This window comes from Paralichthys olivaceus, chromosome 7 (genome assembly GCF_024713975.1).
Source record: "Paralichthys olivaceus isolate ysfri-2021 chromosome 7, ASM2471397v2, whole genome shotgun sequence".
NCBI lineage: Eukaryota > Metazoa > Chordata > Actinopteri > Pleuronectiformes > Paralichthyidae > Paralichthys > Paralichthys olivaceus.
This window is the reverse complement of record NC_091099.1, coordinates 2,141,707-2,428,965: the sequence shown is the minus strand read 5'-3', so window position 1 is coordinate 2,428,965 and position 287,259 is coordinate 2,141,707. Positions and strand designations below refer to the sequence as shown.

At 43.3% G+C, this 287,259-nt stretch overlaps 11 protein-coding genes and 3 long non-coding RNA genes across 38 annotated transcripts in view; 8 read left to right on the top strand and 6 right to left on the bottom strand.

The window, feature by feature from the left end:
• Positions 1-41,781, top strand: part of spon1b (spondin 1b) — a 59,540-nt gene extending 17,759 nt beyond the window's left edge. Inside the window, 14 exon segments of the mRNA XM_069528550.1 lie at positions 1,860-1,933; positions 2,868-2,990; positions 3,700-3,848; positions 29,323-29,387; positions 30,733-30,934; positions 33,307-33,447; positions 33,642-33,717; positions 35,530-35,712; positions 38,622-38,792; positions 39,252-39,419; positions 39,503-39,661; positions 39,750-39,915; positions 39,917-39,992; positions 40,319-41,781. Of these exon segments, the coding sequence (XP_069384651.1) occupies positions 1,860-1,933; positions 2,868-2,990; positions 3,700-3,848; positions 29,323-29,387; positions 30,733-30,934; positions 33,307-33,447; positions 33,642-33,717; positions 35,530-35,712; positions 38,622-38,792; positions 39,252-39,419; positions 39,503-39,661; positions 39,750-39,915; positions 39,917-39,992; positions 40,319-40,492 (1,927 nt within the window). The 3' untranslated portion in view covers positions 40,493-41,781.
• A 6,802-nt stretch (positions 41,782-48,583) lies between these two features.
• On the bottom strand, positions 48,584-72,926 carry syt9b (synaptotagmin IXb). Its single transcript, XM_020104148.2, has 8 exons — positions 72,024-72,926; positions 62,701-62,876; positions 62,318-62,535; positions 61,616-62,156; positions 54,224-54,344; positions 53,880-54,051; positions 53,565-53,694; positions 48,584-50,843 (listed from the first exon to the last, which is right to left on the bottom strand). Exons 1-8 carry the CDS (start codon positions 72,169-72,171, stop codon positions 50,766-50,768), a joined length of 1,584 nt encoding a protein of 527 aa, XP_019959707.1. The 5' UTR covers positions 72,172-72,926; the 3' UTR covers positions 48,584-50,765.
• A 147-nt stretch (positions 72,927-73,073) lies between these two features.
• Positions 73,074-85,412, top strand: LOC138410816 (uncharacterized). Of its 2 annotated transcripts, none has more exons than XR_011243436.1 (3): positions 73,074-74,804; positions 75,584-75,711; positions 82,738-85,412. It is a non-coding gene; the product is annotated as an uncharacterized lncRNA (long non-coding RNA). The 2 variants fall into 2 exon arrangements; XR_011243435.1 differs by having other exon boundaries at positions 75,584-75,859.
• Positions 85,413-87,272: 1,860 nt separating this feature from the next.
• olfml1 (olfactomedin-like 1) lies at positions 87,273-92,439 on the top strand. Its single transcript, XM_069528390.1, has 8 exons — positions 87,273-87,763; positions 88,436-88,539; positions 88,619-88,809; positions 89,597-89,700; positions 90,287-90,478; positions 91,213-91,393; positions 91,476-91,635; positions 92,061-92,439. Exons 1-8 carry the CDS (start codon positions 87,635-87,637, stop codon positions 92,215-92,217), a joined length of 1,218 nt encoding a protein of 405 aa, XP_069384491.1. The 5' UTR covers positions 87,273-87,634; the 3' UTR covers positions 92,218-92,439.
• A 1,035-nt stretch (positions 92,440-93,474) lies between these two features.
• Positions 93,475-136,366, top strand: LOC109640256 (uncharacterized). 2 transcript variants are annotated; one of them, XM_069528807.1, is made up of 15 exons: positions 93,475-93,714; positions 95,226-95,313; positions 95,414-95,521; positions 96,004-96,196; positions 96,359-96,484; positions 97,311-97,434; positions 98,070-98,139; positions 100,655-100,769; positions 100,941-101,058; positions 104,254-104,366; positions 119,139-119,237; positions 120,678-120,868; positions 122,003-122,115; positions 124,742-125,026; positions 135,563-136,366. In XM_069528807.1, exons 1-15 carry the CDS (start codon positions 93,548-93,550, stop codon positions 135,627-135,629), a joined length of 1,977 nt encoding a protein of 658 aa, XP_069384908.1. In that variant the 5' UTR covers positions 93,475-93,547; the 3' UTR covers positions 135,630-136,366. The 2 variants fall into 2 exon arrangements, with proteins under 2 accessions (XP_069384908.1, XP_069384907.1); XM_069528806.1 differs by having other exon boundaries at positions 119,139-119,243.
• A 12,742-nt stretch (positions 136,367-149,108) lies between these two features.
• Positions 149,109-151,432, bottom strand: rassf10a (Ras association domain family member 10a). Its single transcript, XM_020104167.2, has one exon. It carries the CDS (start codon positions 151,026-151,028, stop codon positions 149,592-149,594), a length of 1,437 nt encoding a protein of 478 aa, XP_019959726.2. The 5' UTR covers positions 151,029-151,432; the 3' UTR covers positions 149,109-149,591.
• Positions 151,433-160,130: 8,698 nt separating this feature from the next.
• tead1a (TEA domain family member 1a) lies at positions 160,131-188,631 on the bottom strand. Of its 3 annotated transcripts, XM_069528440.1 has the most exons (12): positions 188,396-188,631; positions 175,350-175,789; positions 169,739-169,803; positions 168,692-168,754; positions 167,029-167,160; positions 166,764-166,813; positions 166,120-166,181; positions 165,130-165,257; positions 163,930-164,103; positions 162,382-162,522; positions 161,637-161,789; positions 160,131-161,506 (listed from the first exon to the last, which is right to left on the bottom strand). In XM_069528440.1, exons 2-12 carry the CDS (start codon positions 175,552-175,554, stop codon positions 161,393-161,395), a joined length of 1,287 nt encoding a protein of 428 aa, XP_069384541.1. In that variant the 5' UTR covers positions 175,555-175,789; positions 188,396-188,631; the 3' UTR covers positions 160,131-161,392. The 3 variants fall into 3 exon arrangements, with proteins under 3 accessions (XP_069384541.1, XP_069384539.1, XP_069384542.1); XM_069528438.1 differs by lacking the exon at positions 188,396-188,631 and having other exon boundaries at positions 166,120-166,220; positions 175,350-175,690; XM_069528441.1 differs by lacking the exons at positions 175,350-175,789; positions 188,396-188,631 and adding an exon at positions 170,623-170,767 and having other exon boundaries at positions 166,120-166,220.
• Positions 188,632-196,675: 8,044 nt separating this feature from the next.
• Positions 196,676-212,125, bottom strand: parvaa (parvin, alpha a). Of its 2 annotated transcripts, none has more exons than XM_069527942.1 (13): positions 211,864-212,125; positions 206,801-206,890; positions 206,241-206,311; positions 205,973-206,075; positions 205,738-205,878; positions 204,451-204,566; positions 204,281-204,339; positions 202,662-202,681; positions 202,497-202,558; positions 201,870-201,938; positions 201,225-201,326; positions 198,402-198,474; positions 196,676-197,845 (listed from the first exon to the last, which is right to left on the bottom strand). In XM_069527942.1, exons 1-13 carry the CDS (start codon positions 211,997-211,999, stop codon positions 197,769-197,771), a joined length of 1,119 nt encoding a protein of 372 aa, XP_069384043.1. In that variant the 5' UTR covers positions 212,000-212,125; the 3' UTR covers positions 196,676-197,768. The 2 variants fall into 2 exon arrangements, with proteins under 2 accessions (XP_069384043.1, XP_069384044.1); XM_069527943.1 differs by lacking the exon at positions 211,864-212,125 and adding an exon at positions 209,245-209,447.
• A 1,430-nt stretch (positions 212,126-213,555) lies between these two features.
• mical2b (microtubule associated monooxygenase, calponin and LIM domain containing 2b) lies at positions 213,556-237,995 on the bottom strand. 8 transcript variants are annotated; one of them, XM_069527934.1, is made up of 36 exons: positions 237,598-237,995; positions 236,204-236,411; positions 235,390-235,506; positions 234,632-234,733; positions 234,077-234,232; positions 233,890-233,990; positions 232,674-232,931; positions 232,453-232,568; positions 231,868-231,994; positions 231,592-231,682; positions 229,988-230,135; positions 229,690-229,883; positions 228,153-228,247; positions 227,752-227,820; positions 227,491-227,619; positions 226,616-226,798; positions 226,247-226,495; positions 226,022-226,156; positions 225,260-225,736; positions 224,751-224,852; positions 224,509-224,601; positions 223,756-223,942; positions 223,540-223,613; positions 223,258-223,339; positions 219,230-219,364; positions 218,612-218,662; positions 217,870-217,982; positions 217,555-217,791; positions 217,252-217,421; positions 216,717-217,117; positions 216,555-216,634; positions 216,350-216,439; positions 216,003-216,096; positions 215,047-215,152; positions 214,888-214,961; positions 213,556-214,816 (listed from the first exon to the last, which is right to left on the bottom strand). In XM_069527934.1, exons 1-36 carry the CDS (start codon positions 237,859-237,861, stop codon positions 214,587-214,589), a joined length of 5,538 nt encoding a protein of 1,845 aa, XP_069384035.1. In that variant the 5' UTR covers positions 237,862-237,995; the 3' UTR covers positions 213,556-214,586. The 8 variants fall into 8 exon arrangements, with proteins under 8 accessions (XP_069384035.1, XP_069384036.1, XP_069384037.1 ...); XM_069527935.1 differs by having other exon boundaries at positions 217,579-217,791; XM_069527936.1 differs by lacking the exons at positions 224,509-224,601; positions 224,751-224,852.
• LOC109640270 (uncharacterized) lies at positions 224,704-234,050 on the top strand. Of its 2 annotated transcripts, none has more exons than XR_011243382.1 (5): positions 224,704-224,930; positions 228,784-229,186; positions 231,442-231,701; positions 232,433-232,588; positions 233,653-234,050. It is a non-coding gene; the product is annotated as an uncharacterized lncRNA (long non-coding RNA). The 2 variants fall into 2 exon arrangements; XR_011243381.1 differs by lacking the exons at positions 224,704-224,930; positions 228,784-229,186 and adding exons at positions 230,065-230,190; positions 230,269-230,379.
• Positions 237,996-253,497: 15,502 nt separating the features above from the next.
• On the top strand, positions 253,498-259,155 carry dkk3b (dickkopf WNT signaling pathway inhibitor 3b). 2 transcript variants are annotated; one of them, XM_020104162.2, is made up of 7 exons: positions 253,506-253,998; positions 254,824-254,943; positions 255,069-255,149; positions 257,281-257,373; positions 257,894-258,038; positions 258,668-258,818; positions 258,907-259,155. In XM_020104162.2, exons 1-7 carry the CDS (start codon positions 253,801-253,803, stop codon positions 258,929-258,931), a joined length of 813 nt encoding a protein of 270 aa, XP_019959721.2. In that variant the 5' UTR covers positions 253,506-253,800; the 3' UTR covers positions 258,932-259,155. The 2 variants fall into 2 exon arrangements, with proteins under 2 accessions (XP_019959722.2, XP_019959721.2); XM_020104163.2 differs by lacking the exon at positions 255,069-255,149 and having other exon boundaries at positions 253,498-253,998.
• Positions 254,969-256,299, bottom strand: LOC138410789 (uncharacterized). Its single transcript, XR_011243383.1, has 3 exons — positions 256,150-256,299; positions 255,856-256,058; positions 254,969-255,649 (listed from the first exon to the last, which is right to left on the bottom strand). It is a non-coding gene; the product is annotated as an uncharacterized lncRNA (long non-coding RNA).
• A 1,344-nt stretch (positions 259,156-260,499) lies between the features above and the next one.
• On the top strand, positions 260,500-281,059 carry far1 (fatty acyl CoA reductase 1). Of its 6 annotated transcripts, none has more exons than XM_069527728.1 (13): positions 260,500-260,679; positions 266,347-266,462; positions 267,590-267,706; positions 267,986-268,161; positions 268,909-269,088; positions 269,587-269,764; positions 270,777-270,821; positions 270,961-271,088; positions 271,172-271,239; positions 272,560-272,731; positions 276,393-276,522; positions 276,759-276,886; positions 277,355-281,059. In XM_069527728.1, the coding sequence occupies exons 2-13, from the start codon at positions 266,391-266,393 to the stop codon at positions 277,512-277,514; spliced, it is 1,554 nt and encodes a 517-aa protein (XP_069383829.1). In that variant the 5' UTR covers positions 260,500-260,679; positions 266,347-266,390; the 3' UTR covers positions 277,515-281,059. The 6 variants fall into 6 exon arrangements, with proteins under 6 accessions (XP_069383829.1, XP_069383832.1, XP_069383835.1 ...); XM_069527731.1 differs by having other exon boundaries at positions 260,503-260,679; positions 270,961-271,079; XM_069527734.1 differs by lacking the exon at positions 272,560-272,731 and adding an exon at positions 273,253-273,424 and having other exon boundaries at positions 260,510-260,679; positions 270,961-271,079.
• A 1,359-nt stretch (positions 281,060-282,418) lies between these two features.
• The window catches only part of LOC109644191 (ovochymase-2), a 7,074-nt gene continuing 2,233 nt past the window's right edge, over positions 282,419-287,259 (top strand). Inside the window, exons 1-14 of one of the 6 annotated variants that reach the window (XM_069527723.1) lie at positions 282,419-283,385; positions 283,457-283,554; positions 283,845-283,942; positions 284,015-284,187; positions 284,270-284,365; positions 284,441-284,601; positions 284,679-284,880; positions 285,082-285,114; positions 285,221-285,311; positions 285,614-285,747; positions 285,835-285,978; positions 286,181-286,305; positions 286,403-286,496; positions 286,606-286,737. In XM_069527723.1, the coding sequence (XP_069383824.1) occupies positions 283,202-283,385; positions 283,457-283,554; positions 283,845-283,942; positions 284,015-284,187; positions 284,270-284,365; positions 284,441-284,601; positions 284,679-284,880; positions 285,082-285,114; positions 285,221-285,311; positions 285,614-285,747; positions 285,835-285,978; positions 286,181-286,305; positions 286,403-286,496; positions 286,606-286,737 (1,765 nt within the window). In that variant the 5' untranslated portion in view covers positions 282,419-283,201. Of the gene's footprint in view, positions 283,555-283,772; positions 284,188-284,269; positions 284,366-284,440; positions 284,602-284,678; positions 284,881-285,081; positions 285,115-285,220; positions 285,312-285,613; positions 285,748-285,834; positions 285,979-286,180; positions 286,306-286,402; positions 286,497-286,605; positions 286,738-287,140; positions 287,181-287,259 lie in introns of those variants that run through there. The other 5 variants (XM_069527724.1, XM_069527721.1, XM_069527726.1 and 2 more) reach the window with 5 other exon arrangements.

Here is a 287,259-nt window from a genome sequence, read left to right as displayed (position 1 = left end):
AGAGAGAGAACATTAGATGTTACCACGTGGCCACAAACGTGAATCTGTGATGACATGTTTCATCCTGAAGCTGCTCAGTGTATCCTCGATATTCAAGATCTTGATCAGATGCTGTGCGTTGTTATGTAATTAATCAACCGATTCCACTTCAGACGTTCGATGATGACTTTCCTCCAGTTTAGAGTAAATGTTTGATTTCAGTTGCAAATCTCAAATATCTTTGTAGAATGTTGTGAAGTGAGTTAAGGACTGAACACCAGTTGCACAATCCTTCCACTCGTAAACTACTGGAAATGTTATATTAAGCTCTCTCTCTCTCTCTCTCTCTCTCTCTCTCTATATATATATATATATATATATATATATATATATATACAGAGCAGAGGGAAATGCAGCAACAGTGTTAGAACTTGTTTCCTCCCACACACGTCTCGGGAACAATCTGCCTCCTCTGAGGTGCAGCTGCCTGCAATTGACAAATTGTCAGAATTGAGACGAGTGAACTTGCTGCACAGACTGAACCGATGAAGAAGAGGAATGTGAACTCCTCACCCATCAAACCTCTCTCTAAATTATTTTTTTCCTGTTTGATTAATTCGATCAATGATCACTGAAACTATTAGATCGTGTACTTAAAGAACAATGGAGGGCGGCTCAACAATTGTCTGTATATTTCACTTTTGTTTTTCAATTTCATGCCCAAGCAGTCAATCCATGTTGCAGGCTATATTGCACCATTCAGTCTGTGAGAGATTTATAGGAGCAATATAAACACTAACTCCTACTTAATGTCACCAGTCCCTCCTCAGTCTCCACACTCGGTGTCATTTCACTTGTGCCAGTTTCACATCTGGGTTTTATGTGTCTCCTGGATGAGACGTGAGCTGAAGACGCTGTTAGAAAATCTCAGGTTATTTAACCGGGATGTTTTCCAGTCTCTGGGTTTTGTCTCCGGCCTCTGAATCGGTTGATTGGAGATGCTGATGTCTGCTGGGTTTGGCTCCAGCTCCTCTTAAAAAGATGATGAATAGAATATTGTCTTTGTTCAACAAGCTAAAAGCCTCAATCGCCCCCTGGTGGCGGGCGTCTGTATGATTGTTTCTGTAATTCTCGTCAGTTCTTATCACACTGATGTTTGTTCGAGTGTTTCCGATGAGTTTGGTTTTAATAAGTTATTTTTATGATATAGAAACAGGGTGACACGTCGACATGATTGACAGCTGCGACCGACTCACTATTGGTTGAGCGTGCATATCAATATCAAGGCTCCGCCCTCTGTCACCTCAGGGCTTCCATACGTTTTCATTTTGTCCGTAATGTCACGCAGCTTTGTATCTGCAGTGTGAGAAATGCTTTTCATTTCCACGGAACAGGAATATAAATAAATGAAACCCGGCGAAATGGCTTGTTTTTATTGGAGAAATATTTTCTAACTGTTGTGTGTCACCCGTTAGAATCTGACTCCGTCCACATTCTGTGTAAAGATCTTTACTCTCGCCTCCGACCGTAACCCCACGTCTCTAGTTGTACAGGTCCGTGTGTGATTGCTCTGTTAAATGTTATACTGCTGCGGTGTGCCTCTGTTGTGACGCTCGGAGGACTCCAGCTCTGCTTCTGTGAGAAGAGGTGTACTCTGTGTCCATTATGAAACCTCGGGGAAACCATTACCTTCCCCTCTCACTGAGAAACACATCGGCCTAGATCAGATACTGGGAAAAAAAACACATTACAGTGTTATCCATCTAATGCCCTTTCACTCCCCCTGTGCCATCCAGCCTTCTCTTCCCTTTGTTCATCTCATAATTTCTCATTGTTTTCCTCCCTCACTCCCTCTCTCTCTCTCTTTTTTTTATCTTCAGGGCCAGTATCGTCCAGAAGAGAGTCATCTATTTCCAGGAAGAGGGTTCGCTCGTCGTTCGGCTTTGTGAGAAAGGTAATTACAGCTGCCCGTCATCGCCTCACCTCTCCCGCTTTGCCTGCTCATCTTTTCATCCTTGACCGCTCATCATGGTGCCACTATCCCTCGTTTTATCTGTTTTTTTTGTTGTTTTTTTTTACGCCATTGGAGCAGAGCAGCTCCCAGTCTTTATACTGTGTCTGAAACAAGTATGAAACTCCACAGAGGGAGCAGGGAAAACTGCGAGGACAGTGATTTATGGAACTCGTGGGAGTCTGCGCGGAATTTAAATATTCCTTTTGCACGTCACCGCGGAGCAACGTCGTCGCTCTTTTGTTATCTACCTGCAGAAAGTTGGGGGGAAAAGTGAGACGGCGTGGTGACGGGACTCTCTGAGCTCTGATGCACACGTTTATTGTACAATAAAACCCAGAGTCTGGACAAATGGTCTCTCAGATTTAATCTCAGGGGGTTTTCACTTTCATAAAATATTCCTCTCCTCACTAAAAATCTAATTTTCCAGGCTATTATGCAAGCCAATCAAGCCACACGGTTTCAATTTGATGACATAAGTTAGGTGCCTTCATTCTGCTTAAACTTAGACATCGAGTGAGGTTTTTTTTTTTTTTTCCAAAATAGTTTTGTCGCTCATAAATATTCAGGTTGACCTGTCTTTTCAAAACACTGGTCAAGGGCAGCGTCTGAATATTCATGAGTCTGCGTCAAGGATAAATGTGTCATTTTAAAATCGGTTTGTTCCATGGATGTAATTTTGTGACATTCTCGCTGTTCCAGGTTATTGTCATTTATCTGGTAATTTATTCAGGTGTGAATTTGTGTCAGAGCTCCGACCCTGGCTGATCTTTGCTTCTCTGCTCAACTGTGTGTAATAATAAGTTTGTTGCATCTTGTTTACCCTTGAATCTTTACACGTCTGAGCGTTTGTGCATCACATCCCGTCTCCCTTTAGAGCGCGTGTTCGGTGAAGCTACAGAAACTCCGGCCATGGAGTGCTGCGCCTGCGGAACGGCCAAGTACAGACTCACCTTCTACGGCAACTGGTCGGAGAAAGTGCATCCGAAAGACTACCCAAGTGAGTTCAACCCACGGGCCACGCACAAACGCATGCACGGGAGCAGAAAATACACTGAGGAGCTGCATGAACACTCACATGTGCTGTATATGCTGCATGATGTTGATTATACTGCAGTAAAAATTATTATTTTTAAGCTTAACGACTGGAAAGAAGCAGCGTAAATGATAAATGTGCTGCATTTATGTAGCACGTTATTAGTTTTAACGACCGCTTTACAATACAGGTCACTTTCACACACATTCATTCAGGACTTTTTATATTTAACCCGGTGCTTCTCCATCACTCATCGATCTCACTGACGGCGTGGTTACCCAGGCTCCGTCCAACACTACCCCTGAAATAAAAGTTTCAACTTTTCTTCTTTTATCAACTTGGAAAGACGAGGAGAGCTTTTAGTGTGAAGGGTCAACGCCGGAGTCAATGTGCTGTAAATAAAACGCTGATTTCCGCAGCAGAATACGTCATCTCCCGCCTCCCGCTGCTCGACCCAGACGCCACCCTTTGTCTTTTTTTCTGAATATTTCTGACCCAGACAACCTCCTGCTGGTTCTTCAGATGTGAAAAGCAAAATTTGGAAATTCCCTCGCCAGATTTCCCGTCTGAAAACAGCTTGAGAGTAACTCAGTGACTCCTCCGGCAGTTATTTCTGCGTCACCTGAACATGAAGCCATTAAACCGCTCATACCCCAGATTTCCTGTCTTCCAGGACGAGCCAACCACTGGTCGGCTCTGATTGGCGCGTCCCACTCCAGAGGCTACGTGCTGTGGGAGTACGGAGGCTACGCCAGCGAGGGAGTCCGTCAGGTTGCTGAACTTGGATCCCCCATCAAGATGGAAGAAGAGATTCGACAAAAGGTAGAATGACTTTTCTAACAGAACCACCACTTGTTTTCTGACCCGTGTGTTGGACTAAATATGAGTTCTGGTGCCAAAAGATCCAAACTGTCCAAGAATATACAAGAATCAAGTTCATTCATCAGTGTCAATGCAGCTGCTCATGATATGTTCTCACGCCTCCTCGCCATTTGTCAGGCTGAGGCAATAAAATCACAAATAAATTTCACTCTGTCAGCTGATGAATGTGCAATACAGTGAAATTCAGTGAACTATGCCTTTAGGGGATCAGATATTTTGGATATAAACCCAAGAGCATAGACAGTTGTGTCAGCAAATATATATATGTGTGTGTGTGTGTGTGTGTGTGTGTGTGTGTGTGTGTGTGTGTGTGTGTGTGTAGCACTGACAGGGTAGAGAGCATGACAGGACACAGCTGAGAGGTGTGTGCTTGTGCATACTTGAGTGTATATTCAGCCGACTGAATACTTGCATGACTATTAAAATCCATACAGGTTTGGCTGATGTGACAATACAGTATATATATATTATATATGTATATATATATATATAATAGAAGTTGTCCGACTCCTTCACTTATATAAAACTCCCACGTCCACATTCCCACTCTCACGACTCAGTCTTGAGTTAAATGTAAAACAAATTGAAACTAACATAAAATCTTTATTCAAACACACTTTGTGTGATTTGAAAGACGTTCGTGAAAAGAATCTCTGGTGAAATAAAAAGACGTTTACATTCGGTCTATATTCGTCACTGACTCACTTGAGGAAGAAGATTTTGGGATCCGCGGGATTTCAGTGTCCCAGTAAAACAACATGTAATCTGCATGTTACATGGATGCTCTGCTCCCGTGTGCTGGTTCGACTCCGGCTCACAGTCTGTCTCTGTGCCCCACACACACACACACACACACACACACACACACTGTGGGCACTGAAAGGTGTGCCCCGACCGTTTGCGAGGGAACAATAGTGTGTTGTTAGTGGGCTGTCACTGTGGTGTGTGCCTGTCAGTTTAGGTTTGGGCTGTTGTGTAGAGACATTAGCGGCTGACGGACAGCCCTAACTCCTCTCTTGGCTGGCTCTGTCTGTCTCTGGGGCTAATAACTACCCTGACACAATGGAAACTTCAGCCCATTTCATAGCGGAATGAGATGGCTTGATTGTGTACTGTAGCCTGGAATGTTAGCCATTGAACTCCAGAATGAAACAGCTTGATTGTACACTGGAATGTCAGCTATTGGGTTTTTTGGACTTTGTAACCGTCAGTCTTTTAAAGTTTTCTAATCCCTGCAGTAAATAGGTTTTTTGCGGATCACGCTCTGACCCAACCATTTAGTGAAAACCGCCATTTTCACTTGTAATCGCAGTTGGCAGCAGAGTGAGATGGTGTTGTGTTTTCCATCCGACCAGCAGTATTAAAAGTTGACATATTATATCATCAATTATCTCACATTAAACACAGAGAGTAGTTTGAAGGTTTACTACTACTGGAGCTTCTTCAGGGCAGCTGAGTCCAAAGTACTTTAAACAATCAGTGAAAAACGTATTCGTGGCCGACAAGCTGCAAAGATAAAAGTATGATTTAAGTTTCTTAGTTTTTAATTCTAACAATAGTATCATCTAACAATTGCAGAAATCTGTCCGCGTGTGAAAGACACACCTCGAGAAGCGCTCATCTTGTCGGCTTCACACTTGTCACGTGTGTTGCTAAGGGCCCGAGGAAGTGCTGTGTTCAATTTGGTGCAATTTGTATTTAAATATAAAAAAAAGCAAATCGTCACCAAACAAAGTGGTAGAAAAAGTTGGCCGGCGATTTCCACACCAGCCTAATAACTGTTGTTTATTGTGCAACAGTTGGTTCCAGTCTCATATACGTGCGTTAGACGTGACGCTGCAGTTGGTTTGCTCAGCTCATCATAAAGACTGGAAAACACCTCGATGAGCCAGAATCTGCCTGCCAGCGTCGCCCAAGCTCATTAAGTAACATGCTGTATCCCGTTTTTTTAAAATCTGTGCACACACCTAAGTGTAAATATGATTTTGGTTGAGTATGTATGTGGAACTTTATTCAGCCGTCTGATTGGAACGGAATTATTTGCACGACTTTGTCACATAAATGGAAAGTAGAACGAATGAAGACTGTATTTTTCACCATGTGTCGTTCTCACCTTCACAATTGACCTTGTAGAGTTTTCATGTGTCTGTTGAAAAATATATTTAAGTTATCTTTTCAAGGATTTAGACACACACACACACACACACACACACACACACACACACACTTCACACACTCTTTTCAATTCTCTGGAGCCGACTGGGCAAACATCAAAATGGCTGCTGTAAAGGTGGGAAGCCGACATGGGTCAGTAATCCCTGTCTTAGCTGAGAATCCCAACCATCCAGAGGAGCAATCAGCTGTGGTGATGTGAGGACAAAGCCTCAAGACCAACCTCTGCAGCCCAGTGTCGACCCACGCTCCCCGAACTAACACACAAGACAGGCGGGCAGACGGGGCTGATGGAGAGACGCTGACAGACCTGAGAGCTCTCACTGCCACGATTAAACGAGCACACGTCAGTACATCTCTGTCAAAAAGTCGCTCCTTCACACTCGTGCACCGCTGGAAGTCATCGTGAAGTTCGTTCTATCGACACAGCAGCCTCACAGTCGAGAGTCGAGCCGCTGTTTTCCAAACCGCGACCCGACTCTCGGTCCCTGCTGCTCGTCTGTGAAGTTGAACTTGGCCGAGCATGTGAGCACAGAGACACGCAGAACAGGACCTGACATGCGTGAGCCTGAGGAAAAAATGCGGGATAAAGTTCATTTTTAAAAAGAAAAAAAAAAAAAAAAAAGCTTCAGGCAAACATCAGCTCATACCAACAAGACACCGCTGCTCACCAGCTGAGAGCCGCAGCTAACGACGCTGGCACGGCTGACTGCAGGATTCACGAACAAGTTAAAACACAGATCCTGAAACGATTCTGTCACTTCACTGGAGCTGTCGGAAAGAAGTGCACGTCTTTCAGAGACAAGCGGCATGAGATGGAAAGAGGACGGGATCGAGGAAGTTCAGGGTTCATTGACTTCACACAAGATTTCTGTTGTTTTTTTACCTTTTTGCATGAGGCTCGCTTCTTTGTTTTCAAGATGGATTTGTCATTTCCTCTTAACTGCAAACAAATTGTGGAAAATGTGACTTTTGCTCGCCGAAGCTCATTCCCCCATTTGAAGCCACATTTAAATAAACTAGTTTAGTTTTTTTGATCCACACCAATTGCACAAAGATCTGTTCTGTAGTTTTTGTGTAAAGCGGCTGACAAACAAACAAATGAACCAGTGAACCAGTGTAATTAGTTGTCTGTACTTGTGAGAATAAAACCAAGTAGAACGGCCCTCACTAGAGCGCACACCTCCATCAAGACCCCGGATGCTGAAGCCAGGCAACGCCCACATGCTTTCCCCTGTTTCCAGTTTCAACGCTCGGGTCAAGTTAACAAGCTCGTGATTCCGGCTCCATTAAGAACATACGGACACTCAGGCACACTCATATTTCGGAATGAATGAATGAAAGTTGAATGAGCTGATATTAAACCGAAGCCACTCGTATCAGCAGGATAAGATCTGACAGACTTGGGTCTATTTTATCCACAGGAGCCAAAATAATCTTTTTAATGTCACCGCTACTTCACTCCGGAGACAAAATTACACAGCACATCTAATTATTGATTGCTTGGAAATGTCACATGCAGCCGAGAGTGTATAACGATCACACGAGTGGAGGTTGTAAAATGTGAAGAGCTGCTGGCCGAGGAGTAAATCCTCAACCTTTTCAGCCGCCGCCGCCGCGCTGACACGGGACAAAGAAATAATCTGTAGCTAGGTAATTATTACTCTCTGTGAAATGCCACATGCTCTCTCAGCAGGTGAGATCGCACTCGGATCAGACAGCGAAATGTCAAGAGCTGCCGGCCAACGAGCCGTTTGTATCAACACTGAAGAGGAGCAGGCGCAGTCAATTACATTTTAATGAAGTAGCTGCGATTCTCTGGAGCGCGCATCCGAAAAACCGGAGCTCCGCCGCAGCTGGCTCGCTCGGCGCTGCACTCTTACCTCTAAAAGGATTTGTCAACTGGGCTCCTCTTCTTTCCGCCTGCCTCAGCAGGAGCTTTGGGGCCTGTCATGGCCACAGCTGTTGTGAAAAGCCGGTAGACGTGCGATTCTTTTGTGTGGAAGCTTTTTTTTTTTAAACCTCAGCTTTTAGCGCTGTAGGAAGCAGCTCACCTTCTCCTTTATAAACACAGAGGCGGAGGAGGCAGGTGAATAAAGACCTGGACACCCAGCTGCAGAGTTTCCCTCCTAACACATCAGAGCTGTGGGCCTGGCCACATGCGATATTTCCCCCCGCAGCCGATATCTCCTCTGCACAAAGTGATGCTCATTTCCATGATAAAGTCTGAGTTTGCCAAAAAAAAAAAAAAAGTGTGACTGTTAAGAAATGTAAAATGTGTCACGGTGACCTTCACCTCAGAGATCGATCGAGGTCTGCTGCACTCGCTCAAACTTCTTTTCTGCAAAAGCTACGAAAGTCATTTTGAATTCAGTTCCATATCTTTATTAATGTTCTTTTTTTATTGATTCCTACCTTTAATTTTCATGCCTCCATCCTGTGGCCCAATGTTTGTCTGGCCCTTGCGATATCTCAGTAACACCTTGAGGGAATATAATTTCGTGGTTCTAATAGAATAGTGTTGAATTCGAAGACGTATTGCAAACGCACAAAAAACAAGCAAAGTTGTCGCGACTGAGTCAAGAGAGAAAGATGAGGCTGTGCTTCTCCCTCACATTGTGAATTTACAGTTTAAATCAACCTTGTTTTTTTAAACATTGACCAGAGATTCAATGTCAGACGCCCCCAAATCACATTTTATACATAAAATGTGTTTTTTTTTATGGCCACTAAGTAATTTCTCCTGCGTGTGTGTAACAAGATGATACTTGAATACCTGCTCATTGCCCAGAGGTGTAGGGAAAGAAAGAGGAAAGACGCCAGAAGCTAAATTAAATTATCATTTTATTTAAATTGAGAACGGCTGCAACGTTAAAAAGAAATGTGTAAAGTTGTCGGTCATTGTACCGACATTGTACGTGATTTGTTTTACTCCTAATTTTCCATGATAATCCATAAATTTGAATATAAAAAGATCTTAGTCCATAGATCTGTTGCTTTTCTTTTCTTTTTAGAACTGGCATCGTTAACTACAAGCAACTCTGTTCCGTCCTTAGCGTCCACCGTTCTCACTCTTTATTCCTTCGCTTGCATATTTCATTACATCATTACTCTCTCCTGTCTTCTCATCTTCTCCAGACGGTTTCCTGACGAACAGATCGATGCTCAAGCTCTTACGAGCGCGTCAGTTTTCTTCTCTTCTCGACTCAATCATTTTTCGGACGTCCTCCGCTCTCTCTCCTGTTTTTCTCTCCTCTCGTTGTGTTTTCACTATTTTCCGTCTGTTTTGAAAAGGCCTTGTGATTCTCAGAGAAGAGGGCTGAGAGAGAGAGAGAGAACAATCATTCACTTTCATCTGTCTACTCGAAACACTTTGCAGGAAATTGCAATAGACGCACGGCAGACAGACAATGGCCGGACAGTCGAACTCACTCTCCCTTCTTCTTTATTTGTCCTTGTGCGGACCGATAGACAAAGAGACCTCAAGGTGCTGCAGGAGCACTCCAGAGTTTCCCTCCCAGTCCTCTCTCACTCCTGTCAGATTAATAGCGGAGGTGGTAAAGCTAAGTGAGTGTATCTCAGCGTGCGTGTGCACTAGCTGTCACTGCTCCTCTGACATGTTTTGTCGAGCCGTCGCTGCATCACACTCGTCTGAGAGGAATGTTTGTGCTGCTGCTCAGCGGGGAGATTTTCCCTCCGTCTGCTTGGTCGTGAGCCAGAGTAGATTTCCGACAGGGTGAAGGTCAGTGATGGACTCCGCAGCTCTTCTTCTCACTCTCCAACTGAAGAAACTTTATATTTATATTGTGCCAAATTAAAAGAGAGTGCACTTTATTAGAAACCTGTCATATAATACAGGGGGGTAATAATAATAATAGTAGAGCGTATAAGAGAGAGCTGAAGCTGTGACTCTATGTCCACTCGAGCTTCTCTTTGTCTCAGATTGTCAACACCAGCACCAGTTCCAGGACATTCTGTGTCAGACATGTTGTAGTTATACAGAGAATCTGAAATCTTTTTATAGTTTTATCTTTAAATCTCTCACACTGAAACTTGTGTCTTCATCTAAATGTATGGAATCTTCACCAGACTCACATTTGTGCCCGTCCACTTTGCTCTGTGTTAAATGTTCACCAGATTCTTTTTCCAGACATCAGGCAGGAGGTAACACAGCATCGGAGACTCCGCCATTAATTGGTAGCAGAAAGCTGAGGTGTGTGTGTGGGGAGGGGGGGGGGGGGGGGGGTGGGGATGAAATGCAATCATCTTTAAAACCAGGGAGGCTGTGTCTTGGCCGTCACCGTCTTCATCCTCGGCTTCATTCGTCCAGTTGTCTCCCTCCTGAAACTCTCAGCCAATTAAGAGTCAGTTGTGAGATGCAGTCGGCCTGTCAGCCGCCAAAAGCCTTCCACGAAAAATCCCCCAGGACTCTCCGAGCTTGTGTGTGCACGCATGTGTGTGCATGTCGCACTGTCATCGGCTGCTCCCCGACTTAACTACCTGTCACTCTTTCACAGGGAGAACTCAGGGTACATGCACTCCCACGTGTGCACAAATCACAAAGACACACAAGGAGGGAAGGAAACATACACACACACACACACACACACAGAGAGCCAGTGTTGGGCTGCACTGTCTCTCATTTTCCACCCACCTCTCTCTCCCGGAAACAAGTAAAGTGAAGTCCAAATGTAGTTTGGAGGAAAACACCCTCAATATGACCAACCTGACACACGCTGTCAAATCACACCGAGGAGATAAAGTGTGTAAAAAAAACTTCCAACATAAAACTTGTGCGTGTAAATAAACGAGCGAAACAGCAGAACTGTCACAAAGTCAAATTTATTCCGTTCAGCTCTAAACGAAGATGACACGTATCTGATTAAAAAGGCAGATGCCTGGAGGCAAGTGGAAGGTGGCAGGGCTCATGTAAGGCAGCATTGTGAATTCATCAAGACACCAACCAACAGATATGAATACAGCTCTAAATGAAAATAAAATGACTCCCCGGGTTTGCAAACACTGCTGGCGTCAGCTTGTCATTGTTTATGAAGGCTTGACGTGTTTCCCAGAGGGACGACGTGATGCGACGCAGTAACCAACACCACCTGTGACTGTTCGCATGTTACACATTACAATGCATTTTCATTTCTCGCCCACACGTTTCTGTTTACTGCCAGAGATGCTCATAGACTGTTTACAAAGATGGACGACACGGCCGCTCCTCAAAGCGAAGCCAGAACTTCTCGGTTGCCCCCTGATGGCTGCTTGTCAGCACAGCCTCCTCCGTGTTAGCAGATATCACGTGGGTCAAACCAAAAAGTCAAAGTCCTCGTCGAATTAACGTTCGTCAAAGATTCTGTCAGTTTAGAGTCGTTCTCATCACAATGATGTTTATTCAAGTGTTCGTCTTTATGATAGGTTTGGATTTAATTAGATGATGCCCAACATTTCCCAAGATTCATTGCGCTTCTGTGGGTTTTCAAAGAGGTAATGGCAGCAGGTGAAAACGTCTCATAATTTATCTTCAAATCTAAATTCTCCACCGAACAGCAAACGCATGTTAAAAAAAAAAACTTATTTTCAAAATTATAATCAACCCAAGAACATTTTCGTCCGTAGCTCTGTTGCTAGCCGACGGCTGCAGGGGCGGGACAACCTGGTGATGCAATAAGTTTGTGGCTTCTTCTCGACTGACGAAGGATGAACCCTCTGAATTAAGACACAGCCTCTGATGTTGGTTTTCGCATCTGGGATGTTTTGGCTTCATTTGTCCATCGTCCGTCTTTACACTTCATGTTTTGGACTGTTCCCTAATTGGCTGCTAATAGTAAATGACCTCTTTTAATTTAGAACCTGTTTTTACCCGTTACCCGTCACCGAAACAATATCAACATGTCGATACTCATCCTGCTGAGAAAAGCAGCTGTTAGCAGGAGTTTATTAAACTTTCGCTTACCAGCTAGCTGCTGTTAGATAACAGCAGCTGCCTTTAACAAAATAAGTTGCTGAGAACATTAGGACTCAACCGCACCGTCGGTGGGAAAAGAAAATCTAAACAGTGACAACGGAGAAGTTTCCAGTCTGCAGAGTGAGGTGATAATTCTCAGGAGGTGCAGAACTAACAGAGATCCACTGGAGACGTTTATCAAAACTTTCCCTTTAACCTGGAAGCGATAATTATACATAAACTGCAAGTATGAGAATCAGACCCGGGAGAGCTCTGAATGGAGATATCAAGTCAATGAGCACCGTGGGGGAAACTCTGCAGACTGAGATCTTCCCTTGAAATTCCATCTTCTTCGCTAGAAATACACTCTGGAGAAATGACAGAATATCACGAATAGATTTGTAATATTCAAGTTAAAATGCCTTTAAGGATAAACAGTAGGAACAAACAGAAATACTATTATTTCTGTGTATTTATTGTTAAAAGAGAAGACACACAAAATAGATTTTTTTTTTATATATCGAAAATATTAAATTATTACATACGGAACTATTTTATATTTTAATTTATGTTTCATACATAAACAGCCAACTCAATCTTTGCACATCATCCATATTTACAAAGTCAATTTCTTTTTTCATCTCACAGAACAGAGCATCAAATCACCAGATTACTGGTTTCTCAGCCAAAGGTCATTTCCTTGTTATGTTATTTATGTGAAAGGAAAAGTGGAGGAAGGTGCATAATAGAGAAGGTGTTGTTCCTTTTCACTGAGTGAGCAGCTAACATAATTACATAGCTCACTTCGAAAACACATGAGGATTCATTGGAAGTAGGAAAATCTGAGGATATTTTGGCAGCGTGTGGCTCCGGTGGATGTGTAGGCGTGTTGTTATGTTGACATGCACTCTGCCTAATGTAGCTTCTTTTCTAAAGCACAGATTTTCTACCCTGCAGTAATTGGCTTCTGTTCTTTTATTGGTCATCGCGCAAACACACAAAAAAACGTCCTTGGCCTGGTACGACCATTAATGATGTCTGCTGTCGAAGATCTCTGTGAAAACACGACTCTGGCAGCAGACGTGAAAGTGGAGAGACCTTTAGTAGAGAATTCAAAAAAGACAGCTTATAAAAATCCATGCAGGCAAATAAAGAACGAAGAGTCGGGCTGAGGCGACTTCTGAAAAACACAGACAAGGTCAAAAACAGGATCAGGTATAAAAATAAAAAAATAAAAACCCCAGAGCTGGAAGCTGAGGCTCAAAGACGACCCGGCAGCGAGCAATTTGTAACGCACCAATAGAGAGTTAATGAGGGAGTGAAGAGCAGGTGAGTGGGGAGGTCAGGTGACTCTAATGGCAGAGAGGCAGATACGAGAACATGCAACTGGATGAAATGACTGAAAGGATGTTTGGACTCTTCACGGAACACGAAGTGCAGACAAAGGACAGAGAAACATGTCAAACTGAAGGGACGAGACAAAAGACTGACGAGCACAGAGACACCAGGTGAGTGTGGACCGAAGGTCACAGGTGAAAAGCATCAGGGTGAGACAGACAATCACCGAAGTGGGAAATCAGACTGGAAGCAAAGAGAGTTAGAGAGGAACAAGGTGAAACAACATTTCAAAGTAAAACAGGAAACAAGAGAAAAAAAATCCAGAAGTCACGTGAAATCCAAAACAACTAAATAACGCTTTCAATCCATAGATTGTAAATAAAGATGGACGACATGTCAGCTCCCCCATTAGTGAAGCCATCTCATCTTGATCGCCCCCTGGTGTCTGGCTGCAGTATAGCTCCTCAACCTTCCTTCACCTGGACGTGGACCAAAATTAAACCGTGAGAGAACCCAACGAATAAATGAACGTAATTTGATGTAGTTCTTATTATTATGTATAATACATCGGTGGAACCTTGATACCTTCATATCAAGGTACTGTGCAGACTCTGGCTTTAAATGACGGGATGTCTTGTTATGCAGCTTAAGTTACTAAAGGGATAGAACTTCATTTCCGGTTGTGCAGAGAGATTAATGTCGAATGGTAAAGCGGGTTTCAGCTTTCTGTCTGAAACCCCGAAGCCACTGCTGCTGCACAAAGAGCTGGTCACCAAATCAGTTTGCAGGACCCCCCCAACTGTAGAACACGACAGTACTTATAACGATCTTGACGAGTAACACTTTCAAAATTCAACACACGGTTCTCGAGAGACGTGAGCCACGGATCCGTCTCCATCGTTAGAAAGTTTGACCGAATTCCGAGTCTGTCTCCAGGCTGGTTGATTCCCCTGTAGCTGATGTTTGAATCCCGGTGTCTGGATTCTTCCCAGAGGAGATGAATCCAAACGTGAAGATTGAAATGCAAACTGTCACAAACAGCAGTGACAGATGGACTCGGCAACACGAGATATTTCTTGACTTTATCCTGCTTTGGTGTAGAGCAGCACAACACATCAGGCTGGGCTGGCAACTCAAACGGGCCAGTTATCAGTTTCCTCCAACCTTAAAAGTTGTCGGTGAAGCTTTCAGAGCAGAATCCAGACATCACCTGAGACAGATGTGTCCCGGTAAGATTTTAACAGCGTGTCATTTCAGCCGTGGACTAAGAGCGGCTGCAACAATTCCATATTGTTGGAGGATGACTCCTCTCCCTGCACATCTCATGCCTCTGTCTTTCTTTCATCTTATGTTGAAAGGCTTTAACGCTTCACTTTGTAGTGGGACTTCATTTAAGCTCAACGCTCAGATGCACTGAGGGAATCTGTGCTCTCATAAGTTGTATCACATCCTCTTTACTGTGGAGATGACTGCTGCCTCTGAAGGGCCTTTTAATGCTGTAAAATTCCCCCTATTTTTAATTCCTGAATGCCATATGTGGCGTAACTGTCTGTTCAAGTGTCTGCTGTCGAGTATCGTCCATCGTAATGTTCTCTGTGTGATCTTATAAATGTGTTTTTAAAGGCCACAGTGAAATCCTGTGTGTAAAGATAATGTGATAGCAGAGCCAAATGGATAAACCAGTGCCAGTGATGAATTAAATAGAATTGCGGTTGTAATAACTCTGGCGCAGTCGTAAATGTTTAATAAGGTGGTTTAAAATGCACGGCGCTGACAGAGGGTGGCGTCCGGAGTGGACCGTTTTTTACTCAGGGCTAAAGATCACCTGTCAGCCAATCGATGGAGGACAGCGAGGACAGGTTGTTCGGGAGGACCTCGGCTTGTCCTTGGCGTCTCTTACTTTGTTTTGTTTGTTTGGTCATTTTACATGGTTTTTTTTTTTTTTGGAGGGAAGCCTGGCGAGGGGATCTTGGCTAGGCTTGTCTAAGAAGTTGCCAGTTTGAAGACGTAGTGACAACAATCCTGCTCGACAGGAGCGTGAAGCCTAAAGCAGAGCTTTGTCCTAATGCCCGAGAGACTCTGACTCGGAGACAAGGGCAACGTCTTCCCTGGCACATCTCCAGAGACGTTGCAACAGGATACGGGCAAAGCAGGGGACGGCCTGGAGCACCGAGCTGTTCAGCAGACACATCGCCTGGGTCTGAATCTTCTTTATCGTTGTTTTCGTCTAAGAAACTCTCCTGTGATGATTCGATATCGCTCCCCTGGTTTAGATCATCAGCCGTCATCTGAAACGCAACATGTCTTGGCAATGGTGACATCGTATAAAACAAGTCTAAAACCAAAATAGAAAAATAAAAATGTGTAGTTTGCTATTTAATTGAGAACAATAAAGAGTTTCACATATTTGCTAAATAGCAAGTTGTGTCATTCTTGAATCTCCCACTGTATCCAAGGTGGAAAAAATGTAAGTCTTATATAAATGATAGTTAAATTTATATCTATCTTCCACGTCCTCTGTGCATACGACTGGATAAATCAATAAATCAACTCTGCAACGTAGAAATTGTTTCCAAGGTCAGAGTTTCATTGTGTGTGAAATCATATGTATATATTTCCACGGTCAGTATTGATCCTCTGGGAACGTGGAGAGAAACGATCGCATGCTTTCACACTCACTTTGTTAATCCAGCATAACGCTGCGTTTCTGTTCCACAGGGAAACACTCCTGCACTCCTCCAGCTGCTGCGTTATATATCTGTGAGTGTGTGTGTGTGTGTGTGTGTGTGTGCGCACCTCCATCTTCCTCTAATTGGGAATTTGTATTCATTAAAAGCTCTGGATGACAAAGATGCGACTCTGCACCTGTTGTTTATGTCGCGGCGGCTCCTTTGGGGGCGGGTCAGGATTAACAGCGGCCGACCATTCCCTCTCGCCTCTCGTCAATAATCACAATCACATCATGAATCTCCAATTATCTCCCAAGCTGCCGCCCCCGGGCCACATCCGACTCCGTCTTTGAGATCCAAAATAACGAAAGGACTTTTCTTTTTTCATCCCAATTATTCTTTTCCATTGTATCTCATTAGCGTAGAGAGGGAAGATTAAGTTTTGATCAGAAGGGGTGTGTTCGGGCAAGAGAGGCAAAGAGACTGAAAGGTAAGTTCTGATGAAACAGAAACAGATGAGTGACAGCTAATAGGAGGACGTACAGTAGCTTGTTAGCTCCCCGTGCCGCAGGTAGCAATATGTCGGGAGCTTTATAATGAGGCTGCTTCTTTCATGTGGACCGAGGCTTTAATCCCCAGCACATCAGCAGTGGGACATATGGTAAACTGAGCGTTGTTTGTCACCTACACAGCTTTTTTATTTAGCCTAGTTCCATTCTTATTCTTTCCACTTTCCTGTGAAGTTGAATCCGTCTGCTGCTTTTTTTTTTCTTTTCTTCCATCTCTCTGTCGTGCCGTCCTTTGTTGTGGTCATCCTCCCTTTTCTCCTCCCGTCTCTTGTCTCGATCTCGTCCCCCTAACTTTAACCCTCATCATCATCGTTAACGGGACAGAAGGCCCCACCCCTTTTCCTTATACATTGTTAAACGTAAACAAGCTTTCAAAGTTAGGAAAGGATTTATATTTGAAAACTGGGGTCGTGTTGTCGTCTGTACTGTTCTAATGGACGGAGATTGGATTCATTTGGAGCTAAAGCGCTTGTGTGGACAGACATCGTTTTAGTTTTAAGTCATATTAGTTTAGACGCAGCCTCAACTGGTTTTCTTTTCTGACTTGTGCTCAGGAGTAAAGTTATTCCTGTAGTTAAAGTTCATCGTTAACACAAGTCGCAGGGAAGAGTGTTGTAGGCAAATAAAAGTGAATTAAAGTTGTAATTAAAGATTGATTCTTGGAGTAAAAAGGATCAATGAATATTAATTAGACCTGAGACGCCCTCGATAAAAAGAAGCACTTTAAGACCCAAGACTCATTGTTAGAAAACAACCCCCTTAAAAACTCGACACTGACAGAAATCTTTGTATTTCTTCTCTTCCGAAGCAAAAGAAAACACTAAATTAAAACCATTTAAAAGCCTAAACGTTTGACTTTTACTGGAAATCTTTGCCTTGGAAACTGAACAGGCAGCATTTAGTATTGTTTGTTGATTATTGTAACTCGATGGGAAAAGAAAATGACGGTGATTTACAATGTAAGGGTTCGGCTCTTAAATGGTTTTTATTTTATGTAATTTCATCTGATTTAGAGGCCGATGAATAAAGAGGTTTTATTGACGCTGTAACAGAGTTGCATCAGGTCACATCTTTGCCTGCGGCTTGCAGTGATACTGAAATCCTCCCCCTCCTCCTCCCCCTCCAGCCTGTCTCTCACCCTGATCCTCGGCGAGCGGCTCAACAGACGCGTCGAACTCTGTTTCTGAATCTTCTACGTTGTTGTCACTGTTGTTCTCCTTCAAGTAAATGCTGCACTTTTCTCCCGTGTCGCTCCCTCGAATCGTCGGCCATTATCTGAACTTGAAAAACTTTTGGGTGGGGGGAGGGGGGCGGCTAATACTGCAGTAGAAATTTTAAAAAAAAATACATTCCCCATAATGCATCTTCCTTCTGAATGTGAATTTCGGTGATTCATCCATAAAGTCTGCACTTTAGTGATTTGCGGATGGAGCTATGGTGATGTGGTCTCAGCTGTCAATCATGACATATCATCCCGTTCAGTTGCCTCCAAAGAGGAAAACAAACCCTTTTTGCTTTAGCTGTCGTGTCGTCCTTCTTTTTCTACAGTTAATGGATTCACCAGGAATTTCATTGATCGTGTGTCTTAACAGTGAAAAGCGAGAACGTCTCCTCCAGCTCCGAAGAGAGAAGCTCTGAAACAGAAGATTAGCATCTTTTCTTTCTTTCACAATACGTGCGTGGCTGCATTTATTTCATTATTAACATAATTATTTGAATCTCCACCTGTTTCTGCCTGAGTTCCTCCGCCTGCAGCTACATCCTGCTCGCTCTCGCTCTCCGTCTCCACCGATGCCTTGTGGGCGTTATCTTGTGTATTTTGTGCATCTGCAATGAGTCTTTTTATATCCCCGCGTCTCCCTTTGTTTGTCATGAACATCTTCAATGCCTCCTGCTGTATTTTAAATTAGGCTTAAAGATGCCAATTTATACTTTCATGAGTAATATGTTGAGTAATACTTTTACTCAGGGTGAATTACAAAGCAGCTTTAGTCAATATTTCGCAGACAGGATCAATAAATTATCTTTTCTTAATGTTTGTTATACAAATGCAGTCGGTGAACTGTGCCTATGGCCGCTCCTTCGCTGCCACGGTGCATCCAGACTCCAGAAGCTTGACTGCACAATGAGCTGAGTAAGTCTGGAACTCAACATGATTACAAAGTCAATGAAAGCCACCGTGCACATTTGCATTGCACCATTTTCTTTGTAAATGTGGAACCCCTGGGCTCCGCGGCTCCGAGCAGCTGTGTGAGGCCCGGGAGCCGCCATTTTCTGCCAGGTGTGTGGGGCCAGGTCGCGGTGGCAGCAGGTGAAGCGTGGTAGTCCAGATGTCCACAATCCACACAAATGTTTTCCCACTCCTCCTGAGGGAAGTGACGGTGTTGCCGTGCCAGATGACAGTGTTTGTTCTTCAGGCTCTGTGATTTCAGTTTGAAACAGAATAATGGACAGAAGTGTCAGGGCTCAACTTTAATTTGAGAAGTTCGGGGAGACAGATTTCAAGGTTATCAGAATCTGCTTCACATGCAACTTTTATCTATTACACAGACAGAGACTCTGGCAGAGGACGACAGAAAACTGGACAAATAAGTTAAAGAAGGACCCATTCATCATTTATACTGCTTATGCTTTTAAGGGTCATGGGGTGAATCAGACAAATATTCAAATGCTGTATTTCGCGATTGCAGGAAAAGTGATAAAGTAAATGAATCACTGGACTGAGGTTGTCATCCATAGTTTTCAGCATGAGTGGTATTTGCTTGAATACACATAGTCTCAGAACTCTGAATGTAATTTAGTTTACTTCACACAAACATTTTGTCGTTCTCTCTCCATTCGGGCATTTGTCAGTTTCCTCTGCTCTGTTATTCTTGTCGTTCCGCTGCACTTTAACACTTCATCAGCTGGATATTTGATGATGAGACGTAATCAGGGCAACATCTCAACCTCCGTGGCTGTGTCAGCTCTGACATGTGGGCTGGTATTTACGGCGCCACAGCCGCCTGACACCAGCCCGCATCCCTCTTCATTAGCGACGCTGCAGCCAGTTATATAGTGCGCCAATCAGCCTTGATGTAATCAGTTGTGTTCAACACACCAATCTAGCCCCATGACAAGATAATTACGGCTGGTTCTCGAGGGAGACGTGTAGTGGGCACGACCACGGAACCCAACTGGAGCTGGAGCTGCACCATCAGGACACAGTCCCTTCAGTTTAATCAGGGGTTTTCTCTGGGTTCTTTTTCAGAAGCGTGGTGGTAACCTTTTGGTTTATCTGCCAAAGGCTGCAACTGTTCATAGAACTGCATGAGTCAGTGCCAAGCAGAACTGAGGAGAGCCTGTCCACTTCCCATCAAAGCTGCCGGACCGAGATTGGCCGCAATTCACTTAGAAGGCAGCAGCGAGGTAGTGCTCAACGAGTAAAAGATGCTAAACAGATACACAATACTTCTGAGAGACAAAATGTCCCAGTTTGCTATAATCTTGGCAAAAAAGTGTTGATTATAAATCAGAAATTTCCCTGAACACGTGTTCATTCTGTTAACTCATGCCAATTGTCTGGTATTATGATTTAGGACCGATTGCCAAGTCGAACGAGCATCTAATGGAAGAGTAAATCAGGCTAATGATCTCCCTATGCCTCCATTCATTCTGGACCACCTCGTGAGCGCCCCCTACCCAACAAAGATGTTGTGTAGAGCTTTCCTCTAAAAGAAACTCTCTGGTCGAAGTTTCCCGTAGATCAGGTTTGTGCGTTGTAATCGTGGCTCACACTTAAATTCATATATTTTACACTGTAACACTGTATTTGAAACTTGGAATATCTGATTTTCGGAGGTTTCATCTTCCTCTCCTCTCTTTATACAGTCTCTTTTGTTCATTATTCCATTTGGAGATCCTTATTTTTTTTCAGTTAAATCACTGCAGCCATCTGAAGGCATCTACAGCCTCTGATTAGAGAAGTGCCACATCTGATTGCGGTGCCATTACATATGATCATCTGCTGTTTTAACTTAATTATGTGCAAATAACTCCAGACGTCTACAAAGTCACCTCATGCTGTATTCTGTTGTTTCAGAGATGTTGGATCACAGCAGCTCGTCAGTCTTGAGTCTCAATTCGTCCTTTTTCAAACTTTCTTTTGCCGTTAAAGATGCGTTTCATGTTTTATTCTTCAAACGCCGATGTGTCACATTTTACGGTGCGATGCGAACATTAATGTCGTGGGATACAGTAGACACGGAGACAGTAAAAATAGCCTTGGATTGATGTAGTCGTAAAAATGGCCTAATTTACACATCTGAGCAAGTTTAATAAGAATCCACAATATCTGTCTCTGACTGTGGAAGTAAGACACCGTGAAAAACCCAGATGAAATCCAAACAGAATGTTTTCCTCGTTAAGCCAGACCACGTCACTGCTGTGGCTGCACGAACCAGAACCGCAGGTTACGGTCACAGACTGGAGCTGAAGACGGATGATGCATCTGACCACCTCCCGCTATCCGAAAAAAGAAGCCATAATATCCTGGAAACCAACGCTGCCATCTTGATTTGTGCAGTAGCGATCATATGTAGCTGCGGTATTGAGATCCTGCTCATACATGCACTCAAATAACTAATTAAAACAAAACATATCAGACACATGAACATTTGGACCTATGTCAATGTTTGGTCCATGTCCCATCCACCAACATGGAGGACCTTTACTGCAGTCAGCCATCAGGGGGCGATCAAGACACCTTTGCGGAGCTGTCATGTCGTCCGTCTTTAAATAAGGTCTCACAGGTTGTTTTTACAATAATTAAAATTGAATAGATACATTTCAGTTTTAGTTTGAGTGAACGATGTGAACAATTCTACCAGTAAAGAATGTACGACACGTTAAATGAGCCTGAATACAATTTTTTTTTTAAAAAGCTCCTAAAAGCTCATTTTTCAAACAGAGGGTTATTTGGTGAGAGCCATTTCAGAATATGACATATTTCCTGTAGCTGCTTCAAGGCTCATGCAAGTTTAATGAGCAGGAGAAAACCTGTTAATGTATTCTTAGCAGGAAAACTGCAGCCTAATAAAGAAGAGCACAAAGAGAAGCAGTGTGAGTGCTTCTCTGTCCAGGTCCGTCTCCAGTCGATCGGTGGTCGTAAACATCTGACGGGTCACACGGACCAAAATCCATCTGCCTCCACCGTGTTACACTTATCGTCTCTGTTGTTTCTCCGGCCTTGAAGGATCCCCCCCCCGGTCCGCCTCTTCCATTCAACAGTTTCCAGAGGAGGATGTGAGAAGTTCCCGTGCCACGCTCTCCAGACCTCCGTCCACTCTGCGTGTTTTTTTCCGAGCGACCATAAACAAAACTCCCTGCCAGCGGTGACTTTATTCCCGTGACGGGGGCCGAGGGCAGGGAATTCATCACTCGCTTTGACTGAGTTACACCTCAAGGTCAAAGCAATTACTGGACTTTCAATCCCACCCTGACCTCCCTCTACTCCCTCTTCACTAGTCTCCTCTTCACAAAACTCCACCCCTCTTACTCACCCCCGACACCCATGTTTTCTTCTGCTCTTTGTTTTCTCGTTGCTGCTCTTTTCTTTTTACGGCTAACTTGCCTTCACTACTCCCTTTGTAGGAAAATCGTTCAGTTTTCATGACTTTTACTTTTTAATCGTTGTTTAAACTATTCCCTTTAATGGTCAACTCACACTTATGACTCCGTTATTACTTTTCTATCCCACCAGCAGCAGTAACCCAGTATCAGTACTGTATATGGAAACACAAATCTTCAACTCGAAAGATTCGTGAGCTTTTAATGCTAAGGGGCGGATACAGCTGTCAACAAAAACACTTGAATTCCGCAGCACAATTAATATGTCTGTCCCGGACAATCTCCTGCTGTCCTCATATGTAAGGCAAAGTCTGAAACATGTCTAACCATGTTGAAACCATGTCTGATCATGCTTGACCGTTCCTCGTCTGACTAAAAGTATTTGCCGTCCCTCCTGAAAGAGCCATTTTGACATAAAGCCATTACGTCTGTTCCTTTGGTTGTAGTTTTTTTCACACAGAGGTTTTCTTAGGTCAGCCTATCTACTACAATACAAGACAAAATGAAACTGCCACAGGCAATTTCAAAATCATCCCCTCAGCCACCAGAGGCAAAGCACCAGTTTTCAGCCGAGCACATAACGACCTTTGGCTTTTTCCCAAATTATAGCAGAGGAAAGGTTCAAGACTGCAGTTTGATCAGTAAAGGCTACATTCATAACCTCAGAAGAAATTGCCAAAGCCTTTTTTCCCCCCCGAAACACCAAAGTAAGTGAGGCAGTTAGGGTTGACGTGACCTAAGTGATGGCGAAGATAAGAAAAGAAATCAGACAGGACCTGAATCACACAGAGCAAGATGGAGAAATGGACCAATCAGAGGCATGAAGGGATGAGAAGCCCCCTAATGGTACAAGACCCTCATTACAAAAGATACGGTATTAAATTACACAGGCAGATAAGAGGAAATCATCCGTCCACTCCTCTGTCCTCCTCCTCTCACACCCTCCGGAAGGTCTCAGTGATCATATCATTCAGATTTAACCTGAGCTCCTGGTCCAGAGGCTTTTGGCCGACTGGGCTTTAAAACATCATCCACGGTCCCAGAACAGACTTTTCTGCTGAAACGTCCTTTTCCACAGGAGCTTTAACGCCTCTAGATTTATTTTTATTGTAATGACGACGCCTCATTTCTCATCTTTTCTCTTGACAGTGTTTTTCTTCTGTTCTCTCATCTGTCATAACATGTTTTTGCTGTTTCCCTCTTTTTCAAAGACGACATTACTGATGAAAATTACTCTCAGCGAAGTCAGCCTCAAAGTTTAATGACTCCGTAAACATAAACAAATCGGGGAGTTATATTTAAAACAGGATGATCTGTGGGTTTGCTTTTGCTCTTGCAAATGCACACACAGCTCTGTAGCACATAGTTCAGCAGCCTGATGTATTCATGGCATAAAAGCTCATAACACTGCATCATTAGTCAGCCTCAGTCAGTCTGGAGGCTCCCTGAACGCTCGCCCTCCTCCAGCTCCATCACCACATGGACGTAGAGGTCTTTGGGTGTATTGAGTTTATGTTTGTCAAACACCTTTGCCCAGGAAACCCAGTTGATCAGACCCCAAGTCGCTCGTCTCGATCTGCAGCCTGTTCTTTGGCATCAGTAATTTTTTCCTGAGGTCACCCTTCCTGTTACATCTGTAAGTCTGTTCTTGAAAGGCCCTGAAGCCGAGTTCACACTACGCGACTTGCTGTCTCGTGATCAGGAGTCTTGCAGTCGCTGTGAGGTTCACGGGAGAAAACCCCAAAATATGTGTCATGAAAACACACGTGAGAAAGGACACGAATGATCTCCTGTGTCGTCCCGCAGTACTCCAGATATTACTGCAGGTTTGCAGTACTCTGACAAACTTAAGTTTATGTGACTTCTATGATGGTAAACTTTTTCCAAAGAGAGGGTTTGTGGTGTCTGTTGGCTTTGTAAGCACAATAATGCTGTTTTTTCACTCTGTGCATCTGCTTTATCGACAAACGGTGAGCGCCTGCATTTTTGTCTCCGTCGTGGTATTTCGTTTTGTAGTTTTGTTGCTTTCATGTTGAGAAGAAGCGGAGCGCAGGGGGGAGCAGCAAAGCGCTGCACACATACACGTCCCTGCTGTCACATGCACATCGAACAAACTCAGGAAATACGGCACTTATTAAAACTCTGTCATTCTCCAGGCAATAATAAAATGTTGTATTGTACCATTTATTAGCAGGGTGTCGTGATACCTTTCGGATTTCAGCTTCCTGCTGATGATCCCTGTGTGGATAGTATCTGCACCTGAGGCACTCGGCGGGTCGAACTCTTTCCTCCGGGGCGTGTGGACCGTGCTCCTTCCCTCTGACGCTGTGTCTCTGTCAGACCTCATCAGAAGAGGTTGGACGATCTGTGGTTGATGTCACAAACCTGCTGGAATGGCTCAGCCTTCCACGGATCTTGGGTAATCTCGCAGTTGATCTCGCGGTGAATGTCTTATTCCACACCCACGCCGTCCTGCTTCCACCCTAGTCCAGCTTGTACGTCTTCCTGGATCATAGCACACCTCTCCGTCCCTTGGGGTATGTTGAGCTCTCTGAATATTTCCTCTTCCATTTCCTCTTTGTCCTGACTATGAGAACGTGAAGGTTTTCAGTGGCTTTAATGAGGATTAACGGTGGGTTTGATTTTTGCCGATGCAGCAGATCCAATATCTATAAATCCAGAAACCATCAGGGGATTTGTTTCCTCTACACAAACACCAGGACTTAAATTGGCTACATTCAATAAAACAGCATGTTTTTACTCCCTGATATCACCACCTTCGCCTGCAGCATCTTCGCTTCATTATAACAGGAAGCAGTCGTCAAAGTCTCATAAAAAAAACCTTGGTTCTAATTGTCGTCGTGCTGCATTGTTTTGAACACTGGAGCTATAAGTGTGTTTAATGTGAAGCATTAAAATTTAACGCAGATTGCTGGAATATGAGCTATCGCAGGGGGGGGGGGCAGGAATTGAACACACTCACATCTCCAGGGGCCACGGCGTAGACTTGATTACCAAAACAGGAACATTTCACACACACACACAGCCTGAAAGTAAAATTAGAGCGTGATTTGAAAGAAGCAGGGTTTCAGGGGACAGCGGATAAGTGCTTTGTTTATTTCAGATGATGGTGATGGTGTCGCTTTAAGGAAACACAGGTTCTTATTTTGTACAGTGCAATTACAGCAGCCGGCTTCAGGGACGAGTAAATTACAATGTAATTGGACAGATGACACAGCGTCGCTCTTGGCTTCATATCCATGTCACAGGTGGTTGATAAATAACCTGCACAGCTGAAGTCGATACGTGTGTGTGTGTCTGTGTGTGTGTGTGTGTGAAATAATATCTGACAAATGATTGAAAAGATGTTGCTGGATGAGGGGAGATGACGAGTTATTTTAATGTGGCTGTTTCATCATGTGTCATTTAGTGAGTGTGTGTGTTGTGCTTCTTGTTACATGTGTAAGTGTGTGTGTGTGTCTGTGTGTGTGTGTTCGTGTGTGTGTGTGTGTGTGTGTGTGTGTGTGTGTGTTCCCGCAGTTTGACCTAAGCTATGAATTTTATCCAACTGAGTTACAAAGTATTGGCCCAGTCATCCATCTGCTCTGCAGCCCCTATGCAATTGTAATTGCATTAGTGCGGTGTTGATTTATTATTAGACACCTTTTCCCAAAGTCCCCAGGCTCATTTTCCTTTATTAGAGCGAGTCTGAAAAGACAATACGCAGCCTCACGCCGCAGAGCCCCCTCCAGGCCAAACTTCATTCCAAAGTGAGCGGGGGATAAGTGGGTAGAAGTGAGACCATTGGGGAGTGTGTGTGGGGGGGTGGGGGGTCTGCCTCCGTCCTGTTCACACAAGTTTTTCTGAATCGTGTTGTTCATTCCTGATGTTGAGGGTTTCTGCTCACTCGCGCCATCACTGCTCCTGCAGTACTATACACGAGTCTCCCCAAGTTTGAATCGTCCAGAGGATCCAGTGTCCAGAGGATCCAGCGTCCAGAGGATCCAGTGTCCAGAGGATCCAGTGTCCAGAGGATCCAGTGTCCAGACGATCCAGTGTCCAGAGGATCCAGCGTCCAGACGATCCAGTGTCCAGAGGATCCAGTGTCCAGAGGATCCAGTGTCCAGATGATCCAGTGTCCAGAGGATCCAGTGTCCAGACGATTCAGTGTCCAGATGATCCAGTGTCCAGACGATCCAGTGTCCAGAGGATCCAGTGTCCAGAGGATCCAGCGTCCAGAGGATCCAGTGTCCAGACGATCCAGTGTCCAGAGGATCCAGTGTCCAGAGGATCCAGTGTCCACAGGATCCAGTGTCCAGAGGATCCAGTGTCCAGACGATTCAGTGTCCAGACGATGGACAACAGCTGAACTTGTCTGATTATCCTCTAGTGCGGAGGAGGTGTTATATGGAAAGGAAAAGAAGGAAGGTTATGGAGCAAGAGGGCAAGGGAGGAAAGAAAGGAAGTGTCATGCACGTGTCTCTTTACCTCCACCCATAATCACCCTCTCCTTCCATTAAATACAGTCTTGTCAATTTTTCTCTCTCTGCTCTGTCTCTGGATCCACCCTCTGTCGTCTCACCCTCTCCTCCCCTCCTCCGTCTCTCACTTTGCATGTTAATGTTTACTCCCTCTCTTCTTCCTCCCCCAGTTGTTGTTCTCACCTGACCGGCCTCTCCACCTCCCCTCTCCGCTCTCCCCTCTCCGCTCTGTCGTCTCTCTTGTGAAAAAGATTCATGAAAATGAAATGTGCCTTTAAACATGGGTAAATCACAGTCATCTGGGGCCATTACAATAATTACTATAAACAAACGAGACCATTACAGGAAGATCTGCGTCTCCTGCCGGCCTCCACCAGGCATCCTGAATCACCTGATAGCAGCTGAGAGCAGCTATAAAACCTGCAGGGCTGTTTCACCAGAGCAGGAGCTTTTTTTTTTATTTCAGCTCAAATGGATGCAAAGCATTTACAGTTACTGGTAATGGCTGATTGTGAATGGAGGGAATGAGCGAAAGAGAAAATTACCTTGTTTATCTTTTTTCAGAATATTTATCTAGAAAGTGGGAAATGTGTGGTTACAGACGTTCGAGGTTTCAAGCTTGGATAAAAGCACGAGCACCGGGTTGAGTCTGTGAGAGAGTATAGAGCATCGCTATTAGAAAGTCAAATTAAATTAAAGCGTAATTTGGATTTCTTATCAAAGTGACTGATATCAATTTAGGTGTTTTAGGGAGGCAATTTGTCATTTGACAAGACGGACGAAGCGCAAAAAGGAAGAGAGAGAGAGAGAGAGAGTAGGCACAGAAAAGGGCTGCAAGCTGGAATCGAACTGACGGCTTCTGCTGAGGACTGCAGCCTCAACACACTGGGCCCCAGCTCCGCCAGGCGAGCCATCTGGATTAAATTAAGTATTTCGAGGAGGTCGAATAAATAATAAATAGAGACGATTGGATTTCTTAAAAGCTGAGTTCAAATGCAACCAAAAGCCTCCGCAACACTCGCAGTGATTCGTTTCCAAATGCCTGAGGAGGAAAAGTGGAGCCGCTTTCCAGACAGATGTTAAAAAATGTGTGACAATATTTACTCATCCCAGAGTTTAACTACGCCCCAAAAACATCCTGTCCCTGTGGGATTTTCTTTACACCTTCGTATTCCGTCTCCTCCGTCTTTGTGAACGACAGCAGCTAAAGTGACACTGGAACACAAGTCGGTCTCGTTAAAGACAAAACAAAACCCAGCAATTTCTACACATTCACGTTCAATGCGCTTCTGCAGAATTAATCTGATCCCGGATCAGTTCAGCCGCTGGATGATCTGCGAGCGTGAGCGAGCGTTGATCAAGGAATTAGAGCCCCGTGAAGACAATTACACTTGTTGTTCGCAAACATGATGAAACACAAAGAAATTCTGGGAGGTGAAAATTTAAATGGAGGCAAAACAAGCTGTGATCCTCTTTGTGTTTCACTCCGTCGCTGTTTGTCAGATCTTTGACTGAGTTTATACCAGTTCAGTTATTGTGAGCGTTCAAAATCGTCACACAAACACAAGGATGAATGAACACATTAAAAAAAGAAATGCCCCGGCCGAGTGTGAACTCACTCACATTATGGTGAGTTTGCTCTAAGTGATAGCATTCTTGATCCATGAGTGGAAACTCAATTGTCCATTGCAGTCTTTCTTACTCACTTTATAATTCTCTACCAGCGTGTGTGTGTGTGTCCGTCCCTCTGGCTGTTTATATTCAGATACGTGTCTGTCGGTGTGTGTCTGTGTGTGAGAGGATGGTGTGAGGTCTGAGAGGCCGCAGAGCCCCCGGCTGAGAAGATGGACAACGACTTGTAAACTTGTTTTCATCCACACGCACTGAAACACACACACACACACACACACACACACACACACACACACACCCCACACTTGTTTTCTCCACAGCGCCCCAGGGGAAGAGAGGAGGCTTTCAAGGCGACTCTGGAACCTTCAGTCAGCCAGAAAAAAAGGATTTTCTTTTTGGCATATCCCAAACTGATGCTGTTATTTGTGTGTTCGTGTGTGTGTGTGTGTGTGTGTGTGTGTGTGTTTGTGTGTGCGTGGGTTTAACAGAGAAAGCAGACAAACAGGAAGAGAAAGTGGAGAAAATAAAAAAAATGACTCTTATTAAACCAGAAAAGACACATTTGGACTTTCCACTTCAGCCCCAATCAACTGCTGCTCCGAACTAAGTCCATCATTTCTTCTCCCTGTGTTTGGCTGAAGAATTACATGTGACGCATTATAACGTGTTCAGTCCATGAAGTGGTCATAAAGCCCCAGAGAGACTTCACAGAGGAGACCTCAGAGAGCCCACAGCCCGGCGGAGTGACAGACGGCTATTATAAAAACAGCACGGAGCCATTTTGTCCTGATAAGAGACACTTTGTCCAGGTTCTCAAGCCTTTGAAAAGTGAAACACACTTCGCTGTCCTTGGATGAAAGGACTCACCCTCCGTCATGTCAATTTGTCAGTTTGGGTCTTTTCTTTGCCAGTGTTTCTTTTTTCAGTCCCTTTGTTGTCATCCATTTACCGACATCGCTTCTCTTTCTTTCCCTCCCTCTCTCTTTCCCTCTGCAGGGAGATGAAGTACTGACTGTCATTAAGACTAAGGCTCAGTGGCCGGCGTGGCAGCCGCTCAACCTGTGAGTATCACTCAGCGTCAGTGTCATGAAAGGGGGAAACACTCCTCTGCCAGAGATATGACAGAATTAGTCAAAAGTCAGTGAGTCGATAATAAGAACAGCTTTTTTATGGCTCGGGCAAATTGGAAGTTGAAATTTAACATATTAAATGTTCACGGTTTAAAGGAAACTCAACTTAAATAGCGCACAAATCTTAGATCCTCATAATACTACTAAAAAATAATGTTAATATTTATTACCAGTATGTTGTTTTTACCCCTTTGAACCACGTCTCATGCTGCACATCTCACTGTTTCAATCTTCATGTTTTCAACAGTATTGTGAGACTGTGTGTGGCTGCTGGATGAAAACCGTCTTTGGTTGAGGACCTAGGTTTAAGAATCTGTTTGTAGACGGTTCAGCTGTGTCGGCCGAGCTGGGGTGGTTTTCTCACTGCAGGAAAACTTAGTACTTCACAAAACACTACAAGTCATCTCAGTGTCTTCAAGCCGAGGTTTTAATTTCATCAGTCAGACGTGTGAGTTCTCTCTCACATGTCTGAACAATCACTCGCTGGCATCTTGTGCACACTTTGGAATTGGTTCAAGAGCAATTAGAAACTTATCACAATTCTAGCCCTCAGCACAGAGTGGGAACACACACACACACACACACACACACACACACACTAATGTACTGTATCTCTCACCAAACATCTGCTTAATTGCCCCTCCTAGCGTTGTCTGTCATTTGCAATATATTGTGCCACTATTATTTTTACTAATGAGAACATTCACACATACATGTATCACCCACACAGGCACACACACACACACACACACCACACACACCACACACACCACACACACACCGTCTCACCACCAGGGTGAAAAATGAGCTCATTTTGTAAAGTTGTCAGAGTTGTTCTAGAAGAGTTGTTTCTTGTTTGTAGGTTTCGGTTTGGACGTCGTTATTAAGATGCCAAAGACAGTTTTCCACAAAAAAAAAAAAAAAAAACTTTTGAAACTCAATTTAGCTGGTGATTACACTGAGCAGGTTTCAGACATGCTCAGAGAACACCTCATTACGAGCTATTTTCTGCCTCTAATTGGAAATTTCGCAGCTTTAATTTATTCCATAATTAATAGAGTGAGACAGGGGTCAGAGGTCATGACATCACAACTGGCTATTTTTTAAATAATTACCAAAAGAAATGCTAAGAGAATGTTAGGGAATCGGAAAAAACAATTCTACTGGGTTGATGATGTGTACAAACACGCCGAGGGCTAATTTATTACTCACATCTAATCAAATATGTTTATTTTTGTTTTTCCTCTCTTTCTTTCATCGTTCACCCAATCACCAGGCGAGCAGCTCCGTCAGCAGAGTTTTCTGTGGACCGCACCCGTCACCTGATGTCCTTCCTCACCATGCTGGGGCCGAGTCCGGACTGGAACGTGGGGCTGTCAGGGGAGGATCTCTGCACCAAGGACTGCGGCTGGGTGCAGAGGCTGGAGACAGACCTCATCCCCTGGGATGCAGGCACCGACGCTGGAGTCACGTATGAGGTAGTCGACCCTGATTTTCTGGCAGTGGTAGAAACTCAGAGGAGGTGTGACATGAAAATTCACTCAGTATCTACTCACCACTCTGCCGATGGAGGGGTGGGGGAGGTGTGGAGTTTCAGAGGTAAACAGCGTTGCAGACAAATCCAATACTTTGAAGTAACTGGCGACCACAAAAACAAAACATGCTTCGATACCAATCTGCCACATCACAGCAGACTTCCACCTGTTTGTAGTTTCCTACATCTTTAATATGAAAGGTGCTCATCCATATTCACCCACTGTTTGGAGGCTACAGCGATTTATTTATAGTTTACAAGCTCATGAATAAGCAAGGGGCTTATTTTCGGCTGAGGGGAGACTGCAGTAAATATCTTTTTTAGTAAAACTCTCTAACACAAAAGCAAAGCACCCCCCCCCCCACGTATGTGACGATTTGATTTGATCACCTTTTTACTGCATTTCTACTTTTGAGAGCACAACCCGAGATAAATGTCTTGGACAGATACAAATACTTTCTTCATGTCATCACAGAATACTTAATAATTAATGATGATAACGAATCCAGAAACTGGAGAACCACTGAAAATACAACATCTAGTGTTGAAGGTTTACCGACGCGTCGTTCATTCTATTGCACAGCAGGCGTTAAATGACTGCCACCTACAGGCAGAGAGGTGTCATTACCCATCTGACTCCTCCAGACTCTTGCTCATCTTTTCATTGTATTAAAACCAAAGCCTCCTCTCATTTCCTTTGTCTCCTCGCAGACAGTGTTGTAACTTCTAATTATCTCCAACAAGTGAAAGATGTCTTCTTGTTTGGTCTCAACCGAGATCTTTTCATCCTGGTAGTCAGAGAAGAACGCTTTCCATCAACTTGCAAACTACAAAGAGAATGGTGGAGGTTTTTACATCTGACTTCATATCCATTCTCCCTTTGTAGCTGTCGTCCTTTTGTCTTATTCAGCATTGTTGCATATATTAAATCCAGAAGTTGGTTTGAAACTTTAAAAAAACATTATTTTTTTGCTGAGAGAAGAAAGAGAATGATTCATTTTTGTCATGTTTCATCGGTTCTCTCTGGGTTTTTTAAATTTTTTTAATCTATGTGCAAACACTTCTATCACTCTCACCTGGAAACAGAGCCGTGGATCTCTTATTAAAGAGGTTTTTTTAAAAGGATGTTAATAAAACATACTGAGATCAAACAGAGACGAGGCCCCCGGACCAGATGGCTGATGGGAGGGACGGCCGACGGTGGGTTCAGGCCCCTGACAGCACCTCTCTGTTTGGTCAGAGAGGTGGAGAAAACCAATGCAGCTATTAGTGCTATTTTTACTTTTTATACATTCTGCTTGAATAACCGCTGCCCTGCTGTTCCTTCCCCCAAGAGAAATGATGTTGTTCTCATTCTCCACACACATTCATACACAATACTCTTCTATTGCATTTGTATTCTGTGACACAAAAAAATTATTCCCGTGCCCCAAATTCCGTCCGTTTAACTTTGGATTATTCTGGCCGCTCCTCAGTTGGACGACGCAGACTCTCTTCCCTCTGGCATTTCCGGTCGCCAGTACACAAGAACAGATGTTTTCCTCCAGGACGCCAACCAATTTACCGCAGAGCGCGATGATTTGCACAATGCTAATGCGGGAGGGGGGGTGGGAATCGTTCCCCTTCAAATCGTGGCCTGATCTTCACCCGTAGCATCTTATTCGCTCACGTACATTTCCCCCCGATTGTTAAAGAGCTGTTAGATGAATTTCACCTTTGGGTTGACATTGAGAACTCAGAGACCTGTACCTGGGGAGATGACTGTGAAAACTGAAAGGCCCCTTGTACTGATAAAATAAAATTTGGATTTGATGTTCGGTGCAGCAGGGGTTCCGTCTGCTGGGGGTTAGATTCATGTCCACCTGATGTCCCATTCTGCTCAGAAATAAGAGTTATTTCCAGAAAGGTTACCAGGGGTTTAAAGTTTTTCTGGTGCCATCAGCTCTTTTTATAAATAAGATAGTAAAAGCTGCATTAATTAAATTTGGCTGCCTCGGGACAAAGCCACTACACAACACTGGTATTATCACATTACCATCTAAAAGTGAAGGGTAGATATTTTTAGTAAACAGCAGCTTCCCTACTCACCAAGCAGACATGGGGCAACATGAGGAACCATACAGAGTTGTATTTGTGTCCACTCCCATTATTTGTCCAGCTTTGTTTTGGTCTCCACCACCACGACCGTCCAGATGTTGGGCCACAAATTCAAAACAATTCACAACATTGCCTCTGGGTTCATCACCTTTCACTTTCCTCATCATCATTACAGTTGTCATCTTTGCTCATTTACTTCCCTGTCTCACCTTCTCTCAGTCGCCAAACAAGCCCACCATCCCTCAGGAGAAGATCCGACCACTGACCAGCTTGGACCATCCTCAGAGCCCGTTCTATGACCCTGAGGGAGGGGCAATCACCCCTGTAGCCAAACTGGTGGTGGAACGCATCGCTAGGAAGGTAACGTGTCTATAATAAAATAAGAACAAATGCTTACTCATGTGATTAAAACAAAGTCAACTCAAAGAACAATTAACAAACTTTATCTAATTTAAGTGAGATTCGGTCAAAAGTGAATTGCTGGACCCTTAAAGTTTGCTTCATGTTGAAAGAAGAAGCCATTAGATGCATATTTGTTTTCTCTGTGTGCACAGGGGGAACAGTGTAACGTGGTCCCAGACACCATCGATGACATAGTGGCTGATATTGGACAGGAGGAGAAGGAGGAAGGTAAAGTACCCGCACATCATCCTGTTCTAACATCAATATGTCCGAGAGAATCCAACCAAGATACAACAGAATCAGTCGCTGTCGTTACCTGACATTTGCTGAACATTCAGTTTTGTATTTCACGTACAGACAGTGAAGGGATTCAGTGTTCTGCCATGTTCAAGGACACCCAGTGAGCTCGTTAAAGACACAGCGGGTTTAAGTGGAGTCTCAGCTGGGAGGTCAGACAGTCAGAACACATCTGGAAAGGCCTTGTCGTCACCCAGCTGTGAGGTGGAGGGGCGCCCCGCGGCTGCGGAGCAACGCAACTGCGTCTGGAGCAAGTCCTGTCCTGATCACACACACTTAATATTCTGAGGTCCTGTCAGTCCGGACAGTAACGTCTCAGGAGAGCTCCCCGGATGGTGTGGTAGATTTTACTACAGTGCGAGGAATCTCCGTGTGTATACGTATGGATGTAATTTACTCTGTAATTTAATTCGCTCTACTTTAAACCTGACAGGTGTGTGTGTGTATCTGAGTTCGTTTCCTGGTAAAATGTCCAGAAAATGTCCAAACGAGCCAAAGAGAGAATTCAGCAGGACGTGAAACTGGAAGAATACAAACGGACGAACAACATGAGCCAAACACGTAGAAGACGCACATTCAACCTTTGACGATAAGAACTGAAGCCGGTGTGGATGTAAACAAAAACATTGAGCTTCCCGCACCTTCGTATGCATCGTGTGGCTGCCGCCTGCTGCTCCACCCCTCGCCTGAATCTTCCTGTTGTTGTGGAAGCGAACAATCTCCTGCTGTGTTCTTCATATATGAAAGACAAACGCTGACAAAAGCCTGGACCCGGTTTTCTAGACATTTTCAATGTATGACTCCCGTTGTCCTTTAAACCTTTCTCCTCCTGTGCCTTCAGGCTTCTCCTACTTTCTCTTGAGGACGTTCTGCTCAGATGAAAACATTTGGAGATCTTTCTCTTCGTGGTATAACCCAGGTCTTACGGAGATCAGTCGACCGGTTCACAGCAGCGTTGGTGTTCACGGGGGCTTTGTGTGTCTTTTTACGGGAAGTGGACCGGGGTCGGTTGCAGGAGTTTGCCTACGCCGCAGAATCCTTAACAAGGATCTCCTGCCGCCTAATAAATGTCTTCTTCAGTCGGTCATGAACCATTTGCTTCTTTCCCTCCTCCTCTCCCTCTCTTACTCCATCGCCCTCCCTCTCTCCCTCTTCTCTGCATGAGATGACACTACAGAGACGAGTATCCATTCAAGCCGGTCCCTGCGGTGCGCCCGGAGCCTCGACTGCTTTCACTCACACATCAGCCCAACTCCCCTTCTACCTTCCCCTCGGCTTCTGCGGCTTCTTTCTTCCCTCGTTCTCCTCGACTGTCATTACACTTTATCCCAGAGAAGTGGAGCCGCTCAGGTTCCTCCCTGAGGCCTGATGGTATATTCCTTCTCTCCTCTACCTCTCATTTTCTCTGCGTCCGAAACCCCTGAGAGAGCATTATTAATTGAAGCCAGTACCCCTGCTACCTCCTGTACTTCTGCTACCTCTGATAATTGGACAGGACATCCACACATCACACCCTCCGCTCCCTCCTCTCCCACTCGGATGTCACTCAGTGGCCCCTCGTGGTCGGCTACCTGCGGTTATCACCTGTGGATGTGATGTTAAATAATCAGCGTTAGCTCAGTCGCTCATCCTTCAACGCGCTCCGCTCTATCTGATGAAACAAGCTCGGTGGAATGAAATAGCGATCTGGTTTCCATGTCGCCTCCGTCAGCCGCTCACCGTCCCTCTGTGTTTCCCTTTCAGACGACACACCGGAGACGTGTATCTACTCGGGCTGGTCTCCGTGGTCGGCGTGCAGCAGTGCCACGTGTGATAAAGGCCGCAGGATGAGGCAGAGGATGCTGAAGGCTCAGCTCGACCTCAGTGTTCCGTGTCCACACACCCAGGATTTCCAGCCGTGCATGGGCCCAGGATGCAGTTTGGAGGGTAAACACACGACCGACTTCTTCTGCTACAAGATACTTTTACCATAGATCTGTAATAAATATTTATTTAGTGTGTACTGTTTGAGTTTGGTCTTTGTCCCGTCCAATAACATGGAGGAGGCGGAGTTAATGACCTAAACAGACACGTGTTACGCTAATAATTTTATGTAAAGATGGACGACAAAAGTGAAGCCCCCTGGTGGCTGGCTGCAGTAATGGTCATGAAAACATGCCTCCTCCATGTAAGTTGATGGGACACGGGAAAAACTAGAAAGTTCAAATCAAAATTTAAAAAGTTTTGTTTTATTATTTTGTTATTTTATGCTTTAAAAAATGTTCTGACAAACCGCTTTGATTGATTTTAACTGTCGGCATAAAACACAAGGTTCCAATCGTTATGTTCTAAACTTTTCATGGTTTCAGTTTGTTTCCTGTCAACAGAGGCGATCAGTGAACCCACTAAATAACGAGCAGATTAAACTTGAGGTCTTATCTCAGACCCGGTGAATGTGGGTGGTTCCTTTTGACTTAATCTGATGGAATCCGTCTTTGCCGCTGCTTCATTTACATTTCACAGCCCGGTGGTTTCGGTTTATTCACAGATTTAATTGTGCTGCCGTTGGATGACAGTCGGGTTGTTGTTGATGTTCGGGAGGATTATCGTGCACCAGGGCCGGATCTGTACATCTGGGGGCATAAGCAGGATAAGTTTGTGGGACCTGCCTCCGCTTTGTGTGCAGAGAAAACTTTGTGTTCATCCTACCTGGTTTATCTGCAATGTTATGCTCAATGTTTACAATACACAGGAACAGGATTTCTCTACAACTGTTTACGTGTGTTGTTCATTAATAAGTTAAAACATTTCTTTTCCTACATCACATGTTAATCTAAAGACCCAAATTCTCAACTTTTCAAAAATAAAAGGTGCAGTTTGTCTGTTTATTAAAATTATATATTTTAATTAACCCTGATTCAGACAGAATAATGTTTGACCCCTGGGGCCCCCTGGTGGCTGCCGGGCTCAAAGCAGCCGTTTATTTGAATCTGTTCTGTGCAAGTGGCTTCTCTGAGCTGTTTGTCATCAGGAGCTGATCGAGGCCGTGACAGGCGGAGATCCTCCAACATGTTTCTGAGGCTGACGCGGTCACATCAACAGATTCTGTCACAAAACTCAGTAAATCCCTCATTTCACAGAGTAAACACTGATTGGATCCTCCAGCTGCTTCAGTGAAACATGAAAGATTAAGTGGATTAGCTGTTAATGCCGAGTGGACTCCTGCATTAAAACAGGATTTGACCGTGTTTGTCTTTGACTAAAAGAAATCAACGCGCCGTGTTCACATAGTTGTGTTGAAGATAATGGGAACAACAGGAGGATTGTGTCAGAATCCTAATCAGGACACGCAGATAAAGTCTAACGACACCAACGTGTTTAACGAAGCAGATGTTCGCAGTGAATCCAGACATCGGGGCGGAGGACAGATGTTTTTTTTAAGCAAATTGACGACAACTTGGAGAAACTTTTCTTTTCCTGGCTTCCATCAAAGTTGTCAATTTCATGCTCTTTTACTGCGAGCAACAACAACCCGCCCATCCCACAACACACACACACACACACACAGACACACACACACACACACACACACACACACACAGGAGTTTGCTTTTGTCCAATTTACAGTGAAGTTGTCAGATCGGAACAAATGCTGAGCGGCAGCAGAGTCAACGTCTGTCTTCTTCCTCCTCACTCCTCTTCCCTCGCTCTCAGGATGTCGACCAGTCAGACGAGTGCAGCACGGGCTGAAGGATCTCCACACACACACACACACACACACACTCACTCCTGCTCCTCTTATCGATTATCCGACAGCTACACAGATAGCTTTTTGTTCCTGAGCAGCTCTCCTTTGTTTTCATTTAGCGCTCCGTTAGCGTGCGGTGGGAGATTGATAATTGTGGGGTTCACACTGGGGCCGGACGAGGGCTGAGGCCAAGAGATGATTAATATTCCTGGGAAACACTTTGTCTCTCCGGGGGCCTCATCCGAGCTCCAGATACCTGGGTCTTTTATTAATGATTCACTTAGTTCAGCTTTATTAGGCCACAGCCGGTAAGCAACGCTGCTCCTGGAAGGCGGCGGGGGGGGGGAGGGAGTGTCAGGAGAGTCAAGCGTTGTGAGTCAGAGAAAAATCCATGCCTACGTTTCCAGGAGTAAACACAGTCTGTTCTTTTAAAGCATCTTTTCTTCACACTCACATTCCTTTTCTCACTTTTAATGGACCTCCGCTCTTCAGTGACGTCCACACTGCTGCGGTTCAGTTTTAAAACAGATCGAGTTCCTACGTTTCCTCCATGTTCACACAGAGACAAAGTCCCTGTGACCGGGAGTCAACGCTGGTGTGGACATCGATGAGATTGTTTAAACCACATTCTAAGACTAAGTGCGTCGTCGTGGATTTTCCTCTCAGCAGCATCGGACTCGCACCGTGACACAGAGTGAACAGAGAGGTCTCGGAGCCCTGTGCTGGTTAAAAGTGATGAACTACAGCCGGGTAGAGCAGCTCACTGTTCAGCTGAGACACAGCGGGGTCGTACATATTGACTTTAACTCCCTCGGACTCATGCTGTGAAGAGGACTGTCCCTCCGGCTGTTTGACTTATTACAAGATGAGTGAACAGAAGAAGGTGTCGGAGAGAGAGAGAGAGAGAGAGAGAGAGAGAGAGGGTCTGATAACTGGAGGTGGTGGGTTCAGATATTCCCGTCAATCGTCTTGGCTGAAAAACTGAAGATCTTAAAGTCTCTGGTTTGATGTACGGTTGTTTCAAAGCTGTTTGACAAGAGGGACCTTCCTCTCCCGGTCTCTGTTGCTAAGTGGACATGTTCTGCCTCTGTCCTCTCCTGGTGGACAGAACCGTCCACGTGCATGATGTCTGAGTGGATCAGCTGGTCGTCCTGCAGCGTCTCCTGTGGGATGGGGATGAGGTCCAGAGAGCGATACGTCAAACAGTATCCCGAGGACGGCTCGCTCTGCCAGCTCCACACCGAGGAGAAGGACAAGTGTGTGGTCAACGATGAATGCTGTGAGTGAACGTGTCCAGGCGTGAATTTATGTTTGTAATTCATTCAAAGGCAATCAGACACAAACGAGTAGAATCTGCAGTTTTCTAAATAACCTTGATTTTTAATTAGCTGTGACATTTTTATTCAAACAGCGTCATGTTCCAACAAACTGTTTAATGATTCTCTCCACAGGTGCATTTTTATTCTTTATTTGGAGCCTTTTGATTTATAAGATATTGAAATACTTATAATCACCAAGTGTTTAAATTAAATATATATATATATATATATATATTTTTGACTTTGAATAATGACTAGAAAAGTGTTTCACTGAATTTGGCCTTTGACCTTTTGGATTTAAAAAAGTAATCACATCATTATTTTATCAGACTCTATTTTCCTTGGTGTACTGACTGTGTACTGACTGTGTACTGACTGTGTACTGACTGTGTACTGACTGTGTACTGACTGTCCCACAGCTGCCAGCAGCTGTGTGGTGACAGAGTGGGGGGAGTGGGACCCCTGCAGCGTCACCTGTGGGATCGGCATGAGAAGACGTGAGCGCATGGTGAAGATGCCTCCTATAGACGGATCCATGTGTAAAACCGAGGTGGCTGAAGTGGAGAAATGCATGATGCCAGAGTGCCGTGAGTCAACACTTCTTTACTCTTGTATTTATTTATGTGTTCGATGTTTCACAGAAGTGTAAACTGTGTGTGTGTGCGTGCAGACACCATCCCGTGCATGATGTCCCCCTGGTCGGACTGGAGCGGGTGCAGTGTGACGTGCGGCCGCGGTGTGCGAACACGTCAGAGGATGCTGAAGTCTGATCCTGCAGAGTGCACGGAGGAGCTGGAGCAGACGGAGAAGTGCATGTTGCCCGAGTGTCGTAAGTGACCGATGAACAACTCCTCTTCCTCTTCCTCTTCCTGTCGCTCTGTCAAAGTGAAATTCTGTTTTAACCCCCCCCCCTCCAGCCCTCGACTGCATGGTCTCAGACTGGTCCGAGTGGTCCGAGTGCAACAAGTCCTGCGGTAAAGGTCACACCATCCGAACCCGCATGGTGAAACTGGAGCCGCAGTTCGGAGGCAGCGCTTGTCCCGAGACCATCCAGAGGAAGAAATGCAAGATCAGGAAGTGCCGGACAAAAACGAAGGAGGAGAGAGGAGGAGGAGGCGGAGGCGGAGGAGGAGGAGGAGGAGGAGGAGGAGGAGGAGGAGGAAAGAGGAGGAGGCGGGGGAAACAGGGTAGAGACGCAGCACTGGAGGAACAGCCAGGTAGAGTTCTAAGTCTTTAGATGGTCATTATTGTTATTAGAGCAGCGACAGGTTCACAAATGTCTTCAGTCCATGAGACAGACAGACTAATATTGAGTCTGGAAACAAACAGTAAATCTGATATTTTCAAATCAAAGCTTCAATTTGAGGCAGAATTAATAAACGATCTTAGTCCAGGACGACATGAGGGTCGATCCTCAGCCGAACACAAAGAAGAACAATGAGTCGGTCTTGGTTCTCAAACAGCGTTAACTCACTTTGTGGGTTTTTTTCCAGCAGGTTGCAGGATGCAGCCGTGGACCAGCTGGTCGGACTGCTCCAAACCGTGCGGAGGAGGAATCCAGGAGCATTTCATGATGGCGAAGAAAAGAACAAAGGGCGCTCTGGTGTCCAGCTGTAAGGACCAGAAGGAGATCCGGGCCTGTAACGTTCATCCCTGCTAGGGGGCACTACTGAGCTAACAGAGGAGGGGGGAGTTAAATACTTTAGATATGATACTGATGGGGGGGGTGGTGTGAGAGAAGAGGAGAAGGTGAGTGAGGGAGGAGGCGAAGACAGAGAAGAGGATGATGTGCTGTTTAGTGAAGCCATTGTAGACAGTTAGTGAACAGGACTTTAACTTTAGAACACGACGGAAGAGTCAGAGACACGAGTCGGAGTCCTGCAAAAAAAAAAAAACACTTTGATGCAAACTTTTCATTTTGACCCACAGACACTGAGATGATGCTCAACCCTGCTGCTCATGTTGTCGGAGGAACATAGACACAGGAACTTCAGGTTTTTAAAATAGACTGACTCTCTTCTGTTTAAAATCTAAAAAGTTCTGCAAAGTTAAAAAGCCCAAAGATTAGAGCCGGTTAACCTTCTTCAAGTAATAACACGAATTAAAATCAACCTGAATACGAGCAGAGTCCGTCTCTTTCAGCTCGTTAGTTTTGAAACTCAGAGAGATTCCAGGTTTGTAATTTCAAAAACAAAATATTCAGCAAATGAAACTAAACCAAACTGAACATTTGATTCTTTCCACTTTTCTCAATTTCATTTTCTCTTTTTTTTTTTTTTGCAGGACGTAGATGCTCGTGTCTCTTCAGTCTTATTGTCGTTCTGTATATCTACTATCTAACCAACACTTATAAATGACACTTGTATGGAATTTACCGAAAAACTCTTTCCCTAATAAACAGACACAACGGAGATGTTTTATACTGTTAAACTTAGTCTTTCTATACTGTCCTGCTGTTTATCTGTGGTTTCAGCTGATGTAGCATTAAACCTGCGATAGCTCTGCGTCTGTCAGATGATCTTACGTTAGCATGTGTGGAATAAAAAAAAAAAAAGATTATTTTGGTTAATCAGCTGTAGATGTTGTAAGACAGAGAAGTGACTGTATCTAACACCAACAGATGATAATGTATCTGTGGGACGAGTACAGACGACTGTTACCGGGGCCTTTGGTTAAAACAACTTATTTTCATGTATCGTTTTTTTTTTTTTACTCACTTTCACCATCATGATCTGTTAAATCTTCTTGTTTTTAAATGATGAAAACTTGATGATATCGTAGAATGTTTCCGTTGTAATGATAGTGTCATCAGGAAAGTTCTTGATTTTCTGTAGAAGTTTTCTTTAACTTTCTCACTTTTCAGGACTCGTTCTTTTGTTTCCTTGCTTCTGCATCATGTGACTATTTTGTAAGAAACCACCTTTACAATAAAAACAATGTAAATGTGAAGATCCTGAATAATACGTTCTGTTCAGATGAGGTGTTCGACTCTCGCCCGTTATTCATCGATTTATTTGTCGATGAAACCTCCGACACCACACTTCACCACAGACAGCATCAAAGTGCCCCACGTGTTTTAAAGCGCAGCGTCTTCTCTGACGCAGGTTCAATTAATTTTAGAAGCTCGATGCTCGAGGGCACAACTGATCAGTGAGTCATGTTGGTTCAGGGATCGAACCCTAAACCTCGAGGGTGGAAAGAGAATGTTCTTCATCCCTGAGTCAGAGATCATCGTCACTGGAAATATAAACTATTTTATGCAGTTTAATTGTATTATTATTTGTGATCAGAGTTCTTTTTCATAAAGGATCGAGTGATTTATATTAAGACATTTAATCTCAAGGATGATGACGTATCCACAACAACTTATACAAAGATGAGTCCGGTAATATTTACAGTTCAATTCTATTCTAATGAGAATTTAAACATGTTTTTCAGCAGCACATTATTTTAAAAAAAAGTGTGTGTACTTACAATTTGTCTCCACTAGATGGAGATAAAGGATAAAGTGATCCTGGTAAAACAAACAGCAGCCAAACGTGTATCTTATGTTTTCAGTGTTAAAATATTAAATAGTTTAAATCATATTTGATCAGAGCTTTTTACTGCATCAAGTCTGACTTTCTACCTTCAGTTTGTGCCAGTGACTGTGAATGAACTTTAGTTTAGTTTAGTTTAGTTTAGGTTATAAGTCCCACGTTGCGGTCGTCTTCCAACCAGAAGGTCGACGGTTCAATGCCGTCTTCCCTGTTCCGCCTGCCGAAGTGTCTTTGATGGATGGAATCAGTGAGACCTCGATAGTGCAGCTCCGTCCTGTGATCGCTCCGACTCCAAGAATACAAGATGGCAGCGAGAATATTTAGGCTTCATTTCTGGACAGTTGGAGGAAGTTAAGAGGCGTCGTCCATCTTTAGTTACAGTTTGCACACATGCACGTGTAGACTGTGACTTTTATATATATATATATATATATATATATATATATATATAATGGAACAGTGGAATACTCTGAGCCTCCAGGTGAACTCAGCCTCCACATCACAGCTAAAGGAGGCTCATGAATAATAAAAGCAGATGAAGACGTCCAGTAGCTTTTTATCTGCTCATGATCAATAATTGAAAGATGTTTTGCTGCAGCTGCTTCGTGGGTTTCAGCTCGAACGGTATCAGCAGCAGTTAAACGCTCTCAGCTTCAAACGGGGACGTCCCCATGATAATGAAGACATTACTTTTCTCGTAAAGCCCCAGAGACTGATGAAGTTTGCCGGAGGACGCACAGCAGTGTTCACACGTTCGATAGTTTCACCCCCAAGACTCGTGCAGCTCAGCGAGAGCATTGGAAAATGTGTAAGAATGAAAAATGCTGCACAAGCTACGGAAAATAAACTGCATTTGTATGGTGAAGCTGAAGAGCTGCACAGTACAAGTCACTTTGTCCTCTCATTCCACAGGAGAAATAAAGAATTCATTATAAAAAGGAAACTAAGGCCCAGTGTCAACGTCCGCACACTTTCCACGAGTTAAACTGCAGACAGAGGGAATTACCCAGAGTTCATAGTGTGGTGATGTGGATAAACACATCAAACGTTGACGTAACAATAAACAAACAATAGAGTGGAAGGAGCAAACAATCAACAAAACAATTTCACGTCCACACACGTCTGCGGATCAATGGTCCGAATTCATTTTGTGTTAGTTCCTGTTTTACTCTGAAGTTTTGTGTGTGTGTGTGTGTGTGTCTCGTTGTACTTCCTGTCTCTGTGTTCAGCTCTGATGTGTTTCAGCTGAGTTCAGTCAGCTCCACCTCTCTTCTGGGATTCTGCTCCACTTCCACTCGGTTCTGTTGAATCTACTTTCGTTTCTGTTCCAGAGAAGCTAATCTGTTGTTTCCCACCAACCTACGAACACAGTGAGTGGAACCTTCTTTCACTCGAACTCGGATCCGACTCGTCTGATCCATCAAACTCCGACAAGTTCCCAAAGAGCTGGGAAAACTTTTTTTATTCAATATTTAGGTTTTATCAGTAGTAGTAGTTTGGTTTTTATTTGTGGTAACTGCTCATGGTTGTTGAATATTTAAACCTTTGTACACTATGAGTAAAATAATATTACTATATTACGAATAATTTACATTTAAAGGTTTTATTGAAGAATGTCTGTTATTCCATATACTTTCATTCTTATGTAGACTTTTCCTCTGCTTCTCTTTCATAGAGCTCATAAAGAAATGAGTGTTACGTAACACACCTCTCTCTCCTCCTCTTCTTCACCGTTATTCTTCCTCCTCTGAGTCCATCACATTCCTGTTGCTTCCTCAGCTGCATGGAGACGTTTTCCAGAGAATACGAAGAATTTAATCAGGAAACTTGATCGTTGTCCTCCCGCAGAGATGAGCACGTAGAAGATATATTTTTGACACAAGTGGAGTCACCACGTGGGGCTGCAGAGGGCGCTGTTGCTCAGTAAAAGCAGAAGATAGCGTTGCTTTAAAGTTTTGTTTGTTAAGTGTCCAGTGGGAACAGACGGTTGTTTGCTTCCAAGTACTTATATACAATGTACTTGTGATGCAAAAGGACATTAGTACAAATACTTTGCAGCTTTTTAAGCTCCAGGTGTAAAGTGATCGAGGAATTTGTTTTAAATAAAAGTCAGTGTTGAAATGACGGCCGTGTACGTGAGCCCAGTTTCCCAGTGATCGAGCTTCCAGGTGATCTGACCTGAAAATAATCTCTGATCATGCAGCACAAGTGAACGCACGTGTGCAGGTGCACAGCGGCTGCATGTTTGATGCCGTGCAGGTGTGAGGTCTCCAGGAGGCGCTGATATTTCTGACTTTACCTTTAAATAACACAAACTGTTCGCACTGAGCAGCAGGTTGGTGTAAATACGCAGCTCCTAACCCCTTGTGCCGCCTCCCGCTGAGAAGTTCTTTATCTCCCAGCATGCTCTCTGTCGTCGGTCAGCCCGTGTCCCCGTGGGTTCGGCTTTATCTCGTTCATTTTGCCAGCTGAGCTCGAAGTCGAGAGCAAATATTCACATTCTCATCCACATAAGTCGAAGAGTCGTCTCTGGTTGATCAGAAGGTGCTGATGCGGATCTGATGCTTGATTTTCTTTCGCCTCGTGCAAACATGACAAATTAAAGATTCCCTTTATTTAACAGAAACAGCAAATCCAGCTCCTACGTTGTCTGTAAAGATAATTAATTATGTTGTTTGTTTTTTTTTATTGGACTCAAACTCATCCATTTACAAGAAATCGACTTTTTCTAACGAGCAAGCGGCAACATAACGAACAGAATCCAGCTGTGAACGAGTCTCACACTGAGATCTCTCTCTGTCCTGAGGATAGATTTTTTGCCATTTCACTGATTCTGCACATCTGCAACATGTCACACACGAATGGAGAGAGATGCAGATTCAAAAAATAACCAAAACAAAACCTGCACAAGCCTGAAGGGTCTGTGTGACCCAACAGCACTGAGAATATTCACCCTGTTGAACGTGCCCTCTTAAAGATTTGTTTTTAATTATGACATCACCACAAACGAGTTATTACCTCAAAGTCGACGAGTCATGTTTTCATCTGCAGCTGTTTGTGTATTTGTCAGATTGTTAGATTTACACAAAAAAACAACTTTATCGGATTTTCACGAAACTTGGAGGAAGGATGTGGTCGGAGAGGAATCCATTAACATTCGGTGCAGATCCAGGAAGTTTTTATTTATTTATTCATTTAGATTTTCTTTAAGGTCTGTTGAGTTACAGTCGAGTTATATAATCGTATAGAAACACAACGAGTCCACATGACTGACAGCTGAGACTCCAAATAAGGTCAAAAGCACAAGACGATTCCTTTTCACACCATCGCACCACGATGCTGCTGTCAGAGCGTCTCGTGTGTGATGAACGCTCACGTTTCCACGACTTCATGTTGAGTGACGATGAATTTTCACGTTTTTCCAGCTCGGGATCACAAACAAATCGGCAACTCACCGCTCAGTGACAGGAAGAGAAGAGAAGTGCTACCATTAGCATCCCTGATGATGTGTGTGTGTGTGTGAGTGTGTGTGTGTGTGAGAGTGTGTGTGTTAGTGCATGTGTGTGTCTGTTGACTAAGTAACCTTGTTTCCTTCTCAACCAAAGTGATTCTTACTGGTGGGATGAGCGCTCAGTACAACCTCCCCCACCTCCTCTTTCTCTCTCTCTCTCTCTCTCTCTCTCCCTTTCTCACACACACACACACACACAGAAACATGCACGTACCCACTCATGCATGCACACACACTAAAAACACAGTGAGTCGTGTCTCCGTTAGATGAGATGGTGAAAGTGGAGCAGCATCACCCCTGATCATGAGCTCTGTATTGGAACATGCAGCATTCGTTCCTCTGTTCATTCTCTCACATCACATCACGCGATCACCAGTTTGACTTTAATTTGAACTCTTATCTAAGGAACCAGGTTGATCATGAGAACTGTAACAAACCCATCTTTTACTTTCACATTTGTTTCTCGTTTGTTTCTCCAGGTGTTTGGCTCCACCTTTTATATATGAGTCTGATTGAATTGAAGGCGTCTCCCTGCTGGAAACGTTTTCTCCGTCGTGATCTGTTCAAATGGGAACGGGGAGATAAACAGCTCAGAGCAACGGCACGTGGGAGTGTATTCAAATGAAGCTGAAGCCGAACACCTACACGTCTGCATAAGCAGAATTAACGAGACTAACTGTAACTGACAGCGTTTACGTTGAGGGAATCCAAATACTTCTCTGCGGCTCCCTCGGCCAAACTCCAAAACGCTCGTCTGATCTCAAGCAGCTTCAGACAACTCTCCTGGTCCCCGGTCGTTCCAGCTCGTGTATTGTCACTGTCGTAAAGACGCTGTGGCTGAAAGACGTCGGTAACAACGCAGATTCTTTTCCTCAGAGGCTGCTGAGGAAGTTGGAAGATAACGGAGGAGAGAGAAGTTAGAAGAGGTGCGTTCAACTTTCCACAATTTTACACTGGACGTGTAAACTGTTTCCACGTCAAGCTGGATTTATAAATTATGCTAGAAATTGATAAACGACTGTGGTCAGTTAAAACCTTGAGGAATATCAGACCAATGTTCAAGGTAAAGAAACATTTGATGGAACAGATAATGTCGGCATCAATCACCTCCCACATTTAAGTGAGCATGAACATTTTACCTCTGGCCGATGAGGTTGTGTTCTTAATGTTGTACATGAGGATTTTTATTCGAACTCGTGTGGAGGTGTTGTTATTTCAGGGATGTCAGAGACCAGTGAAACCTCTGTTTTCTGTGGTTGCCATGGTCACACGGCCAACTGTGGGGCAAGTGAAAAGTTATCATCTAGGTTCGTGTGTTTCTGTTTTTAGAAAATTGTGCAGATTTTTATTTAGCAAAACGTTTCTGGAGAGAGAAGTCAAGTTTTAGTTTTTTTCAATTTACGAATTTATAAATTTACTACGTTCTTTCTAATGTTGTTTACAAATGAACAGAGGTGAAGACACAACCACCTCTTTGTACATATACAGTAAATACCGAGCTTCATAGAAATCCATCCCATAATTTTATACCACCTTGTCGAACGTCAAAATACAGAATTCAAAGTGTTAAGTGCGAGTTATCACAGAAGTTCCCACACTCTCTAATTTGCTGCTTTCCAGTTTATTGAGGAACCAAATCTCCTCTGACCGCAGATCAGCCTGTGGCAAACTGCTCAGTGTTTCCTGAGATGTTTGTGATTTATGTGTTTTCATGAGGTTCAGCCTCACGGCGGCCATCACGGAAACCGGAGCAACACACACCTCTCCGAAAGTGCTCCGCAGCAGCTGTCTGCAAATTGCTCCTGAGCTCGAGAGGGAAGAATTAGTCGGACAAATTGGCTCATGTGGCGCTCGACTCTGCTGCGTCTCTTCCAGCGCCTGTTGAGTTTCATCCAAGATGCACTTTATCTTCTCTAATGCTGCGTCGTTTTTTTAAACGTGGCCCAGATTCCTTAATGATCTGTGGTTTGGAGCCGTCAGTCTGAGTGAATGATGTTCGGCACAGTTTCTGTCGGGATCCGATCTCGTTGGTTTCATCTGCAGCAGTTTCATCGTGGTCCCTGTTCCCCCGCCGCCTTTGCACACACTGAAACTGAGTCGTGTTCCTGTCCTCGCTGCGTTCTTGTACTTTCAACCGCAGGACAACGAGGGAACTCTCGTCAAATGCTTCATCTCCAGAGGAGAAAAATAACTCAGCGAAAAGCCTCTTCAGCATAACTTTTTCAAGAAGAGGACGAGACTCTTCCACTTACAGCCGACTGTTCTCTGGCTTTTGTCTGAAATGTGAACGGACACAATCATCTTTCATCTTTCGCTCCCAGGGTCGAGTGACTCAGCGTTTGAATCGGCTCTGATCAGCAGTGATGAAAACACGACGCCCAGGTGAACGTGCTAATTTAGCAGCGAGCTGAGCGAACGCCTCAGTTTTCGTGATTATGGAACATGAGGCATCAGGGAAAAGAACAGAGGCAGACTCCTCTACTGGCAAAGGGAAAGAAGTCAATCACCGTTTTTTAGCGAGTTTATCTTTGTTGACTTGTAGTTGGTGTATTTTTTATTGATGTTAAGGCGACGCAGGTGTAAGGTGGAAAATTACAAAAGGTCTGCGGGGTCGGGGGTTGTTTGTGTGCTCATTCTATTTCTCTCTGTACCCCCCCCCCCACCCCCCCCCCCCCACCCCCATAAATCAATCCATTCGATATATATATATATATATAGAAATATTTATTAATAACATCTGAATGGACAGTTAGCACAGTCTGCCTTAGTTTCATTATACATCTCGTGTTTACACCATGGTTAGTATCTCACAACTGAAGAGATTTAAAAATGACATCACAGAAAAATGATGCATGCACTGTAGCTACAAACACAAGAGAAACTGTCATTATAAACTGTGACGTGTCCAATACGAAGACAATAAACAATGTTGGTTTCAATCCGACTTTCAAAAAACAAACATCTGCAGGGCGTGGTCCCGATTACAGAAGAAGACCTTCAGACTCATAACAGCAAAGCTTGTAGAATAGAAATAATCCAATTGTGTTAACAAAGACTGGTTCAGTTTGACGACATGATTCTGAGTGATCGACTTCAGTATTGGATTTTTAATGGGAGCCCTTTGACCCCATCAAAAAGGCACATGGATTTCCCACGGGTTCAATAAAAGCGATGATAGAGACACTAAAGCTTCGCTGAAGTCTACGAAGCTTCATCTGAGACGAGTGTTCGACGTCAGGAAGTTTTTACGACCTGTTTTCGGCCGTTGTGTCTATTCACTATAATATCCAAGAGCGGTTTGAAACCTGATCTGCTGCCCCCTCGGGGTCAAAAATCAATTAATGCATCGTAATTGAATATCTTTTAAAAGCTTGTTAAGACGTTAAACTCCCTTAAACAACCTCAAACATTTGTACGTAACATTTGTGATGAAAGAAAAATTGTCCGACTGTAAACTGTGTACGTTAAAATAGAAGATGGAGTCTTTGCCTGGATATCTACACCAGAGGTCAGAACATAATCCGCCATGGTCCCCAGAGGCTAGCTCATCGACAGCTGATGTGTTATTTAAACAAATCAGAATCAAGGATATCACTCAGAATCACGAGCAGTCAAACTGAAAGATTAGCATTCATGTTTCCTTGGAGGAGATCTGATGATTTCCACATTTACCAGAACCTCTAACACCGATCTCGACTCTGATGTTTCCGTGTCCTTTACTCTGACCACATCCCGCGAACAAAGAATTCAACATGCAGTAAATCAAACACTGTGTGTTCCTGTCAGCTGCTTTACACATTCTTCAGTTTACGTCTTTACAGGAAGAGTTCTGTGAGAAACTGGCTCTCTGCAGTAAAACTAAGGTTTAAACTAAAAATCTTTTGTTCTTTTCTAACCAGAGAGTTTGGGTCGTATGATTTATGATCAGTGCAGGAGAGGGTTCGATGCCCGGCACGTAGAAGAAGAGGGACGACGTGACAGCTCAGAACCCGACGAATCCCAAGAGAAAGTGAACCCAGCTCGACCCGAACCTGACAGACGTTCTGTTCTTTGTGTCCGAACTCACCCTGAGCCAGATGTTTTCCCTGATTACAGACACGTAGAAAACCAAGTAACCAACGTGACCCGTCAGTTCAGGACCGGCTTGTTTTCGGTACCCACACTCCATCTTTATTTACAGATCTGATAACTCTCCTCTCTTTCTTAACTCTGCTCCAGACTCTTCACTGCATCACCGACCTCACACACGTCACCGACCACAGCTTCACACGTTCACCTCAAAGGGAAAGGTTTTGGTCCGTAAACTTGCTGAGAAAACTTTGACCTGTTGGATAATCTCAAGCTGTTAATCGTGTCAGTAACATTTTTAAAAAGTTCGGCTGGAATGTAGTTAAGTGTTTTTGGTTGTGACACACGAGGAAGTGGTGATTAGCCGACAGCTCAGTCTAATGACACATCAGTTAGAGGACGTTACTACTGGTTAGTCTCACCTGGTACTACCTGGTACTACCTGGTACTACTACACCTGGTACTTTATGTTTTCAAATATTTCCCTATCTGCAGGCACATCACCCGTCATCACTCTTCCAACCTGAGGCTTGTGTGTGTGTGTGTGTGTGTGTGTGTGTGTACAGCTATCTTTGTGAGGAACAGTTTTAACCTACGGAGTGAGGACAGTTTTGTCAAACTGCGGACAATTTGGCCGGTCCTCACTTTGTGACCTCCCTTAGAGTTAGGGTTAGGTTAGGTCAAGGGTTAGGTCAAGGGTTAGGGTTAGGCTTTTAGTTTGGATGGTTAGGGTAAGGGGCTGGGGAATGCATTATGCCAATGAGTGTCCTCACTGAGATAGCTGTATAAACGATTGTGTGTGTGTGTGTGTGTCGTCATGGTGAAGGTGGCGTCTTCAGTGAATTGGTGGATCCTCCTTGGCTCCCGCTCCCTGTCGCCGCCTGTCCGACCCACTGGACCAAACGCACACAACACAGAAACACAAAGAGAGGGTGGACCGGTTAGTTACAGACAGACAACAAGTTTGATTCTATACATTTCTTCTTCTGACTAAACAAAAATGGTCGAGCTCAAAAGAGTTCATTGGGAACATGAGTGTGCTCAGAGTATAAACAATAACTAGATTAGAAGTAGAGTGTGTGTGTGTGTGTGTGTGTGTGTGTGTGTGTGTGTGTGTGTGTGTGTGTGTGCGCGCTTTGACTGCTGTTGAATTATTAATACTCACAGTTTGTGGTCAGAGGGTCAGTGAAGCTTATGCCAACACTTTCCAAAAGCCATAAAACTGTGTGTGTGTGTGTGTGTGTGTGTGTGTGTGTGTGTGTGTGTGTGTGTGTATGTGGGTGTGTGTGTGAGAGACATGACCAATAGTCTAGATCCCATCGGGGCTTCCGTGTAGATCTTTTAAGGAAACATAGATAAGCCATTAGTGTGGATCTCAGGTCCTGCTGCTAATGGCCTCGAATAAGACAGAGCTCCAGGAGACTGAGCGAACCTGTGTGTGTGTGTGTGTGTTAGTGTGTTAGTGTGTGTGTGTGTGCTAGTGCTACACATATGGTCTTTGAGGCAGCAGGGGAGATTTCATAGCGTCCCCACTGTGGGTAATACCGGGTTGATTGACCTCCCACCAATCCTGCAGGTCCTCTGGTAAACAGAGTGATGACTGTTGCCTCCACTAAGGAGGCTATGTTGGTTTTTATAGATCTTGCTGAAATGTTTTTTTTGTTGTTGTCTTCGTTGAGCCTCGGTGGAGCCGTGTGCTCTACTTAGTTTACTCCTGCACCAAACACTGTTAACTGTGACAGAAGGCAAGTAAATGAAATAATACGAAGACTTTTAAAATCCATGAGGATCTTCTGTCGCTCGCACTGACGAAGTGGACGAGGAACACTGACTAGAAACAGCTTCTCTGGCTCTAAGGCCCCGTTCAGACCGAGAGCATCAGTTCACACCTGCTATTAGAATCTGTCCCCTGTGACCACGTGTGATTGGATCCTGCTTCTTGCTTTACATACTAAAAACATACATGATTTCTGTTCGATGAAACTAAACGTTTCCCCTTCCCAACATGAAAAAGAACATGTGGTAACCTTCAGTTGTCATAGAAACTCAAAAGGTTTTCGCTTGTCCACTTTGGAAGATATTAAAAAACATGGCGGCCTCCACAGCGAGGACCCCCCCCCTCCATGTAAATATAAAGTATTTAATATAAAAAGCCTGTAATAAGGTAAAGAAAACAACAATTCATACAATTTAGATGAAACACACCAGTGAAAACATCACTGAGATTATTTTATATTCCATTTCTGCCAAAAATCCTTTGTCACCTAAATCTTACACACTGAACCTTTGAATGATATTCATGCTATAATGTTAAATTACATAAATTCCGCTCATTAAATCCTTTTAAATCCAGAAAATTGATAATAACACTGCTTATTAAGATTTTTTTTCACAATTCAAATTTTTCTCTGCAACATAAAATGCTCGTAGGTAAGAAGGAGAAACACACGCAAACTAAGCACGGTGGGTAAAATGATCATCACACGTTAGTCGGCCTTCTGTCGGATGGAAATGTCAATTGGGAGGCTGAAGAAAATCACTGACATGATAATTACAGATGATGATAATAATAATCCCGGGCTCCTTCACCTCTCTCATAACGAGCGTCTCTAAGCAGACCTCGCGCAGAAGAGACACGAACTAGCCGACAGATGCTAATGTCACAGCCGATGTCGTTACTTTCATCTCCAGCGATACGTTCTGAGGCGTTTCTATCTCCTGACCCCTTCAGCTGAATACCAACACATGCAGCTTTGGCAGCTCAGCATGAATTTACATGAATCAGTCCAGCATCTGTTTTAACATGCTCTGTTTTTTTAATGAGTGTGGGCTGTGGATTCAGAAATAGAAAGAGCTCCGTCTCTCTCTCTCTCTCTCTCTCTCTCTCGGTGCCTCTGTTGTGGAAATCACAGCAAAACACCAGGTTTATTCTGTTCTCCTGTTATGTAATCATTTTATTTCTTCTTCCCACGGTACCTTGACACAACATGGCAACATAGACGACGACATCTTAGCTCCATTGTGTGTAAGTGACTCATTAGAACGATCAGCCTCTGAGCGCAGCTGTTTTAACTAAAGTATTCTGATTTCTGAGCCGCTCTGAATGATCACTTCATTTCATTTCACGCTCGCGTTTAAACGGCTGAACAAACGGGACACGTGGGTGGCGACTCAGAGGCGGCTTCCTTACATCTGAAATCAAACCATTTACTCTCCCATTTCTGATCGAGCTCATGCGTTAAAGGAACGGCTTTTTAGTCAGTCTAGTTTATGAACATGTGGAAAAACAAGTTTAAAGATAAGCAGCTAATTTCCAAATTTCAAGTGCCATCATCAGGTCGGATTAGAGTTTGATGATCAGCCTCAGCCTTTATCCTTGGCACTAATTGGCCAAACGTTAGAATGCAAACACTCTAATGCAACATGATAAACACGGGATATATCACCAGGTAAACACCAGCTTCTCTAAAATTGTAACTGTAACATGTTGACATTAGCATTTAGCTTTTAATTAAGCACAACATCAAAGTGATGCTAACAAACCGAACGTTTACTTTAGAAACGCTTGTATGAAACATCTGTAGAAATACACTGTACGCACAGTGGTACCGTACCTCTATGAGCGGGTGCCAGTGTGCGATGGGTTTCCGCGGGTACGACAGCATTTCGCTCCAGTGGTCTCGTCCCAGACTCTCAGCCTCATTGCCCACTCTGCACACTCCGATCACCTCGTTATGTCCGACTCTGCAGGACGGCAAAGAAACACACACAGAGACATTTGCATCACGACTCACAACATGTCCTTTTTTAATCCTTGGACATCTGTAAATTCACGAATTATATTTCTTATTTGTGTATTTATTAACAACTGGCACATTCTAAAAGCGTAGAATAATATCCCACGGAGATACTGTGGGAAACTTACTGACCGATCATAGTCCATGACGGCGATGAGCAAGCTGATCTGGTCGATGTTCTCAGGAGGAACATCAAACACAATGGCTTCATTGTACACCGGGTTCAGGGTGTTTCGCTTGGTTGACGTCTTCCTCTTCTTCAGCCTCCGGCCTTCACACATCAGGGACACTTTCACGTACGGATCTGCAGACGGATAACGTGGCATTTTCAATGAGGCTTTTGAAATGCATTGACATACTGTATGTGAGAAGCTGGCAACAAAGATCCACGGCGGAAAAAGCGATTTGACAGCTCGTGTGTACGTTCATTGTGTTCGCCATCGCAGCAGGACGCTGAGTTGTCAGTCAGCACCCACCTGAGGCTCCAGTGATGTCCATGGCTTTGAGATTTCTGGCTTTGATCATAGTGATGGTGAGCCTGCCAGCCGTGGGGAGATAACACAATGAGAACATCAGCTCTCCCAGGTCCACGTTGTCCTGCAAACAGAAATATCACATTGTAAACTGTTATTATCTCATAACAGCATCTTACAGACTTTAACTCTGAGTCTAATCCTTGTTTACTAAATCTCTACAAACACATTCTTATAGTGAAATCTGCAGAAAACAAGATTTAAGGTCCGGGAGCTTGTGGTTTCTGATTCTGGTTTGACCGATCAAGCAAGCGTTGGTTGTGTGTAGAGCAAAGGAAGTGGAAAACACATTTAGGGAAATGCATCGGCTAACAGCTTTTTATTTTACCTGCAGTCGTATATATAAAAATAGCTGTTTGATAGAGATTAGCCAAAATATCGACAAAAAGCATCATAGGTTGTGTTCCGACTCGTCAGACTGTAAACGAACGAAAGGCGGTTTAGTTGAGATGCACCTCTGAGACTCAACGTGTCTAACAGACGGCACATTGTTAGTCTTTGCACCACAGGCGTGGATCAAACCTGTGACATCTCCAGTAACGTGCAGCAGATATGACTCACTGTAAATCAGCATGTTTCATGTCGTAGGACCGTCAACGGCCTGAGCATTTAAATGAAACACAACCTAGAAAATGAGTTTGATCTCAGCACTTGCTTGAACGTCACTGCCCCTGTTTTCCTCTGAGAAGATCCCTGACTTCACAACTTATCTACGTTCATGCTCATGCCAACCTCCTCTCCCAATTAACACGTCTGAAAATAACGCGTGATGAGGGTGTGAGATCGACGCTGGGCTTGTGAGACACAAAGCACACGAGGCATCTTACAGCGGGGGGGGGGGGGGGGGGGGGGGGGGGGGGGGACTCTGAATTCTTGCTCTACGTTTTCTACCAGCTCGGCCTCACGCACAGCTTCCTGAAACGAAATCTGAAACAGGGATTTAAAAAGAAAAAGATTTTACTAAACTTTGCATGGTAAATGATAACTGGCAGGTTTCGTTCCAGCTGTTCAAGTCATTTCATTCAATTACAACGAAGAGTTTTTTCAACACCGTTAGTAACAATATTTGAAGTAGCAAGGGGGCGGAGCCTGATAGCTCGAGGACACTGCACCCATTGGACAGTACTAGCTGTCAATCACACGTTTTCCATGCATACGTTGCTTTGTCGTCTTTTGGACCAAAAAGATTTCAAACTAGAGATTGAGACATAAACTGAAACATAAAAAAATGTTTGCTGACATCATGAATCAAGTCTGAGGATTTCCGTGATGGATGTCCCCAGCCTGTCCTCCCCTTGCTGCGGTCACCTAGCAACAATGCTGCAGTTGGACACGACACAACTTAGAAAGTTTTAAATCGTGAATGTGGTTGGAGAGTTTTGGCCTCAGTCGTACACGTCACATCTTCTGTTTTCCTGGTTGCAGTAATTTCAGCACCGTTGTAATTATCTGATGTGTCTTCACGGTGTCTGTCCAATCGGTGATTAATACACAGGACGTTAATCTTGTAGTCTTTGTCAGCCAATTATCTCCGAAGCCTAGTTAAAGGTCAGCTGTCGTGGTTATACTATAAAAATAATCTCACTGCGATCATCAATAAGTGCTCTGTGTCATGCTGATAAAGATTAATTGGAAACGGGCAACACACACACACACACACTTGGATGCAGCTATGCTCCCCTGAGAGAACACAAACAAGATCCACGACTCTGAGTGTGTGACGAGTGGATTCATCACCAGTGTTGCTGGTCATCAGCGCCGCTCGGAGCCTCGGGCGTTAATGATGCTCCGCTCATAACGTCTCCATTGTGTAACACATACCTTCGCAGACTGTGGATTGGCTCTCAACAGATAATGTGATAACATTCTCTCATGAAGCACACACACACACACACACACTTAAGTTTTCAGACTACAGACTGCCAGGCACTTCTCTTACGAGCACTCAAATCAAGCCCTGTGGTCAGGATTATGGTCACTTGTGCTCGGCCAATGAAATTACACCGCTGCACTAAAGCGCTCCAATAAAGCAGGGAGAGAGTTCCGACAGTCTATAGTCTCCAATTATAAAAGAAGCACCTTCCCTCCCTCAGGATCAGCCAGGATTCTTCTACCAGCCCAGCTCCATCTCCCTCCGTCTCTCTGTTTGTTCCTGTGGAGGGATTACGTTCTGCGTTGGTCGCCGAGAAATTAACTGGTTCATCAAACATACAGAACATCAGGCCACAGACGCTTTGACAGCGACGAGAGCTGTTTACCGACAAATCTCAGTGATTCCACTTGTGCTCTAAAACCATAATTATGTATTTTTGCTGCGGAAGCTGAGCACGCTCCTTCAGTCACGAAGTAATTACCTCTGTGAGTTATTTAGCACGATTACGCAAATACTCAACTGATTTTGTACGATACAAAGTTTTCATTGATTTCTCGGAGAATTATTCATGGGTCAATATTACGGAGGTTCCCATTTCCCTTTTGACTTTAAGGTCAAGTGTCACTCAGCTACTGTTCAACCATCAGCGACGGCACAAGTCACGACCTCAACCCAGCGTCACAGGCTCATGCTCCTCTGTTCCTCCGAGGAACGACGTCTGATGTCTCTGAGAGACAACGTGCCGCCCCACTCGAGAACATTGTGAGGTGGCGTGTTTTCGTTTTACATTTTAACTTGTTCTCCCAGGATTTAATTAAAGGATCTTAATGAAAATATATGACACATTTAGGGGACTGCTCTTTAAGAGTGTGTGCAAGTGATGCAGCTTGATTGAATTTAAGGAGGGCGGTGGAGGAATGAACTCCGAGTGTCATTCTGGTTTTTATCTTGCAGCCTGAGTTTGACTGGTGATTTGCTAATTGCTTGAAATCATTTTATCCTTTAAATCTTTTGTGCATTTCGATTTGCTCATTTTCTCATTAACCTTGAATATCTCTTGATTGATTTTCATTCCCTCCCTCTGTTTTTAAAAGTGCTATTTAATCAAATGTGACTTCGAGAGCATGTCGGCTCCTGACGCCTGAATCACCCTGAGGTGCCTGAATAGCACTTACCCTCTGTGCACTTCTTTTCACACACTTTATCGTACTTAGTCTTACTCCCCTGCTGCTCTGAAGCTTTAGTGTTGTCCCTCAGTTGTAAGTCTGTCTCTGTAAAATAAAGTATAAGAGTATAGAGTCTGGCAATAAGAGTATAAGATGTGAACAGATGGAGTGGCATTCATTCTTTTATCTAATATTTCACTGAAATATAAAATTGTGTCACCACCCAGTGAACTAACGTATGCACTGGCACTGTGGGGTTTGTGGTCTAAAGGAAACTGTGAAAAGTTATTGTTCTATTTTTAAAAGTGTGATTTGATTAACAGAAGAACTGAAGTGAGTCGAGTCCCCGCTATGAAGAACAGGAAGCACTCTCTGAAAGCTCCCGTCACATGAGGGCTAATCAACAGGACGATGTAACTGCCTGGGTGAACATGGCGGAAGTAAATAAATCAGCGCCTAGGCTGAACTTCAGCTGTACAAATGAATACACCCTGGCAGAATCAGGTTAGGCTGAAGGATCCTTCATAACTATAAGTAAGGAGGAGTGAGACAGTGAAAAAAACATTGGGCTGTCTCACCTCTCTTCAGTGTGGGAGTGAGTTGTTTAAGAGACTGAAGACGAGAGCGAGAGAGAGAACGTGATGGAGGCCAATGAAAAAGTTAACCTCAAACAAATCAACATTATTAGAAAGGTGAGCAGACTTATTGAGAAACCTCTATCTATACTTTTAACTGGTATCATGATGGAAATTCATCGAAACCAAAATTGGCAGGTCTTGTTTTGTGTCACAAAAAAGCAAGCGATTATTTTTAGAGCTCGATGATTAGAAACATGATAAACTACATGTTTAACTGACATTTTGACAAACATAATTATTCACGTTCTTGCTGAGAACATTTCTAAATCCCAGTAGGACACTTTAGGAGATTCTCTTATTAGGTTAACACTCATTTGGTTGCACTCAAGTAGGTTACCACCAAGCTTCCAGTCTTTATGCTAAGCTCCATTAGCACACAGACATAACCGTGGTATCATCCTCGGGGGAGTAAAGTTAAAAAGTCTTTTAGAAAAAGAAGAAATGTTTGGATCGGTTGACTCCAGAGGAAGAGGTGGCACAAGCAACAGATGGTTCATATTTAAAAGCTAATAAAAAGCTATGTTCACATACAGGTCGCCTCTGTAACATATTCAGGATCTCACCGACTCAATGGACCGTGAGCATCCAGAGCATCATATTTCTCAGTCAGTCAATAAGGGCGAATGGGAGGACAAGTGCTTGTTATATGGTTCCATTTGTCATTGTTGGGAAATGGGAACCTCCTTTACTGAATTAACCTCTCTCTCTCTCTCACATACACACACACACACGCACACAAACACACACTGAGGCCATTTATCAAGGTCCTGATTACAGGCCAACCTGACTGCAGTCAATAGTATTGACGGGCCCTGCAGGAGTTGCATGTTACAGTGTCTCTGAACTCTTCGTTGTCTTTGTCCCCCGCCGAGGAGGAGAAAGAACGCTGCAAACGCACACGTAACAATGAGATGTCCAAAAGCAAATTGAATGTCCCGACATGCATCCAATAGACACGCTGGGAGCTCTCCCCATACTCCACAGCAGTTCAATACACTAATCGGCGTGAAAGGAGCGAGATATTCAATTTACAAGCATGAACATCATGGGAAACGATGCAATTAAGAGGTTGTGTTGGATTGATGTGTCCTGACCTGTTGAGGCAAAGGTCTATAAAGAGACATTTAAGAAAACATATCTCAAACTCGAATGGCACTCAGGAGAGCTCCCGGCTCCACCAAGGCCCAACAGTCCTGTTAAATCAGATAGATTTCCGGAGCCAAGTAAAGTTTATTCTGAACCAGCACAGGTACATGAGCCTTTTAATGACTGTCTGAGTGTGAATCAACGGTGACGCACGTCAACATGAATCCACACAGACTCGTGTCAAACTTGAGGTAGGAGTTAATTAAAACTCACAAAAAGAGATGTGCCCGTTTTATAACTGTAAACATTAATCATCTTGTCTAATTAAAGTTACAATAACAACGTCCTGCACCACACACTGAGTGTCAGTATTCCCATAGCTGACTTTATAATGTCCACCCTGCAGGATTAAACCTCATTTATATTTCTATAAGCAGCAGCTCAGAAATGTACATTAAAGTCTAGTACATGTGGCCAGGATGGCGAGAGGCTGCTTCTGTGCCAGGAGCCATGATTAATGCACACGGACTGAGACTGGACCAGTGCAGGGTATGTCCCTGTAATCACAAGAGAGGTAACCTAGTTCTGCTGGTGACAGGGAGACTGAGAGAGACGAAGTGGAAACTTCACATTTCTGCTTTTCTTTAGACCAACACCAGAAGGTAACACGGACGATCGGTTTCTTCCTGAGTCAGGTGTCCAAGTTAGGATCAATATCACTGTAGACAAAATATTACAACTGTTTAATTTCAAAATAAAGTTCAAATAATCTGAGAATTGCAGCTACAGACCCACAACATCTGTAATGTTTGCTTAAAACATCTTTTAAAATGTTTTTTTATTCAAGCTGCAAGAGTGAATGGTTCATAAGTGTTTTTTCATTTTGCTTTAGAAGAGAAAGTATTTCAGAGCTGCTGAAGGTTAACGCATTATCCCCTGAATTGGAAACGACCATGTCGTTTGCATTGTTAATTGCCGTCCATGTTGGGTAAATAAATGATTAACAGCAGATTATATTTAGAAAGTGGACTCCTCGGTATTGGATGCAGGAGACAGGACAGCCACAGTTCACAAGTCGGACGCCTCGGAGGAGTTTCTAACCCATTTCTACTGACCTTCTTTGGCTGAGATGCTTTTAGAGTCTGAAAGGTGTTAAAACAATATTTGTGCACCAACATGATTAGTGTGTGTGTGTGTGTGTGTGTGTGTGTGTTAAAAGGTGGGGGAGTTTTCCCACTGGGTCTTTGCATCACAGTAGTTAATGATCAGGTCTGAGCTTGTTTGGTGCTGACGAAGCTAATGATAATTTTCTGGCTTTGAACTTAATTACTGTATGAGCGTAGTGGATTTAAGTTTCAAAAACCCGTGATGAAAAAATCAGGCTGAGCAGTGTTAACTTCCTGAAACCCTCTTTAGTCCTTCTGCACAGTTCTTTATGGGTTTAACAGTAGATGACCTCGTAGATAGAAGAGCAATGACAACGTGACGTCCTTGATGGAGGGATTCAGTTACAGGTGTCTTCAGTGCCACTGTCAAGCATGTGTTGGTAGTTTGATCATAATAAGGATCATAATTATTAGATTCGTGTTCAGAAAACATCACTTTCCTTAAACTGTCCATTGCTGCAGCTCCTCTTTTCAGCCTCTGACTGAAACACTTGGTTTTAGCTCCAGTCTCTTTCAAGCCCAGTCTGCTCTGATTGGTCAGCACTGCCAGACCATAATCATAAATATGAGTTCCCTAAATATGCCAGATTTTTTTCCCATCTATGAATTATTCCCTGAGTATGTTGAAAAGTGCACCAACAAACACCGTATCTCACAATGTTAGAGAAAGTGAAAACAAATTCTGCACCTAATTTTACTGACTAAATCGTTTCAGTTGTTTTTGCCTCATCCTGCCAACCAACAAACAGACTAGGGAGGAAACATAACCTTCTTTGCGTAGGTAGAATATCACACCGGAGGAAAGAAACACTGACGCTGACCTTGTTGTCTCTGTTTGCTCATGAACCAGAAAACACAAGTCTCTATGCCAAACCGAGTCACACCGGCCTGAAGTCCTCACTCAGCATGACAGTGAAACCGGGAGGTTTTTCTCCGGCAGGAGGTCTGAACTCTCTCACCGAGTTTCTCATTGTACCAAGTGAATAATGTAATACAGACAATGTTGCTGTATCTCTGGCAATCCATCCCCAGTCTTGTGTCAGTGAGGATCTGGGTCACTTCCCCCAAGTGTTCCCTACTGCTTTCATTAAACATTAACTGCATCTAAGTATATTTCTATGTCTCTGCCTCTAGAAATCACAGATGAGTTCCACTTGAAGGGGAAATGATACAAGTCAATTGAAATATCTCCATCCCTCTGCTGTTGAAACAGATTTTTTTTTTTTTACTCTTGATTGTTTGAGCAGTATTCTAACAGACGGGAGAAAGGACATGGGATTTGGGCCGCTGAAGATACTTTTGCCCTCGTCGACCGACTGGAGAGAGGCTACGCAAACCTGTGACATAATATAGAAGAGAAACACAGTGACGGGTTATAAAGACACTGATAAAAGGTGGAATCTCACCGAGGTTACATATTGAATGTCTCGGCACAGCTTAGTCTCCCGGGGAAAGTCGGCAAGCTCCAGGAAGTTGTCCACCACCACTTGGCCAATCAAATCATGGCGCGAGAATCTGTCAAAGTCATAAACGCTGAAATGCAGCTTTCGGCTCGGCAGCTCCGGGTACGCCACAGGAAAGAGAAACACCTCATCAAACACTGGGTTGAGAGTCTTGCGGTGCACCTTGGTCTGGTGCTTGGTTTTGCGGTCAGGCAGCAGGTAGATCTTGACATAAGGATCGGAGGTCCCTGAGAAGTCCTTGGCAGGAAGGTCCTGTGCCCTGTGGATCTTCACGATCAGCTGCTCCAGGTCGAAGTCAAACTTCAGGATGAAATGGAGAGACCCGCAGCCGTCAGAGTGACGCCCGTCTTCAGCATCCACCGAACGCTGCTTGTAGAGTTCTGGTTTGAGTCGGCCCAAACCAGACAGAGACTCCTGGCGCTGGAACTGAGCAGGGTTGAAGTCCGGATTGGACAAGTTCATCTGACGACGGATGGAGTTGTGTCTGCAACAAAGGATAAAATGAAAACATGAAATCACTTTTTATTTTTGATCCTTGTTCCCTGAAACCAAAGGTCCACATGACACGACCGTGTGTGTCCATCTGTGTTTAACCTGCGACCGCCAAAGGCTGAACAATAGCTTCAGGGATTGATGTGTGCTAACCGTACAGACGAGGTAGGCTCAGTAATCTGTCTCTGGACTCTGTCCCTCGCCAGAGTGTGGACCTGGTTTTTCTCCACCTTGGTCTGGGTCTCCAGTTGGATGTCAGGCGATGTGTGGCTTATCTTTAGACCCGACTCCGGGACAGCCACTGCCGAAGGAAGCCCTGAAGGCTCCTTCATACAGCCGTCCTCGCTGTACTCCCTTTCCTCCCCGTCCACCTGCACAACAGACGTCAAGAAATGTAGAAATGCCATCTTTCAGTTTGGATGGTTTGATAGACAGGAAAAGCTGAAGTTGTACGAGTTAGGGGTTTATTTTATGTTCTAGGTGAGAAAGAGAAAAGGAACCACCTGTGGTCATATATTGTAAGAACCTCTTCTTACCTCTGTGAGCACGGGCTGCTGGTCTCCTCCCAGGAAGTGCGCCCCCTTGAGGAGATCTGGGAAGAAACGGCCACTTAGTGGCCCCCAACACAGTTTCCATGACACAAAGAGAGAGACGCTGAAGAGCGCCAGACCACAGGTGGTGACGAGCAGGGACAACAGACTCACCGATACATCTAGAGAAGGAGGAGGATTCAGTCAGGAAACAGAAAACAGAGCTTTATCAGAGGGACAGAGCTGGAGCAGACCAACCAGACTCCCCAGGCAGAACAGATGTGTTTGTTCAGAATGACAGAGGAAAAATGAAAAGCATTATATTTTCTCATTGTAAGATTAAGATAAAGAAAAAAAAAACTGAAGAGGTAAATAATTACAGACCCTGATGATAATTTGTCAAAAAAAATAAAATCTGTGCCGTGAAGAGCTGAGGTTGTTTTGAGAATTACACTTGGTTGAATTCAGCGAAAACAAATAACAGCAAATAACTACAAGTATAAAATTCACATCATTAAACTAAAATATCTTGGATACGGACGTCGTCCTCTCAGAGTCTGAGCAGTAGTGATTGCGATGTCGAGCTGGTGTATCAAGGTCCCGCAGATAGCTGTCATTATATTCAGCGTTGACGTGGACCAGGTATATCCATGACCAGAGTCCAGGGATGATGTACAGACAGAGTGTTGATCCATTAGCAAAGGTTTCTGGGTAAAGAGCAGGTTGTAATCGGACATTTAGTGCTCGTCAGGATCCTTCTTTAGTGAAGCAGCCTTTCACAAACTAAAAGCTCGGGTTGTCTGCTGAGGTCACATGATGCTTTCAGAAAGGAAGATCCAGAGAGACGCCCGTGCTCTCTTCTCCATCACTGCTTTCTCCTACACTTCTCTTTTCATTTCCTGTCGTTCTCAATCAGACTCATCAGAGAGGAGGAATGTTCGCAATTGTCCCGGCTCAGTAAATTGTCTGCGGAGTCCAACATCACAGAAACACTGACACGATGTCCACGATATGTTATTCCCTCACGACGCCGTCCCAAATTATTATTAGTTTTTAAAGTTTTTAAATGTTAAGCGACTGTCAGATGTCGTATTTATATTCCATTAAACTGTGGTTGGAACAGCGCTTTCCTTTTAAAGTGTTTGTTATTTGTCTTTCCTGCTACTCCAGCTGAGAGGAGCTCTTAATGGGACGGTGGAGACGAGTGCTCGTAGGCCAGTTTGACATGAGCTAATTTATGGATGCCATTAGAGCTCAGTCCTTCAGTCCAAGAGAAAATCATTTTGCAGTCTCAGCTCTGAAACTGCAGGACGCACGTCTATAATTTCATTGCACACCCTGTTCAATGACAATAAAGACATTCTTCAGTCTTGTTGAAATGGTTTATATTTTGCAGCAATTAAGTGAAAATGCATGAAAACTATGCATGTTTTCATTTATAGATGAATGATTCCATAATTTGCAGTAATTAAAAAAAAACAATTGAGAGTGTAACTAACACACACACACACACACACACACACACACAGAGGAGCCCAACAGGAGTCACTGCAGACTTCACTGTTTCACTTTTCATTGCCTCCACACAAAATGTGTTCTTTCATTATTCAATATTAATTTCGTTTTCTACTTGAAACTCAGTGACCTCTAAAACTCTGTGTCATCATTGTCTCTCAACGCAGACAAAAAAAAAAACACCCTAAATGATTAAATTCACATTTAAAACCCACTTTATCAAACTGTCCATCCTTAGCACTCATGCTTAACCTCCTGCTTCCAGATGTCGAGAGATCCGGGCTTTTAAAAAATAGAGGCTGCGTCTAATCTGTGGAACAATTTAATTGTTCATATTCGAACCACTCAGACTCTAGAAATGTTTAAATCATGAAGTCTTCTCACTGGATATGAATCGACTTTGATTTCTTTTTAATTCTCAATTATTCATGATTATGTTTGTTTGATTGCTTTTGTAGTTATTCTGTTCTTTTACATGTATTTTTATATTTTCATTTTAAGCCTGTTCACCACTTTGGTCGGTGGTGGTTGTTTGAAACGTGATATATCTATAAACTTGGACTGGAGCTCAGCTATATCTACATTTACAAACTAATTCAAATAACAACTAAAAGGTCTGTGGAACAATACGTACCTCCGCTAGGACTAATGCCCCATCCTCCTGCTCTTCCGTCCATCATGCCCCACCCCTCCACAAAATTGAAAGGACATTGATTCAGTAGTTCTTGAGTGATCCTGCTAACAGCCAAACAAATGGCAATAACAACTGCAGAAACACTTAATGGGGCCAAACACACACACACACACACACACGAGCCGGGTGAGGACGGGGGGGTAGAGGAGGTGAAATCCAGAACATTTTGTGTTTGTATGAGACAGTGTGTTGCTTCACTATTCTCCTCCAGTCACAGAATGGTCTGCAGCTCCATCCCAGGAGGGTTTCACTTTTCGTTCTCTCCGTCCGTCAACCCAGCAGAGGATTTCTGTTCCACACGGAGCTGAAGGTTTAAAACCAACCCGTCGTCTTCTCAGGGAAATATCTGAATATTTAATTGTTGAACGGTCCATTGCGTGCACCAGCCTCAATCATTACTCTTCTCTCGCTATGAGCTAATAGATAAAGATAAAGATGAAAAAAGTGATATGTAATGCAAACTGAGGGATTAGTGTTAGAAAAACATCTAAATAAATAAAATATGATAATCGCCAAATAAAATGGTCAAAGGAGGTCAGATATGTTTGTGGTGCTGCGTGTTCGTTAGAGCACAGTCAGCGCTGCGGTTGGTGAACCGGCGCAGGTAGAACACAGGCAGGCCTCTTGTGTGCGGCTCTGAACCGGACGTCCAGCTGGGGTGAAGTGAGAGCGGTGGAGAGATGATAAACGGAGCAAACAGAGCAGCGCTTGTGTTCTCAGCTGGCTCAGACAGAGAGCGTACAGCTGGTTCTGCTGTGCTCGGGCTTTGATCCACCACATAGTTCATGCATCGGTTTATTAAAAAATAGGACATTTCACACCCAGAATCAAACTCTGTTGTCTCTAAATCAAATTGCAAGCTCACGATATCACTAATTTCTCTTACCTTTCCCTTTTTTGTGACAGTTTGTCTTTAAACCATCTTCCTTTTTATAAATATTTGAGTCAAAAACTTAATTATTGAAAAGAACGCCGCTCCTTCTTTGATAAGTTCAGCCTTTAAAATGAGTAAAACATCCCTGTGGCTTCACTCAATTGTCTTTGTTCGAGCCCTTTCTAAAGACCACGGGGTGTCTCAGCTTTTCCTCTTCCAGGCTGCAATCAAGGCTCAGAGGCCTAAACCCTGTGCAGCTGGTGGCAGTTAATTGGATTCAGGAGCTCCAATAATCAGTAAGCTCTTTCCTCACTGAAGGAAGGCGACAATTATAATTAAAAAAAGGTTAGACAGGTTTTGATTAGTGTAATTGTCTGTGGTGGGGTTGCTTGAGGTTATGTGAATATGCCAGTTCGACGTGTCCAATGCTGAGGTATTAGTGGTGACTTACATCAAAAGTGTGGTGAGCGGAGCAGTAAAATCCCTCATGTGGCTCGTTTGGAACCAAAACCACACACGTGCACATGAATTAACCAGAATTCATCAAGAATTCTTTACATGTTTTTTTTTCTCCAAACCAATGAAAACACTTTAAATAAAAACATTTAAGATCTCCTACAACAATGACACGAAGAAACATCTTCGTTCGGCCTTTAGAGATAAATGAAACAAAGGATTTCAGGGATTAGAAACGTATTAAACGTATAAACCTTATTGGAAGTTACCTCGAGGCTAATGAGCACTTTATATTAGCCTATAGAAATTTTCTATAGAAGCTTTATTACTGTTTCACGTGTGGTTTGTTATTTATTTCATATATTATACGTTGACTAATTCAGAGGTCTGTTCAGAAACTGACACGACCCTCAGACCTAAGTTCGCAGCTTTTCAAAGTAAAACCTCTGGAATGCAGTTCAATATAAAGCATTGCAGCAACAAAATTAGCATTGTTCTTTTACTTTGAAGAGAAATTGCATAAGATCCGAGGACATATAGAAAACATGTTGAACTCGGTTCACAGACTTCCTGTTATCCAGGATATTTTGACTTCATTTTGTGGATAGTGGGAGGAAGAGGAAATGTGTCATCCGTCTTTTTACACAGTCTCTGAGTGAAGGTAACTAAGGGAGACAGGCCTCATCCTTCAGGTTCAAGAGTGAGAACAAAGCATCAGAGCATCTAAGACGTTTTATCCAATATTTATCCTAATAAAAGAATCTCAGGTTGGATCCCAACAGAGAGAACGTCTCAGCTCGATAATCACTGATCAGAGTCAGACTTTCATTTCACATCAGTGCGGGTGGTTTTGTCCTGACGTGAAGGCAGAGTCGTCCTCCAGCCTCTGAGGTGAATCAAACTTATAACACCAAAGTGAAACAGGAACACAGACGACTGCTCTCAGTGATTTGGACTCAAACTCCCTTTGATGAGACGTGTGAGTCAACAACCTGCTCGAGGCTGAACGATCCTCAGAGTCAAAGCACCGGCACTGAGCGCCAGAGAAACTCAGGCTGAGCCGGTCTGAGAGATTTAAATGTCACTGCCAGTTCCACATGTTTAATTTAGCATGTGATCGGGACATGTACCGTCACATGTCTCCTGTCAGGGAATAAGAATTTATTCATTAACCTTTGAGTGTGTGTGTGTGTGTGTGTGTGTGTGTGTGTGTGTGTGTGTGTGTGTGTGTGTGTGTGTGTGTGTGTGTGTGTGTGTGTGTGTGTGTGTGTGTGTGTTTCAGGATCACGACTCATTTAAATCAGAAAACAACGACATAATAGAAATGGAGCAGGAATCAGTATGAGTCCTTTTATTCTGTAAAATCTTATAATTATAATCTTATAATCTTATAATCTAATAATAATAATATTCTTATAATTTCAGATCATGACTGATCATCAATCAAGTATCAAATTTAGAAAAATTAATTTAGTAAATAGAACACACACACAGGGCGATTTCACTCCTACTTTCTTTGGTCTGAACCTTCAAACTTTTCTTTTCAAATAGTCCAAACCAAAATATCAGGTATGAAAGGTTCCTCTGACCACGGTCCAAACAAAAGGACCAGAATTCAATCAGACCAAAAGAGGCGGCCTCGCTCCGGATCAATCTTTATTGGATTGTTCTGGGTTTTTTTCAACCAAATGCAGGAAGTACAGAAACCATTAAACAATAGAAGAAGAGAAAGAAGCGGCTGAAATCTTCACCTCCAACAATATAAAATTTGAACCCTAGATTCAAATGTTAATTTTGTTGGGAGTTATAATTTTACGCTGGCAATGAAATCAACAAAGTTAGTAAAGCGTTGTTTCAGCCACTGGCACGGCTGAAATAACGCCTCCCTATGTTTCTTATTATTAACTCCATCCGTCATAATCTCTGTAACTCCCGGCAGTTAAGGGACGTGCAGGCTCGATTTATTTTTGTTGTTGGTTTTATCATAGTCGCCCTCGTCTCTGCGGTTGAAAGCATTAGTGGTGATGAGTGAATACTGAGCAGGTTCATTAAAGGTCCATCACACCCTCTGCTGGGTCCCCGAGCGGAACCAACCCGACCAAGGACGCACAAGATGCTTACAGAGGCGGCAGTTTATTCCTGTTTACTATCCAACACACCGACACACAATAACCTGCAATTCAACAACTGTTAGTGTAAACATCACAAATCTTATTATTTCTCCTACTTCAGAGGAAATTAAATCTATAAATAAATATCCTTGGATTGGTCGTTTGAACAGTCCTTCCTCACCTGATCTCTGATCTTACATATCATACGAGCAGGTGCATTTTAATTTGAGACTGAATAACCACTGGAGCTTTTTCAGGGTTTCTTTCCTCTACTCTGTTTTTTTTTTTGGTTTTGATTGTAAAAGTTCTGCAGAGTTAAAAAAAAGTCTGTGGAGAAGGGAGCTGCTCTCCTCCACTAAAAACACCAAAGCTCCTGTCGTCCAGCCGACGCGTCCGTATCATCCTGATCTCTGATCGCATCACGATGCCCAGCATTAGCTTAAAGCACGTTTAGCGGCTAATCGATAGCGGAGGTCAACATTTCCTACACACGCTGTAAAGGGTTGACCAATCACAGCAGAGCGTCACCAACTGACCAATCAGAGCAGACTGGGCTTTACCCGGAGGGGGGTCTTAAAGAGACAGGAGCAGAAACCAAGAGTTTGAGACAGAGGCTGAAAAGAGGAGCTGCAGCAACGGACAGTCTGAGGAAAGTGAACATCAGTGACACCACAGATCAAAATGATGAACCTGAGAATGAGCAGGACCTTTCTCCTTAGAGAGATGTGAAGGTCAATAAATACAGTATCCTCGCCTCCGCCCCGGATGAAAACCTCCCACCACTGCCGCTTAAAGGAAGATGCAACTTTCAGGTTAACTCACCGATTACTAAAAATGTTAAACAGAAAAAGCCCATGATTGTGACCAATGTAGTCGAGTCCAGTGTCGGCTGCAGCCGGAGGAACAACATCGGGCTACAACCATCTCATTAAACTCTTAAACCCGGATCGGTCCCTCCTCTGAGGCGCTCCGGCCTTGAGTACAGTTCAATAAGCTGCAACAGCCAAGTCAGCAGCGGGTCAATAAGACACAAGAGGTAAGGTGAAAGGGCTTTAGAGCTCGGGTCTGAGGGGAAGAGGAGATAATGTCCTGGAAACAACTTTTACTGAGGTGCTACACACAGAAATGTTTGTGAGGAGGCTGCTGTGGAGAGGTGGATTTCAAATTAAGAGAAAAGAGGAGCCATTAACTTTATTGGGCTCATTCGAGAGGATCACCAGAGGCTCAAAGATTCCTAAACCAAATATCCAATAGTGATATGTTGCCTGGCAACAACAGCTGGAAAATGCAATCAAGGGTGTAATGAAACCAAACCTATTTGCCCCCGTATTTAATCAATCCCTCGACTCAGAGTGTTTTCTGCTGCTGCCATTCTGCCAGCGACGAGTCTGAGCTCAGTTTGCTTTTATTTTATTTCGTTGTGTAACTGTGAGATGCATGTTTGTGAACAGGAGTCAGTTTGTTCCCGACTGATCTTAGAAGCACAGACATTAAGCTGCAGAAACAACAACAACCTCCTGTTTAAACACCTGATGTTGTAAACTCAGGTGTTACAGCAGCTCAAGTACAAAATGAAACAAATACCTTTTAAGTTGACTGAGAAATCTTGTATTTTAATATTTTAGATTTCATGACCGTGAAATTTCCGTTGGCTGAAACTACTTAACTCCTGCTAGAAATACTTCAGGGTTTTTGTTCTCACTTTGAAACCACTCGTTGGAGCCTTCTTGAATCAGTTTGACAATTGTGAAACCATGACGACTTGGCGTACTGCAGAGCGGTAACCCCGCTCATCTCCCGCAGGGTTACTTGTTTGTTGTGGATCAAACCGTGTGTGCGCGCGTTTAAAACAGATACTAGAGGAAGTGGGTCACGGCTCCTCAGGGGAGTCAGTCTGGTAGCTTGAACTTCCACTTCATCATACATGTTTAATGACGGATTGTAACGTGTTTAAAGGCAACATACATGGAAAACAAACACAGAAAGGAAGGGAAGAATAAACTCGCAAACATGCATATGCACACTGTACATAATGCATGCATGGAAAATATAAGCTCATAGGCTTAATGCTCTGCCTGATACATGTGCGCTGCATTGGCTCACAACAACAAAACCACACAGGCTGAAGAGCTCAACACAGAAAATAAGATTTTCTGATATTAGCGAATTTATACGGTTTGAGAATTTGGCAGCGTGTTATTTGTTCACTCCACAGACTGTGAATAAAGATGGATGACTTGACAGCTCCCCAAATATGAAGCCAGAGCATCTTGATCACCCTCTAGTGGCCGGCTGCGGTATAGATCATCAACTCTGGCTCCTCCATGTTAGCAGATGGGACATGAATCAAATCAAAGTGGGCATGAAATACATTTATCTGAGAGATGGTTTCTGTCATTTCAGATATAGTTCTTATTCCTGTTCGTCCGGGAGATCCTGGATACTGAGGCTCCATCGCCCAGTAGCTACTGAGCATTTCTTTAAATGAATCATTAATGAATTATTTATTTCCAGTCTATGTTCTGTCCTAAAACACATTATTAACTCTGCCAAGTAGGTTTGTTTGACAGCAGGATTACAATAAACCAGATAAACCAAACAGATGTCCACGACACTGGATGGGACCTGTCAAACAAATGGATGATATTCATGAAATCCAGAGTTAATGACTTTAAACGTGCTGTTTTAGAGGATTTTCTTTATTTTGTGTGGCCTTAGCTCGTTGGAATCTGAGGCGACTGTGGAGCCTTGTGCTCTAACTCAGAGCAAAGTCTGGTTTCACAGTGTTGACGTGGAACCACTTTAAAGTTTCAAACTGTGTCAGGAGATGGATTTTCTTTCCAGCAAACTACTTCTGACCGATCAGAGCATTGTGTGTCCTGCCAATACTGAAGCCAAGTGGGGCGTTTAAAATAACTGGTCTAGATCAGTGGTCTGCAAAGTGCTGCGAGCAGCGGGGAATACCGGGTGGGGCTCTCTCTCTCTCTCTCTCTCAGTCTCTATCCCTGTGTGTCTCTCGCTCCTTCTCTCACTCACATTTAAATCTATGGACACAAAGTCCAGTGTGTGTTAGATGCTGCAACTACACATATATACATACACACACACACACACACACACCGCCTGCTGTATAGATGTGTAATGCTTTGTGGTCGCTAGTGGAGCCAAGCAACAAGTTCACAGTTCGTACTCTTCTACGTTGAACAAACAGTGAAACAGTGCGATGTGTGTTCGTGCACATTTTATCTGTTTAATTATAATAATAATAATAACTTGTATTTATATATTTATATTCATTTACACCATTTTAGTCACTTGACTGCTTCATCTCTTTCGTGGCCAGTGTTTCCTTTAATTTAAATTTTTTTGGTTTTCCCTTCCTTGTCAGGATTTTGTAACATTTTTAAGGAAAGTTCTCCACAAATAAATAAATAGAAAAGTTGGAGAGAATGAATCTAGTGGAGTTTCTAGTTGTCGGTATCCACCTCTTAAATTACTCCCTTAACATTAAGTAAATAACTGAACTGTGGTAACATTCCTGTTTCATTCATTTTGGAAAAGTTGAATAAGAAACAGTTTTCCCCTCTAGTGGACGCACTGCACCTCACAGCCTCCGGATCGAGAAGCGTTACGCCTCATAATAAGAGTCCCGTTTAAACCTGGGAGTGTGGAGTCTGACCTGAGTCCGTGTATCTGGGTCTGGCCAGGTCCCTGAAGTAGTAGGTGAAGTCCAGGCAGCTGTCGTCCTGCACCTCTCCCTTGGAGCACAGGTCCGACAGCAGCTCCAGCGCCTTTCGACAAATCTCATCCTCTCGTTCTGCGGGCATTGCCCTCCAGCATCCTCCTGACTGGTCGGCCACTCCGGCTGGTCCTCCGCCACCTCTCTCTCTCTCTCTCTCTCTCTCTCTCTGCACACACTCACACACTCACTCACTCACTCACTCACTCAATCCCACACGCTCACACTCAGGCGCGCACAGCCTCCTCCAGTGCCAAGGCGCACGGTTACAGCCCCTGGAAGACTCCGACACGCGCTCGATGCTTCCGCGGGAAAAAAAACCCCTCTGAAATCCTGAAGATTGATTTCTACAGAAGCTTTGAGAATTCTTCAGCTGAGATGAAATAAACTTTTATAAAATCCTCCTTCGCATGGTTTTGCAGTTAAGCAATAAAAACCTCAGCTCCGGACCAGCGCGCAGCAGCTCTGGCTCCTCTCCTCCACCTCCTCTTTCCTTTTCTCCTCTGCTCCTCTGCCGAATCACCGCTGAGCCTCCAGGTTGTGGCAGCAGCTCCAGTCAAGGTCCGTCACTGCTGCTCAGTTCCTTCTCGATGCGCTGGGATGCAGATACAGACAGGAAGTTCAGCCTCCATCAGCCTCCACCCCTCCTCCAGCATCAGCACCACCACCCCGACATCCTCTGAGGAGTCTTCTTCTTCTGCTTCATCGCCTTCCAAACAAAATGTCACCGGCTCCCTGGCGGCTTTTCCTCCTATTTTTCTCTTCTTGTCTAATGAGTCGTGTCAAAGATCTGATCCCTCTCTCCAGATAATCTCACGAGTAACGTGCTGGTGCAGCAGATGCCCAAACACCTGAGAGGGCCCTGGCACACGAGCCTGACCTTTACTGATGGAGGCAACGAAGGACGGATGCACGTCACATTAAAGCCTGGCTGGAGGAGCTAATAATGGCTTCTCGGTCTGTGCGTGTGTGTGTGTGTGTGAAGTGTCACCAGAGGACCTTTGTACGGTGGCTGAGCTCGACATGCAAATTAAGAAACTTCATCAGAAAAATCAGGACCGATACAGAAACATGCTGCATATAACACAAACAACCAGAAATGTTTCATAAAGAAGAAGATAAAGATGAAATGATTGATATTTGACAATTTAACCATCAACTTTATTCTGATTTAACCGTAAATAAAAAAGGAAAATGCAAATACAACCAAACAGAAATAACTTGAATTGAGTGAAATGTAAACAACATCTGTTTATTCTGTAAAATTAAAGCTTTTCATTTTTGCAAACACAAACGCACACACCGATACACTTTTGGGAACCGACACGTCGTCCGTCTTTATATACAAAGTTGGTTTCTGTGATTTTAGGTCTCGGGCTCTACTGGCTCCAATTTGACGGCAATTTGATGGCAGCGTTCATACCCACGATATTCTGGCTTCATATCTGGATGGTGGACACGTGTTGTGAAATAAACACTTCAACCAGACTGTGATATGCAGGAGGTCAGAGGTCAAACACTCTCACACTGCCGGTAACATCATCCTCTGATGTAACGCTCATCTCAGGCTCGTGAGGGTCAGTCACGGGGTTCAGAGGTGAGCTCGGCTCCGCTCCCGGTAACCGCGGCAACCAGAAATGTTTCTGTTGATGAAATGAAATATGACTTCACCTCCGGATTCATAGTCGTGATTCATTCACAGGTTCTGAATGAGGCCAACTGACGAGGTCTCTAATGAAACTGAATCATTATTTCTCCCCCTGATTTTATTTTCATGACATTATGTTGAAGGGACTGGACACGTCCCTCTGTCCTCAGAGGAGTCGATGACTCAACGTTAAGAGCAGGTGAGAGAGCAGCTGCGATTTAAAACACTCAACCTTTGACGTTATTCTACTGCCAGCACACACACACACACACACACACACACACACACACACACACACACACACACACACACACACAATATTTTGTTGTTGGTGAAACACTGATATTTTGACATTTTGATATTTTGGAGCTGGCGACCACTAACGCTGACAGGATGACATCATCTGGCTCATGAGAAGATAAAACCTGAGTGATCACTTGAGTGGAAGAGCTGTTCTACTGCACATTAGTGTGTACCATTCACACAGCAGCATCAGTGTGTGTGTGTGTGTGTGTGTGTGTGTGTGTGTGTGTGTGTGTTTGTGATTGATTTAGCATTATGAGGGAGGATCAGTGCGGCGAGGAGCCAGCCCAGCTGCCTCGGAGGAACAGGGGGCATCTGTTCATCCTCCACACCGGTCGCTCTCGTCTTAAACGTTTCTCAGAGACGACGCAGCCGCTCGTGAAATCCTGAGGTTGAAGAATAATCAGAAGTTGAGTATTTACTCGGATCATTATTCTTTTTGTCCGTTTCAAAGCAACACTTTTCAGCTTCTGTACCTTAAAGCAGCAGTTTGATTCAAAACAGTTTCAGTGACCGTGAACATGGAGAAGGTTCTTCTCTTTTATTCCCACAGCTGTGGACCTTTGTGACTCTTTGCTATTTGACTTCCTGTTTTATTGTGCGAAGTCTTCTCTTAATTCATTTCAGTTGCCTTCACTTCCTGTGTTCACCTGTTTTCAGTCTGACCTGCGGTTCACTTCCTGTTTGTTGTCTCTACGTCAGTGCCTCGTGTGTTTCTGAGCTCATCACTTCCTCTCTGGGTTTATTGCTGTGAACTGCTTCACCTTCATGTAAGTTTAATTCTCCCTGTCGTCTCGTTAAAGCATCATTTTGATTCAGTTGTCTTCGCACAGAACTTGAGTATAGTTTAAAAAAAAGTTTATTATCTACCGGCCAATGTTATAATACAGTCTGTAATAAAAATCATTTAGAAAGCTCTTTGAAAATGTTTTTATGCAACAAATAATTCTCGATAGTACAAAATAATGATACTAGAAATGTTGAGATAGTCATTTTTAAATATTACAGATTCCATACAAAATAATTTGATTCCCAGTAAAACACTTTCTTTTAATGTTTTAAACCATATTTTGGATTTTTCCCGGATGTTGTTCACCTCCCACAAAGTTATTAAACCCGTTGTTGATAGAAATATTGACGAGAGCAGCTTTTAGAAATGAAAAGAGAAACAGAAACAGTCCTGAAAACTTCTGGACGCAGATTTAATCAGCGAGCAGCTACTGAGACGTAAAGATCGCTGGTCTGAGGATACGACCGAGGAAACTTCACTGGAGTCCCACAGCAGCTGCTCTCCACCCACACACTTAATGAACATAAAGATTAACGCAGCTGATGCGTGTGTTTGCTTCATATCACCTCCCAATAAGAAAATCAAAGAGCAGGGCAGCTCTGTAGATTCAAACACCCAGAGAACCAGTTAGATCAAATTAACTACATGGAGAGAGGGTCAGAAAAACTTCAGATCGCAGAGCGACGTCACGATTTTTTGTTTTTTTTTACCAGATTTGCTTATTTAGTTGCTGATTTCTTCGTTTCATCTGAAAATCAGAGGCGAGGAGAGAACTGGACGAGGTGAAGGATTGAAGAGGAGGACAGAGTCGAGGTCTGTGCTCCACGAACAAACAAGCCAGTGTCGGGAGGTTTGGCATTTGACAGCAGGATGTGAGAGGGAAAGATGTGAGTTAATTTGTTTGTACTTTACAATGAAGACAGATCAGTGAGGGAGGACGTTAACCATCCATCAGTCTGGAACCTTTACCCGAGTCAGACTAAACATCGGCAGACACGAAACATCTAACGGTAAAAGTTTAAACGGATCTGGGAGGTAAGAGGCACTGACAGATTTCAACATTTAACCTCTGCAATTGATTTGCTTCAAGCATCACGCACAGGAAAGTAAAATACAAAATACGTAACAGAAAGATTTTTATCTTAAAATAAAGAGGTGGATTTAAGGAAAGAATCAAATGAAAATGTAGGTTGAGTTTGTCTTTTTCTTTTTTACAGTCTTACAAAGTTTTCTAACAGTTAAAAAAATTAATCTGAACAGCGTTAACCTTTAAACACTTCATCTTCCTCTTGTATCAAACCCCCACTTTTCTTGTTAAGTCAGCTCAACCCTCGGAGGACATGAGACATACTTGTTTCTAACTGTCCTTCAGAAGAATGAACATCCGTCCCTTCTGTCTGCTTTAGAGATGATTCACGATGTGTGCAGTGGGTATGAGTTTCCTTAAAGGTTAGAAAAAGCTGCAGTGGTTAAAATAGAAATTCTAATCAATAACAAATCAAAATGTTGTCTCTCTGTCACTGACCTTTAACCTTCAACCAGTACGCTCCAAAAGTGAATCATCTGGAGATAAACTCCAAATTAATATTTCCACCAAGATTGATGAAACTGGTGGTCGGAGTTTCAGCCGAGGCCTCACAGTATGAACAGTCTCTCACGATGCTCACGTCGTCCGTTAATGACGGCCGTGCGCGGCAGCGTCTCGCTCGTGAACTCACGTGAACTGAGCTGCTCGTTGGTTTATGTAACTTCTGCATTTGAGAGCGTCTGTTTTTCTTCTGCAACAACCTGAGGCCGTGAGTACCCTCGTGTTTCCACTCACCTTGACTCGAGCGTGGAGACGGACACGGAGAAATAAAGCAGAGAAAATCTGTTAATGAGCCTCTCGCCACTCTTTGTGTTCTCGCTGATCGATGCAAAACAAATTCCTGTGAGCTATTTGAGAAAAAACCGAGGCAGTTTGATCTTCATGGCAACTACACGGCTTAGTCACTGCAGCAAATCCAGAAGAAACCATTTCCAAAGCTGTAGCAACAAAATATGTAGATTTTCCATTGTTTAATTTCACGTGAGGAAACACTTACATCGTGATTTATCTCTGTCCAACTGATGGTGGCGCCATCATGAGGGCCGACAGCGCCCTGAGTGCCCTGACATGTGATCCATTATCATTTTGGATGAGGGCTCGTCTCCTCCGGCGTTGTGCATTATTCATTCACAGCCAACTGTGAAGTTTAAAGTCTTTCGGTGCCGATGGGAGACGTGTGATGTGGCTGCACAGGATCACGACATACAAACAACCAGCTTGTCTTTTCTTCGATGCCTCGTTTTGCCTCTCGGACACAGATCCACATCGTTGTGGAAACGGTTTCCGCTAATCAGCGTAGTAAATACTTCTGCTGAAGTGTTTAGTCACACGTGGCATGTGTTGTACTTCTGGGAGACGGCTCCTCGCATGTGGCTCAAGCTTGACAACTGGAAAAACGTTTTATAATTGTGAAAGAGAGAGAGCACCTGTACTTCCTGAACCCTCTCCTCAACACTAAACCCATTATAATCCAGTTGGATCGATTGGATCTGCTGAGTTTCTTCCCTGTGGATCTGCTGACCTTCACTGAACGATATTAAAAGTCCTTGATTAACTTTCATCCGTACAATCGCCCGATGGGGTTGTGTTCTGTAGTTGCGGGCGACAGCAGCCTGTTCTCTATGAACTGTGGAAATAAAGGTCTCTTCAAGGCTGAGTCGCTGGGACTCGGAGTGCAGCTCTCTCTCATAAATGCATCAGCTGGCGGCCGATCCCACTTGGTCGAGCAGAAATCATTGAGCATAGTCCCTCGCTGAGAAACGTCGATATATTGACGATATAACGACCACATATACGCACACAATGTCACGTGCCATCCTCTTTGCACTGTGTGCTATATTAATGCCCTCGGTCAGCTCGGGAGTGTTGCATTATTAAAGGCTAATTCAGCAGCGCATGATAAATGGTAGAAAACTGTTGCACTGCTCTAAATGGATCAATACTTCGAGGCAGGTTGGTTTTCCATCATCTCCGTCGTGCTCAGTGGCTGCAGGAAAACAGAGTGCAACACACACGGCTGTGTAGTTTTCAACCGCAGAGCAGTGAAGTCCCGGTTTTAATGTGTTCCAGTCTATGTTGAGGAAAAGCTAATGCATGCTTCGTGTTATTGACACATCCAATGTTAGGCAGTTTTAGAATATTACAGTTTTTTTCCCCCTCTCTTTACTCGAGGTTGTGGTATTTCAGTTTGAGAGCAGGACTCTCAGGACCCTCACCCAGACTTTGTAACGCCTTCACTCAAAAACCTGCACTTGCACTCAAATAGCCCCTGCTTGTGCTCGACCTGTGCACATATACTCAGATAACTGAGTGAAAGCATTACACAAGTGATGCTCTCAAACTGAAACACCTCGCTACTGAATCAAAACAGGAGGAAAAACAAATATTGGTTCAGGCATTACAGTTTGCCACACACATTAGAGTCAATGGAAAATCTGCATTGCATCATAATGGAAACACAACTCGTATATATATGCAGTTATATTAAAGTTAATGTTCGATAACTTATGTTGGGGAGAGGTTTTTTTTGGTAGCGGTGCAACAGTACTGATACGTAGTTTAGATTTAAAGTTTAAACTATATAAAGTATTTGTTGACCAGCCTGATGGACACTTCTGTCGCCATCTTGGCCACATATCAACCACCAACAGTGTTTGGTTCACATCACAACGGAATTCTCACGTCGCTTGAACTTGTGCTCATGGTCACATGTCGGCACTCGTCATTACCAGGGAGTGCACAATGCGCCCTGTCTAAACTCACTCTCTACCCCGGCAAGTGGGCTTTGCTGTGTGTGCTGCATGCGACTGAAGTGCCAGATCTGAGACGCAGCAATAGCAAGTCGATTAACAATGACTGTAAAAACATGGAATGTCTCAAATGAGAGAGTGTTTTTAAAGAAAATGCTAAAGTTGCTTGGAGAATGTGAAGCTCTTTGACCTCCAGTCACGAAGCTTGTGGCGTCAAGAAGAAAACCACGCTTCTGCCTCCGGCACGTTGTCCTGTGCAGATTACTGTCCTCTACTTTTTATACAGATTCTACAGAGTCATCCTCCGAGCGACGGACAGTCGTGACCTTCGATGTGATCGAATGCCGTCAGTTCCTCTTTTTATCCCCTCTGGCTGAAGGCCGATGCCGACATTGGCCGCAGCGCAACAATTCAATAGATATTGAACAAACTCTGCTTATTGTGCTCGTGTGTGTTTGTGTGTGAAACCTTTTTTGAGTGGCCGCTGCATAGTCATGGAGAAAACATTGAGTAAAATCACACTGTTCTCGGTTCAACCCAATAAGCCACGTTCGTTAGAATGAGCTGGAATCCTTTTACAAATATAATTTATCATTTCTGGGAAATGCTTCATCCGGACGTTGTCTCCTCCGTCTGACACACCCCACGAATTGAAAGCTTCTTTTTTATGGCTGGGAGTGAATATATAATGTAATCAGGGGAGGATTTGAATTAGATTTTCCTATTAGCCATTCCCTGACTGATCCAAGACATCTGCTCTGAATCTGGCCTAATACAATAGAACTATCTCCAAGTCTGTTCGGTCTTCCTGTTCTGTCTTTCTCTCAGACGCTCGTACGTCTCCTTCATATCTGTCCGGACTCTTACGTGTGCTTGATATGTGGAACATCACATGGCTCATATTTCCCCCCCGAGTGTCCTCGTGTGGTTTCTTTATGTTCATCCTTCGTCTGTGTCGGCCAAACCGAAATGACGGCCTGGTCTGCTCATTTTCTACCGTTGCCTAGCAACAGTGCTGCGGACGAAAAAGTTCTTTGGTCGATTGCAAACTTTGAAAAGATTTTTTTTTTTTTTTTTTAACACATGTACTGTTAGCTTGAGTTTGAAAATAAATTCTTATGTCGTTTTGTCGCCTCGCTTGTTTCCAGCTATTACCTGTTTGAATATATGTTTGTTACAGAAGCACAATGAATCATGGGATGTGATGGAGCCTCCATTGCTATAGAGGGTGGAAGTCTGTCCGCCGCATTTGGAGAAGCCTCAGATCTCGTCATATTTCCTAGTTGATGCTTGAGTCCTAGTTTTTCGGCTCCTCCTTTTCATCCGGAGATATTTGTTTTCTTCCATCATTGTCACAGACCTCATCAACACCTCCATTTTCCTGCTGTGTTCTCACACGGACTCACTCTGACGGACGTTTGCGTTCGCAGCCCTCAGAAAGCTTCAGTGTCATGGAGCTCAGCTGTTGTTATATAAAAGCTTCTTTAGCACCGCTGCTAACAAAGATGTGTGCAGCTCCGTGGACTGTGTACCTCCAGTTGCCATGCAACACAAACCGGGGAAGGAAAATATAAGGAGAGAAACGTAGAGACGACACATTCATACAGAATGTTTCTGCTCTGGGTTCAGAACAAAGAATCAGTGCTGAGGCAGTTTTCTACACTGAAATACACGATTACATGCAAACATGCTCGAATGCGAAGAAGACAGCGTTTTAATTTAGAATTTTCTTCTTCTAAAAATGTTTCTATGTCATCCACTACTGTTTCTATTATGACGTCATGTCCCCAAACATCTCACGTTAATGGAGACCTGTAACATCCTGGTAGTTTTCAATATATGCATTACTTCCTGTTTTATCCTAGTAACACTTCCTGTCATCTCAGTTTCAGCCAGGAGCTGTGTCTCAGTTCGACGAAGTTTCTTCAAACGCAGCCAACAAATGCGTCTTTTCATCTCCGAGCATCACAGGTTCCAGTGGATGGCTCCTTCTCAGGCCTTTCCCAGGATTCATTGTGCTTTGAGGATTTTTAGCGAGAGACGCAGCGACTTTGTCCTCCTGAACTTCCTGTGAGCTCCTAGATACTGTGATAAATATCATATCAGAGCCTTGATTAGAATCAAAGGAACATTAAAGAGTAAAGCTCAAGAAATCCCATCGCTCCTAATGTTCCTTTGTCACTCTTCCCTGTTCAGAGGGACTGTGCTCTTCGATGATGAGTCTTCAGAGTCAGACAAACCTCCCTGGAACAACGAGAGCTCATTTTAGAAGTTGTGTTGTTGTTGTTTTTTTTTTTTACCTCCGTTAAACTAAAGGAACATCTGTCCTCACGGTGAAACGCTCCGCAGCGATCGGCGGATCCTCCTGGATGCTCGGCACACTTCAGCGAGCCGTGCTCCCTGCTGATTGTGCGGTTGTCTGTCCGTGAATGAATTAGAGCTCTGGCTCATTAGCAGGGTGTGGCTTCCTGCGTATCCACGGTGGAGATGAACTCCGAGCAGCAGCAGCAGCAGCAGCAGCAGCAGCAGCCCTTTACTGGGAGGGAAGTGATGGCTGAGATGCCGGAGCAGACCCCCACTGAGCGATATGCATGCAAGAGCTGCCAGTGTGTGTGCATGACTGTGTGTAGCAGCCAATTAAGATCACGGTCACACAGTGAATGTCCGCTGGGGCACAACACGCCATCATGAATACAGAATGTGTCATATTAATGATCCCGTAAAAAAAATATATACTTCATATAGATCTTTGCTCAAGTAGCTCGACTGCAAGACCGAGTATAATTTAATTTAATTTACTTGACGATATTCATGAGACTGTGAATTAAGACGGCAGTTCCCCAAAAGTGAAGCCAAATCATCTCACCCGCAGTGTAGATCATAAACCCCGCCTCCTCTGTGTGGGATGGGATATTACCAAATATTACCAGAATTTTTTAAAGCTATGACCATTGTTTTCCGAACGCTCTGATTGGTTCTCTTCAACTTGGAGCTCAATGATTCGGAAGCTCCTAAAAAAACCAATTAGGCGAATGTTGAGTGGGCTTCATTTCTGAGAGTGAGAGTTCCTTAACGAGCGGCGTTTTACAATACGAGCCACGTACACACACATTCATACAGAGCTTCTCTAACGCACACACACTCTGACACACTGCTGACTCAGCCTTCGCTCTCTGGTTAGTGGATCATCCATCAACGCACATCTGCTCCACAGACTAACGTCTGACAAAGTCTGATCAAATCGAATAATTCCGGAAATCTGTCGTTTCTCAAGAAGCGTTCATCTCATCGACTCCACACATTGCACGCGTGTTGTTAACGGCCCAGTAACAAGTACTAAGTCATATTTAAACCGACCGGCCGCTGCACTGGAGCAGCAGCTCTTTATTTTCTGTGGTTTGAATGACTGCAGGTCACTTTTACAGTTTCAGAAAGAAAACAACAACCAGCTTCACCACAGACCGAACACGAAGCCCCATTCCAAACAGGCAGCGCTCAAACACCAATCAAACCTAAATTAAATCAAACCCTCAATTCAGTGTATAATGTTTTTTACTGTGTCTGTGAACAATGACGACCAAAAATTACATTTTTCAAGAATGGTTTTAGGATATTTGAGGATCACAGAACATGATCAGAGTAATGGATTCCTGGAGCTTGGATTTATGTAAAGTGAGGAGAGATAGAAGAGATGTCAAAGAGATGAGGCAACCTTTCCCTGTTTTGTCTCTCACAATGAGTTTTGCAGCTTCAAAGGTCGACCATTAAAGTGTGTGTGTGTGTGTGTGTGTGTGTGTGTGTGTGTGTGTTGCCTTTACATTCCTTCACCTGTCACCTGTGCAACTCACTCATTATCTCTATGGCAACGTCCCTCATCACAGAGGACGGGTTGGTTCCTCGTAGCCTCGTCTCTGCAGAACACAGATAAAACTCATCGTAGCAAACGTTCCTTATTTATTTATTCATTGTCTGAAATTTAAAAATAAAATCTGTCGCTGTTTCAGACTCACAGCAGCGTGCAGATGTTTTCTAATATTAATAACCCTCTGACATAATCCTGTCCCATCCTAATGCAGGCCTGACGTCTCCTGTGCTTTTAGCGCCTGCTCTCTGCGGAGCACGTGACTGCAGCTGTTGCCCCAAACCATCGCACATTTGATGAGAGGGAGAAAACAAAGGAGGGAGAAAGAGTGAAGAGGTGGAGCGTCATCCCTGGAGGGGGGGGGGGGTAATGTAAAATACAGAAAACACACAGGACTCAAAAAACCCATCACGTTACAGGCTCTTATTTTGAAATCACAGCGAGATTGAAAGATGACTTTCAACATTTCCAAGAACTTCCAGTGTCACAGCCTCCAGGCATAGGGGGCGCTCCTGAGGTAGTCCAGGAAGAATGGGGGTCTATCGAGCTTTAGCTGCAAAACTTAACATTCGTGCTAAATGTCTCTTGTTTTTGATTAAGTGGAGGAAACAATAGATAAAGTTTCATTTCCATTTGTTTGTTAGTTTGAAAACAAGATTACACAAAAGATTCTGTGGACGGGTTTTCACAGAGGATACTGTTGATTTAAATTAATTCTGTTTCATAAATTACACAAGGCTGCAAAAATGTTCTGTTTCCAACGACAGAAAATAAAAACATCAACACCTTTTGGGGAAATTAATTCATTAGTCTTTTTTTTTAATACGATTTTTCTTCCAATTCCATCACAGTTTGATTTGGAGGTTTTATATCTTTCTAAAAATCCCTGTATGTTATGGAAATATATAGAGAAAAGGTTATATTCCCTGTAGACAAGAACATATACAGACTATATACGACACTTGCATGAAGTGGCTCAGGAAGGTTTTCTCTTTGTTGCGGCCTCATTATGTTTGCTCTACTTCTTCACAAGGTTTATTTGATCATTTAACTACGACTCGTGTGCAAAACATCCTCACTGGTTAAAATGCAGTCGAGAATAATTTGCTTTGAAATAAAAGAAAACAAAAAAAAAAAAAGTGTTGTACAGTTAGACGATAGAAACGCTGCCGCCAAGTAACAATGAGCTCGAATTAAACCTAATTAATTTCTCCGCTGGGGTCGACGTGACATTCAGCTGGACTCCAGGGGGCATCTGCTACTGAAACTTTTAACAGTGGAATCATGGGAAGTCGGACAACCCAGAGAGAGAGAGTGAGAGAGAGAGTGAGAGAGAGAGAGAGATGTGAAACATCAGGAACATGTGATGTATGTGATGATGGCAGAGAAATAGAATCACACATTACGTCTTACAGAATGTGCTCGATGAATTCTGCAGAAAGACTTTTCCCGGCCATAAGAAGCAACTTGTTTACAAATGGAATCCGCCGTTGTTGTCACCTGACGTCCATCTTTTTTAATAATGTTCCTTTTAAAAATCACTGGAAAATATTTACCTGATTGAGGAAATGATTCTCAGTCAGCGTCTCATGGTTCAGTCACCTGTCGTCACCGGCTGCCATTAAAACCTCATCATCTGAAAAACACACAGACAGACGGAGGCAAGAAAGGTCAAGAGACAGAGGGTGGCAGGAAGCTGGTGTCACTCACACACACACACACACACACACACACACACACACACACACACACACACACACACACAGTCACACAGTTCATACATATATGCACATACAGACATGAAGTAAACACATGTAAAAGCTTGGCCTCGTCATTTCAGATAAATATATACACATGTGCACATAGATGGAAACAAACGTATTAACCCGTGTGAAAAATGTTCATGCACCCACAGATACACAAACACATGTATGTAGAAATGAAAAACGTCAATCAAAATCATTCACAAACCTACACACACACACACACACAAAGCTCTGGGGATTACCCCTGTCAGTTCTGTGAACCCACTTCAATGTCTTGCTGAGACACTATGGATATTTTATAGGTCTCCACACAATGTATTGAATCTTTTATGAGGTTATATCTCATTGTGTGTGTGTGTGTGTGTGTGTGTGTGTGTGTGTGTGTGTGTGCGCCCCCCCCACACGAAAACCAGGTTAGCTCCCTAACTTCACCCAGATGCTGTGGACGGAGGACGACTTTACGTTCTGTGATTGAATCGGTTCAGGTCCCGACTTCACTGAAATGATTGTTTAATTCGTCTGTTACTCGTAAAATGTCCTTTACTGCTGCGTCCGTATCGTCCGGTTGTGATGTGGAGGAGAGTCTCACACCTTTAGACCACATGTCTGGCATTTTAGCTCCAAATGACGTATTCAGATAGTTTGAATCCAAGATTTTTTTGGTCTAAGTTTTGGACAGTGGGAAGAAGTGAAGACAAGTTGTCGATCTTAGTTTACGGTCTATGCTTTAAGATTGTCCGTTTGAAAATAATAATAATAATAACTTTATTTATACAGCACCTTTCAAAGCACACATTTCACAAAGAGGACACGTGAAAATAAATGACGACAAATGGTGCAGTGCAAAATCTAAAATCAAAGACAAAACAATACAACATCGTTACGAAGCAGTGACAAAAATGAACAGACGAACATTTGAGCAACCTGCTCGACACACGGCATCAAACCTGTGATTTGTCCTCACACTGAGACATTGTTTTATTGTAAAGGGATAAATAAATAAATGAAATATGTTAGAAACCGCAGCAGCAGCTCATGAACTGAGCTCCTTCTTATTTTCCTGCTTCATAATTATCACCTCTGCACCACACTGAGGATTTAACAGCAGACTGTAATTATAGACCACCGGTAAAGAGGTGTGTGTGTGTGTGGGGGGGGGGGGGGCTATAGCCTGTATATATGGCATGTTGTAGAATTGCAGGCTGTGATATGACGCCACCTCATGGTACATATGCGGTATAACAGCAGAGGCCTGAAAACACTTTTTAATTCGATTGAATCTTTTCAGTTTCAACACGTGAGTCTTGATAAACAGTCTGTGGGAGTGTTCTCTTTCATCATTTATAATATGTTCATTATATTGGGACATGTTTAGTGTTTTTATTTGTTTTAATATTGTTTTTTTTATGTAATTTTTACTTGTGTGTTGTTTATATGTCAGACACTCTGCAGGTTTTCTCTGCTTACAGTGGTTTCACTATAGAAGTTCACCAACATTACCAACATTTAAAGCAGAAAGGTTAGAGCTTTATTGTCCCCTGAGGAGAAATTCACAGACAACACGAAGACAATATTCCCATTTATACAACAACAACAAGAGAGGAAGTATTTATATAATTACATCCTGAAACACAAAGAAAAGATTCAAATCCAGCTTTATCCGTCATCTTCATGATACACGATACAGGACATGAGGGAAATTCTGTGCTCCACAGATCAGAGTCACATTTAAAAACAACAGAAGACACATCTGTGTCACATATAAAACATAAAAAGAGAGCAGCTTTAAAAACTTAGCAGGCAGTCGAACGTTTAAATTGTAATTCAGTTTGTGTGTGTCTGTCAGTGGAGCTGAGGGGCAAAAACAAACAAATGGAGAATCACAAAACACAACGACAAAAAGGGAAGAGCAACGACACAAACGACTATTTACAAGAGAAACATACAAACAAAACAGCCTGGTCATTAAGTCACACATGAGTCTAGACCACAACACAACAGACGTGTTATTATATAATATCATCACAACCTCCCAAAGTGACAGTTACCGTGTCTTCAGACTGAAAAATGCAGGTTAGGCTGCAGGACGTTTGATATAAAGTCTGAACGGGGCCGTGTCTCTTCTCAGAGTCCTGCTGATCCAGGGCTGTATTAATATTCTGACTGAGTCCCATCCAAACGTTACCACTGGCATCATGGGTAATGTGTGGTTTGCAGTTGGAGCCACCTGGGCCTGTTTCCTTTGCTTTGTTATGACAGACGACATCTGGCTGTCGGCTTTAAACGCTGCAGTGGATCTGCTGCAGACAGAGAATAACATCTACATGAGAATAACACGATGGAAACAGAGGATGAGATACTAACATGTGATTGAACTCATTGTCCTCTTAAATCTTCTATAATATGGGTTTTAACTAGATTTCTTATGTCTGTGTATGTAATTCATCTGTTTCTATGATTGTGAACTAGTTTTTGAAAAGTGCTATATAAATAAAGTTTATTATTATTATTACAAAAAACAAATAAGAAAACATATTCCGTCAAAAATATTAGTTCTTTCAATATTATATTATATTTATAACAAAAGTTATCAAGAAAGCACAATAACACAGTATGAACTTATTGAGCAATATTTATGCTGATGATGGATATTGATTAATGTGTAATTAATTTGTTGTGATATTTAAATTGAAAAGGACATGTGATATAAGACTATTCTTATTCCTGTTAGTTTTCCTCTTGGATTAAAATGAACTAAGAAACTAAACTTTACTTCATATCATAACTTTTTATTGAACAGCTTCTTCTCCGTGGGAGAACTGAGGACGTGTCAGTGCAGCATCTGGAGACTATTACAAAATAAAACTGCTGGATGAACCAGTCTCTCTCTCCCTCTCTCTGTTTTTCTCTCTTCCTCCCTCTCTCTCTCTCTCTCTCCCCCCCTCCCATCTATGGGTTTTCCCTCTCATACCTCAAATGCACAGATGGGAAGGGTGGGCGAGAAACACCCAGAGAGACTGAGAGTGTGGTAGAGAGAGAGAGAGAGAGAGAGAGGGGCTTGTGGGTGAGGCTCACTTGGATCCAAAAACTCCCTGGAGCAGCGAGCGATGAGAGAAACGAGGCACAAAGTTGTGGAGCTGCAACTGAAACAGGAGTGAAACACTGGTGGGAAACATCAGGAGGAAAAGTTACAGGATCATCTCTCATCAACACAAGCTGGGAACTGAGACGACAAATGGATGACTCTCTCTTCTCTCTGTCTTCGAGGACTGTTTGAGTGGGTTGGACGCCGCAGTGCTGAAGAAACACAGAGTCCCGTTATCACAGACTGAAGAGTTCATCATCATGTCAGGCAGACTGGTTCCTGTCCTTCTCCTCTCGTTCAGTCTGACGCTGGGTTCGGTCCAGAGTCAGGGTTCCTCCCAGGACGCCTTCATAATCCAGTATCTGGAGAGGAGGCTGGCTCAGATGGAGGTAGGCAGTGGTGGAGGAAGTACTCAAACATTTGCATCAAGTAAAAGTACAAATAAATAGAGACAAGTGTACTCAAGTAAACGTGAAATGACCAAGTTATCTGTTCCGCTTGAGTAGAAGTACTAGCTTTTGAATATATACTTTAATGGGATAAAGGTAGAAGTACTTTTCGAGTGTAACCTACTGCGTAATAAAGAAAGTCTGCTGCATCATTGTGAGTCTCGGCCTCTTCTGAATCCAGCTCAGGTGTTTGTTCTTCACCAGTGATGTAGCTGCTGCAGGAGGCGGGGTCTAATGTTACCTGCCCGCTCTGATTGGATCAGCGGGTTATTAATTACAATAAACGTTACATGCAATGCTTTTTACAAATGTAGAGGAGTACAGTGTACAGGTAGTTGCTGATATATGTGCTGGAGTAAAAGTGAAATGTGCCTGAAAATAATTAAGTATTGTACAAATACATAAAAGATGTACTTCCGCACAGTAATGAAGTAAATGAAGTTTGTTACATCCCACCACTGCAGCTGTTACACTTCCACATGACGTTATATATCCACCGGGATGAAATGTATTATCAAGTGATTTGCAACGTTAAGAGGGAGAATGTGTAGTTTTATTTGACAAAAGTTACATAATCGAGGATTTCTTTTTTTTGTGTGTTAATGAAATCAGGAGCGTCTGAATCAATGTGAGCAAAGCACGATGAGCGTCACCCAGAAGACCTACGACCTCTCCTCTGACATCAGAGGTTATCTGTCCTCTCTCAGTGTTCTGAGGTACACGACTGTTTAAAATACCACTTGACAAAATGAAAGATCAGCTGTACATGAAATGAAATGGTGTTTGGCTCCGCAGGTCGGAGGTGAAGAGTCAGGTGGACAGCGTGTCCGTGCGTGTGGACCGGATGGAGAGAGAGTTGGAGTATCTGGAAAACAAGATCCCCACCCAGAGCGACATCGAGATGGAGGAGGCGCTGCTGGAACAACAGATCAAAGCTGCAGAGCTGGACCAGTTAAAGAAGAAAGCAAAGATCAAAGTGGAGAATGGTAGGAAGGAAGGAGGGAAGGAAGGAAGGAGGCTACACGGGGAGGCTGAGTGGGTGGAACTGATAATGATTATAGCATCTAGTGTAGTGGTTTAAGAAGCAGAGGAGAGGAAAAGTGAAGTCAGAACTATAGGATAAATATCTGTCCTCTAAATATGTTCAATTTTTACATCAAGATCCAGTAAATCGTTCTCTGAGAAAGTGTTGGATGTGTTCCAAAACTATCAGAATAGTTTTTGTGGGTGTTTCCTTGCAGAGTCAACTGATGACCTCATACACCAGTCACAACATCAGAGGGGAGAGCACACCCCAACGCTAACTGCCATTTTCACTATGTTAAAGAAAGAGAGCAATTCATGGATCCGCCCCCAAAACTCAGCGGGTTCTCTCTTGTTCCGTGTTCCAGTCTTTCACCAAGTTTCATGGAAATCTGTTTTTGTATTTTTGTGTAATCCTGCTGACAAACAAACTAGAGCTCTTACCGCTGCCAAGGCCCAGAAGTCTCCTTGAATCTTAAATTCAATAAATCAAATTCTACACACTCGTAGATATCAGTCCTCTAAATACGCCAGATTATTTCCATCAAGATCCATGAAGTCCAGAAGTGTGTCGTATCAGGATGTTAAAGAAAGAGATAAAAAATAAAAAAATCCTTATCTTGCTGCACAAACAAAAACACAGATGAAAACATAACTTCCTTGGCGGAGGTTAAAATTAAATATGTAGGATTTCGTGCTACAGTTCAATAAAACCCCTTTTGCTCATATTCTTGTCTCCACTGTGTCCAGACTGCAGCACAGCTCTGAGTCAGATCAAGTCCCTGAAGATTGTGAAGAAGGCCGGAGACACTTATGGTTCCTGGTTCAAGGATCCATCAGAACGATCTGCTAAGGTCTGGTCTTCTTTGTAACGTTGAAGAGATGATATATGATGTTTACAGTCGGCAGCTGTTTTTCTTTTTAGGCAGAGCAGTGTGTTTATGCTGACTGTGAGTGTGCGACCACTGATGGACGATCAGTGACTTCCTGCTCGTAACGACTTTTAGTTTGCTGGCTGCCGTATGATGGGTAGTTGAGTGAAATGCAAAAGTAGTTCATAAGAATGAGTGTGTGATTGTACTGTATTCTTTTTATTTTGGCTCCTAAAATACTAATTTAGCTTCATCTTTGCTGAATTGTTAATTCGACAACTGGTTATTAACATGTAAGCCTAATGAAGGTTGGTGTACTATGTGCTCTGCTGCCCTCTGGTGGCCAATATTTAAGTAATAGTGCTTTAAAGTTACAGTATATTGAAATGTAAATGATGGTGTTATTCTGATGATCGTATCATTTTGGCTCAATCAAGGAAACTCAACCCATTACAAATGAAAAACACTGAACTCCACAAATTAACAATATCCTAATATTTTAACCAAGAGTGGAAACTAATGAGCGACACAGTTCTCACTCAGCTGGTCGCACGTGTGAATCCTCCAGGTCTACCTGCTCAGTGGAATTCGTAACAACACGCTGCTGGAATACGTTTCCCTGCAAAGCTTCAGTGAGAGAACCACCTCCTCCTCAGCCAAGGTGGTGCAGCTGCCCTTCCACTGGCAGGGGACGGGTCATGTGGTCTACAACGGATTCCTCTACTACCACAAGGCAGATACACCCAACCAGATTCTGAAGGTGAGTTAGGGAACAAGGAGTCAAAGCCTGATACTCCCATTAATACATTTCATCTCCGCTGTGTTTCTATCAACAGATATTTACTTGTCACGCTGAGGGTTCACATTCCTGGCATCAGCTTCAGAGAGCAGTTAATGATCATGCTGACTTCAGTCCTCAGATGTGAAGCAGGCGATTTGCTTTCATTTGTAGACTGACCTCACATCGCTTCAAGGGTCTGAGTCATTGGGGAGTTGAGTTTAGTTCCATTTCCGTTGCTGCTCCGTGTTGGTTGAGGTCAGAAAGCTGATGATGCCAAAATCAACAGTTGTGTTCCAGTGAACTGAGCTCACGTTCCTCAAAAGTTTTCTGGAGCAGATGTAACTGCTTCAGAAAGTATACTGGAAGATTGTTTGTTTAAAAAACTTGCTGAATGTTGCCACACCCACATAGTCTCACCGGAGCATTTTTTGTGACCATTGCATCATAGGAGGTGAAGAGTGCAAGCAACTCAGCAAACTATCCCAAAAGAATGTTTTAACACTGCAAACGAACCACACCCCCTCTTTTGGTCGGACTCCGGACTGTGGTCTGAGGCACCTTTTCACCTTTCAACTGTTATTTTGATTCAGACTAAACTAAATAGTCTACAGGACCAAACAAGGTAGATGTGAGATGCCATTGAAAGATATCGGACATAACTGATATTGATCAGTATTAATTGGTCTATTTACATTTGTGTCCATTACATAAAGGTGGAACTGTTGAACCGTACAGTGGTGGACAGCACTCTCCTCCCGGGAGCAGGTCGACTCCCAGTCTACAGTCTGAACCCAGACACTTATCTGGACCTGGCTGTGGATGAACTCGGCCTGTGGGTCATCCATGCTGACCCTGAGTACGGAGGAAACCTGGTCATTACCAAACTGGATAAAGGTAGAGATAACCCCCCCCCACGAGTCTACATGCATCAATAACTAATCTGGTCTATAATCAACTTTATTTTCTTCACCCATAGTGAGTTTGGCAGTTGAATACACGTGGGACACACAGTGCAGAAGTCGTGATGCTGAAGGAGCGTTCGTGATATGTGGGACCATGTACGTCGTCTACAACACACGCTACGGAGGACGCTCCACCATCCAGTGTCTCTACGACATCCACGACACCATCCACAGGTTGGTCTCTACCATTGACGACATGACAGTCCCTAGAAGTGAAGCCAAATCATCTCAATCGCCCCCTGGTGGCTGGCTGTATTTGATGCTATAAAAATGGGAGGAAACATCATGATTGACAGCTGGGACTGACTCGTGATTGGCTGAGCCGGTGAGTCAGTGGGACCTCAATTAGACCTCAAAAGACGTCAAAAGTGCAAGATGGCAGCATTCGAATTCAGGATATTTTGGTTTACGTTGTGCACAATGGAGGAAGTGGAGACACGTCGTCAGTCTTTATTTACAGTCGTACACATTGACCTCACTCAGACCCACAAACACCCTGCAAAGACATTTAGCAACAGATTTCTAAAATGTGTGATTTCTTTCCCAACTTAAACCCCTTTTACCTAATTACTCCTCTCTTCTGTTCCACGTGTCCGCAGCGATGAGAGTCCTGTGATGTTCTTCCCGAAGCGCTACACCAGCCACAGCAGCATCCACTACCACCCCGGAGACAAACAGCTGTACGCCTGGGACGACGGCTACCAGACGATATACAAAGTGGAGACACGCAGGAACGACCAGGCCGCTGCAGAATGAGGAGAAAACAAAACACCTGAGTCATCACTTCACTCTTAAAAGCTTCAGTTTAGAAAAAAAGTAATTGTTGTGAGTTTATAATCTGCTGTTTTCAGTATAGTGATCCTTTGCTGGCAATGGATGATGCCTTCATCACTGTTAACGATTGTGTCCAACCAACTGCATTTTATACATAGACTTTATACTTTATACTGTAACACCATAATAAAAAGCATTAAAATATTTAGTTTGTTTTCATTGAATTGATGCAAATGAAGGATTGAAAAAAATGTATAAATAAAGAAAAGATTATGATTAAGAGATCATTGACCTATATTTATAATAGTAGATTCTTTAAAAAGGTGATGTTGCTGCCACTAATGTCATGTCTTTATCGGAACTGTTCCAATGCTTCTATTCACAGACAGACATCATGGGTATGATAAGTATTCTTTAAGGTCTGGATATCTTCATGTACTATATTATAACCCAGACCTTAAATAATACTTATAGACAGACATCATGGATATAATAACATTATTGTGTACCAGTATCAAGTATTATTTAAGGATTATCATGTACTATATTATAGAATCAGGATCAGAATCAGAATCAGAATTCTTTTATTTGCCAGGTATGTTTGCACATACAGGTAATTGCCTTGGTGTCATTGGTGCACTACTTATGTACATAAAACAACAATATAAAAAACAACAATATATAAGAAATTGAAAATTGAAAATAAAATATAATAAAATAAAATATAATAAAATAAAATAATCCAGACCTTATATAATACTTCATATATATAGACAAACATCATGGATATAATAATATTTTTGTGTACCATTATTAAGTACTATTTAAGGATTATCATGTACTATATTATAATCCAGACCTCAAAAGACAGACAGACATCATGGATATAATAATATTTGTATAACATATAATTATATATAAATACATTTATTTATATCTATATATATTTATATTTATATATATTTATATTTATGTACATAGAATATAAATCATTTTTGATGGACATGTGAAATCCTCTGCTCTCTGATTCGCCCCGCCCACTTTCAGTTGATGATGACGTAGCGAAAGAGGCGTGTCTAGTGCGACCGTTGAGCTGAACAGCTGGTGAAGCCCCCCCCCCCTCCCCTTTTACCCTCGTCTGATTGGTCTACCGCGACTGTCCCATTCTGAGCTCGACCAATCAGCGCGCTTCAGGCGGTCCGGCTCACCCAATGGCAGTCAGGACAGGGGGCGGGCCTCGTTCAAGCCGGGGCGGTGGATGAGGAGAAATGAAAGAAATTCAAAGTGAGGCGAAGAGAGAGGAGTTTAGAAGATGAGGAGGAGAAGCAGCAGGAGGAGCTCCGTCACCAGGAGAAGCTCCAGCGGGAGGAGAAGCTCCAGCGGCAGGAGCCACGGCGACAATCTACACTTCGATGAGTTCGGCTTCAACTTGACCAAGAGAAGAGAGCAGAAGGTCCACCATCGATGTCATGAGTACAGGTGCGGGGCAGACTAACTCCTGGACATGAGCTAACCTGCTGCTAACCTGGTGTTAACCTGCTGCTAACCTGCTGCTAACCTGGTGTTAACCTAGTGTTAAACTGGTGTTAACCTGCTGCTAACCTGGTGTTAAACTGGTCCTAACCTGCTGCTAACCTGGTGTTAACCTAGTGTTAAACTGGTGTTAACCTGCTGCTAACCTGGTGTTAACCTAGTGTTAAACTGGTCCTAACCTGGTGTTAAACTGGTGTTAACCTGCTGCTAACTTGGTGTTAACCTGGTCCTAACCTGCTGCTAACCTGGTGTTAACCTGCTGCTAACCTGGTGTTAAACTGGTGTTAACCTGCTGCTAACCTGGTGTTAAACTGGTGTTAACCTGCTGCTAACCTGGTGTTAAACTGGTGCTAACCTGGTGTTAAACTGGTGTTAACCTGCTGCTAACCCGGTGTTAACCTGGTCCTAACCTGGTGTTAACCTGCTGCTAACTTGGTGTTAACATGCTGCTAACTTGGTGTTAACCTGGTCCTAACCTGCTGCTAACCTGGTGTTAACCTGCTGCTAACTTGGTGTTAACCTGGTCCTAACCTGCTGCTAACCTGGTGTTAACCTGCTGCTAACCTGGTCCTAACCTGCTGCTAACCTGGTGTTAACCTGGTCCTAACCTGCTGCTAACCTGGTGTTAACCTGCTGCTAACTTGGTGTTAACCTGGTCCTAACCTGCTGCTAACCTGGTCCTAACCTGCTGCTAACCTGGTCCTAACCTGCTGCTAACCTGGTGTTAACCTGCTGCTAACATTTAAAGTTTAGAAGAGTTAAACCACAGTTCATTCACTATCATCCTCTCTGTTCATTGTTAATTAAGTTGTGTCCATGTTCACGTCAACAATAATCAAGAGGATGTTAAAGTGAATCTGTGTCAACACTGTGTTGTGTCTTCATGCTGACGACATGTTTGATAAATCTTAAATCAACGGATAAGTTTTATCTCACTTCTCTTTAAACTATGTGATGTCATCATCTGTATTTTTACTATTATTATTATTATCACTATATTTATTCAGATTTCGTAAATTTTGTATTTAATTAAATTGAATTAAGTCTTAGTGAATTATAATTAAAGTGTCCTCAGTGTAGACCGGCAAACAGACAAATGAATGTGTTGGGTTTTAATAAATAGTGATGGCAGGTTTTCACTTCTGTTAATTAGAACGGCAATCAACAGCTGCTTTCGTTAACAATTAATGTGACAAAAGTGAGAAATGACATCATAAGTATCCTACAGCTCAACATGTTCTGATCTCTTATGGAGATATTTTTTTTAACCAAATTGGTGCGATATAAATACAAACTATAACAGAACCCTTTTTGTGGATCATTTCTAGAATCGGTGTTGAATTCCATCAGCAGCTCAGACCGGCTGTAATCACTGATCGTCACTCTTCTCTGAATCGGCTGATTCTCATAATGTGATGAATCAGTCCAGTCTCACCATGTTGTGTTGTTTCTGTCAGTTACCCTCAGCTGAGCTCACTGAGGGTGAAGGAGCTGTGTGAGCTGCTCAGCTACTGGAATGGATCCAGCTTTATCTGCAAGAGCCAGGTCAGACTTGAATAAGCTACAGAAACATGTTAATCATCTACTGTGACGTTTCTCCCTGAAGCAACTGTTTTAAACATGTGGCTTCTTTTTGTGTTGTCAGATTGAGCGATTTATCAGAATGGGAATTCCTCCGACTCTGCGAGATCGAGTGTGGAAGTGTCTTCTCAGCACCGACAGTCTGAGAGAGAGCAGTGACTTCAACTACCAGGTAACAGTACAAGAGGAGATGTGAAAGTGAAAGATACGATTGATCTCCTGTGTTTTTACTCACCACATTGTCCAGAATTGAATTAGTAACTGGAATCACACTCAGTAGAGCTCATACCTCCACTAATGACATAAATTATGCCAGAGGATGATGAATCATCAATTTATCTGAGTAAGATGTAATCCTGGCTCTAATCTTACTGGTTGCCAACACATGCCTATATGATGTCATTTTCTGACTTCATAGTGACATCATGATGATGTAATTCCTACCATATGGCCTCATGGGATTTCACCGGGTACTCCAGTTTCCTCCCATAGTCCAAAGACCTGCAGATTAAGTTAATTGTAGAATTGCCCATATGTGTGAATGTGAGTGTGAATGGTTGTTTTTCCTCTGTGCGACCTTCCCTCACCCTCTGCTGTTCATTCATAGCATCATGTGTGTCCTGATTAGTTCCTAACAAGCTCTTTCACCTCCAGAGGTGCTTGTTAGAGGTCCGAGGCCCCCTGGTGGACTTAGGTGTGAGTGAGTACGGCATCCTGTCCGCAATAGCAACACTCAGCGAAACACAGAACGATCTGGACTTGAACCATCAGCAATCGGCCGACTGCCCTGAGCCCTGCTACTCTGTAGACGACATCTCATTGTTTCGACAGATCGCCTTGGACCTGCGTGAGTTTAAACTGATTCCATCAAAAGCTTGGTTTGTGTTTGTTCATCTTTTTTTTTTTTAAATAGATTTTTATGCCTCTGCAGAAACAGATTCTAGATCTGTTGTTGAGTGAAAAAGTGGAAGAGCGCTTATGTTTAATATAAATTTGACGTGTGTCACAGAACGCTCCTTCCCCACCCACCGCTCTCTGATGGGGGAGAGCCCAGAGGCCATCGAGGGTCAGGCCAAGCTCTTCAGGGTCCTCATCGCCTACGGCAAATACAACCCACAGGTGGGATACAGCCAAGGTAAGTGACTCAAACATCACTTTTCTATGGTGGCCAGTACTTCTAATTCCTCCATGAGATCATTTAAAGTAGTTCACATTAATTAATACTAAACTAGAATTGTTAACGTTTGACTACAATGTAATTAGTGTCATCGTCATAGAGACTTCATGATAATCATTTGCTCCAGATAGCTGCAGTACACGATGTGACCACTTGATGGAGGCAGAGGATTATTAAGATTCAGATTTGACATGTTTTTTGGATCCATCCACAGTGGAGATATATTATATTAGAGTTTGTGTATTTTGCATTGTCTGTTTTACTTTTTGTCATATACCACTGAGTGGAAAATCTTTTCAAATGAAACCAATTTCTTCTTGACTGAAACAGTACATCTCATTTACATTTTACAGTCTGCATTATTGAATCTCTGCATTACACTGTGGCCTGTGCTGCCTTCACACACAGTTTATTAAATTGAGGGCAAAGATACTGATGAGGGCAGATATTCATAGTTCGCTCTACAAAGCACACTGAGGTTACACATCGTCATCCTGCTCAGCAGTTTAACCTGCTGATGCTTCTGCACGTACACATTTTTAATACGGCGTATAAAACATCCTGTATGAAAAATGTACTTGTGTACACACAACCTTTGTGGGTTTTCTCATGGGACTTCTGATATAAACACTGACCTTATCAGGACCAGTCATCCTCAAGGGAACAAAACCAGGTCCTAATGAGGCCGTACGTCTTCTCTGAGGTCCTGGTTCTGTTTAAGGGTAGGGTTAGGTCATCCACAATGAATGGACATTGTGTCTGTGTGTGTCTGTGTGTTTCACAGGGATGTCCTACATAGCTGCTGTGCTGCTGATGCAGTTGGGAGAGGAGGAGGCGTTCTGGGCTCTGACGGCCTTATTGGATAAACCTAAATATCTGGCAGAACTCTTTGACCTCAGCCTCTCCAAGTAAGAGTGTGTGACTGAATATAACAATGAAATAATATCATAAACTAAATCTTGGAGATGTGAGAGGGACTTGGTATGTACGTCTAAACCACAACATTTAATTAAAGGAGAATCAAGGAAAGGGACATTTGGTGATTTATTTTTTTAAAGTCATGAAGTGCATCAAGAAACTTTAACTGATGACCTCACACGGCACAGGCAGCAGAGATACAGAGAATTTGGACTGTGGTTCATGGTGCAAATAAATATTATCTTTTGGGTCAAAACAGGAAGACGGAAGTGATTAAATATTTATTCAGACTAGTCCAGAGAAAAAGCAGCGTGACACGTAGCGACACAGCCTTTGCATAAAGATGTGGGAAAGCGAGGTAATGATTGTAATCCTTCACTAGTACGGATATGATTCGTCATTGTTTATAATAGAACTCTACAATAAGCAGTATATGCTACTAACACTATGAGCTAGGCCCTTGAAAACTGCATTTCTCGCCTGCATGTAATGGACTTTAACAAGATATCAGATATGATGCAAAGCTCATATCAATGTGGCCTTTATTTCTAATCATTTGTCAATCGTACATTTCAATGTTTAAAATTCTCGAAAATTATGACTCAATGCTGTTGTTTCCATTCAGGGTCCAACATCAGGTGAAGGTGTTCGACCAGTTCCTGAAACACAGGAAGCCGAAGCTCTCTCAGCACCTGGTGAGTTTCTCTGAATGTTTTCTTTGTACAGACATGAACCGAAATCTTCCAGAGTTCCAGTCAGTATCTCTGGACCAGAACTCTTCCTGCCCAGCCCGTAGTTAAATGTCCAGAAAATGTCAGAGTGAGAGACACAGCAGGAAAATATCCTTGTCAAGAGAATGTGTGCATGAGTTTTCACAAGAGTGTATTTGTGTTTGAGGCCATATGACCAAGTGATGAGTAGTTCATCTGCACAGGAGGGGCCACTGTAATGTATCTGTCATCAATGGGGCCTCCTCTGTCATTCACTGTGTCAGCTCCAGGCTCAACCAGCGGTATCACTGGTTGTTCTGTCGGGCACAAGCCTTCAGCTGTGTAATTTTCCCCCTCTGTCCCTGCTGATATTTAACAACTGTGTGGCTACTGAGGGCATTTACAGAGTCTCACTGCAGACACGCGAAACCTTTAATGATAAGTGATGCCGTAAAAACTAAATTTATATCTACAAAAAGAATTTCATGACACTAGATATTTTTTTGCCTAAAGAAAGACAGCTTCTCTCAACAAAACGTGTTCAGTTTATTAGAGACAGTAAAATGTTGTTTTATTGGACCTCATGATTCTGTCATGTTCTATTGAAATGTGTGTTCAGCGTGAGACATAAAAGTTGCTAAATGTTGACATCAGTAGTTCGTGTCCTTGGGAAATCTACAAAGGTCTGAAAATGTCCTTGGAATGAAAAGATTCTTATTTTTAGTCCTTTTTTTTTTTTTTTTTTTTTTACAGATCTAAATGTTGTTTTGCTCCAAAAAACAGTTTAATGCATCTCAAGAGAAAACAAGGTCCTGTGATGTGGCTCAGAAGATGATTCTGGTAACTGAAGTAAAGAACTGATGAAACATAACAGAGCTGCAAAGGATTTCTGAAACTAAATAAAAATAACAGTTTTTAGATACCGTCAGCGGCTCGGCTCTGTGGAAGGAAATGCTGATTTGTTAGTTGTTGGTCAGGTTCTCTTTGGTGATATCTCAAATCAACTTATTGACACTGAGAAAAGAATAAAAGAGTTTGGTTCGTCGTGAAACTTGTGGGTCAGAGATGTCAGCTGTGGGCGGTCCTTCATACTTCATGGCCCAGGATGCATTTTAAGAATGTGGCCACAGGCGTCTCAGACCACCTCTGAATGTGTTCTGAGTGACTGGACCTCAGGACACAGTCCGACCTAAACTTCGAGACCCCTCGTGATTGCATCACTCAGGACGTGAATGCTAATACCAGGTCTTCAAGTGGACAGGCATCGTTCATCTTTATTGACCGTTGTTATGAAAATGTTAGCATGGTTATTTTAGCATTCCGCTCAAAGTAGAGTTGTGCTGCCTGAGCTGCCGAGTCTTAGTTCTCTATGATTCTCTTAACGTCTTAGTTCTCTATGATTCTCTTAACGTCTTATTGAAAGCGACAAATCTTCCTCCCGTCAACGTTGTTCTCCACTGTTCAAACTCTGCACGTGTGCACACACTGATGCATTCAAGGCCTCGGTCAAAGCTGCCTAAGTGTCTTTGACAGGTTTGTTAAAGCTCACGTTGACTCAGCAGGTCTGGAAGGAAAGCTTCTGGAGCCAAAACATCAACACACCTACACACACCACGGAGCCTTGTTGTCGGCACAATAATTTCCCCCTCTTACAGAAATCCTATTAGAGATCGGAGGTCAGGGTTTCCTTTGTAATGGAGCTGTTCAGCACAGTGAAGGCAAGCAAGCGGTAAACAGGTTTTTGCCTTACACTCCAGATCTGAGTAGACGGAGGCTGAGTGCATTGTGAGTCCTTCCAGTCCACGAGCTATACAGCTTATGCTTTGAGTGTCGAGTGGGGTCTGGAGCCAGTCTGACCTTGGGCTGGACGGGTTCACCAGTCTGTCACAAAGCTGACATATAGAGAAACAACCGCTCAGCCTCACATTTACACCGACGCCACGTCTCTGGACTGTGGGAGACAGCCAGAGTACCAAGAGGAAACATATACCGGCACGCTGAGAACACAACTCACACAAACTTTCAGGTTCAAACTGTAGACTGTTCATGTGCCCCCTGGTGGCTGGCTGCAATATAGGCTGTAATCCCTGTCTTCTCCTTGTTAGGAGATGGGACATGGACAGAACTAGAAATGTGAAGCACATGTTAAATTATCCTTAAATATGGTTTCTGTCATTTTAGGTAGTTCTTATCATAGATGTATGTTTAAGTGTTACTGTTACTACTTCTGTTACAAGCGGTGACTATTACATATAATTATTTAAAACTATTTTTACACCAAGATTAGTGTGTGTATGTGCATTTTTTTTAAACTCCAGTAAACTTGCTATAAGGCTTTAAAATGGATCCATTGTGTCTTTTCCTTGGGGTTGTGCTCTTGTCATTTATTCTAGGAGGTCAGTGAAGGAGACTGACAGGAACTGGCAGAGAAAGAAGTATTGAATAATTTGTTTGGGTTATGTTAAAATCTCCCCTCCTTGTTTTCCTAACCTCCCTGCAGGAGTCAGTGGGAGTCTTATCAGTCCACTTTGTGATGCCATGGTTCCTCACGCTCTTCACTTCCCTGCCCTGCTGGGATTCTGTCCTTGCCGTCTGGGATCTCATCATACTACACGGTATTTACACACGTATACGCACGTACACACATGTACAAGCAAACAATGTTTAATGAGTTGATATTTAACAGAATTAATGTGTCTTATCTCTGTCTTATCGCTGCGCAGCACAGCACAGTGTTAATTCATGTGATAGCAATCATGTTTGAACATGCCGCTGTTCCTCCTCAGGCCTGTCAGCTGTGTTTCGTATCGCTCTGACCATCATCGATCTGTTGGAGCCTCGATTGATGGACCAGAACGACGAGGGAGCAGTCTTACCCCTGCTGTTGAGAGTCCCTGTTGAAGTGTAAGTGAAGTTGGGCATGCAACAACATTTTTAATGTACACTCAGTGGAATTTTTTCCTAACAACCATTGCTCGTTAACTGAATACCATTAACCAACAGGAAGTGTCAGACGCTTCAGTGGACAGTGGAAACATCCATTCTTGCAAGTCTTTAGAGTCTTTGGCAGTGACATGTTGACATAACTTTCCGCTTTAGCTGTGCATGTTTCCGCTGCCTTGAAGGGCATGCAGTCACTATGATGCACATGATAGTAAACTGTGTACAAGTTCAGTGGATAATCACAATATTCAACCCTCATTAAGTGTGCAGGCTGTTAAATTTGAGACCCATGGCGGACAACACCTGATCAGATGGTACCAATGTCCAGGGATGTTTTTAAACGGATGAACTCAAGAGTATAAATCAGTCACAATGCTTTCTGTTGGTTAATGATGAACGTCTCTACTTCTGTGCCCTCAGTTACATATTCTGGTTTTTAATGACACTATAATTTTCCATCCTCTCCTGCGTTCAGCTGTTCACATGTCGTTTAACACAAAACAACATGAGTTGTTTTCTGAAACACACGTCTCTGAATATTGTCGCAGACCACCCTCCTGATTGTACTGAAAACAATGGTTCCCACTGAAGAATGTGCTGCAGAGTTCTCAGAGCGGAGATCGTCAATGCCTTGACGCTCGGCCCTTAAATAAAACCGCAGGCAGCTCATGAATATCAATCGGCTCATCAGGACTGGACATGTTTTGACACTGAGCATTCCAGGAAACGTAGAATGTCAATGTTTTTCTGTGGTTGATTATGTACATGTTTGGATTGAACTTCCTTTATGCTAAATTAGTTTCCAGAATGGCGGCCCATGCTGCTTTCAGGCAGACCCCTCTGTCTCTCTTTCACCATGTTCAATATAAACGTCACATGCCGGCGGACATGTTTTGTTGACATGGAGCTGTAGTTATGGCAACCCAGCAGGGTCACTGGGTTTGTGTATACAGCCAATGTGTGTGTGAGACAGACTGGTGCACAGTGATTATTAAAATCCAGTTTATCATATTTGTTTTAATAGATAAGTTCTACATGGCTACTTAAATCTAATGTGTGTAGAAAAGGTCGCACTATTTGGACCTAAGCTTGTTCTGGATAAATGGAGAAGTTTCCATAAACATGGCTGTGTCACCGAGATAAAGCACCTTATCACGAGCTGTCGTACTAGGTACCCAGCGACATTGTACAAAGTGGATTATGAAGGACACATCTTTCGTATTATCGGGGAACAGCTAATCAACCATTTAAATAAAAATAACTGACCTTTTAATCAGCTCATTTGCGGTATTGAAATCTCATTTTCATAACGGAACGTAAGGAGATTGTCCGGTTCAAGGGAGGGGTGGCATCTGTGAAGAGCGTTCAGGAGGCAGGACCTGACCTATAAATAAATATGGAAAGGAAAGTGTTGTTGTTTACAGCATCTCGACACATTTGTCGCTCCTTATCGCCACCAGCTCTAGAGTCTTTTCAGGTAATTTTGCTGCAGTATTCTCACATAGGTCACTATTTTGTGGACATTTTATCAGGGGGCTGAACATTTCAGGAAAATACCCAAACTTCAGTGCAGGTCTGAAATCAGCTTATACTTTCTGTGCTAAAAAAAAAAACTGCAGCACATTTTGATCCATGTGTTCGCTTCCTCTACTCTTTGCATATTCATGCATCACGGGCAGCACTGACAGTCTCATTTTGTCCCAGCTCTGGTGTTCAGTGGGCAGCCTGCCATCGCGTCACATTGAGAAGTCCTTGTTGCCTGCTTGGCATCGTTATGAAAGCCCGGTCAGAAGTCAACCCTAAGTGGTCCGACTGTCTCCCAGGGCAGGATCTGCTTACACTGGGAAGATTCTGATGAAGAAAGAGGGGAGTGGGGTAAAAGAGAGGGAGGAAGATGAATAGAGGGTCAGAGAGAGAGAGAGAGAAGAAGATGGGACACTAATTAGGGAGAGAAATGAAGGAGGGGGATCTTCAACCTCTCTGCTTTTTTTTTTATTGAGTGTGAACAGTATAAATAAAAATGTTGTCATGCAGCTGCACAGGCCATTCTGATCAATGATTGGTTGAGAGGCTCATCCATCTCATGACTGTTGACACTGGGCTGTCACTCAGCTGTCAGCTCAGTCCCAGGCACCAACAATGACTCCCAAAACACCGTACATCACCATTCACAGAGCAGCTTCACACACTTTCTCTGGGTCTTTTTCATATAACATATATCTGTGTGTGTTTCCCTGCTCCTCATCTAAACCATTGTTTTCAGTACAGATGGGAAACTCTTTGTTTCAAATGTTTTTTGTTTCCAAGAAGATATATATCATCTTCGCTGAGAAACAGTTGAGTCGTTACAGAACATCATTTTCGAACGGGAGCCCCCACACCACCTTCCCTACCCCAGTGACTCATTTACCTCTCTCCCTTAGTGCCTCCTTTTGTCTCCATATCTCCTGTCCCCAGTCCTGCCCCTCTCCGTTTCCCCGTCTTCACCCCCTCCTACTCACTTCCCATACGCACTGTTTTTTCTTAGCGCCCTCCGCTAGCCCTATCTCTTTCTCTTTTTGTTTACTCCCCTCCTTCGCAATAGTCCATTCCCATAAACCTCTCTGTGCTGTCCAACCTTCCCTGTGCTCTCATTTTTTCTGCGACCCCCTCTCCTTCTCCTTCCCTCCTCTCATTCATTCATTTATCCTCATTGACACATTGACACCCTCATTCAGCCGGAGGGGTTGACACGTCATTTGTTTACTTCACACTGACACGGCCTGTTTCTATAAAGTCTCTGCTTTAGCTTTTTCTTTCCTTTCTCTCTCAACCGTTTGAAAATTGTCAGATACGTTCAGACTCTCACTAGCTTGGTTTCGATCATCATCTTATCTGATAGATCAGGTTTATCATTGAAATGTAAAACATCCGACCTTATTTACATTTCTTTGTCATTAGGTTTAGATAATGATATTTTAGGAATCATTTCTATTTCATTGAATATATAATACAATTTATTAGTGTCACAGTCCTCCATCATTCCAGTGAAGGAATCGGTCAGCATTTAGTGTAATACAATATCTGCTTTGATTTTGACAGTGACATTGGAAAATCATTATTAATTATCACCTGCTTTCTTTTCCTCTCTCTCTCTTACTCGCTTCAATCCCACAGAGCCAAGTACACAGTGTTAGTCCCTGCACTGTGGAATACTGAAGTCCAAGACTGGGAGATTAAATGTATGAACAGTCTGGTGCTGGACGAGAGCCACCATGGATCCAAAACAGGTAACACACACATTTGCAATGCCATAGATCACTATTGGAGACCATAACCACTATTTCACTTATCTTAACCTTAACCACTGACCCAAAAATCTGCGTTTTCTCACCTGGGGACTCAGCTTTTGTCCCCATTTTGTCTCAAAGCAGTTGTTCTTAGGCAGAAGCTTATAATGCAGAGGGACACTGGGGACCACTCACAACACAGTCACTCAAACTCCAGTACCTCGTTCAGCCTACATCACTTAACCTTCAGTGGCACCCATGCAGATCCTGTTGCAGACACACAGTTTTGTTGTCCGGTCTTAACATCACCTTGTACGGTGGTCAGACCTTGGGGACGATATCTCCATCTTGTTCCTGAGAACCCTGATACAAAAGGAGGAAACAAACAGTCCTTGTTCAGTCCTTTTCACTTATCTTCTCCAGCTTACAAGTTGTTAATTGTTGGTTTTTCTTAGTTTAGTATCTTATAGGATTTTCATTTTGTTATTTCATCACAGTACATGTTTTAATTTTGAAATGTGCAGCAATTAATCAGATGCTGAAATGACAGAGTAAAAAAAAAGATGTATATATTGAAATATTGTCAGTGATTTCTTAGATGTCGTTATTGAACCTGTTTAATAAGAGAAATGTAATTGAATGGATGTTGAACAGACAAGGCAGATAAAATGAGAATAGGGTGAAGGAACATGAGCAGAGAAAAAAACAATTAAATGGATAGGATCAAAGAAAAGTCCACAGCTGGACGATACTGTGACACAGCTGGATGTTGTGTGTGTCACTGGAAAACCCTGTTATTTGCAAATGAGGCTAAACCAGAGGTTTATTGTCTTACTCCAGTATTTTACCACAAAGTCTTAACACAGTTATTATCCCTTTGTTTTTATTAATAGTTGTTGTTGTGAACTCATTGAGTCCGGTGATGCTGGGTCATTCAGTTTGACTTTGTCTTTACAGGTTTTGTTTTGTTTGGTAATAGTTAGCGGGACAATTTAAAGAACCAGAACTAAAAGGGATTTTTAAATGAACCGTGTGTGTGTGTGTGTGTGTGTGTGTGTGTGTGTGTGTGTGTGTGTGTGTGTGTGTGTGTGTGTGTGTGTGTGTGTGTGTGTGTGTGTGTCCTGCTCTAACAGGACAGATCAAAGACCTTTTTGAAGTTTGTTCAGATATCACCTCCATGAGATCTGGGAACGCGTCACCACTTGAGTCTCATCTTCACAAAAGGCAGACAGATTGGAATGCAAACCTGATGTGCATGTATGTGCGTTGTCACAGTTATGGTTGTGCGTGCATGCGTGCGTTTGTGTGTGTGTGCGTGCGTGCATGTGCGCATCCTGAAAAGAAAAAAAGCTGCAAGGATGAGTCACAGGCTGGTGGCTGCAGGGCTGCTTTGATTTTCAATGCAGCTGGGAAAAAGCTGTGTGTGTGTTGCAGTTTGGGACAGAAGCTGATTTTTGTGTTTCCAGGATATCAATAGAAGTCTTTGTAAACATGTTTTATTTCCATATATATACGAGAGGGTAGTCTTTCAGAGAGCAGGACTTCCCCTAAACAATGAAACCCCACGTGTAGTGTTGACAAATGAAATTGTCCGGCCCTTGTTGTGGGTGTGTTAGCTGCGATTCTTTCAGAGTCCTGTACGGCTGGTTTCCTAAACCATGTTCATGCAGTGACATTCAGCTAAAGTGAAGCTCCACCTATGACAATGTTTGTGTGTGTGTGTGTGTCTGTGCATGAGAGGGAGAGAGAGAGAGAATGAGAGCATGACAGAATGAGTTGTGTATTTGCTCAAAGGGCAGAAGAATCTGAGAGAGCATGAGAAGTTTCCTTTCAGGGCAACTAAAAGCGTGTTTTATGGTGGGATAATCCATCACCCAGTGTTGTGTATGTGTGCGCACCTGTGTGTGTGGCTGTGTGTGAGTCAGGATGAGTCATCCTTATTTGCTGGCCTGTCAGACTGTCTCGCCCTCAAGGCAGCAGGAGAAATGAGCTGATTCATTCCCTGCTCCTGCGACCCAATCCCACATTCCTGTACTCGCTCTGTGCACTTTCACTCACAGTCTCTGTCACTGACACGGTCACAACGTTGTTACAAATCCTGTGGCGTGTGTTTCACACCCCCGCTAACAGTTCAGGACCTCGGCTCTTAAACAGTGACCTCAAACGCTTTTTTTTTTTTTTTTACAGCTGAAAGGTTCTAAAGACAGAGGGTGACACATGCTGTAAAGATTGTGAAACCCTCTGAAGCAAACTAATCATACTATCCTTACTTTACATCTATTTGTACTTATTATATATATATATATATATATATATTTAGTGCTTTACTTCCATGTAGCTGATTCATTCTAATGGTATTGTGTATGTCACTTATGGAAATACTGTATAGTGTTGACTTGAATATTAAAATTCGGGCTGACAACTACAACAGTAAATTTCAAGGTAAGAAATTCAATAAAAATAAAACATAAAATAAAAGAAATACAGTCAGCGAGACAAACACTGCTGAGGCAGAGACGATTGTTTGGAGCTGGAGAAGAGTCGTCTTGGCAGTTGTCAGTGTTTTTGGGGCGGAGCTTTGACCAGAGGAGCTGATGGGAGGGGTGTAACCTGCTATGCAAACTTTTCCAGGATTACCAACCCCAGCTTTAAAGCCCATAGACCTGTTGTGTTTGGATCCATTCCCTGGGAAATGAATAAAAACATTTCTGTCACAAAATGTTAATGAAAGTGAAAAGAACAAAATCCTGAATCGGTCACTTTGTCTGGATCTGCACCAAAAATGGTTTTTAATTCTTGTCCCATGTCTTGAACTTCCTAAAATGACAGAGACATTGTTGGGAACAATTCATTTAACGTGCACTTTTGTCTTTTTGTTTGGACCATGTCCCACATCCTTATATGGAGGAGGCAGCATACTGCAGCCAGCCACCAGGGGGCGAATGAGATGCTTTTGAGAGCAGTCGCTTCATCTATTTTTATAAAGAGTCAGCGCGTCCAACTTGAAAATCAAGATTTACGTATTGAAACATCAGCAGTACTTTGTGTTTTATCATCAGGTTTCCACGGTGAAATGAGTGCAGAGTATTCCTGTGGTACGTTTGCCGTAGTAAGAACAGTTGACATGAGTGTTTTAGTTTGGTCCCTGGTGTCTGTAAAAGCAGGTCAGCAGAGGTGAAGTGACTTCATGTTGTGCTGAGTCAGGCTGACGAGCTTTGACGGTGAAGTGTCCCTCTGTCCTTCTTTTCAGGATATTTCCCTGTTGGATCCTCTGTTCACGCTCCTCACCTCCTTTTCCTCCACGTCCTTCCTGACTCCTACATTATTCTCCTTTTTGCCTCCCTTTCACTCTTTTTCTCTCCTCCATCGTTTCCTCCTCTTTTTTTCACTTTCCCTCTCCCTCTCCCACCCTCCTCGTCTCCATTTTTCCTCTCGTGCAGTAGCAGTTGCCAGAGTCCTGTTCTCCTCAGCAGGCTCCCATGATACCGGCACTATTTTCTTCCTGTTCACTGGCTGCTCGAGCTGTAGTGAAGTGACTCAGCATTTACTGCCCGTGCTAATGTTATACTCATTGTTACACACATATTTTCTACTTTTTTTATATAATTTATCAGCTTTCTATGCAAGTTTTGTCCCTGTAGGATTTTCTGACACTTTGACTGTTTCGATATGTTTTCTTACTCTTCCCATCAGTGAACTCTTCGCCCATCTGTTCTCTAAACCTCAGTGTTTTGTTCCCTCGTTCTCACTGTTTTTGACCTCACTGTCCATCTGTTATCTGGCTCCAACAGACTCACTGCACGAGTTTATGTATATTCATGTGTGGGGGGGGGTGTTACCTATTTTGGACCTTCTCCTATATAAACACTGACCTTGCAGGGACCAGTTGTCCTCATGGGGACTGAATCATTTTCTCATGAGGAAATAACTGGGATGTCCACAATGAATGGGAGTCAATGCAATATGCCAACAAGAGAAGCTGCAAAAACTGTTCAATACTTTTACTCAAAACCACCATTTCCCTTGGAAATGAAGATTTTAAAACTTTGATTGTTCTGTGCGTCACGGATCTCAACGCTAACACTGGGCCAGTGACATGTGCCCATGTGACCAACCTCCAAATTTAAGATGACTCCAAAAAGTAAATTGTGCAAGGAAGGGCATATCAGAAATCTATGAAAGATACGCTTTAACTGGTTATTTGTAATTCAAACATGCTAACAAACTATAGTCATCTGAGTTTTGTCTTCCAGTACAGAGTCCCTTAATTCACAAAACTAAGCCATGGAGTCTAAGGAACTCAAAGTAAACTTTGACGATGAAATAGTGGCGAGGCATAGCTCGAGGCAAGAGTGTGAAACTGTTTCTGAAGCGAGTGTTCCTACCATGACCTCAAAGATTGTGAAATGATAGAAGTATGGATTCTGCTCCTCATGGTCGTCCAGACAAAGAGGGAAAGAAAGGAATTGGTCAGGGAGGTGAACTAGAATAAAGTGAGAACAATCTCACACACACACACACACACACACACACACACACACACACACACACACACACACACACACACACACACCAGGGCTTGTTAGAGATGCTGTGCTTGTTTGCACATGGTCTTAATTAGATAAAATTAGGAGATGAATTAATTATTTGGCATTTGTATAAAAACGTTACATAATTGTATGAGAAGCTGCAGGTAGAAGAGGAGATGAGACGATAAGAAGAAGAAAGAAAACAGTGTTGGCTCAGATCCTACCAAGCCCCCCCCCCCTCCTCCTCCTCCAGGGTTTGATCCTGAAGGCTTTCCTGTGTGTGTGTTTGTGTGTGTGTACCACCACTACCCTCTCTTCATTTTGCCCTGTTTCTCTAACACCCTGTGGAGCCCCTGAGGCTAACCTGGATTCTATGTGTTGCTATATAACTGTGGCAAGAGGAGAAACTGTGTGTGCGTGTGCATGTGCGTGCGCTCTTGTCATTAAGCAGCTTTGTTTATATTCTGACCCAGAAATCAGCCCTGAAACTTAAAGGAGGTGTGATCTAAATAATTAACAGGATTCTCTTAATTATGTTTCCCTCCATTTAAAATCTGGGTTATAATTTGTTAAAGACGTTGTGGTTATTAGCGTGCTCTTCTTTTATTATTTTACTGGCAACATCCCTTGTCACCCACATCCGTAATGATTGTGTTTCCGTTGTGCGGCTTTTGTAGCTCTGTCATACTTTTGTACTTTTTTAGCCGTGTGTGTTCTATAGAAGTTTTTTTAAGGTCAGTTAAGATTTGAAAATCCTCTCATGTGCAGGAGGCAATAGGTAAAGATGTAAAGTGAAAAACACTGAGAGGTATGAAAGGAAACAATGTGCGTGAATAGAAGAACAAGTCTAAAGATTTAGTAGTTAAATGCAGGTCAGTCTCCAGAATTGCACAGTTGCAGAAAGAGGATTTGAAGGGTTAAGTGATCACAGATAGATAATTTAACTGCAGCCATCACCATAAAATGAGTAAATGTAATGTTGAACTTTGTGGAATGGAAATTAGAAGCCAGAGAGACTCAGTTTAGATTTATCATCTCTTTAGTTTTGTCAGCTGTAATTGCAGGAGAGAGAGAAGAGATCTGGTTGTTTTGGTTTCCTCTATTTAACCTGCAGCCCTTCTCTCCTTCTCTCTTCTTTCTCTCCCCCTCTGTGATGATGTCAGCAGTTGGCCGACGCTGTCGTGCATTATGTGTTACTTACTGCTCGTAGCCCAACTTCATGTAGCCCTGCCCCGAGAGTCCTTGTTGGACCTTTGGCCTCCCAGAGTGAACTTTGACCTTGCAGTAGGCCTGCGGGCGCATCAGGAGGCGGGCTTTGAATGACAGGGTGCGGTAGGGGTCAGAACTCACAGGTCAGTGGGGATCAACAGTGAACAGGCCCACTCCCTTCCATTATGCTCTTCTCCTCTGTTGTTTCTTTCTCCAACATCCCTTCTTCTGTCACCATCCTACTTTCTCTCTTTTATTCGATTCCTTTTCTCTGTATTTGCATGATTCAGCTCCTCTGTGCTTCCATTTCTCTCTTTTCTCAAGTTCTGTTCTAGTTTATAATGTTTACAAATGTGCCTTTTTGAACTTTAAACTTAAGATCTCAGTTGTGGTTGATTTGGTCGATGCCTCCTACCCCTGATTAAACGTTAGTCTCAACAAATTCGTCACTGATTTGTCCTGGAGTCTCATCAATAACATTTAAGAAAATTAACTTTATGTTCTCCAGCAAATTAAAATAAACTTTCATAATAGTTTTGTTTTGAACATATGAAATTGTTGCTTGTTTCTGTAATCTTAAACAAGTTTGACACATTTTACTGATAAACAGTTGGAGCTAATACCAAACCTGATGTGTTGCTATCTTACGGCCACCTCTGAATATGCTGCCCTTTCTCTCTTTTCTCTGCTCTTGTTTTCTTCTCCTCCCCTCTTAAGTCCTCCCTCCCTTCTTCTTCTACTCTCCTTCCCATACCCCATGGCCGTCTCACCCCTAAGCCACTGATTTACTAACAGACCAAAGGAACCTTCTGCAAGTGCACTCCTTTTGTGTTTTCCTCTGATTGTCATCAGACACATGTTGACTGCTGTGTGTATTCCCCACCACCAATTAATACCACACGCCTCAGGGAACTTTGTCTGTCTCGCACACATGCAGAGCGGCAAACACACACGAAAACAAACATCGGGGCTAATTTAGCTGCTGTCTGATATTTGATTAATGAGGTTACACAGGCTGTGAGACGAGATGTTGATTCTCTTGGGTATTTAAGTCTTATAACAAATCCAGACTGTTGTGACAAATGTTGAGTGTGGGCGTTTGACCGTAATTATGTGTTTGCTCTGCCCGAGGACATGAATATTTGCGAGTCGCTTGAAGAAAATTGTTCTGAATTCTTTAACATAATTATGAGCGATAATTGAGGATTTTGTGGTCTGATGCTCATGAGGCCAAATTGTTATAACGACTGGATCCAAGTGAAGAGTCTCAGGGTTTCCACAAAAAACATCTCAAGTTAATCATCTGAATTTTAGGCCTAAAAAGTTAGAACATTAAATGCTAGTTCTTAAATATGTTTTGTTAGGTCTTAATTATGTTCATGTTAATGCATGTTTTACCCGTCTACATTAGGGGCCTCAGCTACAACACATGAATTCAGTCTCTGAGTGCACATATTTTTTTAATTGTCTTTCCCTTCAGAGGTATTTGCATTTTTAGCCCAAAATCATAAAATGTAATTGAGGAACTTTATAACTTCAAGCCCTAAAGTGATGAGGGACTGAAGCTGCTGTGGGCTGAAAGGTAAAATTACCAGATCCCTCCTCCATTAGAGACAAATGGTGCAACAACAAAGACTTAGATGTTCAAATGTTCCCAAACAGTTCAACTAAATGAGAAGAAGAGCGACATGTTGACATCATTAGACTCTGCCTCGGTCCGCTGTATTACAGGGTGTGTGCAGGTCTTCAAAAGGCTTTAAAGATAATGAATTCATCTTATTTGGGAGACATGAGGACAAAAATCTGATGCTTTATAAATTCTTGGCATTTGCCAATTTAAGCTGTGTAGAAGATTTTGAATACGAAGTAATTTGGTGATTTGCCAAACTTGTAGCTTTGTGATATTCCAGTTTCCTTTGGCATATCAGGGTTAATTATTTATGTTGGATAACAATTTAGATCTTCGTTGTCATGAATACTACGCAAAGAATGCAGAATACTTATTTGGACACTGATTAGTCCAGTGGTCCACCATTTTTTTATAAACATTAGTTACATGTACCCTAGAGCAGTCTAAAAATACTCTCTGTATCCTAGAAAGATCATGTAATAAGGAGGTGTTAAAAATGTATGAGTGAGGAAGCAGAGCTTTTTCCATTAGTTCTTTTTTTAACAGTTGGTGCTTTTCTCTGAAAGTGGACCACAGCCTCAGTGGAAATCCCCTTCCTCTCACTCACAATCTCCGTATTTTATCTTCCTTCTCTGTTGTCGTTGTCGTCCTCCCCTGTGTTCTGGCGTATGTTAACTTTTCTGTCTGCTTTTCCATATTCCTGTGTGATAAATACATAGATTGATAATCAGTTGTTGTATAAGTTATATGTGAATCCCTGTCAAACTGCTGCATGAATGCTATAGCAACACTATTCAACTTTTTCTTATTGATAGTTTTTTCTCTACATGAAAACCACACGGAGCCCAACAGAATTAGTCATGATGTGTGGCTGCAGAGTGCGCTGTTTCATTTTGTTTAGGTTGACGGAACCTGATCCACATATACTGCGTGAGGGATTTCTAACCGAGGCTAATTTGCAATCCCTGGTCCAGGTCAGGCTTCTCTACTCTAAAAATGTCACAAAACACCAGTTAAAGTCTCGTAGTGCAGCGTTAATGTTTATTCGGACAGTAACTAAAGTAAATAAAGGAAACCTACATTGAATTCTCAGCGGCGCAAACAATGTTGTCCTTCAGCCCAGTCACATTCAAAACGCCATGCTGGTTAATTCACTGTTGTAGAAGCCTGTATTCAACCTCAGTGAGTCAGCAGTTGGCTTTGAACTCTAAACATCTTTGATGTTAGCAATGAGTTAATCTGATAAAATGATTACATGTCCTCACCTCCTGCCTACATCCCAGATAAACCTCGTTAAGTCCAACTCAATAAGAAACAAACACCTTTGTTCAGCTTCCAGTTCACTAACACACACAGAGGTCGTAGCATTGGGAATAAAAACAGTAATGTGGTAGTATGCACGGAGGAATAAATCACAATGTAGGTCATTACTTTATGTGTCATGCTGAAAAATATGGTTTGAAAATAGAAAGTACAGTAGACTGAAAAAGTGTGACCCTTTCTTCTCTCTCTCTTTCTTTCTCTTCTACCTTTCTGTCTTTCATATCACCTTTTTTTCCTGAGCTTCTCCTTTCTGTATACTGTACCCTGCAGTGAAAGAGCAAAAGGTTGAGCAGCTCTTTGTGTTGTGTTTAGAAAAAGAAGGCAGGGTCCTGACCAAGAGGCTGAAATAACAACTTCACCAGCTCTCAGTGGCGTCTATTGTTCTGTGATAAGAACCAACCAAGAGGTTATGGCCTCTAATGTAATGAAGGGGGAGCTGCTGCTGAAGAACGTGAACAAACGTCTATCATCACACACACACTGCACACAGGCTGTGTAGCTGTTTCTCCTCTTTTTTTCTTTCACGTATTATTTAACAAATGACATGTGTGACTGAATAATTAAAAGCAGTAAAAACACTAAACAGAACATTTGATGGTTAACCACTAACCCTTACCTCCTTCATCTGCTTAAATGACAAACCCATCTGGTCAGAACAAACACTTAACAGTTTGAGCTTCTCATATCCAGACCTGACTGTGACTCTTTCAGCTGTTTACCTGCACTTTTCCAACTTGTAAACACTTTCCCCGATGTTGCATCGTGTTTAATCTTCTTATATCTTGAGTTTAAACAATGGCTCAATCATTAAGTATTTGGTATTTGCTGTATTGCATGGCGCCCCTTCTCATTTTGCCAGAAGCTCAATGACATGAAGGTGTAATTTCTTCTTACTAAATCATGAGCCAAAACCCAAACTATCATTATAGGTTAGTGATGTTGTTTTTTGCCCTGCAGAGCTGTCTGCTTTGTTTGAGGTCAGTCTGAGAAAACCAATCTGATTTCAGTCCATAGAACCTGAGCTCAGCATGATGGACTTTCTGTGGTTTTCATTACAGTGAATAGCACATCAAAAAATGCTTAATAGAGACATCAGCCCAAATTGTGGTTTGCCCTCAGGTCTTTATGTTACGCACGGTTTTCCCATTTCAAGAACTGCAGCCGAACATCTTCTCTCCTTGCTCCTATAAACTTCCTCTGGCTCGTCTTTTGTATTCAGCTCAGATTTCGTTTCCATTCTGTATAAACTGTCCAACAGTTCCTTTGGGGGTGTAGAGCGTGTCTCATTTTCAGGTGTCACATTTAAGTTACAAATGCATTTCTTGTAAATTATCCCGTGTCTTATTTTCTCCGTTAGGTGTCCAGCTTATACAGAAGTAGAATCTTTCAATTTGTCTCCATATTTATCTTCTGCTTCTGTATTCCTTCCCTCAAGAGAGTTTTGGTGTCCAATTCTTAGTCTTACCCCCGTCTGTAAATAATCAGCAGTTCAAAGCTGCCAGCGAGCAGCGTCAGTGAGCTCCCAGGCTACAGGAGCTGCTGAGCCCAGCCTTGCATAAGAGCCCATTCAATCCCAGCTACAGGTGTGCTGCCTCGCCAACTCCCAGAGGACAGCAGACGCTTCAAATACACCTAAACACAACCTTCAAAAGGCTGCGTGTCATCAGCATTAATTCCTGGACAGTGAGGAATCAGCAGAGTACTCTGTCATCTGAAACTGGCAGAGGGAGAGATGGAGAGAGAGAGAGACAGGGAAAGAGGGAGAGAAAGAGAGAGAGTGGGCAGTAAAATGCACACTGTCATTCATACCTTCTCATTATATCCCTGAGTCATAGAGAAACCCCGGAGCTGAGCTCACCAACACGAACATTCTCTACCGTTTGTGTTGCGAGTTGTGATTTTACCATATGTTTTAATTTGATGTCTTTTTTAACCCCAGCAGTTTGTGTGATGTCATTTGTTTTCCTATACTTGTGTGTCTGGATGCTGGTTGTGACTTACAGCAGAACTTGAGGTCGACAGTTAAACCTGAAATTACAGACGCTAGTCTGTACTGTACTAGGTGTGCAGTATGTATTATGGAGTGAAATAGTATTTAGGGAGCACAAGTTAGACCTTGTGCTGGTGTTGGCATGTTTGCAGTTGATCTCAGTGTATTGATGAGCTGGTGTCAGGTCAGATTTTGTAATTGATAGGCAGCTTCAAAAAGTCTGAACCAAGCTTCATGTTCCATTGTTTCATTTGATCTGGTTAGTTTAATTTAGGGAGCGCACTAAAACATTTTGTCCTGTCGTCATCCCCTTTGTGGGCTGCGTCTACCTGTGCTTTCCATTGACTGGTTGAATGGAGAAAATTAATGAGCCAGTTAATTTTCAAATAAACGTTGTCGACAATCAAACATATCAGAAGTGAAGTGTGAAATCGATCGTGCAACCTGCTTGCTCTTCTTTTTCTTCTTCTTTGTTTTTTCATGCTGTTTCAACTTCCTGGACTTGGTCAGAAAAAGAAGTCTTCTGTTTGGTTGGGACTAAACTGAAAAGTCTGAAGTCTGAAACAACGAAGATGTGAAACCCCCCTAGTTCTTTACCCTGAGTCAGTAAATCACCAAAGTCTATTTTAGTTTTGCCATGTTGACCAAAAAAAATCCTACTGGACCATTTAGACTAAACCTTACAATACATCTGTTTAAAGCTTAAGCTCTTATATTTCACTTTTATGTACTCTAGGATTTAAAATCTCATCCACAGTCATTAGTGTATTGTAAGAGAACAGGGTGTGTGTATCTACACCGCATGTGTGTTATTGGGCAAGTGTCATTAGTCTAAACCTCTATTTTGGCATCAGCTGTTTAAAGTGGTAGAAGTATTGGACTGTCTGACAGCTGTCAGCGTTACGCCTGTGAAATGTCTCTCGTTACTGATCCCAGAGAAGTGATCAGAACTCAGATCCTTATCTAAGTAACAGTTAGGAACTGACGCAACCCATTTTATTCAACAACACACCTCTTTTAATTACAAACACACAAATCATTGTGTTGTTCTTATCTTGCCCACATTCACAGTGTGAAACCATAGGATTCAAAACTAATTGATTTGTAATTGTGGAATAATTTCGGATGAAAAACGAGGGATGCAGGTGGATGCATGACAACATGAAAACATCAGCCCGGAGGTAGAGGGCTCATGATGTGGAGATGCTCTGCTGCCTCTGGGTCTGACCAGCTCACCAGCGCTGCAGGGGGAAATAAATTCCCACGTTTCTTAACGTATCTCTTACACGATAATGTCCGAGTGGCTGTGTACTCAGTAAAAACTGCTTGATGCAGCAGGACAATGACCCTAAACATCCAAGTAGATCTTTTACAGAATGACTTCACACGAGGAAATTCCCCCTTTTGTCATAGCCCAGTCAGAACCCAAACCCTAACCTGAAAGCAAAGCCGTGGAATGACCTGGAGAGGCGTTCGGAATGTGGCTGAGATTCTCTGTGATATTTGATGACTTTTTCAATATGAACGCAAACATCTTTAACGACCTAATATAACTGGTTATGTCTAATCAGATCAAACTCATTTGTATTCAACTGAAACTGGCTCAGAATCAAATTTATCTTGGATCCAGCTTTAATTGCTCCGTTGTAACATTAGCAGCCTGGCCTTTACCTGGCGACTCCAAACAAACAGCAGCTTGTTGTAGCACAGCTTGTTCTGCCACACTGAGAAAAACCACTGGGCTGAGAAGAACGAACAACTCTAAATTGATTAAATACTGGCAAGAAAAAGTATACGAACCCTTTGGAATAACCTCTGGACTAATTTGTCATTAAACTTGATCTGAAGTCTAGACAAGCACACAATGTGTTTAAATAACTTGTTTTATTCAAGTAAAGGAGTTTATTGAAAAGCAAGTCAAATGTGAAGTAGTGCACAAACTGTAGTGGCTTTTTATTTCTGTCTCCTAACTGGGAGTTTTCTCATCTCCTCTTTATCTAAATGACTTTGGCGGTTTAAAAGCCAACCGTCCTTCAAACTTGTTAGTGACACAAAATTTGCTGCCGCTGTTTCATAGGTTCTCTTCTTTGTTGTGGTCTCTACTGCGGTTCCACTCACTCACTCAGTGCCATCACAGATATTTGATAGGACTGAGACTAGAGCCCCTTTCTACCACATTTGTGTTTCTTGTAGGTACGTTGAAAGGAGTCAGTCAATATTAGAAATACACTGGATATGTACATTTATGAGTTCATACACAGCTAGAATGGAACTCCAAGAACCAATGGTCCCCTTATGAAACCCAGTTAAATCCACTAGATCCATTCTTTCCTGGCCCATGTCCCATCCCTCGAAGTTGTGTGGAAATCCATCAGGTAGTTTTTTTGAGTAATCCTGCTGACAAACAAATAAATGGACGACAATCGGATATCAGACACCTGACTTGTTGTTCATATTATGACATTCAGCGTTTAAAAAAAAAGAAGCACTCAGACGGTGTAAGAATGAAAATGCTGGTTTGCAGCTCCAGACAGAGCAGAAACACTGAACCTGCACGAGGCCTAGTTTCAGCAATAAATCACACACACAAACATTCAGACCTTCTCATTACGACTGTGAGTCATACAGAAACTGAACAGGTGAGCTCAGCAGTGTCGAGGCTCCTGTCTGTTTGTGTGGGTATATATTTGACTATGTTGTCTCTGTGAAAACAGATTCTCAGTGTACTCTCATTAGTTTCTGTCGTCTTTTTTAACAACACCTACTCTGATGTAGATATAACAATACTTACTATGGCTGTTCATATACTCAATATAGAGACTTTTACCTTCCGCCACTTAAACCTCAGAATACAAACACAACAAACTTACCGATAATATGCGAGTGATAAAAGTTTAATTCTGTGGCCTTCACCAGTCTGTAAAGTGGATTTGCTGAAGGATTAATTTTGTACTTATACATACGGACAAACATTAATTCCCCTCCTTTATTTGTAGTTGAGTGAATACGCTAATGCCATATGTTTCTCTCCAGTCAGTCGTTGGGTGGCTAACAGGAGACGAGCTGTGACATGTCAGTGTTTTGATGTTGGCATGTGGCTGTGGAGGGGAACCTCTCCTTAACCGATGTCTGACAGTGATTGAGACAGATCGCAGGGAGGAAAGAAGCCATGGGCTAAGTGAGGGGGGAGGGTGTGTCTGGGAGATGGAGTTGTTTTAACATCAAAGATAACCCCACTCAGGACTCTACAAAGACCTCGCACTTTATCACTGCCTCTTCCTGTTTGGTGGGGGAAGCCTTATCCTCAGAGCTCATGTTAAATACTGATAGACACTGAAAAAATGACAAGCCAACATCACCCCTGCCCTCTGACATGACCAAACCCACACAACCGCACTCAGCCACAGGGGTGAACTAGACGTGTAGATCAAACACTAATGGAGAATCGAGAATTTTCCAAAATAATTGATTCTACTATTGATCTGTCCAGTGACTTGCTTAAGCCTAAAGACATCATGAACGGTAACTCAAAAAACAACTGAACCTGTGAAAACCCATTTCTTTGTTGTTTAGAGTCATTATCGTGTGTAAGAACGAGGAATTGTTTGTCTGCTAAGATCTGTTGTTGAGTGGATTGTTGTTAACTTTCGACAAACCTAGTTAAGCTATTACCGCCTGTGTCCAATGTTTGTGCTAAGCTAACCAACTGCTGGCTCCAGCTCCATACTGAATGGATAGATGTGAAGTTGAGCTGCGGGTCCAGAAAGTGAAGGAAATGTGGAAGTGTTTTTTTATGGCATACTATACATGACATGAAACATATTCCACTGAGACAGGAGGAGGTGACCACAGTTTACTGTTGTGCGTCAGCAAAAATCGTGTAGCCACTAAACGATATTTTCAAAAAATTTGAAATTGTTCTATTAGAAAAGAAATTAACTTGATATGTTGTTCGGGTATATGCGACAATTGCGATTCTAAATACAACGACATGAAAAGTCCATAAGGCAATTCTAAGTGCATCGCTATAAGTGTATGATAATGTGAACCAAAATACTGTGTATTGAATTTGGATGTTATTGTTTTTTCAGATATGTGCGAGAAGCAGACGGCCTCAACGTCGATCCAAATCAGAGAAGATGAAGAAAATGCACCAGCGTTGTCAGAAGGAGGAAAAACCACTGGGAAGGGTGAGGGTGTGTCCTGCGTGTTTGTGATTCTAACAAGTGTCCCGTTGTGTTTTTCATGTGTGCGATTACATCATTAGTCTACACAACAGGTCGAGACCTATCACATCCATATATGTCAGCTCGTGAATGGACTCTAATACAGGAAGAAAGCCGCCAGTTGTACTGAATCACAATTCAGAGGGTTCAGTGTAGGACAGAGCCACGTACACAACGTTGACATGCAGAAGCCTGTCTCACAGTGGACTGAAGTTGTAATGAAGTTTCAATAAAATTCCTTGATCATATCTTAGCTAAACTGGTTTTGATCAGCTAACTTAAACACTTAGTTCTCTACTCTTACTTTTAACTATTTTAAAGGTAAGTCAGTAAAGTTTTCTTAGACTTTGTGAAACGGAAAATACAACGTCAATGTCATAATATGTTTTTAGCCATGTTAGCAACAGGCTCTGGTTTGATGCACTGTTGAGAACTTTTGCACAATTATGTATGGTGTCCATAAAGATGATAACTAGTAGATGGATTGCCTTTGTGCTTTAGAAGATAAATCTTACCCAGAAGTTATTGTTCACATTAAAACTGTGTACATACATTAATGGTTTTGGTAATCCTCCTCTGACTGTGCTTCAGTAAATCTTTACAGAGCTGCTTGCATGGCTGAAGAATCTTAATCTCTTAACAGCCTAAGTTGTTGTTATATCCTGAGTTTTCAGTTGCCAAACAAAAGATTAATGTATTATAATATATGCTAGTGGTATTTTTGACAAATGCAGTAAGCTGTCCACGTTACTTGTAAGTATTCTTCGTAGAATATGTGTGTACTTCTATAATGACGCTGTCCGTTGCTGAAGCAATGCTGAAGTTAGGTTTCCCTTCCTGTTATCAGGATGTTGACGCACATATGCTTCTCATTCCAATACACCATGTTTAGTAAATCACTGTTAAAATCTCATGCACTCCTTGTGTTATACACATTGTGTTATACATTTCTGTGTCTGTCTGTATATGCATGAGCGTGCTCGAACACAAACACAGACAGTACATTGTATAAGTGGGTCTTTGTGTTCACAGCTTGCCTAAGCAGGCAGATTCGGCCCCCTGTGTAAACATGGTGAGCCACTGATAACATTCATTTGTGCGTAACAAGGACACATTCATGCACCAAAACACACGTACACAACCACATAGAGCGTTTCAGTCGGGGTATGCCTGTAATAGAATGATAACTTATTTTATTACTGCAACACGCTCAACAGTATCACAGGATTGTCCACAGGAGTTTGTAATTGAGTGGTGCTCAGCAGTGGATGCCCATAAAACGAGGATGTGATTATAATAAGTCTGAGTATTTACGTTTTTATACTGCCTGAAATTACATTCTCTATACGACAGGGCTTTGAAACACAAAAGTAGATGTTGAATCATTTTTTTTTGTGTCCACAGACTCAGTTACCAGAGCTAAGAGTGTCCTGACCCGCGTGATGCGTCTGGCCCAGCGGTACCTGATCGACCCGATGGGCCGACAGCGGTCTGAAGAGAAGAGTTCACAAGCACAAGTGAAGCCCAGACAGCGTAGTCCTGCACCTGGACGGGTTTTCAGGAGCCGGACCGCAGCTTCTCTAACAAAAGCTCAGGTAAATCTCAGTTAAAGCTCAGGTAAATCTCCACTTGTTTGTACAGCGATAATCATTGCTTGAGACCTGTATACTGTAGCACATTCTCTAAAATAAGTCATTCTATTGTGCACCAGAGTAATAAATTACACTCATGTTAGCAACACTGAGCACAACAAAAATAAAAGGTGCACTTGGAAACTGTCTGTGTCCTTGAGCTGAAACACTTTGTGCTGGTGTTTGTGGTTGTTGCATTGAAAAAAATGCCCTTCACTCTGATTCATAACCAAACAATGCACGTTATGCAGTGAGGAATTGTTTACGCTGTGTCCTTTCAGCTGAACTGCAATCCCAGGGATCATTGGTCTGCACTGCCTGCCTGCCATCTGGAGACTCTCTCAAACGCTCTCTCTCCTAAACAGTATGAGGTTGTCTTTAGCCAATAAAGAAATCAGAATCCACTGAGAGCCGGCAGTGTGAAAGCCTCGAACAAAGAACCAAGTGTCTGACAACCAGAGTTTTAACAGCTCCATTTAGACGCCAAATCCTCCAGCTAAAACCGGCCTGGGCAGCAAGGCTCACTAAGCTAGCATCTGATATAAAGCACTTTTAACACAGCCGAGCTTATCTCCTTTCTTACAGTGGTGAGTTTTCATAATATTTGGTGACAGGGGTTTTCTGAACGGTTGAGCTGAGGTGTTTGTGTTGTTGCTGCCAGCACAGTAGCAGCTGCAGCACGTCAGACAGTAGAGGAGGACTGAACGAGGTGTTAGCAGGTTATATCAGTTAGAAATGAATAAATCAAATCAGTTTGGGTCATAAAGTAAAACAGTCACATCCATCAAAAGGTTCAGGAGCAACAGCCTAGTGACATGTGGCTATACAGCTGATTGGATGTACAGTGCATGTGTGGTACCCCAGTGTTCACATCCCCAAACTCACAGGAAGTAAAGGTTTATAGGCTCTGCAGCATAAAAATATAAAGATGGACGACATGATAGCTTCGCAAAAGTGAAGCCAAATCATCTGGAGGAGAAATAAGTGAAAGTAAGTGTAAAACAGAGTGAAGGTGTGTAGGGAGGGAGAGGGTGTCGAGGGGTCTGACCACAGTTCTTACACCTTTCCTCTTCTCCCCCCCCCCCCCCATATCCTCAGATCAGATCCAAGAGGCGGAGCCAGCAGGAGGGCAGAGCCCACCAGCCGACGGTGCAGGGGAGTGGTGGTGATGTCACAGTGACAGATACAGCCAGTGGTGGGAAAAGTGACAGGTGAGGACAAAGGTTAAACCTCACAAACGTGACACGCCTTCACTCTGAGGGTGGACACAATAACATGAACACCTGTACAACATAATACAACCAGATACAGAAACCTGCTGTAACTCTTCACTCTTTTGATGTCATTTTTAGATTCAAACCTCCAACCTCCGTAATTTTTTCTTTTGTGAGTCTTTGAGGAACACAAACAAAACACATGACTTCATATCCCATCAGTTGATCCGTCAACATTTCCCCTGCAGTGATCTTAGGTTGTGTGAACTAAAAACCAATAAAAACAATAACTCTTTTACCCCAGATTCAGCAAGTATATGTATTTTTTTCCAACACTCTGATAAAAGGCTGTTGACTCATTTTCCTTTGCCAGTAGAGGAGTTTAAACTCTGGCATAATCTCACCTCACTGTCTTGCCAAGTTAGTGTGTTCACCCAGTCGTCACGTTTCCATCAGTGCCAAGAACCTGTGTTTACTAAAGAGTCATTAGTAAACACAGGTTCCCATTGCAGACTGAAGTCAGATGTTTTGGAGGAGTTTAAGTACACACACACATATATATATATATATATATATATATATATATATATATATATATTTTCTGTATTTATTGTCATTCAAATCTTTTGCAAATACGACCAAAGGCTGGGGAAGACAAGTTGTTTAACACTTGTCCTGTTCCTTACTGTTTGTACAGTTTCACCTTTGTTTGCCCTCCACACTCACCTCACATGTTCCCTCTGTACATGTCTGTTGTAAGTGCAGATGATTCCACACTGGACTCTGTGTGACGTCAACCTCTTTTATTCAAAACCATGTGATTTACATACCAGCTGAAAGTTATCGTTACTGGTTTTCCAGTAGCACTTTGAATTTCACAATGGTTTCCTAATCCTCTCATTGTAATGTTGTTTTTTCCTCTGACAAGCCCACTGCTCGTAACAAAAGGCTGTCACTCTCGTGTTAGAGCCGTGTGTGCGTCCGTGTGTGTGCATGCACGTGTATGTCCCTCTGTTTCGAGCATACTTGTCATTCCTCGCCTCTTAAGTCTTTGTGTCAAGTGGTTTAGGTTGTTTTAACCAGGCTGTGGGTCATCAGGGGTCATCGGGGGTCACTCGGAGGATTATTGTAATTGGGTGGAAAACTACCAGCAGAGGAGGGAACTGGACAAAGCTTTTTGTCAGGTGCTGAAAAGTTGTTTCATGTGAACAGAATGAAACCAAACATGACAATCGTCAAGACACGTTGAGTGAGAGGTGGAACAAGGAGGGACAAAGAAGATGAAATACGTGAGAGATATAAACTTCAAAAATCCCTTTTTGATTATGTTTGATATTTCAGCCTTTTGCAGCATCTGTCTATCAACTAATTCCAGAAATCTGTGTCTGTATGTGGCTCATATACCTCGTGAACCATTACTCTTCTCTACACTTCATTTTAGGGCCCAATGAAGTGTAGTGGTGGATTTAGTAAAAGTTTGATCAATATGAATACAGAAAGGATTACACTGAGTTTAATATTTGTAATTTGTCATAATCTGTAGATGTTATTTTGCGTGTAAATGAATTTTCTCTATTTGCGTTGTATTTATATCGTGGTTAGAAGCGGAGTCTGTGAACCGACACAGCTGCAACCTCAAAGAAGAATCACGTGGAGAACTCAGATCTTATCAGTCGTGGTTAAGTGGGACCCTCTTTGTAAGGGTCAAAGTTCAGAGATTGGTGACATCACTTAGCCTGAGGGGTCACACCACCTGAATACCACAGTCACTTGACATTATACCATGACCATGTGACATGTCTGTCTGTGTACTGTAACTGCCCCGGTCTTTGTCAGGGAGGAATCCTGTCAGAATTATTCATCAGACATGTTGAATTTGTGAAGAAACCAGCAGACAAAACACGAGGCGAGCGACTGGAGGAGAACGTTCAAACAATAGCAGGAATGTTTTACGCTCCTTTGTGGCATCTGTCTCTCAGAAACCCCCTGCTCGCTTTCCTGCCTCAGCAGGTTCATATGCACATACACGTTTATAGTTTGACAGTTGATAACTTCTATCTCCAGAACAAAGTCCCGCTAGAGATTTACTTTGTTGGATCAGCATAAAGACTTACATTTCTTTCATATCCTTTATCTGTGCCCTGATCTAGATCTGTTTTAACAGGTTCTTCCCCGACTTATACCAGATCCTTCCAGCTCCTTTTGTGGTCACTCGTCCAGTAGTTTTTCCTACTAACAAACAAACCTCCTTGGCGGAGGTCATTGCTTCCGTGTTTTTTATGTGAAAGAACATGAAACTGAGCGTGTCCTCTCCTCCACACTCTCGTAAACCACTTGACAACATCCCCACAGTTCTTTTACCATCATGTGATGGAGTGAGGTTGTTTTGTCACTGATAGTAAACATAAAGAGAAAAGCAGGAGTGGTTTTTCAATCATACTGCAAATAGTTTGTTTTAAAATCCGGTTGCTTTCTTTACTTTCGTACCGAGTTCATAAATCAGTTAATAATGTGATGCACTAATTGATACAAGCCTTTAGTAAATGAGTTATTAATGAATTGCTTAAACACTGTTTGCAAAGTTATTTGTGATTGGCTATAAATCTGTGTGTTTTGTTTCCAGAGCAGAACAAACCTTCAAGAGAGCGGCAACAGGACCTGTGGGCAAGGCAGCCCGTCATCACGCTCACCACAGCATCAGGGTCAAGTCCCTCCGTCTCCTACGACATGGAAAGAACCCGTCAAACCAGACCCCTCTTCCGTCTTCCCCTTTTCCTCCTTCATCGCTCCGCTCCTCTACTCTCCGTCCGTTGTCCTCCAGCACGGCTTCAAATCCTCCGTCATCCGGAGCTTCTCAAAGTGGACCGGAACCCAAGCAGCAAGATACACCCAGGATGGCTTTCATTAGGTGAGTGTCGGATGAGTTTTATCCAACTGTGAGAACAAGCAGAGAGGCAGGCGGCCATCGTGAGAGCTGCTCTACTCCCCCCATGTCTCTCTCTCTTCTTCATGTAAACTCCTAAACTCCTCAACAACAAGAAAAGAAGTTTCCTTGAAAGTAACGACAGTGATGGTTGTTAGACGGTACCCACACAGCCCAAGGGCAAAGTTTGGTATTTACATTTGAGTCTCCACCCAGTGGGATGAAACTAATTTATCCTAGATTATATTTTAAAAATAACTTGAGATGATTTATGCATCACTGAACCACAAATGCCTGCGCTGCATACTAATGTTTGCATTGCTCTTATCGAGGGGAGGCTACATGAAACAATACAAACCAGCACCTACCTTTACTCATGTGTTGGGTTTTAAATCATGTCGGACAGATGTTATCTCTGCTCATATCCCAGTATCTCTTTTGTTTTACCTTTACACTGCGTGACGCCTTAGACATTTAGTACCTGAATATAAAGATAACGACATGATGGCTTCCAAAAGTGAAGTCAAAGTGTTCTGATCATCCTCTGGCTGCGGTACCGGTTATAACCCGTGCCTCCTCCATGTTAGAAGATGGGACATAATTCTGCATACTCAAATGCACTGAGACCAACAAGCAGCAGGTAACGCAGGACGCTGTGTCAATCAGTTTGGCCTGAGTGACTACAGACATCAAGGGATTTGTAACGTCAGTTTCCATTAACCATAAAATGAAGAATCTTTTAAAACCTCCAACAACATCAATCATACGTTTGCTGGACTTGGGGATCCGTGTTGGATGAACCTTATCTGTAACTAACGAGATCAAACTTCCCGAATAATCCCATTTTCTGACTGATGATGGCTGAAGAGGAAAGCTGTGGTCCAGTGTAATAAACCGAACTAACCACATCACAAAGCAGATCATGTTTCAGGCCGTCAAACACAACATGTCAGTCTGTAATTATGGTTTGAGGACCCGAGGTAGGAAGTTTGCTGATTTTACAGACAGTGACTCGTCACATCGTCACACCGATCGAGCACAGAGCTGCCAGACAAACCTCTTGGCACCTCTGTGGACAGAAGCGAAAGAAAAGACAGACTCTGCAGATCTTTAGATTGTTTCTACGTCGATAAAACCAGTGAAACAAAACAAATAATTGTAGTTATTTTTGTAACTGTAGGAATGTGTGTAAATAGTTCAGAGCTTAAAACAGACACATTCTTCATTCTACATCAGTTTCACTCCGATGAACCTTCGATTCTGTGAAAACAAGAGCATGTGACTTTGACTGCTGTGCTCCGCCCCCCCTGCACCAGTGAACCACAGCGTGACACTCAGGTGACTTTCGAAGTCATTGACTTGTGTTAACACCTGTGTAAAAACACTGTGTGTAAATGGATCCCACTGATGTTTTTATGGTCTTCGTAATGGGTTTATGAGACGAGTGTGTGTGTGTGTGTGTGAGGGACAGAGAGACAGAAACACAGAAACAGATAACCCCACCGCTGTGTTTTCCGTAACGTTTTACAGCAGGACAGGGTGGGTTCACCACAGCACTAGAATAAACCTGTAGTTTCCTGTTGGGTAAGTCACACACCTTCTGTATATGTCCCTCCCAAAAACCTCCTGGGAGGTGAACACAACTCCACTAACGTCAGAACGACTTTCTATGATATGTGCGTATGTACACCTGCCCTCTGTGGAATATATATAAATATATATATATATATATATATGTGAGTCAGTGGCTTGTTTCTTATGTGTGGGAAAGCAGGAAATACTGCCGACGTGCAGGAAGATGAGCTCAGCCGTCCTGTCTTCACCCCCGCAGTGATGGACTGTATCTGTTTGCCGGAGGCCCTGATGCACAAAAACCCTGAAATTACTTTGCCTCTTTCCAGGACTTCTCTCATGCAGGGAGTCACATCAGGGGGCAGAGTTGTTTGAGGCGCTCTCTCACCTACTTTGTTTTTCCTTTCAAACAGAGAGACTCCCACCCAGAGATTAATATTTGTTGTGGAGGAAACGTGAATTATCAGATGGATTCAATTTACTTTTTACTGCAGCCAACAGCCTTTTACTGTGCAGTTTGACTTCACCCCGTTATGTTATATGGTGTTTATTCCCCCTGTAAATGTAACAATATAGAGTTCCTGCATCTCTTCACCTTCATCCTACAAGTTTTTATAGACGTGAATGACTGAGTGGGAGAGGATGACAGGTCACAAAGGTCAAGTTCAAACCCAGGACATGACGCAACACATGACATCACGTCATTTAGTTTCCTGTGCTTTGAAAACCAGTCTTGTCAGGAATTGAATTTATCTTTAATGGTCTGAAACGGCTGCATCTCGCCCCCCCCCCCCTCACAGATCTCAGGCCTGTCTGTCCTCTGGTCTTGATGAGTGAGTTACGAGCGTTGTGACATAGACGGCTCATCGAGGAACACATGAGAGACACGGTCCCAGATATCAAGCTCAACCAGTATTCTGAGACTTAGAGACGCACAGACAGACACTTGTTTTAGACACATATTTGCTCTCCCCTGTCATTAAGATCATTTTACTTTTAGACGCGGTGTTCAACAATCATGGTTCCACGGTTGGTTAAGGTCGGGGATGAGGTTTTGGTTCAGCTGTCCACGATTAATGGAAGCCAATGCAAAGTTCTCAGCTGCACAACCTGTGAGCGTTTGTTAGTGTGTCAGCTGCCATGTTAAGTTGTTGTTTGGTTTTCTTGAGCATGACAACATCAATAGAAGTTGATCTTTATGCTCAGGTAGAAAAAGTCACTGACACAATTGTGACTCCTGCAGCCTGTGAGAGCTGCACAGGTTAAAAAGAAGTGATTCATGTCTGTGCATACTGCATGAGCGTGTGTGAGTGGGTGTAGTTGTGTGTGTTGGCTGCAGCTTGTCATCTGATCCCCGGTGTTATCGGCTGCATGTTCAGCAGTGTGGGAGCCGCTCTCCTGTCCCGTACTCAGCTCTCGTCTCCTCTCCCTGGGGAATTGTGTTTGTGTGCGCGTTGTTTACATACATGTGCAACTGTCACTTCATTTTTAAAGTGTGCAACATCCGATATGAGGTCATGTGTCGTTGTTGTTGTGACCCTGTTGTTCATGTGTGTGATGATCTTTCATGTGACGAAACACAACGCAAAATAAATCCAGTTTATAATCATCTGCATGAATAATTGTAAATCACACAGCCAAGCACACACACACACACACACACACACACACACACACTACATCTGCCATTGTAATGGGAATTGTTAAGATGCAGGTGTAGCGGTGTTATGTAACAGCTTAGTGCGGATACTGGATGGATGACAGATCAAACACACACACAGTATTGTCAGCATGACTTCAGAGGACGTACATTTACTGCATTTATTTCCTGACGACTTCATCTAACCTCATAACCATAAATACAACTTAACCGATAAAACCCCTTAACTTTAACCTGAATCTAAACTTATCCAAACCTTAAAACACGTCTTCACCTTGAAATTGCACATGCACATTAAGCCCCTCCAGAGAATTTGAAGAAAACGTTTGGAGTTAAGTGAAGTTCGTAAAGCAGCTTGAAAGTCGTAGATATTCCTGTGGTCATGCAGCTGCCCACATGGCATTCTTGAGTAAAGTCTAATAATCACTCATTTTCATTGGTTTGCTGCGTCTATTGTTGTAGAATGAATTCAAAGTGATTTATTATGAAGTTTGTCTTTCACCCTGCTCGGGTTGTAATTCACACATAAACAGAATATAGTTGTCTCTATCGCTCTGTGAATTAAGGCACTGTAATATTTGGTTCACACTCCGTTCTTCACACTGGTTGCATAATTTGAAGGGAACAGACGACATAACAACCTGCTCATGTCTGGTCTCAACTTGTCGTTAAACATGAAACAAGTCGGCAGTGGTGGTGTCACGCTCACCTGCTGTGAAAAGTGACTGGTTTAATTGATCATGACTTTACCGTCTCTGCCCTATTTAGTACCAAGTGTCTGTTTATTTTTTTCAGATTTGCCTCCGTCCTCTCCACTTTGTGTTGAGCGGCATTCCCCTGACACACAACCCCACGCTAATCTTAATCATTCATGACATCACTCCAGATTTCCCAGCGATGCCCGGCTGTTGCTTTGCATGCGTGTATGCGTGTGTGTGTTTTGTGTCTTTGTGAACCAAAGCATTCTTCAGGTCGCACACAAGCCAGAAATGCAAGACTCACAATTAGAGCCTGACCGATACGGATGTTTGTGGGCCGATGTCAATACCGATATTAGGGAGCAAGAAATTGAGGCTTGGTATGTTATAGTTTAAGCATAAACCCTGTTACAAACAACTTTTTACATTTATTATTATATTATAAACTTTATGTACTCGGTCTTTAATAGGTTATGGTCTTATTAATATGGACAGCTACTTCCATTGGTCTTTAAACTTGACTTTAAATGTCTTTGGAATCCAACAGAAACCATTGTTCTCTGTATTGTTTGTCGAGCTCTATTCCCTGTGATATCCCACTCCTGGTGTTTGTTTGATCGTAGATTGGGCTCCAGTCCTGCAGAAGCGTACACACTCTGTGTTAACCCTAACCCTCAGGGCTCTGCAAAAGAAGTGGTGAACTAGTCATTTAAACTTTGGCTGAACTTAATTTTGTGTCCTCTTATAAATCAGCTAGTTTTTAGTTTAAGTTTGCATTTTTGTTTCTGGGACTTTTGATTGACTGTGGCTTTTCTAATCAGTCATCATTCAACAGCCTGCAGCCATTTATAAAACTTCAAACCGAGATTCAAATATGACCACTGGGTAAACCTTTATTCACATAATTGTAGTCAAAACCTGTACATGTGCACGCGGAGTTCTGAGGGTGAGGTTGACTCTGAGCAGGTCGGCCTCGAGGCAGAGGTACAGCACAGTGAATGACAGCTTTGGCCCACGCCTTGTTGTTTATCTAGAGAGGTGAACAAAGGCAAACCGGTATTAATGTTGAAGTGAGTGAACCATGAATGGAGCGCACCTCCCTGTTTTTCTGGAACATGAATGGCAAGGGCTCCCCTCCATGCCTGCAGTGAAGGGAAGTGATGGATTGATTAGATTGGACATAAATCGTTCTGTTGTGTGCATTCATTGTTTTCCTTCCTGTGTAACAAAGGGAACTGTCATTTCTAATAGACGCACGGAGAAGAAGTATCCTGAGAAACATTTCATAAGTTGTTTCTTATCCAAAATCTTAATGACAGTAATGAGTCGAATGCTCGTCACTCCTGTGAATGGAGAAGGTCAAAGTTAACGACAGTCAGGGAAAAGCCTTCAAGGCCAAAAGTATAAAAGTCAACAAAGCCGAGATAAAAAGACAATAAAAAGTCCTCTGATGCTCAGGGAGTTAGAATCATCAGTATTTCTTACCACTGTTCGTCCCGTTTCTTAGGTTTGTATCCTCAAGAGAACTTTAGAACAAGGTTTAATGTGCAATATTATTACAAGTCACGAGGAGGCTGACGTGTACTCCTTCACATCTCAAGCCATAACCTCCTACTGTCCAGAAACCACCCATGGCAACATTTGGAGCCAGAGGCCGTGCAGTGGCAATCCAGGGATGGAGTCACAGTAGCAAGATCCCAATGATTCATGCGGTCAACCAATCAGGAGTCCGTCTCACCCTGTGTTACATCATCAAATAACTAATTAAAACCTTCAGTGTGATAAGAACTACCTAAAATGACAGAAACCATCTACTTTGCCTTTTCAGTTTGGTCCCCTCTGCTAACAAGGAGGAGGTGAGCTTAGTTAGAGAGAATCAGCATAGAATGGAACTAACGCTGAACTCCCTATGGATCTGATAAAGCAACGTCGACGTGGGTTTGCTCAAATCAGAGATAAAAAGATTCTCTCTTTGTCGACCTGCTGTAATAATATCCCCTCAGACGTCTTGAGTTCATGTAGGAAAAGACTAAAGTGTTTATGTGAGAATCTGTTTCCAAGTGAGTGACGTCGAATCCACAGGTCCGGAGACGCATCACAGGAAACTTAATACAATTTCATTCAAACTACCATCGTATCGATCCTGTGGGACCAACTCCCTCTGCTGCTGCTGGGATCCACACATTGTTTTAAATGAGCCGTCACGCTGGAAGTCTTTAGTAACTACCCGGTACTTCCTAAAGCCCGTATCTCAGATTGTATCTGATGTGTGAACACCTGCCGAGGACAGGATGAGGGAGCAGTGGCTGTAAAGGTTTGTGGTGAATGACTGAGTCTATTGTCTCAGTTGGGGAAAGGAGCTCGTCACTGAGTTGTCAGACGGACATAAATAAAAGCACCAGGTCGGAAAGCTTCGACACAACATCACGTAAAGCCCCTCCCCTTCTTTCATCCCAGCCCCGTCTCCTTCCTCACGGACACAGGTAGATGTTTCAGCTCAGCCCTCGTCCTCATTTTCTCCTCAGTCATTGCTTGGTAAAATAACACACACCTCAAATTCAATTACTCCACTAATCGAAACATTTAAATGAATCATTGGCGATGAAATAAAGTGGCTGCCCTCTCATCTGATCGAGGCACGGACAGGCTTTCAGTGGTGATAGTGTCATACTGCTGTTCCACTCCGAGGTGAGTGTCGGTGTCAGGTTTTACTCTAAGAACTTGGTTCAGGCAGAAAGAGAAACTGAGCTGAGTCACTGTGAAAGAAGTGGTCCTACTGGTGCAGCACAGTACGTCCTCCTGTGCCTCGCTCATCTTCTCACAGTGTAATTGAATCTCAATTATTTATGGCGTATGTCTGCAGCTGCAGAGACACGATAACGATTCCCTCTGTTCATGTGTGTATCTGTGTGTGTGTGTGTGTGTGTGTGTGTGTGTGTGTGTGTGTGTGTGTGTGTGTGTGTTGCCATCACAGCATGGATGGATATGTATACATGTGTATGCATGTACAAATATGCATGTTCGTGTGTGACCATTTACCCTTATATACACCGTGTGTGCGTGGGGGGTGCACCGCCTCTATAAGCAACCTGAGCTCGCCTGACTGATGTTACCTAGCGAACACATTCCCATTACTGTACCAGGCACACAATGGACTTAACGTGTGTGTGTGTGTGTGTGTGTGTGTGTGTGTGTGTGTGTGTGTGTGTGTGTGTGTGTGTGTGTGTGTGTGTGTGTGTGTGTGTGTGTGTGTGTGTGTGTGTGTGTGTGTGTGTAAAACCTGTGTGTGTATTTCAAGTGACTTGAGGTGGGGCCACATTCAAAAATGGACCCCTACATCGACAGACGTTCTCGTCTTCAACCAAATGTCTTAAATTAAGACGCTTGTTTTGGGGTTGTCCGTCCACGGTGTCATTCCAGTCTCCTGTGTATATGAACAGTTTATATTTTTATAGCTGTTCACAGAATTCAAGGCGGCTCTCACAAAATTGTCATTGTGTGTGTGTGTGTGTGTCTTTATTCTTCCCACCTCCCTGTAGCATGGTCCCAACGTGACACCCAGTCTAAATGTTTTAGTAGCTCCATGACAGCTCTTTACACATGGAAACTACATTAACAAGGCGATTTTGTATGACAGGCGAGCGAGCTACTGAACAGTGAGCTCTATAATCAGTGACAAAGTGTGGGGCCACAGGGTTACACGACTCTGTCTGTCAGGCACCGACATGTCAAGAGAGCTCATTGTGCGCACCTTCAGCTCCGCGGCCCCCGATAGACGGGATCCATATCTCATCGTCATTGTTTTTCTGCGGAGGTGTCGGGTTTGAGGATGTTTTTGACAGATGCACAGCAGACGGGAACTCAGGCTCCAACCTCATTCGAGCCGAAGCTGAACCGTATCTTTGGCTTATGATCGTTATCGAATGTTGTTCCAGCCCAGACACTAATCAGGACACAATATCTTGAAGATGCAGTTTGTATGAAAGGCTTGTTGTAGGAGAGTCTCACACTTCCAGGAGAGTCTCCTGGCACATTTCATGGCTCCATAATTCCAGATTTAATGTTCTACAGAGTATAGGTAAAATACAGTGTTCAATCAAATAGATTCATCCTGATTTCCTGCTGCTGTAAACTAGAGTTTTTAATTCAGCGTACAGCAGGTCAGCTGTCAGATGTTTTGCACCGATGGATTTTCCTTTTACAAGAGCAGGTTTTCACATAAAATCAAGCTTCTACCTCTACCAACATGTGCGCACGCTAAACGGGTCATTACCCAAGTCCATTGTGCAGGTCCTGCCCCGGTGATTGTGTGACACCATTTCTATTATTGATAGATTTCTGTTGTCTGCTCATTTCTTTCAGTAGCATTTGTGTGGAGGCAGCATTTACCTGTGAACTAGTCACGTCTGTCATAGATAACAAACTCAAAGAACCATTATCACTACGATGTTTCTAAAAACGCCACACAGGTTGACACAGTACAAGAAGAGAAGCAATAAAAAACCTGTGAGTTCTCATTGAACTGTGTTGCAGGGTCTCTGAGCGAGCGCTGTGTCCTGAGTGTTCCCACTGTGCGCCACGCAAATCACTGATCACACTTTGTGAATAGATCTGAAGCGTAACCATCTCACAACATAACAGCGTTTGACTGCTGGAGTCTGTAGATCGCTATAGTCGTCTGGCTGAGTTACTGTAGCCGATCGATTTCTCTCTCGCTCTCATTCTTCTCACATAATCGATTTTTTCCAACCTTTTTCATCCTTTTTTAAGTTCATCATCTGTGACAGATGTGATTATTGGTTAATTTCTGCAAATTGGACGTCATGAGACACCGTGAAGTCACATGTGACAGCAGCCTTCAGAGTCTCCTGCAGGTTAAACTTGAGTGTCTATATTTTGCATTAAAAACACATTTGTTTTCTCAACATGTCATACCTCAATTAAATGTTTTTGTCATAAGGGTTTGATAAAGGCATCTTAGGAATAATATGCCTGTGTTGGCATCAGCCCCTAAAACACACAACTGTACCCATATAATGCATTCTTTAAGAAATCATAGCTACACTGGTGCTCTTACTCCAACGACCCTGTCTTCAGTGTTAAAGAGAGTAGAAAAAAAAGTCTTGGCTCATTCAAATGTCTTTGGATAATCCTACTGAGAGACGGACGAACGGCAACGAAAACATACCGGAGTGTGTGCTACTCTGCAGTTTGGTCGTTTTCAGGTTTTTGTTTGAGCCCCTTGTTGTTTTTTGTGGTTTTCAGCTTCTTTGGAGTCCGTCTGTTTTGCTACATACACCTCGGGGACTTTCTTCTGTTATAAAAGTGATTATTCAGGTTCATTATTCCGGCTGTGGACTGAATAGCATGTGGGGCCCACCTCACTCGTTCCTCCATGGACTTGTGCAGCTTAGTGGCAGTGACAGACTTGGCCATACGCTTGTGCCGTGGGGGGGGGGGCCGGTATCAAGGAGCACATTACCATAGTGTCAATTCTTCCATTCAACCACCTCCACAGACATGTATTGAGGGCCAGCCAGACAGAGGGCCGGCCGCAGTGAATGGCTGTTTACCGGCAGGTCGGGTTTGTCTCCGGTCACATGCGGCTAAAGCCACCGTAGCTAACCTGCTCAGGGTGATCGCTGCGCACACGCTGACTCCGACGCACAATGGAAATCGAGCCCGGCGACTCAAACTCAACACCAAAACAAAGGTCCTCCGACAGACACGCTCGTATCTCTCTTTCAGTCACATGTGTTCCCGCACACACCCTCACGCCACAGTTAAAGTCTGACATTTTAATCCGAGGAACAGAGCTGGTGTTTGTGTCGTGGACTGAAGGGAGGCTGCGCGTTAAGAGGGATGACAGAGCCGAGGGAAACCGCTCTGACAGGAGAGATGAAGTCACACAGAGTTCGGAGGAAAAAAAAGTGAAATCATGGAAAATGTTTCCTGTTATCTATCTCCCATAGTCAGAATCAGAAGTAACTCGCGCTTCACGATTATTATCAGAGAGTGAAATGTGTGTCACATCTTGGAAAAGGAGCTGCGCTAGTTTTCTGAGACTCAGAGGCCGTGAAGTGTTTTTGTGAAAAATTTAAGATCCCTTCGGAAGAGAAACAGAAACGAGGAGGTTGAAGTAGAAGAGGGGGCCTCAGAAATATTTCAGAGCTTTGACACAAACACACTGAGATGTGTTTTCTTTCAGGATGATTTTATTTGTTTCCACGTCACGTTTTTTTTTCTTTTTCTCACTGATGGAATCGGTTCAAGAGCCTTAGGGTGTGTTCACACATGTTTGAAGTTTATAAGGAGAACATTCAGAATTAATTGGTTTTGGCAAAATGTCATTTGAGATAAAACATTTTTTACAAAATTATATGCCAAGAATTTGAACAAAGAATCTTGGGAACCAGTTTCAGCGACACATTGCGTCGCCAAAACAGAGGAGGAGATAAATAAACTGATATTATTATTCGTTCATCCATCGGTGCCGATCAGAAACCTGAATTTAAAATGTTTCCGTTGAGAATCCACTGAATCTTGTCCTGTTTTTCTTCATTCGTTATTTTCTCTGTCCCTCTCTTTTAGGGAGTTGTCATCCCGACATCAGATCAGTGTCCCGTTCAGGAACGCCAGGGAGTCGACGCTGATCTGACGCTGAAGAGGTAGAGGGACGTGACGGAACAAGTGAGGGAGACAACGCTAGTTAGTAAATCAGGTTATTGGACCCAGACAAGTAACGAGCTCACACAAAAACCCGAATTAAACAACTCCCACTAGAATAAATGGAACACCACTAAAAGTCACTGCTCACACTGTGTCCTGGGGGCTGATCCGTCTGCACTGTGTGATGTCACAACCACACTAAATCATAAACCATCAACTAAAAGGCAATAAAGTGTAAGTGCCTTTATTTGATTAAGATTACATGTATATCATCTCATAGGAAAAATCTGTGAACAATCCCTGTGTAGTGAGGCGGCCGCTCTGCTGACAGTTCACTTGTCTAATCAACACTCGTGTGTTTTGTTGACGTGTGAGTCGGGAATCGTAAATCACGACCGGGAAAGTCTCGGCTCCCGAGGTTGTCTGGAACGCAGGCGTAATCGCCGCGCGGGTCGTGTGAGGACTCGTGTGGGGACTCGAGTCAACACCTGAACAAACCTGTGGATTTAAACTGCAGGTGAACTGAAGCAGGTTGTATAGATCAGTTCATGTGTAGCTGTGAAGACAGATTTCTGAATAATGTGTGTGTCTCTTTGGTTTTACTATGTGCTGCACTGGTGCTGTTTTTTTTATTTTTCCACTTGACCCATAAACGCTAGAGAATGACTCTGTTTTTATCTTCTTACGTCATCGACACTAATAAAATATTGATATTTTACTTTTTAATGGGGACTTGTTACTTATTCAGGAGAATGTCTGTCCTGGACTGACTGCGACATCCCTTCTGCTCAGTGACTCCGCAGTTTTTCATCCGGCTTCCACTCATCTCGCATCTCGTTATCGTCAGAGCTTGAGGGTTCTGATGTAAAATCAATCACAGCGAGAGAGAGTTCACAAATCTCACAGTGTGTTTTCCTCCATTACGTTGTGTTCATTACATTTAGATGAAGAAATCTAAATTCAGATTTGTTGGGTGAGGAAGAGGAGGCACCACAGATGAGTGCAGCAGCGTCGAGAGTTCAACCTCGTCTCCACATGATTGTGCGTTCGTCGACACTAGTTTTGACACAATATGGTGTAAATCTCACCGCTTGGCTTCATCTGTTGTGTGAAAATCCAAGAGCGTCCCTGATGAGAGGAAACAGTCAAGTCAGTTTGCAGCAGATGGACAAAGGTTGATTCTTGGTTCAGAGACACTTCACAGCTCTTTCTCTTTGAACCAGTGGTTCTGTTCATCCTCTGTCTCTCCTCCAGGGTTGAGGTATTTCAGTGGTGACCTATTAAAAGGCTGTGGAATGTACCGAGCCCAGTCTCTGACCTTGTAATGGTTTGACCTGCTGGTTCAGGATCAAACTGCACGACCCGGACAGAAAGGTGGGGGTGGATGCAGGGGTCACATACCTCTGCTCACTTAGCCTGCACAGGTCCGGGGCGATTATGAAACAGAGAGACGTCTTCACGGTCAAACATTAACGTTCAGATGGTTTTTTTTTTACTCACATTTTGTATCTAAAAAAATATAATCCTGAACAAAACACCTGAAGCAGAACAGCCTGTTTCAGTCTTTAGGTCCAAATTATCGTTAAGGAGATATTTCTATGTTGTTTCTTTTCCTGGAGGATTTGTCGTAATTAGACGTGTTTGACGTTCGTGACTCTTCACATGAAGAATCAGGAAAATTGCTGTTTGGGATCTGAAGGATTTAAGGCTCATAACATGTTATAATTAGCGTCTGCGGTGGAAGTGACGTGTTCTGTTAATCTCTGTTTGCTCGCTTGTCTCAAAAAGCTCTTCGGAGATTTCAGTGAAAGTTACAGGAAGTCATGAGACAAGGAATTATTTATTTTGCACTTTCATGTCCTGCCCTTAAAAAAAAAAAAAAAAAGCACCTCACTTTTTCACAGTATCTCAGACAGACGGAGACGTAAACTGATTTTCTCTCACTCTTGTCAAACCACATCGACGCAAACTGTCTCAATCTTCACCAAATTAGAATCATGACATATTTGTTTGTGTCCTGAAAGTTGTGTCGTTCCGACCTCAAAGAGATTTTGTAAAATGTGCTCCACAGTTTCATGCTCATTGTGAATAGCATCAGAACATTTTTTGTTTTTGTTTTTGCTATTCACCAACAATCGATCGGGATTTTTTTGTAATTTATAAAAACCTAAAGTTTATTAAAAAGCAATTCATTAAAAAAATACATATATCTGAGAGCAGGGTTCCTGCTGGGCATTCAAAAGAGTAAAATAATAACTTTCAATGCATCTGTTAGAAAAGTTCTTCACAGAGGATAAATAAGAAAAACAAAACAATCTTCAAGCAATTCATTCAATATAATTTAATCAAAGATCTAAAATCTATATAAAATAATGCAACATCATTTAAAAGTAACGGCAAAAGAGAAGGAATAAAAAATAAATATAAGGTAATAACGTAAAAGAAAGTTAGTGCATGAGCTCAGAGTCTGTCGTATCAGATCGGGTTGGATCAGACAGATTGATGGAACGAATGTTTAACAGTTCCAGCAGGACAGGTCGATGAATTTCAAAAGATTCCTGTGTGTAGCTGAGCAGGAAGCTGGAGTTAATGATTGCCTCCTGATTCTGCCCGTTGAGCTAATCTACCATCGCATTCTTTCATTGTGAGGGAAAGTGGACGAGAGCCTCTCTGAACCCGATCTCCAGTCGACGAGCAGCTGAGCTCAGAGCGTCTCAGCTTCAGATCTGGGATCGCACCTGATGACAACAGCGTAAAAAAAAAAAACAATCCCCTCGGATGTGAGTTCATATACGTGTCGGCATCACAGGACGTAGAGATTAAGTTCTGTGAGTAAAATGACTTCAGAGTGGAAATAAAAACAGAGGTAATAGGAAGTGGCGAACAGGAAACCGAAAGGCAGCATCTGCTTCCCTCCATTCATCTGTTGGTGCCGATGGTGATGAGGCTGGAGTCGGAGCGAACATCCTGTCGGACGCCCGCCCCTGTCGCTCCTCTGCACACAGCTCACGCTCTCCAGATGTGCAACCGTGTGCGGCCGCCGCTCCGTTCGGCATCATCATCATCTGTAAAATCACTCATGGTGTCATCAGCTTTAAATATTTTTGCCTCCTCGCTCTCACTGACCTCCTGTATCTGGTCTTCCCAAGAAAACAACATAAAAACCTGAGTAAAAACTTTATTCTAATAGACCTGAACTATTACAGCTGTTATTTTTATACGGTAGATTGCGAGTCAAAGTATGAAGTAATTGTTTTACCCTGACCTCTCTGCATGTTGACTCTGACCCTGTTTGTCTGATGGTGAAACAGGGGAGCTTGTTTTCTGACACCTGGGTGACACAGTTTCCTTAAAGATGTTCTCTGCAGCTTCACTTTTCTTTTCCTCTGCCGTCAGATCTATTCACGTGCGATCTGATCTCCCTGATCACAGCTTTGCATTCTTTAAACCCTGAGCTGCTTCTCAACTTATCACGTTTCAATCAGCGTCCTCGTCGTCCGTCTCACGTTACGCCGCGGCGTGACAACAAAAATGTCAACGCAAACAAGGGATTTCAAGACGTGCGAAGAAACACAAAATACATTTTCAGTATTGTGGAGTTCGGTTTTACAAAACTTTATTGTAAACACCAGATACTTGACTAACATTTAGGAATATGTGGGAGGGACGGAGAATATTTTGCAGCTGAATGAATGAAGCTTGAGGAAGCAGTGCGTCTGTGAATGTGTATTTTACAGTTTCAGTGCAAGACAAATAATGATGCACCTGAAATATGACTGACATGTTCTTGGCAGCTCTGAAGCATCCACCTGTGGGAACTCGCTTTACACACACACACACACACACACACACACACACACACACAGACAGGTTTGTGCAGATATGTTTATAAGGACCAAAACAAAACGTATCACTAACCTTAACCACGACATCACAAATTACATTTAACCGTAACTATTACACGACTGACACTAATCCATTACCTCAACTTAACTTAAACTCAACCTTAACCTAACCTTAAAACTTGTCTTTGCCTTAAATGTTCAGATTTATTTTAGGTAAATGTGACTTTGTAAACACTCGACACTCACACATCAGTTGAACGTGTCGTTCTCTCAGAGACGCCGGACGCCGTGTTTGCCCTCGACAGGTGTGAGGAACACGAGGTCAAGGCAGCTCCGGTCAGTGTGAGTGTTGACTCGTGGTTGATGTTTAATCCAGAGTTTACGTTACTGCGCTGGGTGGAGCGCGTCACCCTCACCGGCCACGACATCACCGAGCCGATCAGCAGCAGATTGAATCTGAGTCATTTCTTTGATTCTACAGGAGTTGATTGAAGGTTTTTTTTTTTTCTGCCTGATGGTTTTTCGCAGTGTTCCGCTCTTGACCCGACCCTGGAAAACGAATGACTGAAATAGTTCACTTCCTCCGTGATGATGTCAGGACCCCGTTAGATAAACTGTCCTCGTGTTCGATGCCAGATTTCCAGATACGCTTCTTTGTCTTTCATCTCGTTTTTCCAACTTTGTTTCCCTTTGATTCAGGACCAGAGCCCTCGGCTCTCTGCGTTTCATGAGGGTGAGAAATTTAAATCCTGCAGATGAAAGATGGAAATGATAATAAAATATTTACCATTTAACGTAGGCCAACAAATTTAACTCTTTGCTCTCCTTGCATGGCTCATGTTAGCATTGAGTGATCATTGGCAGGACAAGTAGTTATAATATGTCCTCTAGGTGGCGCTAGTTCTTACAAGACAGGACGTGCTGGGCTAGCTGGATAGCATGCTAACTTCAGTAGAAAACACAAGCGATAGAAGAACTAGAAGCAGAACAGTGACGTTGCTTTACCGCGTTGGAAGCAACACTTTGTTAAGTTAAGTTTTATATAATGAATTTTAACGTAACCTTCTCATTTTATCGCTTCCTGATTGAACGTGTTAAGATCTGGAGGGATATGGAATCCTGCTTCAATCCTTGCCAACGTCACCATTGGAAAGTTACAAGGTGCGACGGGAAACGTGTTTTGATTCTGACATATCAGTGATGATGAGTTAGATTTCACAAATCATACAAATTTGCATGTAAAGGACTTGTAACCTCTAGATTCAGTGTCTTTTTAAAAAAAAAGCATTTTCTATGCATGAGGTAGAAATATATCACCTACTTAATTTCAAGCTCTAATTTCTTGCCTAGAAATAATCAAACATGTTGTGAAATATTCATTCAGTAAAAAATCTTTGGCTTTGGTGGCACGGACACAGTTTGCTCTTGGATTAACAGGTAATAAGAAAAATATTCATAACTTTCTGAATCAATGATTCAAGTGCATAAAAATAAAGAATCCCCAGAAGTCGTGACGCTTTACATTGATCTTCTTTTGTTTCCCCTCACACTGACTGACAGGACTCTTTGTTCAGCTCTGGAGCTTTTTTAGAGTTTGTGTCTCTGCGTCTGTGACGTCACCGCTGCCGCTCTGTCTTGTCTGGCAGAGCTGCTTTTATAATATATATTGATCGCCCCTCCGCCCTCCCTGCTGGCGTTAGCTCTAACTGACTGGCGGACGAGTGCAGGAGCCGGAGATGATTGAAGTGACCAAATAAAAACGGAACGGAACCGGCTCATCGAGTTCATAAATGTCAAGGCCTGCCCCCCCCCCCCCCCCCCCCATAAATCACAGCGTCTTATTTCTCTTGTTTACTCTCACTCTCTCTCTCTCTCTCTCTGCACGTCGGCCTCTCTCTTCCTCTTCCTTGTGTTTTTAACTCACTCCATCGTATCAGCATTTTAGGCAATCAGAGACTAAACCTGCGTTTGTTAGAAAACCAAGTTTGCCGATGTGAACTTCTGCCTAAGAATACAAAGTGTGACTGAGACAAACACGAAGCCGTCGTGTATTTCGGTGTCGAGGCGTCTCGGGCAGGAGGAAACTCCAGGTGAAGAAATGTAAGAGCTGACGACAGACTCGTGTGTTTGTTCCCAGACATTAAGTTAATCGTTAATCCATCACTCGGGTGGCGAACGTTAAATCAGACTTCACCTCACTCGTATTGTTTGCTTGTGCATAAAGGGCGGATCACTTGACCGTAACTGGAAAAGCTTGTTCCTGAAATGTTGTTGCTCTCTCCACCCACATTAATCAAATACAGAGCTGCCAGCTGGTTCCACTGGAAGCTGTTAGATTTGTCCCTGGCTCTCGTTTAAAGAATAACGTCGCACGTTCACGCACGTTCCCTCAGTTTTAATTAAAAACATTATTAGAAAAGTAGGAAGCCGTCAGAACAATAACCAATGACCACATGGAAATAATCACCGGACTGTGACGTTTTCAGAGACCGTGTGAGTTTACATGTATGTGGTGGAGGGTGTGTTTGAGCACACGTATGACCTTCGTTCTCCGTGTGAGCCGACACATTGTGTTCTCAGATACCAGAAAGAGGAGAGCACGAATCCTCTCCGTTCTGGTTTGTTTGTTCATCCTCCTCCTTGTTCTCTGTCGCTTTCCAGTTGTGCTGCTGCAACACAAGACAATTATACTGCGAGGCCTTCACTACCCACAAGACACTGCAGCTTAAAGGAATCTAGTTTATAACGTGGTTTCAAATCTCATTTTTTAAGATGAAAGGTTTTATATTACACATGTTGATGCGTCCCACTTGCTCATAGGCCGTTGTCGCTACATGGCGAGAGCGCCTGAAGTCACATGATCTTCCTTCCTCTCCGGCCTCATCAGTCTGTGGCTTTAATGCGGAGCGACGCGGCAGAACAGCAGCTCCGGCCCGACAAGCTGTTTCTGCTTCATTATTTATGACCGCAGTCTCTCGCTCAGTTGTCGGCGTCGGTATGATTTTTATGGAGCATGTGGATTCAGACACGTTCAGCTCTGAAGGAAAAACAACATTTAAATAAATAATATCACTGACAAGCTTAATAACTCATGAGCTGGGTGACCTGTCACTCGGGGGTCAGCGCTCCACATAAGCTGTGATAAAAGGTTAATGCTGAGGGGATCTAACGCACAACTGTGATGTGGCTCCTGCAGACGCCTCGGAGCGGCTGCTGCTGTTTCTTTGTTGTGTTTGTTGTGTTTTTTTATTCTCTCTGTGACCGAACGATTCTGTTGTCAAATATGAAACATCTCAACTTCTACTGGAAGAATTTATGGAAATACGAGCAGACTTTCAATCCTCCAAGAAATTCAATTTCTGTTTTGATCATCTATCATCTGTCTATCCATCTATCTATCATCTATCATCTGTCTATCTATCATCTATCTATCTATCATCTATCCATCTATCTATCTATCTATCTATCTATCATCTATCTATCTATCATCTATCTATCATCTATCTATCTATCCATCTATCATCCATCTATCTATCTATCTATCTATCATCTGTCTATCTATCTATCATCCATCTATCTATCTATCTATCTATCTATCTATCTATCTATCTATCTATCTATCATCTATCTATCTATCATCTATCTATCTATCATCTATCCATCTATCATCTATCCATCATCTATCATCTATCTATCATCTATCATCTATCCATCTATCTATCCATCTATCATCTATCTATCATCTATCTATCTATCATCTATCCATCTATCATCTATCCATCATCTATCATCTATATATCATCTGTCTATATATCATCCATCTATCATCTATCATTCCAAACCTTTAACTGAATGATTTCAGGACAATATGTTTTCAGTCCTGTACTTTCAAACTTTGTGCTTTTTCAGGTGAGAGGTTGTTTCAGAGACGAGGGGTTTGTTTCAGTCTGATCACTGAAACATTCATTCATCACGTCATAGAAAATAAACACCTGGTGATTTTATCATCATCATCACGACCAGTTCGGTGAAAAGCCTCGTTTAGTTTCACTTTAACTTCAGATTAACGGCTCATGAGGTGTTTCAGCTCAAATGAAGCCGCATCTGTCACCAGCTGTGGAACCCACGGGTTCGTCCCTGAGCGCTGGCAACACACTCGCAGATTAAAAGAGCAAACGAGAGCACGAGAGGTGAAGAGGTGAAGGAGCCTCGTCTTCATCATCTTCATCATCCGATCTGAGACACCAGAAGTTTTTTATTCCAACAGTGACGACGTGCACGTATTGTTAAAATACTTGTGTGTGTGTGTAAGAGAGATTTGAAGGACACACAAACCTCTGGTGACCATCTCACCCCCTGAAACACACAGTCCTGTCTCTCACCAGGGATTAACTCCACACACACACACACACACACACACACACACACACACACACACACACACACACACACACACACACACACACACACACACAGGACAGCTGTTTGTTTATTCGTGTCCGCTGCCTGAAGCTGAAGGGAAACTCATTTCTTTAGTTTTGTCTCTGGTTGTTTGATGCCTGTGTTTTTTTTCACGGTGACGTTTTCAGTTCATTTCATATGTAACACGGTTGCATCATCCTCACGCCGCCATGCTCGCACACGCGTGGAGGCTCAGGCACACGGATACTGGTCGACTGAGCGGAGGTGTGAACACCAGGTGTGGAGAAGTTCATTAAGAGTTAATTGTCTTTTTATCGGTTTGATTTGAAACAGAATTAGTTATTTCATGACATCATGTGATTTACACACTGGATAATTAATCAATAATTAAAACCAAAGCTCTGATATACATAATTTTTTTATTAAATCTAATTAGTTTATTAAAAACTTCACTCAGCTGCTCGTTGACACGTCCAGCAGACGTGGAACCAAGTTGGTTTTCAGTTTGTTTCTCGTCACCTGTTGTTTTGGCGACTGTTCCCCAGCTCCTCGCCAACTTTGACTGTTCGCTGCCGATCTGGCTGCGTCAGCTTCACTGAAAATAACATTAAGACTTTGAGACTTTTGAACCACGACAGAACTTCTGCAGGCCCAAACAACAGGAAGACTTTTTCCAGGTTTGGAACCGAAGTTACCGTGCGAAGACGAAACTTCACTGAGAAACAGGTCGATGTTTTTATATCAGAGTACGTTTCATTTTCTGTTCTACGCTCACACACATATACAGTGAATGTTTATACATGGACTTAAATCACATCACCACTCAACCCATGTACTCACACACACACACACACACACACACACACACACACACACACACACACATAAACTCTGTGTTTTCCCTGCAGTGTGTGTTTCTTAGCACCGGTTATATAAACCAGTGTTTTTGGTGGAGATGTGAGCAGCTGTTACTAACTGGCCTCATACCACTCACATTGTTTCTGCCAACACATCACCAGGGGCCACACACACACAAACACACTAACACACACACACACAAACACACACACACTCACCACGTTGCATAACCTCTTCATATCACTCTCTCTTCATGTTCTCGTATTTTGTCTAAACCACTTTTTATTAATTTTTTTTATTGATATTTTCCCTCCATTTAAAAATCATTTTGTACACACGACCAAATGACAAAATATCTCAAAATTGACAACAAACGCTCAATCAACGCATCAATTATCGTATCTGTACGATGTACCGTCGTTGATGCCAACGTTTCAAAGATATGCGATCATCTTATCCTTTAGTGACACTTAGTGTTATCAGTTGTGATCGGAATAGTAAAATCTGGACCACATCTGTTTCGGCGTCTCTTCTCACGTGACGTCTTTCAGCCAATCAAGCCTGTGATGACGAACGTGATTCGTGATTGAGACGTCAGCGTCTGCTTCATAAAATCATGGTCATACGTTCGACTTTCGAGATTCGTACCCACGGCTCAGGCCCGGGTATATTTATATATATCTCCATTGTATGTAACGTGTTTTTATTGTTCTCCTTACGCACACTCTTCAGGAATTCCCCCTCTGCAGCTCTGTTGAGTAAACACTGGATTTGATCTGTGTGCTCTCGTAAGATCGTTTCCCTGGGTGGAAGTCAGAGCTGTGGATACAAGGCTCATTCTGCAGACCGTGACGATGGTTCACATGCCGAACATAGAACAGTGAGGTGCGGCGTCGTGTTCATCAGAACATGGAGACATGGCACTAAATTACAACCTTTGTCTGCAGAAATGTCTGGAACTCTCTGAGGAGACGACGACACCAGGAGCTTTGACTTGTCGGTGACGTCAGAGGAGCGGTGTGAGGTTTGCATCTCGATACAGAAAGAAATCTAAAGCCAACAAATATCTGGAGCTCGATTCAAACTCACGGTTAAAAAGAGACAGAGCGAACAATCAGAGCGGGCAACAAAAAACCAGTCGTGCTCCCCGATGACTTAATTTAAATTATTAAACACCAACACAACGATGTCTCGACAATGTCCACAAGAAGCTGTTTGAGAACTTTGAGACGCTGCTGTTGAATATTTAAAATGTCATTAACCTTTGCTGCGAGTTAGAGTCCGTTCACTTTCATTCACTGGGATGTTTTAAATATCTCCAAACTCGGACAAATTAAAACTAAACTCTGCAAACCTGCACACAACAGAGGGAGATAATGTGGATTCTGCTTTGTAGCGTGTGAGCTCGGACTCTTCTGAGACCCCTCGCTCACGGAACCTGTGTCGGTGTTTGTTACAGGATGGAAACCTGAGCTGAGCAGGTCTCTGTTCCATGCTGTGTCATTATTGATGCAGGAGTTCATGGAAGAGCGATCAAGGAGCAGCAATTAAACACAAGTATGCATGACGGGTATGACTGGACACACACACACACACACACACACACACCTTTCACTGTCCAGCTCCGCTGTGTGGAGGTTTCCACATTATCATTTAATTCAGAAACTAAACATGGAACCCAAAACCTTCTCATAACAGAGAAGCCGTCATGTTAGGCTCACGTTTACATTTTAGTTTTAAAATCTGCTTCCTGTTTACATGCACAGTGAACGGTCAAATAACATGCGTCGTAAGGTTTCACTTTTAAAATGGATTTGGATTTTGACTCTTTTCAGACTAATCTAATGATATTCTGCAAAACAAACCTCTCGCTCTGTGTTTGAGCCGCTCGGCCGGAACACAAACTCTCTGTGTGTTCTCGTCCGATGAGACACATTTTGTAAAAACAACATAAATCTGTTTGGATAAAATCGTCAGTAGTAAAGACAAGTCACTCTAAAGAAAACCAAACCAAAGCAGGTGTGTTTCACGGTTTATTTCACCACTAACAGTCAACATGTGTAATAATGTTACGATGCAGCCACAGCACATCTGGTCTGTTTCTTGCTGTAGCCTCACAGCTGCTGAAAAAAAATCTTTGAGAGTCGAGAAACCGTCGCTGATCAAACGACACGAATTAGCCACGCAGAGAGTTTTGGTGTTTGGACCCGGCTGGACCCGGCGTCCTCTGGGTGTTACAAGGTTTTCACTTTTCTTCCACACAGAGTCAAACATGTACGACGTGACATCACGACAGCCTGACGCAAATACTGAGCGCTTGATTTACTCACGGGACGATCTTGATGTTTTACCCTCAGTCTCGTCCGTGCAGCTCTTTAAAGAGAGAACCAGGAAGTAAAAGTGGACGTGCACACGTGGACTCAGTTTAGAATCAAGGTAAATATTTAAATAAATAAAGATGGACGACGTGATAACTCCCAAAACGCGAAGCCGAATCATCTCGATTGCCCCCTAGTGGCTGGCTACACTATGAACCATAAACACTCCTCCACGTTAGTGGATGGGACATAGGTCAAACTTAAAAGTCAAAGCAAGTGTTAGACACAGTTTAGGTAGTTTTGATCACGCTGTTCAAGTTTGACTTTAAATGATTGACAGCTGAGACTGACTCACAATGGGTTGAGGACATTGACACCGTGGCTCCGCTCTTCCATCGCTACCACACAGACTCATTTAGCCTCATTTTTGTTCCGCGAGACGAATCAGAGACGCGTTGTCCATCTTTATTTATAGTCTGATTGACCAGGACGTAGGATTCAGCGGATGAATGACTTCAAATGTAAGTTTCTCGTGGTTTTGAACTCCCGAGTTTTGCATATGTTGGTATAAGTTTGCTGATCAGTCCAGAAACACTTCATTTACACTGCAGATCTGTTGATTCACGTTTGTGTCCCCGGTGCATTGTTTCGTTATCACTTCTACTGCAAGAAAATCATTTTCTGAACTTTAACCTTGATACAAATCAACAGTTTTACTTGTTTCTGGTGTTTTTAAAGGGAAACAAGCAGCGAAACTAATGTTAGAAACAGATTTAAAGGGACATTCCGCTGATTTCACATGTTAAATTAAGTTAAGTTGGAGAGAGGCGGCAGCATTAACTAATGCTCAGCTAAAGCTCGAATAGAAAGCTTTCTTTCTCAGCTTTCTTTTTTTAAAACCCGTCTCTTGTGAATCCCCCCTGTCTTTCCAGAGGACAGCTCTAAATACTTGGAACACACCTTTAATAAAACAAGCGCACAGGATGTCCTTGGTTTGCTCTGACGTGATGTTGCTGTGACGAGGCCGCGCTCTGTGTTAAACCTTTCCTGTGCTTTAAACCAGACGCTCCCGACCTGGAGGTCGTGACCCCCGAAGCTCATAAACACACATGACGTGTGATGATGATTTTATTTCTGCTTTAAAGGGTTGAGGTTGAGTCGGATGAGACGGTCGACACCACCGCTCTCCTGCCACGTACGTGTGAAGCTAAAGCCGACAGCTTGTGTGAGATATTAACGGTGGATGGATTTTTTTTTTTTCTCGGCGTCTTGTGTAACTCTTGGAAAAAAGCAAATACGAAAGCGTCCCCACAACAATCCAAACACTCAGCCACAGAACAGGTACCACATGTTTCTAATCTTAAATCCAGGCTAAACCAATACGACTGTTTGTGATTCAGAGACATTGAATCTACACTGAGGAGTCGAGTGTTGACTCTGCTGAGCTGGAGGGAAACGGATGTTTACATGGACACCGACCGTCTGACCTGGACACGTGTGATTATGAAGTTTACATGAGGAGCTAATAGAAATCAATTTATATTCCTGTTGTATGTCACAGAGCGGAGTCTGATGATGACGTAAACATTAGCACCGCTGAGTCCGATTCACAATCAAACCCAGGACACGAGTCGTCCGGCAGCTGACTGCGCTGCAATCAGGGAAAACTTCGGGCTCTGGTCGGGTTCGGACACGAAATTAAATTTAAATCTGACATTTGTAGAATAAAGTCGTAAATGTACAAGAATAAATTAAATTAACCAGAATAATGTTGTGATTTTGGTCTGTGTCACGTTAGAGAGTGAATATCAGAAGATCGACTCGGCTCCTGCATGAAAAGTAAAGCTACAACTTTATTCTTATAATCTCACGACTTTATTCTCGTAATTCTATCGTCTTAATCACAGAATATCGGTGTCCATGTAAACTCCTGATCACAGTATTTGTAGTTTTTCCTTCTAAATCTGATCAAATTCTGAATTCTCATCTCTTCAGTGCTGTAATTTAATTTATGGATTTCTACAAGTCCTGTTTTTTGGTACGAGACTGAACTGATCCTGACAGCATTTGTCTCCGACCTGTGTGTGTGTGTGTGTGTGTGTGTGTGTGTGTGTGTGATGACATCAGACTGTGCAGTCACACACCTGACGTCGACCTTTTTAAGGGGAAACTGTCCGTTTGATGCAGCAACTTATCAGCGACCTGGTATCCGCTCTGTGTAAACCAGTTTGAGGACTACAGAATACAAGTGGCAGCTTTAATACTCTTCGAGGCTATTTCTCCTAACACGTGGTCTAGTTTGTTGACCCTCCACATGGAGGTCAAAGGTCAGCGATGGAGCAGCACCTCTCCTAGCTTATTGTGCAACGACTACATACAGAAATTATTGCTATAGAATTACAGTGTCCGTACTGAGGTGCATTTTGAGAAAGGAAGACCATCTCCCAGTTTCGACCAACACTGATTTCCTCGGCCCCTGAGTTTGTGGCTCTGCGTTCGAGTCCAAAGTTACACCAGCGACTCGCACACAGGAGGGTTATCAGAGTCCTGGCTGTGCATGGAGCTCAGGCCTGTGTCCGAGTCGTCGTCGTTGGTGTTGCAGGCCTTGGACAGACCTCTGGCCTGCTCCACCCAGCCGCTGCTCTTCTCTGAGGGTGCAGCTTCAGTGTCAGCGCCCCCTGCCCCCAGCTCCTCCTCAGCACCATCGCCCACCGTGGCGTCCACCTGCTCCATGTCCATGCTCTCCACTCGGGCCAGCAGGTCCAGCAGCTCGCTCTCCTTGGTCTCCCAGAGTGCCAGACTCAGGTCCAAGTCCCCCCTGATGGAGTCCAGGTCTGTCTTCAGTCTCAGGCCGATGTACAGACTCGTGTCCAGCTGCGTTTTGATCCTCTCCTCCTCCAGCAGGACCTCGTTCTCGGGCAGACTCTCCACATCTGTCTCCACAGCTGGAGCGGCAGACGCGGCGAGGCTCATCTCCACCGCAGCGTCCTCCGTGTCCTCCTGCGCGGCCTCCGCTCCTCTCTCCTCCCGCCGCCGCGTCATCCAGCGCCGGTTCAGCTCCTCCTGGATCTCCCCGGTGATGCACTCCACCAGCGCCTCCCGCTCCGTCAGCTCCTCCTGCAGCCGCACCACCTCCTCGCAGCGGCGCGCGTACTCCTCGAACTGCGCCAGCGCCTCCGCCGTGCACCGCGCGTCCTGACAGTCCGACCCAGCGGCGGCAGCAGCGGTGTCCGCCACTGCGTCCACCATGTATGTGTCCTGCACATAGTTCACCCCGTGTCTCTGGATGCGGTCGAAGTGCACTTTGGTCTCGTAGCGCTCGATCTCTCGGTCCAGCTCCTTGATCCTCTGGACCTGCTGCCGGATGGTGTGATCCTGGGAGATCACCAGGTGCACCAGCGTCTCCATCTTCTCCACGGAGCCCTTGTCTTTACACACAGTCTGCTCCTTCTTCTTGTTCATCTTGTCCAGCTTCCTGAAAGCCTTCCGGACGATGCGCCTCTGCTTCTCCTGGGACAGGTTGGCTGCGGCGGCCGCGGCGGTCCAGCAGCTCTTGGCGGTGCCCTTCAGCCCTGCGCTCGGACCCCCGCTCTCCCGGCTCTGGACCACCCGGGCCTCGGCGCTGCGGGGCCCGTTGTTGGGCAGCGACGCGTCGGTCTTCACCAGGACGAAGCGGACGTTCTCCTGCTCGTCTCCCCAGGCGCTCCACAGCCGCAGGATCTTGGTCTTGTTCGGTAGCATCCTCTCGAAGCCCCGCCACTTCTCCACCACGCAGTAGGACTGCGGGGAACCGGACAGCATCGCGGCGGAGCTGCCCTGTTGCAGGTTCTGGTCCTCCAGCAGAACCTTCACCACGTCGGCACAGGTGGTTCGCTTCGTCAGGCCGGAGACCAGCTTCTCCTCCCGGCATACCCACACGGAGATCTTCCCCTCCTCCGGTTCCATCTCCGGGAGAAAAAAAGTTTACGCGGTGACTCAGAAAGTTACACACACAAGAACAGTCTTTAGATTCCGGAGTCCGTTTGGAGTTAATTCAAACATAATGATCCATAATCGACGCGTAAAATTCATCCCAAAAAAATCTCTCTGCGTAAAGTTCCCACTTGACGCGCTCGGGAGTCCGGACATCGAACCCCGTCAAGTCCCTGAAGAACCAGCAGCGATGTCTCCAGAGTCATTACATCATGTATGTCCTCGGTGTTCCCGGGCTGCCTGCCGGGGCCTCATCCCTCTCTGTACCCGAGCAGAGTGAGCTCAGGCCGGCGCACTGCTCCGGAGAGGAGGAGGAGAGGAGGAGAGGTGCGTCCTGGTGACGGGACAGAGAGTCTTCTGCTGCGGGACAAACAGGAGGAGGCTGGGAGAGCACTGAGACACGCCCCCTCCGTGTCTATCTACCAGCCTCTCTCTCTGCCACACACACACACACACACACACACACAGTATAACAGTTTACAGGTGGACTAGAATCAGAACTCGACCGATATAAGTTTTTCTGCACTGTTGCTGATATTCGATATTAGGATAAGTTATCAAACCTCATGACAGAGGAACTTAAAGTTTCACAGTTGAGTCATATGACACCTCGTGATTTATTTTCTAAGTGTAATTCATGACACCCAGGAGAAGCGTTGCTTTACACAGGTTCTGCTTTATCTTTCACGATCTGCCACACGAACCATGAATCCAGGTTCTGGGCCGAGAGAAAGAACCGCCACGCTACAGCTGAAACCACCGATGAAGCAGTGACTCTGCGGCAGCATTGTTACGCGGCCTCATCCTCGTAATCCCGTCACAGCCGAACGTTTCAGGGCTCAGATGGATTGAGCGTGAAAGCAAAAAGGAAAATCCATCTATTACACCCACAGAGTTCTGATGTCACACAGTCCATAATCTGCTCTTTCACCACCGAACATCAAACTCATAAAGGGATTTGTTCATTTATTTATTTATCTGTCTGCATGAAGAGTGTTTTGTTATGTGTGTGTGCGTGTGAGTGTATGTGACATTAATGGAGGTCATCCCCCAGCAGCCACCATTAGTGCGTTTGTGTTTCTGTAACCTCAGCTCAGTTATACACTAAACCACGTTTGTTGGTCAAATAACTGCTCAGAAAAACATCTGGGAGGACACACTAATGCCTGTGTGTGTTTGTGTGTGTGTTTGTGTGTTTGTTTGTGTGTGTGTGTGCAGACAAACATACAGTATTACTCAGAGCAGCACACACACACACACAGAGCGTGGCGTGCAGCAGATTTGGATAAAGAGGATCAGTCCGTCAGTGTCTGGGATGTGAGATAACACAGAATGTTTTGTTTTTTTGTTTTTTTTCCTATCTTTGATCTCATTTCCTGTGATGTCATCGTATCGTCTGACCCACAGCTAAAGGTTAAAGGTTAAACGCTGCTTCAATCGCAGATCATTGATTGAAAATAGAGTTTATTTAATTTCTCTCTTTATGAATTAAGAAATAAAATATTCATTAAATTGACATAGATGTGAAATAATTACATCCTCCTTATAACCAGTGGATCTCAGGACTGTTGATCTTTTGTTGATGAATAGATGGATGGGTTTCTGGGAGTATGGCTCCCCCTGCTCTTCAGACGAGATACTGCACGGTTGGAGCCACATTAATCTGCAGATTTTTTTTATTTACCTCATTTTATTCTCAAGGATTTTTATTTTTTTTTTAATCTCCGTCAAAGCCTCGCTGACTGTGCTCGCTAACAAGGCTGCGTTTGACTGCTGGAGTCTGCAGACCGCCACAGTCGTCTGGCTGAGTTACTGTAGACGATCGACTCCTCTCTCGCTCTCACTCTTCTCACATAATCAATTTTCCAACCTTTTTTCAGTTCATCATCTGTGACGGATGTGATTATTGTTTAAGTATAGATATAAGGTGAAGAGGATCAGTCCAAGGACAGAACCCGGAGGAACTCCATGAGAAATAACTGCAGCAGAAAGGACTGAGAGGCAGAGAGAGCTCGGGCCGAGGAGACAAACCATCCAGCAGGGACATCAGGACAGAGAGAAAGATGTGAAGCTGCTTCAACAGGAGGAGGAGGCCGTCAGCCGCTCTGCTGATAAAGCAGTGGAGGACAGTGAGAAGATCTTCACCGAGCTGATCCGTCTGCTGGAGAAAAGAAGCTCTGATGTGAAGCAGCAGATCAGATCCCAGCAGGAAACTGAGGTGAGTCGAGTCAAAGAGCTTCAGGAGAAACTGGAGCAGGAGATCACTGAGCTGAAGAGGAGAGACGATGAACTGAAGCAGCCCCCCCCCACTGTCACTCAGTGAATCTACACACTCATCCAGCATCAGGATCCGTCCTCTGAGGAACTTTGAGGATGTGACAGCAGCTGTGTCACAGGTCAGAGGTCGACTACAGGACATTCTGAGTGAGACGGAGACAAAGATTTTACAGATTGTGTCTCGAGTGGATGTTTTACTGCCACAACCAGAGCCCAAGACCAGAGCTGACGTCTTCAAATATCCACAGGAAATCCCACTGGATCCAAACACAGCAAACACACGTCTGTTATTATCTGAGGGAAACAGAAAAGTGACAGCAGTGAGAGAAGAACAGGTTTATTCTGATCATCCAGACAGATTCACTGATTGTTGTCAGGTCCTGAGTAGAGAGAGTCTCCACAGAGTCCAGACCACAAAGAACTTGTACAAAAGCTGCCTATTCTCCCCTATGGGGCATATGGTGGTGGCCTGTCAGACCACAAGGGGGCAGTAGGCTGTCGTCCTTGTTCTTTTATCTTTCCTTCTTTTTCCTCCTCTGCACTTCTGTCCTCCTGGGAGAGAGAGTTCCTCTCACGTGTCTCTCTGAGGCTTCTATGTTCTGTTTCCCCTGTCAGCAGGTTTTTTTAAATGTTTTTTTTAGGATTTCTCATCTTATTAAAGTGTTATGAGACTAATTGTGATTTGGGTCTTTTTTTTTTCTGAGATGTTATTTCTTATAAAGCAATTATTACTATTTGACACTTTCTGATGTCTGAGTGAACATTTACTTTTTCTAGTTTCTTACATTCGACGAGATTCTCATGTGATAATAAAGTGAAACACGGGGATCTAAGCGAGGGAGCGATGTTGAGGCAGATTAGAGAGAGTTTCATCGAGGGCTGACTGTTCTAACAGAAGCTCAGCTGAACAGCTCCCTCAGGTTGAACTGGAGTCTAAGCATTTAAAAACATGTTACTAACATGTTACCACTAAGATGATTAACGTAAGTGTTGTCAACCGTCGATTCATCCTCAACAGACGCGGAGGTCGTTCGCATGTTCCTCCAGGTCAAAATGACTTCTCATGTGAGACTGGGACCTGGAGCTGGAGATAAATGAGAGTGAGAGCTGGAGGAAGATTTCTATTCCTCCAACAGTTTGCTCAAGGACTCTTGGCCACTCCTCAGAGAGAGTCGGAGGCAGAATCACCTCCTTTAAACTCCGGGAGTCACATCAGGGGAAGAAATATTACATTTAAGAGGTGGTTCTGATATATTTGATCGAGGAGATATATATATTATGGTGACGTGTGAGGAGACTTGAGGGGTATTGGTACCCCCGAGATGATATATCAGTGGTTTAAAGTCGAAAAAAACTGCTGCAGTGTGTATTTCCATGTCCTCTCTTCTGTTTGAGTCCAAATTAAATGAATAGATAAATAAATAATCAGATAAATAAATAAATATGGCTATGAAATAAAAACTGAAATAAAAACATATGTAATAAAATAAAATAATATTTTTCAAAAGACAACATTTATTTATTTCATGGGACTTTTATTTCATAATGTTGCCTTCATGAGTTTGTGGCCTTCAGGTGTCAGGAGAGGAGAGCTCGCTCCTCCGACATCAGGCTGCGCTGAACATTCAGAGAGATGAAGACATCGACCAGGATATCTGAGGTCGGAACTGGTGTGTGTCTCTAAGCTCCTGTTCTGTTTCCGTGCCAACAAACAGCTGCAGCTGCTAGGATACCGCCGGGGATCACCACGCCAACGGGAGGGAAACCACATGCAGAGTCCTGCTGCAAACACGCTTTTAAATCATTTTCTTTATTTGTTCAATGTTATGACATCATATATCCCCAAAGGAATTATATGAGTAAAAGAAATGAGTCTAAAGGGCGCCATTAGTCGCTCATATAACGGAACACAGACGCTTGACATGAGCGACTATGTGACTTTTAAATAGATTCATTAAAGTGGAAATAATCAAAGAGCAGGAAGCAGCTCATGTCGTCACCTTCCTCAGTTTCTCAGACCTGAAGATCAGACTCCTCAACAGCTGACAGGACTCTAACCTACCTCACAACTGCAACACTGGTCTGCACTTTAACTTAAAGTATTCCATTTGTACTGTTTAAATTTATATTGTGTACATTTTATTAAATTTTTCACTGTTTAAATTTGCACTGCTCGGTTTTGCACATCTTTTTGCAGCATCTTCACCTTATTCACCTCATTCTCCTCGTTTCTGCCTTATTTTTAACATGTTCATAGCCTTATTGTAATTTATGTAAATATCGAATTCTTATGTAAATTTGGTCGGTATTCCAGAAAGGACAGCACAAGAATTTCAATTAATAGGGAAACATGTGTTCTCTGTGTATTTGACAATAAAATCTTTAAATCTTTGAATCTTGAATAACATGCCAGAAAAAAGCAAACTAGCTTACCACCTTAGCAACAACCTGGTGTTACCTTCAAGGCTGAGGAACTTCTCCATATCTCACTAACGTCTTTTTCACGTACATCAGGGGAGGCTCGTCGTCTTGTGATGGTTGTGGTGGCTTCTCTTCAGCATCTGATGTCAGATGGTAGTGATGATGATGCCATGCACGTTTTAAAAACACTATTTACTCGTCATAGTTGTGATTACACGAACGGACGCTTTTGTGTCTCAAGCCCTAGTTTCGTCTTCTGCAGGTGCAGGCAGCATCACTGATGTTAAAGAGTTCAGATTTTATAATCTGGAAATCAGACGTTCAATTCAACTATAACATGTTTTTGAATTTGTTGGTTCCTTCTCTATTGCAACAGTAGCTGAGGCTCATGGGTATTGTAGTACTTAGAGCTGCTCTTTATTTTAGTGGAGCTCGTTTTGTGACTGTGGTTGAACATTCTTTTTTACAAAGTAGAAATGTGACGTTTGGGGATTATTCAGAATTAAGATGATGATTAATAAACACAATCTAATCAATTTACACTGATTTAAATATCAAGACAAATCTGAAAAACCTGGAGACATGAAACCAAAACCATATATGGCTTCAATCGCAGATCACTGACTCAAAATAGAGTTTATTTAATTTGTCTCTTTATGAATTAAGAAATAAAATATTAATTAAATTGACATAGATGTGAAATAATTACATCCTCCTTATAACCAGTGGATCTCAGGACTGTTGATCTTTTGTTGATGAATAGATGGATGGGTTTTTGGGAGTATGGCTCCCCCTGCTCTTCAGACGAGATTCTAAAGGATTATTTTATCTCCGTCTTCAACATTGCGATGATTTCTCAGAGAATAATTCATAAATCTTGATCACATCAGACATATTTAGGGGACTGACGTCTGAGTGTGTGTACATTTGTGTGGATCCACATTCAAATCTGGATCTAGTAGATTTAAATGTGGTTTAGATCAGGCTATAGTCAGAAATTCTCGTACAAGGCACAGATTCATTGAATGAATGTTTGTGATGCATCTTTGTTCCATGTGGACTAACGAGTGAAGACAAAAGCCCAGAGCACAGTTTGGAACTGACCATTTATTTAAACTGAATAGCATATGCGTACAAAGTCTCTACAAAGCTAGAAAATATCTAACATACTTTTAGCCATGAGGGGAGAAAAAAAAACGTTACAAAGCAAAGATCAGACCCTGTGCAGAACCAACGACACTCATGACTAGCTTCTGGATTTCTCCTAAATGTTCTCTGTTCTTCGCAAAATAGGATAAACATTAGAATATCAAAGATATACACAACATCTGTAATAAACGTTATTGTCACCTTTATACAAAGCACCTTATCAAAAACCCTCAGTGCACACACACGCACACACACACACACACACACACACGTGTTGCACGTGCACCGGAGTGAAAAGATTCAAGGCCATTTTTGGAATTGATTACAGACAGAATTCCTGTGCCACACGAGGTTCGGAAAAGAAGATAAATATCCAACTTGCACGTACAAGAAAACGTTGACAAACACGGACGACGATGATTCAGAAACTCAGCAGGTTTGAAACCTTCTGAACGATTTCCAGGCAAAATGTTGACGCTGCTTTTTGTGGGACTTTGTTTCAGCATGAACAGATTCTCCAGTTGATGAGAAGACGTTTAACAGCTAACGTCTGTCACCGTTTCCAGTGGCCTTCTTGCATGGCTTCTTCAGTCGGACCATTAAAACGTGTCCGTGTTCGTTAAAGGAGACATATTCAGGGTCTTATTTTTAATTTGTGTTCTTACTCAAAAAGGTTTTCACGCTCTGATGCTCAGAAAACATCTCCCTCCTCAAACTGTCCATTGCTGCAGCTCCTCTTTTCAGCCTCTGTCTCAAACACTTGGTTTGAGCTCCCGTCTCTTTAAGCCCGCCTCCTAATAAAGCCCAGTCTGCTCCGATTGGCCAGCTGGTCCACTCTGTTGTGATTGGTCAACTGTTTCCAGCAAGTGCAGGAAATGCTTGCCCCTGTTTTCGTTTTACCTGGAGCGCAAAAAATATCTGACACCGTTTCCAAGTTGAATGATGCTTCAAGGTACGTGTCTCTCATTTGGTGGGCGTGTCAGAAGCGCTGGCCAATCAGCAGCGGCGTGTGACATCGCGATGATGCAGAGTATAATTTGGACTAATGACGAGGTGTTTCAGGAGCTTCAGTGTTTTCTGTGCAGGAGAGAAGCTCCAAAACCTTAAAAAAAAATCTGCAAGAAAATGTCTCCTTTAATGAAAGATTGAAAAATGCTTTAAAAGACATTTAAACCTAAATCCATTTCTTTTAGTTTCGGCGTTTTAATTGAGTTTTACTTCTGTACAGTTTTACGCTGCAGCTCAGGAGCTACAGCGGTTCCTCGGCTGATCGTCCTGTTTCGTAGACGTTTCTCTTTTTTTTTTTTTGGCAGAAGCTTGTAAGTTACTCTGACTTGTGATAAATCACTTTTCCTCTGTGTCGCATGGTGACTGTCTTTGGTAAGCAGGTGGTGAATAATATCCAAACGGAGGCTCGTTATTGCAGATGCAGCCGCTCCAAGGCCGCGCGTTAGATTCTCACGTACGTGCTACGTGTAGGCGCTCTGGTGCGAAGGCCCGGCGGACAAACAGGAAACCGCTGCGGCGTGAGACGGAACTCTGGGAAAGCTGAAGGCCGGAGGAAATTGAAAGGGTTTTTTTCAGATGACGGTGTTTTGCTAAGACACAGAGAGACGCTCACAGGGGTCTTCAGACAAATAGAGTGAAAATATAACGAGTTCGGACGACGGCAGATCGGAATAGTTTCAGGCACAAAGGTAGAAAGTCCTCGGAGTCAGATGTGAGTCTTTACTCGTGAAGACCAAGTGTTTGACAGTTGGTCCGCTCTGACTGAACATGGCTCTTTTTAAATCGTAAAGGTTCAACAACGTGTTCCTGGATGGTTCGGACACAGAAAGATTCCGAGCTGGAAACATCTGTCTCCTGCTGATCGCTGTTCATCCATTATAATAACACATGAAAACATCTGGGCCTCATTCACTCATACGCAAACATACATGACTTTTTTTCTCTTCAGTTTACAAATGAGAATGTTGGAATTCAAGAACCCCGTTCCTTGAGTTCAAGAACCAATAAGTGACGTTTGTCTTCGAGCAGGATTCCGAACACATTTGATCGGTTATTGATCGATGACGGTCCAGATCCTGTATCTATAGACGTGAAGTCAGAACGCGTCTGTTGCATTTAATGAATGAGGCGCGGTCACGTACGAACAGTTGCAACATGAATCACGTAGAAAAACGTAAACACACGCAGGTTAAATGTCGTCAACATGAAGAGGAACGTGTCTCAGGGACGTTCGGATTGTTTAGGACGGTGACTCCAACTTTGCGATTCTGTATATTCGCTGAAAATCCTTCGACCCAACAGCAAATCATCAGGAGTAAGAAACGTCTCCTGTTTCCACCCGAAGGCACTGACACCTGCTACACCTAACTCCCCCTACAGTGTTTTTGGTTTGTGTTTCATAAATTACTTTTATGCTGACGTGGCGTCGCGGAACCGGAGGAAACCAGTCCTCCGCTGAGTAAAGGGAACCGAGTCCTTGAAAACAATAAAGTCGCCCAGTGTCGGAATCGAACACCGGACGAGTCCTGACGTGGAAAACGAGGACAACCTTCGATTTAAATATGGACGTGACAACATTTCAGTCCTCAACAGCTGTGTCAGTGTGACTGTACATAAAGATGGACGACATCACCCCCTGGTGGCTGCCTGAAGTATAGACCAAGAACCCTGCCTCCTCGATGTTGGCAGACGGGATATGAAATACAGGATACGAAATCATACACTGGGCAAAAAGATGGAGACGGCTCCCGGCAAGTGAAGCCAAAGCGTTGCTGGTTTGTTTTTCGATCACCCCCTGGTGGCTGGCTACAGTTTGACCGTACATCCTCCGGGTTAGCAGATGGGGCATGGACCAAATTAAAAAGGTAAAAGTTCATGTCAAATAAATGTTTCTCAAAGATGCGTTCCGTCATCATAGTTAGTTATTTGTTCAAGTGTTAACTTTTCTGATAAGTTTGTGTTTAATTTAAATTCATTTAAATATAAATTGACAGCTGAGACTGACTCGTGACCGGTCGAGGGCGCTGCCACTCGACAATCACAGACTCCGGCTCCACATGACGTCAAAAACAGAAGACGGCGGCTTTCGTTTCTGAGATTTGAGCTGTTTCAGCTTCATTTTTGTACAACAGGAGGAAGAAGAGGCGCGTTGTGCATCTTCACTTACAGTCTATGTTGTGTTAAAGCTCAAGTTTGGCTGGTAGAAGAATTCTGTTTAAGTTTAATTTGAGGATCAGAGGTTTATTTTTAACCGTATCAAACGTTAACACCAGGAATGTTGTTAAAGTCACAGTGTTTCCCAATGGACCGACCACATCGCATTTTAAGTTATAATCCTCAAAATCCGTCTTTGGCTCGAATAGCGTCACAGGAAACAAATCGTACGTGATCCAATGTTAATTTATTAATTTACATCTGTTTATTCTTAGAGATTTATTAAGTGAGTGCTAATGCTCACAACTTTTCCTACTGCTGCTTAAAAGCTTTCATCCAAAACAAAACAAACAGGCTTTTACTGTGAAAAGATCACAGGAAACGTATTTGTTGTCGTCGGCTAAATCGACCAGGACTGAAATCTTGAGGATTATGACTTCAACAGGGTCTTGACTTATTCATTTCTTCATCTCTTCATATCTCGTCACCTGTTGCACAAAAAAAAGGTACCTGAAGTTTTCAATTTCTTTTATATTTCACTTCTTATTGACATAAATTTTAGATATGTGATCCTGGATTTAAAATATAGTCTATATGCTACTATCAATAAACACTTTACCCAAAGGTTAGAAGTTATTCTTGTTATTATTATTATCTTTTTTTTTTTTTTAAAGAAAACATACAAAAGGTAAAAATTTGATTTTCTTTTCTTTGGGAGAAAAAACTCTTTTTTTTGTGCAAGAATGCAGCTCACACAATCTGTTTACAGCCTCTGAACTGAGAACACACGTGTTGTTACCGATGATACACAGGGTCTGACCTTCAGTGTCCGTCTATACTGTGGCTGATTACACACACACTTATTTTATGGGGGGGGGGTTTATCTCTCTCACAATTTTCATTTCCATCATACCAATCTGCTGAGAGAGAGAGAGAGAGAGAGAGAGAGAGAGAGAGAGGTTGGGAACCAATTAGCAGGAGACGTGACATCTCCTGATGAAATCTGAGTCGGGATGTTCTTCGATTTTAGTGTGTTTCCATGGCTGCACCGTCACTGAGCTTGTTTTTCACACAGCTCGCGAGCGTCTGATATTCCCGTTGGCGTTAATCATTTGCGTTAAGATGCTCTTGTTGGGGGACGATGCTGCAGCAGAAGGTATCTGACGTTAAAAACCACCCCTTTGTCAGGATTTTTCCCAGAAGCCTCAGTGAACGTGCAGCCATTTAAAGTCGAAGGCTGAGAAACGCCGAAACAAAGGCCATATATGTGTGTGTGCGTGTGTGTTGTGTGTGTGTGTGTGTTTTCTCTGTGTCTGTAAGTGTGTGTGTTATTCCTTGACGAGTCGATAGATGTGGTGCTGTGCTCCGTGCTCATTGTTGGACACCTCGAACACACACGCCATACACAGCAAGGTCTCCTGAGTGTCTCTGTTGCTCACCACCTGCACACACACACACACACACACACACACACACACACACACAGAGAGAAAAGAACAAAATCAGCTGTTGTTCACCCGCATGAAATAGAGAACAAACCGACTGTAGTGTGCGACTGTGCGTCGTCCTCACCAGCAGAATAGTGAAGTTCTCCAGCACACTGTTCATCATGTATTTCTCAGGCAGGTGTTTGAGCTTGTGGATGAAGTTGATCATGTATTCACACATGGGCGAGCGATTGATTCTGTAGACGAAGCGTCCGTTCTCAAACCTGGCGTACTCCGTCTGAGGGGGAAGGGGGGGCAAATCAATTTAAACATGTGACTGACCATCAGGGTTATAACATCGTAAAAAAAACCAACCTTATTCCTTAAGCACTTTTTAAAAACAGAGTTTACAAAGTTTATAAAAGCAAGAAAAGTAAATATAAGAGAAATAACAGAAGCAGCAGGATTCGCCCACGTTGATGTGGAAACAAGGTATTGTTCAAATTAATGTAAATAAGTAGAGCGCATGAAAACCTGAACACAAAAGTAATATGACAATATAAATAAATGATAAAGTGAAATATAAAGTGAAAACAAAATGATAAGAACACGAGAGCACGTGAAATCAAGTCTCTAAAAAGTGATTTAAACATAAATAGTTCATTGTTATTATTTGAAATATCACATTAACATTTTTCATATTTTTCTTTTTTGTGTGATGTGTCAAGTTTTCTTTGTTCCATGGTGATGGTTTTAATTTGATTTCACTTTCTGTGAGAAAAGTCTTTTCTGAATAAGAAGTTAAATACCGTCCTGTTTGATTTCGGTGATAAAATAAATAAAAAACTTGTCGACCCCACATCATCATGACAAGTGAACGCCGTCCTCACCTCCACCTTCTCGACCACCTGCTTGCCGAAGGAGCAGACCTTGGTGGAGCAGGTGATGGTCATGTTCTCCGAGCTCTCGTACTGGCTGCTGACGCCGTAGAAAGCCGCAGGGTCGTCCTGCACGTTGTAATTCAGGTCCGCCTGGAAACCAAACACCAAAAGCTTTGTGATTAACAACAGAAGTGATTATTGGAAATAATCGAAAATGAATCACAGGAACAACACGAGAACATGAGCACAGGGGAAATTAACCAACAGCGCCCTCAGCTGGAAGCTCGGTCACATTACATGTGTTGCATCAACAGGTGGCAGCTGAATTAAATCTTATTAAACGAATCAAACTACAAACTAAATGTTTTGATCTGTGTCTCATTCATTCAGTAATATATTTTATTTTTGATTATAATTTATATTTTATTTTATTATTATTTTAATTTTATGAAATTTTTTTTGCTTGTGTGGTTTTTCTTTCTAATGTGATTGTTGTGCACACGATGAATAAAGTCTCGAAGGATGTGAGTCTCTTTTATAATCTGTTGTTTCTCACAGCTTTGATTGATTCTAGTTTCTTATGAAGTTAAATAAAATCCTCATGTTTGTTTCTTTGTGCGTTTGAACACAAACACGGGTTCGTTCACACTGACTCGACGATCTCCTTCAGTTTTTAAGGTGCAGCTGCTTTTTATCAGAGAAAACATTCGGCTCAGACACGAGAAACCTGCCTGTCAGGTTCAGATCAGGCTCCATCCATTTCCTCTTCTGTTCTCTAGCGTTCGCCTCGACTTCAGCTGCAGGTGTTCACAGATACCAAGACTCTGATCGAGGGAAACTTTTGAATATTAAATTGTCATCACTTTGAGGTTTGATCCAATTTGAAAATTGTTCATTTCAATTGTTTTAAATTTTGTCTTGCAAAGTTTGTGCAAGAACGTTTGAGCTTTGATCTGCAAAAATAGAAACGGTTCATCCTTGAATCAAAGTGAACGTTTGTGCCAAATGTAAATAATTTCCTCGAGGCTTCACTCGTGAGAAGAGTCTGTCGCCTTCACTGGGGCAAAGAAATAACTGTGAAAGCCGAGAGTTAAAGAATCAGTTAGTGTCGTAAAGTGTATAAACGGAGACGCCTGTGATCACCACCGACACGTTAAATCACAGAGTCTGCAGAACGCCGATGGGAAAAAGGAACAGATACATGTGTGATGGATCTTTGATAGTCCTTTGGTGTTCTGCAGCACCAACACACACACACACACACACACAAACACACAACAGGTGGAGACGGAGGAGAAGGCGAGCAGGTGTTCAAACAACACAACGGTGCTTTCATCAACCCACCACCTCCAAATCCCAGGTGGAAATACATACACACACACACACACACACACACACACACACACACACACACCTGTAAGTCTAGACAAAGGCTCTGGGTGGAAAAATACAGGTACAGTACATTTCCATCAATCATAATAAATCACTCGTTGTTGTTCTGGATTTCTACTGATGGATGTTGCTGAGGAATAAAATGAAGAGTGTTTCTCTTCTCACCCAGAACTTGATCAGGTAGAAAGCGTTTTGCGGACCCTTGCTGAACAGCTCCTTCAGGCCGCCCTTCTTCTCGGGGAACTTGTCGTAGATCTGCCTGATGTCCACACACTCCAGCAGCGGGTCGCTGTAGGTCGGACTGCTCTGGCTGATCTGGACAAACAGGTGCTTGTTGTACTGAGGGAAGAGGAAAAAAGAGGAGGATGAGGACAGAGGCAGAAAACATTCAGAAGACAGGTGGCAAAGTTGTAAACAAAGATGGACGACACGTCTCCACTTCCCCCCAAATATCTCACATACGCATGGCGTCATTTTGTGCTTTGGATATCTCACGTTAGCTTCACATTCAATCTTCGGACTTTAAGTCTCAACGTTCTCGTCGAACGTTTGGGGAAGAAAACAAGTGATGATCAAAACAACAGAAATTCATGCTCTTTAAAACGTCAAGACTTCGAAGGGTTAAGAACTTTTACAACAATTCATAGATTTATACATAATATTGTTTTAATATTTTACTAAATATGAAAAGAGTTTGTGAAAAATCAAACTAAAGTAGCTACGATGTTTAATCAAAATAATCAAAAATAAAAAGCTGCTTCGGCTCATTTGTTTTAAAAGAATAAAATCACAAATTTACTGCATATTTTTCTAAATATCACAATAATAATAATAATTTGACACATTTGACTCTAAAATTAAAATTTTGACATTAAAAAGAAAAAAAACTGCTGAGTCAAGAACATGAATTTAATTTCTGTGGTTGTGAACATCACTTTCTCTTTTGCGTTAAACTCACAGTTAAACAAACATACAGTGAACATTATTATTATTTTCTTCTTCGATGACAGCGTCTGTTTTTATATCGTTAAACAACCGTTTTATTTTTGTATCGTCCAAACTGAACTCAACGAGACGAACGTCAGCTGCCCGTTAGTCGGAGAGTGTGTCAGGATGACAGATCGACTGAGCAGACGCAGAGATAGAGCTACACAAAGGTTATTCACACACACACACAGACACACAGACACACACACACACACACACACACACACACACACACACACACACACACACAGGCCTTTAACGCTGTTCTCTGCTGCAGGTTATCTGTCATCTTGCTTTATAGGACAACAGGGAGTGTTTACTCTGTGTGCATGTGTGTGTGTGTGTGTGTCTGTGTGTGTGTGTGTGTGTGTTACTCACGGCCTCTTGGTCCCTCTGTGTCTCCAGGAAAGATGAAAACTCCACCAGTCGTAGTTTGGTGGTGCCGATGGAGCGACCCTGCCACGCTGGCTCTCTGTGTGTTTGGGCTGTAGTGGGAGGCTCGTAGGCTGGATGACACAACACACACACACACAACACACACACACACACACACAGTTTAACATCTCTTCACCAATGCTGACTCTATTCTTTGCTGCTAATGTGTAAAATTTCTCACAAGTCAAGGTGAGTTTAATGAAAGTGGATGTGACGGAGTGGAAACTGGCTCAAAACTCAAACGCTCGATTTTCTCCGATGGCACGATTCACTCCGTACGATAATTATCCTACAAAGACGATAATTGTCGTACACCTGGCATCGCTGCAGCTAGTTCGCAACACTAGCGTGTTGAGTTCACCACTCAAATCACAGAGGAGGCAAAGCAGCAGCTCACAACGACGCCCATCAAATAGTTTTTAGTTTCCGCCGGCACAGATTCAGTGTTTAAACTAAACATTCACAGGCCTCAGATCAGTGGTTCCCCTAATCGTCATCAGTTACAATTCAACGGCGCAGCACCACAGGAAACAACTTGTGCACGTTATAATGGAGGTCAAGAGTCTCTCGCAACTTTATTCCGAGGATCTGGGGCTGAAAGGTTTCCTCTAACACCGGCCTTAGAGAACACAAATGTTACGCTGTAGCAGAAATAAACTAATTGACAATTTCTTAGCGATAATTAATTTTAGCGTCTGTCCAACTTTTCTGCTTCGGAGTAGAATCAGACCTTATTCACCGGAGGTGATGCAAGAAAAGTCAAGACTCCTCATTTTCTCTCTTTCTGACCTCTTCACAAGACAAACCTCCAAACGCACTGGAGGCGTCGGGCGCCAGGACGGTGTCAAAAACCTCCCCGCAGAGAGACGGCGGCCTAAATGACGGGGGAGAGGGCGGCCTGTCCGCTTCACAGAGAGGAGGCAATTCTCTCACCTGAGATGGTGGTGGTCCCTGCTGTCTGCACATTGTAGGCTTGCTGAGAGAACGGCTTGATGCTGGAGGGGAGAGGGACAGACGGGCGAGAAGTGAAAAGGCTGAAAGCAGAAGAGACACACAGTCACATTGTCCCCTCGGTCGCACTGAGAGGAATTCTGCGTCTTGTGTGAACAGCAACAAAAGCACGGAGGTCAAGAGCATCTGGGAGTTCAGTAAAAGCTGCGTCAACCCTCTCGCTGCCATTATCATCATCATCATCATCATCATCATCACATGGTCGTGTAACAGCGACGTAATGGAGCATATTCAAACGGCGGCCATTTTCCTCTTCCTTGTCGATATAATAATAATAATAATAATATTAATAATTACAATGTCGTGTGATCGAAGTAAATATAGAAAATAATGAAAAGAATCTGACATATTGATTTCAGCATCAAAGAGTATTACTATTCTTTGCTGCTAATGTGTAAAATTTCACATATATATATATATATATATATATATATATATATACGTGTATATATACACATATATATATATAAATACGTATTTAACCAATAACAGTCAACATCAAAGCTGTGACACGTTGAAAGCTGAAAGTCAGTAACACAGTGATGAGGGTGTTTGAGGTGACTCACTCTTCTGTGGTGGAGCTGGACTGTCCCCCAGGAATCATCCCCTGCCACAGCTGAGAACACACACACACACACACACACACACACACGCACACACACACACAATGAAAACACTGAACCAAGGCCTACCTTGAAGAGGTTTGCAGGAAAAACTGTTGTTAATCATGTCCTTGTGTTTCCTGTCTTATATATTATATAGTACATATTATATATTAAATATTGTATATTATGTATTTTATATATTATACACAAACAGCGCTGTTGCTACCTGTGCGCTGCCGGGGAAGCTGGCTCGTACTATTCCAGGCAGCAGTTTGCTGTGTATGGCGGTGGCGGAGACGATCTGGGCCGAGGACATGGAGGAGATGCTCTGCAGAGCTTTCTCCTTGGCGCCCTGGTCCTGCACGTGGACACAAAACACCATCATCATCATCATCATCATCAGTATTTTACTTACAGACGGACACGGGGAGACATGAGGCATCGAGTCATTTTCTAACAGACTGTCAAACACAGAGGAGAAACAGCAGCACTTAGAAATCAGAGGATTTGTTTGTACACTTGACAGAATCTTAAAAGATGAAACTTGTTCGACAGATTTAAAATAATCGGGACGGAATTTCAGAAAATATTGTTCGGGGATTTTTTTAAATTAAAAAAAGAGTCTGAATGGATCTTGATTCACTGAATGTGATGAAGAAGACTTGAAACTAGAGATCGAGACGAGGACGCTGAAAGTGGGGGATGGTGCGAGGGAGGCTGCAGCACCCCCCACTGGCGAGGGGCTGTAACTGCAAGGCAAAAAAAAGTTGAGTAAACAATTAAAAAAGGAAAAAAAAACACGAGCAGAGCAGAAGACTTAATATTTTTTTTAAAATTTGAGTATTTTCTGTCTTTTAAAAACAAACCTCTCTTTCCTTTAAAAGCCCTAAAGCCAAGTTTTCTGTCAGTTGTAGTGTCACGTGTTTTGAAACGCCGAGTTTTACTTTGAACTTCCTGTCGGTAACGTGAAGGAAGATGCTTTTCTCTCTCTGTGTGTCGGTCGAGTGCAATGACTTGAACTGATCTCAGATGAATAACACCGATCAGTCTCATAGGCCGTTAACGGTGACTCAGCAGTAACGTTGTTTCGCCAAACATCTGAACTCGTCAGAAACGTGAAGCAGCAAACCGCTGATTGAAATGAAATTACAGGCTCTGAAATTGCTGGAGATTCACTAATTGGCTGCTTCACTCAAGTTAATTAAGGGCTGAGAGAAATCTCTGCTCCCCGGGGACGTGATCACGTGATCAGAGGGAATCATGTCGGATTTTAACACTAAACACCAGGAACCATGTGGGTTTGACAGCACGTGACAGACCTGTGTATGGCGTAACGAAACATAATGCTGAGACCATCCATTAAAACTCTTTTCTAACCTTTTTTAACTTTTTTAAAAACTGCTGGAGGGAGTGGACCAGTCAGGGAAGCAGCCATTTACACTTTAATGCAGACCCACACGTGTTTTTACACTTTCTCTAACTATGTGAGATCTTTCAAAAATTTTTTTCCAGGAAACAATTCATGGACATTGATGTGATCAGGAATATTTATGGTACTGAATTCTGTGAGTGTGTGATTCGGTGCAGGTTGATTGAATTTATTTATCTAATGACATTTTGGATTAACGTGCAGATCTAGGATTGTTTTTCCGCTTTGAGAGAGAGCGTTGGCGGAGAGATGACTCGTCCGAGCTCCCTTCCATGATTTACTTATTGTGTGGGTTATTAGTTTAAGGACTATATTTTCCTTTTCATCAACAAATCACATGAAAAGAGTCGTGTGATGATCAGTGCTAATTCTCACGGCTCAGATGTGTTTGTTACTTAAACGCTGGAAACGTAAAAACCAACAGAAAATAAAAAATGATCCGGATTAAAACACCTCTTACCTTTAGTTTGGACTGAAACTCTCTGGATTTTCTTCTCGCCAGGACCTGGATGTGACTGGATACCTGGAGGAGAGGAAGAGGAAGGATGCCAGTTAAAAAAAAAAAAAGAGGAGAGGAGAGGGAAGGAGACAGGAAAGAAGGGGGGAGGAAGGAGGATATGAGATGAGATGAGAGAAAGAGGGTAAGAGAAGGGGGAGTTGGAGGGTAGAGACGAGAGGAGGAAGGACTAAACAGTGAGTTGCCATGGTTATGAAAAGACTGTTGCCACACTGGAAGGGCACACACACACACACACACACACACACACACACACACACACACACACACACACACACACACACACTCCCCTGACAACAGTGAATAGAACCATCTCTGTTCATCTTTTGAGAGAAGACACCTGGGAACACAGGCCAAGAACTGAGATATTAAGATCAACACACACGGTGAAACTAAATGTGATGTTACATCATTTACAACGTATTTATTTTCTCCTGCTCTTTAATATTTCATCAAATCTTGATCACAGTAACATTAAGTATAATGGAAGTCATATCTCTGCTCACATCTGATCTCAGGTTCACAGTCTGTGAAGCTGAGGTTTAAGGAAATAGAAAATATTCTATACGAAGTGAAAGAACAACAAGACAGATATTTAGTCAGATTAGTCAAAAACTACCGAATCGATTTTAAGGCTGATTTGTATTAATGTGCAGATCTGGATTATATCTTTAACGTGGTGAGATAGCTTGTCGGCCTTGGCGGAGGTTGCGTCCTTCCAGTTCCACTAACGGCCAATTTGTTGGGGGGCGATTTCCAGAAGCAGATTAATAAACACCTTGTGTTGTATTGAGTATTTTCAGCAGCAGGACGATGATGCTAAATAATGTACATTATTAGGCCCGACAGTCAGGAACGGTTTTTACCTCAAGTAAAAATATAAATCCACAAATTTTCTGTGTTGTTTATTCGGTAAAATAAAAGTTTTCATATCGGTCGGCTCGACTTTAAAGTTGTTTCTTTGGATTTAAAGCACACGTTGGTTATTACCTGTTTCCTCGTCCGCGTCTTGCCTGTTCGGAGTTTGATGTATCTGGCTATCAGCTCGTTTCGGCCTGAGGGAGAAAACACACAGGACGTGTTGATGAAAACATTCTGCACATTGTTTTCTATCTAACACACACACACACACACACACACACACACACACACACACACACACACACACACACACACACACACACACACACACACACACACACACACACATTTGGACGATCTTTCTTCCTCACAAACCATCACAAGCAGGAATCATATGACCCCGACAAACAACTTAGTGCCTGATTTAGTGCCGTTGACCCAGCGACCTTGTGACCATACCCCTGTTGAGCCCAATACTCACGTGCACACTCACACACACTCGCTCACACACAAACACACACACACAAAAATCACACACGCCACGGCCCTGAATACACATGACCCAACAATACAGGCATTCATGCAGACTGGCTGTCCCCTGATTAAAGGAACCAGCAGGCCAGCTGTACCCATACTTACGTGTGTGTGTGTGTGAGTGCACACACACACACACACACACACTTACAATGCTGAATAATTCAACCCATTCAATAGGGAGCACAGCAGACTCAGCATGACCTGGCTAGTATAGATTAGTCTGCGAGAGGAAGACGGAGAGAAAAAGAAGCAGAAAACCTCAGTGTTACATCCAGAAAACCTGTTACAGAGAAGAGGCTTTGTTCAGCTGCGTGTTTGTATCCAACGCTGCACAAAACACAGATTAGTTAACAGATTAACAGCGCCGCCGCTCTGCAGAGGCCTCTTAAGTACGACCAGGTCCGGACTCCGGAGTCTCAGACGCCCAAAGACGGTTTTTGAATAATTACGTGAAATGAAATGAGAAGTTATTTTACTCAGTTTGCTTCGGTTTCGTCTCCCGGACTCTTTTCTGTTCCGACCAAGTGGAAAACCAAAGTCGGGCCAGCTGGCCGACCGATGGTCAAGATCAGCACAAAGCCAAACCTCTACACACACTAACCACATGGCTCACAACAATAGGCCTAACTAACCAGCAGATGGTGTGTGTGTGTGTGTGTGTGTGTGTGTGTGTGTGTGTGTGTGTGTGTGTGTGTGTGCTCTGACCACTCTCACTGAGATAGGGAGCTTAGAGTGATAAAATCTACAGCTCCTCATGCAGGTGTTTTCCTTCTAGCAATCAAAAGCTGCGACTGACGACAGCAACACACACACACACACACAAACACACACACAAGTATATACATGCATGAGTGCCAACACACACACACACACACACACACACACACACACACACACACACACACACACACACACAACACACAGAGTGGGTCCTGGCTGCGGAGGCTGACATCTGACTCCAGAGGGGCCAGCTGGTCTTTCTAGGAGGCTTAACGGTGAATTATCATCCTTCACTAACCCTGCGGCACACATCCCTCACCCCCCCCTTTCTCAAAAACTCTCCAGTACACACTAACACACACGTACACACACACACACACAGACACACACACCCTCCCTCCCCTCGCCCTTCCATCCATCCTCTGTTCTGGCTGCTCCCTCTTTCCCCACCTCTGTCCCTCTTGTAGTGAATGGGCTTCCCTTCTGCTCCCTCCCTTTTCTCCTCTCTCTCCCTCCCTCCCTCTCTTTCCTCTCTTTCTCTACTTGCCCAGTGAAAGTCTTCAAGGCCAAAGTCAGATGGTCATTAACTGTGACGAACCGACCCCCCCGCCTCCTCCCTCTCCCTCTCCCTCCCTCTCTCTCTCTCTGTATCTCCCGGCTGTAGCTGCAGATATCGAAGAAGGCGACGCACTGCAAATACACTTATTTCCATTGATTTGCTCCATTCAGTCACATGTAAGAGGATCCACATGAAACTATAATAATTGTGACACTATGATAAAATGAATCGGTGATTCAGTTTGCAGTGAGTGTGTGTATAAATTATAAATAAATTCCAAATGAGGTGACGAGATGCAGAAATTCAGATGAAGCAGGAGAAATTAAATATTGTGTTCGAGGCAGAGTCCATGTAGACGCCACACTAGAAACTAATTATCATCTAATTCGTCACTTGTCATTGAGCGAGCACTGGAACACCAACGAGAACAAATAACCACTTAGCGAATAAGCGCTTTTGTACCGGTTTTTCTTTTTTTTTTCCTCCCCGTCCTCCAAAAGAAGCTGCAGTAGTTTACCGTCGCCCGTCACACACAGTTAGTCCGGTGATTAAGAGCTTCAGCCGCTTTAAAGAACAACTCAGAAACCCTTTCAGAGTGAGGTCAAAGCCTCGCTGACTGTGCTCGCTAACAAGGCTGCAGTGGAGTACCGAGCATTGTTGAGTTCCCTGGAAGGACCACAGGGGCCGAACTCTGGCCCGGGGCCCGACCTCGGTAACGGCGAGCGCCGGTTTGGGTCTTTAATTGTTTATCTCGGCTCATTGTTTTTCTTTCAGGTACGGTCTGAGATCACCGCGGCTCCTGATAACCGCGCAGTTAATCATTGGTTTACCGTCATTGATTCTTTTTAAAGAATAACTGAACCCTGGGAATCTCGAGCGGCCGAGTGGAACAGGTGGTGACGTCGCCTTCACAGTCGAGCTCACAAACACTGTAGCTCTGTACTTCAATACTCGGGTGTGACTTAACTCAACTGTGCGATACAAGTTTCCTCTCTCTGCAAGTTTATTATCTAATTTTATTATTATTTACTTATCTTCTTAGTGCAAGTTCAGTATTTGTTCCCATAGACGAGGCTTCTGATTGTTTTTATTTTCTTCTCAGCCACTTATTTTATTTTACCGTGTTCTTGTTTATTCTTTTACTTCTCTTCATTATTTAATACACACCACTTGGTTTTTTCCGAATGACCTTAATCAACAAAAACTTGATTTGACTCTAAAAAACGCCGTTAGAAGAATGCGATGGAACACCTTCACTTAGAGGAAATACAATGTTAACGCGGCCGTGTTCCATACAATCCGACGACACTAAATGAAACACTTTAATAAGACTCGTATAGAAGATGTCTGAGGGACACTTGTCTTTTGTGTCAATGCCACAATTCCTCCATTAACACACACAGGACGTTGCAGACTTCACGTCTGTTTTCAACATGTCCCTGATCTTAAGAGGCAGCGAAGGTTCAATACCATTTAAAAGACTTTCATATTTGTCCGGTAGATCCATACGATGTGTCTGTAGGGGACAAAGCCACTGCCCATTACTTTCTACCTCTGTACCTTTGCCAAGGATAATAGCTCCATTATTCACCTTTTCATTCTCTCGGCCTTTTATATGCATCCATTTATGAATTCTCTACGCTTCTTTCCTGCTAAGTTCATCTCGGCACTTTCAAACATTTTTCTTCTTTTATATTTCAGTCCATTTCCCCTGTAACCAGCGGGGGGTATTTTTAGACCCACATACATAAGTATGTCCCCTACCCATCAGATATCACCTCGCTCTTTTCTGTCTGACAACTCACCTGACAATAATTTTTTACCTCAGTGTAACGCAGAAGAGAAACGTGAAACTACCTTTAATGACTCTGGGGTTTGGTCTGAATAGAAAATAACACAAACCAGCGCTGCGTGCAAACGGCGCAGGATGTTTTTGTACCGGCGAAAAAAAAAAAAAACATCATTGTGTTTTTTTAGTAAATGAAAAATCCCTGTTTCTGAAAAGTCAAATGAAACAGAATGCACGAATTAAGACTCGTGAGCAACATGAGCAGAAAAAACAAACCAGACACAGTTTCATAACTCGGGCTCGGACAGACGAGTGGCGGTTAAAACCCCCTCGGTCTCGACGCCCATCCCCTCTCGTCATCTCTGCTCTGCCTCTGAAAACAGACACAGCCTAACGTAATTAGGGCCCCGATGATAAACATGTCAACAACACGGACTCAGAGTCAACACGCTAAACACGCGGCAGCGAACATGCCACAGAGGCAGAGGACAGGATGAGAGCCGTTGATCAACGGGAGGGGACGCCTGTGTGTCAGTGTTTCAACTGGTGCGTTACGATATCAGTCGATGTGTCAACGATTAAAAATCGTTTTGACCGAGAAAAGCGTTTGTGCATAAATCCAACTTCATCAAGTGCACGAGAGGAGAGAGGAGTCGAGATCTGATTTGATAGTATGAAACCTAAAAGTCAGAGCTGTGAAGTAATCATGGGAGTGAACTCAGAGAGAGAGAGAGAGGGAGAGAAAGGGGGAGGGAGAGAGAGAAACAATAGTGAGAGAGGGAGAGAGAGAAACAATAGTGAGAGAGGGAGGGAGAGAGAGAGAGAGAGAGAGAACAGTGAGAGAGGGAGGGAGGCACAGCTGGTGGCAGCCAGAGGACCATCTGTTCATCACTTTATTAGTTCACGCACACACACACACACACACACACACACACACACACACACACACACTAACACAGTGGCGGATTTAGCAATTTGAGGGCCCAAGGCGAACACAGGCACGGGCCCCCCCCCCCCACAAACGTTGTTCTCCATCTGTTTTCAATGCTCTGAGAAATACTTGTAACTTCTTCTCAACAAAACATATCAACAGTTTAACAAACGGACTCACATTAAAATCAGAAGGACAAAACTGGAGCTCCCGGAGAAAACGCTTTCAATTAAACAAAATAGGGGTGTTGGTTTTGGAGCAATAATAATAACCCTGTGACACCAGAGAAGACGTTGAAGCCGACCAACCCCTGGTCGCTGGTGTCCTTCAGTTTACTCCTCTTGATGACTTCCATGACCACCGTGGCAACGAACCGCCGGCGCCGCTTCGCTTCAGAATCCACACCGTCAGACCCATGCATGAAAACCATACGCACTCTTTACACACGGTTCATCACTAAATGATCGGCAGAGACGGAAGCATGACACCCGGGCGAACAACCGAATTTGGCGAGACAGGTGAGATGAAAAAGAGAAAGACAAACTCCTCTAGTGACAATCGCCTTTTTAGCAGCTTTACCCAAGTTTAAAAAACTCTCGGTGACTCTGTGAGAAGGGCGAAGGTCAGCGAGGTGACCTAGAACCCATCGGTCACTCTGACGGAGCTTCAGATGTCCTCTGCAGGATTGGAGAACGATTATCTAAGCAGCTCTGCATCGATCAGGTCTTTACGGGAGAGTGGACGGAAGCAGCCTGATTCTGATGACCGGTCTCTTTTTGTAGAAACGCTGTCTGGTGGCCCGATATTCACCGTGATAGAACCATGACTGCGGTGGTGGCAGCATCATGATATCAGGGGGCTTCGCAGCAGCAGAGACAGCCCAACAATGACACAAAGCATTTATCCAGGACAGCACTGGAGAGCATTCCCCAGAGGAGCCTCTGAAAAACCTTGTCCCTGCAGAGTAACGTCCACAGACACTTCCACTTCAATCTGATTGAGATAGAGAGGATCTGCCAGGATTAACTGCCCAGATGCAGGCGTTCAAAACTTGTGGCGACTCACTCAAGAAGACTCAAAGCCGCCACTGATGCCAAAGAGCCATTGAAGAACTGAATTATGGGTCTGAACGAGAATAAGGGTTAAGTAGGTTCAGCAGAACTACCAAACTGAAAACGTCTTCTTTCCTGTCCCAGTTACTCACCGTACATCTTCCCCTCGTCCGACAGTATAATCTTCCTCCTTCCACAGGGCGGGTAGATGGCCAGGGCCTCCTGAAAGCTCTGCTCGATGTCGGGGCTCCAGACCCCCTCGGGGTCCCCGTCCATGGTCTTGTCCCCTCCTGAGTCACTAAGTCTGTCCATGTCCTCCCCAGGACTCTCGCTGCCGCTCCAGCTACTGCGCTCCATGATGCCGGCTAACGTTAACGAGCCAATTCGTGTGCTCAGCAATAATGCCGATGGTTTAATGCTAAGTAGGCAACGTTAAGTCAAACTAAGAGAAACACTAATGGCAGTCGTTAACCCCCCAGCAGGAACAGCCAGCTGTGAGCGACGGGAAATTGCCTGATCCCAAAGTGGCCGATGTCCGACTGTAGAAAACTCCACAGGTTGATGCTCTGTCCAACGCCGGGCAGCCGGAACCCTGGAAGGAAAAGAAGAGAGAAATATTTTATTGTTTGCTGAAGTTCAAACCCTTTTTTTTGTTTTTTGTTTTTACTTTCACATGTTGTCGTACGTACATTCGTGACTGAAACACAACAAACGCTTTAAATCAGTTTTTTTTCCAGGTAAGTTTGGTTTTAATCCGTTATTTGATGCTATAAAAACAGATCACGATTGACAGATGAGACCTCAGCGGAACCTCGATACAATGGCTTCATGCCCTGACTCTTCATCAAGATGGCAGCGTTCGTATCCGGGATGTTTTAACTTTATATAGTTTATGGTACAGACGCCAAAACGAGAATTTAAGTTCCAAACAAATGCAAACAGAACGGGTCCTTCTCTTCTCCCTGCTGGGTGTTTGTGATTCGTGCTGATATTTTCCGACCCCCCCCCCCCACCAAAAAAAATTTCTTGTTCGGCTTTAAATTCTGATTATGTCTTTCGAGAGCCTGCGTCCCAGGTGATAGAGGGAAATTATTGCTTCTTTTCACGTAGGAAATTGCCTATTTTGTTAAACTGTTGTGTTTGTGGAACATAAAACCAGCGAGTGAACGGGACAGACGGACAGACGGACCACTACCACACACAGCCACTAGCAGATTTAAAAACAACAAAAATGAAAAACTGAGGGGGCTTGCCAGCTGCCTAGAGTTCTTCAAAAATCCCCCACGGTAAACAGCAGGGTTGGCGCAGTACACACTGCACTCACGCACACAAACATATGCACACACACGTAGAAACACACACAATCACGGTGCCAGCTCCTCGGGCGAACACATGTCATGTTGTCTGGTCTTCTACTGTTCACACTTCCCAGGCTCTGTCCCTTGCCACAGCCTGTAATGTGAAGTGTGTGTCAGTGTGTGTGTGTGTGTGTGTTGTATATCTGCCTGGCTAATTTCAACACAATTACACTTGACAATGTGTACACATGCAAATGAAGCATGCAAAGCAGCGAGCAACATTTTAAACCCGTCCACACACTTGAGCCCCGGACACTTGCGAGGCCACGAGGAAACGTGTAGAGAACGGGATCTGCGTCTTGTACTGGTTTGTCCTCAGGTTCTCTCCTCACGCTTCTTCTATTTACCCTCGTTTCCGTTTCTTCTCCCGACTCACCACCCTCGCTTTTTCTTTCCCCCTTCCCTATCACCCTCCCCTTTGCAGTTTTCCATTCAAACAAAGACTCATTTCCTCTTTGCCGAGTGCAGAGTTTGTTTGTGTGAGCTACAGCCAAGAATCCTTCACACTTAACAGAGCGGCTGATCGTATTTGATTCAAAGAGATGTTTTAATGGTGGAAATCAAGGATTGACCTAATTCTAGGCTATCTATGTATTTCCTCAACATACCTTAAATGACTGTACCTTAGGTTACAGAAGGTGGTAGTGGAGCTGGAGCTTTTTGTCAATCCTCAGATTTTGGAAAGGGGCAATGTGAGTTCCCGACTGGTTGTGGTGCGGTGAACTAACTTCTTACTCTTTACGTAACAGGTCATGAGCTTTGTGGACTTGGGAGAAGGCCTACGACTGGGCGGGGCCTTGCAGGGTCTTGCTGGGGTTAATGTGAGGGTGTAGGGTACAGGGACCGTTGCTACGAGCCATCCAGTGATTGTAAAACCAAAGTGTTTAGGACATTGTGTTCCCAGTGGGTACTGGCCTGTAGGGTTGTCCCTCGTCACAAAACCAGTTGATTTTTGTGTGATTTTTTACGACCAGGATTCCAAAGCTCAGCAGGAATGTGTCTGGTTTGGAGGACTCAGAATTTCCTCCCTAATATTTGCAGATGATGTGTTTCTGTTTGCTTCATCAGGCCGTGACTCTGCACTGAAGTTGGAAAACGGTGGATTGGTGGCAGTGAAGAACTGTTCCAGACCACCGTGGTGAAGAGGTTGGCAAACCTGTCGTCATGGGTTTTGGGTAGTAGAGCTCACAGTTTGGGATTTCTGGCTCATAAACTTATTTTAATGGAGGAACTCTGTTAAACCCACAGTGAACCTTTCACCAAAACAACAAAGCTTGATGATGGTGGAATATTTATGATTATTAAGACTCTCATTCATCAGGTGAACAGAAACACGACTTGACAACATTGCTAGTTTCGCCCCATGTGGTAACAAAAAACAGGTTAGCCTCATCGACTGAATGGAGACGACAGTATGTTCCCCAACGGAGCAGCTTAAGCTTCTAGGACATTTTGGCCAGTTCTCGGTGTAGATGTACGTTCTACGTGCCTGACGATTGGTGTCTATGAGCATCTTCATGTATTACCCTCTTGAGTTAGTTATGGTCCTCGTTCATTCATTTAACCCTTTAAAGATTCCCTCAAATATAAATGAATAAAAACAACAAATGAAATATAGACCATTTCTTCTTCACATGATCTAAACTGTTCTGCATTTTACCGCAGAACAGTTTTGACCTTTCTGAAGGTCAACGCTGAAGCTGCAAGAATACGACAGCTACTAAACTTTAAATTCCCACAGCTGCACTTTGTCTCTTTTGTATCTACATGAATTGCTGCTGCCGCTGCTGCTGCTGCTATTATTATTCTTCACTGCTCTACATGTGGGTGCTTCGAAAATTCCAACACAGCACAGAAGGCCATATTTATTTATATGTCATTTACAAATAAAGTAAAATTTGAAAACCTTGAATATCAATGCAGTGTTCAATTCTCTCTGGCCCTGAGTGCCGATAAGAGTTCACATGAGCTACTACAATAAAATAAAGTTGCGGGGTTAGATATACGCAGCTCTTTCTTCAAACACAAAACAAGCACATGATCTAATAACACCAATCATTGTATCAGAGTATAAATAAACCGTGTCGCCCCTGAATTGAGACCGATTTTAGTTGACTACACGCTCTTCTTGTGTCTCAATCATTTGTTAGAAACCAGCTACTAGTTCTTACAAACTCTGGAAGCTCCTCACACACACACACACACACAGGATGGATTCATGAAGAGCTGGTGCAACACGGAACTGGTTAAATGCAGAAGTGAGGAGAAGAAGTTTCAGGGTTACAGAACAACTGCAGTGGCCTCAGTCCATTCACTTTTCAATTCACCTTGATCCTCACAGCTTCTGCCCACGGTGGAGTTATTCAGGAAGGCTCCTTCTTTTTTTCCTTCGCCAAGGACTTGTTTGCTCCGGTCTGTTTTTTATTGGTTGGTCGGACTTTCATCGGCAGAATTCCACAAATAATACTGAACAATCGATGAAGGATGGGACACGGGCCAAGAAAGAACCCATTCAATTCTGGTATGGATCTGGAAAAAGGGGGAGGACACACGATTTTCTTTTCCTTCTATAACATTGTGAGATATTTCCACCAATTTCCAAGGAAATAATTCATGTGAATCTCAGGGAACTCTCAGGCTTGGCAGAGGAATGCAGTCTGCTGCCATTCCAGTTTACAAATGTATTCAGACTCATAATTCAAGTTCTTCGTAGAAGCAGCTCTGGCAGCAATTACAGCTGTGAGCCTTCTGGAGTGAGTCTCCACAAGCTTTGCACATCTGGATTCTCCTGGCAGATCCTCTCCATCAGACTGCATGGGTGGTATCTGTGCCATCTTCAGGTCTCTCTGCAGATGTCCTGCAGGGTTCATGTCAAAGCTCTGGCTGGGCCACTCAGAGACAGTCAGAGATTTGTCCCAAAGCTCAGCGGCGTGCTTCAGTACATTGTTGCGGTGAAAGGAGAACCGCCGCTCTAGTCTCAGGTTGCACGCTCTCTGATTTTCTTCAAGGACCCCTCTGTATTTGGCTGAGGTCTTCAGAGAGTTCCTTGGATTTCATGACTGGCTCTTTGTCCTGACGTGCAGTGTGAATTGTGGGACCTCAGATGTAGACGGGAGCGCGTGCCTCTCTAAACTATGACCAATCGATTTAATTTGCCACAGGTGGATTCCAGGGTCCCGCCACATCTCAGGGATAATTAAAGCAAACAGGATGCACCTGATCACAATTTGTGGAGCCACAGTAAAAAGGCTCAGAATACCTGTGGAAATGGAGGATTTCAGCAGTTCAATGGGCAAAAATACAGTTTTATCCATTTAAAATAAAATCTACAGCACGTAGAGCGCACATCTCAACTCCACACCAAATCCATCATGATCATTTGGACATAGTTCTAAAACTTAAGGATAAATGTAAACTGTTGATTCCTTAATGAATCAACATCATCTCAGCTACACATTGATGGTAGTTAGTTACAGGTTTCTAGACATATTTGTTACCATACAGCCGAGTTCCACGCTCATGGAACAAAATTCAAATCCGCTCGATCCAGATTTTGTTTGGATCTGCACCAAATTGCACGTTCACAGACATCAGTCCCCTGAATGTGTCTGATCCATTTATCACATCCTGTTGAAAAGTAAAAGCAAATGAGGTTTATCACAAACACAAGATTCGCCCTGGAGCGAAAACATAACCTCCTCGCCAGAGATGAAAAATAGTTTCTGGGTTTGAATAATTGCTGAAGCTGCTGTACAGTGAGGCCTCAGAGATGTGAGCAGGAGGGGCCCGGGAGCAGATGGACACTGGAGAGATACAACAATCAACCGACGACTGGGCGACTCGACTGCACCGTGAACGCCCCTCCTCCTCTTTCTGTCACCAGGCAGGCCTGGGCCACTCCAGCCAGGACAGCAGGCGTCATGGTGTCAGTGCCAGCCCTCGGGAGGATACACACAGGGCATACAGCCACAGTCCTGCAGCTGCCTTGGACTCTCATGCTCTCCCTCTGTCGCATCTTGTCCTACAGCACTTACTGGCTGCCACCACATGCCAAATACATGTATGTGCTCGAGTGCATTCAATGTGCATGGCACTAAGCCTCTGTATTCTCACACACACACACACACGCCAATGAGGTTGTTGTGAAATGTACCGATGTGTGAGCGCCTCCGTACCAGAGGGACATGGGTTTGTATGTTTACGTCAGCAGGGGGTCCAGTCGGTTTACATGTCGACTGTTATCACACGCTCGTCGGTGCCTCTCACTCGTTCTTCTATTGGATCATTCGACGGCATCTGTTTTAACTGTTTCCAACATGAATGAACACACGTACAAAGTGTTTTCAGATTCAGGGGAGCTTCATTTACCAAAGTAACATCATTCAAGCACGCTTTCGTTATTCAAACCGTCAGAATGGGGCTGGACAAGATGACTTCGAATCCATATCACGATTATTTCAAACTTTTTCTTCGGTTAAGATTAATAAACGTGTATCACAGTGTTGTGATCACTGGCAGTAACAACACAGTAGGAGATGTGTAGTCCTGAACAGCAGCTGAACAATTTCTAGTTCTAACCCGACAACACTGGTCCATTTGTTTGTTTGTCAGCAGAATGACACAAAAACTACTGAGCAGATTTCCATGAAAACTTGGTGGGAGGATGGGAAACGAACCAAGAGAAAACTAATTCAGTTTTGGTGCGGACCCAGTAAAAAACTAAATCTTTTTTGAAAAGCACTGTTTATGGGGGGGACCAACTTGGACCAACGAGCACCAGAGAAAAACTAAAATCCCTTTTCTACTCGTCAACAAACCAACTAACATCTGGTTTTTATCTGCGATGGGAATGGACACAATTGACTTTCACTCCTGGTTCTGCAGCAGACACAGGATTTTATCAGCTCCAACTCCAGGAAACCCTCTTCTCCACATGCAATGGGAATTTTTACCATAATTACCCGTGTTTAAAAACCTGCTAATGTCAGTATAAAAGGAGTCAAACAACAAGCCGGTACCTTCAGACACCAAGAAAAGCACAGAAATAAATGTTCCAGATCCTCTCTCTCTCGTCTCTGTCTAGATTTCCGTGTCTGTGGCAAACACTAACCTAAACATTTTCAAAAAGCAAAACTTTCCCACCAACTAATCGACTGAAGATTATTCGATGTGTCTCCACGTGTACAAGCTTCAAAATCATCAATCAAATTGGCACCAGCAAAATCATCTGGACGCAACTGTCAGCTGTGCTTCACACACACTGGAGTCATCGAGGTCGTCCTACTGTGGGGTCGGGACGGGTGAACCACACGGGGGCCTCATATGGCGGTGGTCATATGAGGATTTGTGTCCCCGGCGACCTCTTTGAAATAACTTGATCAAACCGTCCTCAGTGCATTCTGTGTGCATTCACGCCTCTCTGCAAGGGGTTTGCACTTCTGACACACACACTCACAAACACACACACGCACAGTGTTCGATAAAGAAATGTGTGCAGGGTCAAGTATAAACAGAACAACAAGCAGAAAAAAGGCTGTTCTCTCACGAGCATGTGACAGTTTGCAGACGTTGGACTCTTAAACAGAGGTTTTCTTCTAGTGAATCGTGACTGAACTGCACTAACCTCCCGCCTCAATCCACCGTGAAGCGGAGTGTTGGGTGGTGAATATTATCTGCACCAGCCTCTCACCACTTTATCATTTCATGGCACAAACATTCAAATCATGTCAGGACTCAAACATGTGTCCATACTTGGCTTCTAGTTGTTGTGATTAGTCTCCGCAGCCCAGCGTGGATTATCGGTCTCACCACCAAAATTGCAAGAAACACTGTTGAGACCCAACCGATCTCCTGCGCCTCCATTTCTGATGCGGACTTTGTTCTGTGCCATTACTCGTGATTTCTGTCTGGACGCTGACGCACGACTCCGAGCTCACTCTCGGTTCAGATGATCACGATTTCAATTAATCCATTACTGATTAGTTCATCTCGCACAAAGCCAGGGGAAGAAAAAAAAAATCAACCACCTTTATGAGAGTCCCCGAGTTGGTCTGATTCTTTCTGACCCGATTTCATGTTTAAAACAAAGGCGGATATTCACCGGGCCGCATGAAAAAGCTGCATCGGTGAAAAGACACCAACCAGCAAAGCTTCTTTTATTTTTCCCTCCCTCTGTGCTCACACACACTTGAGGAGGACAGAGAAAGAACGAGGGACTGGCTTTATGAGTGGAGAGGAGGCCGTGTTTCACCGCGTACGCCTCATTATTTCACCATCTCCTCTCACAGGAGCATTACCATTTATGCACACACACAGTAATTTGCCACAGATTGCTCACTGATACAGTGAAGTGCTTATTTCCTTCTGGAAATATGACGGTAAAAGGTTTAGCCAGCAGCTCTCATCCCCGTTTTTCCTATATCCCCTCTCTCCGTTCTTCTTCTTCTTCTTCTTCTTCTTCCACAAGTTTCTGCTGAGTCAGAACGAGCCATTATCCGGCCGTTCCCTGTGGGGTGGGTGGGTTTGGTGTCACACGTACATTGTCTCACACGCACACACACAGAAGAGAAGAAAGACAGGCCTGGCGAGGTTACAGCAATACCAACACCATTTAATAAGTGTGAACTCAGGAGCATTGTGCGGAGACAAGAACCACATGTGCAGAGTGTGTGTCTCTGTGTGTGTGTGTGTGTGTGTGTGTCCTTTTCCACACCTAGTAAAGGAGCATCTATGGCTGCACACTGAACTCCATCAATCCACTCACCACTACAATTACATCCAGTCCATCTAACACAGACTCTGCTGCTCTCCACCGCTGACAACACACACACACACACACAAAAAATGAATTAGCCTCTGAACTGTGTTTTCCAGCTGTGGTCCATTAAGACTCGGACACTGCTTCATTAAGACGGATGTATGTCAGGAGACAGGGAACGTGGTGGACGTGCATCCCGTCAGAACACGCCCGTGTGTGACAGGTTATCTGAGTATATACCTGGTTTTAATCCTCGACGTCTGAGCACTTCCTGTTCACCTTCCTCCAAAAATGAATCCGTAAAGCTGCTGTGAGACATTTCAGCACTGAACTCCGGATAATCTCCTGACATTCTCCAGAAGGACGGTACGCAAGAACGCCAATGTCCGAGTAAGAACTCCAGAGATATGTCCAATAGGGACGTGGATTCAAGCCGATGCGAGGACACACAGCAGGAGATCCTACAGAGGATTCACCGCTTGGGTTTCTAACGCGCGACAGATGCAAAACAAAAGAATACAAATATCTAGAATATCTGGAAGAGACGGACAAAGATGTCAAGAGAGCCTTTGGTGCTCAGGACCGGCTGCTGCCGTCACCGTGATAACTAATGGAATTAACGCAGGCTGCACAATCACCTGAACGCTCCAGAGACTTCGGTGTTGTTGTGAACATGTGATCGGAGAATCTCCTGCTGCGTTGTTCATCAAAGAGTCTGGACATCAGATCAGGAGCTTCAACCACACAGTTTATTATGTTCATTATTTCTTCTTTCAGTTTTTAAATTTATAGTAAACCTGAGGAAAATGTTGAGGAGTTTTCTCACTGCTAATAAAAATACTTTGACTGAGGGAAGAGACGTTATTATTTCATCTCAGTAACAAATATCATCTCAACCAAACAGGCAAAGTTAAAGCTGTTAAATGTTTCATCCAGTCGACAATTCTTTGGTTTCTTCTGAGCCGTCATTGAGGCTATTTCTGAAGAACGCATCACGCTCCACACCGAGTCGAGAAATGTTTTTAGAGAACAAACAACAGTGAGGAATCAGTGTCCGAGCAGCTGAGGACAAAAACATCTTCCCACACTGAGAGGATCAGAGTCAGCTGATGTCCTGCTCTCACTGTTCCGAGGAAAACCAGGATAATAAGCAGGAAGTAGTAGATATCCACACTTCCCGCTCACTTCCTGCTGCGATCAGGAACATTGTTGTTCCACCTTCGAGTCGACGGTGGAGGGAGTAACAAGCAAAGCCGGGACAGTGGTGGTTCTTCTACAGCAAAATAGCGTAATCTCAGTTTGAGAAGATATAAAAAACACATCTGAGATTTTAGAAGTTCTTCTCCCATCCAAACACGCACACTAGCGTTTTGAGACTGATACCAATACTGAGCATGACATTCTTTTATTTTTTACAAAACTCTGGATCATGTCCGAGTTTGAACACTGCCGGAGATTATCCGGATGATTCAATGCGAGTTAGCATGTTGATGAGACGGACGCAAGACTGAAAATGAACTTAACGAGACGACGTATGAGAATTTCTGGTGATGATGATGATGATGATGATGAGTTTACACGTTGTGTCCTCACCTTTCTGTCTTGTTGTGAATGTGTCCTAGCGGAGAATCTCCTGCTGCGTTCTTCACGTGTGACAGAAATAACCTCCACCAAAACCTCCGGAGGACGTCGGAGGGCGACTCGGACGTTTGCGTCCTCAGTCAGATATAAATACGTTTTTAATGATGTGTTTTGTGATGTTATTTGCGTCTGTGTGGACGTCAGAGCGAGATATGGGCGGACAGACGAGGAGCCCAGGCCGTCAGACGAGCCGGTACAGGCTCCGCCGGCCTCCTGCAGCATCACCCCCCCCACACACACACACACACACACACAACACCGGCTCTACTCCACCCCACCCAAGAGGAGGCCTATTGTTCCCCCAGCACCTAAACAAAGCCGACCCCACCCGCACCACCACTTCACCCCCAAAACCCCACCCTCCTTCTCCCCCACCTACACCCTGACTGCCCCCTGCCCTCCCGAACACACCCGCTCACCCCCCCCACACACACACACACTCTGTCGCTCTAACAAACCAGCTCCTAAATTTCATTACATGCAGCTCTCGCTCGTTTACACTTTGTATGTTAAACTCCTGACACACGTGGCAAATCACCCGGAACAGTTTCAAGGAATAGAGCTGGAAGAGTCCGAGAAATATCCAAAAACAGGATTTCAAACTGGCCGGGACACTGGTTTCAAAATGAAAATTAAAAAGGGAAAAAAAAAAAAAGAAAATATTCTTAATAATGTGAACAACAAAACCTCCCGTCTGAGCGAGATCACCTGTTGATTCAACCAAACTCTCAACTGACAATTCATCCACCAAACTCTTTGTTTTGAATTATAACAATTAGCAAAGTGTGTCGACATCTGGACGCCACAAGACATCACTTCACGCCGGGGGAAGATTACTCCACCTAATCCCACGTCAGTAAAAATCTGTGTGCCGGATTCTGGCCTCCTGTCTCGAAATGAGACGACAGATGAAAAGAGGGAGAGAAAAAAAAAAAAAGGGAGGAAGGGCAGCGAGCAGCCGGCCGCCTCCAAACTGCACCATATTGTGACAGCATTGGTGGAGTACATGAACAAACACGCGCACGTACACAGCGGTTGTGACTAAAGCACACAGAGGCCATATGGTGCGTCCTCATCCACCGACGCCTGTTGCTGCCGCAACAATGGGCCTGCCTGGCCTGGACAGCAAGAGGCAAAGACACACACACACACACACACACACACACGCACACACACACCAAATGGTCGTTAGTCAGCCAGTCTGCGTTGCTTAGGCCAGAACAAACGCCTGGATTTGCATTCTGCACCTCCTTTCGTCTCCTCCTCCTCTTTCTCCCTCTCTCACACACACACACACACACACACTTCCTCGGTCTCTACAGGTGCACAAAACACTCAAAACAGATGTCAACGGACTGGAGAGGGAGAGACATGGGGGGGGGGGGGGGGGGGGTGGAAGAGAGGAGGAAAGTGGAGGAGCGATGGGAGGGGGTGTGTGGTGGTGGTGGTGGGGGGGGGGCCTGTTTGCCGAGGGTGACTGACAAAGCTTTGTACACTCACCAGCCTAGACACAGCAAAAGACAATGACACACACACACACACACACCTCTGTTACACTATCACACACTTGGCTTAATTCGCTCCAAAATCACAGTCGACACGTTCTCAGTAGGTTTTAACTTTAACAACTCGTTAGCATCGCGTCTTTGAATCTATATATTTTCTCCGTGGATGTGGAGTTGTTGCCGTAGCTGAACCACAACTTCTTCTACAAAACACACAGGCACCTTGATAGAGTCCGAAATGTGATGCAACTCTGCTGTATTCTGCGTTTCCTCGCATACTTTTTACATGTTGTATAGAAACTGGTTATTGATCCATCAACAAAAAACTTTAAAATGCTGCAGTCAATCAAAGATACCTGAGGGACTTTAATGAGAATATTTCACTGTTTTATAACATCTTATCAATAAAAACTGAAAAATCATTGATTAAATCGAGAAGATAATTAAAATCGAGTCATAAAAACATCTGTGAGCAGCAGTTTTAACGCGTTCAAATGATCATTAACTCCTCGTGATTATAATTATTTAACTGGGATCATTCATCTCTATTTAACAGTTGAATCAAACCACATCAACTCCATCAAAAGTCTTTGAATTTAAAACCCTCTCATCTCTAACGTACCCCTCCCCGCTTCTGTCATCTACTATTTTTATTTCTAAGGCTGTAATTTTCTCTCCCAATTATTACATTGTGGTTTGGCCTGCATTACGATGCATCTCTTGTTTTAAAGGGACGACAGCCGCTGCCCCTTTAATCGCCTCTCAAAGGGAAATAAGACACACCACAACTATAAGCCCCATATTTGGGATATTATGGGACGGTGAAGGGGAAGTTCTCAGGAAACACAGAAACTTAAATTGTGATGTAAAATAAAAGGTCACGCCTTAAGAAGATAAAAAACGACTCAGTAAATTAATCACAGAAAAAATGATGAGCTGTAATCTCTTAATTAATATTATCAATCACCGGAAACCTACATACATATTCATGTATATGTGCGATGAGTCTTTAAAAGGAGATACAATTATTATTAGTAATTTGAACCGACGCGATAAGTTAATTACAGAAAACTCAATCATTTTTCTTTTCTTTTTTTTTCCTGTAGGAACAGAAACGTATGGACATGTGATGAGGAAAGGAGATAAAGAGATAATTAGAATCAAAGCATTAATTCAATTATAGAAATGTCTCCATTTCTGAGGAGCGATCTGTCATTTTCACGACTCAGTCGCGACGTGAGAGTGATGAACTGAGTCTCCAGAAGAAGATTGAAACGATCGTTTTGTTTGGAATCACAGTAAAAACTCTCGTGATATTCTGGCCTGGATGAAGGTGGAGCAGTGGATGCAGCAGCTGCCTGTGTGATGGCAGAGAATGTGCAGTGTCCGCTGGGTAAACACTTGCTGTGTGCATGTTATCAGCCTCTGGCCTGCTCCTGTGACTGGGGCCTGTGCAGGAAGAGAGGAAAAAACCCCGCCGATGCAACAAGTCCCCCATTCACTCCCAGCTTTGTTAACCTCCCTCTCTCTCTCTCTCTCTCTCCCTCTCTCGTTCTCTGCAGCCCACTTGTTTTCATCCACCTCTTTTTCCCCCCTCTTCGCTTTACATTACGCAGGAAACTCTGGGTGAATTCGCGCGTGTGTCTGTGCGTAATAACGAGAGGAAGAAGTGACAGAACACGAGCTTTGTGTGTTTTTTGGTGTCGGGAGGAGAAACAGGGGGAAACTGTGGAGCCTGGATCCTGAGCTGCCAACATTCATCAGCGTGTTCGACTTGTTTCACGTCAACAGGAGGAAACCGAGTGACGCCATGTCGCCGATATTTGTTTCGATTTGACCACTTCACGGTTTAAAGAACAAGCGAAGCGTCCGGGGGCTTCCAGCTCCGTACGCAGGAGGAGGAAGGGGGGGGGGGGGACTCCTCCTTGGGAACTTACCTCGATTCGTGCGCCTCTTTTCTGGATTAATTCCCACACTTTCCCACGGATCGAAGCCGCTCACCGCAGAGGGAAGCCCGCCGCCAACTCCGCTTTCCGCTCGGCGTCGGTTCCGCTGAAGGCTCGGGCGCGCTGAGTGCGTAAAATGCGCAGCGTCTCTCCAAGGATGCGAAATATGCGCGGAATGGGAGCAGGAATGAAATGAACGCGGTGGACTGAGTTGAACGGGGCGGGGTGAGAGGCGCTGGCGTCACCCTGGATGGATGAGTGAGGGATGGGAGGATGGGTGGAGAGAGAGAGAGGGAGGAAAAAAGAAAGAGAAAGAGAGCGGGGAGGGGGGGGGGGGGGGAGGGGCTGGACTGTAGGGGCTGCGTTTAACAACAAAAGAAAAGAGTGGACTCTATTCACAGGGGGAGAGAAAGGCTGGAGATAAACCAGTCTGCTGTGTGGAGGAGCAGCTGGCTCCACATCAAATAAACTTCACCCTCACCCAGATCTCAAGTTTTAAAGACGCTGCGTCAGATCAAACACGAGATATTAAGAACATGTAAAAGATCACAGCCAAAGTTGTTTATTTAATAAAGTTATTTTAAAAACATTTGAGCAAATTTCAGGAAAGAAAAAAATGTTTTGAATTTATTTATGCTCATTTATGTAGCGCTCTGCTAAAGGCAGACACCGGTAAATAAAGATGGACGACACCTTCTCCACTTCCGCTCCAAAAAACTGAAGCCAAGATATCCTCGATTTGAACGCTGCCATCGACGGCCTCCTGGACCCGCTGATTAACAGGCTGGGCCAATCGTGAGTCAGTTTCAGCTGTCAATCACAACGTCTCGCCGAGATGTGATGTTTGTTTTTTTTGTTCGGTCCATGTCCTGTCAAAAAACATGGAGGAGGCTGCATTTGTGGGCTATTTGGTTGTGTCTCAGTCCGAAGGTAAAGATTAAGATCAAGGCTAACGTGTTAATGCTAACGTACAGCAGCAGAATGTTTTCCAGCATTGACTTTAGTTCGGCCTATAAACAGTATATCACTAAAAGTATGAGCAGTATTAATGATGTCTCAAAGTATATTATCTGATCTAATTAATGATATAATCATGTAGCTATCACGATATTTAACAGCTGATTATATATTTATTTATGATTCATTTCAACTTCTGGCTAAGAGAGATGAAAATTAGCTTTTAAATTTACCTCTGGCTCATTTACAGTATTTAAATAAAATTAAATGTTAATACTAAAACTTCTTCTAAATGTTTGTCGGAGAACTATCGCATCTTAAATCTTATCTGAGATTCAACCTGTCGTGACTTTCAATGAACGAGCTGTGAGATTAAACTCATTTTGCTCCGGCCCCCCCACCTGGAGGGCCCCCGAAGGCCCCCCAGGGTAGTTGGGGGACCCCATTTTGGAGCAGCCACTGCCCTAACCCAAAAAAAAAATCTTTGTGTCTCCCTCCCTCAGATCTCCCGCAGCCTGCGCCTCCTCATAAAGGAGTTGTTGTTTACTGCTAACCTCTCTCCCATCTCAGGTTTCATCCCCTCAGGCGCTGCTGGACTGACATCTCTCTAGAGGGAGGGGCTGTGACACAAAACAAACACAGATATGCTCAGGTCACAGCCGGGAACACCTCCTGCAACCCGACACCGCGGCCGGCCCAGCCAGCAGGCCGGCATTCCACACGGCAGCGTGTCTGTGTTTTGTATGTTTGTAAAATTCTTCGTGATGCACACAATCACAGCTGAGTCACGCGTGATCGCTGCGCGGATGACGTTCCTCACGCGTCTTTCACGAGGGCATGTGTGTCTCGGTCTCAGACGCAGAGTCGTGCAAACACAGAGCCGGCAGTAAAACATCCAGCTGACCTTCAGGTCAAGAGTCTGACCTGAAATCTGACCTCACCTGGTTTCTTCTGCTCGGTTAACGCTGTCTGTGCCTGGGAGCCCGGAGCCCAACGCTCGGATCTGGAAAATGCAGTTGGACGTTTTTTTAAATTTAGAACCGGGTCAAAGATTTATGTTTGTTTAATGGTGGCTTGTTAGACATAAATAGATCAAATCACTGTTCGGATGTTTTCTCCACTGTCACTCCCCGACAAACGCTTTCATGTGTTAAAAATAATTTTCCAGAGAAGCTCATTTGTCCAACGAGCTCCACTTTGGGCAACACTGCGTCGACGTGAACCCTGTAATCTGTGCAGCTATCTGTGTATAATTGAACATGTTTGGTCTCCGCTGTGCCTGAAATGAGAGAGAGGAGCGAGGTGGGGAAAATAAAGACGGAGTTCGTCAGCGTTCACAGGTGCAAGATGTCAGCGAGAGCCGTCGTGTGGTCGAGGAGAAATCTAAACAATCAGGGCGTGGACGACGGCATGGGGTTTCACTTGATTCAGAAAAGCTGAAGGTGACGTCACCGAGCAAATCAGAGAGATTCAAAATCCTCTCACACGTGCTCGTGGAATATTTTTCAAATGTTACAGACGAACATGTTTGAAAAAGTCAAAGTCAGTTTTTCAATCTTGAGAGAGAGAGAGAGAGAGAGAGAGATGGATAGATCATCAAATCATCTGGATTGCCCCCTGGTGGCTGGCTGCAGAATAGGTCATAAACCCTGCCTACTCCATGTAAGTGGACGGGACATTGACCAAACTAAAAAGTCAAAGTACAGGTTTTATATAACGATAGTTTTGTTCACGTGTTCATTTTTCTGATACGTTTGGTTTTTAATTAGTTAATTGACTCAGCACCACGATCACCACCGAACAGACTCCGCCTCCGAATGAGGTCAAAATCACAAGATGCAGTAAATTATCTGAGATATTTGAGATTCATGTTTGTACAACAGGAGGAGGCGGAGATAGATTCACATTTAGAAACTATAGAAGCCACGAGGGGACTCAACCTCCACTGGTCATTGGAGAGAATATCAGTTTCAGGCGCTTCCTCGTTTGGTTTGATTTATTTGACTTTAAGTTTGAATGATCACAATCACAAGAGGAAGGAGAAGACGGTCGAAGTGTCACAAACAAAAACAGACACATTTTAAATGAACTAAACTTTGGCCTTGACGCTTCTGCAACAAACCCAAAGTGAGTGGATGTGAAACAGAGAGCGAGTTATACTTGAGCAGATAAATTAATCAAACTTCCAGCTGATGGAATTTATTCTTCTCGCTGAGCCGGGAACATGAAGAAGGAAAAAAAAAAAAAAAAAAAAAAAAACCCCGGCACATCAGCTTTCAGTGGTTCTGTTGCATTTTATTCTGGCACTTTACCGAAAACCTTGAGCTCGATGATTGTTGCTCACCTCCGCAAATTAATAACCACGTTCAGTTTGTGTAGATTTCGATGTGACCTTCGGTAAAGTGTGTGTGCACGTGTGTGAATATGTTTTGTGTGAACCTCCTCATGCAGAGTCCAGGGTGAGACTCCTGAGGCTTTTCAAGAGAAAGAAAATGCTTTTGATTTTCAGTGTATCTGCAGCACGTGAATGTCTAAAAAGCATTAATTAATTAATTAGATTTTGTTTATTTACAGATTCTTTTATGTGATTATTTCATCAGTTGCAGTTCTGACCGGATCCTGTTTCCTCAGAATATGGATTTAAATGTATTTTACCATCTTGACTCCCTAATCACATTACTTGTCTTTATTCATGTTTTATCCTGGGGAAGGTTCGGACTCGAGTTGATGTGTTGAGATGCAAACAACAAGGAAGAATCAGTCTAATCACACCAGTGGTAAAGTGATATAATGAAGACCTTTGAATTGATGAGCTGGTCCTGCTGATTGCCTCCTCCAGCCTCCTTCAGTTTGCGTACCGAGTACACACCGCATACACAAGATACTGCAATCCTGCGAGTTATACTCAACAGGAAACTGTGAAAATCTGGTTAATGGCTTATTATGGGTTCTAAACGTGGGATACATGTAAACATCGGAGCAACAATGGGATTTATCAAACAAACTAGTTCCCTGTATTTGTTTTTACTTTCTAATAACTATTTGTAATTTGTACAAAAACCACATAGCTTTCTATATATATGTGTGTCATGTATTTATATTTTCATTTATATATTTTTAGCAATTAGTGGTAAGTATTTGGAAAATGTATTTAAATACAATTCTACTCTTATCACCCCCTCTGTGCTTTTATTGCACAAGCCACATTCACTCACACGCACACAAGCCAAAGTGTTTCGGCCGCCCCCTGGTGGCTGGTGCAGTATAGGTCATGAACCCTGCCTCCTCCATGTTAGCAGATGGGACATGGTCTAAACTAAAAAGCCAAAGTTCAAATACATGTTCCTCAAAGATGTGTCCTGTCAGTTCTAACACACTGATGTACTGTATGTTGTGTTGTGATGATGTGTGCGTCTCTTATGACTTTGGTTTTAATTTGTTTGTTAAAACGGCCGAGCTTATTTTTATTGGCGTGTTTATCGGCGGGACCTCGATGCCGCGGCTTCATATCATGATCACCACTGCAGAGAAAATGTTGAAAGGAAAAGATGGCGGCACCCGGATCTGAAATATTTTGGCTTCATTTCTGGACGGTGGGAAAGTGGAGACGCAAAAAATAATGATCGAGACACGAAAAAAAGCTGAAACTGCGATAAACAATCTGATGTTGTGAAAGGGTGTGAAATGTCGTGATTGACAGCTGAGTCTGACTCACGATTGGTTGAGTCCCTGCGGCTCCATCCCCCGATGTCAAAGATGGCAGCATTCGCTCCGGGATATTTTGATTTAACTTCTAGATAGAGGGAGGAAGTAGAGAATTTTCTATAAGCAAATTATGATTTATATAATAATAATAATATATATAATAAGAGTATTTTCAGTTCCGGCGGTGAACAAGGTTACGTTGCGCACTGTTCTGAAGACATCGTATAAACATCCATTTGTTGTGTTTCCTCCGACTTAACCTTGTGGAAACGAGGCTCCACAATAAGTTCACATTGAAACCTCCATTATGTTTCCTGCAATAAAAAGCAGCAGCCGGTGGAACGCAGAGCTTCAGGTAGCCTCCTCTCCTTTTGTGTTTTTTAAATGTTCCCTTTTGTGGAGAGAGGAGAGCGGCTCGGCCTCCCTTTGAATTTGTTGACATTTATTTGACACGTGGATGAAGAGAGCCACGCAGACATGAAAGACAGCGCTCACAGGGCCGAGGTTCGGGGGCCCGGCGTCCGTGAGCAGCATTGATGCGGCTGCTCGGAGAGAGAATGAAGGACTCAGATGTCACGAGCATCTTTACTCCTCTGCTGCTTTTAGAGTTTCGCTCTCCTGAGATGTATGAATGGCGACTGTGGTCCACGCTGACCAGGAGACACTGAGCTGTGCAAACACACGACAACTGCAAAGCTGCTTTCAGAGCGGCAGTGAACTCATCTCCCTGAACTATTCCTGAGGCTGGGGCTGCATGTGAGAACACAGACGTCCATGATGCTTCCAACATGTGGAGGTCGTGAATACAAATATCTTAAAATTAAAAAAATAAAGGAGTTACACACGTAGACAAGAGATTCGAGAGCTTTCGGTGAAGCGGGCCGATGCTGGTGTCGACGTGCTGTAAACAAAAACACATCATTTTTCGTAGAATTGACTTTAAATCAGGTGAGAACGTTTTGAATACGAGCGTGAATGGTTGTTTGTCTGTTTGTGATTCGCTGCCACATGCAGGCGACCTGTCCACGATGTCCCCCTCCTCTCAATGTCAGCTGGGACTTGCTCTCGCTCCCCCCATGACCCTCACAGGATAAGTAGTACAGATAATGGATGATTCACTGTGATTCACCATTCGGTGTGTATAAATACTTTACAGTACATGTATTATTATATACTATTATCAGCTGTTGTGTATCCTGCTCACACGGTTTGTTTACACAGATCATGGTTTCAGTGACCGTGCTTTTAAAGATGCGATGTGACCTCCACGTGTCACGGTCCTCTTCACAACATGTGACCTAGTTCACACTACAAATATGAATTCATCATTTAAAGTAGGAGGCTTTTGTTCCAGCTGTTATCAGGATGTCCACATGTGCAGACAGCGAGAGCACTTCAAACTACAGTGTGACGGAGAACCCGTACTCACGTGAACACATAATGGGATGTAGAGTCTCATCTGCGTTTTCGCTCTGAGCGATATTTGGTTTCTGCTGTGAAATCCATCCTGACCACTGGAGCTTCACGGGAAAAACAGGAAAAGGCGACATGTCAGCGCACAAACACACGACATCGATTACACTTCTGACTGATGAAGCAATCCTCCACTACTTTGCAACATTACCTAACGACCAGGCCTTCTCTCCGATGCCACATAATATAATAAAGTGATACTTTATTGATCCTTGCAAGAAAAACGCTCTTTTACTTGCACATTTATATTTTCTCATTTGGCAGAAGCTTTTATCCAAACAGCCGGTGGACGACGCCGGAGACCTTGAAGTTAAAATAAAGTGCAGAAGATGTTCAATGAGAAAGAGAGAGAGAGAGAGAGAGAGAGAGAGAGAGAGATTAGGGTGAGGAGGAGATCAGGTGGAGAGGGAGAGCTGGGTAAAGTGCTGGTTAGACCTGTTGGTGCGTTCGAGGTGTGAGCAGAAGAGAGGAGTCTTCAAGAGGTCGTTGAAGATGGAGGGACGTGTCACGTGACAGCGTTCGGCTCGTCGTCAGGGACGTGTCGACTGGGAAAGGGCTTCAGGTTTTTTTCCTCTCCAGGATGATTCGTCGTCTCCTAAAGGATAAAAACTGAACAGGTTGATTAAATCAATGAATCGAACACAAATGTCGAGCAACGGCCGTGATGACGAGCTCCGCTTTCTGTAAACATCACCTTACACCTCCTACATGCTTTTCTTGCCATTCACCCATTCACACGACCTTCTGGTCGGAGGACGACCGCTCTACCCCTCAGCCACAGCCTCGTGTAAACCCAGGGGTTAGTCGATATCGTCCTCGTTGGAGGATGCGCTGTCAAAATTATGAAAAGTGATTGTGATTTCTCAAATTCCCGTCCGTGGAGCGGCACTCATCCATTTCTCCGTTGCTGTGGCGTCTTCAATCAGAGGAATGCGGCCCTGTGTCCCCGTGTGACCCCTTCACAGAGCGTCAGTGTAACAATAATGCAATAACAATAACGTAACTAGGTAATAACGACAGCAGCCGGATTGTTCCCCGGGCGAAGGAGCCGAGAGGAAATGATCATAACCTGGTTTGAGATCCCTCGGGATCTGCTGCAGGGCTTTCTACAGCTGTGAGGACTGCACCCACTCACACAATGCATTGTCTAACTGTACAACACACACACACACACACACACACGTATATGGTGAGTCAGTCTCAGCTGTCAATCATGATGTTTCACCTTTTATGTTATATAATCAAATAACCAATTAAAACCAAATCTCTGGGAAACGAACACTTACATACATCAGTGTAATTACAACTATCTACAATGAAGCTTCTTTTAAAACATTTCACTTCTCAGTTTTTTGGTCCATGATCCATATGACAAGGCGGAACAGGCAGGATTTATGACCAGTACTGCAGACAGCCACCAGGGGGCTTAGTTTTCCTCTTTGGGAGCTGTCACGTTGTCCGTGTTTTTTTTACGCAGGAGCAGTGAGAAACCGACGGCTCGGACTCGTGACTGTGCGTTAACTGTGCGAAATGCTTGTACATTCATCCGACTTCTCCAGTAACTCCTCGCTCCCCCGTTCACAACTGAACGATAAGAACGCACGAGTCGACAAAGCTGAAATTCATTCGACTCTAAAAAATGAGTTGTACGTCTCCGAGATCTGGATAAAAAGTTGAATCGAACATGAATGATCGAAGTGAATCGTTGGGGATTTACCTCAAACCACTGACCAGAAGAACCCTTTCCTGTTAGGGGACGCGAATTTCGTCCCAAGTTGAACAAACTATTCCCAACGAACTGGTTTCAGTCTGAAATTTGTCCCTAAAGGCAGAATTTAACACACAAACACACACACACACACACCTCCTCTTCCTTTTAAAAGCTATTGTGGAATGTGTGAGCAAAATAAACCTTTTCATCCGTTTGGTAACTGACTGATCTATTTCACTCTCCGCTCCCGATCAGAAAGAGTTTCCAGACTCTATTTCAATTCAACAAAAACATTATTGTTGTGGGGGTTCACTTGTATTTCTGAGAGCAAAAAACTTGGAGCCGATCTGACCCCAATTTTTTTTTGTTTTTGTTGGCGAAGCATTCCTCTGTGCAAAAAAAAAAAAAGAAAGAAAGGAGCCGCATTCAGGAACTGAATGATTTATTGAATGTGAAGCATTAAAACTTAAATAGATACATGATGAACGCTAGAAGAGAGTTTATACACACAGCAACGTACACAGTGCTGCAGAAAACACTGTATATTCAGTCGGATTTTATTTATCCTGCAGAAACAAGAGGAATCGAATGAGTATATAACGAATTAAACAGTGATTATACAATGCTCCTGTATTTCTTTTTAGATTAAGACAGTGCATTATACAAAAGGATAGAGTGAAGCCTTTATAAGGTTTTAGAGCGTGAAGACGACACAGCTTTGGTCAAATATTTCAACACAATCATAAGAAACGTTAAGACGAGAGGAGAGAAGACGTGTTCCGATACGAAGGATGTTTAAATATCACTTATCAGTAAACAAGAGCAGAGAGAAGAAGAAGTTCAAATGAGGAATAAATACAAGTGAACGTTTTCTTTTTCTGAATTAAAAGTAAAGTTCATTATAAATTCTTTGTAAAAATCGAGTGAGGGGAACACAAATCCTTTTTATCTCTACAGACGTGCTCCGGGGTCTGGATCGTTTCAGCAAATTATTGTGTGAGAACACAAATGTCAGTTGCTTGACGAAGACGTCAACTTGGAAATATCCTTTTTTCAGCCATAATTGTCACATATATAAAAAAAAAAAACACGACCTTTTGTCCGTGAGTAAAGTTGCTGAGCAGCCGTGATGTGAACGACAACACTGATCTTTCCACCGCAGAATTTATACGCCACGTCCCGCCTCCCGCTGCTCTACAGGCTCCGACCCTCGGACAATCTGCTGCTGCTGCTTCACGAGAAACACAAACTACAGAAAAGGTTTGGACCCAGTTCACGTCTTAAGACGCGCTACGATTTAAATCGACATTAATACTGTCCGTTTATAAAAAAGCCAGAAACTGAATGTCTTTGCAGGAAACAGGTTTGAGTGGTGCATCGCTCAGCAGATACAAAGTGTGACGCATGCGTTCAGATAAAAAAAAACACATTTCTCCAACAAGCAGAAGGAAAAACAAAGGTCATTGATAACGATGTCGTCCGTGGAGACAAAGCCTTCGCCCGTGCTGCGTGTGGCGCTCAGTCCACGTTCCTGTACCTGGTGAAGAGGTTGTAGAGGACGCGCAGTGTCGATTTAAGGTCACAGTTCACAATGTCTGGGGGGAAAAAAGAGAGAATGGAGGAGTTTTAGATATAAAACCACAGCTGAGATCGTTTTCCTGCAGGATTAGATCCACTCAGGTCCTGTCTTACATCGTGTGTGTGTCTAATGTGTTGTATTTGTCCTCTGGAGAAGTTTTACTTTAAATTTATAAAAGATAAATTCTAAACCGGCTCGATCACGGAGAAGTTTATCAATGAGCATTGTTCCTGTATTTTACAACTAATAAATAAATAATGATGCAGGCCTGATTTCATTCAGCCTCGTGGTTTGTTTCCTGCTAACGAGGCTCAGATGACGCCGTTGAGCTGCTTTGGTTTCATCCTGGTTGTTTAAACTGGAAATGCAGAATGAACACAATCAGAATATTTCAAAATGTTTGACCATAATGTTCTGACTCATGAGCTCTAAGCACTCGTACTTGATGCGGTAAAAACGACTGAGTGCTCATGGGAACACGTGGACAGGGATCACAGCTGCTGTGATGGTGTCCAGTTTATCTGATCATATTTAATAAACGCTTCAGGCTCCACAGTGTAAATGTGTCCCACCCTCTGGTCGGGGCTTTGGTTTCTCCAGACCTCCATCCTGCATCAGCTCGAAGGAGAAGGACACGTTGTGGACCTGTAGAGACGAGGACAGACATGTGAGGACACACACACACACACACACACACACACACACACACAACATTAACTTTACACAAACGCAGTTTTCAGATGATTCTATTTTATAATGATTCTTGTGTTTTGGTTTGATTTTGAAGCTTGGTTTTGTTTCAGTCATTCGTGTTACTGATGATTTATTGTAATAAATATAAATAAAATATATTATTTTTACTATAAAAACATTGGAAAATTTGGGTCCAAACATTTTTCTGGATTCTCAGGAATCTCCTCGTCTTTCCAAGTTGACAGCCGCTCTGGAAATGTTCAATAAAATATCTGGACTTTAGTCTGAAAGCAGCTGTACAGGCCCGTGTTGACAACTGCACACACACACACACACAAACACACACACAAACACACACACGCACGCCTCCTTGTTGATAAGAGAACGTTGCTAAAATCCCACAATACACTCCGGGTCGATTCAGTCGTGTTACCACAGCTTCCTGTGTCGGCAAACACAACACGGCTCTGCTCTGTAAGACCATAAGCTGCCGGCAGCAGCTGCACAAACACTCTGCTCCATCATTTATCAATGGATACGTGTCGCCGGTGTCACTCACAAAACCTCCAACACACCGATACTGTCACTGATAGAGACGTCACAGACGGGACAGGACGGAGGAGACAGCTTGTTGTGTTACTGTGTGTTATTAAGGTGAAATCCACAGAGGACATAAACTGGGGCTGGAATTTTCTTCTGCTGTTAATTAGGCTCAGTGAACGTAAACAAACGGACAAACAGTGAAAACAGAAGCCGACAAAATAAAACACAGAGCAACAGGACGTGAAGCTGAGGGCGGAGCCAAACACTGAAATATGCAGACACGATGGAATTGTGACCAGAGGACAATGGTTCAATTGGTGCTCGAACAAATATGGATACGCATCATATCGAGACCCCCCCCCACCCACTAACATGCAGGAGGTGTGGTTTATGACCTATAGTGCAGCCGGCCCCCAGGGGGCGATCAAGATGATTTGGCTTCATTTTTGAAGCTGTCATGTCGTCCATCTTTATTTAGCAATTTAAAAAAAAATACAAGACCAAACAGATGGAAGAGATAGAAATAACTGAATGATGTTTTCTGTCCAGTGTGTGTGTGTGTGTGTATATGTGTGTGTGTGTGTGTGTGTGTGTGTGTGTATGTGTGTGTGTGTGTGCTCACCCTGCTGTGAAATACTAAAAGCTTTGCCCAACAAGAGCTTATTGTGTGATGAGCATGAGTCAAAAAGAAAGAAGAGAATGAACCTCGAGTACAGATCTACACACACACACACAGACACACACACAGACACACACACACACACACACACAAACACACACACAGACACAAACACAGAGACACACACACACAGTAATAGAGCTGAGCCCCTAAGCCACTTCAGCGTTTCCCTGTGCAATAGAAGATTACAGATGCTGAGGGGCTGGTGCCTGTCCTTCTGAGGCCAGGAGTCTGTGTGTGTGTGTGTGTGTGTGTGTGTGTGTGTGTGTAGATTGTAGTGCCGATGCCCATTCTGTTTTCCAGCCTGGCAGGGGCTCCTGGCCAAGACCCAAACAAAAGGCTACTGTGGTGTCTCCGCAGATTGCCTGCTCAGAATGCTGTAGTACTACAGAGGCCAACGGAGAGGAGGGATGGCGCCGCACTGAATGGGCTCGGGGGGGAAACGGATGGCATTTATCAAGCTATTGAGAGGAGCGGAGTTCTGGCTCCGGGTGCACGAGGCTCCTCAGAAATGGAGCACGGATTCAAGAGCGAGTCTCATGGACCATAGGTCGAGACGAGAAGACGAGTCACAGCCATGGATCTTCAAAAGATCAGAAAGTCCAGAAATCAGGGGCTGTGCAGGATTTTGTATTTACTCTTTATTCTATATACTTATACTGTATGTACAATATACTGTATGTACAGTTTGTTGTCAGAATCAGCTCCAGACAGCTGAACTGTAGATCCGTTAAAAACACTGAGAAGTTTTTAAAAACCAGAGTTTATCTCCAATATTCAACAGGAAACTTTTAGAATCTGAAGAACTTTGGGGGATTTGTTCGAGCAGCAGCTCTTCTGGTTCAGGAAGCAGAGGATCATGGGTAATACCCAGCGTTTCCGTTAAGTGGGGCGACACAGTCAGAGCCCAACACACTGACAGACATAACCCCCCGTCATAATTGTGGCTGCAGGGGGCGCTGTGACCACGAGTTTCATCGTGTTGCTTTATATTAATTACACATCAACAGAAGTTGCTCCTGGTTCATCATCAGTGAACGGGATTGAAAATTAAAATAATTTCAAGGTTGGATGAAACTGTGGTTTTTCATAAATAACTATGAAAGGTTTCAAAAGGGTTGTGATTCTTTGATTAATTCTAAAATTAATTTATTCATTTGATTTAATACAAATTCTGCAATTTATTATCAAGGTCATTTTTAATCACAATTATCCAGCGATTCAGTTCAACAGTTGCTTTAGTTGCATGAAGATTAAAAAAAAAAGAAAAGCTATGGATCTGTTTTACATCTGTGTACATTTAGTGAAGTATTTAAGGGATTTATAAGTTTTATGTAAATTTAAAAGTGTATCCTCCACTAACGGAGTCAGGTACAGGAGTTTTCAGAAGAAGCGTTCGACCGGGCAGGTTTTTAATATCTGACGTTCATTCCTGTGATTCTGAGACGAGATGAGACAGAAAATGAAAATCACACTTTACCTTTTGGTCAAAATTCTCTGGCGTGAGGAAAAAGTTGTAGAGCGGCACAAAGTATCCCTCCAGCAGCCCCATCAGCAACACCAGGTAAACACCGTCTGCAAACTGAAGCAGCACAAACACGTGGAGCTGAGTTCTGAGGCTCTTTTATCAACACGTGTGTTTTTAACTAATAAAAACAAAGAATCGATGAATGTGAAGGAAAAATCAACCGTCTCAGAGACACGCGTCGCCATTTTCACCTGGTGACATCATTTGGAGCCGATACGTGCATTCGACCAATCGTGAGTCAGCTGTCAATCATGACGTTGCACCAATTATTTTAAAGAATGAATTAAAATCAGACACGACCACTTCAACAAACATCAGTGTGATAAGAACTAGAGTAAGTTACAGATACAAAAGTGGACGACATGACAGCTCCCTCAAAGTGAAGCCAAATCATCTTGCTCGCCCCCTGGTGGCTGGCTGCAGTACAGCACATGTGAAAGATTGTTTTGAGGTCGTTCTGATGACGTTTGATCAACTGTTCACGTTTCTAATAAGTTTGGTTTTAATTAGTTATTTGATGAAGTATAAATTGGCAAAGACGTCATGATTGACAGCTGAGGAGGTGTGTGTGTGTGTGTGTGTGTGTGTGTGTCGTACCTGTGTGTCCAGTTCCGACACCTCGAGGTTGAGCTTGTTCAGATGTTTGTTCACAAATGTGATCAATGTCTGCAAAAAAAAAAAAAAAAAGGAAACAGTGAGTGAACACAAATCTACACACGATTCAGTTTTTAAACACACAAACACAAATATTCAGAAACGAACAAATACACAAAACATCTCGGAGTAAACGAAGTCTGGATTTAATCAGCTTTAATCAGAACACAGGCTCCAGCAGGTGGGATGTGGTTGAGTCTGAATAAAGAATGTTGCCCTTGTGTTTACACTTCATATATTAGTTTGTATCTTGTGTTATCATATATTTCTCAAACCTAAGAATTGAATGTTACTTATGACCTTAACTTAACTTATGAAGCTTCTGTTTCTACCGTTGCCTCATGAAAACTTAAGTTCTGCTAAACTTCCACCAAACGCAGCTCGAGCAAAACGACGCAGTGTGATTCAAAGTGAATGAGCTGATGTGAGAGAGGTGACGTTTCCGATGTGAGATATTTGAGGAGCTGATATTCATGAATTGACTGTTTGGTCCCGGTAACGCGCTCTGCTACAAGACCGGACAAGCTTGGTGACAAAACACACACACGGCTATCGAACAGGCTCCGGTACCTTTTTCACAACGTTGAGTTTGTCTGGAGCGTGGTCGAACAGGGTGTCGAAGGCGTCCCGCTCTGAGGAGGATAAATAAAACACGTTATCATTCAACAATAATAAGTGGACGTGATCATTTGTGAAAGCCAGAAGCAGAAATGGAAAAAAAGAAGCACGTCCTACCGTGTCTGCCAGAGAAGGCCCTTTGACAAAAGAGGAGACAAAAAAAAAAAAAAAAAACACACACACGTCAGAGGTCGTTTCTCCTTATTGACAATTTCACACTTATTATTTGAGAGAACCAGACGAGTGGATCACAGAGGAATGCAGAGAATGGCTGGATCATGTCACAGCAGTGAAAACACAATGCTGCAGCTCGGGTATCATCATAATTTGATTAACAGTAAACACGTCGGGTATTCAAATAACCTGGGACGTTCACAATGACCACACACCGCAACACAATGCAACAATCTCCACAGCACCACAATGCGTGTTAACACAATGAGTGTCCATTATGACGATGTGGCGGGATGATGTTGTTGGACGGGGTCAGGTGGGTTCTGGAGCGTCGGGGGGGGGGGGGGGGGGGGGGGGGGGGGGGGGGAGGGGAGGGGCAGTGTGAGCGTCCCAGAGGAAGCGATATCGCAGCGGGCAGGCCAGCAAGAAATGGCAGCAACAAACACACACACACACACACATATATATACACACACACAAACACACACCAGAGGCACTCACACATGTTCATGGTGTAATCTGTGATGGCAAAGGCAGGCAGGTCTGGGCACCGCTCCGGTTTGTGTGGTAATAACCGTGTTTCCACTGTGACCATGAGAGTGTGTTCGAGCCTCTGTGTGTGTGTGTGTGTGTGTTATTAACTGTATCCATCTACCATGACAAATTGTGTGTGTGTGTGTGTGTGTGTGTGTTGGCCTGCCGTTATCTCCCTGGTTGCTGCTGTCAGGCTGCAGGAGAGCCTCACAGCCAGTGTGCGTGAGAACGTGTGCATGTGATGTAAATGTCCTGATTCTTCAGCCGAAGGAGTGAAACCACATCTCTGGTGGAAACAATGATTTTAAAATCAACAGCAGCTCCTGAAGAAAGATGAAGACGTTTGAAGAACCTCAACACTTCTGTGGCATTTAATCCAAATGTGAATAATCCGAATGAAACTTTTACAACCAGTAATATTAGAAACACAATCTTTATCTTATTGAGATTATCTTTAATCATCATGTGGTATAAATAAAGAATTATTCACTTTATATACCCCATTATTTGTATATTATATGTATATATATATATATATCATGTGTACATACAGTGTGTACATGTTGTATATCACCTCATTCAGATCGTTTCTAATTTAAACTGTAATTTTCCCTTTGATTAGATGTTTATTTACGTTCTCTATCCAAAGTATCATAAAAACTATCATTTTCAAATGAGTATAATACTGCGGCGAGTACTTCGAAGAGAATAAATAAAGAATTATGAAGTTTGTCCAGATCCAAATCCTCAAAACTGACGAATTAGTTTTGCTAAAATGATTCTTTCGCTTCTTTAGTGAGATGAAAGTGAAGGAGTGGAACCCTGACGCCAGACAGGAAGATGTTTGTACTCGAGTCGATTCACCACAACATACAAATGATCCAAATGATGCTTCCTCAGAAATCAAGGAAACTCTCTGAACTTTGATTCACATCAGCAAATGAATTGTTGTCCAGAGCTTCAGTGTCGACGAGTCACAGGACAAACTGTTTTAAAACCTGTCAACAGAAAAGCTGAAATGTTCTCACTCTGTGTTTCCGGTGATCTCCTCCTGAATCTGTCTGGACTGAAGGATTCCCTCTCGCTTCTGGAAGACGAAGAAAGAGAAACAGAAGGTCGAAGCTGAATTTTTACAGACGTGGAGATGAAGACGACAACTCGGAACCAAACTAAACGGTGCAAACGACGTCACGCCCACCTGAACGACCACCACTTGGATAGAAACGTGGTCGGGCAATCTGATTGGTGCTCTGAAGTGTTGTGACAGCGCCACCAGCAGGTGCAGAATGGCAACTATGCTCTTAGCATGAACCGCTAGCGTGGATGAAAGAGAGAAAGACATAAGAGAATGAACAATAACAGAGATGAAAGCAGGTTTGTATTGATTAGTGATGAGCCGACCGATGAAACACAGACGTGAGGATCTGTATTAATGTTCGCTGATATGAAAACATATTTTATTTAACTGTCACTGTTCTGAACGTGCTCACGCTGGTTCCTGTTATTTTTACTTGTTGATTTCAGGAAATAAAAAATAAAACTGTTTCCAAACAATCACCTTCCTCAAGTTAAATACTGAATAAAAACAAACACGTCTCAGTATTTCAGACGGAGACGACATCGTCTGCATCATAAGTTCCTCCCGTACTTTTATTTATTAAACATTTTTATTCTCTATATGTTTTATATATTTTTTTTTTTCATGAAGAGTCTACAAGCCACATATTTTCTCTTCACAATTCATATATTCTATTTCTCAGGGATTTAGAATTAAACGTTTTTACAAAGCAAGGTCACGTAGCAAGACGGCACAAGTTGCCCTGAAGAGACATGAAAAAAAAAGAAGAAGCTTTCATACGAGAAAAGAACCGTAAAGATTCACACACTGAGCGACACGACTGAACAAACAGGATTAACCTTCGGATGCAAACACATCAAACGGGATCAATTAAGTGTCTAAAGCGAGCCTTTGATTGTATCCAGGAAATAACGGAGCGCACACACGCCAACGGGCCTTTTATGAAACCTGTCGGATTAGAATAAGTTACCTCAGGGAACGAGCGCGTGAATGGAGGATGAAAGTAGCGACAAACAAAAGTGAATTGATTAAAAGAGGAGCGGGAAAGCAGAATCAATGACATTCCACGTTTATTCACGGCTCTTTAACATTTCTCTTTAAAGACATCTGGCACAAACAGCTTTTCATGGACGAACTCCTGTGAGAGCTGCAAGAACGTCTGAAGGCTGACGACTGATTAAAGCTCCGACAAACTGCGAGCGGGTCGTTTACTTCTTTACGTCCTGTTTTCACGAGCTGGAGATAACTTTTAATGTACGTAACTTCAGAATACCTGTTCAAATGAATCTTTCTCTCTCCTACATCGAGTCCTCTATTTCATTTCTTTCTAAACGCTTCTTTTTGTTATGTGAAGGAATTTTAATTTCTGTGTGAAACTAGAAAACATGTATTACAGATGTTCCTTACAGTCGACGTTCCAGCGAATGTTTCTGGTGGAGAGTTTGAGCGAGTCGTTGATTCGCTCTAAAACCGTCTGCAGCTTCTGTTTCTGGGCGATCTCCGACTGGGTCACCTCCGCCACGTTCAGTTTCTCACCTTCCAGCTTCTCTGAAACACGAGGACGAAGAAGAGACACTCGCATTAATATCAATAAAAATCTTTTTGATCGTGACCATGACGGAAGCTCGTCTCGGTTTCTCACCGAACAGTTTCTGCAGAACCTGCCCGTCGTACAGATCCTCAGCCAGATCCTTCACGATGATCCTCTCTCCCACCAGGACATCGTTTATCCAGTCGATCAACACCTGACGTGAGCGCAACAAGAAACAGACGACTTAATAATTCAACGTGAAGCGGTCGTGCATGAATCATAAACAGGAGCCTGATGATAGAAGAGTTTTATTTACCCTCTGAATCCGAGAGCGAACACTGACTCGTACTTTTACTGGTTAGAGGAAAATAAACTTTACCTTCATGAGCTCCTGCAGCTTTCGGTCGTTCTTGGAGTTGGGGTCGACCATCGTGCGAACTTCATTCTCCTCTGCAGGAGCACGAACAGGATCAATGAGAAGAAAAGAAAACGTTAATCTCAAACCAAATGTTCTGAGTGAAACAACCAGATATTCGCTCAGACTTTGAAAAGTCAACTTTGTTCTGATTTGTACAAACAGCTGGAATCTGTATCTTCACACTTTTTACATATGGATTCATTTATACGTGTACAAACATATTTATCCTTTAGAAAGTGTTCGTCTTCACTTTGTGTATCTGTCTGTGTCTCACCCGTTCCGTCTCTTCTCAGTTAATATAAACAAAACTTAATAAAAACAAAAGTAACTAAATGTCATTGATTGGAAACGTCTCAAATCCGTCCGTTCATGTTTCAGCCTGAATCTGATCCAGAATAAAGAGAGAGGACGACAGACACATCCATTCAACACATTAGCTGCTCTTTGAGCCACAGCGGATAAAAGTTTATTTCCCTGATAAAAAAAAAAGAAGATGTTTCAGTGTGTTTCAGTGTTTTTACCCAACATGGTGTCTTCAGGGTCCAGCTCATAGTGTGAAGGGCTGAGCGGAAGGTTGATGGCATTTATTCCTTCCTCCTGAAGCTCAGACACTACGACAAACAAGAAGCAGAGTTTCCATCTCGTCACATAAACATCTGAAACTTTCACCTTCTTCTGTTTAAAAAAACCACACAGCTGCTGTGATTCTATACTTTCAACGTGTCTCAGTATTTTCTGACGTTCGTAATTAACTTTTAACTCGTTCTTTTCCTGCTGAAGGAGTAAATCATAATTAACTAATTTAAAACACACAAAAACTGCTGATATGAAAAAGATGTGATTCATTTTCTTAATTCAAGTTCTATATATTTGGTTGTGTCTCTGATTATTTATAGTTAATTATAATAAAGTTTGTGGTTGAACTTTAATATGTACAACCTCAGTGACATTTCTTTTACATAAGGGTTTGATAAAATCTGAGGAATCTTCAGCAAAATATTATTTTTCTTCTGAAAGTCCAAATCGATCAAGCTCCATGGTTCAAATTCAATATTGCAGTAATTAAGAAAAATCGATCATTAAATCGATTTTTTCATTGATCAATGAATGAATTGATCTTGTTACCAGCAGCTCAAACATCAGTGTGACTTCAAACATCACAGACTTCAAACATCACAGACTTCAAACATCACAGACTTTAAATGTAGGAAAATTAAACAGCAGCAAATCTCCAACTTCAGAATCTGAACATGTGAATGTTTTAGTTTTTTAATATATAACTAAAAGGATTCACTCATTCTCCAAACTGTCCAAACTGGAAACAATAACACACACACAAGTTGACGAAGCTTCGTTTGAACGTTGGCTTCGTGACGTTCCTTCCTGTGAAATGACCCGTCCACAGCCGCCACGGTTCAGATCAGCCGAGACAGAAACACAATCCCGAGAGGAGAAAACAGCCACGAACAGACGTCACACAGGACACGACTGGTGTTGCCTCCTGGTGCTCAGCGGGACTTACAGACGCCCAGCGGGTCGTTGTTCTCAGCGTGTCAGACACATGAGGAGACTGCTGTGTGTGAGTCTGTGTGTGTGTGTCTGTCTGTGTGAGTCTGTGTGTGTGTGTGTGTGTGTTGAGAGCACGGAGTGAACATCCTGTGCATTTCTCTGCCTTCACTGGAACGACATCCTCTTAATCAACACCATCCACATGTGTGTACACACACACACACACACACACACACACACACACACACACAGTATGAGAATATTCCGACAGAGTGACACATACCTCCCTCTCTTCATTGTGTAAATTATCACCCGCTCATCCAACAGAAGCACGTTGTTACTAAAGACTGAGACAGTTTCAGTGAGGACGGAGCTTAAAGTCAATAATTCATGTGTGTGTGTGTGTGTGTGTGTGTGTGTGTGTGTGTGTGTGTGTGTTGAAGAGTTTTTTTTGTTGACAAACCTTCAACTTAACTATTTTACAAGGTCACACAATCATTGTGGTTTTTTTCTAATTTCATTTTATCATGTTACACATTTCATTTATTTGAATTGTGTTATTTACTCCTTCAACATATTTTATTTAGTAAAATATCTTTTGTTCTGATCTTTGACCTCTTTTAAAACTGTTTTCATGAACACGTTAATGTGAAATGAGAACTACGAGTGAAAACATGATGAAGCTACCTTTACTTTTTAAAAATTCATTACGCCTTTTATTGTGTTTTAATTCTTTTTAAACACTTAGAACTCGATTAAAGTTAAATTAAACTTTATGAAACGACTTAGCTCCACAATGTGTTTCAGAAATGTCCGGAACATGTAACACGTATGTTACATGTGAAATAAAACACACGTCAACAAATCCAGGAAACATGATGGAAGAAAGGTTTTTTTTCCTCATCACACCTCAGATTTAAAATAAACTCAAACAGCAGCGTTGAACACATGATCATCATCATCTTCATCTTCATCTTCAGGTCATGTGAAATCACGTGTGAACAAAATACTTAACGTTCAACCTTTAAAAGCTTCTGTCACAGCTGGAGTTGCAGGAACTCCTGTGGGGCTGCAGCTGCTTCAGAAGAACTCCAGACCAATTAACACGACCGGGGTTTTACTGTAACCATCACTTGTGCTATTTGAGGATGAGGAACACGTGGAGACCAGAGTGTCGGAGATATCAGAGGAAGCATGAGGGGAGATCTGACGCGACTTCGCAACAATCCCACTGTGAAAATTCACCTGTTCACACGTTAGGACGCTGAGAGCAGATCTGATTTACGACTGAAAAGAAATCACAAGCCTCCCCCCCCCTGCCTCCCCCCCCTCCGCCTCCCTCCCCACCGTGCCATAAAACGACAATACGCCATCACTCGGTTAAAAAACGTGCGGCAATAAAAACCGCCACGTCGACCGCCGCGTCGTTCGGGAACATGCTGATGCTGGGTCCTACCTGGAGGGCAGAGCGCTCCACAGCCCATGCTCCTCTGTCTCCGTCCCCCAGACTCAAGCATCGTCTCCCGGCCAGCGGCACCAGCTTCTCCCCCTGCAGCTCATCCTGAGCTCCTCTTTATATTGCTATCGTCTCTGGCAGGATATTTTATAATTACGACGATATATATTACCTGCTGATTTCTGTTTGCACTACATCCTCACCCTCTTTCTCCCTCTTTTCTTTTTTATCATTCACTCTCTCTCTCTCTCTCTCTCTGTAATACCATGGACGTCACAAGGAGTTAAATTTAATCAATGATCAAGTGAAGAGGGACCGGCCCCGAGTTTTCCATCAAATCACAGAACACACTGCAGACATCCTCCATGCTGCACTCCCTGTGTGTGTGTGTGTGTGCGTGTGTGTGTGTGTGTGTGCGTGCACGAGCCTGTAATGCGATTGCGTGCGTGTCCCGCGGACAAAGACGACATAAACCGGGGCTCAGCTGTGCAGCAGCGTCCTGAACGACACAAAGTAATCATCCAATCGAGAGAGACCTTTCTCATCCCACGATAAAACGTGGCCTTTAACAGCGAGCGAGTTTCCAGAGCGACGCAGCTTTTAAAACAAACAACAGGATTCTTATTTACGACACATTAAAGTTAAAGTCCGACACAGAGATTTATAAACATCACGGAGGACGGAACACTGAGCTGAACGTTTCACATCCAGAGCTGCCGTTTATGATCCGACCTCTGACCTTTGCTCTCAAACAATTATTCACAGCTCGACAGTAAGATTCTAGATTTTAATTTTGGCAAAACAGTTTGGATTATACATCATCACTTAAATGTACACATGTTTGTGTCGCTTCCTTTTTCTTACAGGGAGGAAGATTTGGCCTCGATCATCGTCACAGTGTTCAACTTATGAATCTGTTGATTAACGGTTTGTATAGTAGATTTATGCTACTAGGCTAATTTAGAATGCTAGCATGTTAGGATGCTAGTTATTTTATTTAGGATGCTAGTATCTTAGGATGCTAGTTATTTTATTTAGGATGCTAGTATCTTAGGATGCTAGTTATTTTATTTAGGATGCTAGTTATTATATTTAGGATGCTAGTTATTTTATTTAAGATGCTAGTTATTATATTTAGGATGATAGTATCTTAGGATGCTAGTTATTTTATTTAGGATGCTAGTTATTTTATTTAGGATGCTAGTTATTATATTTAAGATGCTAGTTATTTTATTTAGGATGCTAGTATCTTAGGATGCTAGTTATTTTATTTAGGATGCTAGTTATTATATTTAAGATGCTAGTTATTTTATTTAGGATGCTAGTATCTTAGGATGCTAGTTATTTTATTTAGGATGCTAGTTATTTTATTTAAGATGCTAGTTATTATATTTAGGATGCTAGTTATTTTATTTAGGATGCTAGTTATTTTATTTAAGATGCTAGTTATTTTATTTAGGATGCTAGTTATTTTATTTAGGATGCTAGTTATTTTATTTAAGATGCTAGTTATTTTATTTAGGATGCTAGTATCTTAGGATGCTAGTTATTTTATTTAGGATGCTAGTTATTTTATTTAAGATGCTAGTTATTTTATTTAGGATGCTAGTATCTTAGGATGCTAGTTATTGTGACAACCCTTCTTTCGGAGAGGTAACGTGCCAACAATCTGATCTGATGCTGAAGTATCGAGCTTCAACTGAAGCTAACTGTAACTGTTCACGTGTTAAAAACCAAAGAAGATCGTAACTTTCTCGTCACGTTCGACTTCAGCTCTGTAACAATGTGTCCGAGCGTCACACACGTTCTCCTCCTGATTTATAGAAACTGGAGAAATTCACCGCTGGTGCGATGGAGGCACGACCAGACAGAAACCGAGTGTCCGGAGAGAACGAGAACACAACTCTGTCATCGCTGGAGTTCAGGTCCGACAGCAGCTTCAGGGAACACGGCCACATATTTACCCTGACCCCTGACCTCTGACCTCTGACCCCTGCATCCGCTCCCACCACAACACAACATCACAACACAACACACAACATCACAACAACACAACATCACAACAACACACAACTCTGAGTGAAGCTGTGGTGGAGCCATCATCACCCCCCCACTCTGCTCACTGGTTTCACAGATTTAATACCTTACATGGACACACACACACACACACACACACACACACACACACACACACACACACAGACACACACACACACACACAGACAGACAGACAGACAGACAGACAGACACACACACACACACAGAGACACACACACACACACACACACACACAGACAGACAGACACACACACACACATTCCAACTTCACGCTACTTTTTGTTTCTCTGTATTAAAGTACTTCATGTTTACTTGTGAAACGCAGTACTAGTAGAGGTAGGAGTAGTACTACTAGTACTACTAGCAGCTAAGCTACTAGTACTAGTAGCAGCTACTAGTACTAGCAGTACTACTACTACTAGTACTACTACTACTACTAGTACTACTACTACTAATACTACTAGTACTACTAGTAGTAGTAGTATTAGTACTAGTAGCTGGTGTCTGGCTGTTTATCAGCAGTATTTATACGTGTTGTGTACTTGAACGCAGTACTTGTACCTTCTTTCGCCTTCTTCCGTCTCGCCAGAGTTCCTCCAAGTTTCCCCAGGAACGAGTCGTCCTTCTTCCTGGAGGACGGGGACTTGGGCGTCGGGGACTTGGGTGAGGACGGAGACTTCTGAGGCGAGGAGGCCATCGTCGTTAGTCCGGGACAGATCCGAGAGCCGAGGACAGTCAGGACATTAACCGGAGCGGTTCACTGAATCTGTCCACTCCCTGAAGCGGAAACGGAATTCCAGACACTTTCTCCGGGAGTTGACCGCAGCGAGAGGCCCCTCCTCTGGAGAGGAGGAGCAGGGGGGCACAGGGAGGAGCTGCCCGGGGACAGAGGGGCCGAACACCGGGGATGAGGTGAGGAGCTGCCCGGGGACAGAGAGGCCGAACACCGGGGAGCAGGTGAGGAGCTGCCCGGGGACAGAGAGGCCGAACACCGGGGATGAGGTGAGGAGCTGCCCGGGGACAGAGGGGCCGAACACCGGGGATGAGGTGAGGAGCTGCCCGGGGACGGAGGGGCCGAACACCGGGGAGGAGGTGAGGAGCTGCCCGGGGACGGAGGGGCCGAACACCGGGGAGCAGGTGAGGAGCTGCCCGGGGACAGAGAGGCCGAACACCGGGGATGAGGTGAGGAGCTGCCCGGGGACAGAGGGGCCGAACACCGGGGATGAGGTGAGGAGCTGCCCGGGGACGGAGAGGCCGAACACCGGGGAGGAGGTGAGGGGTCCTAGACAGAGCCGATACTCCACCACAAGAGGGCGCCATTCTCTTTAAACCTTAAACTTACTGGAAAAATAAAATTTGTATATTTGTGTGTATATATAAATATATAAATATAACGTGTATTGTTACTGTTTAGTTTGGTCCCTGTCCCTCCCATTAACATGGAGGAGACTATATTTACTTTCTTTTTAAAGCAGTACTGCAGCCAGCCACCAGATGGCAATCATCCAGCTTTGGCTTCACTTTTGAGCAGCTGTCATATCGTCTGTATTTATATATCGTTTTATTTCGTAAACAGGTCAAAGCTCCTTATGAAACAGAATTATTCAAATGAGACGTGTTGATTTAACAAATCGTAAAATCGCTAACAGACGAGGAGGGTAATGACCTATACGACAGAAAGCCACCAGGGGGCGATCAAGGGCTTTCAGGAACATAGACTGGAGGACATGAAAGTGAAAAGCTTCATAAATGTGAAGTCAGAGCCTCTCATTCGCCCCCTGGTGGCTGCAGGAGGTACACATGTTTTTAACACTTGTTTGATTCGCACGAAGTGAGAATTTCTTTGTAATTATTGCTTTTGTAAATAAAGTTGTTAAAAAAAGACATAAGGAGAAAAAAATGAAATAAACATGAAACAAAAGTTTGAAAAAGTTGATCAGGGAGTAAAGTTGTAAAATAAGTTTAAAAAGACAGATGAATAAAATCAAAAGTTGGATAAATAAAAAGAAGTAGAATACAATTTGTATTTATGAATAAATGTACAATATTTATTAAACATCCCTCAATAAATATATTTTAACAGTAAATTATTTTATTCTTAAGTATTTTTTACTTCTTTTTATTTATTCTCAAATTTATCTATTAATCTAATTCTTGAGCATTTTGAAAATCTAAATTAAAACTGAATAAATTAATAAATGCTAAGTGAGTCTTCCGATCGAGTCTCAGTAAAAAAATAAAGACAATCATCAATTCATTTTTATTTTTTATTAAAAGATTTGAAGCAGCATAAAACCAAAACGCACAGAAACATCACATGAAAATATAACTTACTGTTGATTTAGTGTTTTGTTAATTCACATCATGACCAAACGTTTTAAAGCCGAAGGAGAAAGTGTTTGCTCCTGATTCGAGGCTTAAGATTCACGTAAACACGATATTCGTCTCCATGAGGACGACGAGCCTCCACGTCGTCTCGCGCAGCAGGACGATCACAGTTCGACCGACAGCAGCTACAGGAGCTCAGAGGGAATCTCCTGCACATCTGGAGCTGCGACGTTCATTAGTGTCCGAGTGTAAATACCTTTAAATATTATTTGACAGTGTTCAAGCACAAAGTGAGAAAAAAAAAAATGATTAAAACACACACACAAGAGGTCTTGCACTCACACAAAGTGACCAACAGTGAACAACTCTGTTTCTGTGACACAAACTTAAAACAATTCGCTCCGTGACAAACACTGAGAGCTTCAGGACGAAGGCGGAGCTCTTAAGCACGAGAAGCAGCTGTTGATGCCTCAGTTTGGTTCATGAGGTGTTTAAATGTTATATGTGACAATGCAAACATGTGAAACTTTGGCTCCAGACTTTTTTCTGGAACGTCTCCTCCCGACCCCCTGGTTCAGTGTCGGAGTGAATCCATGTGAGAATGCAGTGGGGTGATGTGTGGAGAATTCACAGGGTGAAGAAGACGAGGAGATTCCAGAGCTTTTGGTGATGAGGGCCGATGCCGGTGTGGATGTGCTGTCACCTCCCGCTGCTCTACAGGCTCCAACATGTTCTTGTGAACGAGTCGGACCCGGACGGTCTGCTGCTGCTGCTTCACAGGAGAAACTCAAACGCTGGAAAATGTCCGGACCCGATTGTGAAATCAGCTTCAGTGTCTGCGCTCGGCCGGACGTGAACGAGAAGTGAGGCCTCGCTGTCGTCTTCGAGACGTTTTCCATCCTCACGACATTCCATTGTGGTAAAATTCAGTTTCTTTAAAAATGGTGTTGCAACACTCAACCCTCACACTCCAGCCTCTCCTGCCCCCAGCTGTCGTCCGCCGGGGCCCAGTGGAGCTCGTAGCCCTTGGACAGCACCAGACTCTCCAGGTCTCTGTCCTCGGCCTTCTCCTTCAGCCTCTGCTCCTCCAGCACAGACACCAACATGTCTCGTTTCTCCACCGTCCTCATGATCTCCGACAGCATCTGCTGCTCCTCTCGGAGCTCAGAGGCGCTCTTCTCCGTATCTGGAGGAAGAGGAGGACGTTAACTACATACTATATAAATATATATAATAATATATATATTCCTTCTTTACCCTCGATGGCCATTCGGCATCGCAGGTCTTGTTGCAGGCGGCTCTGTGTGTCCTCCAGTTCAAGCTCTTGGGCACTAAGAGGAGGAGAAGAACACTGAGTCTCCTCATCTGGGGAGGAGGAGGAATTGTGTCTGTGTGTGATCTGACGCCGCAACTTACAAGATCATGAGTTCAGACTCGTAGCGAGCCAACCTGTTCTTCTCCAGAACAAGTTTGAACCAGGACTGATAGAGCCGGGCCTCGTCACCGTCCGTCTGGGAGGATTCTGGGAGGGGAGGAGAGAGCGTGGAAGGAGGGCGACAGAGGATGGAAGGATTGAGGGAGGTGGAGAGGCAGAGATGAATGAATGTAGCAGGGTTCAGAGGGAAGGACGGAGAAGAAAGAGCAAAATATTTCAGTTTTATGTCAATTAGCCACATTACAAATAAAAAAAGACACACACACTCACACATGTACACACACACGTACACACACACGACCTCACTCTTCACTCGAGCACAAACAAAAGCTCTGTACTGTAGAAAAAAGAGAAAGAAGCATCTATAAAGTGTCAGTGTCTATTGTGAGTGGAGCCATTAACTGTGTGTCGAGGCTTTTAACCAGAACCAGTCCACAATGCAACGCTTTCTTCTGAATGGCCTGAGAAGTGCGGGCGCAGCACTTAAAGAGGAGAAGAAGAAGAAGAACGAGGGTTTCACAGCTGAAAAAAACCACCGAGGCGCTTTAAAGATTGAAACGAGGTGTTCAGGTGACATGCGAGTGTTAGTGGCTCTATAACTATATAAAGTCATAACGTCGGGAGAAATTCTCTCTACGGGAGGAAGGTGTGATTTCACAAGAGAGTTTTTCAGGTTCCAACCAGAGAATTCAAATCTAATATCAGGTAAGAAAATAAATCACAGTATTTGTTATTGACATTTGTTTTATTGCACATAGTAGAGGGCTTCTAATGAAATGTTTGTCTGAGGCTGCTAAAACACTAAAATCATAATTTTATAAAAATAAAGTTGTTCAAATGTGGAGCGTCTTGATTTTTAGTTTCATTGTTCTCAACATTTCAGATTTTGTTTCTGAGACACAGATCTGTGGTCTGTGTGCAGACGTGTTGTTTGTACCAGTTTCTCCTCTGATCATCTTCTCTATCGTCACCCCTCTCTCCTCGACGTCTCTCTGCTTCTCTCCGACTTCCTCCAGTTGTCTCTGAATCACCTGGACAATTCATAAAATCACATTCCATGACACATGAATCAAACGAGATCAATTTACACAAAGCCATAACGTGACAGGAGTAAATCTTTATCCATCAGATAAATGTTAAAAAATGTGAAACGATGATGATGTGGCAGCTAACGGCTCTTCAGTCTGACACTGGATATTTTCACTTTGTCTGTGTCAAGGCGGACGTGAACATCCAGCGAGGTGAGGCCACTGACGGCTCCTTCAGCTTGAAGAAGAAAAGCACCTGAGCTCTGTGAAGTCTCTTCAGCTGTTCCCTTTTCGTCTGCTGAGCCACGACCTTCTCCTGCTTCCTCCTCTGTCTCTCTGGACACGGCTGAGACAGGAAGTACAAGTCATTTCAGGAGACGAACGCGTATAAATAGATGAGTTGTTAACACGGAGACATTTAGCTGCACTGTCGTCTCACAGCACAAACACACGATCGGTACCTGAAACCTCTGACGGAGCCGCGGGTTTTCATTTTCATCGTCACTGGAGGAAGGAGCTTCAACAGTCTGTTGACTGGAGGCTGAACAAAATAAATAAATAACGATCGTAATAAAGTTAGATATATTTTCCACAAGCTGAATGTGTCTGGAATCTGCGCTGACCTTTGTTTCTGAGGTTGGTGAGAATGGTCCTGATCTCCTTCTGCACCTCCTGCTCCTTCCCCTCGCTCTCCGACACCTCCCTCTTCCTCAGCCTCAGGGAGGAGAACAGGTTGAGCCTCCTGCGGGGCAGCGAGCCCATGTCGTCAGAAAACAGCCCTCCGGAGTCTCTGCGGCTCTTCAGGGACACCTGCTGCAGCAGCGAGGGCAGATCCCGCCCGGCCCCCCACGGATCGGCCCCTGCAGACGCCCACCGTACTTTAGGCTTCTCCTCCTCATCCACCTCCTCCTCCTCCTCCTCCTCTCTGGATGGCTCTTGATTCATGGAACTGAAGAGGGAGCCAAAGCTGAACGCTCCCTCCGACATGGGCCTCTGCCTGAGGGGGCCGTTTCGTTTATGTCTCCTGGTGAAGACGAGACAAATTAAAAAAAACTGTGCATTCAATTTGAATTTAAAATCAAAAGACCCAAAGTTCTCTTTGTCTTTGCAGAAGGCAGAGTGATTCCGGTTCTCATGAACAAAGTGTTTCACACGTACATCATGACCGCGGTGTTGGAGCCACTGGAGGGATTGGTCGCACTGAACGTCCTCCTGAAGGCACTGGCTATGAGCTGGAAGGCTGAGTGGGAGGAGGTTTGGCTCCGGGACGGTTCTCCGTCCTGGCCCGACTCTGCGTGAGGCTTATCTGCTCCCGTCTCTGCCGGCACCTGATAAAAACATCAGAGGGCAGAAAACAATGCAGCGGAATTAATTCATCTTACCTGCGTTACATCACGACTCTGTCACGCTGTAGAAGAGGCGGATTAAGAGATCCGGGTTTATTCTTCTCTTAAAAACAACCTGATGAACATGTAGAGACTCCACCTGGACTTGCTGCGGAGGTTTGGTGTCTGTGCTCAGGGGAGTTTCCTCAGGTGTGACCCCGACGTCCCAGTTTAACAGCTTCTCTTTGTCAGCAACAGAAATCCTTAATCGAGTCTTCGGTGGGGAAACTGTTGTCGCGGCAGCTTCTTCACTCTTCTCGCTTCTCTCCGAACGATTCGGTGGCTCTGACGTCTTCAAACTTCCACCGCAGGTCTGAGTGGATGGACACAGAGTCAGCGCCGGAAGAAGTCAAGTCAGAATGTCAACAGATCTGAATAATGTGTGACGTACAGTTTGTATTTCTGCTGCTGTGATCTCCTCAAAGTCCTCAGGTACCGTCTCTGGAGCGTCTCTGTCCACAGGTGATCGTCTCTGGAAGTGTTTGATGAAGAGGAGAGGGAAGGCTGCGCACACACACACACACACACACAACAGACATTATTCAAAATAAAATACTACAAGTACTGGATCAGTTAACTACAGACCACAAGAGAATAAAATGAGTATTAGCAGTAGAACGCTAACGTGAGAAGGAGGAGTCTGATGTGTGAGTGTGAACGAGGAGAACGTTTCCTCCTTCACTCCCTGAGCGTCTGTTCTCTGGTGAGCGGGTTCGATCTCCTGTGACGAGAAGTGACTGAGACAGATGTTTTGTTCACAGCTGCACAGATGTGACCTCGGTGAAACTTACTTCATGTGTTGAAAAGAGACCAATACTGACCTCTAGTGGTTCAGATGTAGCATTACAACTGTACCTTGCTGCTGAGGCACTTGAGATGATAACAATTATATAATTTATAACCTAATACATACATTTGCACTGCGTGTACAGTATAAAGAGTACACATGTGTATATTGTCTGTGTGTACTTTGTCGCTGAAGCCGCAGAAAAACACCAATAAAGACTCAAATTGAGTTTTCTCCTCAGATCCTACGGCCGAAACTTCTCCTTTGAGAATAAAATTACAAATATGAACGTGAAGATAAAAACACCAATGAACAGACGCACGTATGAAAAATCAAAGTTACTCACTCGCTCTGATCTTCTTTCTCCATCGATGGTTCTGTTTGGTGCTTGAATGATCTGCGGAGACAGAGGACAGAGACCAGAAACTAAATAAAGAGACAGGAAGGTTTGGATACGGCGTCTAATGAGACGTTAAGTCTGTGATTAAACTGTAAAATATCAAGCATCAAGTACACTTCTTTGTCACAAGGGTTTCATGATGACATATTAAGAATCATTTATTATAAAAACATATATTTATATATCGGCCGATATATATACATAATTATCTGAACTTTTTTACTCCCTTATACGTGTCTCTGCATCGCCAAAATAAATTCAATGTCTGTCATCGCACAAGTTGAAGAATAGACCAAAACATCTATAGTATAATAACGATATATGTCACAAGCTCAACAACGAGGATAAGAGGAGGTTCAGCCAGTTTGAGATTCTCCCTCAGGGAATGTCGTGTTCTCCAGTAATGACAGAAGCTGAAACTCATTAGCGTCTTTGTTTTAAGCTTTGAGGAAAAACAACTGAGTCACTTTCTTGGTTTCTTCAAACCAGAGCTTCATATTTTACTGCATATTTTCGGGGGTTTGAAATCTAAACCACATGCTTCGGTGGAGGAGCCGCACCGACCTTTGGTTCCGTCGTGGCTTTGGCCCTGAGGCGCTGCGGTGTCGGCCTCCAGAGCCTCGACAGCCATCTCTGTGTCGTCAGGAAGTCGTTTCTGACATTTGTCAAACTGCTCCGAGTGCAAACTGGGAGCTGCATCTGCAAATAATAACAGTACGCAGTTATTCTCTGACATTAAATCGATGCTAAGCTAACATGCAATAATAAAAAATAAAAAAATGACATGCATGCATCTCTTTTATTCATTTCATTAAAACTAATAATTATCAGAAACAACCAGTGTAGCGTGAGCGGCAGGTACCGAAGAAATACACACATTCTAATTTACTTTTCACACAATAAAATAATGAATAAAACATTACAAACAGTGTACTTCTACTCAATGAAGTATTAATATATTTTAACAAGCACTGATAAAGTAATGACATGCTCATAATAGAGTACTCACAGAAAAGCATCTTCCAACAACATCCTCCAATGTCTTGAAACAAACTTTAAATAACCAGAACTTCCAGTAACGTGACCGTTCTCACTCTCAGGTCAGTTTCCACGTTAAAGGAGACACATGATGCTTTTTCAGTGTTTCTTCTCTCGAGTGGGTTATTTTGGATTTTATCTGAGGTTTGTGTTTTCATTTCATTTGTCTGTAATTTAGCAAAATACGAAACTCGGCGGGAGGAAGCAGTACGGGTCAGAAAAGAACTTATTCAATTCTGGTGCAGATACGGATCCAGGATTTTTTGTTTCCACTCTCTTTGCAGCCTTTCACATAGAATGACTTCAATCTATGACGAGTAACAGACTCTCACAGGTCACAGACTAAAGTGAAATGCAAGTTCCCGTGTTTGAGGAACAACTGCATTCACAGGGTTAATCTCTAACACACACACAGTTACAGATTTCTTATGTAAGAAACCTTTTTCGTTCATTATGAAACTGTGGCGGGGCGAACGAGAGTAAAGCGGGCAGCTGCCGTCCAGATCATCAATGTGAAACTCTGCTTCGACACGGTGGGATAGAGCGTTGGCCTCGGTGGAGGTGTGTGCCCTCTGAGTTTCCTTCTAGTCGTGTGTGTGAAAGTCTGAAACCACTGAAGCTCCTGAAACACCTCGTCAGGTTAGAGGTCACGTTAGAGCACGAAAACATTTTCACACAAATGATCGACATTGAACATGAGCAGAACATGTCTCCTTTAAAAACCTCACCCCCCCCAGAAGACGTCACCAGAGGAAAGGACAGAGAAGACCCACCAGCCCATGAGGAAGCCGACAGGAGGAGTTGACGTTCACTTCAGTTCTGTTCAGGTCGACTGATAACATCAGTTCAGATGCATCAACTTCGATTCAGCTGAACAATGTTTGATTATAAGCTTTTGCGTAAAGTCTGATGTTATTCTTCTGTTTTTTGCAGCTACGTTAAACAGTTATCTTGTTTTTTGACGAAGGTTGAGCTGAACAACCTCACTGAGCTTTAGCTTCTGCTCAGCTTCTCGTCAGATGTTACAAAGCACCGATGTTATTCGTGGAGTTAACGGAAGCTGTGATTGTGACGATGACGCGTCGGAGTGACGTTAGATCGACGAAGCAGAGGCGGTGAAAGGATTTTATTGGTTTGGATGAAGTTGTTAATTGTTTTGTTAGAAGATCACGATGTGGCTGTGACGTTAAACAAATAAATGACATGATTAACTTGAATCAATCAGTTCCGGTTCTCTGAATCAGTTAATTGGCAACAAAGGACGAAGCAAATTATTTATGAAATCAAAATCGATTTATTTTCTTAGTATATTTACAGCTTATAAATATCATAAATTAAGCAATTTTACAGTAATTTTCCATATAGAAAACAAACAGCAAGGCTGTGACGAGACTTACGATGAGCACAACTACAGGACATATACACAATACAGCCAACACAATGTATCTGGCAGTGTGCAAAAAGAGGCTATGGGGGCTGCGGATCTCCTGAGCAAAGTCTAGGAGGAACATGAGAGAGATCTGGAGAGGGGATCAGATGTGGGGGGGCGTCCTTCTGAAACAGAGGGAACCACAGACAGACCACAGACACGTGGACAAACACGTTACCGTCTACAGGCCTGAGAAGAACGGAGGCTGTCGATGGGGACAACACGTCAGAGAGGAAAATACTGAATTCAGTTGGGTTTAGATGGATGTCTGGTGTCAGGGAGGCGACGGAGGAAACACAGCACAACATGTTAGTGGAGTTAACTCGAACATGTGACCGCAAACAACATGTGCTTCTATCTATGAGTTATTTTAGGAAGCATGAGAACTTTGAGGTGGCGGAGGTGAAAATCTGACGCTAGTTGTTCACTGTAAGTATAATATTTAAATCCTGTTTAACGTATCGCCATGCTACATGTCAACCTTTAGTATTTATCGCATGCCACGCTCGAGATTCATGCTGGTTTGCGATTGGTTTATCTGGGTTAGGAAGAAGGGGAGGAGGGGAGGGGGGGCGGAGCTACAAAGGCAGCCAAATGCAAAAAGCAACAAGACAAGATTTTATGACTGAAGCCGTCCAATCGTCACCTTCCCCCGCTGGCAGCCAATCAGAGGGGCAGCATTGGAAACTTAAAAACAGACTGAACAAAATGAAGTGAACAAAAAAAAAAAAAAAAAAAAGGAGGAACATGAATTTCGGGAAAGAAGCAAATGGATGAAATGTGGGAGGAGCGGAGGAAATAGAAAATGGAGAGTGGGGAAAAAAAATGTTCATGTAATAGGACAGGACATTCAAATAAAGGAGAAACCAAAGATCACGTCGGTGCATCTTAAGAACGGATCCCCATAGTAACACAATGAGGCCAGAGACGAGTTCCCCGCGGGAATCATTGACAACACAGGAAAAAACAAAATAAAAGAAATAAATGTAATTAAAAAAAAACCACAAAGTGAAAAATCTTCACTGAGTCAGATAAATTCAGTCGGTGGTGTTTTGCTCTTTTCAGTAAAAAGAGGAGAAACAGCCTGGAATGATTGAAGAGAAATGTTTGTACAGATTCTCATCAAGGGAAAAAAAAAAAATCCCTCTGTCTTATTATAAAGGCACAAAATGAATTTATAATTATTTTTACTGCAAACAAAAGTACTTTTCTGTTGCAAAAAGTAAACGTGGGTCCTCGTGTGACGAACAGAAGTTTTAAAGTAAAGACGAGAAATACATAAACATTTACTTTGTCATTATTTCGACCTATTACTTAAATATTCAAAATATCTGTGCCCTGAAATAAAACTGATAGGAAAAAAAAAAAAAAAATACTGTTTTGGCATTTCCGCTGCACGTCTCCGTGGGTGAGTTAAGGTGCAGCAGGCGATAGACGTCACAGTCAGCGTGACGTCACAACACCACAAGGATCAATCCCACGTCAGTTTAGTTCAGTGACATGGACACAGGCGGTTTCTGAAAGGTTAGAGTCCCAGGGCGTGTTCCAGGTTACTATGGTAACAGATTTTTACAGGAAGCGTCTGATTGGTTGCTCAGACAAGAGCGGTGGACCGACAGCGACCATGAACCCCGGGCACAGGACACAAGCTGTGGAAGTTAATCTTGTGTTGCAACTATTTAAGTTGCTTTACAAAATACTGATGATTTCAAAAACACAAAAGTAAAAAATGACCATAAACAATTGGAAACGTAGCAAGTAAAGATGTCATTTGGTGCCAAATTGACTGTTTATCAGTTGATTCATTGGTTTTGGGGGCAACACAAGAGAACAAACTCAAATCTGCTCCTATCAGGTTAAACTGAGCCCTTCGTTAGTCCCGCCTCCTAAAAGAGCTCCTGGTAGATCTGTCCCAGCACCTCGTGCATCATGCAGAGCAGAGGACAGCCCAGGCTCAGCAGCTCGTACAGGAACACATAGTCATGTGAGTAGCTTCTGACGTGGGACCCCACAACTGAGGCAGACTCACACACACTTTCCAACAGCCGTCGAGGCAACACACACACGGCCCGGCTGGCACGCCTCGGCCAGCTCAGGCCTCGCCTTAGCAAGGAAACCAGGGTACCTGGGGGATGGATCTGGCCGCTGCCCGTCTCCAAGTAGCTCCCACCGTCCAGCGACAAGGGTGTGACGCGGTTTTGGTCGTCCTGCATCAAGAAACATTGATGAGACTTGTATTATACATCAAATTCATAATTAAATCCTGAACTAAACAGACAAAAGTGTGGTTGCAAAAATAAGTGTGGTTTCAACGAAGCTGCACTGAAAAACATACCAAACATTCATTTTGTAATTTGACATCTACAAGTTAGTTTTATTGCTCGTGTGCAAGTGAAGTGATTCTTACCATTCTCCTCCTGAACCTGTCCGAGTGAGAGCAGGACTGACGCTGGGCGTAATGCATCTTACAGTAGAACTTTGCTGCAAAGGAATCACACTAAAATAAGAATCATCCATAAACTTTATATTTAAAAAGAGGCTAACGTGTTTCTGATAATTCACTGGACGTTTTCAAACCATAGTCGTCGTCGCAGCATTTACAGTTACGGTAAATCAAACGCACCCGCCTGAGAGTCGAAGGTGTGTCCTCCCAGTCGGAGGGTGCAGTTACAGACGTCGCAGCGGAAACACTCGCGGTGGAAGAAATAGCCCTCGGCGCTCAGTCTCTCCATCACGTACACTCGCTTGGTGCAGAAGTGGCAGATGTCGCTGCCGCCGAGCCCGGCAGAGAAGTCCTTACGCACCACGCACTGACGTGAGAAAGATCGAGGTTACAGTGATATCAGGGGAAGGTTTTTATTTAGGGTTTCATTTCCAAGAGAAACCTGCAAGAACTACAAAACAAAAAAAGTGGTGAAACTGTTAAAAGCAGCTGCACGCGTCATGAGAAATGTTAGACATAGACAAAAAGTGCTGTTATCAAGATGCATCAAGGCAACGAGCTAAAATCTGTACGACTGAGAAGTCAATAAAAAAAAAACTGAGTTTATCTCCAATGTCCAGCAGGAGACTGAAGACTTCTAAACAGAGCTTGGTAGATTTGTTACAGGAAGCCAGGGATCATGGGTAATATCCAGCGTTCAGTTGTATTTCAGATGAGTGAGAGTCACACAGTGTTGCTTTAACGGCAGCAACAATCGCAAAGATGCGTAATTAAGATGCATATGCACACGCAGCCTGTCCTCTGAAGCTTGATCTCAACAGTCACCGACACTTAACTTCCATTTTCAAAAGGACATCGGCAAAAAACAACAACGAGAAAAAGGCCACAAACTCTGGGTTGGATTAGTTTCAGCGACACACGCGTGCATCTTACCGGAGTGCTATTGGGCCTGTGGTCTGTCTCATACAGGATGGCCAGTAACTGAGCTTTAGCATCTATGGCTGATGAAACTTTTCCCACCGTGCGCTAATGTCAAAGCCACAGATACACAGGCGAGGACAGAAGAAAGAGGAAACAACAATAGTAGAGTCACGAAGAGGAAAAGTGGGGGGGTTTGTTTCAAGTTTCACTTAGAATGACTGTGACTGTTTTCAGCCTGAGGTGGTAACTAGTACCTCTTTACTGTAACTAGCAGCTCCAGTCGGACAACTCTCAGAGCGAACGATTGACTTGTGACCGATTCCTCTGACGTTCTCAAGAGCACAGCTCCCGTTGGACTGAACAAACACCAGAACACAGTTTACCTACAGCAGGGCACAAACGTCTGGGACCAGTGTGACATCGACCTCTGGACCGTGAGTTATATACGGAACAGTGGATAAATGTAAAAGAGATGAGAAGAAGAAACTTTCTCATTGATTTCTCAGAGAATAATTTATGAATCTATATTATTATTAACATTTCCAGTGTTTTGACACAGGAATTATAAGGGTGCTGTATGCGAGTATAAGTACTTTATGATTTATTTCCTCACAGAAGACGATCTATGCTAAGTTACCTGAATACATTTACTTAATTTTGATGTTGATGTTATATATATTTATCTAATCTAACTACTTTTTTAATATTAGTAGTTATTAGATCATCTTTAACGAGTCTGTTCAAGGCACAAGGAGAGCGTTACCTTCATGTGATCATGTTCAGATAATTTCTCATCATCGAAAGTCTCCGGAGCCGTTTTGTGGAGTTTTCCCAGCTCAGTTCTACGATCGGTCGGAGAGTTCTCAAGTTTCCTCTGTGGTAATGAAACCGGAAGTGAAGACGAGGTGCTATGTCCATTCTCGCACATGGTATCGGAGAGCGGAGGGGAGTTCTCCTTGAACTTGGAGGAGCCGGCGTTGGGGGAGGATATAAGCTCTGTTTTTTCAGAGTCAGTGTCAGATGAGTGACTGGAGGAATCTTTACGGGTCTTGTCTTTGTGTCCAGAAGTGTACGAGGGAAGGGAGACAGAGGAGAAACCAGCCTGGGCGGTGGGCTCAGGGACGGGGTGGACCACGGGATAGACGCTGGGGCTCTTAGATACAGAGGGAGGAGGAAGAGAAGGAGGAGGAGGAGGAGGAGAAGGTGATGAAGAAAGAGGGGAGGAGGTAGAGACTTCCACCTACAGAAGAGGAATTAGACGGATATTAAAGACAGAAAAACGAGTGGAAATTATGTTTTATGGTATTTCTTTGTTGGGAAGTAGCGCTGATCTCAAAAATGCAGATAAATATTACTAACTAAAATATCTAAGTTATATCTATTCAATAATCTCTGTCTGCATGTGACTCTCATATCTCAAGAACTTCTTCTTATCGGCTTCGCACATACGATTTAAAAAGTTAAATTCATTTACTCAGTAAAGCCGTTAAAACAGTCCATGCCAGTAGCTGGTGAAATACACAACCTGTGACCCAGAAGGAGGAGAAAGAAGAGCAGGAGAAGGTTTCTGGGACACGGGAAACATGGAGGAGAGGAGGCCGGCTCGCTCCTTTATGCTCCTCTGAGAAAACTCTCTACCGGAGCGATGGTGGGCTTTACTCTGCAGAAACAGCAGGAGGTCAGAGCGAGGACAGGAAACATTCAAAATGAGCTGCAAACGACTTCTGTGATGTCAAATACTGAAGTTCACCTGCCGCGCTGACTCGTCTGACCACTCAGGGGGAGGATCAGCGCTCGACGGAGAGGAAGCAGAAAAATGACAGGGTGCGAGGTCAGGAGAGGTGCGTTCTGGGTAGTAACGCTCGGTGACAGTAGGGCTGGGTGAGCGGGGAGGACTTATTGGACCCCTAGAGAATGAGGGGGAGGGGGAGCGACTGTAGCTGCTCAGAGGGTGAGAGGGTTTGGGGGAGTTCTCCAGCAGGCGGAGGTAGACGGACGGCTGGATGGAGGAGGAGGAGGAGGAGCAGGAGGAAAGAGGAGAATGTGGGTTCATGGTAAAGATATTGTTAAAGATGTACAAACTAATGACTGAGTGAAAGTAAAGCGGGGGGAAGCGTACCTGCCACTTGGGGCGGGTGGGGGGCAGAGGAGGAGGAGGAAGGGTGTCTTTGGGCTTCGCAAATCGTGGGTTTTCCCTCTCCTCCTTTTGTCCCTCATCATCCTCCTCTTCTGAGAGAGGATGCGGAGAGGTGGAAGGAGACAGAGGAGGAGAAGAGGATGGATCAGAGGGGTCTCCATCAGACTGATAAAGGAAAGGAAGGGAATCAGGAGAAGAGGTTTGCAAGAAGAATGATGGAGCAGCTGCATCGTAGCAGATGTGTGTGTAGATTACACAAAGATAAGGGAGAACTTCATTTATACCAAAGGGACAATTTTTTACTAATAGTATCAATCGTAAAGAAGTATTAAAAGTACTGATAAAGTCTAAAAAAGTCATAAAAACTTCAGGTAGTGGTTCTAAATAGATAAATGAATCAATAGTAAAGTACTAAAACAGGTCTAAATAAATAATAAAAAATACAATTTTAAAGATGCTTGTTTCTTCAAGCACTAAAAAAGTACTTAACATACTACTAAAATACAAACAAGTCCTAAAAATATATATTTTTTAAGTACCACAAATAGTTAAATTAATTATATTTCAATAGTAAAGTAATTGTAAATAGTTGTTGGCAGACAAAGATCAATATGTGTCACCATGTGTTTCATGTGTTCATTCATCAGACACGTGCAACAGGAAGATCTTCATCTCTGAAACTCTTCTACATCAAACTTAAAAAAAACCTCCAGTCAGCAAAGAGTCGACTTTTCTTCTCCAAACAAACATAAGTTTCTCACGTGAGCTCAGACGGAACGAAGAGAAGATTTAAAAAACGGGCGAAACTCCAGCTCTTATCTGAGTCCGAACGTTTGCTTCTGACGTCTGTCACTCACCTTGCTGCGTGTCTGTGCTGCGGAGGAGTTCTCCTCAAACTTGGCGAGCAGCTGAGTGGCCATGGAGCGCACCTTGTTCTCCCGCAGCTCCCCTTCCTCACCAGCAGGTAGCGCACTGTGACAGGACAACTGGTGCCGTGGAAGGGACCCAGAGGGGATTACAGAGGCGTGAGAGGAGCAAAGAGGAGCAGGGAACAGATTCATTAGAAACTCAGGACAACATGTCACTGACTTATATGATCTGTCTCCTGGTCGTCTTACCTCTGTGAGGTAGTTGTTTCCCTTTCGTCGTCTCTTGTTAATAGAATCATCTTCCGCCGTCTTTTCTTCCTGTGACAGTGGATACAACCGTAAAGACAAATCTTCCCTGGTTCAACCGTAGAAAAGCTTCTTGAATTTCATACGTCTGGACAAGGGAGGACGACTGGAATCTAATCATGTGAATCACGCAGGACTGTTCACACGCGTCCGCGTGAAAAAAAAAAAAAAATCGCTCTAATCAGCGCCGGCTACTGCTCGTGATTAGATAACAAACGAGGCCTTCAGCTTTATGTGAGTTCAACCTTCACTTATCACTGTGAATACGAGCACCGGTGATGAATGTGGAGTCAAGAGCTGATGAAGAGTGAGAGAAGAAGAGTTACAGATGATCTTTATATTACCCTGGGTATCCTCTTCCTGTGCAGAGGCAGGCTCAGCAGCTTGTGGTTGGTTTTAGATGAGTAACCTTCACTGTTTTCATCGGATTCTCTTGCACCTGGAAAACAAACACAGTCACACAGGTTTACAACGTGAAACATTTATTTTATGTTGTCACAGAGAGCGGAGACGGAAATCTGCAGAGTCATTGAAACTTAAACCCCTGGAGACAGCTTTTCAACTGACCCACAACCAAGGCAGTTGTTAAGAAAACACATTTGAGTATTAGATATATATATAATAGATATAACTTGTGGGAAACCAGTTAAAACTGAAATTCAAAATCGGAAAATGACAAAATAATCAGTTATACAAACGTGTTTGTTTTACATAGTTGTGATTTTATGCTCAAATCAAAAATAGGACATTTAAAAAACTGGGCCACGGACCTCTCACTGGTGTGTTTCATCTGAATTGTATGTATTATTGTATTCCCCCCCCCCCTAGAATGAGCTCTATATATTTAAATACTTTATATTAACATCGGGAGCGAGGCCCTTTCTACGGAGGCAGCCAAACTGGCCAAACTGTAGTAAATCATTGTCCCAGGGTTTCAGAGTTTGTGTGACACAGTGTGCGTTTCTCTGTCTGCAGGACACAAGCATCACAGCACCAGAAGTGGAAGGTGGATGAGGCCGGAGCTCTTTGAGAGGTGGTGGTGGTGGTGGTGTGGTGGTGGTGGTGTGACCGGAGCTGAGGGCCTCCACAGTTCTACAGCTTCCACAGACACATAGCACACATACCAGTCACGTCTCTGGCGGAGACCAACCTGACCACGGTTGTGTAACGTGCAACTGTAGCTCACGTGGTGGATAAAACAGTACACGGACCTCCGCTCCAGCCAATGCAACAAGGAAAACTCAAGCTTCACTGGAATGTAAAGACTTTATTACCCTCGAACTGTCTTCAACCCCGAGACGCCAAGACAGCTTCAACTATTTTGCTCTTTCTGTTGCAGAAGAAGAATGAACGTCCTTGTTTTCACAGATTTCTTTTGGTAACGTATAGTATTACATACTTTTAGTGGTCAGGATGAAACTCTGCCTCCAACAGTGCACGACATAATGTGTCTGACCATCTTTTCTGTGACGCTGGATCCACTTAACGTGCGCTGGACTGACTTGGTAAAATAATCACTTTTCCTTTTTTGTCATGTTGTGAAGTGCCACTGAAGTCTACAGTCATTTTTCGAGGCTGTAGTTCACAGTGGTGTTTGTTTTCTTGTTTCCGCTCCTGTATTTTCTTCATGACTTCACTTATCATACGATGTTTCATTACAGGGAATAGAACAGATGGAAGCTTTCAACTCTCACATCATTTGCGGTAAAATGTGTTTTTTCTGATCAGATTTTTGTTCAGCTCCAAAAAGTTAACCCTTCTGGAGGTTACTGCCACATCTGTCCATGCATTGTCGAGTCATTTTGTAAATTCATTTTGTTTCAAATCATTATTCTTGATATTCATATATGCTGAAGAGCTTCCACAGATACTGACACTGACCGTTCACCGGTGAGTTCCTGAAGGCCTCGTAGAATTTGGAGAGGTAGAGGACCATTAGCAGCTTGTCTGGCTCCGCCTCCGCAGCCACCTCCTTTCCTGTGGTAACCGGCTGGATGCCGAACTCTCGCTCAGCCAAGTCAAACGCCAACTGATTGTTCCCAGCGACGTCCTCCTCGTTCAGAGACTCATAGTCGCTGAGATGGAAAGAGAATCAGAGAGAGAGAGGAGGTGAGGTGAGATTGTGTTTATAGCGCTTCTGTGGAACATCGTGCACATATCTGTGTGCATGTGTTCTTACATGAGCTCGGGCCTCTGGTGGTGTACGAGGGCACAGAGGGCCAGGCCGTCCCTCCAGGAGGAAGTGAGGTTAGTGACGTCGACGCCTCTGTAGCCTTGAGTCTGCTTCTGACACCAAGTGAGCAGGCGGCCAGGACGCACTTCAGACTCTGCAGGAAAGGAACGGCACTTCAGGTCACGACAACAGGGGACAGACTGTGTTAGGTAATGTTAATTCAGCACGTGTGGATTAGACCATTGTTTTCAAACAGCAGGTTGTTATAAGTCAGTGTGTGTTTACAGCTCGTTCTGTTTCTCCTGGAGAACACATCGGATTAACGCAGCTTTAGGTTGTGATTAAACAATGACTTGCTCCTCGGGCCTGCGACGTTGATCAGTCGGAGAGCAGAACAGGTCAGTTCATGTCTGTCAGTGGCGTCATGTTTGGTCCTCGTGTGGGTGTAATGTTATCCAGCTTTATTGTCTTAGCAACGAGGTGTCTCAGCCTGTTGCTGAGTTTCCCTTGAAGAGGATCTGAGGGTGTGGCCATTTACAATGTCAGGTTTTTTTTATTTCTCCAGTGAACTATATTCAGGAGTTGATCCAAATCCAAACATTTATCTTAATGGGAAATGAACTCAACTACACAGATGACTTTTTCTCAGAGATGGTTTCTGTCATTTTAGTTCTTATCAAACCGATGTTTGTGAGTGTTTCTGATAAGTTTTGTATTTATTATTATTATTATTCAATCACATAAAAACAAGGTGAAACATCTGACAGCCAAACTGACTGACTATATTATGGTAAATCATTTCTAATCAACATAAGGTTTAGATTATTCCCAGAAATATCTTGAAAAGAGTTTTTCGGACTGTATCTCTGTTGAACTTGACCTCATGCTAACATTTGGTGAAAATGAGTCAGTGCTTTATTATTTTGTCCACACAGACAAGTGAAAACAATAATAAGGACAAAAGAAACCCCTCTTCCATGAAGTGTTAATGGAGCTGTGGATGAACCTAATCTCACCAGTGACTCACTGGAGGATCAGGTTTCTATGACACCATGACAGAGAGTTATGAAAGCCGAAAACGGTCCCGCCTGAGCAGTTGGCACCGATCCTCACTGTCACTACAGTGGCTATAGATACTTGTTGCCTCTGTCATATGTTCATTATGGAGGTGTGAACACTCCGTGGTCGTAAACACATGAGGATACATGCACGCGGTCCGTCATCGACACACCACTGACTGGATGTCTGACATCCTAGTTTTAAATTAAAATGTTTGTGGTGATTAGTAAAACTGTTTCATCGTCACTGCATCATGACAAACAGAGACGATGATGTGAACGTGTCTATTGGAACCACTGACTGTAAATAAAGACGGTGAATATGAAGCCGAAGCGTCTCAATCGCCCCCCGGTGGCTGTCTGCAGTATGGCTCATAATACAAGTTTCCTCCATGTTAACAGGTGACAAAAAAAGAGGTGAAACTTTTCTCCTGATTGGTCGAAGGCATGTTCTTGCGGAACCTCGACCTCTGGCTCCAAATGACGTCACCAGAGCAAGACCTTTGAGGGGAAGGGGGTGTGTGGACGAAGAGCGTTCAGTCGGAGTCTCACCTCTTCTGGACAGGTTGACTGAGCGGCGTGTCGGGCCTCCTCTTTCCATCTTATACGAGTCTATTTGTCCATCAATGAACAAGTGACGAACCTAAGAAGAAAGAAAGAAGGTTATGAAATGCTCCTGAGAGGGTTTAAAGTTTACAGAAATTGTTCTATAAGAAAAAGTCCTATTTTCTTATCCTTATAGAGTATTTAGTAATTTTATTTACAAAAACTGCGATACAAAAACCATTACTCTCATCAGTATATTTAGTATATAAGTGTTGAACGGACCTGGTGAGGGCGCACACAGCTGGAGTTGAGGTTGGGGTAGCGTGTTGAGGGGTCAATGGCGTATTGTTCAAAGTTTTTGCTGATGTTCTCTGTGGTGGTCTGAGGCAGCAGTCGGTAAATACTCTCCCTGAGGAAGTACAGGACAAATACACCGTAACTGTATCTGTGAGGTTCAAGATACTGAAGCTTCACGGTTCAAATACTGAGTCACACTCAAGGCACAAAACACAAACAGGCAGTTTTAATTTCAGTGTATTGACACGTTCCGTGAGTTTATTTGAACTCATGACTACATGAATACTGTTACTATATATTGGTTGGTAATAATGAGGCTATTCATATTCATGTCACATGAAATACCCACACAGATATCGTGGTCTAATTCAATGCTGATGGGAAATTATGATTAAGTTTATAAATAAAACACGAAAGCATGAGCAGACTAAAATAAACTGAGGTTGAGGATTGTCTCATTTTTCTTTTTGTCAAAGTGAAGATGAATCTTCGTTTTTTGGTAGTTTGAGTGTTTCACAGACGTTTCTATCTTTCTCATTTTAATTTACAGAGACAGACAAACAAACAAACCTCTCAGCCAGTATCTCCAGAGGACTCCGTCCCTGTGCCCAGCCCTTCACCATCCAGGCTGTGTCGAAGGCTGCCAGGAAACCCCGAGCACAGCCTGTACCCATCGGCCAGAAGGGCTGCGACCAGAGAACACAAGGTCAGCGTGAACGCACACAAGCTCCTGTCAAACAACCCAACACATTATACACACACACACACATCACCCACTGGTACGTCATTACCTCAAGCAGACTGTCTCCCACCAGTGTGACGAGAAGCTGGTGTCCGTGTTTCTCCCTGATCAAAGCGGCGTTCTCAGACGCGTACATGCTGGTGAAGTCAAACATGGCCACGTCGGGCTGCCCGTAGTGGTTGATGGCGAAGTCGAGGGACGGCAGCTGGTAGTTTGTGCCGAAGTCAGCGGCCTCGCGGGCGTAAGAGTGCAGCGCCTCCTGGTGGACGTTGTCAGGGCTCAGCAGTCGCTCCGTCTCTATGTAGTCCTGTGTAGAGACGAGAGAGAGGGGGAAGCTCACTGACATGTTAAATCAGTGATTCTCAACCTGGGGGGTCATCAGAGCTCTACTGAGAGTTAGTCAGGTTCATATATAGAAGAGTTATTTAAAATATATATGTAGGTTGATATGTTTCACTACATGAGGAACATAATGACAAAACACTGTTAGTCAGTGTGTTGAATCAGTGAGCTATTGTGAGCGAGGAGGTTTCTCACACATGCGTAATGGTTCCGTCAAACCGCTGACAGTGAGATATCACTCATGTAAAATGAGACAGACCACGGAGGGGACAACGAGGCAGGATATCAGCGTGTGTGTGTGTGTGTGTGTGTGTGAATGATGCATAAGTGTTTTCCTGCATGTCCGTCCGTGTGTGTTTATTTCCAGATAACTGTCCAGCAGCTATAATAATAACCTCACTTATAAACTGAATCTCTGTAGAGGACAGGGAGAAACCTCTGACTCATGGTGTGTGTGTGTGACATGGAAGAAAGGTGAGAGCATCTAATTAGAGTCTATTTCATTATCATCCCCTGTGGAGAGTCATCACTCACTGCCACAATAAACTGCTCATCAGTCTCATGAACACACACACACATCGCTGTCTGACACTTTGTGCTGCTGGTTTTTTAGAACGCAAAGGTCCGAGTCAGTTGCTCTTTTCTGGAACGTTTCATGCCAACTTAGAAAAATTATGCGATTCCAGATCTTTTGGTGATGAGGCCCGACGCTGGTGTGGATGAGCTGTAAACACTGATCTTTCCAAAGGAGAATTTTTAAACGTCACGTCCCGCCTCCTGCTGCTCTACAGGCTCCACCCCTTGCCTGAATGTTCCTGTTGTTGTGAACGATTCTGACCCGGACAATCTCCTGCTGCTGCTGCTTTATGTGTGACGGACAAACTGGTTTTATGCACAAGTAAATGAGTGCATTCGAAACTCACATTTAAGATGACCCCTTTTTCCAGCAGACTTTGCTTCTTTGCCGTCATGACAAAGTAGTGAGTGTTGTCTCTGTAGTAAACAATGTTTTCCAAGTCGATTCCTGAAAACATGAGCATGTTCACTTAACAGATGATTAAATCAAAAAAACTGAAAAACAGAAGGCTGTGTACTGTGTCATCTCTTCACCTGTTTCCTCCTTGAGTTCTAGAAAGAACTTCTGGTTAAAGATGAAGGCCACGCCGCTTATTTCCTCCACTTTGGCCTCTGCCGTGGTGTTCCTGTTCACAAAGTTCGCCGTGATGGCAATGGCTAACTTACCTCTGAACTCTTTTCGACGGAAACCTACGACGAAGGGATGAAGAAAACATCATAACAACATAAATCACACACTTACACAGATGAGCACAAACATGTGGAGCATTAATTACAACTGGACAGAAAGCCAACAAAGCTCTCAAACGGTTCTTAAACCCCCACACACACATACACACACACACACTCAAAAGCTTCCAGTAAAAACTGTGTCAACAGGAAATACTTCACCCAGTGACCGCGAGCAGCTTTGTAACACTTCACCTCATTTCAAGTAAAAAAAAAAAACAAATGGTGCTTTGACTGGAGAGAAAACGTCTAAAAAATGTGGGTCAGTCCCAAACTTGATCTCCTCAGACGCTCTTGAACGGCCACACCTCATTCAACTGCTCAGGTTTGGATTTCTCTAAGTTTATGCATCTTTCTCACCGTCTAATGTGCTTCTGCGTCCGTCGGCTCCGATCACCACGTCGATGTCAAAGTCTGAGACAGGATGGCTGGAAGGCTGAACCTCTGCTCGCCACCCAGGGCCTAGAGATGACAGGGAGGTGGATGATGTGTCACATACATGGCTTGTATAGGATGCTGAATATAACCCTGCCCGATTTATCGATTGGCTTTTCCCAGAAATATACAACTGACTGACTGAGACGAAAACAAGGAAAAACACATTAAAAAGCTGACAATGAAATCGATTTTAAAAGCTACAATAACAAATTAAAAGAAGAGAAAAACAAATAGAGGAGAAAAAGTAAATAAAAGAGGAAAACAGACAAGAATAAATATGATCTGGAAACTATTTCTTGTCTCTGACCACATGACGTTGTGAGTGTTTCTCAGCTGCCACAAAGCAGCTACCTCACGTTCTGTCCTCTGTGGTTGTGTCGTGTTTCCTGGAGCGTTTAAGTGAAAAAGTGTCATGACAACATATAACTGATCCTTATTTCCAGAACATTAAAAAGCTAAATCGTGACTCGATCAACGGCCTCTGTATTTTCCACCGTTCACTATAGATTCTGTCACCAAAAACGTGTCTTCGCTCGACGAACATTTCTGATTACTTGAACATGTGTTGTGAGCAGAGAGCTTTCCATATATAGCTGAAAAATGCAGGAGAGTCAGTGCCACTCATGACCCTTTAGCATTGAGATAATAACACACACACACACACACACAGGCAGACTCACTGTCATCAGTCTGTTCCGCTGGTGGCTCCAAAAGTTTGACAAACTCCACGTTGACATGAATTTCCACTCCCAGGATCAGACTCACTTTTAGCAGCATCAGCTGGAGCTGACGGATACCTGGAGCAGGACACACACACTTTACATCCAAAATGTCCGTCCAGAGCTCGAGAAACAAGACATCAACGTTAAATATTGAACCCGGGTTGACTTGTGCCGACTTTACTGAGCATTACAGATCATCATTCAAACGTGTGTTGGAGATGCTGGTGACATTACGTGTTACCAAACTGCATTGTGGTTCTGCAAACTTGCACACGTATCTGAGACATTCCTGCTTCATTTCTATACAACAGGAGGAAGATGAGCGGAGATGAGTCGTCCATCTTCATTTACAGTCTATGATCCTGAATAAAATCCTGACAGAACCAGGATGTATCATAATTCTGGTTTTAATAAAGAATAAAAGCCGAAATAAGACTTTTATTCTAAGATCTGGCACAGGGTCAGATTTAATCCAGTTAATAGATAATTATAGTTTATACTATAGCTCAGCAGCTGGTATATTTAGGGAGTTTTTCATCCACCCATTAAGGGACGTTTGCACCTAGATAGAACAGATGGTAACGAGACAGGGCTGTGAGACGTGGAGTCAGCAGAGATATTAATACATGACACCGTTACGCTACTGCAGCTGGAAAGTACTAGGGAGAAACCGACCAAGGAAACAAACTGACTGCTGGGAAATATCCTCTCACAAGGAGTCACGGAGGGGGGCCTTTAGTCACTGAGTCTTAGTTAAACCAGAAACACTCACTGATGTGGTCGATGGAGCCGGCGCAGAACTTGCCATAGAACTTCTTGGCTCCGAGGCCCCTGAGGTCGTGAATAGTGAAGGGCCACAGGTGGAGCACGTTGTTCCGGGAGAAGGTGTCTCTCTTCTCAATCACCACCACCTTACAGCCCAGCAGCGCCAGCTCGATGGCTGTCCGCAGACCACAAGGGCCTCCGCCGATGATCAGACACTGTGCGGGATGAAAAGACGTTTAAATACCTCAGAGCACTGAATTATACATAGTCACTGAACTCACTGTACAATGGGGTTCATGTTTCTGAGACCTTCACTAAAGGTACGACAACAACATAAGAGACAGTAATATAATAATGTATAAATCGATAACTAGAATTTAAATTGGAATAAGTTAATACTGAACTTTTGCTGCTTCTGACTTCAAGGAAAAGAAAGGAAACGCAGCAGAAATGTTGAGATGATGAGAAATCTTTATCTCAGAGGTCGTGTGTGATCACAGTCAACCTCTCATTTCCTCACCATTTTATAGTTTTGGTGTAAATTAACTGGCACGGTCATCTGGGAAACGTTAGTTAGACAGTTTAGAGCACGAGGCAGTTATGGGACTATGATTTCTGTCATCCCCCCTTCTAACAGAACCAACCACTCAGTAAACAAAACACCCAAATTGCTCATCTCATCGGCCCTAATTTTGATTCCAGATACAGAGAAGCAGAAAGTGGAGCACCCACACAGCTACAGTACCTTCCTCAAATAGACGTTTCTACAGAAAAATGTCTGGGATAATAGTTGAGCTGTTATTTTTGGCCGACCCTCAGCCCAACCCATTTGAGCTAATCTTCCCTCAGCGAGTCTCTGGCTTCATTTCCCGGCGGACCTCTTATCTTTTCCTACAGATATGAGGACATTCCAGCACAACGCTGCAACACGCTACTGATGTTTCTGGGACATGGTCAGACAGTACAACAGAGCTCATCATTAAATATGAAATATGATGACATCATGAACTGTGTCTTAGCTCCCAAACTGAGGAGCTCCGGTGTTGAGTCATATTCTGTGTTGTGTGAAAAGTTTAATTCATGAACTGATTCAGGTTATGTGACAGCTGCTTTGGACTAATGAAGTATTTACATGTAAATACAGAAATAATCCACTTGTATAAACTTTTTTTTTCTGAACAATCACTGGCTGAGGTCCTAATAACCTCTTTGTTTGTTTTTCAACAGGATTATACAAAAAAACTAAAACCCTCACAATATGTTTTGCCTTCTCTCACAGTACTTTTCTTCTTCTATTCCTTCTCGGCCACATGAAGTACAATGTGGCCCGGGCTGCCATTTTCCGTCTGAAACCATCTGAGCCCGAGAGGAAACCGAGCTCGACAAAACTAACTTTCTTACCCTGGTGCCCTGACAGGCCTTGTTGTGGTTGTAGACCTTGTGCTGCGCCCTCTTGTCCAGTTTGGTCCACAGAGCCTTGACCTTCCATGAGCTGACGGCAGCCTTCAGCGAGCTGTAGAAGTTGCTGTAGTCCAGAGGATCCAGCTCCAGCTGCCTGCAGAGGATGCTGAACGCCTGCAGCGTCCCTTTACAGGTGGACGCCTGGACAAAGTTCTCAAAGAGCTGGCTGGCCTGAGCTGTCCGCTCATCCTCTGTCTCGCCCATCTGCTCTGTACAGTAACCAGGGTCCGATCTCCTCTGACACCCGTTCTTCTCTTCCTCTCCGTCTTCCCTCTTCTGTTCACTCCTTCCACACTGTCAGTACCAGACTCCTATGCTTTGTGTGCCTCCATGTTGAACAGGCTCTGAAAGGAACAAATAACAAAGAGGATGTTTAGAAAAGAGACTGGAAATAAAATCTGTCTTTGTAGCTGGTGAATGGTTCTGAAGACCGAGGGTTTGCCTTTCGTGACAAACCCGATGAGAAGCTGTATTTCAGCATGTTGAAGAAAGTGAGCGGGAAAACCCATGGATCCACCCATTTATCCACCCCACTGGATTTAATGAAGTTGAATTTAATCTCATGGAAATCAGTTTACTAGTTTTTAAGTAATGCAGACAAACAGAAAACAATGAACACATAACTTCCTTGGCAGAGGTAACTATCACCAGACTCACAGGTTCAGTATCTTTCAACCCATTGTTAGTTTCTTCTTTGAGTCACTGAACTCTCATTAGCTTCATTTCCAGCACCTGCTGACAGCAAAAGCTCTAATGAGCCCACAGAACAAAAAACCTGCCCGGGACCAGGTGAACGAGAGAGAAGGTTAATGACCAGCCAGCAAACACAGAGCACGAGTTTGTGAGATAAGAAAGACGACTTCAAACAGGTGAATATATGCACATATATTTTGTTTACAACTTGCTCTGCTTTTGTACATTTTGTTAGTGCATTTTATTAAAGTATACATGGTAAATAAAATACAAATTAAATATTCAATTCTTAACATCAAACCTTGATTTCTGACCTGTTCACACTATTTTTGAATCACAGTAACTTCTAACAAACTGATGATTACTGACGGGTAAAAGATTAGAACTGTGATAAAATGATTTATTATCATCAAGTAATTCAAACATTGTTTTCCACTCTCTGAATTTAACTCCAGCTGGAGTTGCAACAGCCATAATGTGCATTAATCTCTGTAAAAACAGTGTGGTGGAAAAAATTGAAATGGTATAAAGGAGAGGTCACATTCCAAATGTGAGGAATGTCTGCAGCTCGCACTGGAAATAAACTGCAGAGGTCGACATGTTGCCCCATTTAGCCAGAAGAGTCATGTCCTGCATTCTGCATGAGGTGTGGGACACGCACACGCTGCCTTGACCACACGTCTCTTTGCAGACCTGCACCTCCGTCCAACGACAAACCAACTGAGTTCACCAATTAAGATTCACACACGTTTTTTTTTTTTCCTCAACAACAAAGATATTTTGCTCCTGCAGCTCCACTGAACGCCTGATGGGATTACGAGTGAGCGTGCTCTCAGAAGGGTTCAGCCGAGCAGTCATGGGAGAAGCTCAAAACGCTGTGGCTGCAGGAATGACGCCAGAACAATCACACGCATGTTTGAGTGAAAAAAAAATCATATACAGCAGGTTTACAACAAAGTCCACAACTTAAACTTAACTTAACACAAGAGGAAGTTAATCAACGTTACTGTGATGATTCTTTACGTCTGTTGTCGTCTAATCTCACTCAACCAGCATCTGATGAAGGTTTTCAAGGGAACATGTGATGTTTTCTTCTATCTTTCCACTTTCCTGTGTTAGACGGTTTTTTGGGAATGCAAAAAAAAATATTAAAAGCCCAAAATATGTGATAAACGATTCCTCTCTTCCCCACAGAAAACAATGACGAGTCCCAACGATATTTCCCATTGTCCCACGTTTGCAAATTAGCTGCCTAGTGGCTGTTCTTGTACGGTAACAAACTGTGCGGACACAGCAGGGGATCACTGGATTCACTGCGAGCGAGTAGGGGGTTGATGACTTTTAACAACACGTCTACCCTTCTGTCCACTGAGGGAGAGTAAAGCCAAAGGAGGTATTGTGGGTGAAACTGCCAGCCACCAGGGGGCAATCAAGATGGTTTGGCTTCAGTTTTTTCGAGCTGTCACGTCGTTCATCTTTATTTACAGTCTATGGACGAAGGGCTCACAAATTAGATTTTCACCTTTTCATCTCTGAATATGAAAATACTTTTCCAAACACTGTAAAGACTCCGGAGTTAACGGAAAGTGATACCAAGCATTCCTGGATAGCGACTCTGTTAAAGTCAAGTATCAGGTCCCGATCGCTGGAACCCGCTCAGCATCATTCTCACTATTACAGTCATGGAATCTGCTCTTCTGAAGGAGCCAGCAGGAGGATACTGTTTCTGTCACACACACACAAACACACACACATATGCATCTCAGACGCACAGTGTGTTATATAAGGACAACAGTTGATTGGTCTTTTATTGTGTGCCAGTCACATCCTATCACACACACACACCCACACACACTTTAAGTCTTTGAGTGGCCCAATGGGGGTCTCAGGTCTCTGCTAACTGGCAGCAGGCAGTAGCCTCTCAATTACTATTAGCCCCTACAGACGCATACACACGCAAATAACCCTTAGGTCTTTAGTCCACACATAGGCAGATGAAAACTTACCGAAGCATTGCTCTTGTTCTCTAGCGGACAACTTAATAAAACCAGACATGGTAACTCAACATGTTCAGAGTGCAACTGGAGTATAACATTCTGAAAACTGCATCAACGAAGGAAATAAGAATATCTGTGCCACATTATTCATCTTATCAGTCCTCGTCCATATTCCAACAGCAAGAGGAGATGTGATACACCCAGAGACTGACCGGCCTTCTTACTGAGTGTTTGGCGCTGATGACCGGACATGTACTGTAACTCCCACTGTCCCACTGGGTCAAGAGGAAGATACACAACGCGTGTGTTGGTATAAACAGATCGAGAGGAGCTAGAAGTGCATGGGAAAGATCACTACATTTGAAAACTGTACAATATCTAACCACTTCTGAGAGGTCGACTGTTCGAGCAGGAAGTAGTTAACACGGTAGCCGTCTCCATAGACTGTGTGTGTGTGTGTGTGGGGGGGGGGGGGGGGGGCAATGATTTAAGAAGACGTCCTTATCAAACCCTGAAGACAAAGAAATGCAGTTGAGTCTTGATGTTTACAGTTTCACCATAAACTTTTTTTGTAATTAACTACAAACAAAAAATATAGAACTTGAATTAATTACAAAATTTTTTAGCGCACTCCCTAAAATCTTTCAGGTGAGAATGCGTCCTTAAAAACATCCAGATCCTGTATTTTACTGGAGCAACACAACTTAATTTCTGATGAAGTCACCAAGAACTTTTTTACTACTCCCCTTTATTAGACTCCGAGGAGATTCAGGTTTTATTTAAACTGAGAGTCACAGTAATATATACTGTAGGTGGTATCACACTGTAATGTGGAGCAGGTCACAAAGAGAAACTGATTCTTTCTTTGCGTCAGTAGCATCTTTTTAAACTGACAGAATAAAAGCAGGTGAGTAACAGAAGAGCTGTTATGGATTAGTAATATGAAACTCTACAATAATAAACAGAGATCACTGACACTTATCTGTTGCATTCTCCTCTGAGCTCCTCTGGATTTCTATCACCAGTGATAGATAAGGTATTCATAGCCTTGATCTTTATTCGAGTATATTAAATGTTCTATTGATTTTAATATTCCAATATGTATAAAGCTCAGTTCAAGACAGAACAGAAAGATCACGGTGAAAGGTTTCTGTCAGAGGTCACAAGATTTAGTTTGATAAGTTTCAACAAAACAGAAGTGAAGTTGTGCAAAGAAAAAGCCTGTGGATGAAAATGTGTGTGTGAATCCTGAGAGTAGGATGGAAGCTGAGTAAACATGTTCCTGTCCAGACGCACGAGAAGCCAAGAGAGAAAGGAAAAACACCAGAGTGACCAGACCAAATAAAGTGTGCAGACAGACAGACAGACAAGCAGAAGGACAGGAAGCCTGACATGTGGAAAGAAGTGCTGCAGATTCTTTTGTTATCAAACTTTTAGAATTTGATGTGGCCACAAAGCGAGACGTGCTCTCGCTGCTGCTGCTGAAACCGACGCAGATTAGATCCATCTGCAATGGTTTCTGCCGGAAGTAGGAAATATGAACAGCTGGGATGTCAGAAGTGTCGACCTGCAGCCTCGTTGTCAGGCTACGTTCACACTTTTCATTTTAGAACGGCCTCTTAAAGCAACAACACTCTCTGTCCAGACAAGCATTTGAGATCCATATCAGAAGCATTCTCAGAAAAACACCAAAACAACTGAAAATGCGTAAACGTTTGACCAAGTGCGTCACCACGTACACTGGGCATGAATGTGGCAGTTTCCAAAAAGTCTACGCTCGCCCATCCACACGGAAACGTATCAAACTGTGACAGGATCAGTTTTCAAAACTCTCAACTTAAAGGGTTTGAAAACTTAAAACTAAAACTTAATGTGTGGTTTGAGGAAAACGTGAACAAAGTGAATTCCCCCAATTTTGATTTCACTATTTTCAACCATTTCAAAAAGTTTACATGAAAAAGTTCCACTTGCTTCTTTAGAGTTGCAATAAATACATTTGAAATAATTCGTTCTTTTTTGCACCTATGTCGCTAAAACTGCTCCTTCTGCCACGATGGAACCAATTTACAAGACTTAGCTTCTTTCCACAGAAACACTCAGAGACTAAAGAAAACATACACACTGCCATCAGCCTTCACAGGAGAAACTTTAGCGTGAGTATCTATGAACCACATCAGACCGCTCCACGGCAGAAAAACACCACACCCATACTTAACCTCCAGATAAGGGGGTCTGAGAGGGAACAAACTCCCCATCAGACACATTGTTGTTCCATCAGTGGGAGACAACTGCCGAGTGCAGTCGGTCATTCATAGCATGTATGTGGCTTAGAATGAACTTTGTAAGATAGATTTAAAATGATTAAAAGCAGTAAAGCCATGGAGGGTTTTCTTGTAAACAAATAAAAATGTTAAATGTTTCATTCTGCACAAAATTTTTTATATTTTTCCAAAATATTTCAAACTTCTCCTCTGATATCCGTCCAGACGAGACCAGAGGGAGGTCAGTAGATTTAAAATAAAATACATGGCCGCTGCACGTCAGCAGCTCTCAGGTTACACTGACGTCCGCAGTCAACGGTATGTAACCTGTCGGGGAGACAACTGAGCCAATGTCTGAGTCCAGTTCTCGCTGGACTAAACGTGTAAACGTCTCATCAGGCCCGAGGAGGACAGCTGCATTTTATGACTTTGGTCACAAACACATGAGGTGACACTGTTTGCAGTTTGGCCTGTGTTGAATAAGTCTATATGTGCACATATATACAAGTTAATATTACAACCATGTTTTCTTTTATACATTTCAAATAACATTTTAATAAGTCACCACACCTCATACTGTAGAAACCTATAAAACCAAAACCAAAACTAACTGGGGCAAGACAGAAACTAAACATATCTCCCTAAATATAGCGAGAAACGGTTCTCACATCGTTTAAAGTATAAAACTACTGCAAAAGAAAACCTTGGTTTAAATATTGGTGAACTTTCAATAGACAGACTCTTCATTTGAATATACAGAATCTGAAGGCCAGGGACAAGGTTCTGTTTCTAGTTTGAACAATCATGTTTGAGGTCTTCGGCTGCACGCAGGTGAACCGTCCATGTGGTGAACAAAATTCTGCTGTCTACACCAGAGGCCCCAAAATACTGGCTGTTGCCCCCAGAGACCACGTCAGACAACAGCCGCTGGGCTCCGAGACTAGTTTTCTTATAATGTCATCGAGACCTCCTGAAACATTTTTCCTTCAACAAATAAAAACTAAGTGATAATGTGAAAAACAGGACAAATGGATGAGTCTTATTTCAACAACCTGCATCTGCAGAATCACATTGTAGCTCCTGAATTACATTAACCGATTCCTCCTTCACCCAAATATACCCTCAGGAAATCATTTAGTCACTGGACCTGTTGTGCTACTCATTATCGTGACACGACGGCCAAAGTTACGAGTCTGTCGGTGAATTACTCTCGGTGAAACGGTGCTGATATCAGGAGGAGTAGGGTTAATGTTTCATCATCCGTTTGAATCGCGCTCCAGATGTTCAATGATGAAAGATCACACTGTTGATGTTATCTGATGATGTACCGTCTCCTCTGAAGATAAACCCAGAAAATGGATATCAGGGAACAAGTGAGTGGATCCAGCTGCAGAGTGAGTCACTGCAGGGAACAGCTCAGGTGGCTGCAGTAACACTGGGTCAGCAGGAACGATTGTATTGGATTAGAGAGAGAAATGCTAAATGGATTTACTGAGGTGACTCAGTGTGTAATACTGTCGAGCAGAGAGACACGGACACCTCACGAGAGACACCAGTAACCAAGGGACAGACACATGTGACCATGGTACAGATACTAATAACAATAGTACAGATACTCATAACCATGGAACAGATACTTGTAAAAATGGTACAGACACATGTGAGCATGATACAGATACTTGTAAACATGGTACAGATACTTGTAACCATGGTGCAGATACTTGTAACCATGGTACAGACACCTGTTACCATGATACAGATACTTGTAAACATGGTACAGAGACATGGAACCATAGGACAGGCACCTAGAACCCCAATACAAATACTTGTAACTATGATGCAGACCCCTGTTACCATGGTACAGATACTTGTAAACATGGTACAGACCCCTGTAAACTTGGTACAGACACTTGTAACCATGGTACAGATACTTCTAAACATGGTACAGACACATGTGACCATGATACAGATACTTGTAAACAGTAATCAGCTGCGTTCAGCAGTTTTTGTGTAATCCTGCTAACTAACAAACAAACGGACGAGGGTGAAAACATAATCTCCTTGGTGGAAGTAAAATAAAAAACCATCTCGTCTTTTATCATCAAAAGACAGAAATTAAATAAAAACGAGTGGACAACAATGAACCTGATGCACAGCTGAAGAATTAATCTGCATGCTCAGATCACAATGAAATAAAAACCTATACTGAACACAACGGCAACATTAAATCAAGGAACAGCAGAGTTTTATGACAAAGCCTTTACTGGGGTTAAAGTACAGTCATGTCCTATTTCCAGTTTTACAGAGTCCGTACGAAGACTTCAGGGTTAAGAAATGTTCTCATCTTGTCTCAGTGACAAAGCACCGGGAAGAATACGATGGGAGCTGAACATGATGTTGGTCTCATCAGTGAGCTCATACCACTGTTTTTCAAGTCTGACATCACCGAGTTGACAGCAGAGCCACTTTACAATGGTTAATGGTTGAACAGGGTGCCGCAACTTTAAGACCGGAGCCCGAAACTTAACTCGCTGATCTGTGTCCTGGCAAAGCTCAAAAGAAAATAACTTTAGACAATTTCTTCACCTTGGCAGATGGAGTGTTTCAGATTTTTTCTTCTGATATTCAGAGTTGAAAACATGACGACTGGATAAGAGAAGTAAAATCTTAGTGTCGGTGGCAGGAGGGAGAGAGTCTGATTGTGTACAGGTGTACTGCGTTTGCTAATTACTCTCTCCCCCCTTTATCAGCAGTTGGGACACGAGGCTCCCACACACAACGAGAAGATGGAGGCAACCCGGAAAAGCCCAGCAGGACAATAGAGAGAGATATATATGCATGTGTATGTGTGTGTGGAGGTGAAATAAAAGAAGTTAAGCGAGCACTGACTGGAATCTTCTGTGACGAGGAACCCGCGGTGGCACGAGCTTGCTACAGTGGGCTGATAAAGGGGGGGAGAGAGTAATTAGCAAACGCAGTACACCTGTACACAATCAGATTCTCTCCCTCCTGCCACCGACACTAACCCCCCCCCCCCACTACCACAAACAGTAATGGTAATAATACATTTTTCAGGAGTTGAGTTCGTGCATGGGACGAGTCTCTGACAACTTGCTGCTGTTGATTTGCTCGATATGTCTGAATTTTGTTGTGGAAAATGAGATCTACAGACATTTTGTGAGGATTCATGTTTTACGGGAAGCAAGAGGGAAAATAAAAAGAGATCAGAATAAAACAAGAAAGAAAGTAAAACAATGAAGCTGGAAAAGGGCAGTTGATAAGAAGAAGGAAGAAGGAAAAGGGAAATTAGTGGAGCCCTCCAGACGGGCAGAATTCAAATCAATGGAAATAACTTCGTCAATCTTTCGAACACAAACACACAAAAGCTGATGGAAAAACACTTGCTCTCAAATTCAGAACAATACTGAAGAAAATTGCAAACAAAACCTGTCTCCTAAATGAAGTGTGTAATATTTCTATTTTTTTATACATTTTTACTATTTCTTGACGAACATGAAGTTAGCTCAGATGCTAACTCTACAATAGCTGAGTTTGGAGGTGTTCACAGGCAGATTTTTTTATGCTAATCTTTACTGAAAGCTTTCTGGCTCTAGATTCCTATACTGCACAGTTTGATGTTTTATTGAGTCTTGGCCAAAAGTGAATAAAGTAGATTTCCCCAAAATTGTATTATTACTATTATTTTAAAGAACAAAAAATGAGTCGGGACTTTTACAGGCTAGTCTTTACAAGTTACACATATGCTATCAAATCAATTACAATGGCCAGAGGCAGCAGCAAATACAGTTCACAAAGACAAACCTGTTCTTGTGTGAACGAGAAATACAAATACACAAGATCCCATGACGTTCACTGTCACACAAGGAACTAGGTGAGTAATACACATCTCTTTGAAAAGTGTTTTTGGAGACAACTTTATCTGTCAGGAATTCTCCAATTAAATCATCAACATCACAGATCGGACGCCCGAAACTGATTACATCCAAGATTCAAACTAGAAAATACTGCTTAAACATGGGTACCGTGTATAAAGACAGTGTACATACCATTAGGTGAAGACTGATACTTTCTCCAAGTACACACTTTGTTGTTTAACAAATACACAAAGCGCGAAATGGCAGTTCAGTCAGAGTCAGGGTTTGTTTGAAGGCTTTACCCTGTCCTACCTATAGTCTGCTTCTAGATGTCTGTTTTTCCTAATAAGGACATGGTCTTAATTCTCACCCTTGTTACAAAGGTTGTGACAAACCACAGCGTCCAAACATCTGACAAACACCAACAAATCCAATATGACTGTAAAAGGAAAGTTTAAAACCTAAACTGCAGCCGCGTCATCAATCGTCTGGATATGAACCTAGAGACAAGGGAGAGCTGTATCAGCCCCTTCTGAAAATGTAAGACATTACTCTACATTATGTGGTCCAACATGTGATCCAGCCACTGTCTCCTTATGTGTTCTCACATGGGCTCATGTGGACATTATCTGTTTTATCTGAGTTGAGCTGGCAGGAGAATCTCTGGAGAATGTCTGTAGCAGTTGATTCGGACATGTGGTTCTCACATACAGCCCCTCCAGACAATTTCAAGATTATCTGAAGTTCAGTGTGTGTCTGAAAGCAGCTTAATTCCACAGGAATTATTCCTCAGCATGAAATCTTGCACACAAATTAAACAAATAATTCAAACTGACTTATTCTGCTGTGTACTTGTCTAATTTCTGCACATCTGTTTGTTCTTTCATAGCGGAGGTCTTTTTTATATTAGGTATTATTGATTAAAACTTTTAACAGTTTAAAACTATTCATATACATAAACACAAAACCTTTTAATAAAATAAAAAAAGTTTGTTTTATTTCTCCTTTAGAATTTACTTGGGCTAATGATGGCATATTATCACCACAGCACGATTCCACTTATTAAATAATCCCACTGCTTAATTTGGATTTTCAGGTCTAAATATGAGATTAAGAGTCGGGCCTCAACCGGCACAGACTGGAGACGTCTGGCCTCAACACCATATGTTAAGTTGTACTGGGAAAGGCTTTAATTGTTGCATGTGAGTCCTGAAATCAGACCATTAATCCTCACAGTACTGACACAACGCTCGGTAGATGTTCTGGGGCTGGATTAGGCCGACAAACAGTTGTGACAGTACATGCGTGCAGTTTAACAGCAACTGCATGACTTAATTGCAATTGTGAATCTATCAGGCAACCGCTTGTTTGCATAAACCAAACAACACCATCTGCAAACACAATCGCTCTGCAACCCTCACATATTATCATTTTGTTTGATGGTACAAAGAGCAACAAAAGAAATAAGTTAATAACGCAGCCCTCACAGGATTGTTCTTTGGCCTTGTGATGCAATAGACTGTAAAGACTCTATGTGGGTTTAGATTTAATTTAAGACTCCACCTCATGGGGTGGGATTTGGACCCATGTGCCCTCTTATACTTTAGATCCTTGAACTGCCAGCGTAGAGTCTGTCAGACACAATACTAACACGTGAAGAGTCAAATTTCCAAGAGTATTAAATGCTTTTTAAGTGTCTGAATATTCAGATGAAAAGAAAAGCATATACAGCAATAGGCTGCTTGTTTTTAAGTGCTGATCATTTGAAAATACTTTGCTCAAGATTGATAAACAGTAAAGTGAGAGAATTATGAGAGATCACAGACTCATTGAATACCATGGCCATAACAGAGCATTTTTAAAGCTGATATACAAAATGTATTTCCCACAGTCATGTTCTGAATCTGTCCTCATCAGGTCTGACCAGCAATATTGCAGTTTGCGTATCTCTGTCTTTAAAGCTGAATAAACCAATGATTGGCCACTCGAGGGCAGAAAAACCATCATCAAAACAATGGACAACATGACCGGTGGCAGAAAAAGGAGCTAAACCCTGCCGATGTAAGTGAATGGGACATGGTCCAAACCAAACAGTCAAACAAGTACACGTCAAATAAAAAGACTTTCTGATGTTGAGATGTCTGCAGATTCTTTTAAATCTTTTATGCATTGATTATTGTTGTAACAGGTTTTTCTATCAGCAAACGAATGTTGAATGAAAGGCTTGTATTGGCTTGTAAATCAGTTGGCCTCTACCAAAGAGATAATTATATTGCTCAAGAATATTATCTATGGTATTTATAATATATCATAATGAATGTCATTATACAGTGTGAGAACTGTACAATCCAATCTCAAATAACCATACAATGCAAATTTAGTTTCTCAAACTCAGCCTTAGGAAAATCCTCTTGACATACTAGAGCTGGATTTGGCCTTTCTCATCTGACAGCAAAGCATCTACTCAGCCCCCTGGTGTATTTTTGTCTCGCTGCCTCTCCCTAAGTGACACCCCCTTATAAGTCAACCACTCAGTCCAGGAAGTGACAGCTTGGCCATGATGGTACAGATGAGTAGGAAAGGCCAACATGAAATACTCTGAGATTATCATCTTGAGCTTCAGCTGTAGAGCAGGAGGAAGTTCTGTAAACTGGTGAGTTCTGAGGTTTTAAAAAAAAAAGGGGGTGAAGGTCCCTATTGACGACATTGATCAGACGATAAAGCCACTAGACTACTCTGCATTTTCAGAATCAATTTTCTTTTGGTGTTGCTAAGGTTTGAACACGCAACAAAACCCACAAAGAAACATTCACACCAATGAGATAAACACAATTCAATTTCGGTTTCAGGTTTAGCAGGTATGTTGTAGAACCAACAGCAACGGGTAAACACAAGCCTTTCTCTGCAATTACGACAGTTTAAAACCATAATTTAACAAGGATTAGACCCTGGAACTCTGACCCGTTAGCCCGTCATGCTGACCAAGCTGCTTCTGACCGACACTCACATTCAGCAGCTGTAAGCTACTTGCAACAATTGCACGTCTTAACACTTATTTACCTCAAAGTCCACAATTCACATTTCCCAACAGCCAGACACTTGGTCTCTTCTTCATTTTGGATAAGAGTCTTATGTTTTATTTAAAAACATAAGGGGCTGTGTCCACCTTGTTCTTATGAAAATCAACTGTAATGAAACAGTGACATTACTTAAGCTCAAAGTTAGAGAAAGTTTATTCTACAGCTGAAACATTAGAGTCCACAACAACTGAGGACGAGCCCTCACCCGCATGACTGAATTTCAGGTCTCAGAGGACGTGACACCACCTGCTACTCAAAGGAATCAGGAGGAAGATGAGAAGAGAAGGAGGCACACACTTATATCACCACGCAGAGTGACGCAGGGAAATTAATTTAGAGGGATGCCATGAAGTGAGAGGGAATATTTGATAGTCCTCTGCTGGACTATGAGACGTTCCTGCAATTTACAGGATGATAGGATAAAATCATTGGCAACCCATATAATATTACACCCTAGCAGAGGTTAACAGAGGGGGAAAAAAAATGTGGATCTTAATTTAACAGCTACTTTTAATTTAACAAATGACAGCAGGTTAATGGTTGTCATGCTTTAAGTTGAATCTTATTTTTATCTACATTTAACTATACATCCTAGACTGTTTTACAGATATATCGTTTTGTTCTATTTCTTGTATATCTCCCATACAATTACCTACTTATTTACTTTCCCAGAATTGTTTAAACTATAATACCCTACTTTTTGTGCTTTTGTTTTACTCGCTCATCTTTTAAGGCCTCCTAAGACCTAAATCCGTAAACAAAGAAAGACTGCAGCACATATTGCGTAATGTATATTGCAAAGAGAAAGCAAATCTGATCTATTTATTGCACATTAAAAAAGCAGCCTTGTATACAGCCCTTCTATTTTATATATATATATATTGTATATATATGAATATGTCTTGCTTGGTGAGTGGGGGGGGGAGTATTCTTGTTGTTTATATTGTTTGTATGAACAAATTAAGTGATTGGTTGAGTGACTGTCAATTCAAATAATAATAATTAAGGCCAATTAAAGTGTTTTTGTAAACTGAGTGGCCACTGACCTGTTCTTGTGCGAGGCCTGCTCTCATCACCTGTTGCACCTCTTGCTAATATTAAATTACGTCCAGGAATAAAGTGACCAGCGGTTGGAACAGTTCACTTCCACCTCACATTACCACCAGCCAGAGATGTGTCCCCCCTGAGAGCCGAGCTGCTGTCACAGACCAACCATTCAGAAACAACGTGTTCTCAGTGAAGTGCGTCTGTCAGATACTCACAGAGAGTCCGTGAGGATAAAGCGGCCGCGGTCCTCCGGAGTCCTCCCCCGGGTTTAATCCACTCTCTGCGGGCAGAGGAGGTCGCTCGGTGTCCGTCTCCCGGGTTCTCGCGTTAACGTCCTGCGCTCTCAGCGGCCTGACGCTCACATCGTATCCGCCGAGAGAGACGCGAGCCCGGGTTGTAGAGTGGAGTCAAGCCCCGTCACAGAGCCAGGGCTCCACTTCCGTTCACTGGTCTCCTGAAATAAAACACTGGCAGAGAATAAAACTTTATTTCTACTCACACTCTGTGACTAAACACTGCAAGTAATCATTTTACTGACGAACAAGTTTGACTTTGTTATCATTGTTTTTATCTTTTGTGAAACTGTGATGGTTTAAAAAAGATTCAATGAAAATAAATAGAATAACCACAATAAAATTAACTCTGATAATAATAAGAACAGAGGATACATATTAAATTGTTAATTAACCTAGTTAAAGCAGATAACTTTATTTTTTAATTTCTTTTAGAAATATCTCAGAGATATTTACATAAACTTCATATTCTAGTCTCTTTTTAAAAAAAGACCAGATGCTGTTAATTTACTAAAATGTAGGTTAAATCTTTTTTTTACAAACAAATATACATTGTATGAGGAGAAAATAAGAAAAACGAGAAGACACAAGCTAACGAAGCTATTCACTTAATTAGTTAACCTAGAAGGAAAATGTGAAATAATCAAGCTACCTGACTAATCATGTAATTAGCTAACTCACAAGGAAATGTGGGTCAAATTATCTAGTTAACTAGCTAGTCACCTAATTAGCCAACATGCATTGGGATGTAAGCTAACTTAGTTAACTGGCTAATCACCTAATTAGCTAACATTCAAAGAAACGTTAGCTAACTGGCTAATCACCTAATTAGCTAACATTCAAAGAAATGTTAGCTAACTGGCTAATCACCTAATTAGCTAACATACAAGGAAATGTTAGCTAACTGGCTAATCACCTAATTGACTAACGTACAAGTAAAGAAGTTCGTGGGAAAGTTTTCATGCTACATTCTGGAACAAAAAACTACAAAATCTAATTTTGTATTACGTGTTTGGTTAAAGTGTCAACCAGTCTTCTAATATTTAGTTATTTCTCTTGTGTATTATGTGTTCACGTGAATAAAGTTCAATCTTTCATCGTTATTCTCTGTGAATAATCAACTCACCTGAAACACCGAGTCCTGCTCAGGTCTGTTCGTCAGACCTGCTTTTACTCTGAAAATAAACATTAGTCCACATCCGGTCGCGCCGCCTCTCTCGATCAGCTGATCACAGTGAATTTGAAAAAGCTGCGAGTTTCCATCAGACGCTGAAAACGACCAATGGGAGCCAGAGTTTCAGTGACGTGAGGAGATAAAGTCAACTTTACTTGACTTTACTGTTTAAATCAGAAGTTTTCAACCTTTTAAAACTTCTTTACTTTTGCTCGGCTGACTTTGCATTGGATCCACAGCTGCTGCAGGACTTTTAGGTGAAACAGGTATTTAAAAATGTTCTGCTGTTCCAACATTTGATTTGAAATGTCTTCCCTCTGTGTTTTTGTTATATTAAAATCTTTAACGCTAATATAGATGGATTGATTTTGTACTGTGAAGATACAGATAATAAAGGCCATGCACATCATATGTGAAAAAGCTTTTTATGAAGATGTGTCTGAAGAAGTGAGATAAATCAGGTCATGTTGTCTGCTCGTCTAATCTCTTCTGGCAGATTGTTTCTGTCTCTTTTTGTTTTCAACCTAAACTTTAGAACCGACCACGTCCTTCCAGAGGATCTCAGACTGTGTTCTGGCTCCTAGGGAGATAATCATGACCCACATGTACTTTTATATTTAATTCATGTTAATGAAACTAAATTAAACTATGGCTGCAGGTCACATTGACCTGGATCTCTCCTCAGATTGGAAGTTAAAGGTTAGTGACCTGTATTATTTGGCTCATTGTGATGTTTTATTGCTGCACTTTGAAATGATAAATATACAAAACAGGGTCTGAATATACTTCATATTGTACTAAAATTGTACTTTTGATACTTTTGAATGGGGTTTATTCATACATGAGAAACATACAGGTAGCACACACACACACACACACACACACACGTGCATAAACACAACTCTTGACATGTTTAGTCTTGCACTGCCTCCAGGCGGTGGAGAACTGCTATGACACCCTGCAGGAGTTCAGCGTGGATCCAAACACTGACTGTTTGTGAGGTTATAAAATAAAGTGTAATGAAGTTGCATCACTTGTGTTTGTGTGTTTTTTATTAAACTTTTCTCTGGAAGTTAATAAAGCTTCACGTTTACTGTTTGTCTCTCTTGACATTTGGTTGAGCTTCTTACCAGAGGCCTGAAACTTCATTCCAACTCAGGTCCCAAGATTTGATATTTAGGTCTTGGTCAGTGTTATTAATGTCCTGTACATGTTTTGAATCATTACAGTCAAAGTTTTATACCTTTTGAGAGTTTTAGATTTGACAAGTAGAAATGTTCATGAAATTAAAACGTGGTTAAAGGCTCCATCACCTCATCAATACAACTTAAAGTTTTTGTTCAACTCGTAGTCTGCTCTGGTTCAGTTTCTGTAATAAGGCTGATGATGTATAATTTGCATTCCTGGAGAACTTCCTCTCGCAGACCACATCTGGCAGCAGCTGCCTCTGCAGCTCCTGGTCTCTCCAAAGTTTCTTTTTAATAACCAGCTCATAAAACCCACTTGATTCCGACATCTACCTCTCGCCGGGCAGTTTGAACTCTTTCCACGCCGTCAAACGTGATTCGTTTCACTTCGTAACCACCGGCGCTGCGATCCCTCCTCAGACTTTTCCAAATAAAGCGGCTCCAGCTGTGCGCGGCTCTGCGCCCTCAGTGCGTCACTCTGCTCCACACAGGCAGCAGCCATCAGGAGGAGGAGGAAGGAGGAAGGAGAAGGAAAGATGTCCGGCGTCATGCTGCTGCTGTCGGTGTGCGTGAGTCTGTGTGCTCTTCGGGGGACCGGCGGCTCAGCGCGGAGCGACGCGGTGATCCTGCGGGACGCGCTGGAGCGAGGCCCGGTCAGCCTGAACGACATGTTCCGAGAGGTGGAGGAGCTGATGGAGGACACCCAGCACATACTGGAGGAGGCAGTGGATCAGGTCTGCGTCACGTTTTATTACAATTCCACAAAGGCAGTGTTGTGTAGTCTATGGAGAGAGTGACACAAAGCTGCCATTCTGTGATTTATCAAGTGTTTAATATCATAAAACTTAGGTCTGAACCAAACTCAAGGTGAGTTTAATTGTTTTTGAGCTCAGTTTAATTTTGACCACCAGGCTTAGTTACATCATTACACAAACTTTCCACGTCTGCTTCATGTCTGGGCCACATCAAGTCTGAATGCTATTAATAGTCCTCCTCATAATTATCAGATAAAGTGGCTGAAACAGATATTTTCACTATAAATTCAATCAAAGAGAAGTTACTTAACTGTAGAGTGGCTGATGGTGATGCACAACTAAGATTGCCAACCAAGTCTGGAAGAATATTCCTGAATTTACTTGGAGTGGAGGCTGTTTTGTCTTTTATCTCCATTTCTATTATTAGCATTGTTATATTTGTACTTCCGTTGTGTTTTACCCGTTTGTTCTCTGTCGTCTAGCACTTTGTGTTGAAAAGTGCTCTATAAATAAGGTTATTATTATTAACATCATCCGTCTGATTATGTTAAATCTACTGTTATTTTTCCCGTGTTACTGTATTTCACCGCGTCTCATCATCATCATGTCTCACTCAGTGTCTGGTTTTAATCATCTGTGAACTACTGGGAGGTTTTCCCTTCATGTCGTCCAAGTAACTGAGAATAATCATAACAATCAGTCAGAGCTGCTGCCGTGTGTCAACACTGTCCACAGTTACAGCTGAATGTCCTGATGTGTAGTGATTACAGATTAATGGATGCATCCTCACATTCAATCCTACAGATAACTACTGAGAGTGCCAAATCCTCCCTAACGTCACCAGACCTGCGTTTCACCCTCCACAACGAGACTCAGAAGATTGTTGGAAACAGAGTCGCTCAGGTCCTGGATCGGACGGACAAGGTAGGGGTTGGAAATTACAAGAGTAAATTTAGGTTTTTATGTGATTTTGAGGATATTTTTTCTTTGACGGGAACAAAACACAGAAATCGACCGATATGTAATCGTCGGTTTCTTACTGTTTACAGAAAACTAACAATAAAACAGGAGAGACTCGTCTTTCACACGTGCATGTGGAGTTGTCTGGTCCATGGAATAGTAAAGATCACGTGAGTCTTTTGGAATCGAACTAAAGCAGATTTGTTGCATAACAAACGTTCTGCTGTGCGTCTCGTCCGCACGCAAACAGAGTTTTAAGCCATTCAAACTGAAGGGATGGGAAAATATCCATTCTAAAGAATATTGACGATACAGCATGAAACACGTTGAGTCCAGTGGATAGTCTGTTAACTCAGGACGCCCTCTGAGCGGCTGCTTAGGGCCCTGCAGCCACCAGGGGGCCCCCAAAATCTTGCACCATTTGCTGATGTAATGCATGACTCTCTTGTATGACAGCATGATGAACGAGGCAGCGCCCCCTTCCGTCAGTGAGGGAACAGTTAGTGAGTTAAAAACAAACAAACCCAGAGGGCGACAAAAAGATAAGACAGCAGAAAGATAGAAGAAGGTTAATGCAGCACAGATGCTCTCTCTGCCCCGTCCAGCTCTCCTTCTGTAACGGTCGGTCTCCATTCGTCCCCTTCATTTCTTCAAGCAGTGTATACGCAGTCTATGAAAACAACAAGGAACAAATATATTGTTAAAAACAAACAGTAATATTAAGTAATAATTCATTGAGATGATTAAGATAATACTTTAAACTGATAGACTCCAAATGAATGAGAGAATATATGCTTCTCTTGGTCTCTAGTCAAGTCTCTATGCACATGTCCTGTGTTTGGTTTTCATGCAGGAACAAAAAAAATCCAACTGTACCAGTTTCCGACCGTATGTTTCTCTTTTCACGGTCGGGATGTAAACTGTGACGGCTGCTTTTTGGAAAAACAAACAAAGACCTTGACTCCTCGGCGAGCTGTAGGACATTCCACTCAGCATCAGTCATGAGGTCTTTCTAATTAAAACAGAAATCAGCTCATTCAAGGCACACTGAACGTTTCTCCTCAGTTTTATAGAAGCGTCTGTGAAAAGAGAAACGAAGGACTTTGTGAAACTGCAACGTCTCAACTGATTTTTATCAAGAACAGGATCATCATGGAAACAGAAACCTACCGTGTACTTTTCATAGTTTCAGCCACAGTTTGGATTGAGGTCATTAATGCTGCTCGCTGCCTGTTTGTGCCATTTTATTTTACAATGTTGGTTCTGATCTTTTGCTTTCCTGGCAGCCGCACAGAAAGTGGTTAATGGAGCTTCCTGCTTGGAAAGAAAACAGTCTGTGAGTCAGACAGGATCTGCTCCTCTTAAATGACTAAGTGAAAAGAAATGTCAGCCTCTATGTGGAGACACACTTGAATCACACTTGTGGAAGTCAAAGGAAAGTTGATTGACAGCACTTTACTGATAAAAGACCTTTTTCTGCTGAATGTAGCCTCAGGCTGGTGAGTGAAAATATCTTTTATAGATCATCTAAACATTAATGTGCAGCGTGTTTGATTTTTATCCGTGCAAAACAACTGCGTCTGTTTTTCATATTATTATTAAAAGGTTAAGTTTGTTTTACAGCTAATTTAGATGTCACACTTATTTAAAACCTCACACGGGGTCTCTTGCTCAGTGAGTCGTCTAAATGTTACTTTCTTTCTCCTTTTGCTGCAAAGTAAATTGTGGAAAAATATTTTTATAGAAGGGTATAATTTACTACTGGGCCGATGAGAGTAATAATAGGTGTAGTCATCTGGCCTTTATTAAGATAATGGCAGGGTTGTAAGTCATGTGACTCCTATTTGTTTCCAGTATCTCTGAAACCTCAATAATTCAATTCAATTCAATTTTATTTGTATAGCACCCAATTATAATATACATTATCTCTTGGTACTTTATGTAAATATTACATAATATATATATTAAAATTGAGCTCTTTGGTGAGATGGTGGAGAGAGAAAACCTCCGTCATTAACAGGGTGAAACTTCTGGCAATAACAGCTTCATTCATGTCAACACCACAGTGGAAAGAAACTCGTCCTACACATGTTTCCCATGTAATCTCCAGTCTCAGGTAGGAAAGAGAGCGTTCGCAGGGTGGAGGGAGTTCACCTCTTGGTTTGTGAGCTGCTGTTTTATTTCAGTGTTTATTACCCAGATCCAAAACACACGAAGAAAATGTTTCATTACAAAACATTCAAAGGGCTGGTGCTGTTTTTTATTTGAATCTCTGTTATCAACACTGATGTCTCCACACAGGAATGCATGGTGGATGAGGACTGTGGCGACCTGAGATACTGTCTGTACGAGATGGAGAAGTCCCGCTGCCTCCCCTGCATACCAACAGATATGGTGCGGATTCACCAGGGTTTTTTTTTGCGGTTGTTATTTGTTCAGTTAAAGGTTCAGTGTGTAGAATTTTGTGATCTCTAGTGTTGAAATTGCATGTTGCAGCGGAACACCCTTCACCTCACCCTCTCCTTCCAAACATGAAAAAGAAACTGTGGTAGTCTTTAGTTCTCATAAAAACTCAAAAGGTGTTTAGTTTAAAACATGGCGGCTTCCGTAGAGAGGGTCCCTTCGATGTAAATAAAAAGTATTTGACCTTTTCTGGGGTCAAGAAAATTACAATGAATACAATTAAATGAAACAAACTAGTGAAAAAATCATGAGGATTATTCTACATTCAATTTCTGCCAATTGTTCCTTTTCACCTAAATCTTACTCACTGGACCTTTAAAGCTGCACCGATCAGTATTTTTAGTTTCAGTCCTACTTTCAGTAACAGGTTTGTGTTTATTGTCATCTCTGCATGTTTGAACGGCGTACATACAGAGAAATTAAATGTGTGTGTGTGTGTGTGCCTGCTCAGCCGTGCACTAAGAATGAGGAGTGTTGCTCGGACCAGCTGTGTGTGTGGGGCCAGTGCACGGTCAACGCCACCAGAGGAACAGAGGGAACGATCTGTCAGGGTCAGAGCGACTGCAGGGCGGACCTCTGCTGTGCCTTTCAACGAGGTGAGCTCTGACGTCCCCAGAGACCGAGAGACGAGAGACGGACTCATTCTCAGTTAATGTCAAACTCCACTTAATAGTGGAGCTCAGGTGTGAGCTCAAACATAATTACAGTGAATGTTATCTGAATCATTTAAATTTCTTATAGAGCTCAAGTCAAATCAAACACTGTGCCATATAATATTTCAGCTTTGCTAATTTTTACTAGATCGCTTTTCATTTCTATCTTTTTGCTTCAATTAGGCTCAGTTCACTTGGTTTCTTCTGTTGTTTGACTTTGTGTGAAATCAGGGTCCATCAACCAATTTACATAACACCCCCACAACAAGTAGCATGTATTCTCTTTACTGACATCTAGTGGTTTTTAGTCGGCAACAACAAAAAGGTACGTTGAAATATTGAAATTACACAGACAGACTGCTCAACAAACAGGTTTTGCACAGTTGAATGCAACAAGTCAGAAATGAATTAAACAGTTGCAGGACAAAGTGAAAGGTCAGAATCCAGAGATGTAACGTAGCCTGGACACATCCACGGTACTGAGTGATGAATATTAGCTGCGACACAGAATAATGGCTGTCATGAGTGAGTTCTTTGCCGTTCTTTACCTTTGTGTGTGCTGCTTCCTCCAGAGCTGCTGTTTCCAGTGTGTAACCCCAAACCAGACAAGGGGGAGTCCTGCCTGAACTACCCCAACCTGCTGATGGATATGCTGGCCTGGGACGAGGAGGTGCCCCGCGACCACTGCCCCTGTGCCGACCACCTCCAGTGCCAACCTCATGGGTGAGAGCAGACACAGAGGAATACATGTGCAGTCAAACATGTATTTGTTCTAATTTTCTTTCTTAAATTCCCTTTTTCTCTCTTACAGACGTGGATCTGTGTGTGGGGAGTAGAGCTGGAGGATGAAACACACGAGGGACTGATATTAAATCACGAAACCCTGATGTTACACTCACATCCTCACGGATCATTCACCAGAGGAAACTCCACCTGCTGATCATGTCAACGTACAGGATGTTGCATCAGGGCAGAACTTGCACTGTTTTATTTATACCTTACTTACAATCTGTATTGTTAATTTTTAAGAAAATAAAAGACAAAGTGTGGATTTCACTAATTCAGTATGATGACTTTATGAGTGAATGATAAGAACTACAGCAGTACACAGCACTGTCAGCTAGAGGGCAGACTTCCAACTGTTTCCCGTGTGTCAGGAAGTGATAACACACACACACACACACACACACACACATTTGATCTGTACAAAGATGGACAACATGACAGCTCACAAAAGTGAAGCCAAAGATGTTTTTGGAAAGTGATGTTTGTTCAAGAGTTCCTGTTTCTGATAAGTTTGGTTGTTTTCTATAAAAACAGCGTGAGACGTCAGGATTGACAGCTGAGACTGACTCACAACTGGTCGAGTGTGTCTCTTGATCGCTGCTGCACAGACTCCATATGATGTCATTGGTACGAGATGGCAGCGTCCATATCTGGGAGATTTTGGTTTCGTTTCTGGAGAGTAGGAGGTGGAGACGCGTCGTCCATCTTTATTTACAGTCTGATGATGGAGACACATGAAGAAGATATTCAGGTTGAGGCTGATAGTCCCACGTGCTTCACATTAAGAAGCACGTACACACAGCATGCAACATGCAAACATGGGGAAATTTGACCTCTGTATTTAACCCATCCGTGTGAACGGAGCACACACGGAACAAAATCCACACAGTGACCACACACGGAACAGTGGGCAGCCATGAAGGCAGTGCCCAGGAGCTGAACTAGCTCCTCTCCAACTTCATACCCGAACTTTTCACTTTATTCTTGACACATCGACTTAATTCTCAACATTTCTTCTTCTGTTCGGTTTATTGGTACGTGGCAACCAACGCCAAGGTGCGTTACCGCCATCCACTGGATCTTCCTCTCGTTCCTGACCGCGCCACATCGTTAAAGATTTCAGAAGCATCTTTTCATTACCACTTTGTACTCCACATTTCAAACTTTAATACTTGACATTTTTTCTATTCTCTCGACTTCACGCCCTCGTTCTTCACATTTCGACTTCATACCCGACCTTTTCACTTTGTTTTCGACATTTTTACTTTGTTTTTGACGTTTCGACTTTAGTCGACTGCGATCTCGTCATTTCGACGTTAATCTTATAATGCGACTGTATTATTGTCATTAGCGAACATGCTTTCTTCTGGGACTTGACGCCGTCCTCATGCTCTTCAGCAGATGTTTGCATCATTATCCATTCTCCAACTTCAAAGGGCGGGAGCCTCGCGGGCTCCTTGACTTCTGGACTCCCGCCCTTTTTTTTTTTTAACTTAAAATAGTTTTCTTCTTCTATCACGTTTAAAAAAAAAACGAGTAGAAAACTGAGCGGAGTGAGACCTCCTGTCCCCCTCCTCCCTCTCCCTCCTCTCTCTCCCTCTCTCTCTCTGGCCTGCTGACGTCATCGGGCTGCTCCGCTTCCTGCCGAGTCTCCAGCGGACGCACACACACACACACTCACACACACACTCACACACACTCTCTCATATACAGAAAACACACACTCGCACGCAGGGAACACACACTCGGCGGACACACACAGTCTCCAGCAGCTCCAGAGGAGACGCGGACGTGTCGGGTACGTATCCTCCGTTCGCGCGGCCGCGGGTTTAGCGCGCTAACCGTCGCGGAGGAAGAGATGCGCCACACGGAGGGAGCCGCGCTGCGCACATTCACGGACGCGGTTACACCGTGAATCCATCTTTGCGTGGATTCTCTCCTCTGAGGGCCGGTCCGGGAGGAGACAGCTCCGGTTCGCTCAGACTCCTTCGCGCTCAGGGGATTTTTTGGAAGTCGAGCCCAGGAAGCGAAGGTCTAATGAGAGGCAGCTGTTTGTGATGATCATCACGAGATCTGTGTTTTCTGCTCCTGCTTGGAGTCCGGTGTCACTCTGGTTTCCACTCTGGTTTCTACCGAGGAAATAAAGAGGAAACACTCACGAGGACACGTGGTGGTTTGTAGCCATTCTGTGATGATTTAAATTAAAAACCTTCCAAATGAAGGGCTCGACGTTGAATGTACTTTTGACGTATGATCCGGTTTACCTCTAAACTGGGCTTAGAAAGAAACTGCAAGATCTTGGCGCGGGATTTCATCAAGAGAGACCGATATTCTTTTGCCTCAACGCCAACCCGGGTTGATTCAAACCCTATTACAGAGTCGTTCGATACAGGAGTGAATGCCGATTGTGCCCATTTCCGTTGTAGACTAAATGTCAGTGGGTGTTGGTGGAAAAGGTACTTTAACGTTCCGTTGCTGCAGCTCCTCTTTTCAGTCTCTGTCAGAAACACCTGGTTTTAGCTCCTGTCTCTTAAAGACTCTGATTGGTCAACTGCTTCCAGTGCATGTTGGAAACACGAGCCGCTGGGCCAAAGTGTGGAAGCATTGTCGAGACTTGCAGAATGTTTACGTTCGTGCGTCATCCTTTGAATGCTGAAGTACGATAGGAGTCGCTCATAAAGAAGAAACAGATATGGAGTTACCCAGTCAAAACTCGGATTTGAATCCCATTGGAGTGTTGTAGGATGTGAAACGGGCAGTACATGCAAGAAAACCCTAAAACATCTTGCAACTGAAGGAATTTTGCTGAGTGGTCTGATATTTTAATATGCAAGTGTCAGACGATGGTGGAAAACTTGAAGTTATTTCTTCTGAGTTAGCAGCTCCTGAGAACAAGGATAGTATTTCCACATTTATTGATAATTTAGTTGAGTGAATAATTGAAATAACGTACACAGTGTGATATACCTTTTTAAAAGTCCGTCAGCCCTTTATTTATTTTAGTTATATATGATGTTTTGTATCGCAGTAATGTGCTGACAGCTTGTGGGTGTGATATGGAAACAACGCCATCATTGGGTTTGATAGTCTAAGAAAATAAAGAGTGATTCATTACCAAAGATAGTTCTGATGTAACATTAACTTATAATAGACTTCTACCTCACAGCCTGAGTTCCTGGATGGCTACAGTCAGATAGACTATGCAAATGAATGTGATCTGATGACACTCCTCATAACTGGCATCAGTGATTTGACCTGTGATAGCAAGCCGTGCTCAAAGCTCCTGTGTTTTGGCAACAGCATCACGAGCAGGAAGTGCCATTTCTTACTGGAATGAACAGGTTGTTGCACAGATGGGTTTCGTCTGAGTGTTGCTGCATCTTGGCGTTTCTTTGAGCCTCTGTCATCTGTTGGTTAAACCCTTGTAGAGGACACGTTGACTGTCTCACAAGGGTCTCAGTTCGGCAAACGTGACCTTGTAAGTCCAACATTAAACCAAACTCCAAGCAAGTTGCATGGGGCCCATGAGGAGATTTCCAACCATGGTTGTTGCAGTCTCCTGTACGTAGTTAATCATCGACTTGAAGGGAGTTCTCACAAGATCCACGTTGCTGTGGACAAACGTAATGCGTCCTCCTTGGCCCTCTCTTAACTCAGGGAATTTGCTTGCTTTGCCTACTCTGTGGCAACACACCTGCTGGATCATGTAATTTTTTAAGTGGATGTAGTTTGTGCCAGTGCCTCCAACCCTTTTAATCTCGCAGAAGGATTTTCCATTTGCTTGGCAGTGGGTTCTCACCTCAGTCAGATATGGATTGCTCCTTTGAGAATGTTTGTTGTCAAACCTCAAAGTTTCATATATATTTTAAACGGTTGGAGCTCCACCAGTGGTGCCAAATATAAGCTTTACAATTTGTTTGATCAATTATTCATAAAGAGGTTGTATCATCAGGGATCCGATTCCCGACTGTAAGATACAGTGGCAGTAGACATCTCTCAAAGGCCACAGCACATCCTGGCTGGAGTCAGGTTTAAAAATATAGAGCTTTCGTTTCTTAGGTCGAGTTGAATGTTGCAGTCTGGAATGATTCACCATCAAGGTATAATGTTGCAGATGACTAAAGAGACATAAACATGACATCGGTCTTCTTTTCTTCTTTGGAGCCTCTCCAGAGGTTCACTTTCTATTCTTGGTTTAACAACGTTTTTCTCCTTTTATAAATATGGACACACTGAGTTGGTAGACAAGGCAGCAGTATGAAACATGAACTGTGGTATACTCCTGCCAGTGAATGCAGAGTTACCCCACTGGCTTGCAGTAATTCTTGGTCCCAGCCAAAGCTGTGGTCCCCGCTCAGCTGTCCTGGGATTGACAGTGTCCTTGTCGTTTAACTGTCTAAGACGAATTTTGCATGTTATGTGGAGCATATTGCTCACTCATGGATGCAACGTAAGCCTCCAGAACATGAGATAAACCTGTTTTTATTCCGTTACATGTGAAATGAAGCAATCATAGACTAGCCCATTGCTAATTGCCACCGCAAAACAAATGGATGTTAAAATACACCTCAATCAGTTACCTCACATAAGCAGGACAATGTAGGTTAATGTTAGAGATGGGGATTTCCTGTAAAGGGCCTTTTAAATTTTGTAACATCCTTTTCAAGGTCATAAATTATTGAGTACATGTAGTATTTCACTCAAACGTCTCTAATGTGATGGCTGCAACTGTTTATCTTTGGCGAGGCTGGTTCTCTCTTGGTTTGTCTTTGCAAGAGTCAGTTTTGCAAATAATTGAGGGAGGGAGGCGACAACAAGGCTTCTTCATAAATTCTTCTTCTGAATGAGAATTCAGCTTCTAGCTCACCACAAAACTACGTAACGTTCTCTCTGTCAGCGTCTCGGTAAAGCTGCTTGTTGAGACACAAATTCTTCAGTATAATGTTAAATTACAGCATTTTGCATCCTCGCAACTCGTCGAGTTTAACACATTTCAAACTCTCATAACTGGCAAGACTGCAGCACTTCCCCCACAACCTAGATACACAGGTTTTACACCAAAGAAAGAAAGTGTTAGCCCATTATCCATTTCCCCTATTCTTGTTTAATGTAAGCAACACACTGTAGCGTCCATGCTCACTCTCAGCTCACTGACTGCTAACGGCTCTTGTGATGAATCTTTGGGACTAGAGGTAACTTAAATCTGGCAACACATTATTCCAGGATTTCTATGTACACATTCAGAGTGCAGCTTGACTTTAGTCAGAGCTGAGCCACTTGGCATGAGACGCGATGCAGCAAAAGGTATATCTGCAGCATTGGCCAGAGTCGGTACAGCGGAGGAGCTGCTTCGTTCCACAGGAGCCGCAGAGCCCACGCAGCCATACTCGTGCTGTTGTCATAGTAGCACATTACATTCTATTACTGCTCTCAATTACTCTCATTATAGAGGAGCATTACTCTCTCACACATCTTTTAATTTGGATTTGAGAAAGCGCTGAATGGTGTCATGTGCCACGGCTTGATTTTTAACTTCGTCAGCCAAAGTCTCCACACAAACTTAACGAGTTTGTCAGAAATGTCTCAAGTTTTTTTACGAGGAGCTTGTTCTAAAAGTCACACAAACTTCTGACGCGCGCCCCCCCACACATATACACACACACACAAACACACACTTGGTGCAGAAACCCATTGTCATACTGTCCACTCTGTGTGTACGCCTTTGTTTAACTGTATGCAAAGCTGAATAACTGGTTCAACTGTAACTGGCAGCGGTGAGGCTGCAGATGCTCAAACTTAGAATTTCCCTTTAATTTGGGTTAGAGGTGTGAAGTGTGCAAACTGTTTGGATTGTATCATGATTTCAGAATACGATGACTAGATAATCCCAGTTGGCTGTAAGTGGAAACCATTGCAGTCAGATTTGGTTTTCACAGAAGTCTTTTGACCTCAGCGAACACAATAACTGTCTTTTTCTGCACAGACACAGACGAATCGCCTGTACAACAAAAAAACTCGTGATTTCAACACACTATCTTGTTGTTCCTGATTTTTTTCTGCACCTGCTCCGAGGCTGTAGATATTTCTGTTTTAGCTCAAGTCAAATGGAAAAATACTGTTTGGGAAAAACTGTTTCCACAAAACTTTGTTGTGGATCTGGACGAAGGGACAAATGTTTTTTAATCAGATTTTTATAGTAATAGTCTTTATTTATAGAGCACTTCTCAAAACATAGCTCCAAAGTGCTTCACAAATAACACCTCTCTTAAAATTAACATTGATAAAAACTAGAACTAGGCACAATAGCGTATTTTAAGCTTTGATTTAAAGGAACTTACTGACTCTGCCTGTTGTATTTCCCAGGAAATACTGAAGAATCTGTGAGAGGATGTAACTCTGGTTTCATAGGAAGGCAGGCTCTCTCAGCCGTTGTACGGAAACAAACATGGCTGCAAACCTCTAACTGCTGCCAATGTGTAGCAGACATAATCTGGATTCAGTTGGGAAATATCCGTCTTTTTGTTTATCTTCAATTATTTTAGAAACGAACTTGACGGAGGAATTGAAGAGAACCGTTCTGTTTTCCTTTTCTTTGATCAGAAAGCTTTCAGGTTCACATTGTTTTGATAAGTTACTCATATGTGGTTTTACGATGCATTCCAGTCACAGAAGAGCTGGTGTGAGATTAAACAAGTTGTGTTTAGTCAATGATTAGATAACTGGCCTCTCAGGAGATAACCTATCAGCTGGATGCTGTTGGTCTGTTTAAACCTGCAGTAATCTGCGCGATAAGGCCCAGTCATACATACTACTCACATTTTAACATAGATAAGAGCTTTGCGCTATTTGTCTGCCGTTGTTTGCTATAGGCGAAAGTTGCCATGATTTACAGATTAGAGAAAATAAATCTCATATTTTACAAATTTCAATCAACGGCTCACGTTAAAGGAATAGAGAGGTGTTGTTTTTTTATTTTGTTTAATGGTAAATTACTAATCTGTTTGGCTTTAGAGACAGAGCTTCATCTACTGTTCAAGTTTTAAACAAACCTACTACTGATTTAGATATTTTGTGAATTCTGATTCTTGAAGAATCATCATATCCTGATGAGCCCCCCCCCCACCATTTAAAATGTGCTGTTCAAATGCAAAGATTGTAAACAAAGATGGATGACATGGCTTCACTTCCTGCCACTATCGAGAAATGAAGCCAAAATATCTGATGGGAACGCTGCCATCTTGACCTCATTAGTCCGTAGCGATGGGACGATATGTCAGCGCCCTGACGTTGTTCGCACTCGACTAATCTGGAGATGGGATTTATTATTCTTTATATTTAGTCTGGTTCAAACAAACATCTTATGATTGTGGACAAACGATATGTTTTCAGAACTTAGCAAGTTCGAGCTTGATGTTGATTTCACAATTATAATGATCCCTTATGTCGTTCCTTGTTTGTTGTGCAGGTGGAGAGGTGTTGAGGTTCTCACTCAACAGGACGGCTGACATCATGGTGAACATCCCAGATTACTTTGCAGGGAAAAATGTGCTGATCACTGGAGCAACTGGCTTCATTGGCAAGGTACAGTAGTGGAGGAATGGACCGGTTTCTTTTCACTTTGTGACAGAATGACGCTGCTTTAATAATTTAAGTTGTGATTACATTCATGTCGAACAGGAAGAATAAAAGTGAACTTGGACAAACTTTTTTTTTTTGTGTACTTTAGTACAATCGTTCACTTTGACTCATGGATGAACTGATAAGAATCTGGTGGTCAAGGTCACATTGTGACACACTTGTGAACGCAAAATCTGTAGAACGTGTTCAGAGAATCATTTCACTCGGACTCACACATAAACTCAGATGATTTTGATGGTCAAAGTTCTTTGGCCTCTTTAAAATTATAGCTGCAGCTGTAAGAATCGTAAAAACGAAGATATCTAACTATGGTGTCCAGCCTCTAGCGAGTCACGTTTTGTGTTTGCGCCGCACGGTGAAATCTATCGTGAGTCACGTTTTGTTTACGCGAGCCACTGAAACGTTAGTTGAGAAGAAAAAACGGACTTAACGGCCTTATTTCCACCGACGCTGGTCGAAAAACTCCTCCATCGAGAGGAGAAATCATTGTTTACTTTCGGTTTCTGACCAGACACACACACACACACACACATCTACACGCCTCTGACCCCCCCCTATTAACCATTATAAATGTAGCCGAGAGTTTAATTCGCCTGCACTGAAAGGTAATAGTAAAATAAGGACATGAAGAATGAGGCTTGAACCAGAACACGTTTAGTTTTTCACAACTTGTCAACACCTCGCTACCAAGACTTCTGTTGGTGACCCTTCACAGTAAAAGTCCCACACAGCTACACTGCTTATGATGACAGGAAACACAAATTCACTGACCAACCTTCCACAATAAGGCAACTAAATAGCCAAACGTTACACTTTAAAAACTAACCGGATGTTGTTGATGAATATTGTAATTAATTAGCGATATATTCGCTATATTTTGTTTGTTGTGTGTCTTTTTACTTCTATAGTATCAATAATCGTGAAAATCATCAAACCGTGATATTTCTTCTGATCGTGGCATAAAAATTTCATATCGCGTGGTGAGATTTACTGGAATCAACCAAACAGTCCTGGAAGGGAAAATCTGATTTTATAATGCTGAGCCACATCTTTCTTCATGGTTGTTCCAGGTGCTGCTGGAGAAGCTGCTGAGGTCATGCCCAGAGGTCAAAACTGTGTTTGTGATGGTCAGGTCAAAAGCTGGCCAGTGTCCCAAGGACCGCATCGCTGACATGATCAACTGCAAGGTGAGTGGATTAGGATGGGGGTCATCTGAAAATGAAAACAATGAAATTTAAAATGCAAAAGCTGAAGCGAAAATGCTCAAACTAAAAGCTGAGTCGAAAGCTTCTGGATAAAAGATGGAAGACTCTATAGAAGTGGGATCTGTGGCAGGACGAGTAGATGGAGAGTTCTGCCCTCCGCCATAAATCATTCCTTTTATCCAGTGTTGTAAAAGTCTAATGATTTATATCTGGACTTTTACAGTTGACTATGTGCTGTAACGTCTTCATGCGTCCACTCAGTTGTTTGAAAGGTTACAAGACGAGCAGCCGGACTTTGCAGTGAAGATCGTTGCGGTGAACAGTGACCTCACGCTGCCGGAGCTGGATCTGAGTAAAGAGGATCAGAGCATCCTGGCTGAAAACGTCAACGTCGTCTTCCACTGTGCCGCCACCATCCGCTTTAATGAGCCGCTCAAGTGAGTCATTAGGAACGTGCACCTTCTACTCCTGCCTTTATCGCCACAACTTTGTAAATCAACTTTGCTATATAGTGTTTTGTTGTTTGTTCAGCTAGTCAGTCTCTGTTCTGTGTTTTATTATGAGTTTTCTTGAATTGGCAGTGAAACCTGGCGTAAACAGAGTACTTGCAGTGCACAGGGATATTTGAAGATCAAAAAAACAACGACTGTTTTTCAAGTAAAGGTTATTACGGAATCTCAACCTGATTCTGATTGTTTGCCAACGAGCTCCATAAGCTTTGAAAGCACATCAGTGATCCTCTGCGTGACAGGTTTCATCATGACTTAATATAAGGGCGTAGAGGTTTATATATAAACAGCTTATGAATTAAGCTTGTTATGCTGCGTATCATAATCGTTTGTCTTTGGCCTGAAGTCATTTGAAGAATTGTAAGGTGTGAGACAAAGATTGTTCGGTAAAGGGGAATACGTTTATATATTGGACTCACAAAAAGAAATGATCGGGATGTGATGGACAAGAACACGACGTTCAGAGTGAGGAGCGGGAATGAAACATTTTCTATTTTCCAAGTCGGTGAAACATCAAACTCATTTTAATCACGCTGCTGTTTTTTCGATAAAAAGAAAAGTTGCGTTTTGTTGCTTGACAATTTGTGTCTGGTCTGAAAACAACGAGCTGAAACCAGGTTTGTTTAGATGCATTTAACTGAATTAGTGAAAAATATGAATTCATTTCTCTTTTAGAGATGCGATGCAGCTGAACGTCCTGGCCACACAGAAGATGCTGGCACTGGCCCACAGGATGAAGCAGCTGGAGGTCTTCCTCCACATCTCCACAGCGTACGCCAACTGTGACCAAGAACTCATCGAAGAAGTCGTCTACTCTCCACCCGTCGACTACCGGAGACTCATCGATACTCTGGAGTAAGTTGACGTGGAAGGATTCCGACGAACCAACACACTGTGGCGTTGACGGTTACTTTTGCATGGCCTGGTTCATGGATGCAGATCAGGATACAGTAGCATGAGATGAGGTTTTTAAGTGTTTCTTCTGATTGCTCGATGCATAAGAAGCAAGTAGGAAGGTAGATTACACGAAGATTAAATGGCTGCTTGATGGCTGCTCTCAGCTGCTGAGCTCCATTATTAAAGCCCACGTCTGCAGACTCAGAAGAGATTAGTGAAGTGATTCTGAGGGATTGTATGAATGTAGAGACGTATACATTGCACAGATAAAGATACCGAGCTGCTTTAGGTTTGAATCTGTGTTGTAGGATCTTTTGCCTTGTTATTAGTGCAGCGTCTGTTCTCAACGCAACGCAATCAACGCATGGAAGCTGGAGAGTGTAGAAATCAGCAGACGTGATCAGATCTCAGGACGGATTTGCGCTGTAAGAGAATAAATGTTTTTTTTGTTCCCAGCTGGATGGACGATGAACTGGTTTCCGCGCTGACTCCCAAGCTGATTGGAGAACGTCCCAACACTTACACCTACACCAAAGCCTTGGCTGAGTATCTGGTGCAGCAGGAGGCCGGAGACATAAACGTAGCCATTGTCAGACCCTCCATAGTCGGAGCCAGCTGGAAAGAACCTTTTCCAGTGAGTCATTTAATAGATAACTGGTTTTATCTTCTCTGTTGTAAACATTAATTCATGAAGACACTAAATTGCTCACTCTGTCCCACATTAACAGTAGCTGCTGTTTATAAAAATGTCTCCTGAGGTTCTTGGGCTTTCCCTTATTTTAAAATGTGTCGGGCTCCTCAGTTGCACAACATGAATGTTTAATGCACTGAGAAAGTGGCTGCCCTCAAATGTAGGTTAAGAAGCCGGTTGTCACAGTGAGAATGTAAAATGAAGAAAGTCATTGTGTTAGAGATCAAAACAGAGAACAGACAGAAAACTGGAACAGCAACAAATGACACTCTTAAGCCGTTTTCAGACATGACCTAAAAGATAAAGTCTGGACTTTATCCACAGTTTACCTTTCACACATGCAGAGGGAGGTTTTCCTCATCAAGATCCACAAATTAGGGAATGAAAGCTACTGATTTTTAGTGGAGAACGTTCCTCTGTTCTTCTCTGGGAGCACAACGCCTCCGTGCTGCCAACACTCAGTCGTTCAGCGCTGCTGAGCACTGGACAAGGCGACGATGTGATGCCGGGAGTGGGAATGCGGGGAATGTGGAGTAAAGAAGTGCCTGTGTACTCGGCCAGTCGCTGTGGAAAACAGGAGGATTGTAAGATTTCTGGTTTCGGAAAGACTGAAACATTAGGTGACAAAGACGCCTCCTGTGTGAACATGAGGGAGCGACATTTCACAGTCGTCCGAGTCACAATCACTCCTCGGCAGCGCTACAGTGAACGTGTGCCTTTGGGATTTCATCTCTTGTGCTGATTCAAGACTGAAATGCATTTAAATTCGTCTGTATTTTCAAAAAATCATTGAATGTATCATCCTATAAACTGCAGAAAATCAAGAAGAGCTTCACAACTAACAGATTTATCACCTGAATATTTTATCTTCGATATAAATGTTGATAGATTTAGTCATTTATCAAGACAATGTCATAATTTCAGTTCCACTTGTTGCTGATTTTTCTTGTTTCAGGGTTGGATTGATAACTTCAATGGACCCAGTGGAATATTCATCGCTGTGAGTATTGAGGGAAAAGCTTGTTCTTACTAAATGATACAAGTGTTAGGATGTAAGGATGTTCTGTGTGAAGATGGGTTGCAAATAAGTGAGTCTGATTTTATTGTGGATCCAGCCTCAGTCGTCTTCTCCTCTACAGGCTGGTAAAGGGATCCTGCGTACGATGAGGGCGTCTAACGATGCTGTGGCCGATCTGGTGCCGGTGGACGTGGTCATCAACGCCACGCTGGCTGCAGCTTGGTTCTCCGGATCACAAAGGTGCAACAGGTCCGCAGGGCTTGTGTACATTCGAACTCGTTCTTTTGTTCTTTGACATTTCAGAAGATCAGATAATCTTTTTTTTCTTGCAGGCCTAAAAACATCATGGTGTACAACTGCACAACTGGTGGGATCAACCCGTTTCACTGGGGGGAAGTCGGTAAGACGTCATGTTTATCTTCCCTAAACAAAGTCTCTGTAAAAAAAGCCCCTCGAGAGTGGAAACGGTGTCCGATGACATAACCTGAACGTCATGTGATCCCCCGCCTGCCACACCCAGACCAGGAGCTTTTGTTTACCTGTGGCTCCTTGTGTCGAGCTGGAGGCTCACAGCTTTTTCTTAGAGTCAATCCCACTGTTAAATAGACGTCACGCTGTCTGGAGGTGATTTCCCTGTAAAGATTTTCAGATCACTCAGGTTAATTGTCTCTTCAGGAGTCGTATACGTGCACTTAAGCAACTGGACTTGCTTTGCTTTCTTGCTTTTGCTTGAAACGTCCTCGAGAAAAGAGCAAGTCCAGTTCTCCTGAAGACTTCCCTCAGATATTTAATCAGAAAGTCGATGACGATTAGATCTCTTCCTCTGCAATGATTTGTGTTTTGCAGACTTAACCGTGTCCTAAGTCAAATCTCTGAGTACTGGTGAAGACGTGAATCATCATGTTACAACCTGTACATCAGGCATTAAAAAGATGAGTCACAGAAGTGTTTTCAAGTGGAAGAAAACCAGCCTGAGGTTCCTTTTTATTTTTTATATTCCGTCAGTTAGATTTCAAGTTGCACTACGATGCATGTGCAGGTGTGGTTTACAGCTACAGAGGTGGACGAAATAACAGAAACACAGATCCAGTGTAATGCAGACAGACCCGTCCGTAAATAGTTTTGGGATTAAAGTTCATTCTCTGTCTTGTAAACTGTCATCAACAGTAAACTGCTTGAAAGCTCCACAACAGCTATTAAGGGAGCTTGTGTGTGAGATTGTTTTGCAAGATAATTTCTGCCTTTGAGGCTCATGTAACTTAAAACTCACATGTTGCTGGAGCCTGGCCGGTGATTTATATTTGGTTATATAAAAAAAATAATTGGCAATTATTCCCAAGATTGTTATCAAACCATCACGACAAAGAAATGTAACTGATGCCTGATAATTTACAGTTCAACCACTTAAATTACTATAAATACAAAGACCACACAAATACAACCAAATACATTTTAAGATTATTTTTACATTAAACATATTTTCAGATCTGCAAGTAAACTCTGAAAGACTCATATAGACTCATGTAACCATTAAGTCATTTTAAAATGCAGTTTTATTTCATGTTTACATTGGATGCCATATATATATATATATATGTTTTATCAGAATTGTGAACTGTATTTACCAGCAGGACGACACTTACAGTCATGCATACAGAACTAAAAAAGAAATCCTTTCCTGCTCACTCTGACTTGTGTTGAACAACCTTCTGTTTCTTAGAGTACCATGTAATATCCACTTTCAAGAGGAACCCCCTCGAGCAGGCCTTCCGTCGGCCCAATGTTAATCTCACATCCAATCACCTAATCAATCAGTACTGGATCGCCGTGAGCCACAAGGCTCCGGCGTTCCTCTATGATCTGTATCTCAGGCTGATTGGACGAGAGCCCAGGTAACCTCATCGCCGACTTGGACCTCTGCTGTTTATTAACGCCATCACCCGCCCCGATACATGCACACGCATCTCTGCTGCTTTACTCCTGTGACTCTTTCTTCTGGTGTAGGCTCACGTTGTTGGTGTGTACAGTTGGGAGTTGAAGGATGTATAACCCAGCTGCTCCCCTGCACACACACGGGGGAAGAACTGATGGGTTCTACACTCTTTACATCTTGCTACCTGCAATGTTTAGTCTTTTTTTAAGTTGGGTTCCCAAAATATCAGCCACCAGCGTCAACTCAGTTCGACTAAAAAGTGGATTTCAGACGGATTTCTGCCTGAAGATAAGTTTGGGAGCCCAACGCAGGTGTTGGTCTTTTGTTCAACAATGGAAAGTAAACTCTGCTATGTCTGCTGAATACAGATCATCCAGACGTTTTGCCATCACACAGGGCCTGCATCTTGCTTACTGTCGATATCAATGCCTATTGTCTGTGTCCTCTTTGTCCTGTCATGTGTGTATCTCTCCTCTACAGAGTACTGTATAAACATGACCTTCAAGACCAATCCCTTAGAGCAGGCCTTCAGAAGGCCCAATGTCAATCTGCGCTCCAACCCCTTTACTAATCAGTACTGGACCGCTGTCAGCCACACGCTGCCAGCCCTGCTCTATGATGGCTATCTCAGGTTGACAGGCCGCAAGCCCCGGTAAGGTTGCAACTGCCCCCAACTTCTCACCCCATCCCCCCTGCACTCTTTCCCACTTGTTCCCACACGCCCACCCTGCTCCACTATTTCTTTTTACCTGAAAGGTTGTGTGGGGTGGTGGGAGCAAGGAAGGGTGTGGGGCAGAGGAAACAGAGGTTTGCTGTGTTTTTACTTGGCATCAGTTGGATGGCTCTGACGGCACGGTTTGGTTTCTACCGGAGCATGTTGTGACCCTGACATCCATGACAGAGCGCTCGCACGTATATATGTTGGAGGCTTCAACGAAAACGCTCCTCATTCATTTCGTCATGCATCGCTGACATAGACTGTGAATAAAGATGGACGACGCGTCGGCGCTTTTCCTCCGCAGTGCAACAATTAAGCCACAGATCTTTGATGCTGTGCCGCCATCTTGCACTCATGACGTCAGTTGGAGCGGAGTCTACGCAGTGGTGATCGTGACGTGGCGATGTCTTGCTGAGGGCCCTGCCCATAGATGTGCTTGTCCAATCACGAGTCAGTCTCGGGTTCTTCGTGACATTTCACTTCGTTTTTTAAAGCATCAGAAACAAATTGTACTTTCACTCCTGTTCCAGACAAAGAGGAGGCAGGGAGTATGACCTGTGCCGTGTCCAGCCATGGGTCACTGTCAAAGAGCTTTCATGTCATCCATCTTTATGAAAAGTCTGTTTGCATCGTGGTCCCTCCGCTCTCGTTTTGTTACGCGTGGTAGAAAATCGCATTAAAGCAAATGTTTAAGCGCAGGCTCTTGTCAGTAAGATTACGTTGATGCAAACGCTCGTCTCTGACACCAGACTGAGCCTGAAGAGAGGAATCCGAGGCAGCCGGTCGACCTGGTGTTCATCGTCCCTAAGCATTGCATGGATGGCTAGCATGTCACGTTAGCACGAAAGTCAGCTATGCTTGTCCAGAGTGGCGCACTTTGAGTGGTTGTTGTCGTTACAACGATCACAGCAGCCCCGAGCGTCAGGCACCGCCCACCGCCAAGTGTTTGTGAGTGCCCCAACTTGTCGCTCAATCATGGGAAATCTTGATGCACCATGAGTTTAGGCGAAGATCGATTTGATTCAGGAAACGCGCCCTTTTGCATGTGAGTTGATTGGTGTCCACATTTCTTGATTCTTTTCTCTCTTTGCTGCTTTTCTTTATCCCCCCCCCCCCCCTCCCCCGAGCAGGAGGTGTCAAATAATAAAACCTTTTACGCTGCACAGTCTTCCCTGGCCAGATTGCACACATTTAGTCTCTGGCTGTCTGAAATCAATTTTGGCGAACTCCCATTTTAGAAAAGTGATCTGATCCTAATGGGTTTGTCACCAGCTGCAGGTCATTGTTTTTCTCTATGTGCTGATCCACCGTGCATGTTCATCAGCTTCTGAATCATTCGCCTTCACAGGAGGAATCTTGAGTCTTCTCCATCTGCCCAGACAGCATTAACTCCTGCTTATAACAATTTATAATAACTTATATCATTAAAACAGTCAATTTGTAATGATTTAAAAATTGGTGAAACCGCACAGATCAGTCTGTTAAAATGTTTTGTTGCAGTTTGAAGACTCAGAAATCCTCTGATAACTCTCACAATGATCGATACAGCTGTTTGTTTACATTCTCACCCATGGACTGAATAATAAAGATGGACGACGCGTCTTCACTTCCTCCCGTTTGGCTCCAAATGACATAGAAAGTTTTTATTGGTGCCAGAGTCCGAGCTGTAGTGATTGAGCAGCTGCAGTATCGACGGGTTTATGACCTATACTGCAGCCAGCCATCAGGGGGCGTTTGGGATAATTTGGCTTCAATTTAACGAGCGCTCATGTCGTCCATCTTTACATTAGGTCAGTACTCTGATCCTAAACCATTCAATTCTTTAACTGGTTTTGAACGATCAGAACTAACACAACTGACGAGTATGAACTGGGTTCACTTGTGTAAACAGGAGGTCAATTTTTTTCTTACATTTTGTAAACGTGTGTCTCGGGTTCCTCCTCGAGATGAACTTCACAAACCATTCATTGAGATTTTATTGAAATTTGATAAGTAATCACTGAGGCTGTTTGTCCTCCTGACTCACACACAGATGAAATCAATTTGTCTCTGGGATTATTTCTGAAATCACAAACTACTCACTGTGCTATGAAGAGATTTGAGCAACCTTTTTTGTTTATTTTAGGCAAATATTTTGAAAATTTTTAAATTTCTGATGGTTCTTAGTGTCCACTACAATTTATATAGAAGAATAAAATTAATTTTAAAGGAGACATTGAATGCTTGCTAGTGTGTTCTGGACAGTGTGAGGAGAGTGGTGTGTTTTCTGAACATTAGAGGATGTAAACCTTTCCAAGTAATAACACAAAATGAAATTATTAACATGAATATGAGCAGAATATTTCTCCTTTAATAAAAAAAAAGCATTTTAAAGCTCCTTTCTAAAACCTTGTGCCACTGAAATTGCATGTTGGTGCTGTCCAGTGTTAAACCATGTAAATCAATGTGCTTATTTATTTATTCTTCAAAAATTGGCAATTTGTGGTTTTCACATGTTGCCACTAAAATCATGCAAGTTGAAGCCATTAAGAAGTGTTGCTCAAATTCTATATTACATTTATTGGAATTACATGTTAAATTTAGTCTTTAGATTTGTGCCTTTGTGCCAAAGTTTTTTTTTTTTTTTTTTTTTTGCAGTATCTATGTTGGTTAACTTTGCTTCTCAGGTTTTCTTTCACTTCCGTCTATTCTGTTAACTTCCTCTTACCCATGAAACCTGAACCTGCTCTTCCTTAATGTGTCTTTCTTGTCCGTTGTCACTCAATTCCCTTAATTTATCCTTCCCCCCTCTCCCTCTGTACATATCTTTGTTTATTCTACCACCTTTCCATTATCCTCTTCCTCTCTGTCTCATCTTCCTCCCCCTGGTTCCTCCTCGCCTCCCTCGCTCGTTTGTCTCCAGGATGATGAAGACGATCACCCGCCTCCACAGGGCCATGATGGTGCTGGAGTATTTCACCAGTCACTCCTGGGTGTGGAACACCGACAACGTGGCCATGCTGTTGGCACAGATGAGCCCCGAGGATAAGAAGGTACACAGACTCGTGATCCTGACGTATGACGCACTATTCGGTATATTAAGTGTTAAATAGTCTTTAAAAAATGCATCTCATGAAATAAATTAGAATTCTATGACACAAGCTGCAGTAACTGAAACGAAGTTTCGAGGTAGTTTTGAAAAGTAAATCAGGCAGAGAACCAGATGCTGAACATGCAAATATTTGTGCCTCGGCCCACGTCTGTTAAAATGTTCTCCTTATTCCTGTAGGTGTTTAATTTTGACGTGCGGCAGCTGCATTGGGCGGAGTACATGGAGAATTACTGCATGGGCACCAAGAAATACGTCCTGAACGAAGAGCTGTCGGGTCTTCCTGCTGCGCGCAAACATCTTAACAAGTAGGAATCTGTGCAATCGAATACATGAAGAGATGCACAGGATGTTGTTATTCTCCACAGGATGTTGTTATTCTCCACAGGATGTTGGAGGCACTTTACAGTCGATACATTTGCATTAACACTAATTCATCCTCGAGTACTTCTCATCCGTCCACTAAGCACTGGTGTCTTTTCCATTTGTCAGGGATGTGGGTTTGCCAGTGAAAACAGACTTTCTGAAGATTGTTAACATGATGCTTTTCAAATCTATATCGTATTTAGAACATTTGATTGTTTCTCCAGTAGAAAGCCACGGCCCCTATCGTCTGTCTCATCACGTCGGAGGCTCGAGATGACGTCGTTAAGCTTCTTTATGTGTGGTGTTGATTACGCAGGGTGCTGTCGGAGAGGAGCGGAGAAAATAAAAAATGCAGAAGGCATCACACGTAAGATTTGTGTTTGTAAAGTTTTCTCAACTCTGTTCCTCAGGCTCAGGAACATCCGCTACACCTTCAACACCGTCCTGGTGGTGCTCATCTGGCGCGTGTTCATCGCCCGCTCCCAGATGGCCCGAAACATCTGGTACTTCGTGGTGAGCCTCTGCTTCAAATTCCTCTCCTACTTCAGAGCCTCCTCCACCATGAGATAGTGAGCCGGGGGGGGGGGACGCGTCGATGACGGCTGGCGAGGCGGAGGGACGAAGACGAGGAGAAAACCCTGGAGCTCAGCCCTGCAAATGGTTCCGCGCTGTGTTTCCTCAAACACTCTAAAGATTAAATGGATGCATTAAAACACAAAGGACACAGATGGAGCCACTGGACGAGCCTCTGATATCTCAGATAATCTCTTCAGAGAGCATGGATTTATCTCACAATGTTGCAGACTAACAGCACTTGGACTAGTTTAAGAATCAGGACCACACTCTCTAATCCTCTTCACACTCACACTCTCTGGTGCCAGCTTTACTCTGGAGCACTTCCTGTATCCCTGCTCCGTGTCGTCTGCGCGCTCGCCTGGCTGCAAAATGAAGCTATGCATTGGATGATGCTCTGCTGCAAGAATCCTCCGCTGGTTTCGAGTCGGTCCAGACATTGTTCCTGTACTGTAGGTTTTTTTTTATCTAAATGTAGTCTAACCCGCTTCACCTGCTGTGGTTCAAACTCCCTTATTTTATCTGCCTGTACGTTCGTGTGAGGGTCTCGTCAGTTTAACGGAAATGTTTAAAAAAAAAAAAATTGTTTAAAAAAAAAAAAAATGTGTCAGAGCGACAGGCGCGGAATTAAGAGCTTGGTTTTTGGGGGGTGTTGAAGATGACGGATGATTCTGAACTAACTCGGTGAATGTTTGTTCGGGAACAGGCCGGCTTAGCGATCATAGATAAATCTGTCCTTTCACCTCATGTTCATCATGACCGTTGCCCCCTCAGGAGAACCGAGACATTTGTAGATGTTTTGGCTCTCGTTGGCTCAGACGCTCCTCTTATCAACAGTTGTCTTCGGTCGTCCTGCCCTCGTCCTTCGCTTTGCAAAGACTCAACATTACCGTGCTCCTAAAGTGACCAGTTCCCTTATTTCAACATTGCAGATTGTGACACGATGGTCGGTGCCGACAGATCTTGCAGATGAAGCTAAGCGACTTGTTTCGACATAGTTTCGTGTGTGAAAGTTATTTGTGACGACTCTTTTTCTCGCCAAAGACTCGCAGCTCGGTTGAGGAGGAGACTGGCGGAGTCGAGAGGAGGAATCTCGTCATGTTCGGCTCCTTTTTTTCCTCATTTTTACGCTTTGAAATATGAACTTCCATCATCTCAAGTCGCAGCCGGAACACATTCATGTCGACTACTTCTTTCTTAGTAAGCTACATTTCACATAGCTCTGTCTGTAGCGTGTCGTCTTTGTGAACGGTTCATTTGAAATGATGGATCATTTGTAAAGGGAGGCGGCAGGAGCAGGTTTTTCAGGATCCATCATCTTTCTGTTGCCTTCTTGCTAAATAAACTCTTTCAGAAAAGAACCTGAGCTGAAACTAAAGCATCATTCATCTCCGTGTTCTTACGGGAATCACTCTTCAATGCCATATGACGTCTTAAGTGAGCACACCTGAGGTTTACCTGTGCCCATATTTCTATTTCCCACACACACACACACACAATGGGGGGGGGGGCACATCAGCTGGTGGTTTGTCGTCGTCACTCTTGTCTTCACTCACCTCCTGTGTCTTGTCCTGGGGTCTTTTAATGAATGTGACTCTTCACTCTCAGCAGCATGAAGCACTTTCACGCGGGCTCATGTGACGTGTGCATGCGAGAATTGTGCCTGAACTTTTGTCAATAGTCTAACAATGTGAAAAGAGCAATCAGATCTATGTTTTCTAATTATTTTGTGTACAGCTCTATTTAGGTAGACTTCAGAAATCAAGATGTATAACTGATGTATTTTTGTGCTAACGACATTGTGGCTGTTTTACTGACGAAGCAACCGCAGCTGCTGTAAATAACGACACGTGTGAACATGAGCGCAGAATGTTCAGAGCTGGTTTTAATAACCGTTTTTAAAAAATGCTTGTTCCTGTAAACGTGCGCGTTCTTTCTTTCTGTCTGAATGTAGAACAACACGGCCTGAACTATCTGCACATGATCTTCCTCTGACTCACGAAACAACAACTTATCAAACTGTAATTGCCTGTATTTGAGGCTGTGCTGATGAATCCTCGCTGTTGTGACTCATTTTCGTCGTGACGGTGTGTGTATGTGTGTGTGTGTGTGTGCGGGTCGGTCTTTGTGGCGTTGAACGTTGTTGTGACGCTTTCACGTGGCGCGTCTAATTCGTGGGTTTTTTTTTTTCCGTTGAGCTCGTCTCTGTGATTTGAAACTGATCCTTTTTTCCGTGTTCTTGATTTCGATGTCTGGCAAATACCGATGGTTTGTTCATCAGTCAGGTCGTCACACTGAAATGACTTCAGCGTTAACTCGGCTTGGAATGATTCACATTGATCCTTTCATTCAAAGGAAACAGGTTTTAAAGGAATAGTTTTGGGACGTTGGGGAAAATGAAAATTAGCTTCTTTGCTGAGTGTTGGAGGAGAAAATCGACATCACTCATGTTCGTGCAGTGAATTTAAAGCTGTAGCCGGAAGTTGGTGTAGCATAAAGGCTGGAAACAAGTGGTAGCAACTAGCTTAGCTCAGAAATAAATATAACCTTCTTACCCACTAACTCAACATCCGGGGAAATTAATTCACTGAGACTGAGACATACTCACGTTTAGCAAATCAACCTCTGTTTCACTTTTATACAAATTAAAGACGGTGACGTGCGTGTGAGCTTCAGAGGTGCTTGATTGGTCGATTTCGTTAGCTTTCACGCTCAGCGAGGCTAACTGTTTCCCTCTGTTTCCAGTCTTAATGCTAAGCTAACTGTTTGTTGGCTCCGTTTACATTTATTGTGCAGAGATGCGAGCGGCATCAGTCTTCTTGTTTCACATTTCGGGGGATACAAGCCGAAAGAGATTAACACTGAAAATCTTCTGCTTCATCTCGACACTGTAGATCTTGTTTTAATCAGAAAACACGTTCACGATAAAACTTATAGGAAAAAAAGAAAGTTTGAGAAAAGCTGTTTTCGGGGTCTTTAACGAAACTCGTCTTTTTAATGCTGGATCACAGCTTTTGAAAACCTCATATATTTGACAAGTTACTGTTTTTTGTATATATCTATATTTTTCCCATCAGGCTTTTGTTGGAACTAATTGCTGTTTTTGTTACAATCATTTAAAAAGATAATTAATGAACGGTTGTTTTCACGGAGTAGAAAAGTTACCCGTCGGTTTCGGACCTGTGCATCAACAACACCAGAGTGTGAGCGGTGGCTTTGTTTATTTATTATCACTATTTTTTACTTTCCCAGCTTCTTCTCTTCGTTGCTTCTTCGTACATGGCTGACACATCGTTTTCTGTTCAGGCTGAGGTTGTGATTGATTTCAGAATTTTTTTTTTAAATGTGTGGCTCACGTGGTTCTGAACGTCGACTCTTCGTTTCATCGCAGCGTAAAAAAAAAAAAACACGTCAGGCCACAATGTCGAGTTTCTCGCCACAGTCAAGTGTCCGTGTGAAACTCAAAAAAAAAAAACAAGACAATAAATCAATGGTGCCTTTTGTTTGTAAACCAAAAAGAAGGAATAAACAGATTAATCCTCTTCCTGTTTGACATGTTTGATTTCTTTTTTCTGACGCTGACCTGTTTCCTGTGTCGGCCACTTCACACTCTGCATCAGGAAGCCAGATTAAAGCGGAGGCCGTTGAGCGGCTCCATTAAGATTTAATGCCGTCACTCAGGATTATGTTTGACTGCATGAACGTAAGCGTTGGTGACTTCATGGCTCAATTTCGATTTTCTCACTTTAACCTGTAAAATCTTATTTCTTTGTTCAAATCTAAAACATCTTGGTAGAAAAAACCACCGATGATCAAAAGATACCAGGTGAAGTCACTGGTTCACCGAAAGTGCAGCCGTCTGATCCGTTGGCCTCGCTTGACTCCGCAGAACGACTCTGGAGATTATCTCTGGATATAGTTTCACACGAGAGAGGTTTCTGTTTCTCATGTTTGTGAAGTGGGTCGAGAGACAATGGCCGTCCAAGGCTCCTTCTTTGTCATTTAAAACTAAGAGAGAACCACGATCAATGAAGTTTGGATGAGTTATGTTGGAAAATCAACATAAATAAATGACATGAGATTCAAAATCATTAAATACTCATAATAGTTTTGATTTGGTGTTTGATGAAGTTGATATAAGGATATAAATAATATGAATATGACAAAAATAAATGTTGAGCTTTGCACAACTGGAGTATGAATTGGAGACGCCGTGTTATATCAGGATTAACCATGAGTTTTGTTTTTCTGCTCCTCCACGCTGACGACAGCCAGTAGCCGGAGACGTGATGTTTTCTGGTTCTCCGTCAGTTCCGTTCTTGAGAACACGGTATCTCAATAACGTCTTGAGGGAATTGAGAACAAATATTCACCCTGAGCCCGTTTGGTTTGGCTCAGGCTGTATAAATAAAATGTGGTATTATTATCACGATGAACTGATTAGATGTGAGTGGTCAAAGGTCACTGTGACCTCATGAAATCCTTTTCCCTCATTGAACCAGCTTCTTCAGGATGAGAGAGCTGTCTCCCCCCCCCCCTCCTCCTCCATGTTTCCCGCTGTGTCTCTGCTGCATCAGACACTGAACACGGTGCCACGGTGATGGGAGCCCTTTGTATTTTAATGCTTCTCTGTCCAACGCCTGGCAACGGCAGCGTGGCAACGGTGGCCCCCAGCAACCATGCACAAACAGTGAGTCACAACCAGCCGTGCACACCCAGCGGAGCCAGGGCCGCTGGGCTGAGCAAACAGGAACAAGGGGCTTAGAGAGCTTAGAGAGGGAGCCCCGAGGCTGACACACACACACACACACACACAGGATCACGGCCAACATCTAAACAGTCCAGGTTAATGAGCTTTTAACTGTTTGATTTAACGGCTGATTAACACAAAAAAGAAAAAAAAGAAAATCAGGTCCACCTCCTTCAAACCACCTTTACAAACAAACTTTGACTTGTTTCATTTAAGAGCGACCGAGAGCTGGATTCTCTTTCTCTGCAGCAGAACTAGAAAAGTTGAACATTGGACTTAAACCCGTCCCGAGGTCAGAATCACAGTTTAGTCCAGTCGATGAATTCGTCATCGCTGCTAACTTCTTCTCTGTCAGACATTTTCTTATGTGCTTTAAACACTGACACACTTTTCCATGATGTTACGAACGTCCTTCCAATCATTGTAAATACAGTTATGTTGTTCAGTTACACGCAGCATCTATTGTACTCGAGAGAGAGAGGCATCCTCCCATGTGACTCACGGAGGTTTCTATCTTTTAATTGGTAGTTTTACTTGTTGAGTGTTAAGAACAGAGGGTGATTTGTGGGAAACAGGATTGATTTTAAAATGCTTGTGATCACATTTAAAACAAACTCAAAGTGAGATTTCTGCTCTTCTCTAGTTTTTCTGTCTCCGTCTCATGAAGCTTTGCCTCAAAGGTCAAACTCTCACAAAGAGCTCCGTGACTCAGAGCGACAGTAAACCTGACGCATGAAAACACAAAGAACAGAAAATTCAATTCTTCAACGTAGAACTTTCTCCATCCAACAGCCGAACGTTCTCCCGAAATCAAACACACGCAACTGATTAGATTTCTCCACATTTACGTCAGCCCGTGCAGCGGAAGCGGTTTTTATCCTCCCCTGGATCTTTGTCTGCGTTTTACGACTGTTGTCGTTAAACAGCGACCGGGATGTTTGTGTCTCTGTGTTCAGAACACGACACAGTCGACCTTCAGAGACGAGTATCTGCCCTCACACACACTCACATCAGGTCAGTCTCTCTTGGTGTGTGTGTGTGTGTGATGAGGGCCGCCGCCGCTGCTCTGCTCTCGCTCTCTTTCTGGTTCCACTCTCTCGTCCCTGCAGCTCAAACAGGTGAGTGACAGATGATAAAAAACACTGAACACAACGAAGGTGAGATGTTTGAGAGGTTTTCTTCTCGGCAGGTGTAAAATGTGGAGTCCCACAGGGCCGGGGGCCGACGGATCCGTCTGTGAGGGTGGTGGGAGGGAGCGAGGCCACGTACGGATCACACCCGTGGCTGGTCAGTGTTTAAATCCTCTGTTTCCCAGAAACCAATTTATTCTATGTGCATTCTGACTTGTTAGTTTGGTCCATGTCCCACCTACTAACATGGAGGTGGCAGGACAGCATATAACCTCGACTATGAGCAGCCACCAGGGGGCAATCCAGGTGTTTTGGCTTCATTTTCAGGGAGCTGCCATCTTTGTTTTCAGTCGATATTTTCATTTTACATTTCAGAGTCATTAGATGAGCGCACGGTAAGTTTGATTCAACATGCACTCGTCTCCTCTGAGCTTCCGTCTCTCTCAGGTGTCCCTGCGGCTCAGAGGCTCTCACTTCTGTGGCGGCTCCATCCTGACCGGGCGCTGGATCCTGACGGCCGCTCACTGCTTCTCGTCCGTCTCCAGGTTCTGGCCTCACTCACCGGCACCTTCACGACCTCCTGCCTGTTCCGACACTAACAAACTGAATCTGCTCAGAGAGTTCCTCGGAGGCGTGAGCGTGGCCGCGGGAGAGTTTGACCGCAGAGTGGACGACGAGGAGGAGCAGGTCTTCGGTGTGAAGAGCGTCACCGTGCACGAGAAGTACCATCATGCTTTGCCCATGGGCCACGACATAGCTCTGGTGGAGCTGGATCAACACATCCGGCTCGGCAGGTTTCCACTCTGACGATTAGTTTGATCCAATGTGGTTAAAACGGATCAGTGATGGATGACGTGTGACTTTTACCACAGGGATCCGTGTCCAGCCGATATGTTTACCTTTACCTGATGAGAAAACCCTCCCTCGGACCAGGTGCATTGTGGGTGGATGGGGCAGGATAAAGGAAAGTATGTCATTTTCTCACCCCCACACCAGATTTTGTAAAAGCAGAGAGGAACATCTCTTCTACTGTGGTTTCACAGGAGGCCGTCTTCCTGCGGTTCTGAGAGAGATCCAGTTGGACTTGGTGGATCCGGCCAAGTGTAAATACGTCCTCCAGACTCTCCGAGGGCCGGCCCGACCTCAGTCCGCCATGACGGTTCTGTGTGCGGGGGCGGAGCGAGGAGGGAGAGACGCTTGTCAGGTAGAAATCTACTGAAACCACTGATGCTTCATCTAAACATATAAATCTCATTCCATCCCATCGTTACTCCCCCGCAGGGCGACTCCGGGGGACCTCTGGTATGTCCTGCAGGGTCAGGCGGAGGTCACAGGGTGGTGCTGGGTGTAACCTCCTGGGGTAAAGGATGTGGTCGGAGCTGGGGCAACAACAGCATCCGCCCTCCTTCCAGAAGAGGCTCTCCTGGGGTTTTCACTGACGTCAGGCTGCTGCTGCCCTGGATCAAACGTAAACTACGACAGGGTGAGTCGGACGAGGGGGTTTTATTATCGTCCCTCGTTTTTATCCTGATGCATGAACTGTTTTTTATTTTCACTAAATTTAATTTGATGCTGGTTGCATCACGGGAAATTCAGCAGTTCTGACTTTGACACACCAGGAACTCAAAATCTGAGTTTGTTGTTTTATAAAATTGTTGAAATAAAGATTTGATTTTTTGTTCAGCTGATGAGCAGCAGCGGAGAAAGACGTCATCAGGTGAGTTATCTGTCGTCACAGCCACAGTTGTTCATCTGTATTTAGTGCCTGTGCTCCTCACGTGTGTGTGTGTGTGTGTGTGTGTGTGTGTGTGTGTGCACATCAGGACTCTGCAGTGTGAGCGACGGGCCTGTAAATGACAGCGAGGGAGTCATCAGAAACCCCGCCCTCCCTGGTGATCGCTACGACAACAACGAGTGAGTGACATCGTGACTGAACGCTGTCAAACGTTTATGTGTTACGATCTTAAACATTTTCTTTTGGCTCTTTGTTTAAATTCAGACCAACAAAGATCGATGTGCACTTTCTGATTCAGTGATCACACGAGTCGATAATTAAAATATGCAACAAGTCGTTAAAATGTCTAAAATCAAACATGTGTATTTTGTTGTGTTCTTACATCATCAAACAACATTTAAACAAATTCACAATTCATTAAACTATGTCAGTACATAACATATTGTATGTCTAATAACTGTGTGTGTGTGTGTGTGTTCAGGTTGTGTGTGTGGAGTATCACGGCTCAGCCAGGTCACTCTGTCCTGTTGGAGTTGGAGCACTTGGATCTGGAGAATGAATCCAACTGTCGCTACGATCGACTCAGCGTGTCAGCAGGGATCCACAGGCCTGTAGGTGAGGTACACACACACACACACACACACACACACACACACACACACACACACACACCAGACTGTTTTTCTTATTATTATTTTACAGGGATTTTCTGCGGTCGTGTCCCACAAAGCCCTCTTCTCCTGAGTCTTTCCCAAAATGCAACACTTCTCTTCTCCTCAGACGTCAGCAGAACAGGAAGTGGCTTCATCATTAGGCATCGTGCTGTCCAGGGACGCCCTGATCCTGGTGGGACACACACACACACACACACACACACACACACACACACACACACACACACACACACAAAATGCAGAATATTTGCCGGTTGACACACTCTCACTCTTTGAGTGTGTACTTATACTCATACTGTGTGTTAGCACGTACAGGATGTCCATCTCTGTTGTTTGTTGAATGTGTGTGTGTGTGTGTCTGTGTTCACAATCAGGTTGCGGGACAATTGTTCTCATTGAAGACGAGACTGTTGTACAAAGCCCGAATTACCCACAATCCTACAGCAATGACTGCGTCCTCCGCTGGGTCGTCTACGCTCCACGCGGTCACGTTGTTAAGGTGACGCGTGAAACCGACCGCGTGACTCTAAACGTGACGCTGCCACGTGATGTGACATCACAAATCAAAGACTGGTGATAACTCTGTTGTGTTCCAGGTTGAGTTCACTGACGTCGAGCTCGAGGAGTCGGACAGATGTTTGTACGATTCCCTCACCGTCCTGGCAGACGTGGAGCAAACGGAGGAGCTGGGTGAGACGGATGAAGAGGATGCTAGAGTCTCGTCTCTCTCCTCCATTTATCTCTGCGTCCTTTGTGTTACCACATGATCATCGGTAGCTGTATTGTGTACTTTGTGCAGCGGTGCTGTGCGGTCGCAGTGTTCCTCCTCCGGTTCTGTCGTTCCACAACGTCGTGGTGCTCCAGTTCTCTTCAGACAGCAGCATCACGCACAGAGGCTTCAGGGCGACACTGTCCTTCATCAGCCGCTCAGGTACGTGCACAGTGGAACACACAAGATTGTTTGACCTCACAAGCAAAGGGCCTGAAGCGGCATCTCGCCGGTTCGATTCCCACCTCTCCCAAACAGGTTTTCCCCCTCCTCTCCTTCACTGTCAAATACAGGAGATGTAATACTCTTAAAATATTCTTTACATGAAGGGACGTGCATCCATTTAAACGAAGTCGTTCACAACCTCAGATATTAAAGTTAAATTAAATGCACCCACAAGATGCAATATGCACATGACCAGTAGGGGCAGTATGGGGACGTGACGGGAGGGCCATTGCCGCTGCACCGTGATAAATATAAGGAAATAGCCGGTGGCAGATCAGCAAGTTGATTCAGAAAGTTTATTGTTTTCATAATGTAAGTCTCTCTGGTGCGCCACCTGCAGTTTTCGTCCGGTACTGAACGAGACACACGCATCAAACACGGTACCAGCAAAAACTACACGACAGCCATTTTAAAAGCACAGACACTGTAAACGTATTGATTCAAAGCTCAGGTGAACTC

What these genes read in the sequence shown, in the direction of transcription:
- syt9b (XM_020104148.2), bottom strand. Translation starts at nt 72,171, where the DNA reads ATGCCCGCAGAACGAGAGGATGAGATTTGTCGAAAGGCGCTGGAGCTG. An exon ending in ACATTCAATATGTAACCTCG is followed by an intron (nt 54,345 to 61,615) that starts GTGAGATTCCAC and finishes TTCTGTTTGCAG; the next exon opens with GACAACGTGGACCTGGGAGA. An exon ending in GGACATCACTGGAGCCTCAG is followed by an intron (nt 54,052 to 54,223) that starts GTGGGTGCTGAC and finishes ATCCGTCTGCAG; the next exon opens with ATCCGTACGTGAAAGTGTCC.
- olfml1 (XM_069528390.1), top strand. Translation starts at nt 87,635, where the DNA reads ATGTCAGGCAGACTGGTTCCTGTCCTTCTCCTCTCGTTCAGTCTGACG. An exon ending in CACCCAACCAGATTCTGAAG is followed by an intron (nt 90,479 to 91,212) that starts GTGAGTTAGGGA and finishes CATTACATAAAG; the next exon opens with GTGGAACTGTTGAACCGTAC. An exon ending in CATTACCAAACTGGATAAAG is followed by an intron (nt 91,394 to 91,475) that starts GTAGAGATAACC and finishes CTTCACCCATAG; the next exon opens with TGAGTTTGGCAGTTGAATAC.
- LOC109640256 (XM_069528806.1), top strand. Translation starts at nt 93,548, where the DNA reads ATGAGGAGGAGAAGCAGCAGGAGGAGCTCCGTCACCAGGAGAAGCTCC. An exon ending in GCTTTATCTGCAAGAGCCAG is followed by an intron (nt 95,314 to 95,413) that starts GTCAGACTTGAA and finishes TTGTGTTGTCAG; the next exon opens with ATTGAGCGATTTATCAGAAT. An exon ending in CCCAGGATGGCTTTCATTAG is followed by an intron (nt 125,027 to 135,562) that starts GTGAGTGTCGGA and finishes CCTCTCTTTTAG; the next exon opens with GGAGTTGTCATCCCGACATC.
- rassf10a (XM_020104167.2), bottom strand. Translation starts at nt 151,028, where the DNA reads ATGGAACCGGAGGAGGGGAAGATCTCCGTGTGGGTATGCCGGGAGGAG.
- tead1a (XM_069528438.1), bottom strand. Translation starts at nt 175,554, where the DNA reads ATGGAGCGCAGTAGCTGGAGCGGCAGCGAGAGTCCTGGGGAGGACATG. An exon ending in AGTTTCAGTCCAAACTAAAG is followed by an intron (nt 167,161 to 168,691) that starts GTAAGAGGTGTT and finishes GTCCACGTGCAG; the next exon opens with GACCAGGGCGCCAAGGAGAA. An exon ending in TCCAGCTCCACCACAGAAGA is followed by an intron (nt 166,221 to 166,763) that starts GTGAGTCACCTC and finishes TTCTGCTTTCAG; the next exon opens with CCTTTTCACTTCTCGCCCGT.
- parvaa (XM_069527942.1), bottom strand. Translation starts at nt 211,999, where the DNA reads ATGGCCTCCTCGCCTCAGAAGTCTCCGTCCTCACCCAAGTCCCCGACG. An exon ending in CATTCGCTGGAACGTCGACT is followed by an intron (nt 204,567 to 205,737) that starts GTAAGGAACATC and finishes CATCCACGCTAG; the next exon opens with CGGTTCATGCTAAGAGCATA. An exon ending in TGTCGGAACTGGACACACAG is followed by an intron (nt 201,327 to 201,869) that starts GTACGACACACA and finishes GTGCTGCTTCAG; the next exon opens with TTTGCAGACGGTGTTTACCT.
- mical2b (XM_069527934.1), bottom strand. Translation starts at nt 237,861, where the DNA reads ATGGGCGAGACAGAGGATGAGCGGACAGCTCAGGCCAGCCAGCTCTTT. An exon ending in ACAGGAAGAGGATACCCAGG is followed by an intron (nt 227,821 to 228,152) that starts GTAATATAAAGA and finishes CCACTGTCACAG; the next exon opens with GAAGAAAAGACGGCGGAAGA. An exon ending in CTCCTCCTTCTGGGTCACAG is followed by an intron (nt 225,737 to 226,021) that starts GTTGTGTATTTC and finishes CCTCTTCTGTAG; the next exon opens with GTGGAAGTCTCTACCTCCTC.
- dkk3b (XM_020104162.2), top strand. Translation starts at nt 253,801, where the DNA reads ATGTCCGGCGTCATGCTGCTGCTGTCGGTGTGCGTGAGTCTGTGTGCT. An exon ending in TGGAGGAGGCAGTGGATCAG is followed by an intron (nt 253,999 to 254,823) that starts GTCTGCGTCACG and finishes TCAATCCTACAG; the next exon opens with ATAACTACTGAGAGTGCCAA. An exon ending in CATGGAATAGTAAAGATCAC is followed by an intron (nt 255,150 to 257,280) that starts GTGAGTCTTTTG and finishes GTCTCCACACAG; the next exon opens with GAATGCATGGTGGATGAGGA.
- far1 (XM_069527728.1), top strand. Translation starts at nt 266,391, where the DNA reads ATGGTGAACATCCCAGATTACTTTGCAGGGAAAAATGTGCTGATCACT. An exon ending in CTGACATGATCAACTGCAAG is followed by an intron (nt 267,707 to 267,985) that starts GTGAGTGGATTA and finishes GCGTCCACTCAG; the next exon opens with TTGTTTGAAAGGTTACAAGA. An exon ending in GCTGGAAAGAACCTTTTCCA is followed by an intron (nt 269,765 to 270,776) that starts GTGAGTCATTTA and finishes TTCTTGTTTCAG; the next exon opens with GGTTGGATTGATAACTTCAA.